Source organism: Oncorhynchus mykiss, chromosome 2 (genome assembly GCF_013265735.2).
Source record: "Oncorhynchus mykiss isolate Arlee chromosome 2, USDA_OmykA_1.1, whole genome shotgun sequence".
Taxonomy (NCBI): Eukaryota; Metazoa; Chordata; class Actinopteri; order Salmoniformes; family Salmonidae; genus Oncorhynchus; species Oncorhynchus mykiss.
Genome location: NC_048566.1, coordinates 37,820,430 through 38,108,787, shown reverse-complemented (window position 1 = coordinate 38,108,787; position 288,358 = coordinate 37,820,430). Strand labels below are relative to the sequence as shown.

The 288,358-nt window shown below is 41.8% G+C and overlaps 7 protein-coding genes and 2 pseudogenes across 13 annotated transcripts in view; 7 read left to right on the top strand and 2 right to left on the bottom strand.

Annotated features, from left to right (window-relative positions):
* The first annotated feature begins 21,389 nt into the window (after positions 1-21,389).
* Positions 21,390-22,623, top strand: LOC110489123. The gene is made up of 3 exons (XM_021561705.2): positions 21,390-21,533; positions 21,608-21,666; positions 21,766-22,623. The coding sequence occupies exons 1-3, from the start codon at positions 21,436-21,438 to the stop codon at positions 22,323-22,325; spliced, it is 717 nt and encodes a 238-aa protein (XP_021417380.2). The 5' UTR covers positions 21,390-21,435; the 3' UTR covers positions 22,326-22,623.
* A 32,800-nt stretch (positions 22,624-55,423) lies between these two features.
* Positions 55,424-59,891, top strand: LOC110489095 (annotated as a pseudogene).
* Positions 59,892-60,381: 490 nt separating this feature from the next.
* Positions 60,382-62,088, top strand: LOC110489105 (PLAC8-like protein 1). 2 transcript variants are annotated; one of them, XM_021561685.1, is made up of 4 exons: positions 60,382-60,468; positions 61,071-61,211; positions 61,366-61,502; positions 61,772-62,088. In XM_021561685.1, exons 2-4 carry the CDS (start codon positions 61,100-61,102, stop codon positions 61,868-61,870), a joined length of 348 nt encoding a protein of 115 aa, XP_021417360.1. In that variant the 5' UTR covers positions 60,382-60,468; positions 61,071-61,099; the 3' UTR covers positions 61,871-62,088. The 2 variants fall into 2 exon arrangements, with proteins under 2 accessions (XP_021417360.1, XP_021417370.1); XM_021561695.2 differs by lacking the exon at positions 60,382-60,468 and adding an exon at positions 60,478-60,499.
* A 260-nt stretch (positions 62,089-62,348) lies between these two features.
* On the top strand, positions 62,349-72,822 carry LOC110501529 (annotated as a pseudogene).
* A 6,559-nt stretch (positions 72,823-79,381) lies between these two features.
* Positions 79,382-105,729, top strand: LOC110489088 (serine/threonine-protein kinase 40). Its single transcript, XM_021561660.2, has 11 exons — positions 79,382-79,622; positions 83,617-83,743; positions 84,112-84,197; positions 85,082-85,225; positions 86,345-86,575; positions 87,226-87,278; positions 96,725-96,840; positions 98,817-98,961; positions 99,478-99,597; positions 99,838-99,922; positions 101,204-105,729. Exons 2-11 carry the CDS (start codon positions 83,626-83,628, stop codon positions 101,423-101,425), a joined length of 1,320 nt encoding a protein of 439 aa, XP_021417335.1. The 5' UTR covers positions 79,382-79,622; positions 83,617-83,625; the 3' UTR covers positions 101,426-105,729.
* Positions 105,730-108,463: 2,734 nt separating this feature from the next.
* On the top strand, positions 108,464-188,099 carry LOC110489074 (protein eva-1 homolog B). Of its 2 annotated transcripts, XM_036947774.1 has the most exons (5): positions 108,464-108,608; positions 108,752-108,897; positions 184,144-184,296; positions 186,403-186,502; positions 186,701-188,099. In XM_036947774.1, the coding sequence occupies exons 4-5, from the start codon at positions 186,436-186,438 to the stop codon at positions 187,135-187,137; spliced, it is 504 nt and encodes a 167-aa protein (XP_036803669.1). In that variant the 5' UTR covers positions 108,464-108,608; positions 108,752-108,897; positions 184,144-184,296; positions 186,403-186,435; the 3' UTR covers positions 187,138-188,099. The 2 variants fall into 2 exon arrangements, with proteins under 2 accessions (XP_036803669.1, XP_021417316.1); XM_021561641.2 differs by lacking the exons at positions 108,464-108,608; positions 108,752-108,897 and adding an exon at positions 167,978-168,337.
* Positions 188,100-197,457: 9,358 nt separating this feature from the next.
* Positions 197,458-216,837, bottom strand: sh3d21 (SH3 domain containing 21). Of its 2 annotated transcripts, XM_021561620.2 has the most exons (17): positions 216,675-216,835; positions 215,335-215,492; positions 214,987-215,044; positions 214,347-214,456; positions 213,277-213,367; positions 213,100-213,161; positions 212,939-212,984; positions 211,755-211,849; positions 210,140-210,241; positions 209,558-209,609; positions 203,185-203,235; positions 202,861-202,984; positions 201,186-201,351; positions 200,283-200,336; positions 199,844-200,034; positions 199,377-199,440; positions 197,458-199,053 (listed from the first exon to the last, which is right to left on the bottom strand). In XM_021561620.2, the coding sequence occupies exons 1-17, from the start codon at positions 216,676-216,678 to the stop codon at positions 199,021-199,023; spliced, it is 1,461 nt and encodes a 486-aa protein (XP_021417295.2). In that variant the 5' UTR covers positions 216,679-216,835; the 3' UTR covers positions 197,458-199,020. The 2 variants fall into 2 exon arrangements, with proteins under 2 accessions (XP_021417295.2, XP_021417303.2); XM_021561628.2 differs by lacking the exon at positions 200,283-200,336 and having other exon boundaries at positions 216,675-216,837.
* A 1,440-nt stretch (positions 216,838-218,277) lies between these two features.
* Positions 218,278-245,587, bottom strand: LOC110489035 (thyroid hormone receptor-associated protein 3). Of its 4 annotated transcripts, none has more exons than XM_021561587.2 (11): positions 245,157-245,585; positions 237,111-237,232; positions 227,073-228,017; positions 225,626-226,354; positions 225,071-225,243; positions 224,383-224,494; positions 223,889-223,973; positions 221,536-221,717; positions 220,991-221,183; positions 220,554-220,703; positions 218,278-220,340 (listed from the first exon to the last, which is right to left on the bottom strand). In XM_021561587.2, exons 2-11 carry the CDS (start codon positions 237,200-237,202, stop codon positions 220,071-220,073), a joined length of 2,931 nt encoding a protein of 976 aa, XP_021417262.2. In that variant the 5' UTR covers positions 237,203-237,232; positions 245,157-245,585; the 3' UTR covers positions 218,278-220,070. The 4 variants fall into 4 exon arrangements, with proteins under 4 accessions (XP_021417262.2, XP_021417267.2, XP_021417275.2 ...); XM_021561592.2 differs by having other exon boundaries at positions 220,991-221,171; positions 245,157-245,584; XM_021561609.2 differs by having other exon boundaries at positions 220,199-220,340; positions 220,550-220,703; positions 245,157-245,587.
* Positions 245,588-285,269: 39,682 nt separating this feature from the next.
* LOC110489027 (complement C3-like) overlaps positions 285,270-288,358 on the top strand; it is a 5,405-nt gene continuing 2,316 nt past the window's right edge. Inside the window, exon 1 of the mRNA XM_021561577.2 lies at positions 285,270-288,358. This exon is cut by the window's right edge and continues 2,316 nt beyond it. Within this exon, the coding sequence (XP_021417252.2) occupies positions 285,319-288,358 (3,040 nt within the window). The 5' untranslated portion in view covers positions 285,270-285,318.

The following is a 288,358-nucleotide window of genomic DNA, read 5'->3' as shown; positions in this document are numbered from 1 at the left end:
TAATTAGTTCCTCTCCAGCAAGTTTTACAGAAGCTGTGAGGTGAAGAGGTAGAGGTTTTCCAAGAGTTTTGAGGGAGCCCGATATTTTTTCTCCTTTCAGTCTCCTGCCTGCAAGCTTTGTAAGGAATATACCAAACTCTGACTCTGACTAAAACACTAAGACGTTCGGGAATGTCTCACCAAAGAAGGAAAAGCTGGCAAATTTGTTGTGGAACACCCTGCATCCCATGGAAAAGAGATTTCAAACTTCCATTGTTACCCTCAAATGTAAAAGATGACGTTGCCCATAGAGACCCCCAGTACAGTACACTATCAGTAAGGTGGATTAGCTGATGACAATTGAAAGAGAAATGTTCTTGTCTATATAATTCTTCCATTTTCTTGACAAAGAGGACTAAAGAAATGTGAGCTAATCTAAGGTTACGCTGTGAAAAAAGATCCTTGAAGCAAAAAATGCATGCTGAATGTACAGTGCCTTGGGAAAGTATTCGGCCCCCTTGAACTTTGCGACCTTTTGCCACATTTCAGGCTTCAAACATAAAGATATAAAACTATATTTTTTTGTGAAGAATCAACAACAAGTGCGACACAATCATGAAGTGGAACGACATTTATTGGATATTTCAAACTTTTTTAACAAATCAAAAACTGAAAAATTGGGCGTGCAAAATTATTCAGCCCCTTTACTTTCAGTGCAGCAAACTCTCTCCAGAAGTTCAGTGAGGATCTCTGAATGATCCAATGTTGACCTAAATGACTAATGATGATAAATACAATCCACCTGTGTGTAATCAAGTCTCCGTATAAATGCACCTGCCCTGTGATAGTCTCAGAGGTCCGTTAAAAGCGCAGAGAGCATCATGAAGAACAAGGAACACACCAGGCAGGTCCGAGATACTGTTGTGAAGAAGTTTAAAGCCGGATTTGGATACAAAAAGATTTCCCAAGCTTTAAACATCCCAAGGAGCACTGTGCAAGCGATAATATTGAAATGGAAGGAGTATCAGACCACTGCAAATCTACCAAGACCTGGCCGTCCCTCTAAACTTTCAGCTCATACAAGGAGAAGACTGATCAGAGATGCAGCCAAGAGGCCCATGATCACTCTGGATGAACTGCAGAGATCTACAGCTGAGGTGGGAGACTCTGTCCATAGGACAACAATCAGTCGTATATTGCACAAATCTGGCCTTTATGGAAGAGTGGCAAGAAGAAAGCCATTTCTTAAAGATATCCATAAAAAGTGTTGTTTAAAGTTTGCCACAAGCCACCTGGGAGACACACCAAACATGTGGAAGAAGGTGCTCTGGTCAGATGAAACCAAAATTGAACTTTTTGGCAACAATGCAAAACGTTATGTTTGGCGTAAAAGCAACACAGCTGAACACACCATCCCCACTGTCAAACATGGTGGTGGCAGCATCATGGTTTGGGCCTGCTTTTCTTCAGCTGGGACAGGGAAGATGGTTAAAATTGATGGGAAGATGGATGGAGCCAAATACAGGACCATTCTGGAAGAAAACCTGATGGAGTCTGCAAAAGACCTGAGACTGGGACAGAGATTTGTCTTCCAACAAGACAATGATCCAAAACATAAAGCAAAATCTACAATGTAATGGTTCAAAAATAAACATATCCAGGTGTTAGAATGGCCAAGTCAAAGTCCAGACCTGAATCCAATCGAGAATCTGTGGAAAGAACTGAAAACTGCTGTTCACAAATGCTCTCCATCCAACTTCACTGAGTTCGAGCTGTTTTGCAAGGAGGAAAGTGAAAAAATGTCAGTCTCTCGATGTGCAAAACTGATAGAGACATACCCCAAGCGACTTACAGCTGTAATCGCAGCAAAAGGTGGCGCTACAAAGTATCAACTTAAGGGGGCTGAATAATTTTGCACGCCCAATTTTTCAGTTTTTGATTTGTTAAAAATGTTTGAAATATCCAATAAATGTCGTTCCACTTCATGATTGTGTCCCACTTGTTGTTGATTCTTCACAAAAAAATACAGTTTTATATCTTTATGTTTGAAGCCTGAAATGTGGCAAAAGGTCGCAAAGTTCAAGGGGGCCGAATACTTTCGCAAGGCACTGTAAGTAGGATTTTTGGGGGTAGAAATGGAGCCAGAAGGATGCTAGGCAGAAGAGTGATTGAATAAAACAAGAAAAGCACAACACTCCGATGCTTTCCAACATTTTCTAATATGCAGTGATCGCAGAATTCTTGTGATTTCCTTTGGTGGCTTGAGATTTAGCAGTCGAGAGTCTAATTCTGTAATTTGTCAACCTATGTACCATGGATTCAAACAGTGTCCAACCAAAGAGACAGAAGTTGTAGAGATGCCGAGGAGAACAGAATGCATGTAGTCAAGCACAAAACCAAACACAATGTTGAACAATGGAAGCAAAAACAGTGTTAACAACCCCTTTACACCATTTGGCAGAATGTCGAGTAGTGTGAATGCATTATCCTCAAATTGATTGTGTGATCTTTTTTTGCAGTTGTTGACTGTAAGGATAGGATCTTACATATCCTCTGCCTTTGGGGACAACTTTAGCAGGGTGCAAGCACCAGCCATAACCATATTCACCGTTGAATTTCTTACAGTAACAAAGGATTGGCCGGGCAATTGCATCTGAGGAACAAATCAAAGAGAAGACCTTTGTCCTCTTCAGAATCCCACTCTATCTATCCAAAGTAATGGGTTTTGGGCTAAATTGCAAAATTCATCAATAAAAGGTTTTAAAAAGCTATCCATTCTGAGTTTTTCTGGGCCAAACCATCACATTTTCTTTCCGATGTATGTAAGGCAGTTCATTTATGGTAAATTGAAGGGGACAAACAGAGTAATTTGAGGAGTTAAAAATGGGTACTCCATCACAGTTCCAGGTTAATGTTAAATCATCAGCAGATAGCCTATTCTCTTTCAGTAATGTGGTACATCTTTCCATCCATGACATCCTCTATTTCATATTCTTCTTCCTTCACTGTTTTCCTCAAAATATATATTCCATGGTTCTCCAGCGTATCTCGCAGAAGGTCCCTGAAAGGTGTTGACAAAAATAAATATAAGGCATTGGCCCTTTATTACTGATGCCCCAGGGTAAATCCTTCCTTCGTTCTGAAAAGAGTTAGATGAAAGGTATATTTAGACATTTTTTTAAGCCAGAAGGAAATGTATAATAAATCTGCAAAGGTAGAACAGACTGCTAAGGCCTGAGCTTTGTGTGTGTTTGTGCATTGACACTAACCATCTCAGGGGCATCATCAAGGTCTAAATCATCAGAGCCAGGTTGATTGGGGTGTGCCAGGGGGTAAATTAGGAATACATGTAAAAAACCAACACAGAACATTATCTAACTAAAGTATTTGGTAGAATACATAACATTGACTTCACAAGGGTGAGGCTAAGAAACTGAGTGTGTGTGTGTGTGTGTGTGTGTGTGTGTGTGTGTGTGTGTGTGTGTGTGTGTGTGTATGTATGTGTGTGTGTGTGTTTGATGATGTCCCCACATGTATAAACAGCTTGACAAAATGGACCTCATGGGGACATTTGACAAGTCCCCATGAGGTGAATTGTGATTTTTGGCTCAGGGGTTAAGTTTAGGGGAAAACGTACAATTGGGCATGGTGTTAGAATGGGGGTTACTATTATGTTAGGCATTACGGGTTAAGTTTAGAGTTAGGCATTAGGGCCAGGTGAATTTTAGGCTTAATATTTAGGTTATTGAGGTTAAGATTATGGTTAGCGTTAAGAAAGGGTGTGGTTAATAAATCTTCTTTGGGATAGGGGGTGGTATTTTGACGTCCGGACGAAAAGTGTGCACAACGTAAATTGCCTGCTACTCAGGCCCAAAAGCTAGGATATGCATATAATTGGTAGTTTTGGATACAAAACACTCTGAAGTTTCCATAACTGTTAGAATCGTTGCTCCCATATTGGCTGTAATGTCTCCAAGCGCATGGCTGAGACAGCACGTTCTTTTTGTTAACCTCTCTGATCTCCCAAACCCGGATCCGGTATCGTGACTACAGCCTCAAGCTCATTACCATAACGCAACGTTAACTATTCATGAAAATCGCAAATGAAATGAAATAAATATGCCATCTCTCAAGCTTAGCCTTTTGTAAACAACACTGTCATCTCAGATTTTCAAAATATGCTTCTCAACCATAGGAAAACAATCATTTGTGTAAAAGTAGCTAGCTAGCGTAGCATTTAGCGTTAGCATTAGCGTTAGCATCCAGCACGCAACATTTCAACAAAAACATAAAATCCTTAAAATAAAATCATTTACCTTTGAAGAACTTCGGATGTTTTCAATGAGGAGACTCTCAGTTAGATAGCAAATGCTCAGTTTTTTCCAAAAAGATTCTTTGTGTATTAGAAATAGCTCCGTTTTGTACATCACATTTGGCTACAAAAAAAACCCGAAAATTCAGTCCTCAAAACGCGAACTTTTTTCCAAATTAACTCCATAATATCGACTGAAAACATGGCAAACGTGGTTTAGAATCAAGCCTCAAGGTGTTTTTCACATATCTCTTCAATGATATATCGTTCGTGGAAGCATGGTTTCTCCTCTCAATCAAATGGAAAAAAACTTGCAGCTGGCTTTGCGCACCAATTTTGACGCAGGACACCAGGCGGACACTTGGAAAATGTAGTCTCTTATGGTCAATCTTCCAATGATATGCCTACAAATGCATCACAATGCTGCCGACATCTTGGGGAAACGGCAGAAGGTCTAAGCTTATTCCTGTCGCATTCACAGCCATATAAGGAGACATTAGAAAACAGAGCTTCAGAAATTCTGCTCATTTCCTGTTAGACGTTTCATCTTGGTTTCGCCTGTAGAATGAGTTCTGGGGCACTTACAGACAATATCTTTGCAGATTCTGAAACTTCAGAGTGTTTTCTTTCAAAAACTGAATATGCATATTCGAGCATATTTTCGTGACAAAATATCGCGCTTAAAACGGGAACGTTTTTTATCCAAAAATGAAATAGCGCCCCTAGAGATCCAACAGGTTAATCTCCGGTAAAGACAATAACGATTATCCGTCTTAAATTGTATTGTTTATTTGCGTATAAAGGTACCTAACGTTTGATTATAAACGTTGATTGACTTGTTTGGATAAGTTTATTGGTAACGTTTGGAATTCATTTTGTATGCATTTTGAAGGAGGGAAAACGAGTGGATTATTGACTGAAGCGCACCAGCTAAACTGAGTTTTTATGGATATAAAGAAGAACATTATCGAACAAAAGGACCATTTGTAATGTAACTGGGACCTTTTGGAGTGCCAACAGAAGGAAATCTTCAAAGGTAAGGCATATATTATATTGCTATTTCTGACTTTCGTGTCGCAACTCCCTGGTTGAAAATGATTTGTTATGCATTTGTGTGCTGGGCGCTGTCCTCAGAAAATCAAATGGTTTGCTTTTGCCGTAAAGCCTTTTTGAAATCTGACACCTTGGCTGGATTAACAACAAGTTCAGCTTTAGTTTGATGTGTTGCACTTGTGATTTCATGAAAGTTTAATATTTATAGTAATTTAATTTTAATTTGGCGCTCGGCCATTTCACTGGATGTTGGCCAGGTGGGACGCTACAATGTACCATCTAGCTAGCATGTTAACCAGCTACTGTATCTAGCTAGCAGATATATAGCTAGTGTATACATACCAGTAACAGCATAGCATAAGCAGTTGAAAACCCCAAGCAGTAATATGGTTGTAGCTAAATCTAGTTTTCTAGAGCTCACACATAGCTAAGGCAATATAACAACAACAATACCTTAATATTCCTGCTTGACCTGGTCTGTCTTGGAAAAGGGAAGTTTTCATCACGCACCCATTTTTTATATGGTCCCATTATCACTCAGACTGGAGGCATTTCTTACAAGGGTAAGCAAATTAGCTAATTGTTGAAAACTGCTCGCATCATGTCAACTGCTAATGAAACTGATTCCATAGCTATCTATAAAAAAAAAACGTTGCGGCAAAGCATAAAAGGCGCCAAGCTCTACGTAACTAAATTAAGCGCATGGGCGAAAGTTAAAAAACAGTGTGATCAAATAAAATAACAGTTCTCAGTTTGCACTTTGCAGCACAAGCAAAATATCACCAAACATGTGTGGATTTTTTTTAAGGGAGGACATCTGTAAATTGTTCCAGATTAAAACATTGAAGAGTTAGATGGGACGTGCAACAATTTGAAATAATGTACTGTTAAAACCTCTTAGGGATAGTGAGACGCTAGCGTCTCAAGTGGCCAATAGCCTCGGGAAATGCATAGCGCCAAATTCAAATAAAACGCGATAAAACTCAAACTTTCATTAAATCACACATGCAGGGTACTCAATTAAAGCTACACTCGTTGTGAATCCAGCCAACATGTCAGATTTTAAAAATGCTTTTCGGCGAAAGCATGAGCAGCTATTATCTGATAGCATGCACCCCCCCCTGAACCACCTGAACGAGTTGTAAACAAAAGAATTAGCGTAGCCGGCGCTACACAAAACGCTGAAATAAAATATAAAACATGCATTACCTTTGACGAGCTTCTTTGTTGGCACTCCAATATGTGAAAATAAAAGAGAGCCGCACACTCTAGGAGCTCAGATGCAAAAATGTAATACCAACGTTTCGACAGCCAAGCTGTCTTCATCAGGGTATCAGGGCACTCCAATATGTCCCATATACATCACAATTGGTCCTTTTTTTAAAATTAATTCCATCCATGTATACCCAAAATGTCCATTTATAAAGCAGGTTTGATCCAGAAAAAAACAGCTTTCCAAAACACAACGTCACTACAAAACATTTCAAAAGTTGCCTATAAACTTTGCCAAAATATTTCAAACTACTTTTGTAATACAACTTGTAATAGGTATTTTTGTATGTTAATACTCGATCAAATTGTAGACGAGGCAAACTGTATTCGATAGAGAAAGTAAACAAAACATGCCCCTGTTTCCCTCTTGCGTAACTATCAACAGTGTAACGTTGTTCCAGGAAGTTAACTTCAACCTAATTCCAAAGACTGGTGACAACCTGTGGAAGTCGTAGGAACTGTAAAATGGGCGCTATCTAATTTCCCTTGGCAAAGACAACTGAGGGAACTGTCAGAGGAAAAAAACGTTTTTATTCTGAACAGTTTTTCCTTGGGGTTTTGCCTGCTACATAAGTTCTGTTAAAGTCACAGACATGATTGAACCAGTTTTAGAAACTTCAGAGTGTTTTCTATCCACACCTACTAATCATATGCATATAATATATTCCTGGCATGAGTAGCAGGAAGTTGAAATTGTGCACGCTATTTATCAAAAAGTGGAAATGCTGCCCCCTATCTCTAAGAAGTTAATTGGCAGCGCATGGGGAACAGATATCCTACCTATAAAACAATAACAACTAATGTGGCTAACGTTAGCGAGCTAAGGAGCTAGTTATATCACTTTGGTTCACAAGTATGTGTAGGTAGCACTGGCTAGTTATCTGTTCTCTTCAACACAACCAAATACCTTTAAAAAATAGTTCTGGGATTAATAATTATGTCTGGAACACCTCCAAACATTGAGACTAAAAAACACCACAAATAGTTTCAATTGGTGAATTTGTCTTTAACAAATATGTCCCGTATTCATGTCTAAATTTGTAACTTTGTCCTTCCAGGCCAGAATTCAGTGACACGAAGATGATTAGAAGTTGGAAGGAGGTGGTTGAATGAATCTGTATTCACTTTCTCTAACTGTCTGTCATATTGTGTGTTCCCAGACATCATGGCTAGTGGATCCACACCCATCTCCAAAATTCACAATGGTGAGAGATGAAAAACAGTTTCTAACGGTGTGTGTGTTCAGTTTAAAACCTCTCTAGGCTAGGGGGTGGTATTTTCACGTCCGGATGAAAAGTGTGCCCAAAGTAAACTGCCTGCGACTTTAGCCCAGAAGCTAGGATATGCATATTATTAGTAGATTTGGAGTTTCTAAAACTATTTGAATGATTTTCTGTGAGTATAACAGAGCTTATTTGGCAGGCAAAACACAGAGGACAAACCATCCAGGAAAAAATACTCTCTTTTCAATGGATTTTCTATGTGAATCTAGATTTCTAAGGCACTTGCTTGCAGTTCTTATCACTTCCACTAGATGTCAACAGTCTTTAGAAATTGGTTGATGTTTTTCCTTTGAGAAATGAAGAAGTAGGGCTGTTCAGAACGAGGGTCGAGTCTAGTGTGCTGTTGTGGTTGGGGCGCGTGACCTGAAAGCACGCTCCACTTTGTTTTTATCCGCTATTGAACGCAGTTTATCCCAACTTAAATTTTATCGATTATGTACGTTAAAAATACCTAAAGTTGTATTAGGAAAGTTGTTTGAAATGTTTGGACAAAGATTACAGGTAATTTATTCAATATTTTGTAGTCATGTTGCGCGAGTTGGAACCGGTGTTTTTCTGGATCAAACGATATAACGATGGAATTAATTGAACAAAAGGACCATGTGTGATGTTTATGGGACATTTTGGAGTGCCAACAGAAGAAGTTCTCCAAAGGTAAGGCATGAATTATATTGGTATTTCTGAGTTTTGTGTCGTGCCTGGTGGGATGAAATATGATTGTCTGTGTTTGTTTGATGGGGTGCTGTCCTCAGATAATCGCATGGTTTGCTTTCGCCGTAAAGCCTTTTTGAAATCTGACAACGTGGCTGGATTAACAAGAAGTTAAGCTTTATTTTGACATATTGCATGTGTATTTTCAAGAATGTTAAATATTTACAATTCTCTAGTTTGAATTTGGAGCCCTGCACTTTCACTGGATGTTGGTCTGATGGGACGGTAGAGTCCCATCTAGCCTAGAGAGGTTTTTAAGCATGATTATCAGAATATGAGGAGTAGAGATTGAGAGTAAGAAATAGGATTAGAAATTGGAAGGAGGTGGTTGAATGAATCTGTATTCACTTTCTCTAACTGTCTGTCATACTATGTTCCCAGACATCACGGCTGGTGAATCCACACCCTTCCTCCAACCCCCAAAAGCAGCACCCCAAGACATAGCCGTCACAATCCTACCAGACAACGTGGTAGGGTGACTTCAAACCTTGAGCTGTAAAGCGGGGATGCAAACTAGTCACAATTTGAATACAAAAGCAGGTGCATTAACATTGTAACAATACAGCAAGCAGAAAAATAATGTATGCATGTGCAGTTTTGCTTAATTTAACGTAAATGTTTTAATGCATATTGTAGTACAATGATAATTTGTTTTATACGTGTTTTAACTTCTAGAGCGCCATATAGGACTATGCAAAAAATATTCACAAAACTACTAAATCTATCTATAGGAGTACAGCAAGCAAACAACTTCAGTCATGGCAGAAAGGACTACGAGAATGGTTTTATAATTCAAATACATTTACTTACTTAAAGTGGTGGTTCATCGAAAATACTTTTAACCTCATTACAACATTTGCCTAGGCATTAGCCTTTACCAGAGACAGTTTTTAGATTAGTTGGATCAGTATTTAGACTTCTGAAATTATATTTCAAAATGCAACATTTACATTTGCAACAAAAAAGTTTTTATTCTGAACAGTTTTTCCTTGGGGTTTTGCCTGCTACATAAGTTCTGTTAAAGTCACAGACATGATTGAACCAGTTTTAGAAACTTCAGAGTGTTTTCTATCCACACCTACTAATCATATGCATATAATATATTCCTGGCATGAGTAGCAGGAAGTTGAAATTGTGCACGCTATTTATCAAAAAGTGGAAATGCTGCCCCCTATCTCTAAGAAGTTAATTGGCAGTGCATGGGGAACAGATATCCTACCTATAAAACAATAACAACTAATGTGGCTAACGTTAGCGAGCTAAGGAGCTAGTTATATCACTTTGGTTCACAAGTATGTGTAGGTAGCACTGGCTAGTTATCTGTTCTCTTCAACACAACCAAATACCTTTAAAAAATAGTTCTGGGATTAATAATTATGTCTGGAACACCTCCAAACATTGAGACTAAAAAACACCACAAATAGTTTCAATTGGTGAATTTGTCTTTAACAAATATGTCCCGTATTCATGTCTAAATTTGTAACTTTGTCCTTCCAGGCCAGAATTCAGTGACACGAAGATGATTAGAAGTTGGAAGGAGGTGGTTGAATGAATCTGTATTCACTTTCTCTAACTGTCTGTCATATTGTGTGTTCCCAGACATCATGGCTAGTGGATCCACACCCATCTCCAAAATTCACAATGGTGAGAGATGAAAAACAGTTTCTAACGGTGTGTGTGTTCAGTTTAAAACCTCTCTAGGCTAGGGGGTGGTATTTTCACGTCCGGATGAAAAGTGTGCCCAAAGTAAACTGCCTGCGACTTTAGCCCAGAAGCTAGGATATGCATATTATTAGTAGATTTGGAGTTTCTAAAACTATTTGAATGATTTTCTGTGAGTATAACAGAGCTTATTTGGCAGGCAAAACACAGAGGACAAACCATCCAGGAAAAAATACTCTCTTTTCAATGGATTTTCTATGTGAATCTAGATTTCTAAGGCACTTGCTTGCAGTTCTTATCACTTCCACTAGATGTCAACAGTCTTTAGAAATTGGTTGATGTTTTTCCTTTGAGAAATGAAGAAGTAGGGCTGTTCAGAACGAGGGTCGAGTCTAGTGTGCTGTTGTGGTTGGGGCGCGTGACCTGAAAGCACGCTCCACTTTGTTTTTATCTGCTATTGAACGCAGTTTATCCCAACTTAAATTTTATCGATTATGTACGTTAAAAATACCTAAAGTTGTATTAGGAAAGTTGTTTGAAATGTTTGGACAAAGATTACAGGTAATTTATTCAATATTTTGTAGTCATGTTGCGCGAGTTGGAACCGGTGTTTTTCTGGATCAAACGATATAACGATGGAATTAATTGAACAAAAGGACCATGTGTGATGTTTATGGGACATTTTGGAGTGCCAACAGAAGAAGTTCTCCAAAGGTAAGGCATGAATTATATTGGTATTTCTGAGTTTTGTGTCGTGCCTGGTGGGATGAAATATGATTGTCTGTGTTTGTTTGATGGGGTGCTGTCCTCAGATAATCGCATGGTTTGCTTTCGCCGTAAAGCCTTTTTGAAATCTGACAACGTGGCTGGATTAACAAGAAGTTAAGCTTTATTTTGACATATTGCATGTGTATTTTCAAGAATGTTAAATATTTACAATTCTCTAGTTTGAATTTGGAGCCCTGCACTTTCACTGGATGTTGGTCTGATGGGACGGTAGAGTCCCATCTAGCCTAGAGAGGTTTTTAAGCATGATTATCAGAATATGAGGAGTAGAGATTGAGAGTAAGAAATAGGATTAGAAATTGGAAGGAGGTGGTTGAATGAATCTGTATTCACTTTCTCTAACTGTCTGTCATACTATGTTCCCAGACATCACGGCTGGTGAATCCACACCCTTCCTCCAACCCCCAAAAGCAGCACCCCAAGACATAGCCGTCACAATCCTACCAGACAACGTGGTAGGGTGACTTCAAACCTTGAGCTGTAAAGCGGGGATGCAAACTAGTCACAATTTGAATACAAAAGCAGGTGCATTAACATTGTAACAATACAGCAAGCAGAAAAATAATGTATGCATGTGCAGTTTTGCTTAATTTAACGTAAATGTTTTAATGCATATTGTAGTACAATGATAATTTGTTTTATACGTGTTTTAACTTCTAGAGCGCCATATAGGACTATGCAAAAAATATTCACAAAACTACTAAATCTATCTATAGGAGTACAGCAAGCAAACAACTTCAGTCATGGCAGAAAGGACTACGAGAATGGTTTTATAATTCAAATACATTTACTTACTTAAAGTGGTGGTTCATCGAAAATACTTTTAACCTCATTACAACATTTGCCTAGGCATTAGCCTTTACCAGAGACAGTTTTTAGATTAATTGGATCAGTATTTAGACTTCTGAAATTATATTTCAAAATGCAACATTTACGATTTTTATCTAGAATGTATGAAAAACTGTATGTATTTATCCTCACTTTATGCAACAAATGTTGTCTCGTCATTGTATTGCCCAAAAACAATCTGTTTTGCTTTAAATAAAACATGTTACTGAAATCAACCTACTAGAACTATGTTTTCTTCCGTTTGTGTCATCTGGTTGATAATCTTCCTCTTGTTTCAAAGATTTGTAAGTGCGGCGGCAGGGTAGCCTAGTGGTTAGAGCGTTGGACTAGTAACCGGAAGGTTGCAAGTTCAAACCCCCGAGCTGACGAGGTACAAATCTGTCGTTCTGCCCCTGAACAGGCAGTTAACCCACTGTTCCTAGGCTGTCATTGAAAATAAGAATTTGTTCTTAACTGACTTGCCTGGTTAAATAAAGGTAAAACATTTTTAAAAAAAAAGATTTGTAAGTTCTGACTCTGACCCATGGCTCGGCGCGGATTAATCGAAAATTACTTCCTGGATTTGAATGAAAACATTACTGTTATCATTGGGAAATATAAGGCTAGGTAAATATTTGAGCAAAGTAATCTTATCGAGATTTTAACTACAAGGGCTGTGATTGGAAGCACCGGTGGTGTCTTTCGGAGGTATTTATGATAAACCTTGACATTAAATGGGGTTTCTATGGGAGAGCTAATCTCAATAATGAGCGAGACTAAATATTTATCCAACCAACCGAAAAACTGTCTCTGGGGAAGGCCTAGGAAAATGTTCTAGTGAGAAAAACATATTTTTTAATGAGCTACCCCTTTACATAGTTGATGAAAACATTAAACAAGGTAATACAACCATTAACATTTCAAGATAATATTTTACGACCAAAGCATTTATCTAAACATGAATCTGAGAGGTAGGCAGAGAACATATGCTTGACTAAGTCCAAAACTCATATCTAATATACTGTGCTTAGAATTGGGCGAGAAATATAGAAGGGGAGAGTGACAGTGAGGGAGACAGAGAGAGAAAGAAGGAGATAAGAGTTGTATAGTTACCACTAGTGCTGGGGGATAGGGCTACATCTATCATCAATGGCGATGATATGACAATGTCAAAAACAATGTTTTGTTAAATTTGTAGTCGACTCGAGAAATTCTGTTTTCAGAAACTTTTTACAATCACGGATAATGATGTTAATAATCTATTCATATTTGTGTTCTGCAAAGTCCTAATATCGGTAACAATTATGGTTTTGTCCGAATACCCGGCACACCCCTGTTAAAGACATACTAACAAGGCAAGGGGTTTTTAGAACCGGTGCACACAAACTGGAAGTCAGAGCAAATCCTAATATTAAAATACTGTATTGATTTCGAATATACTTTTTAAAAAATATTCCAATATCATACAAAAACAAAGTTTCTGTCCATCACAAAGGAAATAATGAATACATTGTTGATATTTACTACAGTATTATACAAAGACAAAAATGTTGACCGCAGCTTCTAAAGGCCCAAAATCATGTGTAACAGGTTTATTTTTTTTCTGTCTTTGATTAAAGTTCTTGTTTTATGATGTTTTACAGGTGCAACTGGCAGATGGTGTTAAACTCCAGGCGAACATTATCACTCGACTGAGCAAAGAACCATCAAAGTGTAACGGGTGTCGTCGGATGAAGAGGAATCAGCGTGGTAAGTGTTCATGACGTTTTATTGAAACTGAACACTAAACAAAAATAACAAAGTGACTAACCGAAAACCGAAACAGTCCTCTCAGGTGCAAAACACTAAACAGAAAACAACTACCCACAAAAATCATGTGGGAAAGAGCTACTTAAGAATGGTTCCTAATCAGAGACAACGATAGACAGCTGTCCCTGACTGAGAACCATACCCCGCCAAAACAAAGAAATACAAAAACATAGAAAAAAGAACATATAGAATGCTCACCCAAATCACACCCTGACCAAACCAAAATAGAGACATAAAAAGCTCTCTAAGGTCAGGGCGTGACACAAAGTGCATTTCTAAGCTCAAGACAGCTCTTTTTCCCAGAGAGGTGATGGCCATCTCTTCATTGACAGGAAAAAAACACATTCCGGGACCAGGAGGTAAAGAAACAGCTGTGCCCAACCAAAGTGTCTGCCATTCGAAGTAAGTTGCTTAGTTATTTTTTACTATAAATACTGTACAACAACATGTAGAATTATGAAAGACTTTTACTTCAAAATACAGCAGAACTACTAGTACTGCAAATGGCCAAAAAGGGGTTTTGTAGTTTATTTTATTATTTATTACAAGAGTGTGAATGTGTGTGTGTAACCTGATCTCAGGTCTATTAGTTTGTGCCAAGACTGTTGATTAATTTGGGTTAGGCAGGCTATTCTGTACTCAAAACAAATTTGTTAAAACACTCTTTACTTTTTCTCCACAGCCTTTTTAATTAGGCGAAACCAGATGGAGGAGAAGGTTGTCTTAAAAACAATTAGATCAAAGCTCAACAGTGAGTCGAAATTGCTTAAGAAGTCCAAGATTTAGGTTTAAAACTGCTATTTTTTACTTAAAGGGAGTAACTTGGAGGATAAGACCTAGCTTTTTGATTTGTTAAGTAAGTGAAAATGTATTAAATTGATAATTTTTCAAAAACGATGTCTTCGTATCTATATTACTTATTGTTATAGTATAACTATAAGAATATGTTATAGTATTCCTTTAAGATTACTATAGTCATACTATAGTATGTCTGAGTTTCCCACAAGAATACTATAGAACTTTAAAAAAGTTTCTGTGATATTTCTATAATATTTTTTCTATGGTAATCTTATAGGATCACTAAAATAATGCTATAGTTATTGCTATCATTTTACTATAAGACTACAGTTATTCTATAGTATGTCAGAATTTACTACTGTTTTTTAATGATATTTGTATAATACTCTTTTATAGGTAATCCTATAGTGCTTTTTCGTGAGGGCAGCAATGAGACACGAGAAATTATGGAGAAAAAAGGCAGTAAACAAAGGATGCTTCACCTCCAAGTTACATCTTTAGGCAATAGATAGCTAGCTAGCTAGTTAATCTGATCGAGCTAACATGAGCTAGCTAGCCAACATGCATTGTTTCTGATACATGCCAAGATCATGCTTTCTTTACATCTGACAGATATGTAATAATGGTTTATGATAATTGCAGTTTAGTTCATTATCTAGTTATCTAGCTAGCTAGCAAGCTAAGTGTAAACTGCAACTAGCTAGCAAGCTAGGTAAATGACAACCCTCTTAATTATATTAGAAAATATGCTTCACCTCCAAGTTACATCTGTAGGCAATAGCTAGCTAGCTAACCAAATAGGCAGTTTTGAAGACACTCACTCCTTAGCTTACCATGCTTTTCTGACCAACTCGACATACTTCACACCAATCTCAGCCTACTCCTTCTTGCCTACTCCTGTCTCTCTGTCTTCTTCTAGGTTCAAATATATGGCTTTAGTCCGGTGCTTCATTGACATTGTCAAAAGAAACACGCTTGCACACAGTCATCCGGTGCAGCCAGGGAGTCAAATGACTCAACGTTCAACAGTCTTCAATCTACAGTACCAGTCAAAAGAATGGACACTCATTCAAGGGTTTTATTTATTTTTGCTATTTTCTACATTGTAGAATAATAGTGAAGACATCAAATCTATGATATAACACATATGGAATCATGTGGTAACCAAAAAAGTAAGAAATAAATCAAAATATATTTTATATTTGATATTCTTCAAAGTAGCCACCCTTTGCCTTGATGACAGCTTTGCACACCTTTGGAATTATTTCAACCAGCTTCATGAGGTAGTCAACTGTAGGGCATTTCATTTTAAAAGTTAATTTGTGGAATTTCTTTCCATCTTAATCCGTTTGAGCTAATCAGCTGTGTTGTGACAAGGTAGCGGTGGTATACAGAAGATAGCCCTATTTGGTAAAAGACCATATTATGTCAAGAACAGCTCAAGCAAGCAAAGAGAAACAACAGTCCATCATTACTTTAAATCATGAAGGTCAGTCATTCAGGAAGATTTCAAGAACTTTCAATATTTTATTCAAGTGCAGTCACGAAAACCATCACGCGCTATGATGAAACTGGCTCTCATTAGGACCGCCACAGGGAAGGAAGACCCAGAGTTGACTCTGCCGCAGAGGATAAGTTCATCAGAGTTACCAGCCTCAGAAATTGCAGCCCAAATAAATGAGTTCAAGTAACAGACACATCTCAGCAGACACATCTCAGCAGACACATCTCAGCATCAAGTGTTCAGAGGAGACTGCGTGAATTCCTTTTATTTTTTATTTCAGGCCTGCATGGTCGAATTGCTGCAAAGAAACCACTACTAAAGAACACCAATGAGAAGAAGACACTTGCTTTGACTAAGACACACAATCAGTGGACATTAGACCGGTGGAAATCTGTCCTTTGCTCTGATGAGTCCAAATTTGAGACTTTTGGTTCCAACCGTCATGACTTTGTGAGACGCAGAGTAGGTGATATTGTTCACCTACTCTGCGTCTCACAAAGACATGACGGTTGGAACCAAAAATCTCAAATTTGGACTCATCAGACCAAAGGACAGATTTCCACCGGTGGTTCACACCATGAAGCATGGAGGAGGAGGTGTGATGGTGTGGGGATGCTTTGCTGGTGACACTGTCTGTGATTTTTTTCAAATTCAAGGCACTCTTAACCAACATGGCTACCACAGCATTCTGCAGCAATACGCCATCCCATCTGGTTTGCGCTTAGTGGGACATTTGTTTTTCAACAGGACAATAACCCAACGCACCTCCAGGTTGTGTAAGGGCTATTTGACCAAGATGTAGAGTGATGGAGTGCTGCGTCAGATGACCTGGCCTCCATAATTACCTGATCTCAACCCAATTGAGATGGTTTGGGATGAGTTGGACCGCAGACTGAAGGAAAAGCAGCCAACAAGTGGTCAGCATATGTGGGAAACATGGCCTTTAACATTTTGAAAGAATCCATGTGTCCTGGCTAAATTCCCAATCTGGCCTTCATACCATCATGGCCACCTAATCATCTCCAGTTAACAATTGTCTCATTCATCCCCCTCCTCTCCCCTGTAACTATTCTCCGGGTCGTTGCTGTAAATGAGAAAGTCTTCTCAGTCAACTTACCTGATAATATAAGGGTTAAATAAATCAAATATAATAAATGTTACACAGAACAAAAATATACCCAAATTATCTAACCTGGACTTTTTAAGGTAATAGATTGAACATCATTTTGACAGATGATGAGTTAATTTGAGTTGTTACATAACCTCATAGCATTTACCAATATTCAGTCGCCTGCTGTAGCCGTGCATCTAGAGAATTATCCTGATATTTTCTTAGACGGCAGTAATACAGCAAAGAACACAAGACAACGTTGTTCATTAATGATTATTTGTTTATATGCCTCTTGCTTGAGTCTCATGCCCTCTGTATAGAGCAGCCATAACTAATTAGTCCCTGAATGCAAAGTTATGCTGGGGGAGGGTGGAGGAGGATGGGGGAAGGTAGGACATTGCAGATGTGGAATTCACAGCATCTAAATTTGGCCTGACAGGTGACTGCATCCCTGCTGCACCCTGGCTCAATGGCGGGGTATTTGTTTTGGGATATCATTGGTGATATTTGACGACAAGTTTTCTTCCCTAATTGGGACAGAATATAAAGGAGCCATCACATTGTCACTGTTAATTATCACTGTGTGTTGTCGCTATGCCGTGTCTCAACACCGTTCTTTGCCAGTACAGGGATGACGACAGATTGTGTCCCGACAGTCATTGTTCAGTCGGTTTAGAGAAGGGTAGAAAATAAGATTTCCAAATGAATTGTTGTGCGAGACTCTGCTGGCCCGATATCTTGCTTTTCACTTTAATGAATGTTGTTTGAGCACAGGATGAATTGGATGACTTGGTAATGTGGTAGTGCAAAGACTAAATAGATTATTCTCTCTCAAACTCACCCACCCACAAACACTCTCTCTCGCTCTCTCTTACTTTGCCACCATTCCTCTCTCCAATACCATCTATTTCTATTTTATTCTATCTCTATTCATCTTCCCCTCCCTCTCTTTTCCCTCCCTCCTTCTGCTGATTGAAATTCATGCTGTGGGCTAGCTTCAGCCCTAGAGCCTCCAAGAGCCTGGTGTCTGGTGACCATACCGTCAGGCAGCAAAGGTAGTGGGAGGAGGAGGGGGGAAAAATGTGAAGACGAGTTCAAGAGAGGCTATCCTGCCTCTGAAATAAAGATGATGACCACACCGCCATGCACTTCGGGCAGTGGGATGAAGAGGAAGAGGAGGGGGAAGGAGGAGGATGAACAGGATGAGGATGGGGCGAAGATGTGAATACAAGTTCAAGATTCAGGCTACCCTGCCTCTGAAACAAGAGGGTAATAATGAGTAATCTGCCAGAAGGCCAGTGGTTACGTGGAGTTGCCAAGGGTAGTAAGGGGGGTACTAGGCTAGGCAATGTTAAAACTCCAATACCTCCTCAGGCCTTCTAACTCAGTGGGCAGCGATGGAGTGAGCAAGGCAAAACAATTTACACACACACACACACACACACACAAATCCACTGCAAAAGACACGCCTGGGCAAATATTGTTTACTGATTTGGGGATTTGGGCTTAAGAGGGCAATGTTCAGCATTTCAATCTACACAGTAAACACTCATAATTGGATTGTGTGCATATGGGCTTTGATGTGTTTCAAACCTCGGAGGACAGCATATTATAAGGCCTAACTGATTTTCATACATATTAGCATGGGTTTAGGAAAATTAGCTGAAAACAAACCTCTGGTAGAGAGTTGTAATTATTTGTCTAATTGTGAGTTTAAGGTTTTACTTGGTGCACTGTACAACCCAGTTACAGTCCTTTATTTTTTTATTTCCATAATAGATGTGGTTGGTTGTCGACTGGTGGTTAACCAGAGAAGTGTGGGTCTAAGTGTCTTCCAGGGCCAATCCTGTGGAGGTGACATCGAATACCCCCGGCTAGCTACAAATTGGTCCCCAGAGGCGAGACAGAGGCCAGGGGGGCCAGAGTGAGGGGACCAGCTTCGACCCTCCACGGCTGACACTGTATCCCCGAAGGGCTCAGCCAAGCTCAGGCAGGAATGTCGGTGAAATAAGCCCACTCGCTATACCTCCACTTGGGATATGAATTGTGTTAACACAGTCCACCAATCACAGGCTTGAGGGAAAGAAGGGAAAGCAGTCTGAAGGTAAAACAATTTAACTATTTTACTTTCTTTTTTTTCTTCTCCTTCACGAAGATAATTACATTAGAAGTCAGTTTGGGCTATACTTTTGGACACACATTTATTTATCCTTTATTTAACCAGGCAAGTTCATTAAGAACAGGTCAATTAAAGGGATACTTCAGGATTTTGGCAATGAAATCCTTTATCTATCTACTTCCCTAGCGTCAGATGAACTCATGGATACCATTTCTATGTCTCTGCATCCAGCATGAAGGAAATTAGAGGTAGTTTGGCAAGCCAATGCTAACTAGCGTTAGCACAATGGTTGGACGTTTATGGTATCTACTTGCATGCTATCAGTTACTATAGACTTCCAGTCATTGTACTAATGCTAGTTTGCAATTGTGCAAACACTAGTAAGAAACTTCCTTAAACTGCACGCGAGACATAAAAATGGTATACACTACTTACTATCTGTTGAAGAACATATGCTTATTAACACAGAGTAATGTAGGTACAGTCGATCTAACCTATGACAATGTAAATATGCTTTCTGATTATAAAGGAACAATAGTGTAGGCTGTCCTTGGTCCCTCCAAAGGTTGCACCATTACATTTGGCTACAGTACTTCCCCAGTGACACTCCGGCCAGGAGAAATGTGAGCTCCTTGGCTTAGTAAGCATTCACATCCTTGGTTTCACATCACCTTCAATTTGAATTCCATTACCTGCGGTGCCACTTTTCAAATAATGGTATTACTATTTCCCATTTACCTAAAGATTGTAACCTTCCACATTCAAAAGACCTATTCAATTCATACTTTACAGCTTACTTGCATGCAACAAAAATTGTCAAAAATGGTGGCAGTGTAGCCTAGTGGTTAGAGCGTTGGACTAGCAACCGGGAGGTTGCAAGTTGAAAACCCCGAGCTGACAAGGTACAAATCTCTCGTTCTGCCCCTGAACAGGCAGTTAACCCACTGTTCCTAGGCCATAATTGAAAATAAGAATTTGTTCTTAACTGACTTGCCTAGTTAAATAAAGATAAAATAAAAATAATTAATTACCAAGGTATGGGTCCAGGGTAAAGGTGAAAGTGCAATTACCGAATTAAATCAAGCTGCCATTTAGCTTGTCAGTCCTGACAGAAATAATTTGGGTGAATTATTAAATGCCTCTGCTGGTCTCCTTAACTTTAACGTCAGACATCCCCAAACTGCACGAGTCAAAGCAAAGTATTTTTTCCCTTTAATGAAGCAAAATTATGAATCATGTTGTTTTTTTCTCACACTAGCTTGATAGTCTTCCAAAGACTGAAGTAACCCCAAAACAAGACTTTACTGTGACTCCTATTTGTATTTTTACTGACATGCTGTTACCAAATATATCTTGCAAGAAGGGGGGGGATCTGTCGTTCATTTCATCTGAGGCAATTATGGATTTTTAAGTCTAATATTTCCAAATTGCAGATTGTTATCATGATTTTCTGTCCATTTAATTGAAAAATGCAATTACTGCATACTACCATATGAAAGCAGTGCCTTGGTAACAAAAAAATGGGAGAAATTGTGTATATTTGGGAATTATTGTGCGCACCTATGATTACTCAGATTTTTACCTCATTCTTATCAATTTTAATATGAAAGTCAGGCCCCGTATTCACATGATTTATTATGAAATAAAAAGCCAAACTGATCCTAGTTCAGCTGAGACGCTTTGGCTGTGTTTAGACAGGCAGCCCAATTCTTATATTTTGTTCCACTAATTGTTATTTTGACCAATCAGATAAGCTCTGAAAAAGATCTTATGTGAAAAGAGCTGATATGATTGGTCAAAAGACCAATTAGTGGAAAAAATATCAGAATTGGGCTACCTGTGTAAACACAGCCATAGTCTGTAATAATGATAATTTTTATCGGATTATTTGTATCATTTTTTCCCATCTACCTAAAGATTGTAACCTTCCACATTCAAAAGACCTATTCAATTCATACTTTACAGCTTACTTGCACGCAACAAAAATGGACGGTTAAACCACATATATAGAACACTGTTTAATATTGATGGGTTAAACCACCACAATACTGCCGCTGAGCAGACATTTCTATCTAATCAGCTCGTGTAATAAAGCAATTTGCCTAATGGTTGAGTAAATTAAATGTTTGGGTTTGGTTTCCATGGCAACCAGCTGTCCGTAATTAGTTAATCAGGACAGGCAAGGGTTGAGGCTCAGAGTGGCTACATATGTCAAGAGGTTGTAAGGTACTTGAATCATTTGGTCATCAGGTAGTTTGTGTCCATACCACAGAAACAATGCATCGAGCTCTGCCCATATATCTAAGGTAAAACTTGTGGCTCTTGAAAAATGTTTATCTTATTAGATCATGTATTTCTATTGAATTTCTTTCTCTTGCAGTGTCTTTTTGATTAGCTCTGTCTTTGCTGGAGGTTCCTGGTGTGCCAACACGGCAAGAGGTACTCTGTGCGTGTCCTAAATGTTGTCGCTTAATGCCATATTTTGGCTTAAGATACATAAACTAACATTTCTGTTTTGTTGCTGTCTTTTCACTTTAGCACGAGCAGCTGCCCTGGGTTTGGACCTCCCTAGGACCCAGTTTGTCCCTTACCATCTTCGACCAACACGCCATAGAAGTTTTGATCCCATAAAAACTCACTATGAAAATAATTATGGCCCCAAAGAGGCTGAGTTTGAGCCTATCCTTCCGCACAACGGTGAAATCCAAGGGGATGGATATCCAAATGACTGGGCCTATGGACAAGTCTTCCCCAGAGGCTTTCAACCCAAACCGTCTACACTAAACCATCACGGTTCTGATCTCAGTTTGGCTGACTCCTCTGTCAGCCATTTTGTCTACACTCAAAAGGGACAATTTGTTAGCAGCCACAAGCTCAACTTTGAGCAGGTCAAGAATTCTGTGCCTCGATCAAATGTAATGGTAGCCCCTAGTCAGTTTGAGTACTCAGAGAAAGTGGACAATCGAGGCTACTATAAGCCTGTTGTCGTTCAGCCTGTCACCAGCAGACGTACAACAGCCCAGAGTGTGGTTTCACGACACCAGAGCAGAGGTGCTGTACCGTATGGAAAAAGTATCCTGTGGTCATGGCCACAGTAGACTGTTCCTCTAAATCTGCTCCACCATCCCAGAGTGGACTCATCAGCCCTTGAGCTAAGAAAATTCTGATCCCAGGGCATGGTGCTGTCCATTCTGTGATCAAAGAGCTGAAATATGAAGCAGTGTAAGTGTCAGAAAAAACAGGGATCCGGTTGGTTAAGATCCTAACGGACAAACTTTCCTTTGCAAACTACCTTTGTCTGAGGAGCCAACCATACCATTGGTGAGCAAATCGGTGACCTTGTGCACTTTTTAAGGGCAAAACATGTAAGTTGTGTTTGTAATCCAGTACATTTACTTATCTATGACCTCACTGTCCCCCCCCCCCCCCCCCTTCCCCCACTGTCCAGTGTTTATCTTTCAAATAAAATGTCCATTTATGTTTTGAGATGGGTTTTTTTTATTACTAGGAAAAATTGAACTGCTAGACCAAGTAAAGACTAACAATTTGCTACATTTATAGAAGTTTGGTGTAAGACAAATTATCCAGCAGTAAGCGATGCACCAGAAGTGTAGTTTAAAATATACACTTTGAACAGAAATAAGATGTCCTTTTGAAAAATTGTTCAGTTTGCTTGTGAGCTTCAACTTTTGATCACCTTAAGTGATTGTGTCCCTGTAAACCAATAGAAACTCAACCAGAGATCATATCCAATCCTAAATACCTACTCCAAAGATGGTGGATAAATTAAATTGGTTCACTCAAGCTGTTTAAAAATATTCCTCTAAGTGGGTGTTCCCTCTCTCGTGTGAGCATGCTTTCCTATGTGAGCTTACAGTTTCTCCATATCAGAGCCCCACAGTGGAGGTGGCATAAGACCCATGTATATCTCTGTTGGACAAGGTGACTTTTATCAATCTATCCGGCTCTATTTAATTATTTGATCATGCTAATTAGCATCAAAGTAGACATGCAAAACTACAAGTCCCTGCAAGCTCATGCACGTCATCTCTAGCTGACATCTTTGCTAACAGCTATTGTTTCAATTTAAAACTTGCACAATACAGTTCATAGAATTGTCCATTTAAAGAAATGTAGCCAATTTATTCTTTACTACATTTAGATACAATGGTGTAAAAATACTATAAAGTACTACTTAAGTTGTGTTTTGGGGAATCTGTACTTTATATTTTTGACAATTTATTTTATTTCATTACATTCCTGAAGAAAATAATGTACTTTTTACTCCATACATTTTCCCTGACATCCAAAAGTACTCATTCGATTTTGAATGCTTAGCAGGACTGGAAAATGGTCCAATTCATGCACTTCTTCTAATCTGGTCGACTCACTATACACATATGCTTCATTTGTAAATTGTGTTTAAGTGTGTTAGAGTGCCCCCGGCTATCCATACATTTTTTTAAAAATCTAATACTGTGGTGTCTGGTTTGCTTAATATAAGGAATTTGAAATGATTTTTACTTTTGATACTTAAGTATATTTAAGTAATTACATATACTTTTAATACTTAAGTATATTTAAAACCAAATACTTTGACTTTTACTGAAGTAGTATTTTACTGGGTAGGCTTTTACTTGAGTCATTTTCTATTAAGGTATCTTTACTTTTACTCAAGTATGGAAACTGGGTACTTTTTCCACCACTGATTAAATAGTTAATCCAGAGATTCTTACCTTTTCCTCGATTTGGCAGTCTCGTGTAAATCATCAATGCATTTGTAGTTCTTTCTGATAGCGTATTAGCAGCTAATTAGCATTATCTTTTGGGGGGATAAACGCAGGTGAATAAATTGCTAAAAGTCACCTTGTCCTAAACTTATAGAGATTTACATGGTTATCAAAATGTCACGGCCAGGGTAAGCCTACACTAAACACAGCTTTTATTTTAAGTGTTTCTAAAATCCCCTATGGGAAAATTGAATGTTGGAAAAACGATTGGAACCATTTCCCTATTTGACCGCTAGGTTTTATGGTTAATATGACTCATACTGTACTACTCTATATCTGGCATGCTCACATGAGCGAGGGAACAGCTGGCTCTGGTCTACTTATTGTCCCCAAAGTTGCCAGGATATCATGTGCATCACAGTATATCTGTACACTCGTAACAAGCCAAGCAGTACAAAACTTCTATTAGATCAAATAAGTGACACTTATCAAAATATAAATATTTTTATCTTGACTAAATTCAACTCTCATTTCCCCCCATACAAAAAACTCCTCACTTGCTTAATAATTAATGATCTGCTTAATGTGGGCAGAATTTGAGCAGAGTACATCCTCTCTCATAGCCTCTTCCTCTCTGCCTACACTTCATTAATCTCAAATGTATTTGCTGTAGGACTCACATCTACTGTTAAATGTGTCCAACCTTACTGATCTCAGAATGCTCGATGCTACCAGAGTGCCATCTATTGGTGCAAGCAAGCTGGTGTCATATTCGATTACACTGCTGTCCAACCAGTACTGTGAATCAAACATATTACCCTTGGCAAATACCATAATGTCAGTCTCTTGCTTTACCAACAGGATTGTGATGTTAATTTCACCAAGTAGACTTGATCTTTCAAAGGCTCAAGGTTTGTTTTCTGACTTTTAACATTTGAACAAAGGCATACATTCATTTGCTTTACAGAGTTCTTCAGAAATATCTTATGGGATTTCAAGATGTTTGGATTCACTGCATAGGCATTTTACAAGATGTTAAAGGGACATGACACTCCAAAATCAAACCTTGCCACTTTTTTTCAGACCTTAAATTTGTACTTCTGTTAATATAAGTCCACTTCCCACTGGCCATATGTTTAGTAGATCCAGGACAGTATAGTGACATTAAGGACAATATACAGTATGAACATTTATTTCTGCCATTTTGAATGGAGAGCAGGCATGAGAAACACAATTGAATTTGCCATTGGTGTGATTAATTAAAGCAAGACTTTCATTCCCTTTGCCTTCAGTGAAAGGACCTCACACATCACTCCCAGCTTTCATCTCTCCCTGAAAAGCAGTTTGAGGAGTGCAAAGAAGGAGAGACAGATAAGGTTACACTGAACGCGCCATAAATCAATCTCAGGCACGCAAAGAGAGCCAGCTATGAACACTCGTCCAGAACGCAAATAGGAAAGTAAGTGACAGAACAAAGTGAAGCAATTAACTGGGTTTTTAAAGGAGGGGTGGGCAGGAGAGTGTGGTCATACATCATTTGTCAAATGGGTGGTGTGTGGGCAGGTGTGAAGGGGTGAGGGACCTGTCATCCACTAGGTGGGATGACTAAGTGAAAAACACCTGGTGAAGGTTCACCTGGCTTGGAGTTATCAAATATAATGCATTTGTATAGCCCTTCTTACATCAGCTGATATCTCAAAGTGCTGTACAGAAACCCAGCCTAAAACCCCAAATAGCAAGTAATGCAGGTGTAGAAGCACGGTGGCTAGGAAAAACTCCCTAGAAAGGCCAAACACCTAGGAAGAAAACTAGTGAGGAACCAGGCTATGAGGGGTGACCAGTCCTCTTCTGGCTGTGCCAGCTGGAGATTATAACAGAACATGGCCAAGATGTTCAAATGTTCATAAATGACCAGCATGGTCGAATAATAATAATCACAGTAGTTGTCGAGGGTGCAGCAAGTCAGCACCTCAGGAGTAAATGTAAGTTGGCTTTTCATAGCCGATCATTAAGAGTATCTCTACCACTCCTGCTGTCTCTAGAGAGTTGAAAACAGCAGGTCTGGGACAGGTAGCACGTCCGGTGAACAGGTCAGGGTAACATAGCCGCAGGCAGAACAGTTGAAACTGGAGCAGCAGCACGGCCAGGTGGACTGGGGACAGCAAGGAGTCATCATGCCAGGTAGTCCTGAGGCATGGTCCTAGGGCTCAGGTCCTCAGAGAGAGAGAGAAAGAGAGAATTAGAGAGAGCATACTTACATCCTTTATCATCTCTGCACCCAGAGACAAATATTTTGTGAGCTGGCCAGTTACTCCATGTTAAGGCTCTCCTGGGAGACTATGTTCTTAATTGTACCGACAATATTTAGACGGGTAATTTTGTTGTCACTCACAATATTATCTCACCAAACTTCTGTACCTGTACCTTTCATGTAATCTTAACCTATCATACATGTTGGTTCATAGACTTCACTTTCTCTAAGAAAATGAATCATCAACTACTAATTGTCTAATCTCACAGCGAAATTAGTGCCACACAGTATCTACTATATGACACCACCAGTTTGCTTCTGTTTCTTCTCAATCAATGAATTAATGACCCGGTTCCTTCATACAGCACAGGGAGAGACTACATTGGGGCTGTTGGAGCCAACCTCTGCCTAACCTGAGTGAGGCTAATTAAGCACACTTGTTTCACAAACACGACAAACACTCTTTTATTAGTACTGTGACTCACTCTCAAACACCATGTGACTCATGCTTCAGGGGAGCCCTCAGTGTGTGTGTGTGTGCTTCAAGGTGTGTTTGTGTGTGTGCTTCAAGGTGTGTTTGTGTGTATGTATTTCCAGGAAGGTAGCAGGCTCTCCAAGCCCTCCAGTGGAGCACCTCTCATCCCCATAACTAGGGAAAGGAAAGGACAACATTATAGACGGAGCTTGTTATGTAAAGGATGTTGTTTATTTACTCTGGGCAGGCACACGAGTGGACATAGCCTGAGAGATGGAGGCTGCGTCCCAAATGGTATCCTCTTCCTTATGAAGTGAAATACTTTTGACCAGAGCCTCATGGGACCTGGTCAAAAGTACTGCGTTATATCGAAAATCAGGTGCCATTTGGACACTGGCGGAATTTATATGGGCCATATACACTGAGTATACCAAACAACTAGGAACACCTTCCTAATATTGAGTTGCAGCCCCTCCCCCACTCACATCTCCCCCTTTTGCCCTCAGAACAGCCTCAATTCGCCGGGGCATGGACTCTACAAGGTGTTGAAAGCATTGCACAGGGATAATGGCTCATTTTGACTCTAACGCTTACCACAGTTGTGTCAACTTGGCTGGATGTCGTTTAGGTGGTGGACCATTCTTGATACACACGTGAAACTGTTGAGAGTGAAGAACTCAGCAGCATTGCAGTTCTTGACACACACTGGTGCACCTGGCACCTTCTACCATACCCCATTCAAATGCACTTACATTTTATGTCCAGCCCATTCACCCTCTTAATGGCACACATATACAATCCATGTCTCAATTGTCTCAAGGCTTAAATATCCTTCTTTAACCTGTCTCCTTCATCTACACTGATTGAAGTGGATTTAACAAGTGACATCAATAAGGGAAAATAGCTTTCACCTGGATTCACCTGCTCAGTCTGTCATGGAAAGAGCAGGTGTTCTTAATGTTTTGTATACTCAGTATATAATTATATTCCAGCTACCCTCTTCAAGTTGTTGGTCTCTACTCATCATTTTGAAGAGAGCGGTCCAGTTTGAAGCTGGGAAAGTGAAGTTCAGGTCTGGCACATTGTCAGCATTGGTGTACTCATCAAGAGGTGAAAGCTCAAGTGTGTGTGTGTGTGTGTGTGTGTCCAACCATCCATCCCTGTGTGCGTGCAAGCATTACTTTATACAGTATGTGGTCTATATCAGGCCTTTTGTTCACCTATAGGTACACAACTGGGAGCCAAGGTGAGACTGTGAGATGGAGAAATGCTGAAACAATGAGATGGAGGTGTGATGTGCCACACCCAGTATAAATCTGGTTCGCCCCTAGTTTCTTCACCCTCCTCCTCTATACAGCAAAAATACAATTTGGCCTGTTTCTATTTCCATGTTTTTTATCTCAACATTTGAAGTCAGTTTTGCATTGTAATCAGTCATTGTTGCTCTGGTTTTGGGCAACATTCTCTAACATAGTTGACTCTTTGAATGCGCCTTGTCTTTCCTGGAACATGTCGACAAACCCTCAAACACCTCTTCAAACGTAATTATCTTCTTAACACGCAATCCCAGGAGGCACAGTGTGGTTAATAAGACTGTGGTTATCCCCTCTATCCCCAATCCATCCCTCACTCCCTACCTCCCTCGTCCCTTCTTTCCTCTTGTCCTCCCTCCCACAGCAGCCTCTCTCTGTGAGCCCAATAGGCTGCCAGCGCCACTGACCTGTGGTAAGGGGGAAATCAATAGTCAATTCCAGTTTGCGGCCCAGCGTTTGACAGGTACTAGATACGAGTGGATTGGATGCATGTAAGGAGCAGGACCGTGAGTCTGAGCCTGTCTGACCCTCCCTCCCTCTCTCTCACCCTCCCCTATGAAGTGCATGCAGCCACAGTCCTGTTTCCTCTAACTACTGCCAGTTCAAAAACACTATGCCAGCCAAGCAGCAGGGGGCGGGGGGACAAAATATGTTTTGATGTCAAACAAGTGAATCACATATTGTAGTTGTTGGATAGTAAAAATGCATAGGTAAATCCATGAGGGGAGCTTCACATGTGTATGGGTTTATCTTGAATACATTATGGGTTCATTACCCGTTGCAATAAGAGCTTTGATGTACATGTATCTATTTGGGCTCCCGAGTGGCACAGCGGTCTAAGGCACTGCATCTCAGTGCAAGAGGTATCACTGCAGTCCCTGGTTTGTATCCAGGCTGTATCACATCCGATCGGGAGTACCATAAGGCGGCGCACAATTGCCCCGGGGTAGGTTGTCATTGTAAATAAGATTTTTTCTTAATTGACTTGCCTAGTTAAGTAAAGTATAAATAAATAAATACAAATAAATGAAAACCAATATACACTGAGTGTACAAAACATTAGGAACACTGTCCTAATATTGAGTTGGACCCCCTTCTGCCCTCAGAACAGCCTCAATTCATTGGGGCATGGACTCTACAAGGTGTCGAAAGCATTGCACGGGGATGTGTTGTACACTCCATGTATTTCACCAGAAAAGGGTCCTGGAAAATATACGGTGCCGAATATTTCCCCTGCAATGTCTAATTTGTTAATTTGCGTAAGACGCTAAAGGGGAGAGACAGTCAGTGAGCAGTAAAATACAGTACATACACAGGAACCCCAATCAAGCGAGGACGGTTCATCCTCAGCCCGTGTTCACTCAGGGCCCCAAGCTAATTTTACTGCTCACTGAGATGTAACATGTAATACCCAATAGATTGAGAGCACTCCGTTCATTAACGCTGATTAAAGAAAATGATCAAGCAAAATATGTCAACTGCACGATAATCAGTTAATGCATTTTTAATTAGTGTCTACGTTTCTTCTCTCTGTTGATTTTCACCCAATGACTTGGTTATGCATTCCTGCAATTCACTCTCTGGCGCCCTCTGATTAACAGTTAGGTTTCATTATGGTTTGTGAGGACGCAGGAGAGCGGGAGAGTGGGGATATGGTAGTTAGATGAAAAGTTGAGTGGGTAAGCCTCTATATTTGAAACCGAGGCCACTGAAACAAAATAATTTAAAAATGTAATAAGCTAATAAACATGACACAGTGACTTGCTCCGAGTGCCCATGAGGGTCAAGGCACAGTTTACAATCATATTTAAGAGCTGTTTCTATTAACAAAGCAAGAAAAGGTTAGACAGAGAGAGGGACCACTACACATTGGAGAAGACAGTGGTGTATTTGACACTTAATGGAGGAAACTCAAGAATAGGAGTTCATATTAAACTCTTATGTTGTTCCTAGATAAGGGAACTGTAGATATGCAACAGTCTCATGCTGAACATGTTCCATTTTAATGTTTTTTCTAAATAGTTAAATATGGAAAATGTGTTTTTTGGTTTCCAATAAAACTTTGCATATGAACGGATTGAGATTTGTGTTCTGTACAATATTACTGGAATCTGAAGCCATGTTTCTTTATGAAAAATATTGTTTTTAATGTGACAAAGAGGAAGAGCGAATGCCTTTAATGGCCAGTCAATAATTCTTGTCACGCCCTGGCCTTAGTATTCTGTGTTTTCTTTATTATGTTGGTTAGGCTAGGGTGTGACATGGGTGATTTATGAGTCTTGTTTTGTCTAGGGGTTTTGTAGTCTATGGGGTTGTGTTCAGTTGAGTGTTCTAGGTAAGTCTATGGTTGCCTGGAGTGGTTCTCAATCAGAGGCAGGTGTTTATCGTTGTCTCTGATTGGGAACCATATTTAGGCAGCCATATTCTTTAGGTATCTTGTGGGTGATTGTTCCTGTTTCTGTGTTTTGCACCAGTTAGGACTGTTTCGGTTTTTCCACGGTTTCTTATTTTGTATAGTGTTCACGGTTTCATCTTTCATTAAAGATGTTTATAAATAACTACGCTGCATTTTGGTCCTCCTCTCCTTCCCAGGAAGAAAACCGTTACACTTCTTATACCTCGTTTCTCTTTGGGAGCAAATATAGCAGCCTTTGTCAAGGCCATACCAGAGAGGAAGAGGCAAAGCGAGAGGAGGCTTATACTGTAGCGTTAAGAAGACCAAGAGAAGTTATTGTATGGGGGGCAATGAGAGGGTGTCAAATTTGATAAAGTGTCAATGATGTGCGTACTGGGAGTGGAGTCAGATGCAGGAGAGCAGAGAGTTGTGAACAGACGCACACTTTATTTAGGCAGGAGAAACCAACAGACGGACGCCACTGCGTTGAAACCTCCATCCAATTGGCAAAAGTGCAAACGTACAAACATACCTCGTGAAATGAAACACGAAATAAACGCATACCAGTATAACACGTCAATATAGACATGTAACACAAAACAATCTCACACAAATACATGAGGGGGAACAGAAGAATAAATACATGTAGTGTATTGAAAACCAGGTGTGCAGGGAACAAGACAGCAAATGGATAAATGAAAAATGGAGCGGCGATGGCTAGAAAGCCGGTGACAACGAGAGGAGCAGACTTCGGCGAAAGTCGTGACATAAAGTTAAAAATGAATTGCTATTTTGATAGGTGAGGCTTATTTGATCAAATATAAGTTTCGTAATGCTTATGCTTATCTCAGTTTACATTGGCGTGTTATGTGCAGTAATGTTTTGATTCCAAAACATCCGGTGATTTTGCAGATTGCCACATCACATCCCAGAAATACTCATAATAAACATTGATAAAAGATACAAGTGTTATTCACAGTATTAAAAATAGACTTCTCCTTAATGTATCCGCTGTGTCAGATTTTTAAAAAACTTTACGGAAAAAAGCATAATCTGAGTACGGTGCTCAGAGCCCAATCCAGCCCCAAAAATATCTGCCATGTTGGAGTCAACAGAAGTTAGAAATAACATAAATATTCGCTTGCCTTTAATGATCTTCATCAAAGTGCACTCCCAGGAATCCAAGTTTGACAATAAGTGACTGATTTGTTCCATAAAGTCCATCATTTATGTCCAAATAGCCACTTGTTGTTAGCGTGTTCAGCCCAGTAATCCATCTTCATGAGGCGAGAGCACTACGTCCAGACAAAAACTTGAAAAGTTCCGTTACAGGTCATAGAAACATGTCAAACGATGTATGGAATCAATCTTTAGGATGTTTTTAACATAAAACTTCAATAATGTTCCAACTGGAGAATTCCATTGTCTGTAGAAAAGCACTGGAACGAGTGCTAACTCTGTCGGGACCGCGCGTCACGAGCGTGAGACACTTTGCCAGACACCTGACTCATTCAGCTCCCATTCCCCCCTCCTTTATAGCAGAAGCCTGAAACAAGTTTCTAAAGACGGTTGACATCTAGTGGATGCCTTAGGAAGTGCAACTTGACCCCATAGACACTTGGTAGGCCAAGCTTTAAAAAACTACAAACCTCAGATTTCCGACATCCTGGTTGGATGTTTCTCAGGTTCTCACCTGCCATATGAGTTTTGTTATACTCACATACATCATTCAAACAGTTTTAGAAACTTCAGAGTGTTTTCTATCCAATACTAATAATAATATGCATATATTAGCATCTGGGACTGAGTAGGCAGCAGTTTACTCTGGGAACGCATTTCATCCAAAAGAGAAAATGCTGCCCCCTATCCCAAACAGGTTAAAAAACAAAGCAGGTTTTGGCCTCTTACATGTTAATGTCAGAAGTCTACTTCCAAAATAAGACATGATTAGAATATGGGGAAAAAGCGACAAATGCAGACGTAATGGTTTTCTCAGAAACGTGGCTAAAGAAAACTGTGTCAAATAACTTGATTTATATTGATGGGTACATGTTTTTTTAGAACGGATCGCATGAGTAAAGGAGGGGGAGTTGCAATTTATGTGAAATCCGAGTTGAACTCCTCTGAAATTCTCTGGATTGCCAAACATTTTCAATTGCTTGCGGTTAAAGTGAACATGTATAAGGACCCCTGCATCACTATAGTCGGCTGCTACATACCGCCCTCGGCTTCGGGAAAAGCACTTAACTCTCTGATGTCCTCCACAAGCTAAATGCTATTTTTGGAGATTTGAACTGGGACAGGCTTACATCTGTATCGGACTCTTTTAAAGAACTGAGTGACTCTCTGAATCTCGTTCAATTAATTAATGAGCCTACAAGACTGAATAGCAGAGCACCTAACAAATCAACGCTATTGGACTTTATTCTAACGAATACACCTCACAAATACACATCGATTGGGATATTCTGTAATGATGTCAGTGATCACTGTGCAATTGCTTGTTAGAAATACAAAAATGACCAAAGCCAAGCCCCATTATATTAAAAAAAAAAAAAACATTTTAGACAGTTTGATGAGCAAGCGTTCTTACATGATCTGTACCATAATATTGACAGAGTAAGTCTGATTCCCGATGTTGACACTGCCTGGGACAATATTTACATGAAATTTGTGTCGATTTGTGATAAGCATGCCCCTGTGAAGAAATTTTGAATAAGTGGAAGGGACAATCCCTGGTTTTCAGATAACTTGGCAGAATTAATTAGAACGAGATATCTCTTAGGCTCAAGCTAGACATACAAATGTTCAATAAAATTGATCTGGTGTGTTAGAAATGCCGGGGACGATTCTGTTCTCAGTCCGCCACTGCATTTAATTAAGCACATAGTTTTGTCATTTGAATACACAACGGAAAACAATCACTTTAGGCTTAGGAAGGCATGTTCAATATGATGCTTGGAGCCTGAACAACATCTCTCCAAACACTCAGAATATACTGCAAACAAAATACATTATTGAAGTGGCATAACTTAATAAAGCAAATATTTTGTAATATTGTCAAACTTAGATAAACAAACATTGATACAGATGAACAAACATACCTTCTCACAACACTCGACCACACCCCAAACATTTCTTCAAAAAGACTGCATGGTCCCCAAAATGGTTGCCTTCAGAGAAATCTTTAAGAGGTGCTTTTATATGCCTACATTTGACAGAATGTTCTATGAAAGAGCTCAAAACAAAACCATTTTCAAGTAATGCATGGATATCTATAGATAACATAATAATCAATAATATATATTTGACAGTCTTTACTTTCCAGCTCTAAAATGTACATTTTGTCCTCCACAAGAGTTGGATTAGCTTGTCCTTTCTTTGAAGAGGACAGTGACAATTGACACCTATGATCCTCCAAATGTGAAATACTTAAAATATAATAATAATCTTTATTTCAAATAGTTTGACAAATGTATTCATCTCTTGTGGACAAACGCACTGTCACGTTCTGACCTTTATTTCCTTTGTTTTGTATTTATTTAGTATGGTCACGGCGTGAGTTGGGTGGGCAGTCTATGTTTGTTTTTCTATGTTTTGGGGCATTTCTATGTTTCGGCCTAGTATGGTTCTCAATCAGAGGCAGGTGTCATTAGTTGTCTCTGATTGAGAATCATACCTAGGTAGCCTGGGTTGTACTGTTTGTTTGTAGGTGATTGTCTATGTTGATGGCTTGTTTCAGCGCAGCTCGCATTAGCTTCACGGTTGTCATTTTGTTTACTGGTTTTGTATAGTTTTCAGTGTTCAGGACTTTCTTGATTAAAGATTTACCATGGACACTTACCACGCCGCATATTGGTCCTCTGATCCTTTTCGCCTCTCCTCTTCAGATGAGGAGGACGACCGTGACACGCACTGAACATCAAGCATCTGACTAAATTACGTGAGATTTTCCTTCTGGGTTTCCAAGATAACTTAATGAGCAATCTCAAGACGTTTAACTTGACTTCCCTATCTCTACTGTTATGGGCCCCACCACCCCACGTCATGTTATCTTTCTGTATATGGTGAATTCAAAATAAGGATGTGGCTGGCTGTTCAACTCAAGTGGCCCTGGAACCTGAGCTCCATTCTGCCACTGTTCCATCTGATCCTGTCTACACCAGAGTCGGATGACAGACTTTCTGGGTGCCGGGGCTGTGTGGTGAGGGGTGTTGCTCTCTAATTGATTTTCTTTATCACTGAATCACTCTACCCACCAAGCCTTTCCTTCTGATTCACCTGCATCTAACAGAAGAGAGGGGGGAATAGATCACAATATCTGTTGTTGGTGAGTGAGTTTGAGAAGCTCCAATTAGGAAATTGAATCTCCCTGTTCAACTTTGTGGATATGTCAAATGATTGAATATGATTTAGTGTATATCATCAGTATTTGTATCTAATTTGAAAGGTTTTGAATCCAAACTGATGCCATGACCTCTGACAATTATACAACAATTTTGGCACTACTAGCTGATCTGCCCTCATACCACTTATACTCTTTTGGAATATTAATGGGAAAAAACTATATCTCATTCTGGGACAGGTATAACATGTTTATGTGCTGTGAATATACGCTAAAGACGATGTGAAAGAGATTATTTTCCTCTTTCTGACCTTTTGTTTTTATGACAAATTATTACTGATTGTGAGGTCTACTGTCTCAGGTCACGTTCCAGCAGAGAATATACCTCTAATGGAAAATTAAAGGACAGATTGTCAAATAAGGATTTGTACATATCTCTCTGTTCACCACATTAACTAAAAGTACAATTGAAGATTTGCAGAGAAATAGTCATAGCTTTAACTTTGTTACCCTGTTAGAGGTTATTGCCTAATTGAGAAAGAGGTACTGTTGTAACATTTACCACAATGGCTTAAGAGAAGAACATGCTTAAGGAGAGACAGAGGAACAAGGTATAGAACATGTTGAGATGTTGTTCTTGACTCCATTCTATCTTTATCACACATCCATTACACAACAACGGGTGTCAAAATCACTGAAACAGTAAGATGCTTTTGTGAGAATGTGCCAGTATAGGTAGTTTGGGAAACAACCTTTTAGGTCACAAAAGTCCACCTCATAAATGACATAAAATCCAAAATCCAATCAAATCCAAAATCCATGGTTATAGGCATTCCATAGAATAACCATGGCATCTAAAGGTACTCAAACATTTACATAAATTAAGCTTGTTTATTGAACATTCGGACATTTGTATTACACTGATAAGTTAGCCTATAGATGGAAAATATATCATAACCCTGCTTTCCTTTAATGGAAAATAGGAAAATGGCATTCTCATTTGCGTTCAAATGTAATAACTTTTTTCTGTCCATCTTGCTCTAGGTCTCTCGTTCTCCCACACTCTGTCTGTCACTCTCTCTCTCTCTCTGTCACTTTCTCTTTCTCTCAAGGCAGCAAGGCACATTTAGGAGCCGAAGGCAATTAGCGCCCTGCAATAATAATTAGGCGAAATACTGCAAAGGAGGAAGAGCGAAGTGGAGGCCTTTATGCAGACAGCTGATAAGCAGTAAATAGAAGAAGACTTCAATGGCCTCGCATCATGCATCCACTACATAGGTGCGTCCCAAATGTAGAGTGTACCTGAATACAATCCAGCAGCCCCCAGTCAACTCCCAGAAGGGGACAGTCCCACATGACAGACAGGAAATAACCATCCTCTCTTTTTCCTCACAGAACATATGTAAGAACATACACAAGCATGACCTGAGGGAATCAGCTGATGGCCACCTTGCCATTGGTGACTGGTGCACTCATCTTTAGACTTTAGAATCAAAGTCTTTAAGTAATTAACACATTTCCTATGACTGTGGAATTGTGAGTATCCCAGTGTTTGCTTGCTTGTTTGTTATAGACAGCTGTCTAATCTTTTTTTTTTCCCTCGTAATTTCCGTGTCAGTTGTGTATGATGCATCTTCTCTCATGTCAGCTTGTAGTGTCAAACAGTATGTTCAACAGTATAGTCATTATTGTTTCCATTGCTATTTATACACTGTTGTCCATCAATAACAGCCCCGGAATTTCAAATGTTGTTTTGATTCCATTGAATGCAATGTACTTTCACCCTTCTTCAAAATCAGTCATTTCACATCTTCCCCTCTCACAGGTTTGTATCGCCATGGCATCAGCCTGGATTACAATGTTTGCTACGCTGCTGCTGGCATTTGTGAATGGAGCGAAAGATGTGTGTGCCGTCTTTGTAATAAATAACCTTCTCTAAATGGCAACACCTTGCCAGCAGTAGCAAAGACAATAGAATAGACACTTCACATCCCAATGTATTAAAAATGTTGTTTTGAAATGTAAATCTTGAAAATATCAATGTAATTTGAGTTTCACTGAGACATGGGAATATAGGCAAGAAATATGGAGCTGTATCTCACAATAAGTAATTTATTTGGTGGCTTAAAGAGCCCTTTTTCCACCTCCCTCAATGTTGCTGATGAATTGATCTGCTCTTGGCTCTCTTTCCTTTCCTGACAGAGGTTCACACATCTCCATCTGTGCGGGTACACACTTCCACCCCTGTGGTGGCCTTGGGGTCACCGGTGACTGCCTCTTGCGTCATCAGAGATGACTGCCCCCTCATAAAGGGACAAGCCGTTCACACTGTCTGGCACCTCAACCAACTCTTTATTCCCAGCAGTTCTGCAGCAGCCAATGAGAGTGGTCGGATCTCCACAGTTTTATATTCTGTGGCCAATCAGTGGCTGGAACTCAAGTGTTTATACCTAGCTTCACGGACACCAGTGGATATCTCACGTGCTGTGTCCTCCACACCTTCCCGTGCCAGATCGTAGGAGCAGTGGAGATAAAAGCTGGATGTGAGAGATTTTTTTCTTTCTTTTTTTCTTTGTTTATCCCTGTTCAGTGGTGTGCTGTATGTATAGTCTACCATAACTCCATTATCATTCAGAGTAAGTGTCACGTTCTGACCTGTATTTCCTTTGTTTTGTATTTATTTAGTATGGTCAGGGCGTGAGTTGGGTGGGCAGTCTGTTTGATTTTCTATGATTTGGGGGTTTCTATGTTTCGGCCTAGTATGGTTCTCAATCAGAGGCAGGTGTCATTAGTTGTCTCTGATTGAGAATCATACTTAGGTAGCCTGGGTTTCACTGTGTGTTTGTGGGTGATTGTTCCTGTCTCTGTGTTTGCACCAGATAGGACTGTTTTTGGTTTTCGCACATTTATTGTTTTGTTAGTTATTTCATGTATAGTTCCTTCATTAAAGAACATGAATAACCACCATGCTGCATTTTGGTCCGCCTCTACTTCACCACAAGAAAGCCGTTACAGAATCACCCACCACAACAGGACCAAGCGGCGTGGTAACGGGCAACAGCAGCGAAAAGAGGAATGGACATGGGAGGACGTTTTGGACGGCAAGAGTATGGACTATACTACGTGGGAGGAGATAGACAGGTGGGAGGTCAACCCAGGGAGAGTGCCGGAGCCCGCCTGGGATTCGCTGGAGCAGTGCGAAGAGGGGTATAGGAGAATGGAGTTGGAGAGACAAGCACTGCGGCGCGGAAGGAAGCCCGAGAGTCAGCCCCAAAAATGTCTTGGGGGGAGGCACACAGGGAGTGTGGCGAAGCCAGGTAGGAGACCTGCGCCAACTTCCTGTGCTTACCGGGGGGCTAGAGAGACCGGACAGGCACAGTGTTATGCTGTGAAGCGCACGTGCGGTACATTCCAGCTCCGCGTATCGGCCGGGCTAGAGTGAGCATTGAGCCAAGTGCCATGAAGCCGGCTCTACGCAGCTGGTCTCCAGTGCGTCTCCTTGGGCCGGCTTACATGGCACCAGCCTTGCGCGTGGTGTCCCCGGTTCGCCTGCATAGCCCAGTGTGGGCTATTCCACCTCGCCGCACTGGCAGGGCGACCGGGAGCATGCAACCAGGTAGGGTTGGGCAGGCTCGGTGCTCAAGAGCTCCAGTGCGCCTGCACGGTCCGGTCTATCCGTCACCACCTCCACGCACCAGCCCTCCGGTGGCAGCCCCCCGCACCAGGCTGTCTCTCCGGCTCATCCTTACAGGGGCTCCCGCCTGTTCAGCGCTGCCGGAGCCTTCCTCCTCTCCAGCGCTGCCGGAGCCTTCCTCCTCTCCAGCGCTGTCGGAGTCTCCCGCCACTCCAGCGCTGCCAGAGCCTTCCTCCTCTCCAGCGCAGCCGGAGTCTCCCGCCTGTTCGGCGCTACCAGAGCTACTCAGTCCAGCGCTGCCAGAGCCTTCCTCTCCAGCGTTGCCGGAGCTTCCCGTCTGCCCAGCGCCATCTGAGCCACCCGTCTGTAGGGGGCCGCCAGTCAGCTGCCAGTCAGCCAGGGGCCGCCAGTCAGCTAGGGGCCGCCAGTCAGCCAGGGGCCGCCAGTGCCGCCAGTCAGCCAGGGGCCGCCAGTGCCGCCAGTCAGCCAGAGCCCCTCTGCCCAGAGGAGCCAGATCCCCTAAGCCCAGAGGCGCCAGAGCCCCTAAGCCCAGAGGCGCCAGAGCCCCTAAGCCCAGAGGCGCCAGAGCCCCTAAGCCCAGAGGCGCCAGAGCCCCTAAGCCCAGAGGCGCCAGAGCCCCTCAGCCCAGAGGCGCCAGAGCCCCTCAGCCCAGAGGCGCCAGAGCCCCTCAGCCCAGAGGCGCCAGAGCCCCTCAGCCCAGAGGCGCCAGAGCCCCTCAGCCCAGAGGCGCCAGAGCCCCTCAGCCCAGAGGCGCCAGAGCCCCTCAGCCCAGAGGCGCCAGAGCCCCTGCCCCTCTGCCCCGAGCAGCCGCCCCTCTGCCCCGAGCAGCCGCCCCTCTGCCCCGAGCAGCCGCACCTCTGTCCCGAGCTGCCCCTCAGTCCATTGAAGGGTCGCCATGGTTAGAGAGCCACGGAAGCGGACAATAAGTCAGACTAAGACTATGGTGAAGTGGGGGCCACGTCCAGCACCAGAGCCGCCACCGCGGACAGACGCCCACCCAGACCATCCCCTATAGGTTAAGGTTTTACGGCCGGAGTCCGCACCTTTGGGGGGGGGGGGGGGGGGGGGGGGGGTACTGTCACGTTCTGACCTGTGTTTCCTTTGTTTTGTATTTATTTAGTATGGTCAGGGCGTGAGTTGGGTGGGCAGTCTGTTTGATTTTCTATGATTTGGGGATTTCTATGTTTCGGCCTGGTATGGTTCTCAATCAGAGGCAGGTATCATTAGTTGTCTCTGATTGAGAATCATACTTAGGTAGCCTGGGTTTCACTGTGTGTTTGTGGGTGATTGTTCCTGTCTCTGTGTTTGCACCAGATAGGACTGTTTTTGGTTTTCGCACATTTATTGTTTTGTTAGTTATTTCATGTATAGTTCCTTCATTAAAGAACATGATTAACCACCACGCTGCATTTTGGTCTGCCTCTACTTCACCACAAGAAAGCCGTTACAGTAAGGGATATCCCTTACCCCACATAAAGATATTACAGATGGGGACCATGGTAAAGACTGACATTTCTTTATTTTATCCCCCAAAAATGTAAATGTTGGAATGAAAAAATGCAGGTCTGTCTTGCAGTGCCACACCTCCCTGAGAAATCTAAGTATACTGAACATAAAATGAGAATAAATTCAAATGTTTTTAAAGGTAGACTCAGCGGCTATTGAGATGAGCGCGCGATGCAAGACTTCGCTCTCACACGGTCACACACAGTATCTGCGCATGTGCACGGGTTCGCCTCACGCTGCTACAGCGTGGTAGCCACAGGACCAAAACAGCTGTGAAGTTGAGCCTCTTAGTTATTGCAGAAATTGACCCACAATGCTGTTTACTTTCTGCATCTACTTCATGTCGCTGAGTCTACCTTTACATGTTTTAAACATACGCTTCACCTCAGATAAAGAATAAAAACCTGAACTGATAAAAACAGTTCTGAAGATTTTATCATTTGCTGTTCCAAAATCAAATTAAATGTCATTTTAAAGATCTTTTTACATCAGCAGATGTCACAAAGTGCTTCTACAGAAACCCATTCTAAAACCCCAAAACAGCATGCAATAAGATGTAGAAGCATGGTGGCTAAGAAAAACTCCCTAGAAAGACAGGAACCCCCCAGGCTCTGAGGGGGTGAGCGCTAACTAACTTTAACATTGTTGTGCTCAACCCAATAATTGTTATTTCTATAGTTCCACCCCCAGCACCATAAAACCTTAGCTGCCTGACTAACCTTACCAAACTGGAAACACTCTCATGCCAATGGGACCCAGGACAGAACACCCACCTGCCCACACAGTACACTCTTTACACTGAGATCAGGTAACAAGTGGCTATTGGTAGAGAACAAGTGAATATGTTGTATTTTTTAAATATACATTTACATGTCAAATGTATATTGTAATTACGATGCTATTTATTAAATGCTTTCTTGGACAATCTAGCTACTTTGCCCCTTAGGGCCACTGTACTATAAACGCCTGCATGTGTGTGGTGGTTATCCGAAGAGAACCTGTTTAGATGTTACTTCAAAGATACTTTCTGTGGCAACCTACTAATATCACTATGCATAGGTGTGGAGGTTATCCAAAGCACTTAAAGTGGAAGATGCATAACTGTTATTTGCTCAAGAAGTTGTATTATTTCTTCATCTAAACAGGGATTTACCAGAGAGCAACACTTACGTGATGCCGCCAGGGGTACATCACTACAGTATACCACGTACTGGTTTTGTTCTCTTCTCAGAGATAGAAATATATGTCAAGGTGGTGAATGCCTTAGGTCAAGCCACCTCAACACCTTTGCTTCTGGAGCCAATGGAGTCAGGTAAGAAAGTAATGATTTGGGCTGTGATTTACAGGATATGGTGTCCATATTAGGACAGCCTCAGTCACACGGACTTGTTGTCACTTGTGACTCTGAAGCTGTCTTAATACAGACACTGTAAAGACAGTTATTCTGAAGCTCACTGTATTCTTTAAACCTAAAAGACAGAACCTTATGTACAAGTACTTTGTGGCATTGTATTGAGATGAAGCTATTCACATCATAGGAGTTCTAATATAACTCTCATATTGCAGCCAAGTTTGACCCTCCAAAAGTTCTGAAGGTCCAAGCAGAGCCAAACAGATATGGCTGCCTAAGGCACAGCTGGGGTCTCTCTGAACAGCAAGCGTGGGTGACCATTGTGACCTTGGAGGTGCGACTGAAAACAGCAAACAGCAAGCAGTGGAGTGAAGAACCAGTAAGGGAATGTCCATTTCCTAAGTGTCCACATACTGCAAGCGTTTGAACAAAAATGATTTGGATTAAACAACATTAACAATAAATGATCATACCAACTGTACTAGGTAACCATAAAAATGATTACATTACTGTGTGTGTGTGTGTGTGTGTGTGTGTGTGTGTGTGTGTGTGCGTGTTAGGTCCCAGTGCCCCGCTTAATGCGCCAGAGACCCATGGAGGTGTGTCGTCTGCTCCACGGGACAGAGTACCACATCCAGATACGGGTCGGTTATCACCAGAGTCCATGGAGCGAATGGAGTAACAGCAATACTGCAGTCACGCTTGAGAGGGGTATGTCCTGCATCAGTTCTGTTTAATGTAATGTCATTTATCACTCCCATGGTACAAATCTTTTTATCTATTTCTTATTCTTCCATTCATTGGGCTTGCTTTTCACTCTATGCTAATGAAATGTCCCACATTTTCTAGACCACTTTTTACAGCTCTGGTAGAATGTATGTATTGACTATGTATTTTACTAGCTCTTTGGTAGTGAATTTCTAGCCCACACCTGTCGAGTCTGGAAGAATTCTCCTCTTCTCCTCACACAACTGAGAGGCACAGACATTTGATGAGTTTCAAAATGGCCACTTCTGCTTCTTTTCAGCTCCCACCGGACCACGCGACTCTTGGATGACGGTATCTAGGGAACAGAGGCAAAAACATCTCGGGGTATACTTGTTTTGGAAGGTAAGAACAACACACAGAACACACTCAAACTTGACACGTCACAAACGTGAATATTTCCTGTGATAGTGGTACACAACTTGCCTTTCCTCCTTCATCTCCTTTCTTCCTTTTGTAGCCATCGAAGCAGTTCCATGCCAGTGGCAAGATCCTGTTTTGTGTTGTCTCGCGCCAGAGAGACATATCTCTTTATACACAATCTTTTAGCATTTTGTTCATTAGTCCCCTGTCCACTGTAAAATCCCAATAGCATGTCAGCAGTAAACTAAATATCCCTGTTGCTGAATTCCAAATCAACCCCTACACCCTAGGCACTCCTGTAGATCTGAGAGGATTGCATATATATCAGCATTATGGTAATAGCTTCATCTGATTGGCTGGGTAGAAATATTTCATCCACCTATGCAATCCTCTGATCTAGGCTAGGGGTCAATTCAGAAATTAGAATTTAGGTGGTGTTCTGTGTGTTATGTCAGCATCCCAAACACCCTATTCCCTATATAGTGCACTACTTTTGAGTCTTATGTGCACTATACAGGGAATATGATGTCATTTGGGACTCAATCTGTGTCTTTAAGCTTACCTGTGACATATTGTGTGGTAAATGTCTGCATCTGTCCCCAGTTCTGGCAGCAGTCTCTGACGTCAATGTCCTTCCTCATGATGAGAGATCACTACTGGTCCAGTGGACAAGCATACATTCATCCAGTGTCACAGGCTATGTGGTGGAGTGGAGGCCATTGTGGAAAATGGACCCTTCCCTCATCTTGTTTGACCACATTGACAGGAATCAATCCAGCACTCTAATATTAGGTATGGTTTATGTCAGTTATAAGGTATACATACATATACTGTGGTTTCATTCACCTGTCATGTCTCTAGTTCTGTGTTAGAAGTTTGTTGGAGGACTAAGCACTTCTTTTATATGCAATTCTCCTGGCTGCACAATTAATTTATCTGCAGGGACAATGACGTTTTAATTGAATTGCATCTACGGTATCAGCTTGTGAGTGTGTTCTCTAGTTTGTTGTTTGGGTTGATTTGTGCAGACCTTTTCTTTGCAGGATTTGTCCACATGCTATGAGCTTAAGGACTTGGATCCACTCTTATCTCTTTCTTCTTGTCTACAGAGAGCATCGAGCCATACAATCCCTATGGGATCTCTGTCTATCCTAGGTATAAGGACGGAATTGGCCTTCCTCAAACCGTCGAGGGTAAACACTAACCCTTACACCTTGGACTTTGTACGATCTTTACAATATCAAAAGAGGTGTTGCAGGCTTCCTTTGAGTCAATGAGGTGCGAATCAGCTGCAAAACATACTGATGAAAGGTGGCACAATGCTTCCCTCTACTGGAGACATAGAGCAAATTACACCTCTGCATTCTGCTTCCACCATTTACTATAAGCTTAATATATTCTATTTATATCAAACACCTACATTGTAGCTCTTTGTCAGCATGACAATACCAACAAATCAGAACACTATTAGGTTTATGGCATTATGTAATTGATATGGTAATCGCCACTTTTTTTCTTGCCATTTAATCCATATAGTCCTCAATGTTCTCTATTGTTTCTGGCAGCCCCATCTGCCGCCCCAAATCTGAGGGTGCGGGAGACGTTGCATTCTCGTATTGAGCTTACCTGGGAGGAAACTCCGCTATGCCAGAGGAATGGGATCGTGCGGAGCTCCCAGGTCTTCTACTGGGATGAGCAGGAAAACACCAAAGGTGGAAAGATGCTTATTGCGATGCTGTTGATGATACAGCTATAGATGATGACTGACAGTTCATGCAAAAGCCTTATTTTGCCAGGCTGTCATTGTAAATAAGTATTTAGGTCACACTGTATATGGATACTCTAGATGCTCTACAGATGGTCATACGATCAACAAACTTGCTGTTGATAAGCAACTGCTTTCTAAGGTTGTGGTTAGGTTTAGAATAAGGGTTAGGGTAAGGGCTACATTTAGGGTTAGGATAATGGTTAAGGTTAGTGTTAGAGCTAGAGCTAGGTTTGAGGTTAGATAGTTAGCGGAGCATCTACAGATGGACTATCCAAATAAAGTGTTTCCAGAGTTTATTCCCAACTGACTCGCCTGGTTAAATAAATAAACATGTCACCTCAAACTGCAGTTGCTGTGTCCCTCTTTCACAGTTGTGACTGCTGAGCTGGGAAAGAGGAGGGTGGTTCTAAGAGAGCTCGACCCTTCCTCCTCATACAAAGCCTTTATTATGGTTAGCACAGGTGGCGGGAGTCTGAACGGGTCAGAGGTTACCCTCAAAGCTGAACCAATGGGTTGGTATTAGAATTTTGTCAATAAGAGTAAAGTGCTTTTAAATGCAAGTCATATGCAGTGTTATTTGAGGACTAGTCTCGCTTGCCAAACTCATGGCGCTCCACCCTATGTGAGGTCAGATACTGTATCAGGAAATTGTCTGAAACATATGTCCTAAATCTAAATGCATATATTTTCAGATGCCTTTGCTATCATCTTGATAGTTATTTCCTCGGGTGGTGAGCTCTCATTGCTCATCATTATCTCAGTTCTGGCCTGCTTCTCAACACATGAACGGTGAGAACTCAACATTGACTTCATGTCAGTAAATACTTGTGTGTTTGTGCTATTTAAAAACAATACAAGTTTCTGTTCCTATCGGAATGTTGAAAATGTGCTTTTGGCCCAAGATCCACATGGAGCTGATGTTCTGGTGTTTTTACAGTCTTATGTCCAACAATGAAAATGCAACAAAAAAATATATATTATTATATTATGTCTAAGCTTCTAAGGCAGGGATCCCCCAACTGTGCCAAATTTGGGCCACGGTTGGTTTTATTTGACTCCCCAAGTTTGAGCAAAAAAATAAAAAAATACATTTAATTTTTTTGCATTTTCATTGTTGGACATGAGACTGTAAAAACACCAGAACATCAGCTCCATGTGATTTTAATTTGGAAATCTTTTCCCAAGTATTCCCATGCACAGGGATGCAACTTTCACTGGGGACAGGAGGGTCATGTCCCCCCCACATTCTGAAATATCAATTTGGTCCCCCCCAATTCTATCATTGCAATGTGGTACAAAAGAGTGGCTGCGGTGGACTTTAGGACCATGCAGATTCCTCTGAGCAGTTGGGAAGACAAGTTTTTTTCAGTGCAATGTGAGTTTTTTTTGTTGTTTGGCAATGAAACGTCACTGATCTGTCAGTTTCCCTAGCTAATTATCTACTTTTCACACTGACACAGTAACAAACAGCTTATGCTTTAAATGCTTCACTGTCATGGTGCACAGTAGAGGTCTGTGGGAACGATCTCGTCATCCCACTCCCACCTGTACCTGCTGGCTTTCTGTCCAACTCCCACCCCCTACCAGAAGAACTGGTCCCAAACCCAGCCATGGTCTCAGCAATTTTGCGACCTTTCGGCAATATCAAATGAGCAAAAATAACTTAAGATAAAGGTTAAATTCACAGAAGTTCTCACATGGCCCTTATATTGTATTACAGGGCTAAATCAGCCAATATACTAGATGAGGTTTGAAGAGACCAGAGTTGGAGAGACTTACACTTTCTCTTGAGCTATTTATAAAGCCTACCTTTTAGGAGTGGGAAGATTTTCAGACAAAGAAATATGGGAAATAAATATTTAGGCCTATTTCTAGGAAATGTAGTAAACTATAGCCTATTCATAGGCCTATTTAGGAGGTACATTTCCTTGGAAAGATAACTGCTCTGTGCTTATCCCCTCATGCATAGGCTATAGCCTACTCTATTTGAGACCAAACGCGCACCTGATCTCGTAGGTATGGCTACTGAACTGAAAGCAGCAAGAATGACTGACAGCAACACTTGCTACGTTTTGCATAGGTCTATTGGAAATTGCCTATCTTTTAGGAGGCCGATTTGCAGGCAAAGACAAATAAATAGGTAATGAATGTTTATTGAAAATGAAAAGGCACAAAGCTCGCTCCTCATACTAGCCTAACCTATATGCACCTTGTGCTCTTTCCTTTTCAATGAGGATTACTTTGTTGTTATTGTACTTCGACTCACATTGGCTGAGCGCCCTCCACACCATTCCATTAGCAATATTGATTTACTCTCACTGTGGTAGACTACAGTCTAATTGGATTGAAGTACATTTCATATTCAAGTTAACTGCCACGTGATTCTCCAGCCATGTAGGCAGCATATTCTATTTCAGTTAGACCACACATATGAGGCATACTTGAACTCTCATGCCCAACTAGAAGAGGCAGGCTACTGAAGTTGAAGCAGCGAATACCGAGTGTGTGAGTAATGCAAAAAAACATGTCCTTTTCAATACAGTAGGTAGACTAACATTTCCAAATAAGCTTTGGGAGAACAACAATATTTTCATCCCAAAGTCATCTGTCTGACCGCCCGCTCCTGTCCGCAGCATGAAAAATGCTGACCGAGCCGCAATGATCTCTGTCGGGACCGCAGTTCCCAGTGGGATGTAGCCCTCTAGTGCAGTCAGTACACAACACTAACCTCATCATATCTAAGCAGGATCAGACAGCCAGGGAAGACCCGTCTACGGAGCTCAGGAGAATTTCGCAGCATATTAACAATATCAGTGAACGATACAAAGTTCCATCTGGAATTGATGGGTAGACCTACAGTAGCTACAGAACAGCATATAAAGCTTAAAGCTACACTCTGGGATCTGGTCATTTCATTTATTGAAACATTGATTCTATTCTTGGATAATATCATGTATAAATGTACACCAAGGTCATTCTTTGTCATGCCTCATTTTAAGAAGATCAGATGGTGACAGTGGACTCAGCAGGGTCAGGCAGCCAGGGAAGACCAGTATGTGACAGAGGTGAGTTACATTTTTGCAGATACAACATGTGCAACAAACACTGGACAAGCCAGATGCTATTTTAAGGCAGTCTAACAAACATCCAACGTTGATTTCTAAACTGTATCAAGGGTTGATAGAGGCTTTTCTCAATGACACAAAACATGTAAAACAAAGATGTGAGGAAAACCTGGTAGAAACTATTGATGATGATGAATGGATACAGATATGTTTGAATGCCCAATCATGTCCGTATCATCTCAGACATAAATTGCTGCGGTTAACGAATGTACTGTACGTCGGTGAAACTGAATTACATGCACTAAGATATGTCATTTGACTGCTGGAGGTGTAAAACACAAAAGGGGACATATTGAACCAGCCTTCTATATAGGTATGTGTATGTATATATGTATATATGTGTATATGTATGCATATGTATATGGATATACTGTATCTATTTAACAAAAAAAGATATGGGGTATTGGAAATGATGCAGACAATTACATTGATGGAAGTAACAAGGCTGGCTGCATTCTGGCAAAGAGTATGTTATTTTATCTCAGCATGTCTACAGATTGTCCCTTCTTGTTTTTGTTTGCTTGGAAATGTTGATTCTGATGCAAAAGTCTTGTGAAGGCTGGCTGAATTCTGGCAAAGAGTATGTTATTTTATCTCAGCATGTTTACAGATTGTCATTTCTCCTTGTTTTTGTTTGCTTGGAAATGTTGATTCTGTAAACTGTTATCTGAAGGAACTGTGCAACCAAGCATTTATAGCGGCTAAGAAACGCAATAATGAATGTTTCACTAAGATCCTAAAGCTAAGTGGGGTGTGTTGGGTTGGGGCGCTGCAGGGCAGTGGACCCTTAGGGACAGGATGGGGCGACCCAGCTATATTGTGTGCAAGTAAAAATAGTTATTCAGTACTATTAGTCCTATGAGATGAATTATATGGAAGATTTGCTGATTATGTGTTTGAATGTATAGTTGAGGTATGTGTTTTTTTTGTTCTTGTTTCCAAACCTTTCCCTTGGGAATGGAAAAAAATTTAAGGAGTGAACTGTGGAGGAAATTGTGTTGGGAGAGAGTTGCGTTATTGACTAGACAGGCTGCCCGGGCAGGCTGGTTGAAATTTGATATAGAGGATAACAAAGACATTTATTGTATTTTTTCAAGAGTTGTTCATTTGTTAGGCTATTGGTTAAAGGTGCAACACAATATTTATTATTGAATGACCTTTGATCTCATTCAGTCTTATTCATCACGTAACCTTTTCATGTGTGAGTTCCAAATAACTCTAACGGTCGCCCCAGCGTGAGTTGTTTTGTGCACGTGATGTCAGAATGCAGTCACTGTTCCAAAATGTGATAGTTTCGCACAGGACAATTATCCCGCGCTGCCTGCTAATTATTTATAGGCTGTTTCAACTTGTGAATTTCAAATTATTTTCTAACAAGTTGTATTTTCTGAACAACAGTATGAATTGAGGTGTGTTCCGCCTACTTATTACTTCACATAGAAGTAGCCCATTTCACTGTTGCAGGCAATTTATGTTTGAGGCTTTACTGAGCCGGACAAACTTCTCTCTTCAGGAGAGCCCAAGGCCAAGCACTTTCCCAGTGTTTCTGCAGATCAAGCATGCAGACATTTGCGCAGTCTTGCACTAACTTTTTCCCTGTGGCATATTCTCTGGCTGGCGCTCGCATTGTTTGATGTTTTCCTTACAAATAATAACTTTGGATATGTGTGCATTCCTATCAAAGTAGGTACCTTATTTTCTGTATATCGTGTTGTTTCTACTCTAGCATACTGTATATATGTATAGAGCATATAAAACAGACCAAACTCATCTTGTCTCCTCTTATTATCTTTGGTTGACTCTAAGAAAAAAAAACATAGTGGCTTGCACCAACTACACATCTGCGGATTACTACAATTTTTAGAATGTGTTTTATTCAATTATTTTGATAAATGGTGAGCTCACCCGTGATGTGATGAATTGTAAATAGTAATTGCTATTAGATCATTCATATTGTTGTTTCTGTCAGCTGAGAGTTAGCTAAATATGACCGCTTGTCAATCTTAGCTCAGTTATCTCTAGGACGAACGTAGCCTACATTTTCCGGTTTGGATGATTGTGTGATACTACTGCTACTTCAGTGAAAGTCTGAACGTTGCACCCAAAAATTAACTGGTTACTTTCAGGACAACTTAATAAAGTGCAAGCTATCAAAGGAGGTGGTCACCACTCCTCCGCTAATTAGTGAACCTCCACCCATAAAAGGATTGATCTCTGAACTCAGCAGCGATACCAACCCTAATTATGCCATTAGCGAAAAAACAGCCAAAATTGCGAACGCTCTCCAAAATCAACCATCAAACACAGGCTTTGTGACGGTTCTCCCCAATTTTGCACTGATGTGTCAACATAGAAATGTGGCATAGGTCCAATACCACAGTGCACAGCTGAAGCACGTGCCAGACATGGCTAACATGAGGGGACAGGTGGAGAGAACTGAGCAACTTCTGACAAAAGCAGGAAATGAAAACATTCTGCTAGTCGAGGAACTGCGTCTGAAATCTGAACAATTTAAAGTAATTGCAAATACTTATGACGATAAACGAGCACAAACTCTTCAACAAAATCGTTGACTCCAGGAACAACTCGATTTAGCCAAAACTAGATATGAGGTAGTCCACTCCAAACTAGATAAATCTGTTGCGTTATCTAAAAATAGGAGTGCACAATTTGATAACATGCAGGCAGTTTTGTTGAACGTTACTCAGAGTAACACGGTTCTATTCAAAATTCTGCAGACCAAAGACAATCAATTAGTGAACACAATGACTAAGTTGGATGACAAATCAGCAGAACTCATTGAAGTCGCTGACCAAATGAATGATGAGAGAACTCGGGTGATGAAGATGGAAATCTTGATTTCTAAGCAAGAGTAAGAAATCTCATCACTGAATCTTTCGCTCCGTACTCAAGACCTCTATCTGCAAACCATGACAGATAAGTTTGAGACTGAAAGGAGCAAGTGTGACACTCACGTGTCCAAAATCAGTACTCTAAGCGCTCAAGTGGACTCTGCAATGCAGCAGAATACCACCCTTAGGTACCATCTGGAGGAAATCCAGAATGGTCACGCTCCACAGCGTGACTCCCCATCCAAGCAACTGGAACCCTGCACTCAAAGGAGTGAAGATGATAGGTTTCAGACATTGCCTCCATTAAGTGTCCCTCAGTCTTCTCCTCTTGGCCATTTGGCACTGAGTAGTATGGCGCCTCTTGGCCAACAAAGCCAAAGCTTGGCTTCTCCTCTTGGCCTACTTTGGCCTACTCACTGAAACAGGCATGGAAGACATGTTACCATTTAAACAAATGTTCCTGTCGAACATGTATCTTACCTTCATTACCTACGTGAGCCCTGCAGCCCACATTGGCTTGCCTATCTCACAACTCAAGGAGCTTGCAAGCACAGCTTTTGAGGCATCAAAAGCTCGCAACACTAAGAGCCCTGAGTACTCGGTTTTGAAGTTTGACCAGGAGCACTCACTCCAGTTAGAGGGTGCATTATCAGGTATTGGAGCTTTAAGAGATGACGCACAACAACAGTTTCTACCACGAAACTATGATTCCAATAACCTCCGCGGTCGAAATAACTGTAAAGTACATCGCCATCAAAACGACTACCGCTACAATCGACCTGTTCATTACGTTCCTGCACCCAACCCACACAAAGTGTCAGAGCACAAGGGTAACAAAGGGTTGAAGGATGATAAAAACGTAGACCAAAGTTCCACTACATGAAGAACTAAAGCGAGAAACATTTGAGAAAAGGGTAAAAGATAAGTCACAAGGACTAGACAGGGAATTACCGGACACCAGGTCCGCAGGAAATAACACCCATAGCAAGGACGTTAAAATTAAATTCTCACTCAAGACCCTATCCAGGGCCCGCTTGATCAAGAAACAAGCCCACGGGCTTTGTCTATAGACTCTGATACAAAGGTTGCGAAGAAAAAGGTCAAACGCTTTGTTAAAGCGAAGCCCACTCAAAATCGGAAAAGTCGATCTGCTTCCACCTTGAACAGAATTGACACATCACGTCGTTGCGAACGACCACTCCACTTTGTGGGGAATATGTCCACTAAACACGAATCGAAACGCCCATACATGGAAACAGTCCTGGAGGACTGCTTAACTTGTCATGCGCTAATTGATTCGGGTGCGACAATATCACTCATCTCTCAAACATTGTTTGATGATCTAAAAAGGGCTTTGAAGCCAACTAAACGTTGGTTAAAAGTGGAACGATGCAACACTATACTTCGAGGGGTCACTCAGACTACCTCGCCTCTTACCTCGCCTCTCACATTGAGAGTCATGCTGAAACTACACTTCCAGGACGTATCGCTCGTCCACCCTCCATTCATAATAATAAATAGAACCCTCCATTCAGGAGAAAAGTTATTAGAGTCATGAACCACGATGACACCACGTACGACTGGTCTAATACTTAGAGTACTTTCGTCATGAGGTTAGCTCATCCGTGGATAACATAGTTATGAAGTAGACTTCTTCATACCTACCGCCACTACAATAGTGGAAGACAGTGACTGGTAGTAAAACTATTACAGACTCCCTCGACACTAATTCTGACTGACATCCAGGCATTGACCTGAAAATTACCTGACTACGTCAGACTCATTCTGCACACGTTGTAATCTGCCAGGATACTTGGTTTCCTTCCCTTGACATGTGTGCTTGCGTATGCATAAACTCACATGCACAACGGAACATCCAATTAGGATTTAAGCTAGGATCACTTAAAGGTCCGAGCAAAATACCAGCCTTATAAAAGTTGAACATTTATTTTGAGGCCTTTAACTCTACAGTTACAGCACTCACCAGTTTTCTTCTCAGAAGTCCATAGGTCATCCCTGTAGACTGACCAAAACTAGTGCCTTACAGCTGTAGACTTATCATATAGTTATCAACTTAGGATAGTACCCTAAGCAACACCCTGCAAATTAGGAAAGCCCTAGATATGACATTAGACAATGCCATGATTGGGTCATTTTGCCAAGACCATGGACGTAGATAGAATACAGTCCAATTAGATGATTAAGGGGGCATAACTATATTTTGTTTTGTTTATGCTTTCATTCATTTTGTTTCACTTTCTTCAGTACGTAGAAAGTGATAGAGCCATAAACAACTTCCCCATACAACCATCAGTTAGTGCCACAACGTGATAATAAAGTGGCTCGGGGAACAAAACATCAATATTTTGGGTCCATGGCCAGGAAACTCCCCAGACCGTAATCCCATTTGAGAACTTGTGGTCAATCCTCAAGAGGAGGGTGGACAAACAAAACCACACAAATTCTGACAAACTCCAAGCATTGATTATGCAAGAATGGGCTGCCATCAGTCAGGATGTGGCCCAGAAGTTAATTGGCAGCATGCCAGGGTGGATTGCAGAGGTCTTGAAAAAGAAGGGTCAATTGACTCTTTGCATCAACTTGCATGTAATTGTCAATAAAAGCCTTTGACACTTATGAAAGGCTTGTAATTATACTTCAGTATTCCAGAGTAACATCTGACAGAAATATCTAAAGACATTGAAGCAGCAAACTTTGTGGAAATTAATATTTGTGTCATTCTCAAAACTTTTGGCCACGACTGTACACTGGAAGCTATGAGTACAATAGGGTTAATCCAAGTGTTCTGACCTCACATAGGTCGTCAAGCACCCAAGCTAACTGGCTAAAGTTTGCTACTTCGATACACAAACGAGAGAACACCTCACTCTGACCATTTTACTCCCCCTAGCAGAGCTGGTTGGTCTATTTTCATATTATGTAGAGTGTTGGTGACTAACTGTGCTGCTGGCAACAATTGAATTGTGTTTTTTTTGACTACGTTTACAGATAACGGTCATATTCAACGGGTGTTATGCGTTCGTAAATTCATCAGTTATTCTGCACTCTGGCAAACTCAGATGAGAGTGCTCTGAAATCGGAGTAGATAACCAGAGTGAATTTACAAACGCACCCAAAGAGTGTAAACTTTTCAACACATTCTTTCCTCTACCTGACACCCTAGACCCACTCCAATTTGCTTACCGCCCCAATAGGTCCACAGACGACGCAATCGCAACCACACTGCACACTGCCCTAACCCATTTGGACAAGAGGAATACCTATGTGAGAATGCTGTTCATCGACTACAGCGCAGCATTTAACACCATAGTACCCTCCAAACTCGTCATCAAGTTCGAGACCCTGAGTCTCGACCCCGCCCTGTGCAACTGGGTACTGGACTTCCTGACGGGCCGCCCCCAGGTGGTGAGGGTAGGTAACAACATCTCCACCCCGCTGATCCTCAACACTGGGGCCCCACAAGGGTGCGTTCTGAGCCCTCTCCTGTACTCCCTGTTTACCCACGACTGCGTGGCCGTGCACGCCTCCAACTCAATCATCAAGTTTGCGGACGACACTACAGTGGTAGGCTTGATTACCAACAGCGACGAGACAGCCTACAGGGAGGAGGTGAGGGCCCTCGGAGTGTGGTGTCAGGAAAATAACCTTCACACTCAAAGTCAACAAAACAAAGGAGACGATTGTGGACTTCAGGAAACAACAGAGGGAGCACCCCCCTATCCACATCGACGAGAGAGGGTAATACGTTTTAAGTTCCTCGGCGTACACATCACGGACAAACTGAATTGGTCCACCCACACAGACAGCGTTGTGAAGAAGGCGCAGCAGCGCCTCTTCAACCTCAGGAGGCTGAAGAAATTCACCTTGTCACCAAAAGCACTCACAAACTTCTACAGATGCACAATCGAGAGCACCCTGTCGGGCTGTATCACCGCCTGGTACGGCAACTGCTCCGCCTACAACCGTAAGGCTCTCCGGAGGTTAGAGGGTAGCAGTGTGAAATTAATAAAAACAAAAATGTAAAGAGATGCCATGGTGGCCACGGTGAAATTTAGAAGTAGCCCAAAACCTGCAACCCGCGACCAATACATTTTCACCCGCATCAGTTTTCAAAGTTGGGAAAACTGCAGACATGGCAACCCTGCTCACTCAGCCTGTTCTTTCAGGCTTCCTGATAGTTTGAGATATGAGATGATGAGAGATGATTTTTACTAGGGAAATACGGTGAGTGTGCAGGACCTCGAAAGATTATAAAAACCTACAAAAACCCCAAGCATAAAAACCCACTTATCATCATCATAACACCTCGTAAAAATGTTATTTTTTTTCAATAGTCATGTAACGAGTACTTCCTTGGGTAGGCCAGGAGAGGGCACTGCAGCAATTATCTAGGATATCTAGTGTACAGATAGCTAATCACAACAACAACAACAACATTTATGGACAGGTACACAAGAGTTATTCTCTTTGTGTACACAGTGACACGGGCTTTGTATAGGGACATCAAGCACTACTCCATTGTCCTTATCATCCTGTGTATACTAACTAGGCTAAATATATGGTTTCATAAAAATAGATGACATAAAAATAGATCATTATTGTATACAAATGTAGTGATAACTTTAGCTAGTCTAAACAGCTGAAATGAAAGGAATAATTTGTAACCAGACTGGTGCGAAGCTAATGCCATTTTAACCCAGACATATGACTAATCCATTTCTCATCATGTAATCAGTCAGTCTGCTAGTAAGTGGTTTTTATGAAGAGGATGTGGGAACCAGAGTTATTTTCCCCACAGGCCCCCTGCAATGTGTGCAGCAGCTTTTCTCACTCCACCACTCTTGATCATGTATGCAGAACGTAACACTCAACTCTTGTTTCTATGATCTCTGCACGACAGTTCACAAAATGTAGGCCTACATCAAACAAGTACTACTACAGTAAGACATCCTAACTCTTACTGCAAACCATGTTGCTGCTTAACATGCTTACGGACACTTTCTCATGCAGGCACATACACCGAATGTACAAAACATTAAGAACCTCGTCCTAATATTGAGCTGCACTACCACAGGAATGCTGGCCCATGTTGAGTCCAATGCTTCCCACAGTTGTGTCAAGTTGTCTGGATGTTCTAGGGGTGGTGGACCGTTCTACACACAGAAAACTGTTGAGCATGAAAAACCCAGCAGCATTGAAGTTCTTGACACAAACCGTTGCACCTAGCACATACTACCATACCCCATTCAAAGGCACTCAAATATTTTGTTTTGCCCATTCACCCTCCGAATGGTACACATACACAGTCCATGTCTCAATCGTTTCAAGGCTTACAAATATTTTCTTTAACCTGTCTCCTCCCCTTCATCTACACTGATTGAATTGAATTTAACAAGTGACATCAATAAGGGATCGTAGCGTTCACCTTGTCAGTCTATGCCATGGAAAGAGTAGGTGTTCTTAATGTTTCGTGCGCTCAGTGTAGTTGCAGGCATAAATCTGGCACTGTCCTATGGTTCATAGAGCAATGGACTAAGAGTCATTATGTATTGTTTGATAATTTGTTTAATTCTTACCAGGTATTGGGAATTTCACCATTCAGCCTGTGAGAAACTATACCCGTGCCATAAGAAAGAAGAAGCCAGGTATGGAGGACCTAATACCAACTATACCAACTATTTGACCACTTGGATGTTTGATATTTACTGTCTAAGTTTTTTTCCATCAGTGATGCAAAGTCAGTTGAGTGATCTTCCTCAGACAATGCTGAAAATGGAATATGCCGCTGTTCCACTCGCTCAAACGTATGTACATTTCATTTGTCCAGACTTAAACAAAGTGTATTTTATGTCATGCAGACATGGCTCATGTATGTTCAACTCTCCCATGTCCAAACAACTACAGCAATGAGATGATGCTGTTTAAAATAGTTATTCTATGTCTTTATTTGTACAATATATAGGCACACTCAGCGGTTGTACTATACCTCTACTATACAGTACAGTGGGGCAAAAAAGTATTTAGTCAGCCACCAATTGTGCAAGTTCTCCCACTTAAAAAGATGAGAGAGGCCTGTCATTTTCATCATAGGTACACTTCAACAATGACAGACAAAATGAGAAAAAAAATCCAGAAAATCACATTGTAGGATTTTTAATGAATGTATTTGCAAATGATGGTGGAAAATAAGTATTTGGTCAATAACAAAAGTTTATCTCGATACTTTGTTATATACCCTTTGTTGGCAATGACAGAGGTCAAACGTTTTCTGTAAGTCTTCACAAGGTTTTCACACACTGTTGCTGGTATTTTGGCCCATTCCTCCATGCAGATCTCCTCTAGAACAGTGATGTTTTGGGGCTGTTGCTGGGCAACACGGACTTTCAACTCCCTCCAAAGATTTTCTTTGGGGTTGAGATCTGGAAACTGGCTAGGCCACTCCAGGACCTTGAAATGCTTCTTACGAAGCCACTGCTTCATTGCCCAGGCGGTGTGTTTGGGATCATTGTCATGCTGAAAGACTCAGACACGTTTAATCTTCAATGCCCTTCCTGATGGAAGGAGGTTTTCAATCAAAATCTCACGATACATGGCCCCATTCATTCTTTCCTTTACACGGATCAGTCGTCCTGATCCCTTTGCAGAAAAACAGCCCCAAAGCATGATGTTTCCACCCCCATGCTCAGCATTCTTTGTCCTCCAAACACGACGAGTTTAGTTTTTACCAAAAAGTTATATTTTGGTTTCATCTAACCATATGACATTCTCCCAATCTTCTTCTGGATCATCCAAATGCTCTCTAGAAAACCTTAGACGGGCCTGGACATGTACTGGCTTAAGCAGGGGGACACGTCTGGCACTGCAGGATTTGAGTCCCTGGCGACGTAGTCTGTTACTGATGGTAGGCTTTGTTACTTTGGTCCCAGCTCTCTGCAGGTCATTCACTAGGTCCCCCCGTGTGGTTCTGGGATTTTTGCTCACCGTTCTTGTGATCATTTTGACCCCACGGGGTGAGATCTTGCATGGAGCCCCAGATCGAGGGAGATTATCAGTGGTCTTGTATGTCTTCCATTTCCTAATAATTGCTCCCACAGTTGATTTCTTCAAACCAAGCTGCTTACCTATTGCAGATTCAGTCTTCCCAGCCTGGTGCAAGTCTACAATTTTGTTTCTGGTGTCCTTTGACAGCTCTTTGGTCTTGGCCATAGTGGAGTTTGGAGTGTGACTGTTTGAGGTTGTGGACAGGTGTCTTTTATACTGATAACAAGTTCAAACAGGTGCCATTAATACAGGTAACGAGTGGAGGACAGAGGAGCCTCTTAAAGAAGAAGTTACAGGTCTGTGAGAGCCAGAAATCTTGCTTGTTAGTAGGTGACCAAATACTTATTTTCCACCATAATTTGCAAATAAATTCATAAAAAATCCTACAATGTGATTTTCTGGAAAAAAAATTTTTCTCATTTTGTCTGTCATAGTTGAAATTACAGGCCTCTCTCATCTTTTTAAGTGGGAGAACTTTCACAATTGGTGGCTGACTAAATACTTTTTTGCCCCACTGTACATCTTTTCTGTTATCATGTGTTTACAGAGCTGATGACCTGGTCAAAAGACTTCTGACACTGGAACTAGCAAGCCATGTATGTTCTTTTCACCTTGTTACTATATTCTATTCATCTAGTCTTTCTCATTGTGCTCATAAGAGTAACTACAGTTTGTGTATACCTCTGTTGGTTGCTATAGTTCACATTACGATAAGACCATTTTTCTACACCTATGCTGGATATTGCATAATCAAACCACCATGTTTCGTGTCACCAGAGCGAAAAGTTGAAATTGAAAACAGAGCAGCTGATTGCAAAAGTCTGGAGGGATGAAGCTGACCGCAGCTCTACAGAAGTCAAGGGTAGGTTCCCGTTTTGGACCTAGTGAACAACCGTGCTTTTCCTCTGAGGAACCACCTTATTTCAGCAATCGTTTGTTCACTTCTTAACCCATTTCTTGACCTTCTCAGTGGCCATTTTGACCTCCAAAATCCGAAACTATCAGGAGCACCTGCACAAACATAATAAGGTGGGTATGGTTGAAGGCTAAATGCAAGACTGTGTCATTTTAAGTCCCTATAGTAACCATGACGTGAATGCATATTATTTCCACACGTTTAATTTCCGATCCCCTCCCTGTCTGGTGTGAGGTTTGTCAACAGGATTTCCTGTGTAGTGCGTACACCCACTATGACATTTGATCGAGTAGTAGTGGTGCTGCTGCATGCTGGGAATGTACTGTCACAACGTATACACGTAACATTGTATCCAACATTTTTGCAGACATATTGCAAAATATAACTATCCTTTAGCACAGCTAAAATGTTGAAGCCAAGGTTTGGCAGTCTGTCACTATACTGTATCTCACTTTTAGACCGTTTGGATTTGACAGTCTCAAAATCACTGCTATTTTTAATAAGAAAAGCAACTCCTCTATTATGTAAAATACATGTTCCCAGACTAGGGGTTAGATTCAATCTGTGGTCTTGAAGAGCTGCGTTACAGCACAATAGAAATGTAAAGGCAATGTTCCCGTCTTCGCAGAGACTTCATTCACAGTGAACACTGCATTAGTCAGCTCAATCGGAAATTACCTTTACATTTCAATCGCCCTACAGTGCAGCTCTTCAGCCCCACGGTTTGAATCAAGCCTTAAATATTGTTTTTGCTTTACGCATATTTTTTTTCTCCATTTGACCTCTGACTGTGTTTTGGCCCCCCATCTTTGTATCAGGACAAAGCGAACAAGCGATGGATGCTCATGGCCATTGACCCGCAGAAAAAAGCTGCTCAAGCACCTCAGGGTGACGCACTATGACGCCTTTGAACATGTCTGCCAGCAGCTGGGCATCACCTACACTTTCCCCCCGGAGTACTACAGACATGCCACCCGACGCTGGCTGGCCAAGAAGGCCCTGTGCATAAAGGTACACAACAAAACTCTGTTCACTTTACTTAGTGCAATTTTCTAGCTTGGTCCCAGAGTAGTTTGTACTGTATGGTTGGCAAGATGGCACAAACAGATCTGGGACCAGACTAGCAATTGTCTTGTTAATCTTTCTGCTATATGCAGGGTGTTGAACCATGGCTTTTACCAATAGTCTAATGCATGACTTAATGTAAAAGTCAAGGCAAAGTTGAAGACTTTTATCATTTTGTTGTCATTGTTGTTGGCCTTCTTGATGTAGGTTTATATGACTGTGTCCTTTCTTAGGTATTCAAAGAGGTGCAGAAACAGAAACTGGAGCAAAGGAAGAAAATTAAGCAGACCCCTCCCCCCAAACTGGCAGAACCAGCCAAAACAGCAGCTACAGGAACCCAATAAACTACTACAGTATCCAATGTCTGTCTTACTCGATGCATTCAGTCTTGCACTCAATGGGCAAATTAGTTTTGCATGGCACAGTGCCTCAGGTGGGTGGCGTTTGCTCCTTTTTGACTATTCCATTTGTCCTAAGGAGAAATCTCCACCCACCAATGCCACCAGGCCATGTAAAATACATTTTCCCATGTATTGCTATACTGTAATAAGAAACATTAATAACGTATTGTTTGTAGTACACTAAGTCTTCATTCTTCCTGTCCCCAATGCATGTTGATGCATCATCAAACCACATTTGGCCCAATAAATGCAGTGACGCAGATATGTGGTTTTGGTGTGGGCAATATCTATGTGCTCAGCATATGTGATCTGAGACGATCAAATAAACCCACAATTAATCATTGAATTTAATAAAAATAGATTATACAATACATTTGTTTGCTCTCTTTTTTTTGTTTGTTGCGTGTTTCACTTTGATCACGTGTAGTCACTTGTATGGTGAAGTGTAACTACCCCAATTGAAAGAGATAAAACACTACTTGATGCTGATTAAAATACTAATGAAAGATATGAGAAATAAGAACATTACGCCCTGTGGTTGAAACTGAAGTGCAAGATTAATCATATGATGACTTCCCTGAACATAGCTTGCAATCGTGTTTACGAGAACTGTAAGAACATCAGATATTGGGTGTTTATCGACCTCATATGTTAAACCAAGGTTATATTCACAATCTCTCACCTGTGAATTGACCTTGAAACCTATAATTCTGAGGAATGGTGAGGTTATTAATCAGCTTAACTGTTCTACTGTGAATTTTTGTGTTTGCACTACTGTTGAGAGTTGTCTTGAGAAACATAGTAGGAGTGTGTAACCAGCGCTTGTTCACAGGTTTAGTATCACAACTTCCTGTTAAAGTGTTTCGACTCAGATCTGGAGAAGCTCAGCCGCAGACAAGATAGGTGAGTGACATGCTCTTTCCTCTGCTCTCAAGTATGTAGAAAAAGCTACAATAGAGTAACTACTTATCAATAAACTACATAAAATGTTCAGGTTTACATCTTTCTGCGAAAAAGTACAAATTGATCATCTACAACATTTGGCATATTTGTACACCAGAGTATAAAGTATTTGAAGTAGTTTCTCAGAGTCTTAACGTCTTGTCCTTGTACAATTTTGATGATGCATAACAGTAATATAACAGTTATTATTAGTCTTTAATGAAATGCCAATACAACAACGTCTCATTTTACATATGCAATTATATTAAAACCTATTGCAATACATAAGAGGGTTGCAGTATATGAAGTAAGATGGTGGTTCAGGGTATGAATGGACCTGTGTATAAACTTGAGTACCAAAAAAAGAATAACTTGAGTACCAGTGTATGGAACTTTTATGTGAACTTTCCTATATGCAATTATCTCGAAGGAAGGAAAAAACACCAATGAACATTTCCCATCCCACAACAGTTTACATACTGCTAGTTTTGTTTTATTGCTGTATTGGGGAAATGATCAAACTTCAACCACTGTGCTCACTGTTGGACGTGGTTCATTTTTAGGTGACTGAAGCTGACCCCATTTGATTGACATGTCGAACCCAGTCATCACCCACCAGCCAGGAGCAGGCTCTTATGGGACAAATGTGCAGACTGGCGAGTGGAGCACTGGGCTGTGCTCCTGCTGCAGTGACATCCTAGTCTGTGAGTATCGAGACAAATAATAAGACCTTAAATATCATCACTAAGTAGGCCTACCTGGTTCCATACCATAGGGTTTAATGGTTGTCAAGTGTTTCAAGTAAAAAGTGTTTCCTGTTTTTTGGATTTTACAATAAGGTAAAATGTTGTCATACAGGTGCCATGGGCTTCATCTGCCCACTAGCATTGAGTTGCTACACAGCTAACAAGTATGGTGAGAACGCATGCCTGGCCTGTGTTCCAGGAGGCATGACAGCCATGAGGACACACATGAGATTGACCTATGGGATTCAGGTATGTTACCAATAGGAGCATAAAGAAATTAGGAATGGTGAGGCATTCATGCATTCAGTATGTCATTTTAATGCACACTAGTAGGAAATGCAACTCATTCCTGTCCCAGCCAGTCTAACCCTTTTATTATGAAAGACAGGAAGGGACCATTTCATCAGTACACATATTGACAAATTAGTCTAGTGGTTTTCCCTAGCTTGCGGAACTTGAACTGTCAAATATTTGGTTGATTCATTCTCATCATATTTGATTGTCATATTTTCTTACAGGGGACGATATGCAACGATGCGTTGATGACCTGTTGCTGTGGATTCTTTGAGATGTGCAGGATGGCCCGTGAAATTCGCATCAGGAATGGCGACGTTTGACTTGTACAGTCAATTGAAGACATTTTCAAGTGGAAGTTAAATTAACCTCATGTCACATATTGTTGATACAAATCGTCATTGTTATACTATGTACATTTTAACTTTTGTATTGATTAAATTTGACCCCCTACTCTCAAACAGTACTGCGCAAAGAATTCATAGCACCATGTATGAACCAAAGATGTACAATAAAGTTTTGTTTTTTCTTGTTTCCAATGGCATGTTGTCCTTTTCAGGATCATTTACAGGCTGATGTATCAGGGACGTTCATAACACTGAGATTTAAATTATCATGAACGGTTACGTCTCAATTTCTGAGGTGAACAAAAACAAATCAAATATTTGCACGTTTGCTTACATTCTACCTGATTGGTCCTTTTTCTTCATGACCTGGCAACCAAGTGGAAGCTTACATACGCTTAAACAAGACAGAATGGGGATATTTTGCTAGCTAGCTATCCAGCACAGTACGACAAATATGTCTTCGAGGATGCTACCCCTGCTTTTTATTAATCTCAGTGGAGAAATGCTCTACATCTTGGAGCTCAGAATATTCCAGCTGACAAAGCCAAGAAAGGTAACATTATAGTTAGCTAGTTTAGCTGTCTGGTTGTACCTGACCAACAGGTGACCAACAGGTGAATCACTGACTTTGTCATGCTCACAAACTGTTGTGTTCACAAACTGGTTGCCATTCTTTGGAGTGCATTCATTTGTCTCCCTGCCTGTGTTTTAACCTGCAAATTCTTCATTGTACTTGTAGCTGATTGGATAGAGAATGACAGAAGGAGAGGTATTTTGATGTTTCACATGCAATGCATCTCTAGGCCTACATGCTCTGCTTTGAGGCCTTCAAGGAAACCAACAGAGTATTGCATTGGTAGAACAATCTGGATGAAATCTTTGCCCAGCGATATTCATTCCCTCTGCCCCCAAGATCAAATAACCCCAAACAAATAACTTTGCAAGCTGCTGATGGTTTAAAAGGCTGTTGCTTTCTTCGGTCAATTGGGAATAGGTGGACGTTAAACCTTGCCTATAGAATGCACATCTGCTTGCTTAAAGGTAGACTCTGCCAGGTGTGTAATCATTACGCCGATTCTATTGCAAAACGTTTTGCAACAGAAACCACTTACTCCTAACAGAAAACGCAAACGAGAGTTTCTATGGGTGGGTATAATTTGTGGAACGTTCCAACAGGAATCTGTTCCAAGAACGTCATAACAAGGTTGCCAACAAACAAAGCATACAACGTTGTAGGGAGTGGGCTATTTAATTACGTTTTTCGGCAGCTAATTAGCTAGGTGAACTGATCATGCTGCTTTGTATGCGTTTGTTTGTTGGCAAACCATGTACTTTCCAAAGTTTTTGGAACAGATTCCTGTTGGAACGTTCCACAAATTACACCCACCCAGTTTCTATTGGACAAATTCAGGTAGGTCCCTCCCCGTTCCATTCTGTTTGCTCAGTTTGCTTCTGTTTGGTTCTTTAACGGTTTCCGTATTGAATACACCCCAGTTGTCATAATCAAAAACAAGGGGGCGACTTCACATCTACAAACAACAGTTAAATCCAGGGCTCGGAATCATAATACATCTGAGTAGGAGTGCTGATCCAGGATCCGTTTTGCCTTTTAGATTATAATTAATGGACAGGGTGACCTAATCCTAGATCAGTACTCTTACTCAGAGACACTTGTTGAACATGGACCCAGTTCTATCAAGACGGTGTTATATCATGGGCTCTTTCCAATTTGCACGCCTACGTTAGGAAGAGCCAATAATGACAGTCTTGGCAGATTTGTGAAACAAAAAAATCTAAAGTATTTAAGTTGGAAAGACCTCCTAATGTTTATGTTGATGATGCCATCTTGATGAGTCTAACTTTACAGACCGACATTATTCCAGTTCCCTAATTGTGACCTGACCTCAACCTTGTGCCCTCACTCTGCCAGTTATGAATGACATCATCACCACCATGTTCAATAAAACGTTTTTGGAGGAGCTGTTCAAGCCACAGGAGCTGTGTTTGACCGACTGGCCCATGCCTCCATCATGAGACTCAACTAGGCCAGCATGGACAAGGTATGGATGGAATCGTGTCACCTGGTTCATGTTCAGGACACGCTGTAGCAAAACATTTCAAAAGGTTTTACAATAGAAAACCAAAATAGGTGTTCCTTATTGGACAAGGATGTGTAATCTGTCTTTTTTCATCCAATTCATCCCTGATTAAAAGGACCCTTTATCGGAAGTGAAAGGCGATCGAGTTGTTATCCTCTTTCTGAGGAAGGGATTTATCTAACAACATCTAACTATCATTCACCTCATTTTGAAGTCAGCTGAGTAGCTGTCATGACGACATTATCATTTTTATCATTACATTCTCAGAATCACTTCCTCTGTACCCAGTGACGCTTTAATTGTCTTACTTCTAGGTACTTGGGGAAATTGCCCAAGTCACTTAAAACCCCATGTAGACCTATATTTTTTTTAAGCTTTCCTCTTTTATTGCACCATCATTGCTTGACTATTTTGAAGAGTTCTATCTGTTGTTTATAAAGTTTTATAAAGGCCATCAAACAGAATAACTTCAGCATTTTGAAGTATTAATGCTGGTTATAAGCCTAAATGTTGCATAAATCCACCTGCAGAGCATGATCCTAGTTTGTTCAAGTATGCTGAGGGCTCCATCTGGTGTACATTATGAACTGGCAGCAGATATTTTGGAGCATAACAGTAACCCATCATCATCCATATGACTGTTGTTCATGCACACAGCTGTATGACTTGATGACCATGGCCTTCAAGTACCAGGTGCTCCTCTGCCCGCGGGCCAAAGATATTCTCCTTGTGTCCTTCAACCATCAAGGATTTTGTGAAGGACACCGCAAGCGTTCTCAGCCAGGTTGACGAGACATACAGACATAGAGGTACAATAAACTTCCCTTCAATTGCTCAAACCTCCGCTGAGTGTTCAGTATGATCTCTTATTCACTGCATGTTTTGTGTTCTTATTTATAGATGTACACACCCTTGTCTAGTGGCGAATTTCAGCTCATCCGGCAAACGCTCCTCATCTTCTTTCAAGACATGCACATAAGGGTGAGTTCATGATCTCGCAGAAGTTTGTCTAACTTTTTCAACAGAGGATGAGTGTGTTGCGAAGGGGGAGTGTGGCATCTTTTCATGGGTTTCAGAGATTAAAAATGTTAATTGTACCATGACTTTGTGTCAACTGCTAAAATGTTAGCATTTGAAAACAGTGCTAAACCAGGAAGCTAAACCAAATGATAAATTGCTGTAATAAGCTGTCTATAGACTGCTTACAAAGTAAGGAAACCAGTATTTCATTTTGTAATTTGGGTGAACTATCCCTTTACAATGCATTATAACCCCATCATAATGACTTATACACAGTGTAATCTCGGTTAACCCTGAACTAAATTCTTGCCTAACACCTGCGAAATCTTGATTTGTCAAAAGCACCTGAACTAATGCTGCTCGTTATCTCACGCATCCCGTTGTATCAGGACAGAACTATGGTATAATTTATGTTTGTCTGTCCATGAGAGAGTATACAAAGATTATCACTATGTTTTGCTCACCAAATGCAGGTGTCCATCTTCCTCAAAGACAAAGTGCAGAATTCCAACAAACGTTTTGTCCTCCCGATCTCAGGTCCTGTGCCCCATGGAACACACATCCCAGGTTCCACAGCTATAATTGTCCACACCCAAATGACATGGAATCCAACAAAGCCAAGTTTGTTGCAATAGAGCAAAATCTACATTTTATTAGATGCATTGAATATGTCTGTATCCATTGTTGTTGTTTTTTACTGTGTTTTGTGCTTTTTGGTGGCATCTATTTGCTTTCCTTTCGCAGACGTTGTCAGCTTAATTTAGACCTGCATATCTGCAGCTAATTGCATTACTGAGGGTGTTGAATGAGTAGCTGTCTAAATTTAGAAAAGCTTGCTTTTAGCACAGCTCTATTTGCCAAGGGATTGAGTGCAGCTGTGCTTAAGTTTCTAAAACACAATAAATGAGTTAAGCTTTGAGATTGAACAATGTGAAAGTGTAGACAGATGATGTCAGTGTTACGATTTTCTTCTGGTGAAGGAGAGGCGGACCAAAACGCAGCGTGGTTATTTATAAACATCTTTAATAAAGATGATGACGTGAACAATATACTTATACAAAGAACCGTGAAAAACCGAAAACAGTCCTAACTGGTGCAACAAACACAGAGACAGGAATAATCACCCACGAAATACCTAAAGAATATGGCTGCCTAAATATGGTTCCCAATCAGAGACAATGATAAACACCTGCCTCTGATTGAGAACCACTCCAGGCAACCATAGACTTTCCTGGACTACTTCACTAACCACAATCCCATAACCTACAAAAAAAACATAGACAAAACACACCACATAAATACCCATGTCACACCCTCGCCTGACCAAAATAATAAAGAAAACACAAAATACTAAGGCCAGGGCGTAACAGTACCCCCCCCCCCCCCCAAAGATGCGGACTCCCGGCCGCACACCTAAACCCACTGGGTGGCGGCTCTGGCGCGGGACGTGGACCCCACTCCAACATAGTCTTAGTCCGCTTACTCCGCGTCCTTAGATTGGCGACCCTCGCCGCCGACCTTGGCCTAGTAACCCTAACAAAGGGCCCCACTGGACTGAGGGACAGCTCGGGACTGAGGTAGCTCGGGACTGAGGGGTAGCTCGGGACTGAGGGCTAGCTCGGGACTGAGGGGTAGTTCTAGACTGAGAGGAAGCTCAGGATTGAGAGGAAGATCAGGACTGAGAGGAAGCTCAGGCAGGTTGATGGCTCTGGCAGATCCTGGCTGACTGGTGGTTCTGGAAAATCCTGGCTAACTGGCGGCTCTGGCAGATCCTGGCTGACTGGCGGCTCTGGCAGATCCTTGCTGACTGGCGGATCCTGGCTGAATGGCGGATCCTGGCGGATCCTGGCAGACTGGCGGCTCTGGCGGATCCTGGCGGCTCTGGTGGATCCTGGCAGACTGGCGCATCCTGGCAGACTGGCGGATCCTGGCAGACTGGCGGCTCTGGCGGATCCTGGCAGACTGGCGGCTCTGGCGGATCCTGGCTGACTGCCGGCTCTGGCGGATCCTGGCTGACTGGCGGATCCTGGCTGAATGGCGGATCCTGGCAGACTGGCGGCTCTGGTGGATCCTGGCGGCTCTGGCGGATCCTGGCAGACTGGCGGATCCTGGCAGACTGGCGGATCATGGCAGACTGGCTGACTGGCGACTCTGACTGCTCCATGCTGACTGGCGACTCTGGCTGCTCCATGCTGACTGGCGACTCTGGCTGCTCCATGCTGACTGGCGACTCTGGCTACTCCATGCTGACTGGCGACTCTGGCTGCTCCATGCTGACAGGCGGGAGACTCTGGCGGCTCATGACAGGCGGGAGACTCTGGCGGCTCATGACAGGCGGGAGACTCTCATGAGACTCTCATGACAGGCGGGAGACCCCGGCGGCTCATGACAGGTGAGAGACTCCGGCGGCTCATGACAGGCAGGAGACTCTGGCAGTTCATGACAGGTGGGAGATTCCGGCGGCGCTGGACAGGAGAAAAGCTCCGGCAGTGCTGGACAGGTGGGAGACTCCGACAGCGCTGGCGAGGAGGAAGGCTCCGGCAGCGCTGGACAGGCGGGAGACTCCGGCAGCGCTGGAGAGGAGGAAGGCTCTGGCAGCGCTGGACAGGCGAGGCGCACTGTAGGCCTGATGCGTGGTGCTGGCACTGGTGGTACTGGGTTGAGGACACGCACAGGATGCCTGGTGCGGGGAGCTGCCACCGGAGGGCTGGTGTGTGGAGGTGGTACTGGATAGACCGGACCGTGCAGGCGCACTGGAGCTCTTGAGCACCGAGCCTGCCCAACCTTACCTGGTTGAATGCTCCCGGTCGCCCTGCCAGTGCGGCGAGGTGGAATAGCCCGCACTGGGCTATGCAGGCGAACCGGGGTCACCGTGCGCAAGGCTGGTGCCATGTAAGCCAGCCCAAGGAGACGCACTGGAGACCAGATGCGTAGAGCCGGCTTCGATGGCTCGATGCCCACTCTAGCACGGCCGATACGAGGAGCTGGTATGTACCGCACCGGGCTATGCACCCGCACTGGAGACACCGTGCGCTCCACAGCATAACACGGTGCCTGCCCGGTCTCTCTAGCCCCCCGGTAAGCACAGGAAGTTCGCGCAGGTCTCCTACCTGGCTTCGCCATACTCCCTGTGTGCCTCCCCAATACATTTTTGGGGCTGACTCTCGGGCTTCCATCTGCGTCGCCGTGCTGCCTCCTCATACCAGCGCCTCTCCGCCTTCGCCGCCTCCAGCTCTTCTTTGGGGCGGCGATATTCTCCTGGCTGTGCCCAGGGTCCTTTACCGTCCAATATTTCCTCCCATGGCCAGAAATCTGGATTTCGCTGCTCCTGCTGCCGCTGCCTGTCACCACGCCGCTTGGTCCTGTTGTGGTGGGTGATTCTGTTCACGGTGTTCTTCTGGTGAAGAAGAGGCGGACCAAAACGCAGCGTGGTTATTTATAAACATCTTTAATAAAGATGATGACGTGAACAATATACTTATACAAAGAACCGTGAAAAACCGAAAACAGTCCTAACTGGTGCAACAAACACAGAGACAGGAACAATCACCCACAAAATACTTAAAGAATATGGCTGCCTAAATATGGTTCCCAATCAGAGACAACGATAAACACCAGTATTTTTGCTGAATATTTTGCGCGTCTGTATTTTTTTGCTACCATCAGAATGTTCAGCTGCAATGGCGAAGAGGTGAAGAGACTGCAGTTCCGTAACGGTGGGAACTACACCAGTGTTCTCCGCGAGGGATGATTTGAGATGTTTGGAGAGAGGGTCATCAAGCTGGGCACTAACATGTATGTGCTGCTCCACACTGTATTGACAACCATTGACGTTCCTGGACTTACCCCCACGGAGACTACTAAATTCTCTACTATTTCCTCTACTGTGGTCAATGGTCAAATACTGTAGGCCTAAATCAACATGGTAGCTCAAAGTCACTGCAAATTGTTTTGTGAATAATTTACACAGAGACAGGTTTATTTGCCTCCCCCGTGATGCTACATTGTATTTCAGCTTGTCAAGTGCTTGGCTTCTGTTTACCCACAGGTACAGTGTAAGCCATCCGGTAGAAACACACATGTCAGGGACATCCAAAAACTCTGCGTTGGAATTATGCTTAATCACTATGCTGTATTTATTTTCTTACATTTTTTTTTCAGTAATATGCCATTTATATCCATAAATGTCCATTTACATTGAATTCATGTTCAGAAAATACTGAAAAATGTCCGCAGAAAATATAGGTAGCGCCGCAATATAACGTAAATAGACATCATAAACTTTGACTAAATATACATGTTCTACATACAGTTAGAAAGATACCCTGCTTCTTAATGCAATCGCTTTGTTACATTTATTTTTAACGTTACAGAAATCGCTCACTATTCTATATTCTGAGACGGCGCTCAGATATAAGCAATATTTCTCCGCTATGTTGGAGTCAACAGAAACACACAATTTCAGCATAAATATTCCCTTACCTTTGATGGTCTTCATTCAGAATGTACTGGAAGGGTTCATACTTACCCAAAACATTGTTTGGTTTCAAGTCTTGTGTCTTTGTATTAGCATCTGCTAACAATATGAGCTGAAATGCACCCAAAATGTCCTCTGGTCAAAACTTCAAAATTACATATTTTATGTCGACTAAACAGGTCAAACTAAGTGCAGAATCAAGCTTTAGGATGTTCTAAACGTACAAAACAATTTTCAATTCAACCGGTCATTGTTAGTTCTCCTCCGGAGTGCTGGAACAAAGGAATGGATGGGACCAATTCGCGCCCTAACGCACAGGTATTTTCTCGCGGCACTCACTCAATTCACTCCCATAAGGCCAAAACTTGCGGGATTTGAACGATTAAACGCTCTACTGAATGAGGACATCTAGTGGAAGACATATAAAGTGTCCCCAGATCCATAGCTGGTTGGGAAGGGTGGGGGCGATCACGTCAAAGTTGCCCCAACTTTCATGATCACAAAACTAGTTTGGAAGAATGCCTGCCCTGTGAGTTCTGCGATACTTACAGACATAATTCCAACGGTTTTAGAAGCTTTCGAGTGTTTTCTATCCAATAATAATTATTATATGCATATATTAGCAATTTTGGACAGATTTTTTTTCAGTTTACTATGGGCACGCAATTCCTCCAAAGGGGGCAGTATTCTGCCTAGCCTTCTGTAATTAAGCCTTAATTGTAATGGAAACCAGCCTTAAATTCAATGGGAAATGCCCTAAACAGCTAAATCATGCAATTCATTGGATGCAACTGGCCTACAGGTCAAGGGAGCAGTGTGTCAAGAAGCAGTGCGGCTTGGTGAGTTGTTATTTCGGAGGATGCATGGCTCTCGACCTTCGCCTCTCCCGATTCTGTATGGGAGTTGCAGCAATGGGACAAGACTGTAACTACCAATTGGGTGTCATGAAATTAGGGGGTAAGGGGTAAATAAAAAAACATTCAAAAAGGAATTACAACAGTACTCCTCACAACATGATGAAACGAACTGAACCGGATTTTTGAATTATGATAAGTTAGACTAGTGTTAAAAATCAGTATCAGTGTTAAAGGTCCAGTGTAGCAGTTTTCATCTCAATTTCAAATTATTTCTGGCTTACAATTAAGTACTTTACTGTGAGTGTTTCCAATAAAAATTGTCAAAAAGAAACAAAACTAGCTTCTTAGCAGAGCAAATTCTCAACCTAGAATTGTGCTAGGACTGTCTGGGAGTGGTCTGAGTGGGGAGGGGAAACTGAAAACGAGCTATTATTGGCAGAGAGGTTATGAACTGTCTTTCTTATTGGGCTATTAACTAATTTACGCTTGGTGATGTCACCAGGCAATCCAAAACTCTATCCCACCAAAACAGGCTGATATTTCAGCCAGTCTTTTCAAATGGCTCTGCCACTAAAAGGGCATTATTGTAATTTTTACAGTATTACTGTGGAAATGTATACAAATGTATGTGGACGCCCTTCAAATTTGTGGATTCGGCTATTTCAGCCACACCCATTGCTGACGAGTACAAAATCGAGCACACAGCCATGCAATCTCCATAGACAATCATTGGCAATAGAATGGCCTTACTGAAGAGCTCAGTGACTTTTAAAGTAGCACCGTCATAGGATGCCACCTTTCCAACAACTCAGTTCGTCACATTTCTGCCCTGCTAAAGCTGCCCCGGTTAACTGTAAGTGCTGTTATTGTGAAGTGGAAATATCTAGGAGCAGAAATGATTCTGCCACGAAGTAGTAGGCAACACAATCTCACAGAACAGCACCGCCAAGTGCTAAAGCGCTTAGTGTGTAAAAATAGTTTGTCCTCAGTCGCAACACTCAATACCGAGATCCAAACTGCTTCTGGAAGCAACGTCAGCACAAGAACTCTTCTTCGGGAGCTTCATGAAACGGGTTTCCTTGGCCAAGCAGCCGCACACAAACCTAATTTCACCATACGCGATACCAAGCGTCAGCAGGAGTGGTTCAAAGCTTGCCGCCATTGGACTCTGAAGCAGTGGAAACGTGTTCCTTACTGATGAGTCACGCTTCACAATCTGGCAGTCTGAAGGACGAATTTGGGTTTGGCGGATGCCAGGAGAATGCTACCTGCCCCAATGCATAGTGCCAACTGTAAAGTTTGGTGAACTGGGAATAATGGTCTGGGGCTGTTTTTCATTCGGGCTAGGCCCCTTAGTTCCAGTGAAGAGAAATCTTAACGCTACAGCATACAATGACATTCTAGCCGATTCTGTGCTTCAAACTTTGGCAACAGTTTGGGGAAGGCCCTTTCCTGTTTCAGCATGACAATGCCCCCGTCCGTGCACAAAGCGAGGTCCATACAGAAATGGTTTGTTGTGATCGGTGTGGAAGAACTTGACTGGCCTGCACAGAGTCCTGATGTCAACCCCATCGAACACCTTTGTGGTGAATTAGAATGCCGGCTGCGAGCCAGGACTAATCGCCCATCATCAGTGCCCGACCTCAGTGACCCGCTGCAATGTTCCAACATCTAGTGGAAAGCCTTCCCATAAGACTGTTATAGCAGCAAAGGGGGGACAAACTCCATATTATTGCCCATGATTTTGGAAGGAGATGTTAGATGAGCAGGTGGCCATGTATGTTAGGTCATGTAGTGTGTAAAACACAGGGAAAAAATCACGTTTTCACTGCACTGGGCCTTTAACAATAATGTTGATTTGTCTTCCTCTCAGGGAGGCCTTGATATCGAGACCAGACGAGTTTGCATATGATGTCATAAAAATCCAAGCGACTAAGGTAAAGTTAATTCTAACCTGTATTCTTTCTGTCACAGAGGCTAGATAAATATTCAACTATATAACATGCTTTTATGTAACTTGAAGGGATGATATGGAAGCATTTCATAGATTGAGACTGTCCTACTGTACATGCTGTGGTGTAACTGTCAAAATGGTCCCCCATGAAAACCTGTCACAGGAGACTTACTCCCTCCGTGCGGTCATCTCTTACCACTTACGAACAACCCATGATCAGACCTGCTGCCCAGTTTGAATAGCTTCTGTAATTGACAGGCTAAGGATTGTAAGTTATCTGACATGCACTAGGATCATGATGGGCCAGTCGAACAAGATGTACCGTAATCGAACATAAGCCCCTCCCCAAACGAGACCTTTCAGATCTGCCATTTGTGGCTTGCCTTCTCTGTCAGAACCATCAAGCCAATGCAGAGCTGGTCAAGATCATGGGGGACTTTACGGAGGAGGCTGGCGAACCGTGCCCATTGAGTGCCAGCAGTAAAGGGGATGACCTTCTGGCCATGATGGATGGGCTGTGACAGTTACCATGGTGACCAGAATCCGAGGGCAGGGCTCAAGGCTGAGTTGGTTAGGAACGGTGTGTTCTACTGTAGGACAGTGTCTTGTCTGCTCTGCTGTGCTGTGCTGTGCCGTCTGTCTCACTCTGCAAATATGGCAGCTGTCTAACAAAAGCACACACAACACAAACCTCATCTTTGTTTGTCTGTCGAGCTTTTCGATGCTGATGTGACGTGAGCAGGTCACTTAATTTGTTCAGCAAGGACCAACTGTAAACTGTCTGCAAGACTGTGCATTTTGCAAAAGAGAGAGTGAGGAAACTTCATAAGCTTGAATATACACTCAGTGGACAGTTTTCTTTTGGGTACACCCATCTTGTACCGGGTTGGACCCCTCAGTAGCCATGAAGTGATGCACCTGTTTAGCAACAATGTTTAGATATGCTCTGGCATTCAAATGTTGATCAACTGGTATCAAGAGACCTAACTTGTGCCAACTTGTGCCAGGAAAATATTACCCACACCATTACACCACCGCCACCGCCCTGTACCGTTGACACCAGGCAGGATGGGGCCATGGACTCATGCTGCTTATGCCAAATCCTGACTCTGCCATCAGTATGACGCAACAGGAAACGCGATTCGGCGGACCAGCCAACGTTTTTCCACTCCTCAGTTGTCCAGTGTTGGTGATCGCGTGCCCACTGGAGCCGCTGCTTCTTTTTGTTTTCAGCTTATAGGAGTGGAACCCGGTGTTGTCTGCTGCAATAGCCCATCCCTGACAAGGATCGACATGTTGTGCACAGAGATGTCGTTCGGCGTTCAGAGATGCCCTTCGCCACGTAACTGTTGTACTGCTCTGTTATAAGTCTATTTGTGGCCCACCTGTTACCTTGAACAATTCTTGCCATTCTCCTTTGACCCCTCTCATCAGCGAGCTGTTTTTCACCCGCAGGACTGCTGTTTTTAGTTTGTTGCCCCATTCTTGGTAAACCCTAGACACTGTCACGCATGAAAAGCCCAGGAGGGCGGGCGTTTCTGAGATCCTGGATACGGCAAACATGGCACCAATGATCATACCACGCTCAAAGTCGCTTAGGTCACTCGTTTTGCCCATTCTAACGTTCAATTGAACAGTAACCTGATGCCTGTCTGTCTGCTTTATATAGCAGGCCATCAGACTCACTGTCTGTAAGAACGATCCATTTTTTTGTGAACTGGGTGGTGTACCTAATAAACTGCTTTTATGGTGGTAATCTCAAGTTGTTGTTTTTTAAGTTACAGATAGTACAGAACTGTTGAATTTGGTCACACTGAAACATCAAATGGAGTCGTTGGGACATATTTGTTCCAATTCAATCAATGGTTTTGGCTCTGCTGATCCTGCTTCAATCAATGTATTTAAAGTTGACATTCCGTGGATGTCACGTTAAACAATATTTCTTGTTACTTTTCCTCCCAGATAAATGGCAACTTTCTCTTCGGGGAGGCAGGTAGCCTAGTGGTTAGAGTGTTGGGCCAGTAACCGAAAGGTTGCTAGATCGAATCCCCGAGCTGATTTTTTAAATGTTTTTATTTTTTTATTTCACCTTTTTTTAACCAGGTAGGCTAGTTGAGAACAAGTTCTCATTTGCAACTGCGACCTGGCCAAGATAAAGCATAGCAGTGTGAACAGACAACACAGAGTTACACATAGAGTAAACAATTAACAAGTCAATAACACAGTAGAAAAAAAAGGTAAACATCTGTGGTTCTGCCCCTGAACAATGCAGTTAACCCACTGTTCCTAGGCAGTCATTGTAAATAAGAATTTGTTCTTAACTGACTTGCTAGTTAAATAAAAAAGACATTTAATTTATTATCACCTCATGATGTTAATATAATGCTGTTTTCTCTATCACATATCTGCTGTAATACAGTATTTACAATTTTGCTAATCTGATTTACTCTGTCTGACTGAGTAATTAAATAATGAACATGACCTAAACTAGAGGGTGTCAAACTCAATTCCTGGAGTGCCTTGTATCTGCGGGTTTTCGCTCCTCTCATCTAGTTCTCTAGGCCTTAATTTGACACACATTGAAAGAAAATTACAAAAAACAGCAAACACACGACCTTCCAGGGATTTAGTTTGACACCCCTGACCTAAAGAGACTGGTGGAACTGAAAGAAACTCAAGTGCACTTGTCATTGTAATTCAAAACCATGGATCCCATAACATATTTTGAGAAGCTTCTACTGTACCTGGATTTTTTTTGTGTATGGGATAAATATATACAGTATGTTTAGGGTGACCTTTAGTGTCTTCAAATAACGGAAGACAAATTATTTGTAAATATATTGTATGTGAATTATTACAATATGTCACCATCAAATGGGATGCTATAGGTTAATGGAGTAAGTGTGACACAACACTAATGTAACCACAATGTATCGAAACAGCTGATTCTTTAATGCAGTATGACAGATGGACCAAGATGTATATTTATGGAATTATTTACTTATTTATCATGAGGTGTACTTTTGTATTTTTTTTCAGGTGAAATATTAAACATAAAATAAAAAAAAAGATATGTACAGTTTAATTCTGAAGTTTACAAACACTTAGTTTTTCAACCACTCCACAAATTTCTTGTTAACAAACTATAGTTTTGGCAAGTTGGTTAGGACATCTACTTTGTGCATGACACAAGTAATTTTTCCAACAATTGTTTACAGACAGATTATTTCACTTATAATTCACTGTATCACAATTCCAGTGGGTTAGAAGTTCACATCCACTAAGTTGACTGTGCCTTTAAACAGCTTGGAAAATTCCAGAAAATGATGTCAGGCTTTAGAAGATTCTGATAATTGACATAATTTGAGTCAATTGGAGGTGTACCTGTGTATTGGAGGTGTACCTGTGGATGTATTTCAAGGCCTACCTTCAAACTCAGTGCCTATTTGCTTGACATCATGAGAAAACCAAAAGAAATCAGGCAAGACCTCAGAAAAAAAAAATGTAGACATCCCCAAGTCTGGTTCATCCTTGGGAGCAATTTTGAAACACCTGAAGGTACCACGTTCATCTGTACAAACAATAGTACACAAGTATAAACACCATGGGACCACGCAGCCGTCAGATCGCTCAGGAAGGAGGCGCGTTCTGTCTCCTAGAGATGAACGTACTTTTGGTGCAAAAAGTGCAAATCAATCCCAGAACAACAGCAAAGCACCTTGTGAAGATGCTGGAGGAAACTGGTACAAACGTATCTATATCCACAGTAAAATGAGTCCTATATCGACATAACCTGAAAGGCCGCTCAGCAAGGAAGAAGCCACTGCTCCAAACCCTCCATAAAAAAGCCAGACTACGGTTTGCAACTGCACATGGGGACAAAGATTGTACTTTTTGGAGAAATGTCCTCTGGTCTGATGAAACAAAAATAGAACTGTTTGGTCATAATGACCATCGTTATGTTTGAAGGAGAAAGGGGGAAGCTTGCAACCTGAAGAACACCATCCCATGGGGGTGGCAGCATCATGTTGTGTGCGTGCTTTGCTGCAGGAGGGACTGGTGCACTTCACAAAATAGATGGCATCATGAGGGAGGGAAATTATGTGGATCGATTGAAGCAACATCTCATTTTTACTATTAATAAATGTCAGCAATTGTGAAAAACTGAGTTTAAATGTATTTGTCTAAGGTGTATGTAATCTTCCGACTTCAACTGTATGTTATTATAATATATATATATGAGAGAGAAATTTCAAAATACATAGATTGAAAAATAAATAAATAAATATGAAACTCATTAGCTTTGTTTAATTTATGTACTGTGTTCATTCATATTTAAAGGTGGGGTGCCTGCTTTGGTATTGTTTCAATTGTGGATTGGCCCTTTTATGTGCCCTTGATGATGCAATAGAGTGCTTCTTTACAGCTGATTGGGCACTAATGGGGCTCCCGAGTAGCGCAGCGGTGTAAAGCACTGCATCTCAGTGCTAGAGGCGTCACTACAGACACCCTGGCTCAAATCCAGGCTGTGTCATAACCGGCCGCTATTAGCGACGCACAATTGGCCCAGGGTCGTCCGTGTTTGGCCGTCATTGTAAATAAGAATTAGTTAAATAAAGGTTACATTTGTTGTTGTTGTAGTAGAGGAGTCCTGTCGCTAGAGGGAGCTGTTGCTTTATAACTTTTTGCATTTAGTCATGTCTATACTGCTTGACTAGCAGTATGCGAGTGCAGAAAGTCATTTTTTTCAGGAGTTTTCGTTACCTTCAGAGTACAAACAGAACAATGATTCAGCACATTAATTCAATCCCTCCATGTCATTTTCAAGGCAAGAGAGAGGATAATATTGCTCCTCATTTCTTGTCATCTAGTTTATTCTCGCCCACAATGTGACCTTGCCCACACACTGCTGATACATTTAGTTTTTAATTTGTTTTGAATCGAGCAATACTGAAAAAGTTGTTCTCGTTACAGGGGTGACAAGTCCACTCCCACTCCCTGGTTTGTGACTTTATCACTCATTTACCTTTGCATAAAGACACCCACATTGCCCATCTAAAGTCAGTCAACTCATAATATTGGCACCCAGAAACAAATCTGTCACGAAAGACTGTAGTCAACTCATATCTATAAAAACATCACAGGATTATATGGAACATGGGATTAGCCATCATAACATATAAACCTAATATTGTCCAAAACAAACACTGTCCAAATCTCACCCATCCCAAATTTGGCCTCAACTCCCTCCTTGTCTGCACCTACAATTAAGATTGCAATAGAAACAGCACAATGCTGTACCTGCATGGGTTTGGGTTATTTGAGTGCCTCCACAAATCAAGTCAAAGAGAAACGGATAGTCTGGGCATGTCTCTGAAGAACCCTCTCCCTCAGTCAACTACTCACCCACACATTCTCTCTTTCAATCACTCACTCACACACACACACACACACACACACACACACACACACACACACACACACACACACACACACACACACACACACACACACACACACACACACACACACACACACACACACACACACACACACACACACACATACATACATACAGAGAGAGCGACACAAGATCAGTGCATACCAAGCAGTCAAAACATGCTGAGACATGGCTGTGCTGAATGGACCTGAGGGTGGGGGATTCAGGTGAGGCCTTCCTTACAGTCTGCTGGGGAGAGAGAGAGACGTCAGCCTTACCCAAGGGCATGGTTTCTTTGGAAAACAAAGTCACTGAAGCACTCCCTCTCCTCTGCTACTCATCTCCAGGTTGTTCCTGTGTTCTCAGTCTGATTATTTTCTTAAACAAGGGTTAAATAACAAACAAACCAAGAAAAATATACATTATATTCCTAAACCAATCATTCATTATGTTTCATGTTTTAATTAAAGCATGTAAAGAGAGAATGTGCAATATCCATGGATGCAAATTGCAGACTATTACAAGGCTGGGTGACTTCCCACATAATTCAATAGAACACTAGAATGACATGGTATGTCCCTCTCTACCTCTAAGCTCACCTTTGGTATGATTCACAGTTTCCTCATCAAAAGCTGTGGGCTGGACACTGTTAACCACACAGGCTGACAAGTGTTTCATGTGGCCAGGGGCATACGCTGTGCTGAGTCAACACACGAAGACTAGTGCAGCCCAAATCACTTTGTGCCCTTTATATCCCCCTATACCCACCCACTGGATCGAAACTAGTAGGTGGGGGAGGGATTATTGTTCCAAAAGAGGGATGCTAAATTTGGATCAGCATGGGAGGATCTGCTTGTAGAAAGGATTCATTTTTTGGGGGCCAAAGGAAATGTTAGCATAACAGGTCAGGGAGGAAAGGGAGCACATTTCAGACACATGGAACTACTCTTTTTTCAGAGTGGATCTACACCTATCATTTATGCTTCTAAGATTGCTAATCAATCAAATACATGTACTGTATGTATAATTGTGTAATACTCAAATTATCTCGTACATTATGTACGATACGTACGATAGGCATGGATTACAATGAAGGTGTAGATATGTTTGGGAGTTAAACCAAAAGCATGCTATCCATCTGAGTAGAGATGAGGATAATGAAATGAGTATAAAGTTATTGTAGCCTATTCCATTCTCAAGGGACATTCCTCTCCCTTGCTAGATCCTTTCTCATGAATGGAGGAATTGTTAGCAATCAAGGATATAAGGTTAGAATTCCACTAAGGCACCGAGATATCACAGCATGTGAATGGAGTGTAATGCTGGACTTTTTTGTTGCCACTGATTAGTTATGAATGGATACAATATTTGCCTCCTAGCTCACAATTTACTTTTTCATTTGTGTAAAACAAAGTTGTGAAACCATGTGTGCATTTTGAAACTATATCGAATTTGAATTTGACACATAGTTGAACACTGAACCACTGCTCAACGTCATGTCATTCCTAGCAATATTATCAAACACATTTCATCAGACGCTCAATCAATCAGTTGCATCTGCTAGACAACACTACTAAATCAAATTATGTTTTTATTTTTATTGGCCGGGCAAGTCTGTCAGTCATGCAATTTGCGTCATTTCCGTTGTCAGGTGGCGCTGCTATGGAAAGATGCGATCAGAAAGCTGACGAATGGAAGCTGTTCCCGAGTGGTCATTTCGGTAATAGTGGCTAAAACAAACATTGCGCGATATCAACCCTCCATATACGGTCTCCTTTGGTTGGGGGCGACAAACTGCGTATGCACCGAACAAATACTTTTAAAGAAATGTCCATGCTGTAGCATTACAACGCAGACTTTCCTCGGCGTTTTCAGCTCGAGGTAAGTTGTTAAAGAAAAAAAGACCTGAGTGAGCGAGGTGGCGAACGTTAGTAGTAGCTAGCATGTACTTTGTTTAAATGGACTCCCCGTTCTGCACAATGTGTATTTTTTTTTTTTAGCAGACAATGGGTAAATTGAAAACCGAAAATGTGAATTAACACACATACATGCACATTTGTCATTGGGGTCGTTCCGATGTGTGAACGGTGTGCATTGTTGTAATTCGGGCTAGCTTTGGGTTGCTCGTGCCGAATGGAATTTAGCAGATTTAGCTAACGTTAGTTAGGCTACCTAACATAGTTTCGCTGACGCCGAGTATCGTACATTATTTTGTAATTAACAACCACTGTTCCCATGCACTGTATATGCGCTGTGTTTTACTCATTTGTATTCGTTTTGAGAACTTATTTTGCCACAACATTGCGTTCGGGCGTGGGGCTCGTTTGTAAACGCTCGTGGGTTGTCGGTCAGTCGGTACTATAAATGGTACCTAGTTAGATTTTACTCAAGTCATGACACAAGATCAGGATGACTCAATGGCTTGTGGACAAATGGTGATTGTTGGCACTCGTGTCCGTTGTAGGAGTCAAAAGGGGGTCGTGTACACTACACTTGGGGGATTGCATCCCTGCGATGCGTGCTCCTTTTCATTCGTTTCAAATGATCGCCTGATACAATGTTGCAACTGACACCCCCTTGCAACATGCTGTCGTCGTTCCTATGTCTCTAGTTATTTTTTGGTGACCTTGTATGGCCAAGTGCATTCAAAATGTAACAATAGGCAGCCAGCTGCAAGATGATAGGTAAACCATAAGCGCGCAGAAGGCAGTTGAGGTTTCATCCAGGTACATCAACATGCCCATTACGAGCTAGCTAGGTATATTTATCATGATGTCCAATATAGTTAGAGGGTGATTGACTTGTGCAACCTCAAGTCAAGAAATCCTTTGTTCAACATCGACCACACGTGATTTGTATGAATCATCTCCTCTGACAACATTGTGATAGCTTGGACTATTATTTTTCAATTATTTATCAGGATATAGCCTAGGTTCCAGGTATGAACGTGTAAAAATGATATTTGGTTCTATTAGATTTATTTAGAGATGGCTTCTTTAGCTAGTGCTTTAGCGAATTATTTTATTTTGCAACAGAGCACGGTGTGAAATGCTTGATTCATGCTGCTATAATAGGACGTGAGTGGATCTCCAGTCATCTATGGTGGCCGTGTGTGCTCTCTCTAGCTATTTAAAGAGCGCATGTTCAGCGTGGGAGATTCTCTCTGGTGCCTTGTGTCTGATATGATTCAGTAGGCTATGTTCCTACTCTCTCTCAGTACAGTCAGCATCAGATAAAACTGCATCTTGCGCTGAATATCATTGTGCTTTCTTCGGGTGGTTTGACCTTTTGGTTCTTGAACTATTGGTAGTTGGCTTACATTCATCAAATGCCAAACTAATCTGAAGTCATGTTGTGAGCTGCCCATTTCAGGCAAGCCTAAGGTGCATGCGTTACAGTAAGGTAATTGTTTTGTCAAATGGTTTTAGGGCAGTACAGTGCTCTTGTGGAAATGCACATCACAACCTGTCGGCTCTGATTCAGTTAATAATAGTTCTTGTTGGACAGTCATTTTAGCAGCATACCCTGTGTACCATTCCATCTTTGCAAATTGCAATGGCTAACATTTAGTTTAGCCGACTCGTGTAAATAAATGGTATGTTGATTGATATAATATGCTGCTCTCCTACAGTTGCACATGTGACTGGGAGTCATGAAAAGCACTGTTCATAAGCCTCCCTGGGTGATTGATGACTGGTTGAGATGGTGAAAGACATGATTACGACAGTCTGCTCTTTGGTATCTGAAGAAATCCTCATAGAAGTGAGAATTTGTGTAGGCCCACTTTGACTGCTGCAAACTGTCCTGTCCTCACCGGAGCCAAACTGTGGCCCATGGTGGAACAGTTTCAAAATGGAAAGATGTCTTGCTTTCCGTGGCTTTGCTGTGTTGGCTAATGTGTGAGCATTTTGACTAGTTTTGCCAGTAATGCATTGAGTTTTTTGGGTGTGTGTCAGTTTCCAATGTCTACTCATGCAGGTAATTCAAATGAATTGTTATTGCCCTCTATGCTCCCACTTTGATCAGCCCGATTCTTCTCGCTCTGGAACATCTGTAGTTGGGTTGAACTTGTACTGGCATGTGTCCACTAAAGATCTACTGTCACCACAATCCTGTCTTTAGACACATTGACCTATCACCTTTGTGCTGCAGTTTCACTACAGGAAGTCGCACATTGTTTTCACTCTGAAACGATGCCTCCTTTTTACACTCTAGAACATGTCAGTTTGCACTCTTATTGGTGTCATTCCTCTGACATTTTAGCGTTTTTTACTAAACCTACTCCATGATAACCCTGGGGTGACTGAACTGAGTGATTCACCCCCCCCCCCCCCCCCCCCCCACAGTTGGTTCTTAGCATTACTTTCCTGTTATGGGAACCAGTGCGTGTTTTATCACTTAGGAACTCATTTTAGACAGGCAGCAAAAAAGCAAATACCTCTCAAAGATAGAATACCGTAGGTCCTATAGAGGTAGGTATGTTACTGTAAATAGATGTCACGATGTGTCACACACAGGTTCCCCTGGCATGTGCCTTTAGTACCTTATCGGAAATGGTAGGGTTGGTATTTATTTTTCTGTCATGAAAAAAGCTATGAGCCCAACCTTTTATGGGAAACTGTCTTCTGAGAGGAAGTCGTATCCTTTTACTGTCAATGATTATAACTCACCACATAGCCTAGGCCACAGATTTAGAGAACCGCAAACCAGTGCAGATTAAGTTTCAAGTTTTAATGTCACGTGCACTAGTATAGTGAAATGCCTTTCTTGCAAGCTCCAAACCAACAATGCAGTTATCAATGTAGTACTAAAAATGTCATAGAGAGAAGCTATATAGAGTCAGTTCCAATCAGGATATATCAGTAACAGAGTAGCAGCAGCATAAATGCTGAGTGCATGTGTGTGGTGTCAGTATAAATATGTATGTTGGAGAGTCCTGTGGGTGTGTGTATAGACAGTGCAAAAATAAAAGGGTTAACCCAGTCAGTCCTCGTAGCCATTCTGTTAGCTATTTAGCAGTCTTGTGGCTTGGGTATAGAAGCTGTTCAGGATCCTGTTGGTGTCAGACTTGATGCACCGGTACCACTTGCTGTGTGGAAGCAGAGAGAACAATCTATAGCTTGGGTGGCTGGAGTCTAACAATTTTCCGTGTCTTCCTTTCACACCGCTTGTGTGAAAGAGCTACAGCAGGATTTTCAGAAAGTAATTGCAAAGGATAAAATGAAAAAGCATGTATGCACAAAATAGCATTCAGCCTAGCCCTATTACATGTTTTGCCATCTTTAGCATTTCACCAGAATTCCACCCTTGCAGGATTTGATGTTGCAGTAATCCTACTGCGTTCTGCATCGAGGCATTTGTCATTCAATGTCAGTACATGGATGTTTTGTTTGCTTGCCACATTGTGAGGATTTAAAGCTGAGGTGTCATCTCTCTCACCAGAGACGACATCTGAATGAACCTATAATGGCTAGCCATTCACACTGTGTTAGTAAACTTGTGGGAGCGGTTTTCTATCGTGGTTGGGCGGGATTAAACCCTCCTCTCTCATACCACAAGACCGTCTGCTGCATTAGCCAAGTCAATAGAGAACTTCTGGAGAGACCCAGGTATAGTCATGCAGTTTCAGGGATGATTGAGAACTAACATATTTTCTACTGTATGACACATTGACAGAATTTTGGTCAGAATCTTAGTGTTGGAATTATGCAACTCAAGATGTATTTTTTTCTAGTGGCCTGGAAGAACATCAAGACCGTATCAGTTTGAGAGTTTTGCTTCCCTATGGTCACATTTCTGTCCCAACACCACTTAATGTGCCTACCTTGATCTGATGTTATCTGATTAGCTTTTTGTCTCTGTGTTCTTCCTGCAGAGCTCCAGCATGTCTAAGCGGCGCTCATTGGAGAGGGGGGCCGGAGAGACCTCGGGCAGGGCCAGCAAGCTCCTCTGTCCTGGAATTGCTGGAAGCAACGCCAAGAGGGCAGGTCCCTTTGTCCTGGGTAAGAGATGGGGTTTACGCAGGGGCAGAAAAGGGGAACGGTTGGCCTCTTACAACTGTGTGCGCAGGAAACTAGGAAAGAGGTGGGGGGGATTCAGTTAGCTTGAGGCAAGAATGTGAAGAATTTTTAACATTGGGTAGATGGCTCAGAATCTATTAAGCAAAGTTGATGTTTCTTCAATCTTTTCAGAAAATGTCAACTTAACTTTGTTAAACGTTAGCATAAGTTCTCCTGCTGTCTGCTAGATGACGTGTAAAAGAATGTTATGTTAGCAGGGGGTTGAAGTTTGCATGCCTCCTAATGGTTTGCATTAGGACACACACTCCTTACCTTTTGGTCATGCAGCTGTTGCCACTTCTTCCTTACAGGGCCTCGTTTGGGGAACTCGCCCGTGCCAAGCATAGTGCAGTGTCTGGCCAGGAAGGATGGGACGGATGACTTCTACCAGCTAAAGGTGAGTGGACACACAGACTGTTTCTTTTGAATGATTTATTTTCACTGTTTGGTGGAGACTAATTAGTGTCTTCAAACAATAGCTAGTTAGCTACAGTGTCCCAATAGCCTTTTGAAACTTTGACCTTCCTAAACAGACATCTTTGTTAGTGTTGAGTTATTTCTTTACGGCCCTATTTGAGTGCAGCAGCCTGCTCGTGCTTGGGCGGAAGACAAACTGTAGAGGCAATTTGTTTATTGGGGCAATCCAATAATCTGTTTTACACACAAGGTGTTTTAGGAGGAGGAGCGAGAAAGTGGCCTGCCTCCTGAGTGTGTTGACCGTAGTATGTAGGGACGTGTTTTTGCGCTGGATAAAATTAAACCAGCATGAAAAAACATTTGTTTATTTTAGTAAATACTTAATTATCATTAAAAAAAAGTTTTCTTAACTGCATTGTTGTTTAAGGGCTTGTAAGTAAGAGTTTCACTGTAAGGTGAAACACCTGTTGTATTTGGCACATGTGACAAATAAAATTTGATTTGATGTGCCAAATATGCAGGCCTGTTTTGTCCCCTCTGGCTCTTAACCCCCTCTTCCTAAGTTCTTTCCCAAGGCCTAGATCAGCTGCTGGGGTCAGCTGTTATGGTACTTTAGGCATTGTTGTGGGGTGACGACTTCATGTGGTTCATTGTTCAGGGATTTCTCCCCAGTCCCAGAGCGTCTGTGCTCGTGACCTCGGGGTCAAATTCATTAGGGGACACAGTAGTAAGATGTTTTGCAATGGGAAACCAAAAACCAAGTGTTTCTTATTGGACAATTCTAGGTAGACCCTCCCTGTTTCAGTCAGTTTTCTTCCTTTTAGTTCCTAATGAACACGACCTTGCTGCTGCTTTCTGTTGTAGATCCTGACGCTGGAGGAGCGGGGAGACGCGACCGGGGAGACCCAGGAGGAGAGGCAGGGGAAGATGCTGCTGCACACCGAGTACTCCCTCCTCTCGCTGCTCCATAACCAGGATGGAGTGGTGCACCACCATGGCCTGTTCCAGGTAAATAGCAAGTTTACTTGGTGCACCACAGACTTTCAGTTACATCGCTTGCCGCTGCAGCCAATTGTAATGTCTTTCAATGTTGAGAACTTCACAGACCTGTACTGAATTACTGTGATTGTACATTATTCTTTCTGATGAGAGACTTGCATAATTTTCTACCAACGACCCAAAGACACCCCTTCAGGGAAAAACATTCTATTCGCACCCCCTCCCTACCAACCGCACTGCACGATCCAAGTCCAGTGGAGCTTAGAGATACTTCTGTAGAGATATTGAAACACTTTTTTTTTTCTAGCATTCACTTTCCCAGCCATCCACTCTCACAGTGACTCAGCCCTCCCGCCCTTCCCATATCTTTATAACTTTGTTATTGTTCCATCTGTCGCCTCTCTTTCACAACCCTATTCCTCAACACGCTCTTACTAAAATAGCTACATTGAGCCGTGAGGCTGCGGCGTGATTCATTCAAGGCTTCAACAACGGTATTGATTGGTTTATTATAGTTCCGCCTCCAAGCGGACCAGTTAATAATGATTTGTCTCAGAAAGCCTTTAGAGGCCCAGCCATTTAAATCTGGACAAACCAATACCATTGGGGACGGGGACAGTGGTTCGCTCTGAGGTGAATAGAGAAGAATGACCTTTGTTTTTCATCTAAACCCCCCCCCCCCCCAGACTGTTCTATTCACATTGGAGATGGGATGGTTGTACACATTACTGAGCCCTGTCATCTCCTCCTCCACTGTTCTCTCTCTCTCTCTCATAGCTGATTGAAGCCAGAGTGGAATTTCACTCGGCAATGGAAGAGGTGATGGCTTATGACACATACGATTTGGATGCCGTTCAATTGTCATGTCTTTTGTCAGAATCCATATTATTTCTTACATGCTTCTAAAGAGATGCCTCAGAGTTATATTGTTCATGGCACACCGTAGCAAAATGTTTTGCAATAGAAAACCAACGTTTTATTGGACAACATTTTATTCTGTTTCGTGGCTTTTTGTTTTGTGCTTACTGAACACTACCCATATCAACAGATTGTAACACGCACAGATAAAGGATACAGTCTCCTCTCTAATCACCCTAACCAACCCGCTCTCTTCCCTGTCCACTTTAGGACCGGGCGTACGAGATTGTGGAGGACCCGGAGGCCAACAATGGCAAGGTGCGCCGACTGAAGAAGCGGATCTGCCTGGTGCTGGACTGCCTCTGTGCGCACGACTTCAGCGACAAGACTGCGGACCTCATCAACCTGCAGCACTACGTCATCAAGGAGAAGCGGCTGAGCGAGCGCGAGGCCATCGTCATCTTCTACGACGTGGTGCGCGTGGTGGAGGCCCTGCACAAGGTGAGACCGACCAACAAAACACGTACAGCACGTTCGAGGGGATCAGTTTGAGGAAGATGAGACGCAGAATCGCTAATCATGATCACAATGCGTATGCCTAATTATTTGGAATGTGAGGGGATTTGTAGATCAGTGATTCAACTCAGTCCGACTACAATGTAGCTGTTTTGAACGTTCCATCTGCTTCTTGACTAGGGTTCAGTCTGCTATGTACTTTGCAGATTTCGCAGACTTTTCATTATCTGATGGCCAGTTGTTTTGGAAGTTTAATGATTTGTAGATCAGATTATCAGGTCAGTGCCTATTGCCTTCACAGGCTGACCTTCATGATCAAGTAATTGGTCACTGACTTGACTGTATAGTCATTGAGAGCCAAGATGACGCATAGCTTTGACAATTTGTTTTTGAAAGATGTATTATGTAAGTGTGTTTTCTTTACGGTCTCCAACTTAAGTCTTGGGCATGTTCAGACAAGTCAAAATGTTGTTACATTTTTGTTATGTAGCCCCTTCGATGAGTCATCATCCAAGCTAAACCGCTCCTATAGAGCAGTAACAGCATTGACTTGAGTTGCTTTTGTACCAGTGCTTCATTCAACAGCAGTCTGATAGTGACATATCTGATCTGTCTCTACCTCTTTCACCCTGCAGAAAAACATTGTGCACCGAGACCTGAAGCTTGGAAACATGGTGCTGAACAAACGGTAAGGACTCAGTCACACTTTCATATTTGGTTCAGCCATGCGAGATGCCCCATCCAGTGTGCAACTGGCCTTCAACCCGAGCAGGGTCAAGTCCTCGCAGCCTCAAGGAAGAGCGAGATATCCCAGCCCAGTCCCCCTTCACCCCTCTTTCTTTCTCTTGCTCTCTACATTCCCCCCCCCCCCCCTCTCACGTACGAGTCAGTGACTCATTCCCTGTGGTCGGGTTTTGGAAGGCAGTGATGGGAACCTAGCGAGGAAAAAGAGGGTGCGAAGAACGTGCCCTCTTACTTTGTTCTCTCTGGAAGAGAGGGGGGGTGGAACCGCACATGGTTGGAACTCTGGCTCGAGTGCACATCAGGTCACAGTGTTGTGCTGCCGGGATCTAATAGACCCTGCAGAATGCAGCCAGTTCCTTATCCATAAAGCCCCCTTACCAACCCCCCCCCCCCCTTTCGGTCTTATGTCCCAAAATCTGAGGTTGTGTTTTACATTGAATAAAAGTACAGACTCTGGGATTCAAAATGGTACATCATACACTGTAGTTGGAGAAGTAAACATATCCCCTTTAGGAGAAGGGCATTCAAACATTTAGCTGCGATTCTTCACGTGCTCCACATTAATCCTTGGAAAACATATATTTAGAAAAGGAATACTTTCACCGAATTGCCAAATGAATTCTCTGTACATTATCTCACCAAGTTTCCTAATTAGGCAAACCATTAACAGTATTAAATTGCCTATTGTTGTAATTAAAAAAAACTTTCACATTGAACTACATTGAACTACAGTGCTGTTTTGTTTTACACCCGTTAAGCCTTAAGGCCCAACCAAGAATTCACGTCAACACGTGACTGAAAATATTTCAAGATTAAAATACTTTATTAACTTCCAAGTGCTAAAGGTAGTAGCCTAAAATTAGAGAACTTAACACAAGGGCTTAGGTAAAACAGTATCTAGGCTTTTATCATGAGATCGTTTGAGTGACTTTTTTTCAAGTTATGTTATGAACAAACTGAACAAATTTATGTCTTGCTCTTTGGAGCAGGACGTGTATTTGTCTATGGCCTTTTCATTGCAAAAGTCCTGATCTTCTCAAAAATATGTTTTGCCTGGTTGTGTCCAGTCCAGGGGATGCTTGCTCATCTCTGGGAGGAAGGACATCATTGTTGCGCAGCAGCGGAAACCTAGTTCCATCAGAGTGAAAGCTCCGTGGCCACAACACCAGGCTCCAGACAATTTTAAGCTGTAAAGGATAAAGGCAGGCACAAATAGATGAGGCATTAAAACCTTGCATACCAGCAATAACATTCTTTGAACCCCAAGCAATAAGATCAAGTACAAAGAAAAAATACCTGAAGTGCTGCTTGTTCGTCTCCTTACACTGCTGAAAGACAAATTCCAGAACAATAGGTAAAAAAAAAAAAAGAATTAATTCACCTCCTATAGCCTGTTACTAAAATGCCCTATACACACACAACCGGCTTCCAGCCAAACAATGGCATTGCAGACATTACAAGACAATTAGCAGTAGGCTGATATTCATCTTGCCTAAACAGACTTACCATGGTTAATCCATGGATTTTTTTGTCTGACTGAAGTCGCCCTAAAAAACAATGCAATTCTCTACAAGCCAGAATGTTGAATGAAATTATATTTACACTTTTACCGGTTGTATATGCTGTTGATAGGAGTTTGACTTTTTGCTGTGCCGGTAGTTTCTGTTACTTGCATTTTCAATCTCTTGACGCGATACACTATGTAAACAATATTTTTTTATTTTTTTTATTTCACCTTTATTTAACCAGGTAGGCTAGTTGAGAACAAGTTCTCATTTGCAACTGCGACCTGGCCAAGATAAGGCATAGCAGTGTGAACAGACAACACAGAGTTACACATGGAGTAAACAATTAACAAGTCAATAACACAGTAGAAAAAAGGGGAGTCTATATATACATTGTGTGCAAAAGGCATGAGAAGGTAGGCAAATAATTACAATTATGCAGATTAACACTGGAGTGATAAATGATCAGATGGTTATGTACAGGTAGAGATATTGGTGTGCAAAAGAGCAGAAAAATAAATAAATAAAAACAGTATGGGGATGAGGTAGGTGAAAATGGGTGGGCTATTTACCAAATAATAACCAAATGTGACCCGGAATGTTGTCCTCTTGACACGTTCCCTCACAATCAGCTGGATGTGTTTGTGTTTCATGTGCGAATTGCATCGGTTTTGAAAATAACAACTGGAAATACAGACAGCATACTAAAGGTTGGGTTGATAACACTTCCCTGTGGATATTTTGCATCAAATATCCCTCTGACATAGGGACAACATCGGTGGACAACCGGTAAAGTAAATTGAAATAAAGTTTGTTCATCATTCTGACTTTTTAATGGGACTATTCGGGAATGCTGAGCCTACACGTTAGAGACGAGTAACTATTTCACTCTCGAATTCTAAACGAGGCTAGTATTAAGCTAGTTGAACATGTGTAGATAGCTAGTTATTTAGCCATTTAATGTGTCCCTGTCACTTAACTTGGGGTTTGATTAGCTTGCTAGTCGATTAGCATTCGCACCACAGTGGCTATTTTCGGTAGCTAGCTAGTTAAACATAATAAACTGACACGCATATTATCGTCATGGCTTTGCACATCAGCAATCAACTAACTGCAGAATGCAACTGGCCATCTCAGCTAGCTAGCCGCCTATTACGTTACCTGTATGCAACTGTCTAGCTAGCTAACAATGTAAATTACTTTTTTTATACAGTTGAGACTAACTCTTGGTTTTAACTGTTAGAATATGATTCATGACAGACATAAAAAAATACATATATATATCCTTCCCACTCTGTTTTAAAGTAGACTTTTGCCACAGAAGAAAGAGCTGTGTCGAGACCAGCAGCTGTATTCAGGACCACTCTGTTATTTAAAGCTGTAGCTACACTTTGCATGTCATTGATGAAAATGAGTTAATCCAAAGGAGTTTACAAATATCTGCGGTAGCAGAGAGGACGTGCCATGTGACAGGGAAGCCTCGAGTGACAGAATTGCTCTTTCTTGGGAATGACCCACAACCTTTATCTCAACCAATCATGGCTAGGCAATATTCTGTATTTTCTCCAGGGCGAAAACGCTTTGTGATTTTACAGGTTACGTACAAGTTTCTTATTAAGAAAGTTCACATTTTCAAAAAGGCATTTCTGCAACAACAAATACATGTAGAAGAGAATTTTATTTTATTTTATTATTATTTTTTTTAACTTTTGAATGCCTTGTGTGATCGGGGCACATATGCGCGGAGTGTGTGTGTGAACGGAGTGCATGCTAGTGAGGACGGTGGGGGGTTGTGCACTAGTGATCTGGGAACAAATCAATAGTTGCATATCGAAGACACATTTCAGTTGAACCCCCTTTCCATATCAAAATATTTGACAGTAATTGTATCATTTTGACCGTGGCAATATTGTTTTCTTGCTAGTTTGCTGTACCTGCACCAAAACTGAATCATTTTTCCTTCATAGCTAGTTCTCCTTTTTGTGAATAGGGAGACTATTTATTTTCAGCACTTATTTCCATGGCTGATCAGAACTTGTTTACTCATCCTCTCGCTTGTCCCTCTGTAGCAAATATGTTTGGAGCATTGAATCACAATAAAATCGCTGTATTGACTCGCAATACATATCGTATCGGCACCTAAATATCGTATTGTGAGGTCCCTGTCAAATCCCAGCCTTATTGTGCACCCAGAGCCTCTCAAAACCCTGCTGGATTTCTTTATTTTTGTTGTATGTTTTTAAAGACACAGGTTTCTTTCTTTTTTTCTTTTTTTTTTTTACAGTGAATGTGTTTTTAGCTGTTATCTTGGGCCCATGAAATGTAGGAGTATGCTAGTGACTGTTTTGTAACTGATCAACAGAGTGCAGGCTTTTTCAATTCCTCCTCTTGGCTCCATGTGCTCATAGTATGTCTATGTGTAGACTATTAAACAATTGAGAATGTGGCATATTCATGGGTCTAAATGGGTTTCATTCATGTATATACATTCATATCTAAATACTAGTGCCCATACATCACCTAAAATCATATTAGCCACTGCAAGGAAGTGTTTACTACCTCAATTCCTTCTCTTTCTCTTTCCCCCCCATTACACACGAACATACTGTGCAGCAGTGCATCTCAATCCGGGTCAATTTAAGGCTTGATGATTTGTTGAATTAAGCCAAAACAAAAGTGGTCAACCTTTTGGATCCTCAGGACCAGGACTGGGAAACACTGCTGTACACACTGGGAACTGAGCCGGCCTGTGCCCGTAATGGTGAGCGCTGCAAAAAAATCAAAGTGCAATTTTTGTACCATATATTGCTATTTTATTTGAGCTGTATAGATCAAAACACTTGGCTCTGCTGTTGGCATCACACAATTTAGAATGACCATACTATTTATGTGGTTGGAATACAGTGGGCACTTGGAATGCAGTTTTGTTTGGTATGAAACTAATGGGAAAAGGGGAGGAGTTGGTATGACAGTAGGAACCAAAGTGTTGGTCAGGGTTTCCCATGGGACCCTAATTAGATTTCAATAGGTACATTCACAAAGAATTTAATAATCTTTATATTTTCCTCTCTGATTTTAAGAACAAGCTGTTGTATAACCAATGCTGATCTACTCCCACTGGTATCAAGCTGTATTAGAGCAAAAGTTTGCTAGCAAGATTTGGAGTTAGCTAAATTCAGCAGCTTGGTAAGACCAACAAACTAGTGTTTTGCAGAGAGCAAGTTACACAAATGAATAATAGAATGTGGATTTTTATATAAGTGAATAGCTACATCGTTCATGTTTGGACAAATCTGTTGAGAGCTTTCTGTTCAGTCAATGCATGCATAGATTGGTTGGTTGTTTAGCAACAAAATAAAGGCGTGCGCAACTAAGGAGGGGGGAATAGAAGGGGTTGGCTTAGGAATGACAACATGTAAGCTATATTTCATCTGTTTATTAACATTTGCACCATGAGCAATTGTCTCTCAAATACATTGTTAGTTATTGGTTAGCTAGCTAGTGATTATTTTTTATTTTTTACCATATTTGCATTAACATGAAATCAGTCAAAACACCTCCAAAACAAGATGAAACAAGCCACTTACGATTCCCCACATGGCCGTTTCTTATTCTTTCTAGCAATCTGGCCATCCAGAATTTCAACAACACGCTGACTTCTGCACTATGGAGGCATGCACATCGTTTTCGTGACGTTGTCAGCTAACCCATCTATAGTGAATCTAGAACGATATCGCAGCCTCTTGCGACTTGGATGTCAATATCGCAATTTTATATTAATCGTGCATCCCTAGTGAGCACCAATTCGGCAGCTGTAGTGGTGATGAAACGAAGTGTTTTGTTCTGGCCGGTGGGGCTGCTGAACAGAGCAGACGAGTGGAACACTGTCCCAGCTGGAGACAAAAGGAGAGGCCTGCCAAAGGCCTTCCATAGCTCAGGGCTGACTCACCATGGACACACACGTCTCTCACTCACTCACTCTCTCTCTCACACACACACACACCCAGCCCTCTATTTACTTTCCCTCCCTCTGTCTGTCAGAAGCGTTTTTTTTCTCACACACTCTGCTCGTTACTCCTTTTTCTGTTTTTCACGATTCCTTTCTTCCATTCCTTGTCATTGTCTTCCTTTTTTGTATTTCGCCTTTGCTCTGCGTGTTTCACGTGTCCTCGCTGAGTGTGCATGCATACAGTATGGGGGCTGGATGGATAGAGATGTATGGAGGAAGGCCTCACCCAGATTTGGGATATGCGACAAACCATTTTACACCAGACACTTGTACATGTGTGAAACAGGACAAATGTAAGCACCTCCTATTTGATCTTGGATCACTGTGCACTTTTACCACCCTGTGAAGTTAATAACTTATTTCAGCTGTTGCCTAATAAACTCCATGCTTTCCCCAGTCCTAGTGGTAGGACGACACAACATAGCCTATCATCGTGTGAATCCAAGTTTACATCGATATGATTGCTATCATATAAATATTTGTGCGTAAAAGCTGGCATTTCTCGCATAATACATTTTAGACACAAAAAAGAACCAACCTTGTCGAACAAACAAATTGCATGCCAACATTTAATGTACCTGCATTTCCTGTTTCCATCAGGAAATGCAGTTCAGGTAATTTATCTGCTTGAAATGGATGGATGGAATGAGGCTGTTATTGTATCTTGCCAGCAAGTTATTTTAAATAGCTGGTGTTTTGTAGGCTAGTAATTTTTAAATGAACTGTTACATTGCGGGTGTACTTTAGGCTTGTAAGATGTTTGGTTGATTGCAAACTAGAATCTAGAGGCTGCACTTGTCAGGTCATCTCTCTCTCTCTCGCCCGTCTCTGCACAGTCTTTAGACTGAGTTGCGAATAGTGCTTGTTTGTCAGTATGCAGTCAGTCAGCTGACACTTGACGATGACATCAACATCTCTGCATATATTCCCACTGACTGTGCTGAAGATCAGTTTACACCTGTACAATCTTCTTCCCTCCACCAACTTCTCCCCGTCCTGCAAAGCTCAGTGTGCAGTTTCATTGTCAGGAATTTGCTTATGCTGGAAATAAACTTTGCAAATCAAATTTTTAAAAGGGTTTGGTTGATGGTGCCGGGTTCACAAATAAGTAAAAAAGCAACGTTACAAAAATAGGAACATCTTTTAGTAGATTTTCGAAGTCCATCTGTGTTTAAAACTGGAAAGCGAAGTTGACTTTTTTTATAATGTAAATTGTGTTTGATGGGACAAAAGTCATGCACAGGTAAATCCCCAAAATGTTTGAGAGAAGTCCTTGACCTCACAACTGTTCTGTTTTTCTGAAAATTAAATCTCAAATATGGCTTCAATTGAGGGACACTTGCTGAATTTATTTATTTTATTTTTTTGTGCAATTTGTTGAGCTTCGTGTGGAGCCAACGGATGCCATATTCAACCCCTTTCCCATCAGTCAAGTTATTTTGGGCAGGATGGGGGGGAGTCACTGGGGATGTGGAGGTTTCTGGTTTCCTGTCTCCTGGGATCACATGACCAGAAAGTGGAGACGGTGTGGTTCTTTTGGTCCCTCCAGTCCTAAGGGTCCCTCTCACGAGGCGAACACGCTATCTCATTCATGGAGAGGATACAGAGTAAGAATAGCAACCGCAGTTGTGTGATGCATGCAGGCAAAAGAAAGGCCCCCTTCATAAAGTAGCTTTATCGAGAGCCCTTCAAGCGTCACCTCCTGTCATTGTGAATTCATTATAGACGGCTCATTTTCACAAATCATTTTGAACAGCCTCAGATGGTAGACTGTAGACAAAGGTTTCCTCTTCAAAAATGTTTTTACAATGTGGCATTTTCTTCACAGCAATTAACCTTAGCCCAAATGTGGCCTTCTGTCTTAGTGAGCAGAGTGTGAACTGCATACAGTGTGCAAGTGAGAGAGAATAGGGGAAGCTGCATTGACCTCGGTCCTTGGAGAAACGGGATGTGGGTGAGACCATGATCTTGAGTAGACCATGGTGCTAAATTGCAGTTGTGATTGTGTAGCCTGTGCGTGCTTGCGTGTGTGGGTGGACTTAAGCCTGTGTGTGCACTTTTCCTTATGTGCTTTGCATACACATTCGTCAACCCTATGGCATGCAGGATTAGTCATCGAGATAATTATCCCAAACCACAGGTTGACTCACATGTTTGTCAGTGTAGCCTTTTTTAAATTTCCTCTCTCTCCATGTTCTGGAAAGAACAGATACTGTATGAAGGCCTACCATTAAACCCTGCATGCCCCCCCCCCCCCCCCCCCCCCACACACACACACACACACACACACACACACACACACACACAAACAGTTTATCTACGATGACTCATGCAAACATCTGATAGGCCTATGATGTTTCCACAGAAACCAATATGATGTCCCTAGCAACAGTGCTTGAGCGCCAGACTGTCTGGAGTTTACCCTAGCAACGGTGCTTGAGCGCCAGACTGTCTGTCTGGAGTTATCACTGTCCTCCTGGTTTGGAGTTGTCCCTTCAACTGGTGGTGGTGGTCGTATTGTCTTGTTTCTTTTAAACTTCCTTAGGTTTCTTTTAAGATGATGCAAAAGAGTCCATAATGCTATGGTCATAACTGTGATGGTCAAATTAAGCAGTGAGTGAACTCAGCCAGCATCTGTTGAATTATTTCATGAAGCACCCTTTGTCTCCCAGGCCTACCTAACACTTATTTTTTTGTGTGATGATGAGGCAAACTTTAACAATCAGGAAGTGAAGTGGTTTCCTGGGTCATATAAGGGCAGTGGTTCCTAAACTTATAGTCCTCTACCCCTTCAAACATTCAACCTCCAGCTGCCTACCCCCTCTAGCACCAGGGTCAAGGCACTCTAAAATGTTGTTTTTTTTGCCGTCATTGTAAGCCAAATTGTGAATGACTCGCCACAGGTTAATGAGAAGGGTGTGCTTGAAAGGATGCACATACCTGCAATATTGGGTTTTTGGAGAGTCTTAAATCATTTTCCACAGTCTGTAGCATGAAAACTAAATACAGGCAGTGAGGGCTGAGAATCCAATCCAAACTCCCAGGGCTTATTTTTCAAATGGTTGTTTTGTTTCTAAATGTCTGCGCACGAGTGAATGTTTCATGTTGTGAGAGTACTTTTGCGTATACTGTACAGTCACACTGTGGCTGAGGAAGGGCACTACTCCCAATATAAGTGAACCCCAAATCAATGTAGTTCTCATATTTGCGCCTTTTTAATGGTCCAACGTCCCTGTCTGTTCGGTGGAGGAATTGATGCAGCTCGGCTACATCAGATTCGCAACTGTCGGTGTCCATGCTAGCTGGGCTAACAACAAATGTAGAATTACTGATGCTAGCATTGGATGTGCTCATGGAAGCAGAACAACTTGTTGTCGACAGGTGTAATACTGCTTGTAGTAGCAGTACTACCATTAGAGCTGGTGGACGCGGGCCTTACATTTTTTTTTATTTTTATTTTTTTACCATTTTATAAATTTTCGCAAACAGAATGAACAGCAGCTACGTTTGGCTACATACGGACTGTTAGTGGAATTCCTGCGAGAGAGTGACTGTTTTAATGTGATAGGATGTTAATTATTTGACTAGACTACATGTTTTTGACATTGTTATTTCGCTGAATACTAGATGGTTTTATTTTGGACAGTGAAACGATGCTATTCAGGCTGTTTAAATGGACTGTTTGAAAATGTGAAGGGAATTTTTTTATTTTTGTTTATAAAAAAATATAAAATGTGAATCATATTTTTATTTGGCGTGCCCTTGACGGCATTGCGGGTACTTGTACTCCTGTTTGGGAATACCTGCATTAGGGCATACTGTTTCATTCATCTACTGAATATGACCCTGCTGTGTGTTGGTGTCTCTGTACCCTAGAACTCATCGGATTACCATCACCAACTTCTGCCTGGGCAAGCACCTGGTGAGTGAGGACGACCTGCTGAAGGACCAGCGAGGAAGTCCAGCCTACATCAGTCCTGACGTACTGAGTGGTGAGAGGACACACACACACACACACACACACACACAGATGGCATGTGAAGGGGAAAGGAGAAGGAAGTTCTCTGTAAGTCTGTCACGAATGCTACTGACTGACTGCCAAACACAATCGCATAACAGTTCCAATTGAAACTTTCATATTTCCATGCTTACTTTATGTAACGAGAGGATGCAAATCACGTAGGCCTATTGATTTCCAAGGGTAATTCACATGTTATTTTTGTAATGTGGTTTGACTGATAAGCTCCTGTTATATATTTTACTGTTCGGTTGAAAATAAGGGTCATTCTAGTTTAATCTGGGTCGAGCTGGGAATCTGCGAGTCAGTCAGGAGGCTTGCGTAATGTTTGGCAGTCCGCTGTTGGTTTTTCCGGTTATTAGGCAACACCGCCTATTTTGCAAATTTGGAACATTTAGTGCAGGCTGACAGTGGCTGAAAGTATCTCCAGGCTTTTTTTTTTTTTTTTCATTTATTGACTTGATCATCTGTTGCATGATGTTCTCTCGTGATAAGCCATGTATTATGGTATGTGTTGTTGATTTGTTTGGTTTTTATTGCAAATATGTATACTGTGCTACATTTTGCTATTTAGTTTAATCGCTTGCTGCAGAGACAGCACACAATATTCCATCACTCGGTAGTTTGTGCAGGAACGTCATGCATACACTGAGGTTCTAACCATTTGCAAAGTTATTCTCAGCCCTTCGGTCTAGACACAATTGGCGGGAAATGTGTGAAAAGAGCAGATTTGTCTGGTGTTTGCTTCCCTCTCTCCATTAAAACACAATAACCTCGGCATATATGAGCGGAACATTGACAAGTTGAAAACAGAACAATGAAACTGACCACTAGTGAGTCACACTGATGACTCACCGAGAGGGAAACTACTCCAAATCCCTCCCCCCTGTGTGTGTTTGTGTGTGTGTGTCAACTGCATTACCTTTATTGCCCCATGGGCGGAGGGAGGGAAGCAACTGCCGCCACCTCTTTATAACAACACTTGCCTCTGCTCTTAAAGCAGAGCACCATGCTCATTGCTCCTCCCTTACCATCACTGGCTTCTGACTCATCATGCTTTTACTGTTTCATAGGTTTAAGAATAATGGCGGTATGGTATTGCCAGATGTGGTTGGGAATTTTTTGGGGAAAGATAAGCCTAGACCTGCAGTTGGAGAGTGGTAGTCACATTGTCTTCTGTTTGTGTTCCATTGGTTAATCATTCGTTATGTGGTTGATGATGAGATATTCTGGGTATTACGTATGGTTTTAGAGGAGGATAGTGGGTTGAGGAGTAACAACAAACGATGTTTGTGGTTGAATTAAGATTCGAGTGTGATTGTACTGGTGCATGTATGTACATGCACCATACTGTTACATGATATGTAAGCCTATATGCAAAACATGTTTTTAAGGAAGCGTCATTTTCTCAGTTGCAAAACGTCAAACATTAACCAGGTTTCCATCCAAACTTTTTATGTAAGAACATGTGACACTTTGTGTCTGACAACAGGCCTGATGGAAACGGTAAACTTTCCAATTGTCGACAAAACAAAAAATACATTTTTTTTTAAATTGTCAGGAAAATTAATTATGTGAGATGCTGGTTGAAATTATTTTATGCTCATTAATATAATAACATATTGATAACTTGGACTCAGGCGACGATGTTGTTTGGTCCCACTGACTTCCCACAATGACTGCACGCAAAAGCATGCAGTTTATTAGGCTACAGATGAAATAAATGATTAACTTCACAGGATGGTGAAAGTGTATAATGTGCTTGATGCTCCTTTCCAATAAATATCAAGGGTCTTATTCTCGTGTCAATATTGTCGATGCTTGGCTGCCGTTTGACAAAAAAATGTTTTTGTTGTTGTTCAGAACAGTAATCTCATGTAGGCTGTCGCCAATTGAAAAGAGACCGAGCTCGTGAAACATTTTAAATTAATCCAGCGTCTTCCTTTGCAGGCCGGCCATACCACGGAAAGCCCAGTGACATGTGGGCCCTTGGCGTGGTGCTGTTCACCATGCTCTACGGCCAGTTCCCCTTCTACGACAGCATACCTCAGGAGCTATTCCGCAAGATCAAGGCTGCAGAGTACTCCATCCCAGAGTAGGTCAACATACAACCCCCCCCCCCCAATGAAGTACCACATCCCATACAAAACCACACAAGCATTATTGTTCCATGCACCCCCATACAGTGTTGCGTGCTACATGTCATACGACACCTTCCATTCCATACAGCGCCACACAGGCATTGCTCAAGGACCCTTTTTATACTGCGTTGGTGTGAATTGGAAGACGCTGCAATGATGCTTATGACAGTTGGTCTACTCAAGGACTTTGGCAGACTTGCGTAAAAGTTCTGAACTAATAGTAATATATGCCATTTAGCAGATGCTTTTATCCAAAGTGACATTTTACGTACAGTTGGTCCTGGGAATTCGAACCCACTATACTGGCGTTGCAAACGCTACGCTATACCAACTGAGCTACAGAGGACCATGCGTTTGTTGGTTCCTCCTATGTATTATTCAACAGTTTCTCCTTCTGGAACTGAAGACTATAAATATAACCCTTCCCCCCTTTTCCCTCTCTTTCTTCCTTTTCCTCCCTCTCCCCTCAGGGACGGGCGTGTGTCGGAGAACACTGTGGGTCTTATACGGAAGCTGCTGGTGCTAGACCCCCAGCAGAGGCTGACCGCTGCCGAGGTCCTGGAGTCTCTCAGCGGCATTATTGCCTCATGGTGAGTCACGGCCTCCTGGTGGACAGGGAGAGAACTGTAAATATTGGCAGTAGTGGTTTGTGGTTGAAAAAGTACTTAACAATATACTCTCATCTGGTGTGAGAATATCATCTATAATGCCATCAAGATGTTTATTTTGGTGCAACATAGCGTAATAGGTTAATTTAAACGCTGCACAATAGAATCACCAGTCAACCCTTGCTGTGTCGATAAACTGTCTTTTGTGTGTGTGCTTTGTAGGCAGTCGGTATCCTCTTTGACTGGTCCTCTTCAGGTTGTACCGGACATCGATGACCAGGTCAGCCACCCAGAGCATCTCCAGGAGGTGAGATCCCTGTGGTCAACAACCCCCTGACCCTCCTTCAACCTTTAGCATTAGTGCATGGCTAATCCTCAGAACTTCAGCTCACCCAAAGCCTTCTGGGGAACAGAGCCAAATGCTCCTCCCTTACTGACTGGTGCCTTGGTGTTTGTTCTCTCAGTGCCACCATGAGGCAAGCACTTTCATCACATTTGAATCCAGTCTTTTTAAATCTAAAGGTGTTGTAAGAAATACAAAAGTGTGTTCAGGTGTGGCTTGACAAACATTCTCAGTCATAAAGCTGTATTTTCAAATCACAATCGAATTTTATTTGTCACACGTGCCGAATACAGCAGGTATACCTTACAGTGAAATGCTTACAAGCCCTAACCAACAATGCAGACATTTTTTAAATATATAATAATAAATAAAAGTAACAAATAATTAAAAGGGCAGTTGTAAAATAACAATAGCTAGGCTATATACAGTTGGCACCGGTGCGGGGACACCGGTTAGTTGAGGTAATATGTACATGTAGGTAGAGTTAAAGTGACTATGCATAGATAATAACAGAGTAGCACCAGTGTAATAGTCTGGGTAACCATTTGATTAGATGTTCTAATAAAGAAGTCTTATGGCTTGGGGGTAGATGATGTTTAGAAGCCTCTTGGACCTAGACTTAGTGCTCCGGTACCGCTTGCCTTGCGGTAGCAGAGAGAACAGTCTATGACTAGGGTGGCTGGAGTCTTTGACAATTTAGGGCCTTCCTCTGACACCGCCTGGTATAGAGGGCCATGTTAGTTTGTTGGTGACATGGACACCAAGGAACTGGAAGCTCTCAACCTGCTCCACTACAGCCCCGTCGATGAGGATGGTGGCGTAAGTTAATCAGCTCTGTTTTGACAAGGATGCTGATCTCTTGATCATTAACCAGGCTCTCTAACTTGTGTTTATTGTGTAACAGTATCTCTGTGTAACAGCAGGGTCGTGTTCAGTGGGCACCAAACAGAAGACGACTAACAAACTGGGAAGGGACTACCTGGACTTGGTAGACCTGGTCCAACCTGTTGGAATGTCTTAAGACATTTTCCATGTCCTCTAATGCAGGGGTTTTCAAACCTCTCCTCAGGGACACCCAGCCATTCCATGTGTTTGAGCTATACCAGATCTAGTACACCTGATTAAACTAATCAATAACAAAATTGTAAAATGTCTGGGGGTCACTGAAGAGTTTTGAAAACCACTGCCCTGATGAACACGACCCAGTGTGTAACTAACTAATAAGCATTTGTCTCTCTATCCCAGGTGAAAATGACGGAGGAGTCGTCACAGTACGAGTTTGAGAACTACATGCGCCAGCAGCTGCTGCTGGCCGAGGAGAAGAACACTATTCACGAGGCCAAGGCCAGTTTCCTCGCCAAGCGCCAGTTCAGCTCCATCCCGCCCGTGCGGCGCCTGGGCCACGATGCCACACCCGTCAGCCCTCTGGACGCAGCCATCCTGGCCCAGCGCTTCCTCCGGAAGTAGCCCCTTCACCCATCACCTTGCCCTCTGGGGGACAAGTGGGGTGGGGGACAAGGGTTGGGTCGGGAAGGTACCCTGAAACTAGTATCTATGGGAGCTTAGCCCGACCCTCCCTTGGGTAGAGGGATCCCTAGCTGTGGAGAGTTAGGTAGGTGGAGTGGGAGCAGATGGGTTTCACACTTCAAGTCTGGGTGTCGGTGGTGTGCACAGGAATGACATGGCTGGAGAATCTGAAGATCTCAACCAAAGGCTCCCACTGTACCCTCAGCCAGCCAGCTAGCTATGGGCACATATGGACTCAGCCAGCCAGCTATGGGCACATATGGACTCAGCCAGCCAGCTATGGGCACATATGGACTCAGCCAGCCAGCTATGGGCACATATGGACTCAGCCAGCCAGCTATGGGCACATATGGACTCAGCCAGCCAGCTATGGGCACATATGGACTCAGCCAGCCAGCTATGGGCACATATGGACTCAGCCAGCCAGCTATGGGCACATATGGACTCAGCCAGCCAGTTATGGGCACATATGGACCCAGCCAGCCAGCTATGGGCACATATGGACCCAGCCAGCCAGCCAGCTATGGGCACATATGGACCCAGCCAGCCAGCCAGCTATGGGCACATATGGACTCAGCCAGCCAGCCAGCTATGGGCACATATGGACCCAGCCAGCCAGCTATGGGCACATATGGACTCAGCCAGCCAGCTATGGGCACATATGGACTCAGCCAGCTATGGGCACATATGGACTCAGCCAGCCAGCCAGCTATGGGCACATATGGACTCAGCCAGCTATGGGCACATATGGACTCAGCCAGCCAGCCAGCTATGGGCACATATGGACTCAGCCAGCCAGCCAGCTATGGGCACATATGGACTCAGCCAGCCAGCCACCTATGGGCACATATGGACTCAGCCAGCCAGCCAGCTATGGGCACATATGGACTCGTACAGGCCAGGGGGATACCAGACACGCATGTGTGTTTGGACATGGAACCCCCCCCCCCCCACCATTTGTTTCTCTCTGCTGAGACCTGGTCATCGCCCTCCTACCTACCCCCATTTATTCTTGAAAACCCTGAGCAATACAGGGCCAGAAGGACCATGTAGCAACCTTCCTCTAACCTCCCTCTCCTCAACTCTCCAAACTAAGATCACTTGATCATGGATGTAATTCACTCTCTTTAGTTTCCTCATAACCAAAATTATCTGGACTAGTCCCGTCTCTAAGCTGAAGACTTCAAATCTACCTCTCTCAATCTTTACTTTTATTTTTTTGTGTGGATTTTAAACCATGTCCACCATTCTCGGAAAACAAGGAATTGTCGGGGTAGTGTTGTCACCGTAGACAGAAAGCATTACTATGTTTTGGTGCATAATGGTTTGGAATGTGGGATATGAATAAGCTTTTTTCCTAATGACTAATAAGTAGCATTTTACCCTTCTATCTATTCTACATTGAAAATGCTAACTATCAAAGGGTGGCCAAATCGACTACTTCTGTCTTTAACTCTAGCAGATGATATTGTTTTCTTGCTTTTGCTCTCACCCCCATTTTTTTTTGCATTTAGGTGTCAAGTACCTGGAAGAGCTGGATGGGGCGACGTTTATTAGATGTTTAATGTTGATCCTCTTCCGTTAATGCTCTTCTAATTGGCATCTTTGGTTAATAATCACGACGTGGACACTATCATTTTTGGGGGGTGGTGAAATCATGGCGCGTCTTAACTGATTGTTAGCCAAGGAAATGATACCTCCCCCACGTTCACCACTGAACAACTTCCAGGTATTCAACTTCCCGGTTTATCCTGTGACATCATTATTGTGAGACAGGTATTGGGCATGAATTTGAATGAATGGTAATGCCAGTGATTGTCATTGTGTAGATAAGTGTGATTCGGGCCAGGGGTGTATTAGACTAAGCCAGAGCCTTTTCAGTGGTAGGTGCCGACTAGAGCCACGTTATTGAAGCCCGGTGAGTCAGTGCAGATCCTTAAACTAACCATCCTTCCAAATCTGTTTATCTTGCCTGCCTCAGTTGCTCGCACACACTGAGAACATACAGGCTTTTCTAAGACTGTCTGGACTGCATGTGTCCGCTATGAAAGATGGGCATCCCTCATTTTGCCCCGGTCTTAGTCATGAATGCTCTAGTGCGTAGCCAAGTTTAAAATCAAACGAAACCGTGATGATCATAGTAGCTCTCCCTTTTAGCTGTTGTAAGTTATAATGTAGTAGCTGAGCATGAAAGACTTACTATGGTGTTGATAGTGATAATTGAATAGTGTAATATTTCATAGAGAAACTCAACAGTGAGGTTGTCTGTCGCGTTGTGCACATTCTCAAGCCTCCCTCTGCTGGCGGTGCCGTAGTGGTGACAAACGTCGTGATCAATCCAATCATTCTGCACAGACGCTAACGGCTGTTTCGTCTAAAGTACACTAGTGTCCTTGAAATACGATGACATTGCTAAAGTAGGAAGATATTTAGTACGAAAAATGTTTGCCATTATGTCGGCAAATTTACTTTAGACAGATGGCAATGTTGTCATTTGTTAGCAAAGTTTGTAAAAAAATAGCTGCCAATGTTGCTAAGCTACTAACTCGTGAACAATATTAGTCATCTGTTCACATAAGCTTGCCCATCTTTATGAGTATTTGCATTGCTTAGACCTTCACCCTATTTATATCCAAATTGATCACGAGTAGAAACTTGAGTCAGTTTTGTCCTATTTCATTGTAAATTGTCTTTTTCCTCAATTTCATGTATGTTAATTTTGTTATTTATTCACTGTCCATTTTCAGGCATCAAATCCATTTTCCATTTTTAGCTTTAAGCAAGAAGTGTTCTGGTTTCATTTGTTTCTCCAAACATTCAAACTTGAGCTGCCATTGCAGTTTTTTCTCCATCAGCCATGTTCATTAAAGATCTCTTTTTATATTTTATTTTACCATTGCCACACACTTGTGGTCGATTTAAGCTACACTAATAATGAGACTGACTCTGCATAGTTCTATTTTTTACACAAATAATCGTGCATTATGATGATTTATGGTAGTGATCTGTTTATTACCCGGATCCCAGTTCTGTTTGTGCAGACTTGCCAACTCCTGTTTCCTTGACAATGACCAGCACAAACAGATCTGGGACCAGGCCAACTGTTTATCGCCCCATACCAGACTTTTGGTCAGTATGTAAATATAATACCATCATTACAGCGACAACACCAGTAGAGCTTCCATCTAGTGGAACGATACCAGCTCTGATCAGGGGTACATTCAGTAAGGTGATATGTTGCAGATAGGAATGTGATGAATAGAACTGACATGATTCCAAATTCAACATGACAGGAAATCATATCTTCATCTGAATGTTTTGTAACATTGCACACTCTTGAACAGCCCTGCTTTAACACAAATTATATATAGACATGCATTAGATGCAATGCTAGCCACCACCTTTTGAGAAAAATAAATAGATACATGTAATGAGATGTTAGCTTTTTTCCCACCTCAATGTGAATTTCTGGGTATAAAGCAGTATTGTAGTTGATAGTGTGTCAGTAGTTCATGAGAAAAGGATATTTTGTGAACTCCACAGCCCTTGCTGAAGTTGAAGGCAAATTTGTGATCCCGTCTTACTTGAGGGTGACCATAACCCACTATTGGATATAAATATGCAGGTTTATTAGGTAAGACCCTTGATAGTAATGTATTATCTGAAGCATTATCAAGATAGTGTTCACATTTGGCTGTTGGACTTGTCCCAGTTGTCTATGAAAGTTGTCCCCTTCATAGATTTTCTGTGGACTGAAAGCACCATACGAAGCATGATCTTGAGCTCTTTGTAAAATGTGATTTTGCATGATTTTTATTTTTTACTTTCAAGGTGGTCCCACAATTATAATTGCCTGAAATCAACCAACCAGGGAGAATTGGAAATTTGAGTCTTACAGAAAAACCTAATGTTTTTCATAATACAACTGATTTTTCATTTAATGAACATTCAACTTAAGTTTTCATTTTTACTATAATTCAAAAATATTGGAAATATCTGTCAGTTTAACGATGTATTTGATTTGCTGAATATTACAACTGGAAAATAGATGGTGTATGATGTGGTGGTAAAAAATGGTTGAAAACCAGCAGGATTTGTTGTAAGCTGCTTTGTTGGATATGAGCACCTAATACAAAAACCTGGCTAATTGTACAGAGATGAAAAAAAAGTTTGTATAAAAGACATATTTTTGTACTTCATCAAATCTCTACATGCATGTCAGCAATAAACTTTGATATGGAAAAGTACGCTATTCCTACCATTTTATTTTATGTGAAACGTTGAATGTTGACAATACTTCCTGTCATTGCCAGTAGGTGGAGTACTTTCTCAAAGAATATAAATATATTTGATCTATCTATAACCAAGAACACCAGATATTGTGTGATAACCCCAAGTGTTGAATCCTAAATCGTCAATGAAACCCTATGTATTCAGTTCACAAAATGGAAATGAATGGTTATCTTCCTGTAGTTATTACTCTTCAGTCTGTCTCATGCCGTTACAGAATGTGTATCAACTCCCTGCAGAGAGAGGTATGTATGTATGTGTGAAATACTCAATTGAAACAGTGTCTTTTCTCTCTGAGGGAGTTTTGGACCATGGGCCAAGGTAGATTTGCTCCAACAGGAAGGCCCCTGCTGGTCCCCCTGCACCGCGGTTATGTGCCCCTACTCCGCTGCCTCACCTCAGCCCTTTAAACACATCCTAGCGGGCGATTAATTTCTTTACACTTCTTTCCATTTGCTAATGCACACAAGTTCCTGATCGGTCCTGTAACATGGATTCCGGTGAGATAATTTAGTTATGGATGGGCCTTATTTTTTTCTTATTTATAGTGCTGAGCTGGACTCTCTGGGATAGGCCGCAAGCTGTGGCCAAAGACTCCAGTGACAAAATATTTTTACTACCTTATGTCCCCACGAGATGAAAAGGACTAAAGTAAATTATTATTACACTGATTGGATAGCTTATGTTTTTCAGTTCCTGTCTGTACAAGAACTCCGCCGTGAGGCTGCTTTGCTTTCAACTTGCTCTGATGACGTCCGAGGGATTTGAAACAGAGGTCACCTAAGCTCTTGCCAAACCTCGCATCACTCCATGACCTAGCAGTCTCTCAGCAACGGCACAATGTATGTGTGGACAGACGAGGGGTTTGACACGCTACAGAGCCTTGCCCATCCCTCAGAGACCCCTAAAACTAGAGTATGTCATGGTTGGCTGGGCCTTGGCCACTGGAGGCTTGGCTGTACCCCACCCTTTTTTCCTTAGCTGGGGGAGAAGGGGGGTCTCCACGAGGGTCGGCTCAATAGCTCCGAGCTGCCAACCATATTAATATAATTAATTGAATGGACGTCCCCGTTCAAGCGGACCTTCTGAGGGTGCAGCCAAATTTGTTGAATGAAGATCTTTTATCCCTCCATTCTAGTAATTAATTTGTTATGTTTCACTATGCAGATGCGTTTCAATTGAAGTGGGTGCGTTTCAGCTGTCGATCCTGTTGGGCTGATGCATTCTCTGGCAGGCTCCGAACAAAAGGCATTACGCTTTGGCTTCGCCATTGTCATGATGTCCTGATTTAGCTCATAAGGGTTTGGCTTTCATGGCACTCCAACGTCAACAAAGATGATCTCATTTTGCGGAGTCTTAAAAGATGCCACAACTGATCATGTTGAAGTCTATTGTTAACACTTCAGTGTCCAAGGTTGGAAATCAACCGTCAGGTAGTTTAGATTAAAATGATTGACTTAACTGACTACAGGGTCCTATTGATTAGGGCACACCGTTGAAAACTAAAACAAACGTTTCTTATTGGACAAATTCAGGTAGTCCCAACCTGTTTCAGGACATTTTCTTCCGTTTACATCCCAGTTTTGATGTGTCCTGTGTGTCACCCACTCATCTCATAGTCAGTGTTTTGATGACTTTCCTCTGAGCATCTACTTTGTTTTGCGGAGGTTCTGTTGCTGCTCGAGGCATCTCTTCTTCGTTCAGGATGTGCATAACGTTTCCATGTGAGCGGCCAGGGAAAACACTTGGAGAAAACATTCCTGCCCTTCATTTGTTGTTCAAACAACTATCCCTCTAGTTTCATATATTTCTGTCATTTTTTTGTTGCCTCACTCTAGTAAATACAGGAAATAAACCCAAAGATCTAAAACTGGATTAAGATGCAAAAAACTGAAGGATTCATTGTCCACAGGGGAGTTTAGTTGTACAGTCACTGCTGTGACTGAGTGACTATGTACGAATGAGTTTTTATTTGTTTAGTGATGCAGTTTATAGCCACAGAATGACATCTTCCTGTTGATTTAATCAGACCTAGATGGATGGACACAGATCAAGTCATCATTGCTGAAGTTGATACCACTAATGGTGTTCTGAATTCCACATTAAATAGGGCCTATAAATCCAGCTGGGTCTCTCATCCAAACCACAAGGGCTTATTTCTCTCCCCACATTAAAGGGGACAGACAAATCCAACGATGGTTACTGACTTTCGACACATTTGTAAAGCTGGTGCCAGCTAAAATAAATAATTTGTGGCATTGGAGTCAGTTATGGGATGTAGATATAGGGAGTGTCCAATCGAAATGAATGAAGACAACTGCATAGGCCAGTATTCACCACACATCACTGCTCTCAGTGGAAGACTTGTTCTGCACAAGACAAGTAAACATGACATGTAAAAGTGTTTTTTTTTCATTGCCTGGCTCCCCAAACTCCTTGCTCCGATCACACCACGCTAGTTCCTTTTCCGCAATGAGTTTGGATCTGAGTACCTCCCCACCGATTTTCTAGAACGCAAACAGAATATTCTAACTATTCTGATTGATCCATGAAATCAATGGGTTCGGCAAGAGCCAGAACATACGTGGGTAAAGCAGCGTTTTGAAAATTCAACATTTTGGCTTTGATACTCTGATTGGTTAGAGATGATCCAATCGCTGATTACTTTGTTTTGTACAACACCCCTCATTTTGATGTCACCACAAACGACTTGAACAATGACAGTCTCCGAATGAAGTGTGTAGCAAACAGAGCAGAGGAAGAATTCAGTTTGAGTTGTCAGGCAATGGTTTTGAAGGTGAATTCCTAGGATTTGACATGGTCTGTATCCAGAGTGAGTTTTTACCTATTCTACCCCTGATTACAACTGACTGTCTCAATAACTGTGTAATTGACGTAATGTGATACAACGTTTTAAATAGGAGAATGTCCAGAGAATATCGAGTGTAATCAATCCAAATTTCCGATCTGTTTTAGCCGCTCATGTCCAATCACAGGCTGATCTTCTCTTCCTGACACATGAGTCCAGCATCATCCCCACCACCCACCTCTGACTGAGACCAGGGTTGTGATTACGGGCACGAAATGAAGGAAAATTGTCCGAAACGGAGTGATGCGGCAAGGTACTGTTTGAACATGCTCGTTTTCCGTTGTAGCGTTTTGTTATTGTGTGCCCTCATGAACTCTAGGGATTTTAGAGGCAATTTTTACTAAACCTACACATGGTGTACCTGCAACATAAGCACTAAGTCAGCATGAAACACATCAGTAACGGCCTCTTCCCATGACAGATGATTGCTTTCAGCTGCCCCTTCCTGCTCTCTTGCGCTCTCTCTTTCCCATTGTATTTTTCTGTCTGTTTCTCGCTCATTATTTTGCTCTCTCACACTGCAGTGTAGTTATTGCAGCGGCCCAGTCTTTGGCCAACTCGGCACTTGTTCTTGTCTGTTTGGAGTGGGCATTAATGTTTCTTTCTCATCCCCTTTTGTGCAGCACAGGCACACAGTGTTCGTGTTTGACATGTTGCAGGGCAATGGGGGATGGATGTCCTTTCCTTTCATATTTCTCTCTGGACTCCACTCTGCTCCACGTGGAGAAATGTACTTCTTACATAACTCTCTGGGGTGAGAGATGAGCCAACTGAACTGGGCCCGCTCTAGGAATTAGGATAAACAACATGTTTGATTCTTCAAAGAATGGCACATCGGAGTCTGGTCACTGTGCTAGAGAGGATTGGAATTTGGGCAATAAAGAGACAAGTTTTATTTAGAGTCCTCTGAAGGGGTGAAGATTTTTCGTAACTCGTGCATTCTACCGGTCACTCCTCTGTACCATAGAGATTCATAGATGTCAATTCACTTGTCGATTTCTGCATACAGCAATGTAAGGTAACTTAACACGTGCCACTTAGTGAGTGCATACGTTTTTAGTATGTCTATGGGATCCCTGTGGGAATTGAACCCTTGACATTGCTAGCGCCACCAACTGAGTCGCACAAGACGATCCCATCCATTTAGCATGTGTGGTATGCATGGTTTCTCTTCCTCCTTTGCCTCTCTCCCTCTGCCCATGCCATGTCACAGGGTATTTGGGATATCTAAAATGGCGTGTGAGCGTATCTGTCATTGTCAAACTGCCTGCTAACTGTGAACATCTGCCAGGGGGGGAGGAGAAGAGGGAACTTTTCAATGGGAGTCCTTATCCGCGCTGTCAACGCAGGATACCGGCCCACCACAAGCTGAACAAGGAGGTGTGTGTGGCAGTGTGTGCGCACGCTCTGGCTGCCTGCCCGTGTGTGTGTGTGTGTGTGTGCAAATGTGTGTGTGTGTGTGTGTGTTTGTGTCCCTGTGCGAACATGCAAGCATGTGTGCACAAAATACGTACAAGAGTATGCATGTTTGAGTTTCTATACATGTATAGGGACACTGTGCAGAACAGTATTGAGTATGTTCATGTGTACATTTGTGGAGTGGTGTTTTGTTGGTGTTTGCACTTTTACTAATAGTATGTCTTAGGACTGGTGAAGTTAATCATACAGGTGTGGGCATGCTAAAGTTTACCTGCACTGCAGTTCAGAAATGTATTTAACTGCATAGGTTATTGCTAGATGTTCGCTGATGAAGTTGCTGCTTGGCTTCACCCAGCAAGAGAGTTTGTCACAGTAACATTGGACCGTTGCTGCAACAGACATTTTGAAAAGGAACCTTTTTAATATCCACAACTGTACTACATAACGTTGGTGTCTTGTCTCACTTTTGCTCCTCCTACCATACTGGGGTCGGGTTTATTGGGGCACACCATAGCAAAACGCTATGCAACGGGAAACGATAACAAGTGTTTCTTATTAGACAAGTTCAGATGGTGCCCTCCCTGTTTGGGTCTGTTTTATCCCATTTGGTGCCTTCTGAATATGACCCAGTTTTCTGTTTCACTTCAGGAATGTCTATCCTTGCCATTACAGGAAGCCAGTGCGATGGTTCCCAACTGTAATGTAATGTATGAAGCCTCACAAATGCAAGCACCATTCAAATCTACTTTTCTTATTACAAGCACACGTTCATGGATAGAGTTACCTGTACCCACTCACATATTTAACCTGCTGAATTCAAACTGAGGCACATTTTGTGATGACTTGAAATATGTATTTGTTGAAAATAACTTTGCTTGAGTTTTCATTTGGAATGAGACACCCAAGCCGATAGAAAGTGAACTAAATTAATTGAGTCTGACATTAAATAAGTGTTTTGAACAAATGGGCCGTTGATGTTTTTCAAATACCAAATGTTGAAATATGATGGTATCACATCCAAACTTTCTGTTGTTTTGAAAATGAATTTTTTTTTTTGGTGCCATTTAGTCAATATCACTCTTACTCAAATACTCTAGCGGTCTCGCTGGATGATAGACCCAAGTGCAGCCCAACTTAATGGATATAGACACACACACACATACTTCCACACGGTCACATATACACACACACACACGCCCTCACCTATCCCACAGAGGTCTAGCTACAACCAAATGTGTGGAATGTCTTGGGAAGGCTTCAGAAAAGGCCTCGGAACACTCAGTGATTACGACTCTAACAGCTGGCCCCATTCACACCGTCAGCACACACACACACACACACACACACACACACTGCTCCCAGGGAATGAGGAAACATCGGGCTGTGCTTCACTTTGGTTCCAGCCAGGAGCATTGGGAAAGAAACTCGGCTGTCTTTCTTTCCACACTTTCCCTTCCTAGTGATGTGTAGAAAGCATACTCCCTCAACCTCTCACTTCTTGCCCACAAATTAGATGAAACGGACAATTCAATTACTGTACATTCACCTCGTTCGCCAGCGAAATATGTGATGTTTTCATGATGTTGCCGAGCTTCAACATTTTGAATGATGACGTCAATGGTTGCCTACGCTTGGTCCAGTCTTGTTTTGGTGATGGCTGTACATTGCTTGACGTGAATGGTACTGGGCTTGTTCAACAGAAAGCCTGAAACAATTGACTGCTAAAACAGATTTAACACCTTTTATTTAGTTATTTTATGCAAGTGCTCTCTTTGTCTTGGGGCTCATACTTTTCATTTTCATACTCTGTCGTAGAACAGTTCTATTCACATGAACCTAATTTACAGGCACCAAATTTAAGGAAAACTGATATGGGTCTGTTGAATAGATTGAGCACTTTGAGGTGCATTCGGCTCACAGTAGCTTAGCCTACCGTGTTACCTTTTCACCTTGGGTGACTGTCAGAGACAAAAGGGGAATGGCGACCCATATCACAAGTGATTTACTTTGAAGTATATACGTTGCTTTATTACTTTCACTGGGATGAACATATTCAGTGCCTTGCGAAAGTATTCGGCCCCCTTGAACTTTGCGACCTTTTGCCACATTTCAGGCTTCAAACATAAAGATATAAAACTGTATTTTTTTTTGTGAAGAATCAACAACAAGTGGGACACAATCATGAAGTGGAACAACATTTATTGGATATTTCAAACTTTTTTAACAAATTTAAAAACTGAAAAATTGGGCGTGCAAAATTATTCAGCCCCTTTACTTTCAGTGCAGAAAACTCTCTCCAGAAGGTCAGTGAGGATCGCTGAATGATCCAATGTTGACCTAAATGACTAATGATGATAAATACAATCCACCTGTGTGTAATCAAGTCTCAGTATAAATGCACCTGCACTGTGATAGTCTCAGAGGTCCGTTAAAAGCGCAGAGAGCATCATGAAGAACAAGGAACACACCAGGCAGGTCCGAGATACTGTTGTGAAGAAGTTTAAAGCCGGATTTGGATACAAAAATATTTCCCAAGCTTTAAACATCCCAAGGAGCACTGTGCAAGCGATAATATTGAAATGGAAGGAGTATCAGACCACTGCACATCTACCAAGACCTGGCCGTCCCTCTAAACTTTCAGCTCATACAAGGAGAAGACTGATCAGAGATGCAGCCAAGAGGCCCATGATCACTCTGGATGAACTGCAGAGATCTACAGCTGAGGTGGGAGACTCTGTCCATAGGACAACAATCAGTCGTATATTGCACAAATCTGGCCTTTATGGAAGAGTGGCAAGAAGAAAGCCATTTCTTAAAGATATCCATAAAAAGTGTTGGTTAAAGTTTGCCACAAGCCACCTGGGAGACACACCAAACATGTGGAAGAAGGTGCTCTGGTCAGATGAAACAAATTGAACTTTTTGGCAACAATGCAACACGTTATGTTTGGCGTAAAAGCAACACACCATCCCCACTGTCAAACATGGTGGTGGCAGCATCATGGTTTGGGCCTGCTTTTCTTCAGCAGGGACAGGGAAGATGGTTAAAATTGATGGGAAGATGGATGGAGCCAAATACAGGACCATTCTGGAAGAAAACCTGATGGAGTCTGCAAAAGACCTGAGACTGGGATGGAGATTTGTCTTCCAACAAGACAATGATCCAAAACATAAAGCAAAATCTACAATGGAATGGTTCAAAAATAAACATATCCAGGTGTTAGAATGGCCAAGTCAAAGTCCAGACCTGAATCCAATCGAGAATCTGTGGAAAGAACTGAAAACTGCTGTTCACAAATGTTCTCCATCCAACCTCACTGAGCTCGAGCTGTTTTGCAAGGAGGAATGGGAAAAAATGTCAGTCTCTCGATGTGCAAAACTGATAGAGACATACCCCAAGCGACTTACAGCTGTAATTGCAGCAAAAGGTGGCGCTACAAAGTATTAACTTAAGGGGGCTGAATAATTTTGCACGCCCAATTTTTCAGTTTTTGATTTATTAAAAAAGTTTGAAATATCCAATAAATGTCGTTCCACTTCATGATTGTGTCCCACTTGTTGTTGATTCTTCACAAAAAAATACAGTTTTATATCTTTATCGTTGAAGCCTGAAATGTGGCAAAAGGTCGCAAAGTTCAAGGGGGCCGAATACTTTCGCAAGGCACTGTATCATTAGCAGCAGAAAACTGAAGGTGCATGGCTTTTCCAACCGTGCTGTTGAGGCTTTCCAGGGCTATGGATGATGGAGTCAGTACAAACATAACCAGGGGTGGAATTGGAAGGACAGAGTTATACGACATATAAAAAGTGTTTTTCCTAGGATGTTGCATTGGGAGTTTCATGGAGTGATTCCACCCCCCCCCCCCCCCCCCCTCCCCCCTAATTCCACTCCTCTTAAACCAACCTCCTTTTCTTCCCCTCTGTCTAGTGATGGGAAATAGCCCTTGTACTTCCTCTGTCTCAATCTGCCCCTTCAAAAGGAGGCTTTGGTGTGGGTGGGAGGTGGTAGGAGCACATCTCCCTGTAACATGCAGTAAATAGTCTCTAATTAAAGCCCCCAAACTTCAGAGCCCAGCTTAATCTGTTAAAGCCCATCGCTACAGCTCTCATCAAAGAACAGGATGAGCTTGGCACAGGACTGTGTACGTGAGTTAGTGTGTGTGGCCAGCTGGCTGCGTATGTGTATGATTTTGGGAGGTACTTTTTACTGCAACTCAGTTGGCCTACATAGTGTGACTATTAATAAGTTACATATTTACCATACATCAACCTACAGTGGTTCCTCCTTTGAAAGTTGCAAGCTCATGCTGTGGGACTTAGAGGTCATTTGTGGTTTAGTACGGTACCCTGCGTCACCACTTCGTTGCTCCAGACCAGCACAAGAGGGGAGTTAGAGAACTGATTATGCTTTTGAGTCCTACTGTGTCTCTAACTGACAATGAATGGGCGACATAAACCTAAATAGAAACTGATATTTGTACACGACTTCAGTATTACTTACTAAAACTGTTGTTACAATAAGGGTTTTCTTATTTTATGATTATTTTGCTCTTACTGTAGTACTGTAGGCCTCTCCCGACCAGTGTTGTACAGTGCCTGAGTGGTGCAATGGTCTGAGCCACCACAAGCTGTGTTGCTACAGATCCTGGTTCAGTGCTGGCCTCGACTGGGAGACACATGAAATGACTGTAGGGTTTTGATTTTTCTCCCTCTAAAAACATAAATTAATCATTCTAAATAACAAACTGGCTTTATTTACAAATTAGTAACGATGTCTTACCCCATGTTCAATAATGTCCTTTTTCTCACTCGTTTTACATTATTTGAAAACGAAATCTCCAAAATATTTAAAGGGGATTGCACTAATAATGGAGCTGACTCGGAAAAGTTCCCGCTGTTCTGTTCTTAGTGCCAGTCTGCACTTTGTTTTAGTTTCAATGTAACTAATAATGGAGCTGACTCTGAAAAGTTCCCGCTGTTCTGTTCTTAGTGCCAGTCTGCACTTTGTTTTAGTTTCAATGTAACTAATAATGGAGCTGACTCGGAAAAGTTCCCGCTGTTCTGTTCTTAGTGCCAGTCTGCACTTTGTTTTAGTTTCAATGTAACTAATAATGGAGCTGACTCTGAAAAGTTCCCGCTGTTCTGTTCTTAGTGCCAGTCTGCACTTTGTTTTAGTTTCAATGTAACTAATAATGGAGCTGACTCGGAAAAGTTCCTGCTGTTCTGTTCTTAGTGCCAGTCTGCACTTTGTTTTAGTTTCAATGTAACTAATAATGGAGCTGACTCTGAAAAGTTCCCGCTGTTCTGTTCTTAGTGCCAGTCTGCACTTTGTTTTAGTTTCAATGTAACTAATAATGGAGCTGACTCGGAAAAGTTCCTGCTGTTCTGTTCTTAGTGCCAGTCTGCACTTTGTTTTAGTTTCAATGTAACTAATAATGGAGCTGACTCGGAAAAGTTCCTGCTGTTCTGTTCTTAGTGCCAGTCTGCACTTTGTTTTAGTTTCAATGTAACTAATAATGGCATCTTTATGCTTTCATTAAAAAAAATAATGATACAAATTCTCTTTCAAAATGCCGATGTTTATTTAGTTATAAATAATTACTATGGGAATAAATATCACTAAATTACAGAAATATCCTCTATGTAATTATTGGCGGAGAGTCGCGTCATATTTTTCGATTATACTGTAGGCCTACCGTAGTCAACATGAGTCTCACTAGTGTTGAGTAATGTGCTGTTAAAAGTGGTGTAGGTCATATTTATTTAAAGGAAATATTGAAGTTAGAAGCAATAGCCTACAACTATTTTAGCACCGTTTTGCCCTGCTCTGAAACAAGCATGGGGACTGGTCTTGATAAATCGATGAGATTTTTTATTTTAATTTCATCTCCGTTTGGGTATTGGTTAGACTAGAATAAAAATAATAGGGTGTAGAAATACTATGCTCTTAGTGTAACCTTTATTTAACTAGGCAAGTCAGTTAAGAGCAAATTCTTATTTTCAAGGACAGCCTACTCCTTACGCCCATCAGGGAATTGAACCCTGGTCTTCCGCGTGCCCGCATTCTCTAGTACAGCCATTATTGAGGGTACTTGAGGTCACCGAGAAAGTCTGGACATGGCCTGCTCTCCCTTATGTAAGGAATTCTACACTTTCCCATGTTTACTACAGTATGTATTGTAGGCTATGTTTACTTGTCAGGCTGCACAGTAGCCTAATAAACAAATGCAGGTGGCTTATATCTTCAAAATGCTTTAAATGCTTTATCCAAATATAAAAGCATATACTGTACACTACTGCATTTCTTCATCAGCATCTTTATGCTTTCGTTAATAAAATAATGATAAAAATACTCTTTCAAAATGCAGATGTTGATTTAGTTATGGATCCATAACGAATTACTATGGGAATAATTATCACTGAATTACAAAACATATTGGAACAAAGTTGTCTAATGAAGGCAAACAAATTGTTGCTTACTGGAAAGTCCCGCTGTGGATGTCTATTTCAGCACCGTTTCGTGCTGCTCTCAGACAAGCATGGAGAAACTCAAATGTTCAATGATATTCCATCATGTTCATAAGATTACAGTTGAAGTCGGAAGTTTACATACACCTTGGCCCAATACATTTAAACTCAGTTTTTCACAATTCCTGACATTTAATCCTAGTTAAAAGTCCCTGTCTTAGTGTAGTTAGGATCACTACTTCATTTTAAGAATGTGAAATGTCAGAATAGGAGTAGTGATTTATTTATTTCAGCTTTTATTTCTTTCATGTTCCCAGTGGGTCAGAAGTTTACATACACTCAATTACTATTTGGTAGCATTGCCTTTAAATTGTTTAACTTGGATGAAACGTTTCGGGTAGCCTTCCACAAGCTTTCCACAATAAGTTGGGTGCATTTTGGCCCATTCCTCCTGACAGAGCTGGTATAACTGAGTCAGGTTTGTAGGCCTCCTTGCTCACACACGCTTTTTCAGCTCTGCCCACACATTTTCTATAGGCCACTCCAATACCTTGACTTTGTTGTCCTTGAGCCATTTTGCCACAACTTTGGAAGTATGCTTGGGGTCATTGTCCATTTGGAAGACCCATTTGCGACCAAGCTTTAACTTCCTGACTGATGTTTTGAGATGTTGCCTAAATTATGTGGATATATTGTCCCTCCTCATGTTGCCATCTATATTGTGAAGTGCACCAGTCCCTCCTGCAGCAAAGCACCCCCACAACATGATGCTGCCACCCCGTGCATAACGGTTGGGATGGTGTTCTTCGGCTTGCAAGCCTCACCCTTTTTCCTCCAAACATAACGATGGTCATTATGGCCAAACAATTCTATTTTTGTTTAATCAGACCAGAGGACATTTCTACAAAAAGTACCATCTTTGTCCCTATGTGCAGTTGCAAACCGTAGTCTGGCTTTTTTATGGCGGTTTTGTAGCAGTGGCTTCTTTCAGGTTGTGTCGATATAGGACTCCTTTTACTGTGGATATAGATACTTTTGTACCCGTTTCCTCCAGCATCTTCACAAGGTCCTTTGCTGTTGTTCTGTGATTGATTTGCACTTTTTGCACCAAAGTACGTTCATTTCTAGGAGACAGGAATGCGTCTCCTTCCTGAGCGGTAAGACGGCTGCGTGGTCTCATGGTATTTATACTTGCGTACTATTGTTTGTACAGATGAACATGGTACCTTCAGGCGTTTGGAAATTTCTCCCAAGGAAGAACCAGGTTTACAATTTTGTTTCTGAGGTCTTGGCTGATTTCTTTTGATTTTCCCATGATGTCAAGCAAAGAGGCACTGAGTTTGAAGGTAGGCCTTGAAATACATCCACAGGTACACCTCCAATTGACTCAAATTATGTCAATTAGCCTATCAGAAGCTTCTAAAGCCATGACCTTTTCTGGAATTATCCATGCTGTTTAAAGTCACAGTCAACTTAGTGTATGTAAACTTCTGACCCACTGGAATTGTGATACAGTGAAATAATCTGTCTGTAACCAATTGTTGGAAAAATTACTTGTCAAGCACAAAGTAGATGTCCTAACCTTCTTGCCAAAACTATAGTTTGTTAACAAGAAATTTGTGGAGTGGTTTAAAAACGAGTTTTAATAACTCCAACCTAAGTGTATGTAAACTTCCGATTTCAACTGTATGTGTTGACTGAATATAAGCAAGTGATGTCTGCTAAATAATCAAGTTAGGTTTCTCCAGAAATAAATCATTCTAATAACAAACTGGCTTTATTTACAAATGAGAGAGAAAGTCTCACCCCATGTTCAAGAATTGCCTTTTTCTCACTCACTCCAGGTTAAATGAAAACGAAATCTCCAAAATATGTTACTTTTTAAACAAAGCATTATTGTTTTAATGTATTTATTTATTTTGAGGAGAGAACCAGGGGAGTGAGGGAAGAACAACCAATGGAGCTCTGTGGTTGGAATAGCTACTATCCAGACAGTGCTGTGGGGGTCACCTGGTGCAGTATATGGTCTGTTATGAGGTCAAGCCGTCGCTGTCAATCATTTTAAAGATTTGGCTGAGGAGAAAGGGCTCGGTCTGGGCAAAATCATTACAACCCAGCTACCACAGTGGATCTGGGCAGATTCTGGCTGAGAGTCAGACTCGGCCGAAGTCATGTGGCCCGAGGCTGGGCTGCCTTCGGCAGTATTACTTATGGCTAGGATGCGGGGATTGAGCTTGGGCCGATTCCGGTGAGAGCTTCTGGCCCAAATATATTACTTGGGGCTCAGGCCGATTGGGGCTACTCTCTGGCAGATGATTACACAGGCTGCTTTATATAATTCATATTTAATTATTTATTTTTCCATATTTTGTCATTGTTTCTGTGATAATTGTATTTTTTTTTTACATTTAATTTAAATTATTTAAGAGTGGTGTGTAGTATTTTGATACTTTGTGCAATACTTTGTGCAAGGCAATTGATAAGCATTAAAAACTTTGTGGATGGAGCTTCCCGAGTGGCACAGCGGTCTAAGACACTGCATCGTAGTGCAAACTGTGTTGCTGCAGATGCTGGTTTGAGACACGTGCCGGCCGCGGCCGGGAGACCCAGGAGGCGACGCACAATTGTCAGAGTTAGGGGAGGGTTTGGTTGGCCGGGATGTCCTTGTCTCATCGCGCTGTAGCGACTCCTGTGGCGGGCCAGGCGCATGCACACTGACACGGTCACCAGGTGTACGGTGTTTCCTCTGACACAAAATGTTTTCTTTGTCGATGGGTAGAATTTGTATGTATAACATGTACAGTAGTAATATTTAAAATGACTTTCGGGTAATTTTGTCTACATTTATTTACATTTGCATGTGGCCGCTTCTGGGGAGATTCTGGTAAGATGCCGGCAAAGTCGGAAGAATTCCGGTAGACGGAAACGGCCCGATGTACTTCGGCGATTCTGGACAGTCATTCATTTTGATTCCGGGCCGAGTCCGACACCCGATTCCGGGTCGATTCAATCAGTTCATGCCCCCCGGAAGAGGGGCGCTTCTGGGCCGATTACTCATTGCTAGCTGGGATGCCTCCTCGACAGTGTCATCACCTCTCTAGCCAAAGTAAAGAAGTGTGTTTATGTTTTGATTCCAGGCGTGTGTAAAGGATGGTGTCTCTGTAGTGTAAAATATGTGCTGTCTTACTTTGCTGAACGGCACTATACCATTGTCCATATACTCTATATATCATAGCTTTCCACATAACCTAGGGTCTAACTATGGAAGCATATAGGAAATCTTCCAAATACAATCCCAAATAGTTTTAATTTAGATAATTCATTTGTAAATGTTCAGTCTATATCCAATGAGGAGTTGCAAAGTGATCCAACTTCCTGATAGTAGTATATCACAGTACATGGGTGGTGTGCCACGGACCTTTGTCAGATTTGGAAAATAAAAACCTTGGAGTTTGATTTAGACATTCTAAGAGCAGTAGAGTTTTATTTTACATTTTGGGGATTTTTTTTTTAGGCTGTCGCTTTTGAATTCCTGACAGTCTATAATTTGTTTGCATTTGAAAAACGTGGTGGAAAGGTCATAACTTTATACTTTCTCTGGGTGGTGACGCAGTCTCAGACCGTTCCATGTTAAGAAACACTGAAATAACAAGGAGAAATTAACTGTTTCAGTCAGAAGCCCAGAATATTACGCCAATAAAATATCTTCCTGCGTTAATTGAATTCAGCTACCAAAGAGGGTATTTCAGCTTCAGCAAACATGAAACCCGATGGGTTTTTTTCTGTTTGATTTGAATGTGATTGAACTGAATTAAAACCCAAATCAGACATTTGATCAACCAAAGAATGGTGTAAGCCAAGCCATGTACGCAAATCGACTAGTCAACACATTCTCAAACAAGTTCTGCACATGAAAGAAACTCAAACCTAGGATTTGAGGCGCTTCACATCTCTCCAAACGGTAATAAAATAAGCCTGTACGCCTGGGCAGTATATCTATCTTCCGTCTGTGGAAATGCTTTGGATATCTTGGCACTGGGGCGAGATTGTATATTGTGCTGTAGTGCTTTTGTTGAAAAATGAGAACCCCATTGTAAAATGGAGCTTTAAAGGCAGAGCAGGGTGCTTCTGTTATTTATTAGGCTCCTCCACCAATCACCCTCCATCATCCACACGGTCACCTCTGTCCTCCATCACTGAGGTGTGTGTGTGTGTGTGTGTGCTCATTACGGGAAGTTACGTGGACACCCTCATTCAAAACATCTGGTCCATCCACACCTGCTGATAAACATTGCAGCACAGTAGGCCTGCAGACAGTGGACGACGTGGGATGCTCTGCAGGAGAGAGAGGGGAGGAGAATGAGGCACTGTGGTTTACTGCAAGACCTTCAATTCTCTATCAGGCACATACAAGAGGGTGGAGCATACCTGTGAATGGACTGTGTGTGTGCATGTGCCGGTCTTCATATGTGTTTCTTTGTGTGTGTGTGTGTGTGTGTCTTCATATGTGTTTCTTCGTAGGTCTGTGTGTGTCTTCATATGTGTTTCTTCGTAGGTCTGTGTGTGTCTTCATATGTGTTTCTTCGTAGGTCTGTGTGTGTGTGTGTCTTCATATGTGTTTCTTCGTAGGTCTGTGTGTGTGTGTGTCTTTATATGTGTTTCTTCGTAGGTCTGTGTGGGTGTCTTCATATGTGTTTCTTCGTAGGTCTGTGTGTGTGTGTGTGTGTGTGTGTCTTCATATGTGTTTATTCGTAGGTCTGTGTGTGTGTGTCTTCATATGTGTTTATTCGTAGGTCTGTGTGTGTGTCTTCATATGTGTTTCTTCGTAGGTGTGTGTGTGTGTGTGTGTGTGTGTCCATATGTGTTTCTTCGTAGGTCTGTGTGTGTGTCTTCATATGCGTTTCTTCGTAGGTCTGTGTGTGTGTCTTCATATGTGTTTCTTCGTAGGTCTGTGTGTGTGTCTTCATATGTGTTTCTTCGTAGGTGTGTGTGTGTGTGTGTGTTTCTTCATATGTGTTTCTTCGTAGGTCTGTGTGTGTGTCTTATGTGTTTCTTCGTAGGTCTGTGTGTGTCTCTTATGTGTTTCTTCGTAGGTCTGTGTGTGTGTGTGTGTCTTCATATGTGTTTCTTCGTAGGTCTGTGTGTGTCTTCATACGCCTGTGTGTGCGTGCATGCGTGCGTGCATGCACATCCATCCTTGAGGATTTTCAGGTTGTTTACAGTGAACCCTGCCAGAGCAGGTGTCAGCTGTGTTTATGCTCTGGCATAAAACTCAGGCAAACCCACCTGGGGAGGAAAGACTTGAAGCTTTACTTATTGCCCCAACAAACAGCTTTTAGTTTCCAGGGAATTATTTGTGAGGCCGTTTTCTTTTTGTCTGTGTCCTGGAGTGAACTCACCATGTCCACATTTCCAGGCTACGCGTCTGACCCTACATACTTTTATTTTTGGTTAGAGATAGAACAACAATGATTTCAATGTGACAAACCCTTTGAGACACAGTGATACTGTTTTGAATGGTTTGAAAACTGAGAACTGAGAGTTTTGTCTGACAACTTCTAAATATGGATGCTGTACAACTCATTTCCACAGAACATATTGGTGGTTTGTCTGAAAATCTAATTTGTTTCAATTCTAGGCCTGATCATTTTAGGATGAGCAAAGCTTAGTTTAAATTAAGGAGACACGGGACCGACAGTCCCAGACTATCGGGAATGACAGTGCAAGATCTGACCTGGCAACTGGAGGGCTGCTAGGCTTAGATCCTGACATTGTTTTCCTGAAAAAAATATATAAATAATAATGTAAAAAAGCTATTTTGGGGGGTGGGGTCTCAATTTACTGTTGAGAATGAGAATAGTAGAATACACAAGGTGCAATTTCAAAATGTGGATGTGCATCAGCAGTTTCTCTTGTTATGTCAGTCACTTTTAATATTAAAAAAATCTGCACATTTTCCCACCAGAGATGTTTCCATCTAATTGACTTGTTGAGGATAAAAATATGTGCATTATGACATTATGCACATAATGACTTTTGCAGGTTAAATTCCCATTTACCCAATAAAAAATACAAGTGAAATGGGTTTCCATTGCATTTTCAACTCTGCTAATGGTTTTGTCAACAAATATTTGTTATATTTTTGGTCTTGGTACATGCACTCTAGCCAACAGCTCACAGATACAGTGTGTGTAGGTTTTCCTACATGAGATTATTATGGACAAAATTATTTTTCTTTGTCAAAAGGAATCCAAGCATTGATCATCATGTCACCAGAATAAGAATTTAATGTCCTCAGTATTTATTGGAAAGGAGCATCAAGCTCATTAAAGGTGCACTTTCACCACCCTGTGAAGCTCTAATATACTTTATGCTTTCCCGAGTCGTCGTGGGAGGACAACACAACGATTGAATCCAAGCTTACTTCGATACGATGATTATTATATCAATATTTGCTCATAAAGGTTTTTTTAAGCCACCATTTCTTGCATAATTAAGTTGACGGCTATCTGAACTTGTAGTTATCCTGGTCGAATTACCGACCAGGGGGACCCCAATGATCTTGTCAGTCACTCGCACTCCGATATATTAAAAACTGCAAAAACGTATCTCAACCCTATGGCAAAATGTGTAGAATTGCAGGAAATTAGCTGTAAAACTTTAATTCTTTCTCTAAGACCCATGGCAAAATTTGTAGCAGTGCATGAAATTTGCTATAAAATTGCTAAATCTTCTCTCCGCCCCATGGCAAAATGTATAGAATTGCAGCAAAATTCCTTTAGAACTGCAACAAAGTTTTGCTCAGGGCCCCCAAAAGGCTACAGACGGCTCGACTCTGACTGCATGTGTGGGAATGGATGTGGGTACGCAGACCCGCAAGCCACTGGGCCCCTGAGGATTAGTTTAGATTTTTTGTGGTCCCCACCCTCATAAAAAATTGACCATTAGCTGGCCAGGGAATGATCCCCATCTTTACTGATCTCAGACGTGAAATAAAAACTACTGTGACCAGTCTGTAATACTTATTTTTTAAATGTTCATAATAATATAATATAATCATGTCATTGAGTGTCCAAGCTGTAGGCTGGCCTTTAAATCAAGAATCAAGATTCCATAGACAAATGTAATCCGGGAGTGATGTTTGGTTTGGACTCTGGTTTGCCGCTTAGGGTCACCGTACTACGATACATTCTTAACCTACCAAGCATTAATCCTGGACTAATTCTCAAATCACATCTTGGCATTTCCACCCAATTTTCCATTTGATGGTTTAGTCCAACTTAAAGGACCAGTGCAGACGTTTTTATCTCATTATCAACACATTTCTGGGGAACAATTAAATACCTTACTGTGATTGTTTTCAAATAAAATGTTCAAAAATAAGAAAAAAATGCTTCGTAGCAAAGAGCAATATCTCAAGGAAGAGTTTTGCTAGGACTGTGAGTGGGGAGGGGAAAACTGAGAATTAGTTGTTGTTGGCAGAGCCATTTGGAACTGTTTCTTGTTGGTCTATTAACTCATTTACTTAATGGTGATGTCACCATGTAAGGCCGAAACTCCATTCCAGCAAAACAGACTGAAATTTCAGGCTTTTCAAACAGCTCTTACATTAAAATGGCATTATCATAATGTCCACAATTTCATGGTATTATTACAACCTCATTGTGTGGAAATATATATAAAACACAGGAAATCACATTTTTGACTGCACTGGGCCTTTAATGATCTATATCCAATATAAATATCACCCTATAGCACCCTTGAGAAATATGGTGTTTAAGTGATGGGGACATATGGACTTGTGTTACGTGCTGTTTCGGAAGGTGAAACCTCTACGAGCAGACCTAGGTTAAAAAACGATTCAAAGTCATTAAGTGTTTCCTTTGACCTGCCTTGGATGGCAGATGGAAGGGTTTTGCACTTTCCATGACTGTTCTATTGGTTCCATTGGGCCAGGCAAGCTCAATCAAGCCCAGCTAAAGTGTTTGAAATTATTTGAAATAGTATATGAACCCAGGTCTGTTCGTGAAACTGAGGCACATATGCATCACTAAAGCCAGGCCTGCTTTGTAGATGGTGGCTACAGCTGCACGGATGGAATGCATGTGCTGTAACAAGAGATGTTTATTACATTTCACCCATTGGAGCAAAAGGATATTTCCATGGATTGTGTGACTGAATGAATGCCATAGGGTTCATTGTACTGTATGCAGAGAGCAGACAAAGCACCCTGGAGGTTCTGCATTCTTTAATAGTAAAGAATCAAGGTGTTTCATAGCCCATGCACAGCCCTCTCAAGACTCCATCTCACTTTTGAAAGGATAGAACTATACTGAACAAAAATATAAAGCCAACATGTAACAATTTCAACGATTTTACTGAATTACAGTTCGTAGAAGGAAATCGGTCAATTTAAATTGATTTATTAGGCCCTAATCTATGGATTTCACATGACTGGGCAGGGGCGCAGCCATGGATGGACCTAGGAGGCCATTAGGCCTACCCACTAGGGAGCCAGGCCCAGCCAATCAGAATAAGTTTTTCCCCACAAAAGGGCTTTATTACAGACAGAAATTCTCCTCAGTTTCATCAGCTGTCCGGGTGGCTAATCTCAGACGATCCAGCAGGTGAAGAAGCCAGATGTAGAAGTCCTGGGCTGGTGTGCGGTTGTGAGGCTGGTTGGACGTATTGCCAAATTCTCTAAAATGACATTTGAGGTGACTTGTGGTAGAGAAATGAACATTGCATTCTCTTGTAACAGCTCTGGTGGACATTCCTGCAGTCAGCATGCCAGTTGCAAGCTCACTCAAAACTTGAGACATTTGTAGCATTGTGTTGTGTGACAAAACTGCACATTTTAGAGTGGCCTTTTATTGTCCCCAGCCCAAGGTGCACCTGTGTAATGGTCATGCTGTTTAATCAGCTTCTTGATATGCCACAACTGTCAGGTGGATGGACTATCTTGGCAAAGGAGAAATGCTCACTAACCAGGATGTAAACAAAATTGTTTGAGAGAAATAAGCGTGTGTATGGAACATTTCTGGGATCTTTTATTTCTGATCATGAATCATGGGACCATCACTTTACATGTTGGGTTGATATTTTTGGTCAGTATAGATGTGACATGCTAATTGCTCAAGTAACAATTTCGTATTTTATCTTCATTTAATGTATTTATTTTCTTGTTCTTTTTTAAAATGAATTACAATGTATCACTCTATGAAATCATAATATATTTGGTTATGTGTTCACATTTCCATCTACTATTGTAGATTTCATCTGATGCCATAAATGATATGGATTGGCAGTTAAAGTCTGATGTATGTTGACCCTCCACAGCAGTTAGAGGTGCCTATTAACACCACCATGTTTCTGGGCAGAGCTCTCTGGCTTGACCCTAAACATGAAGTAATTGCTGATAAGCAACACACAGCATAGTTAGGGTGAATAACCTATTTGCCAGCATGCGTGTGTGTGTGTGTGTGTGTGTGTGTGTGTGTCTTCATACGCAGTGGTGTAAAGTACTTAAGTACAAATATTTTAAGTACTAATTAAGTCGTTTTTCGGGGTATCGGTACTTTACGATTTATATTTTTGATTACTTTTACTTCACTACATTCCTAAAGAAAATAATGTAAAAGTACTCTTTGAATGCTTAGCAGGACAGGAAAATGGCCCAATTCACACACTTATCAAGAGAACTTCCATGGTCATCTCTTCTGCCTCTGATCTGGCGGACTCACTAAACACAAATGTTTGTTTGTAAATTATGTCTGAGTGTTGGACTGTGCAATCTATAAAGAAATAAAAAAAGTCAAGAAAATAGTGCCGTCTGGTTTGCTTAATATAAGGAATTTGAAATTATTTATATTTTTACGTTTACTTTTGATAGTATAGCAATTACATTTACATTCAATACTTAAGTATATTTAAAACCAAATACTTTTAGACTTTTACTCAAGTAGTATTTTACTGGGTGACTTTCACTTTTACTTGGTTCATTTTCTATGAAGGCATCTTTAATTTTACTCAAACATGACAATTGGGTACTTTTTCCACCACCGTACATACGCATGTGTGTATCTTCATTGGTCTGTGTGTATGTGCGTGCATGTGTCTGTATGTGCGTGTGCTCTCTGTGTGTGTCTTCATACGTCCTGTGTGGAAATTGATTCATGGTGGAGTCTGAGGGTTTTTCAAACTGCTCGGTCTCACTGTAAACACTCTGACACGGCACAAGCCGATTACAAGTGAAGCAGATGGTTGGACTTCTAGGGAGTTGTGTTTTTGCATTCCACTGTCACGAGAGAGCTGAGAAATGCAATGTAAACCAATCCCCCCACACACACACACACTCATGCACCCCTACACAGTGCAGAAAATATGGCCTTCACGTACTGTACTCCGAACTGGTACTCAGTTGATGTATTTGGTGTGCACAAGGGAAGCCTATATCTATCTGAGTTATGGAATTATAGTTGTGCATTCCCTGGAGTGGATCAAGGAGATCTATCTCAGTAAAAGTTGGCTGTGTGTACTACTTCTGTTATGAAGTGATTTGTCGTTAGGCAAAGAATGCTGGATGGTCTGGGCCTGGGGGAAAGTGCCGCACCAGGCTCTATAATGGGTTGAAAAGATGCGTTTCAATTCCCAGGTTTTGGATGAAAGTGCTCAAATTGATATCCACATGCATGGGCTGTGAATAAGGCCTCTTAATATCTTATAAGGCCAATACTATCATTGCATGGACCCTCTGAACTCCCTAAATTTCAGCCCTCCCTCCTAATAAGGACACCGTATGAATACATTCAGTTAGACAACTGACTAGGTATCCCCCTTTCCCTTTATTGGACAGTAATCAGTGGAGGCGGGTCCAGGTAGAGGAGGGAAAGGAGATCCCTTGTAAATGTGATGGACAGTAATGAATAGGCAGTGTCTATTCTCAGCAGGAAGAAGAGCCTATTCTAGAGTAGGCGCCATGCTTCGACATGGGCTAACTGTACACAAAGGGATGAGTGGGTGGAGCAGAGGAGATACTGATTAAGTCATTTTGGTATTAAGGCATCCTTTGAGGTCTATGCATTGATGATAAAGGTTCAAACAAGATGTGGCTATGATGGTGATGTGTACATGGCACTGTCAACCCCAATGTGCTGTCAAAACTTTTGAGGAAGCTCGTTGCACTTAATATATCCGAGTACAGTTACTTAAAGTGATTTTGTAGTCTGCCCTGCAGAGTCACTGTGACCCTGTAGGGCAGAGGTGTCAAACTCTTTCTGTGGAAGGCCTAATGTTTGCAGATTTATGGATTTTCCTTTCAATTAAGCCCTGAATTTTATTTTATTTTCGTTTCACCTTTATTTAACCAAGTAGGCTAGTTGAGAACAAGTTTTCATTTACAACTGTGATCTGGCCAAGATAAAGCAAAGCAGTTCGACACATACAACAACACAGAGTTACACATGGAATAAACCAACATACAGTAGAAAAGGTCTATATACAATATGTGCAAATGAGGTAGGATAAGGGAAGAAAGCCAATAAATAGGCCATGGTGGTGAAGTAATTACAATATAGCAATTAAACACTGGAATGGCAGATGTGCAGAAGATGAATGTGCAGTAGAGATACTGGGGTGCAAAGGAGCAAGAAAAATCTGAAGATCTGTGAGCTGCTCTGACCGCTGGTGCTTAAAGCTAGTGAGGGAGATATGAGTCTCCAGCTTCAGTGATTTTTGCAGTTTGTTCCAGTCATTGGCAGCAGAGAACTGGAAGTAAAGGCAGCCAAAGGAAGAATTGGCTTTGGGGGTGACCAGTGAGATATACCTGCTGGAGCGCGTGCTACAAGTGGGTGCTGCTATGGTGACCAGTGAGCTGAGATAAGGCGGGGCTTTACCTAGCAGAGACTTGTAGATGACCTGGAGCCAGTGGGTTTGGCGACGAGTAAGAAGCAAGGGCCAGCTAACGAGAGCGTACAGGTCGCAGTGGTGGGTAGTACATGGGGCTTTGGTGACAAAACGGATGCCACTGTGAAGACTGCATTCAATTTGCTGTGAGTAGAGTGTTGGAGGCTATTTTGTAAATGACATAGTCATAGTCATAGTCATCCAAAGTCAAGGATTGGTAGGATGGTAAGTTTTACAGGGGTATGTTTGGCAGCATGAGTGAAGGATGCTTTGTTGCAAAATAGGAAGCTGATTCTAGATTTAATTTTGGATTGGGGATGCTTAATGTGAGTCTGGAAGGAGAGTATACAGTCTAACCAGACACCTAGGTATTTGTAGTTGTCCACATATTCTAAGTCAGAACAGTCCAGAGTGGTGATGCTGGACGGGTGGGCAGGTGCGGGCAGTGATTGGTTGAAGAGCATGTGTTTAGTTTTACTAGCATTTAAGAGCAGTTGGAGGCCACGGAAGGAGAGTTGTATGGCATTGAAGCTCATCTGGAGGTTAGTTATCACAGTGTCCAAAGATGGGCCAGAGGTAGACAGAATGGTGTCGTCTGCGTCGAGATGGATCAGAGAATCACCAGCAGCAAGAGCGACATCAGAAGAGAGTCTGCCCGAGGATTGACCACTGTGGCTCCCCCATAGAGACTGCCAGAGGTCCAGACAACAGGCCCTCCTATTTGACACACTGAACTCTATCAGAGAAGTAGTTGGTAAACCAGGCAAGGCATTAATTTGAGAAACCAAGGCTGTTGAGTCTGCCGATAAGACTGTGGTGATTGACAGAGTCGAAAGCCTTGGCCAGGTCGATGAATACGGCTGCACAGTAATGTCTCTGTCGAAGACCTTAGAAAGGCAAGTTAGGATATATATATAGGTCTGTAGCAGTTTGGCTCCCCCTTTGAAGAGGGGAATGACCGCGGCAGCTTTCCAATCTTTGGAAATCTCAGACGATACGAGAGAGAGGTTGAACAGGCTAGTAATAGGGGTTGCAACAATTTCGGCAGATAATTTTAGAAAGAGAGGGTCCAGATTGTCTAGCCCGGCTGATTTGTAGGGATCCAGATTTTGCTGCTCTTTCAGAACATCAGCTATCTGGATTTGGGTGAAGGAGAAACAGGGGAGGCTTGGGCGGGTTGCTGTGGGGGGTGCAGGGCTCTTGACCGGGGTAGGGGTAGCCAAGTGGAAAGCATGGCCAGCCGTAGAAAAATGCTTATTGATAGTATTATTATATTATAGTAGATAATTAGGTGTGGGGAGTTCCTTACTAATTATTGTCCTTAATCCATCAATCAAGGACATGGAAGGAGTGGAAACCCACAGACACTCGGCCCTCCTTGGAATGAGTTTGAAACCTGTGCTGTAGCGGAGCCAAATTTGAGTTGTCAGCTTGAAAAGCCTCTCCTCCAATATCATTTATTTTTCGAGTGAATTGTAGAGTTGCCACCCATGACTGAATTTGTTAGTGGCCTTCACCATGTGAGTTCCAAAGTGAATACTATCATTATAATTGAACTTGTTATGTCAGTACATTACATATTGTATCTCATAAGGACTTATTTTGAGGCCTATCTTCATCCTAATACAGTGGCCACATCAGGCCTGCAAGTAGGGTTGCATAATTCCACTAATTTTCCCAAAATTCCCAGATGTAAAAAAAAAAATCCTGGTTGGAGGATTTCCAGGAATCTTTCAACTGGGTTTTCTGGAAACCCTGGGAAATTTACCCGAATTTTGCAAATTACATTAAGCTGCCTTACAAGGTGATGTGTAATTCCTATTGGAATCCAGCCAGAGTTAGGATAACCAACAGGTGGAATTTTTATTCACCTGGAAACTACATTCATAATGACTAACAGGATTAGGAACAGTGTGAGTGACTATAGACCAGGGGTGTCAAAGTCAAATGGACGGAGGGCCAAATAAAAAAATCAGCTACAAGACGAGGGCCGGACTGTTCGAATGTTCATTGAAAAATTTTTAAATGACGCATATAGTCTAGTGAACCTAATTGAACCTACTGAAAACCTAACAAATATATTACAATATGATCAGATAAATAAAGCAATATTTTCTTATGGCTCTGTCAGTAATCTTTAATTTTCAACAGACACAAAAGACAAATTTCCTTTATATAAATATCCCCATAACATGAACATTAAATGAAAGAAACCGGTATTCAAGGCACCATCAGTAGACTATATTTTCTATTTTAGCAAAAGTGGGCTAAATTTACTTCAAAGAAAAAACAATAATAGCAATTTTCTATCATCCACTCAACTGAAATATTTTAAAAATATAATTGGATTGAAATACAAAAAAATAAAGTGCAAAAATCTATTAATCAAAAACAACACTTTGTTTAAGGAGAAGTAACATGCAGTGAAAACAAATATTACATTTTAACTTTTAAACTTGAACTGAGTAAAAACTCTAAATATGTGATTGCACAGTAATGTTCACTTGTTTGAGGTTGAGGGTGATACTTGGTGTTGTCCCATCTTTTCCACAAGTTCATCAATGTTCGGGGTAAGGCTCTGAGCTGAAGAAATCCTCAGAATTGAGTGGAGGTGTTCAGCAGTAAGTCGACTTCTGTGTGATGTTTTGTTCAGGTTCATCAAAGAAAACAGTTGTTCACACAGGTATGTGCTGCCAAACATAGACAACGTTTGAGCAGCCTGGATGCGCAGCTGGGGCATTGTGCCGGGGAGGAAACGGGCGAACTCCGCAGCACCCACTGCCGCATATTTTGCCCTCAGTGCATCATTGCATTGGAGGTCAATCAACTCCATTTGGAGGTTTGGTGGTGAGCTTTCCACGTCAACAGCAAATGGGTTACCGAGCAGTTCCAACCTGCTTTTTTGTGCTTCAAAGTCAGCAAATCGGCGTCGAAAGTCAGCGGCAAGCATACCTATTTTATCAGCCAACTGTGTGCTCGGGAACGCACTGGTAGAGAGCTTCTCTTTCATGGTCTGGCAGCTGGGAAAGTGGCTCAAATTTTCTTTCCGCATCTGCGTCTCCCACAGAGTCAGTTTGGTTTTAAATGCCTTCACTGTACTGTACATATCAGAGATGACACGATCCCGACCCTGCAGCTGCAAGTTTATTGCATTCAGATGACTCGTAATGTCACACAGAAAAGCCATTTCACACAGAAACATTTCGTCTCGGAGTTGTGTTGTGTCTTTCCCTTTGCTGTCCAAGAACAGACAAATCTCCTCACGAAGCTCGAAACATCTTTGAAGCACCTTTCCCTGGCTTAGCCATCGCACCTCTGTGTGATAAGGCAAATCACCATGCTCCGTTTCTAACTCCGTCAGAAATGCCTTGAACTGGCGGTGATTCAAACCTTTGGCTCTGATAAAGTTAACTGTGCGCGTGATGATGCTCATTACATGCTCCATTTTCAAGGCTTTACCGCACAACGCTTCCTGGTGTATGATACAATGATAAGCTGTCAGCTCACCTGTCGCGTTTTCCTCTTGCATCTTTTCCCGTATCTTCGCCACCAGTCCGCTCCTGTGTCCACACATCGCAGGTGCTCCGTCGGTTGTCAAACCCACGAGTTTTTCCCAAGGCAGCTCCATCTCATTTACACATCTTGACACCTCTTCATACAAATCATGCCCCGTAGTTGTGCCATGCATAGGACGTAAAGCCAAAAACTCCTCTGTCACGCTTAGGTTGGAGTCCACTCCGCGGATGAAAATTGACAACTGGGCAATGTCAGAAATGTCGGTGCTCTCATCCACAGCCAAGGAATATGCAATAAAATCTTTTCCCTTTTTCACAAGCTGCTCTTTTAGATTGATGGACAACTGGTCTACTCTCTCGGCAATGGTGTTTCTGCTCAGACTCACATTTAAAAAGAGTTGCCTTTTTTCTGGGCAAACTTCGTCACAAACTTTAATCATGCAGTTTTTGATGAAATCCCCCTCCGTAAATGGCCGGGCTGATTTAGCGATCTCTTCTGCCAAAATAAAACTGGCCTTGACAGCAGCCTGGCCTTGTGATTTGGCTTTTTTGAACAGAGCCTGTCGAGATTTGAGGCCTCATTTTAATTCCTCTGCCTTTTGTAGCCTTTGTTCCATGTCCATATTCTTGTTTTTGTCCGCGTGTTTCGTTTCATAATGTCGTCTCAGATTATACTCTTTCAGTACCGCCACACTTTCTCCACACAGAAGACACACAGGTTTTCCAGCTACCTTCGTGAACATATACTCCGACTCCCACCTTGTTTGAAACCCCCGGTTCTCAGTATCCACCTTCCGTTTTGCCATTTTTGATGGGTATCTGAAAGTTAATTTTACTGTGATGCTGACGACTGCTGTGCCAATAAATATTGAAATGAAGCAGCCTACTGCTCGGTGCGTCACCTTTGCATTGTGGGAAATGTAGTATTGGTGCGTGTAAAAGATCTGCGGGCTGCCGGCTTGCTGCGGGCCGGTTCTAATAATAAATCAAGATCATCCCAGGGGCCGTAAAAAACCTTCTTGCGGGCCGGATGTGGCCCGCGGGCCTTGACTCTGACATATGTGCTATAGACAATGGGCCTGATTGGAAAGCTCAGAGCTTCTGCTCTTGTCTGTCTGTAAAAACAAATAGATGAGTGGAACAAGCAAGGTAGGCCAGGAGCAAGGAAGGAGGGTTTGATCAATCAAGGCAAGGAATATGTTGAAGGCTAGCTGCATTGGGTGCAGATGACTGAACTGCTCACTTTGGTGTCTCTGTCTGCAGGTGTACAGATGAGGAGGCATACAAAGGTATGTCAATTCGTATTGGTGTGTGATGCAGATCACATGCACCATCCTCCTCCTTTACTTCTTCAATGACAATCCCATAGGCCTCTATATTAGGGACAAGGTACTGTTTCTGTATGATAAGCATGATCAAAACAGTTATTTTTTTATTCACATTTACCACAAATCAATGAATGGAAACTGTTGTGTGAAAGTTTTGTTAAACGTCTGTATAATAACTATTCTTTGGATTCCCTCCCTACATCTGTGATGAATATAACAGGAAACCTGTTCGATCACCATGCACTACAAAATAATTCTGGCAATGGATACAGAGAACATCAACACATTAACGTCAACACGCCAGAGGATATACCCATTGGGGCTCTGCAGGGAGTTTTGTCACACCTGCTCCAGAGTGCCAGGCTGCCCATCATTACGCACACCGGTCACCTTCGTTACGCGGATCAGCGCTTCATTGGACTCACCTGTACTCCTTCACGTTTTGATTGCCTTCTCTATATTTGTCTGTTCCTCTATTTCATCCCCGTGTCAGCATTATTGTTGTTTATGTTTTCCCTGTCCACACGCTGTCCGTGGTCTGTTTTGTGCCCGTTGTTTAGTAAGTGTTCACTCCCTGTACTGGCTTCTCGTCTCCCAGCATCTGTCCTCACAAGTTTACCTCATATTTAGATTTCTTTATTCTGTTTTGCCACTAAAATCATAATAAACACTGACAGCGAAATTATTGTGTTATTGTTATGGGTATTATTAATAATAATAATAATAATAGGGGACGGGGGTAGCACCCCAAAAGGTTCTTGTGAGTATCCATTAAAAGGAGTTCTTTGAAGAACTTATAGGGGTTCCCCTACAGTTCAAATTTGAAGAATCCGTAAAGGATACTCCAGGAACATTTTCTTTTTTACAGTGTGTATATGTGGGTAGGGGTAAAAGTGACCAGGCAATCAGGATATAGAATAAACAGAGTAGCAGAAGCATATGTAAAGTGTGTCTATGAGTCAGTGCAAAAACAATTAAGATGAATAAATAATAAAGAGGTCAATGGAAATTGTCAGAGAAACCATTTGATTAACTGTTCAGCAGTCTTATGGTTCGGGGGGTATAAACTATTCAAGAGCCTTTTGGTCACAGACTTGGTGCTCTGGTACCGCTTGCCAGGCGATAGCAGAGAGAACAGTCTATGTCTTGCTGCACTTCTAACATCCAGGCCAGTGTCATATACATCCAAATGAACTCTTGATCTGTGAACATTGGAGGGTTGGAGTTAAAAATCAAAATGAATGGGGGATTAGCCATTGTGGGTGACAATCTGGCACTTGAAGAAAGAGGAAATTAGGAATATATGTATAATTATTTAACTACAGGTACTGAAGATGTGAGTGAAATAGCTGTAAGTAGCAGTGGAAGATTTGTCCTTTAGTTTAGTCCAATTAGGGTAGGGATGGTACGGGGGAAAAAACTATTTAGAGAAAATATAAATTGGGATCAATAATGATGTAAACAATTAAATTGATAGATCGTAGGTTCTATCTGCAATATTAAAGCTGATCTAACATCCATGTAAAAAAAGGAGACAATTGGTCCATAGGATTTTAGACTGTGTTTTATCTATAAACTACCATGGTGACAGAGTAAAATACGACATTTGCGTATCCTTACTACAGCCATGTGTAACTAAAACCCATGGTTCTTTGTTTGCAGTACGTTTGCCTTAAAACCCCATTTGAATTACAGTATGTTGCTCATTGGAATATGCCGTCTCTTCACCCATTTCTAAGAGGCCAGACTCCTTTCGCACTTGCCGTATGTCTAAACCCCACTGATGAATGTGGAGTGTCAATCTTTGCCTTGTCGATGGACTGTGATGAAAAGCAGTGCTTCCTGTTGTCATTAGTGCTGGTGTCCTTTGAGCAGCACTCCAGGGTCGTTGAACCAGTGGAGGCCAAATGACCGAGCAGCCACCATGCAGTAATGACTCCAGCCCAGGAGGATGCCACTAACTCAGTCTGTTTATTTTAATTAACTCTGAGTCAACAGTTACCGGCAGAGGGAGGAAGGGGAGGGTCACAGTGACGAGGGATTGCATGGGGTTTGAGTTAGCCAGCAGCCATCTGAAGTTGAAAGGAACAGTAAGAGGGAATCTGAGTGATTCAGAAAACAAAAATGCTTGAGTGTTTCAAATAATTTGGGGATGGAGACAGTTCAGGTTAAATATCTCAAAATGTCTGGACTTGTTTATACAGTATGAATATTGAAATATCACACCGAAAAATGTGCATATTGTCTGTCTAGCATGTAGATGTGTGGAATACAACTATTGTAGACTACAGTGTGTGTGTGTGAGAGATACAGACAGACAGAACACAAAGTTGAGGAACATCAGGATGGGCATGTCCTCTCACTCCCCTCTCCTAGCCTGGGCTTGTTGGGTCCTGTGCTGGGGGAAGAATATGCAGTGAACCTGGTGATCAACTGCAGTAAATGTGCAGTGGGCCTGGTCTGTTAACCTGGCTCTGGTCTCCATTGCCTATCATCAGTATGTGTGTCACCCTGTCATTATCCTGATCATACTCCTCCTCTCTAGCACGCTCATGTTGGCTCCATCTTAATGAAAGGGAGAGCTCTGGTGCTAATGGATCTGTACTACGTCATCATAGACAGACAGACGCTCACGCACGCACGCACACAACAAATGCCCCAACAAGTGCCTCCAGCACACACACACACACACACAGTATAGTCTACATTAATGTATCTTATAAATGCTAGAATGTGTACACATTCTTTCTGTGTTATTTCAGTATTCATACTGTATACACTATGCACAAGTCCAGGCATTATTAAACTGTGGGAAGCGGATGACTGGAAACAGATTGTTTGTTATCGGAATCAAATTGTTGCTGCCAGTTAGTTTCCATGTCATTATGTGGAAGGCTGTGTTGTGATCGTTTGTCTCCTCGGCTGTGGCAAGGCATGGGTCTATCCCTTTATACAGTTTATAATCTGCAATGGGGGTATTCCTTTATACAGTCTATGGTCTAAACCGGCATCCTTATGATTCATGCAACCCTCATCCGATGCATATGATTGCCTTTGGTTAACATTTCACCTCTTCATCTCTTTCCCGTAACAGATGTGAGAAGCTCAGAAAGAATTAAGAGCTTGTAATTGTAGCTCACATCTGTGAGACAGTTCACAGAGTCACGGAGTTCCACAGGCTGTGAGTCTGTAAGTCTAGTTGTCTGTCTGTGTATATACAGTACAGTGTCTACGGGACCGGGTGAGGTGGTTATGTGTTTTCATAGAGAGGATGATGGTTGTGAGGACTTGAAACCTGCTGGGGCTCCAGGAAGTTTATCATTGGCGCATGGACACATTAGTGATGGGACAATGTGGATTTGTCTGGGACCTGATTGGCAGATTTTGTCCGAAGGGAGTGCTCATTGGTTGGGGTGGCCAAATGTGACAATACAGGGCCATTTCCACTATTTAAAAAGTGTCTATTTGATTGGCCAAGTTTTTTTATTGGCCTTGCTAAACAAGGGTTTCTCTCTTCCTGAGGCTTTTAGCTTTTTCCTCATAACAAGCCATTAGTCCTCATAAGCCATTCGTGTTTAGTAGTGAGAACTCCTTGACCAAAAGACACCCTGTTATAAATGAGCTCTATCAGCAAGGAAATCCTCCTTTGATAAACAAGGACGTTTGCCCCCAGGTGAACGAAACTCAAAGATTGCGCAAGGTTTCACAGCCTTAATGTCCTACTCTGATATTTACAGCCATTTTTTTTTTTAAACAATTGAATGAATGATACCCACTGATTATCATGTATAAACGCCTCATGATCTTACATCATAATCCCACTGTAGCCTTGAACAGGGTACTAGTAGACAGTTGAAAAACACTTTTTTTTTTGTGGTAATTCTTTTTTAACATCCTCCTTTTTCTTTCTTTGCCATAGACCAGGAATAGCTGGGAATAACTGGGAATCCGAAACATGCTTTGACTTGGTAGGCAGGAAGGCTTGTTTACGTGTTAACCAAATTGCAGCCCGGAGTGCCACAAGGCACCCGCATACCGTTCCTGGGGTTCCTGTCTGAGTGGAGGCAGTAGAGTAGAGGGACTCAAACTTGGTGACTCATATACTGTATAGGACATCAACTGAGAGGAGGGGGCTTGGGGGTCGACTTCGCCCGGTGCTGTATCCACTACTTCCTAGAGATCTACACAGCCTACTCCACATTTTCAAAGTGAAAGAAAGTTATAGAACATATTCTAAATTCTTAGGGCAACATACACTGAGAATACAAAACATTGAGAATATAGGGTGAATGGGCAAGACAAAAGATTGAAGTGCCTTTGAACGTGGTATGATAGCAGGTGCCAGGTGCACCGGTTTGTGTCAAGAACTGCAACATTGCTGGGTGTATCAAGAATGGTTCCACCACCCTAAGGACATCCAGCCAACTTGACACAACTGTGGGATGCATATGAGTCAACATGGACCAGCATCCCTGTGGAACACTTTCGACACCCTGTTGAGTTCATGCTGTGATGAATTGAGGCTGTTCAACTCAATATTAGGAAGGTGTTCCTTATGTTTGGTATTGCTCAAGCTCATTCAATTTGGTTGGGAATCATTGATGGACAGCATCACAGCCATGTTCAAACCAATATTCAAACCTACTCAACACCACTTGGAAAGCCATTCTGGTGTCTTTGGCATTAAAATGTCAGAAAAATAAAACTCAGGGTTGGTTTTCAGAAGACTGATCCCCCCTTTCCTCTAACATTTTACCTGAGCTTTGCTCCATTCATATTTATTTTGATCCTGACAAACTCCCCAATCCCTGAAAATACATGCATAACCATAATAACCAAACCATAACCACTCTGATTTATTGGAATTGACCCAACCATGTAGTTTTTTAATTTATGGCAAAAAGTTAATTTATTTGCTGTGTTGTCTTGCTTGTATTACTTAACAGCCTTTTTGCAAACGTAATGGATGATTTGGAGTGGATTATTTAACACAGGTTTCTTTCTTTTCACTTTTTCATACAGGCTGTCACGACTTCTGACGAAGTCGGTTCCTCTCCTTGTCTGGGCGGCGCTCGGCGGTCAATGTCGACGGTCTTCTAGCCATCGCCGATCCACTTTTCATTTTCCATTGGTTTTGTCTTTGTTTCCCACACACCTGGTTTTCATTTCCCAATTACTGGTCATGTATTTCGCCCTCTGTTTCCCCCATGTCTTTGTGTGTGATTGTTTATGGTTCAGGTCGGTACGTTTCCGGCTGGTTTTGTCCGGGTGCTGTTTTCACCCGTGTTTTGTGGCAACCGTTATTGTTCGCACATTGGTACTGTTACTTGTGCTATTTCTTAAGTAAAGTGCGTTGTTCACTCATCTCTGTTCTCCTGCGCCTGACTTCATGCACCAGCTACACCCACCGCCTGACACAGGCCAGTAATATGGAGTGAATGCAATATTGTTGATCCCTTTGTATTTTCAAGTATTGTGGTGGCAGCATCATGTTATGGGTATGCTTGTCACCGGCAGAGACGGGGGAGTTTGTTAGAATCAAAATAAATATAAAAGGAGCAAAACCCAGATAAAATGTATTCTGAAAACCTAACCCTGGCATATGGTTTTATTTTTCTGTGGGACAATTACACACATTGTTATGCAAAAGACACACCAAAATGACTTTCCAAGTGGTGTTGAGTGATCCCGAGTGGTCTAGTCTCAGCCCTGACTTAAATCTGCTTTAAAAATCGGAGACTAAGTTAGAATATGACTATCCATCAATGATTCCCAACCAAATTTACTGACCCTGAACAATTTTGACCAAAACTATGAATATATGTTGTCCTAAGAGTTGCAAAATTGGTAGAATGTTAATGAAAATGATAACACATCTGTAATGGCTGCTAAAGGTACTTCCAAGTATTAACTCAGCGGAGTGATGACTTATCCAATTATGATATTTCAGTTTTATTATGTTTTCTTAATTAATTTGGACAATTTTCACTTAGAAAATGTGGAGAAGGTTGTGTAGATCTATGGGATTTGTTTTTATTTAATCCCTTTTTAAATGTAATTTTAAGACAGCAAAATGTGAAAAAAAAGTTCAAAGGGGTGTAGACTTTCTATAGGCCCTGTATACATGTCACTAATATTATTTAGCTAGTAGAATATAGAAAAAGTAAATATATGGCGTTCAATGTCCGCAGGAATCAAATTAGCATAATACTTTCATTGACGTTTCGTTCATCGAAATCCATGACTTTAAGCTAGAGACTTCTGGTTGGGTTGCGTCTCAATCCACTGCATCCGCCATTGTGGGCCATTTGGTTCTGCGGTGGAAAACAGCTGACAACAGAGTTTGTGAGACGAGGAGACATCCCGGAAAAAGGTCTTCTCATGAAAACATCTGTAAAGTCTGAACAGTTCGAGATTGTAACTATTTTGATTCTATTTTGCCAGGCTAATGATCTGTTATGTCCCTGTCTTGTGAAATTAAGTGAGTTAAATGTGAGTTAGTTAAAGGCACCAGAGTTCAAAACACAGGTCAACACAGGCATGTGAGGCCCCCTCCCTCCCTTCCTCCCTGACTCCCTCTCTCTGTCTCCTTCTCTGCCTCTTTCTCTCTGTTTCCCTTGTGAGTTGAACACAGTATGCCTTTGAGAGATTCATTGTAGCCTCTTTTTTAAAGGGAAAGAACGCATCTGTCTAGAGTTTTGAGGGAGTCCATTTCTCAGCTGCAGTGTCAGTGCTATCTAGGAGACAAGGTTGAAGAGGAGGCGAGTAGGAGAGTTCAGGGAGGTGGTTTGGGGCGGAGGAGGTCGGACTGAGGGAAAAAGAAGCATAATGTTTTAGGTGGGAGGCGACTACAGACGGACTATGTCATTATCACAGGTCAGTCGCCAGTGTGGGGTGGGGGGAGGGGAGGGAGGGTAGGAGAGTTAACTGGCTCCAGCTTGCTGGCCTGGTGCTTTGTCAAACCCAAACCACCACGCTTGCTGTTTTTTGTGTTAACCTCAAACAATACATTTGGTATACAAATGTTATTGGCCATGGTTATGCTTAATATTCTCTATAATTTTTTTTTTTTTACATCTAATAAGAAAGATAATACGGTAGAACTTTTCGTATTGGTCAATTACAAGTTAACTGTAAAAATACCAATCTTATGTGGTACACATAAATATAAAATAGATAAACGTACTGGCTTATATTCTATATCTATGGTGGTAAACAAGATGACCACAAGTCAAAGACCTTAAAAATCTTAAAGTCCTTAAGAATATGGAGTTCGATATAAAAGGGCCATGTATAATGGACGTCGCCCAGAGGCATCTCACAAGGTTTAACAAGGAGGATGTACGTCAGACAGAGTGACCACGTGTCACACACCCAAGAAACAACACCCTAATACTCTTTCATCTGTGTGTCTGTGACCAATATAATGATGACTGTTTTCAAGGGCTCTTTGACTTAACTTTGATGATCATTTATGGCTAAACTGACGACAACTGATTTCAATGGTCAATTGTGTTCAGTTCAATGTTCCAGTTGTCATCATATCTCACATGTTTATCTAAATCACTGCTATGAACTTGTGTTTATGTGTCATACTGTATACAGAGCATAAAGTAGTCCAGCTAAACAGGGTTGGAAGATGTTTACTTGCCAATGGTCCAGGTCATAGATTTCGGAATGTTTTACTGTTTCTCCTAAAAGACACAATCTGTGAATAGGCCTTGAGTTTATTATTAGCTGTAGGCTACAATGAGTGGTGCTGCAGGACAAATGTGGAAGTTAATTGTTTACTCCCTCAGTGTGGTTCACCAGGGGTGTTTTCATTAGCCGCGCTCAAGGTCCTAAATGATATCATAACCACCATCAATAAGAGACAATACTCTGCAGCCGTATTCATCAACCTGGCCAAGGCTTTCGACTCTGTCAATCACCACATTCTTATCGGCAGACTCAACAGCCTTGGTTTTTCAAAGGATTGCCTTGCCTGGTTCACCAACTACTTCTCTGATAGAGTTCAGTGTGTCAAATCGGAGGGCCTGTTGTCTGGACCTCTGGCAGTCTCTATGGGGGAGCCACAGGGTTCAATTCTCGGGCTGACTCTATCTGTATACATCACTGATGTCGCTCTTGCTGCTGGTGATTCTCTCATCCATCTCTACGCAGAAGACACCATTCTGTATACCTCTGGCCCTTCTTTGGACACTGTGTTAACTAACCTCCAGACGAGCTTCAATGCCATACAACTCTCCTTCCGTGGCCTCCAACTGCTCTTAGTAAAACTAAATGCATGCTCTTCAACCGATCGCTGCCCGCACCTGCCCGCCCATCCAGCATCACTACTCTGGACGGTTCTGACTTAGAATATGTGGACAACTACAAATACCTAGGTGTCTGGTTAGACTGTATACTCTCCTTCCAGACTCACATTAAGCATCTCCAATCCAAAATTAAATCTAGAATCAGCTTCCTATTTCGCAACAAAGCATCCTTCACTCATGCTGCCAAACATACCCTCGTAAAACTGACCATCCTACCGATCCTCGACTTCGGCGATGTCATTTACAAAATAGCCTCCAACACTCTACTCAGCAAATTGGATGCAGTCTATCACAGTGCCATCCGTTTTGCCACCAAAGCCCCATGTACTACCCACCACTGCGACCTGTATGCTCTCGTTGGCTGGCCCTCTCTTTGTACTCATCGCCAAACCCACTGGCTCCAGGTCATCTACAAGTCTCTGCTAGGTAAAGCCCCGCCTTATCTCAGCTCCCTGGTCACCATAGCAGCACCTACTTGTAGCACGCGCTCCAGCAGGTATATCTCACTGGTCACCCCCAAAGCCAATTTTTCATTTGACCGCCTTTCCTTCCAGTTCTCTGCTGCCAATGACTGGAATGAACTGCAAAAATGACTGAAGCTGGAGACTCTTATCTCCCTCACTAGCTTTAACCTCTTGAAGCAAGGGGGCAGTATTTTGATGTTTGGATAAAAAACATTCCCAAAGTAAACTGCTTATTTTTCAGGCCCAGAAGCTAGAATATGCATACAATTGGCAGATTAGAACAGAAAACACTCTAAAGTTTCCAAAACGGTCAAAATACTGTCTGTGAGTATAACAGAACTGATATTGCAGGCGAAAACCTGAGGAAAATGCAACCAGGAAGTGCTGTTTTTCTGAAACTACTCTGTTCCATTGCAAGCCTATCCTCCATTTAAAGGGATATCAACCAGATTCCTTTCCCTATTGCTTCCACAGGGTGTGAACAGTCTTTAGACATAGTTTCAGGCTTTTCTTCTGAAAAATGAGCGAGGATGATCACATCGCGTCAGTGGATAGCTAGGTGTCCCCAGATTTGTTAATGCACGCGACACAGAAACGAGACCTTTTTTTCTGTCTTGTATTGAAAAGGCTACCGTCCGGTTGAAATATTATCAATGATTTATTGTAAAAACAACCTGAGGATTGATTATAAAAAAAAGTTTGATATGTTTCTACGAACTTTACGGATACTATTTGGAATTTTCGTCTGCCGGTCGTGACCTGCACAAGCCTGTGGATTACGCAACAAAACGCGCCAACCAAATGGAGGTTTTTGGATATAAAAATAATCTTTATCGACCAAAACAAACATTTATTGTATAACTGGGAGTCTCGTGAGTGCAAACATCTGAAGATCATCAAAGGTAACTATTAATTTTATTGCTTTTCTGACTTTTGTGACCAATCTACTTTGTTGCTAGCTGTTTGTAATGTTTTGTCTACTGAGAGCTATCCTCACATAAATACTTGGTTTGCTTTCGCTGTAAAGCTTTTTTTTACCTCCCTTATCCTCCCTCATTTGCACATACTGTATATAGATATAGATTCTTTCTACTGTATTATTGACTGTATGTTTATTTATTTCATGTGTAACTCTGTGTTGTTGTATGTGTCGAACTGCTTTGCTTTATCTTGGCCAAGTCGCAGTTGCAAATGAGAACTTGTTCTCAACTAGCCTGCCTGGTTAAATAAAGGTTAAATACAAATAAATAAAATGATGTGGAAAATGTTTTAAAACGTTTTGCAACGGAATACAAATAGTAGCATTGAGTTAAATATGGAACTTTCCAAACTGTGCACTGTGACTACTGGGTCAGATGAGAATGCGCTTGTGGAGAAAGATTGTGTTTAAAGACTTTGTAGTGAACAGTCAATGTTTAAAGAAATATGTATATAAAACACGACAAACAGGATTAGTGTGTGGCGGTCACTAAATTGCGTCAGCCAGTAATTATCAAGCAAATAACTGTCTCACGATAATTGACCGTTAATTAACATGAAGACATTTAGTATCTCCACACATACTGTAGCCTACAAGCCATTTTAAAAAGTCTAATAAATCCATGTAACATAGCCTACACCTTCACAATAAACCCATTATTTATTTTAGAAAGGTCTAAAGAAACATGATATGAAGAATATGTCTTTTTCAGAAGAAAATAATAGCATACTCTGAGTTGTGCTTATGTTTGGTCCTGATGTGGCTATGCCAAATGGCTGTGGGCTACACTTGTTCATTTAGCAGACTTGGTTTGCTTATAATTCTGTGGCATTATTTTATAGCATGAAGAATACATTTGAACAAAGCTGAATATATAATCTTATAGGAGTACCAATTTCTTTGTTAACCACTCAACACAGAATAGCCTTGTGCGCAATATTAATGTAACCTTAGTTGTTCTACAAACGTTGAGCTGTACGTTTACATTTTTTAAAACATTTTAAGGCTGCATAATGATGATTTGTGTTTTTGCGCAGGCTGAACACACTCCAATAGTCTCTCATTCACAATTTGACCAGCACTTGATAATGCCTCGAACTTCACAGTGGCATCCCCGTTGTGGCCGTAATGCTCCCTAACAAAATCCCTGCCTTTTGCGGCCCAGAATGCTGCATTGTGCCCTTCTCCCCGAGGGATTGTGTCTCTCACTCACACAGCTCTGCGTCAAGTGATCAGGTCTTTTCAAGGTGCATATTGAAAATATTGGAGGAACTGTCCACATTTACTTTTTGTCTGCTAACAAGATGAGCAGGCCTAACCAACAACAAAAGCACTAGCCTATGTCAATCTACTGTTCCCCATTGTACAAAAATCAACCTATTCTATTCTGTGAGATAAATAAATATTCCAAACAGTCTGGGACAGTTGTGGGATGCTGCGTTAGATCCCAAATTAATACAACCACTACTATTAAAAAACATGTTTTAAGCAATGTGGCTGACGCAACAGATCAGCAAGTTTAGCTTCAAATGTTGATAAAACTATTAGGCTATTTCTTCACATTATAAGCGCATCAATGCGCACATGGTAGAAGGCTATAAGCGGGAATGTTCCATCAGGGGAAACCACCATTATCAAAAGTGACTGCAAATGCAATTATGCATTTAATGATTATATTATGAAGGTGCATTTTTATGGTGAAAATGATATTCCTCCAAACTTGAAACTCACACGCTGCTTATATACTGTATGCCAGCTAGACTTTACACCACTTAATTAGTGTGCTTAATTTTAAGAAGTTATTTGGCCACTTCAGTTGTGATACAAACCTTATTAAAACATATAGGCCTATGGTCTAGGCTACATGAGGTGTGTGACAACTAGCACAAAAAGGCATTGTTTCTTATGCTGGGCATCATTCACAAGTGATAATATATAATTCACAAGTGATAATCTAATATTGTCACCCATCAGACTATTCTTGATTTAATCTTGTCTTAACAAATACTAAATAATGTATGTGTGACATTTGTTTTGATTTAGAATGGACCATTGTCATGCACCTGTATCGAAACAGGGGCAGCAGGAAAGAATTACATGTCATCTAAGCACTTAAATAGCAAATGGAAGACACTTTTCCCCGTGGTTTATTTTCATGCCAGCCAGGTAGGCTATACTCCTGTTGTAAATTAAGCAATGTGCTTAATATTAGGAAAGTTGATGAATAAATATAATAGGCCTAGGCCTTAGCCTATAGAAAGCTGATGAGATCCTCCTCTTTTTATTAACGGCCATCACTCTGTTTTCTTCCGCAATTGCATAGCCTATAGAAATGTTGCGCAACATGAACTCATGTGCTCTCATGAAGTGTTTGATTAGATTTTTGAATATATTTGCATTGATGTCAGAGTGATTAGAGGGACAATAGAGTGCTGAATACCAGGCGGTTAGCAAGTTTGATAGGCTACTAATGACCAGCAGCAGCATCAGAGCTTGGAGAAGCCCAATTACCGTGACTAAACAGTGATGTGGAATTTGACAGCCGTCGTGATTGACTAAACGGTCCTGTGGAATTTGACTGCCTTCATGACTGGTGACCGGCAGTGTAGCGGTAATACAGTCACCACAACAGCCTTAAACAGGATAGAAGAAATTTACAAAACAGAAAACAAATACGCGGGAATTAGTAACATTTAACCGTTACTCACATACAGTGGGGAGAACAAGTATTTGATACACTGCCGATTTTGCAGGTTTTCCTACTTACAAAGCATGTAGAGGTCTGTCATTTTTATCATATGTACACTTCAACCGTGAGAGACGGAATCTAAAGCAAGAATCCAGATAATCACATTGTATGATTTTTAAGTAATTAATTTGCATTTTATTGCATGACATAAGTATTTGATACATCAGAAAAGCAGAACTTAATATTTGGTACAGAAACCTTTGTTTGCAATTACAGAGATCATACGTTTCCTGTAGTTCTTGACCAGGTTTGCACACACTGCAGCAGGGATTTTGGCCCACTCCTCCATACAGACCTTCTTCAGATCCTTCAGGTTTCGGGGCTGTCGCCGGGCAATACAGACTTTCAGCTCCCTCCAAAGATTTTCTATTGGGTTCTGGTCGGTAGACTGGCTAGGCCACTCCAGGACCTTGAGATGCTTCTTACGGAGCCACTCCTTAGTTGCCCTGGCTGTGTGTTTCGGGTCGTTGTCATGCTGGAAGACCCAGCCACGACCCATCTTCATCTCGCGATACATGGCCCCATCCATCCTCCCCTCAATATGGTGCAGTCGTCCTGTCCCCTTCGCAGAAAAGCATCCTCAAAGAATGATGTTTCCACCTCCATGCTTCACGGTTGGGATGGTGATCTTGGGGTTGTACTCATCCTTCTTCTTCCTCCAAACACGGCGAGTGGAGTTTAGACCAAAAAGCTCTATTTTTGTCTGATCAGACCACATGACCTTCTCCCATTCCTCCTCTGGATCATCCAGATGGTCATTGGCAAACTTCAGATGGGCCTGAACCTGCGCTGGCTTGAGCAGGGGGACATTGCGTGCTCTGCAGGATTTTAATCCATGACGGCATAGTGTGCTACTAATGGTTTTCTTTGAGACTGTGGTCCCAGCTCTCTTCAGGTCATTGACCAGGTCCTGCCGTATAGTTCTGGGCTGATCCCTCACCTTCCTCATGATCATTGATGCCCCACGAGGTGAGATCTTGCATGGAGCCCCAGACCGAGGGTGATTGACCATCATCTTGAACTTCTTCCATTTTCTAATAATTGAGCCAACAGTTGTTGCCTTCTCACCAAGCTGCTTTTCTATTGTCCTGTGGCCCATCCCAGACTTGTGCAGGTCTACAATTTTATCCCTGATGTCCTTACACAGCTCGCTGGTCTTGGCCATTGTGGAGAGGTTGGAGTCTGTTTGATTGAGTGTGTGGACAGGTGTATTTTATACAGGTAACGAGTTCAAACAGGTTAAGTTAATACAGGTAATGAGTGGAGAACAGGAGGGATCCTTAAAGAAAAACTAACAGGTCTGTGAGAGCCGGAATTCTTACTGGTTGGTAGGTGATCAAATACTTATGTCATGCAATAAAATGCAAATTAATTACTTAAAAATCATACAATGTGATTTTATGTATTTTTGTTTTAGATTCCGTCTCTCACAGTTGAAGTGTACCTATGATAAATATTGTAGAACTCTACACGCTTTGTAAGTAGGAAAACCTGCAAAATCGGCAGTGTATTAAATACTTGTTCTCCCCATTGTATACAGAATACAACACACACAAGATTTTACATATCCTTCCTTTGGTCACAATCTTTTGATGTAATTTTCATTGAAGTACTCTAAGTATCAAGAAAACAATTAAGTATCAAGTTATCATGGACAGAGAACCAGTAACTTAAAAATGCATTATTTCGGTTACTTTCTTCAGTGTATGTTAAATTAGCCATTTGTACATGACATGTAAACAGATTCAGAGAGACACCGTTGACCGATAAAGACTTCCTGTCTCACTCTGTAGCTGGTCTCTCTCCCTAGTCCAGTGTTCAAACTATTCTGGAACTGGTCTCTTACCCTAGTCCAGGTATTGAGACTATTCTGCAACTGGTCTCTCTCCCTAGTCTGGATATTGAGACTATTCTGCAACTGGTCTCTCTGCCTAGTCTGGGTATTGAGACTATTCTGCAACTTGTCTCTCTCCCTAGTCTGGATATTGAGACTATTCTGCAACTGGTCTCTCTGCCTAGTCTGGGTATTGAGACTATTCTGCAACTGGTCTCTCTCTCTAGTCTGGATATTGAGACTATTCTGCAACTGGTCTCTCTGCCTAGTCTGGGTATTGAGACTATTCTGCAACTGGTCTCTCTCCCTCGTCTGGGTATTGAGACTACTCTGCAACTGGTCTCTCTGCTTAGTCCGGGTATTTAGTATATTCTGCAACTGGTCTCTCACTGTGGTCCTGATATTGAGACTATTCAGCAACTGGTCTCTCCCGAGTCCTTGAGTTGAGGCTATTATGTAGTTGGTCTCTCTCATGGTCCTGTTATTTAGACTATTCTGTAGCTGGTCTCTCTTTTTAGTTTTAGTGGTGAGATTATTCTGCAACTCGTCTCTCTCCTTAGTCCGGGCCTGTCACACTGTTATTTGATTGATCTCTCTCTGTGGTCCTTGAGTTTAAACTATTCTGTAGCTGGTCTCTCTCCCTACTTCTTGTGTTGAGACTATTCTGTATCTGGGTTCTCTTTTTAGTCAGATTGTTATAACGGGTCTTTAATTGGTCTCTCTCTTTAATCAGATTGTTGTAACTGGGGTTTAACTGGTCTCTCTCTTTAGTCGTGATATTCTAATTGGTCTCTAGCTGGGTTCCACCTTTTGTCAGGTTGGCATTTTTGGTCTGTAGCTGGTCTTTCTCTTTAGTCAGGGTGTTGTAATTGGTCTGTAGCTGGTCTCTCTCTTCAGTCTGGGTTTTATAACTGGTTTGTAGCTTGTCTTTCTCTCTTTAGTCAGGTTGTGATAACTGGTCTGTATCTGGTCTTGCTCTTTAGTCAGTTTATAATAACTGGTCGGTTGCTGATCTCCTATAGTCTGAATGCTGCAACTGGCCTTTTGATCTCTCTCCGTTGATTAGTGATGACTCCTGTAAAAGCGAAAAGTGTAACTATCACACCACTGAAGATTGCAAATGTGTCAGTCAAAACATTCTAAACTTACAGTAGACACACAGGCCTATGATCCCAGCCAGTAGGAAAACACACAGCAGCCCCAGCAACTCTAGAGGGTCTCTTCCACCACAAAACATTTGCTAAATCACAGGGTATTCTCATATCAGATCGCTATGCCCTGTCTGGTTGTATTATGTTTTCAGTTTCTCAATTGATCATTGATCATTAAGAATAACATGTACCAAAGGACTCTCACACGTGTCGTCAGCAATATCCATCATCTTCCCGTGTGGCGCAGCGGTCTAAGGCACTGCATCTCAGTGCTAGAGGCATCATTACAGACACCCTGGTTCGAATAAAGGTTCTACCACAACGTGACTGGGTTTGGCTGGTGTAGGCTGTCATTGAAAATAAGAATTTGTTCTTAACTGACTTGCCTAGTTAAATAAAATCTTCATTGCTCTAGTAAGATTCTTTACTTTCAATTCCACCTGAATTTGCATAGATTTTTCTGTTTACACTCAAACATTTTTACACTTAAATGCATAACAACACAAATTACGACACCCCCATTTAAAACTTCTAAACAGCCAAATCCGAATTCCAATGTTCAACCTAATATGACATCTCCACACGTCCTGTCAGCCATCAGTCAAACTGCTCAATGACAGTGACATCATTCACTTGTAAAACTGAAATTAACCTCAAGGGTTAAATTTAGGCATTCATTCTGAGTGGTTAAGTTTAGAGTAAAGGGTTGGGTTAAATTTAGGCATTCATTTCGAGTGGTTTAGGTTAGGGTTAAAATATAAATACTCTAATAAAAAAACTAGTGCCTAGTACTGGGATTGAACCAGAGCTGTTTGAAGCCGTAGCTCACAATTGAGTCCTTGCTCAACCCCATCCACAACAACCTAGATCGCTGTGAGAGCAGCCACTTACCGATTTGGCAGTTCCAACACAGTTACACCTCTGACATTGTCAAAAACAAAAATATGCTATGCATTTTCCCTGTTACCTCAGGCTAAGGCAGATCTGATTGAATCTAGGCCTAACTCAAATACTTGAGGTGAGCTTGACTTAGCGAAAAAGTACAAAAGACCCAATGTGAGTCTCAAAAGTGCAAACTATGGGCCTCCCGGGTGGCGCAGTGGTTAAGGGCATGCACTGACATGTGTGGGACCTTATATAGACAGGTGTATGCCTTTCCAAATCATGTCCATTCAATTGAATTTACTCCAATCAAGTTATAGAAACATCTCAAGGATGATCACTGGAAACAGGATGGATCTGAGCTAAATTTCGAGTCTCATAGCAAAGGGTTGGAATACTTCTGTAAATAAGGTATTTCTGATTTCGCTTTGTCATTATGGGTGTGTAGATTGCTGAGGAATAGTTTTTATTCAATACATTTTAGAACAAGGCTGTAACATAACAAAATGTGGAAAAAGTCTAAGGGTATGTATACACTGCTCAAAAAAATCAAGGGAACACTAAAATAACACATCCTAGATCTGAATGAATGAAATATTCTTATGAAATACTTTTTTCTTTACATAGTTGAATGTGCTGACAACAAAATCACACAAATTATCAATGGAAATCAAATTTATCAACCCATGGAGGTCTGGATTTGGAGTCACACTCAAAATCAAAGTGGAAAACCACACTACAGGCTGATCCAACTTTGATGTAATGTCCTTAAAACAAGTCAAAATGAGGCTCAGTAGTGTGTGTGGCCTCCACGTGCCTGTATGACTTCCCTACAACGCCTGGGCATGCTCCTGATGAGGTGGCGGATGGTCTCCTGAGGGATCTCCTCCCAGACCTGGACTAAAGCATCTGGCAACTCCTGGACAGTCTGTGGTGCAATGTGGTGTTGGTGGATGGAGCGAGACATGTCCCAGATGTGCTCAATTGGATTCAGGTCTGGGGAACGGGCGGGCCAGTCCATAGCATCAATGCCTTCCTCTTGCAGGAACTGCTGACACACTCCAACCACATCAGGTCTAGCATCGTCTTGCAGTAGAAGGAATCCAGGGCCAACCACACCAGCATATGGTCTCACAAGGGGTCTGAGGATCTCATCTCGGTACCTAATGGCAGTCAGGCTACATCTGGCGAGCACATGGAGGGCTGTGCGGCCCCCCCAAAGAAATGCCACCCCACACCATGACTGACCCACCGCTAAACCGGTCATGCTGGAGGATGTTGCAGGCAAGCAGAACGTTCTCCATGGCGTCTCCAGACTGTCACGTCTGTCACATGTGCTCAGTGTGAACCTACTTTCATCTGTGAAGATCACAGGGCGCCAGTGGCGAATTTGCCAATCTTGGTGTTCTCTGGAAAATGCCAAACGTCCTGCACAGTGTTGGGCTGTAAGTACAACCCCCACCTGTGGACGTCGGACCCTGATACCACTCTCATGGAGTCTATTTCTGACCATTTGAGCAGACACATGCACATTTGTGGCCTGCTGGAGGTCATTTTGCAGGGCTCTGGCAGTGCTCCTCCTTGCACAAAGGCGGAGGTAGCGGTCCTGCTGATGGGTTGTTGCCCTCCTACGGCCTCCTCCACGTCTTCTGATGTACTGGCCTGTCTCCTGGTAGCGCCTCCATGCTCTGGACACTACGCTGACAGACATAGCAAACCTTCTTGCCACATCTCGCATTGATGTTCCATCCTGGATGAGCTGCACTACCTGAGCCACTTGTGTGGGTTGTAGACTCCGTCTCATGCTACCACTAGAGTGAAAGCACCGCCAGCATTCAATTGTGACCAAAACATCAGCCAGGAAGAATAGGAACTGAGAAGTGGTCTGTGGTCCCCACCTGCAGAACCACTCCTTTATTGGGGGTGTGTTGCTAAATGCCTATAATTTCCACCTGTTGTCTATTCCATTTGCATAAGAGCATGTGAAATGTATTGTCAATCAGTGTTGCTTCCTAAGTGGACAGTTTGATTTCACAGAAGTGTGATTGACTTGGAGTTACATTGTGTTGTTTAAGTGTTCCCTTTATTTTTTTGAGCAGTGTATATACAGTGCCTTGCGAAAGTATTCGGCCCCCTTGAACTTTGACCTTTTGCCACATTTCAGGCTTCAAACATAAAGATATAAAACAGTATTTTTTTGTGAAGAATCAACAACAAGTGGGACACAATCGTGAAGTGGAATGACATTTATTGGATATTTCAAACTTTTTTAACAAATCAAAAACTGAAAAATTGGGCGTGCAAAATTATTCAGCCCCCTTAAGTTAATACTTTGTAGCGCCACCTTTTGCTGCGATTACAGCTGTAAGTCGCTTGGGGTATGTCTCTATCAGTTTTGCACATCGAGAGACTGAATTTTTTTCCCATTCCTCCTTGCAAAACAGCTCGAGCTCAGTGAGGTTGGATGGAGAGCATTTGTGAACAGCAGTTTTCAGTTCTTTCCACAGATTCTCGATTGGATTCAGGTCTGGACTTTGACTTGGCCATTCTAACACCTGGATATGTTTATTTTTTAACCATTCCATTGTAGATTTTGCTTTATGTTTTGGATCATTGTCTTGTTGGAAGACAAATCTCCGTCTCAGTCTCAGGTCTTTTGCAGACTCCATCAGGTTTTCTTCCAGAATGGTCCTGTATTTGGCTCCACCCATCTTCCCATCAATTTTAACCATCTTCCCTGTCCCTGCTGAAGAAAAGCAGGCCCAAACCATGATGCTGCCACCACCATGTTTGACAGTGGGGATGGTGTATTCAGCTGTGTTGCTTTTACGCCAAACATAACGTTTTGCATTGTTGCCAAAAAGTTCAATTTTGGTTTCATCTGACCAGAGCACCTTCTTCCACATGTTTGGTGTGTCTCCCAGGTGGCTTGTGGCAAACTTTAAATAACACTTTTTATGGATATCTTTAAGAAATGGCTTTCTTCTTGCCACTCTTCCATAAAGGCCAGATTTGTGCAATATACGACTGATTGTCCTATGGACAGAGTCTCCCACCTCAGCTGTAGATCTCTGCAGTTCATCCAGAGTGATCATGGGCCTCTTGGCTGCATCTCTGATCAGTCTTCTCCTTGTATGAGCTGAAAGTTTAGATGGACGGCCAGGTCTTGGTAGATTTGCAGTGGTCTGATACTCCTTCCATTTCAATATTATCGCTTGCACAGTGCTCCTTGGGATGTTTAAAGCTTGGGAAATCTTTTTGTATCCAAATCCGGCTTTAAACTTCTTCACAACAGTATCTCGGACCTGCCTGGTGTGTTCCTTGTTCTTCATGATGCTCTCTGCGCTTTTAACGGACCTCTGAGACTATCACAGTGCAGGTGCATTTATACGGAGACTTGATTACACACAGGTGGATTGTATTATCATCATTAGTCATTTAGGTCAACATTGGATCATTTAGAGATCATCACCTAACTTCTGGAGAGAGTTTGCTGCACTGAAAGTAAAGGGGCTGAATAATTTTGCACGCCCAATATTTCAGTTTTTGATTTGCTAAAAAAGTTTGAAATATCCAATAAATGTCGTTCCACTTCATGATTGTGTCCCACTTGTTGTTGATTCTTCACAAAAAAATACAGTTTTATATCTTTATGTTTGAAGCCTGAAATGTGGCAAAAGGTCGCAAAGTTCAAGGGGGCCGAATACTTTCGCAAGGCACTGTATATATTAAATGCTACCTGTCCGTGGTCCGGAAATAGAAATATATATATATATATTTATATTTCCGGACCACGGACAGGCAGCATTTTAATTTACCAGACATTTCATAAATGTACTGAACCATGCATTGGGTGCTTAATCTGATTAGGACATCCACCCATGGTTCTCAGAATGACAGAAATCACATTTAGATTATGGTCATTCATCTTAACAGAACATGCAAGTGAGGATGCAACGAAGTGCGTCCTTCTTACCGAATTTCGATGTGCCCTTTGAAAATGTTAGAATAACTGTCCACATGTACTTTTCCTCAGCCAACAAGACTAGTAACGAACAGCAGAATCACTAGCCTATGTCAATATACTATTTCCCATAGTAGAACAGTTGACCTATTCTATTGTTCAGCTTGTCGAGAAAGAAAATCCTATTCCCAACAGACTCTGGGACAGTTGTGGGACGGTATATCCCAAATTCATACAACCAGTGGGCCTAGGCTACATTTTTTTTTAAAGTAAAAAAGCTATGAGCCTGATGCAGCAGATCAGAACGTTTATCTTAAAACGTTGAGAAACTGTTATTTCTTCACATTATAAGCTTAGCAATGTGCACAAGGCCGTAGGCTACGCGCGAATGTTCGTTTCAGAGTACAACAGGCGGAAAACACCATTGTCAAAGTGACAGATAAAAAATATCCTTTAGAAATGTAGAGAGGGGAGATCTAAAGAACAACTATGGGTTGCTAATATGACCAGGATTGGGACTTTGGCTACCGGACAATGAAAGAAAGTTGAAAACCAATAGAACATGAGAGAAATAGGCTGGTGGTTTCAATAGCATATGGAAGGCTTTATGAAATATTTGCCTCCACAGATACTTTTCCTAGGCTACTTTGAAGCAAGGTAAAACATACCTCATAATGAGCTGGAGTAGTAAAACATTCAGGATTCAAATATGATTTCAAAAGGCATACAACCTCCAGCTCATTGTAAAGTAATGTGCGACACACTGATGAAGCCTGCCTTCCTGGTCGGACGAATGAAATGTGTTTATAAAGGGCCAATATTTTCCTTACCCTGCTAAATAAAATCCCCATGCATGGAAATCCCAAAAATGTGTGAGCTCAAATGTATGCAAATGTATCCTATCCAGCACTGTCATGCACTGGCACTATCCAACTCACTGTCATGCACTCTTCCCACAGCTATGCAAAGGACTCCACATGTTATGTCAACTTCAGCATCTCCTTTCGATATTTGGCCCAAATAGTTATGAACTAATATAGCACTGGCTGGTAGGTTCAGATATAAGGTAACATGTGGTTAACTTTTCCAGAAAATTGTTGAAAACAGGCCGTATGTGTAACTAAAGTTTAGTCAAGCTCAAGTAAAACTGAATGTTCAAGTTACACAACGCTGCACAGAAGTGTTTCATATCCCTCCTCCCTCTAGCACAAATGCTACAGGGGTAAAAATTACACTTTCAGTGAAAACGAATGGTTCAGCTACTCCAAAATTCCAACGCTTGGAAGACTTGGAAGGGTGAATGGCAACATGTATACCTTACTTTTATACCTTAGCCCTGTCAACTGCCATTTTATAACAATGCTAAGTGTTCAAACTTCGTTCTGAACTTTCTAACCCTGTCCGTGTCCCGACCTACAGTAAATCAGTAACTGGTTGTTGAACCCCTTTCAGGAAGGGGGTTCTAGAATGGTTTTAATCAACAACTGTGTGACCGAACGGCCCATGACAGGCATAGCTCGTAACATCACAGTCATTCAGCAGACAACGTTAATCTTATCCCCATTCACGTCAACAACATTTGAAACCAAGTTTATTTTCAACACTTTCAAAAGGGTTATTTTTGACACCAGTACAGTGAGTTAATTCAAAACAACACAGAAAAGTATTAAAATGACAAGTTATTTATAAAATGACATGGAAAAGTATGGAATGGCTTTTAATGTAATTTTAACTCTAAACTAAAATCAACCCCATGACCAGAGTGGTTCTTGCGCTTTTACTGTGAATCCTAAACTGTTTCAATCTGTTTTCTTCCGTTTGGTGCCTAATGAACATGACCTAGTATCCCTCCCTGGAATTCCATTCTGCATGCGTAATAATGAGTGTTTTGGCCTTGTGAGTGTTGGATGCCGGTCCCCATTAAATACTGATAATGACACATACTGTACGGGGGTTCAAAGGTGCCAGTCTGCACCTCCTGCCTCAAGGCTGAATGGGGAAGTAGTCCCGTCACATCATTTCCTCACAACGCACAACACACACACACTGATCTATTTTTGTATGCTAATCTAGTTCTTTGGAAAACGGCATTTTGACAATATCTCAAAACATATGTTTCAAATTGTCATGAGTTTAGTCCCTCCACAAACGAAGATTAGTGATGACTGAGATGTGTCCAATCTCTTGAGCTCATTCTGTAGAAAATAAATAGAACGTACGCATTACTGCTGCTTTTAGGTACCATTTCACCCCACAAAGAGTAGTGGATGTCAATGGCCTACAAAGCTCTCAAAATGTTTTCCTTGGGCAAGCTAATTGTTGACAATCCACTCTGTTGAATGAAACAGTTAATACCAACTAGTATGACGTTAGCGTATCATCTGGACAAGCTGAAGCACAGGAATGTAGGGAGTGCTTCCAACGTGCCTGCTGCAACCTTGCAGGGGCCTACAGCCCTGGGGGCTTGGCACAGGGCCATCAAGGAGAGAGATGGAGGGAGAGAGGGAGCGGGGGATGGGAGAGATAGGAAGAAATAAATGGATGTCAAGATGCCTAGCTGCCAAGGTGTTGAAGTGTTTATGTAATCCCACCCCACTCTCCTTCCCCTCCACCCTCTCTCCGGAGGGGAACACAGACCTTCCCCTCCACCCTCTCTCCCCCAGACCTGTGCATGGCTTGCACCAGTTCAAACTCTGTCACCCCCTCCTGAGGAGAGGGGAACACAGGCCTTATATTCGGCCCTCAGCCCTGGGGTTGCATGACAGGACCGCTGCCCACTACCGTGCAGGGGCCGCCCTCCCCAGTCTTCCCTGAGCCATTTCTTGTACCAGCCTATCCAGCCTTTCCCGCCTAATAGACCATTTCTTCAGTCCTGAGGCTTACTGTATCTTTTCCTCCTTCCTTCCACACTGCATGGGTATGCCAGAACCTTCACAGTTCACACCCATTTCTTCATAGATACAGTCCCTCCCCGGAAACATATAGGACTGTAAAACCCCAATGGCTGGGTAACACCACAATGTCCCTGATATATCACAATATGGTCAGTTAACAAGGGGTTAAAACTGGCTGTAATAGAAGAATTCAGGCTTCTGTGAGGCTTCTCACTTAGGAGTAGAGGCAGGGGAAGGAGTACCGAGCTGGCTGTAATCACAACTCTAGAATCACAATGTAAGCAATGGCTCAGCAGGGAGTCAAGAGGTAGAGAGTGGAATCTGTGTGTGTGTGTGTGTGTGTGTGTGCCTGTGCAGATGTTCTGTGTGGGTTCTGCGTATGTTTGTTTGTGTGCGTGTCAGCTAGCATGCGTGCGTGTATGTGTATAGGAGTAGTTGAAGTAGGGGAAGGTGGAGCCCGCGGATCACAAAACAAGCTCTACGTACGGAACATGGTGCCACTGCCATGGAATCCCATGTGTGTCATAAAGTGGCTCCCGGCAGATTCCTCCAGTTGCTTTAAAGAGGGACCTCCAGGGCCAAAAGACAAAGAAGTGTCTTTATGTACTGGGTGGAGGGTGTAGGTGTGGGTTCTACCTGCAGGGAAAACTGCAGTGCTGTGTGCCAAAGTGTACCTGAGAACCCTTTTAATAGAGGCATGGAGGAGAGGTATATGCCTGCCCACCTTAGGAAGAGTGTCAGTGACCCTGTGTGGTCAGACAGCTGGCGGCCCTCCGGTTGCTCCAGCCCCAAACTGTCCAGGCCCACCTCGGTCAAGTCCCCCAAGAGCTCCCCCTGTCTCCGCAGGGCCACTTTGGACACTGTAGCCAGAGAGGCCACCAACAGGGCAATGGAGGAATTTGGCTCCCTGAACTGAGGCGCAGATTGGCAGCCTACAGCCCAGAGAGAAGTCCCAGCCTGTCTCAGCACTACCAGCAGCAGCCCCGCTGCCAGTCCTGGGGTGGGTCCTCGGTCCTGCCTAGGGGTGCCAAAATGCTGCCAGTCAATGCACGCCTCATAGACTCAGACAGGAACCGTGGTTTGAATGGCCTCACCAGTAGCTCAGCTTCTCACCAGCTCTCTGTTCAAGCCAAGTAGTCCTACTACAACTACACCATGTCCCCTTCAGGGTGGGGCTGTGCTGGAGGGCGTAGGGTTGAGACTCCCTGGAGATGTAGCCAGGCTGACATGGTAGTTAGCCTGGGACGGGGATGAACCAGACGAGAGACAGAAGAAGTATTTCCCTGGCCACTAGCCCTCACATGACTCGTAAGCTGGCTGAGGAGGTTACCAAGCTGTCCACCATCTTCATGGACAGGAGGACTCCCTCCCCCACCCCATCCCAGGCTAACTCCACCAGGTCAGAGAGCCCCAAACCTGGCTACATCTCCAGGGAGTCTCAACCCTACTCCACCCTCCTTGGCCAGGGTTCTCCAGCACAGCCCCACCCTGAAGTTAACACCCACACACACCTACAGGACCATAGGAGCTGGACCCCACTCCAGAGAGTCCAAACCAGGTAAAGGACAGGGGCAAGCCTTCCCCTCCTTCAGCAGAAGGGAACCTCCTCCCCTGCTATGCCAGATACGCTGCACCTATTTGTGGCGTCCCACACTCCTATCATAGACCCTCGGCTGCAGAGAGCTGAGCTGCTGACGAAAGACAGCCCCACCCTGCACCGCCACCAGCCCCCGCAGTACATGGGAGACCGGGACTCCCCCAGCCTGGAGAGGACACCGTATGACACCCGCTTCAACAGAGGGCATCCGAGGGACAACCTGGACAGCAGCAGCCGCCTGGTTATAGGACTTGACATGGAACCGCCAGAGAGCTGGAGCTCCAAGATGCAGCAGTCTTTAGCTAATGAATGGTTGCGAGGTGCCAAGGCATTTTGTTGTATCTTGGCATGCTATCTTCATCTTGGCATGTCTGACAGTCCATGTAAACTGGGAAAGGAACATGCTTTTTCATTTCTCCTCCCTCCATTCCTTCCATCTTGCTCACTTTTTAAGATTTATATCATTTCAGTGTCAGTCAAGATAAGCAATCACAGATTGAGCCGAGGCTGAGCAACATGTGTTTGGAGTTTGAAAATGTTTCATAGGTTTATGATTTAATGCTAATTCCCTTAGGGAGCTCTCCCATGATATTCATTTCCAGGGTACTGCATTTCTACAGATGACTATTACAGTGGTGTGAGGTGTGTTTATCCCATGGATTTAACTGTCTCACTTTTGTCTGGGATTTTCAATGGCCATTGAAGCTTGACTGATGAAATCATTATAGTCAATTATCAGATTAGTGGCTGTGTAGAAAAATTGTGCAGTTGTTTATTACGATCTATGTTCCTCATCTTGACGCTAGCTACTAGCTAGCATAACAGCTAACCATGAAACCTTAATCCCTTGTTCTGTTCACAGTTAAAGTGTAACAAGTCCTTTAAGGACTGTGGGATAAGGGTCATTTTGCTATGCATATGTATCCTACATTATGTATGTATGTTATGTATGTTATGGTATGTATGGTATGTATGGTATGTATGTATGTATGTTGGCTCCAGTGTTTGCCAGGCGTTTTCTGTCTTTGTGTGAATGTATATGTAAAGCAGCCCAGCCCTTCATCACCCGTGTTCCCCAGTACCATTCACACATCCACCCACATAATACAAAGCATCAACAAAGGAGTTTAATGGAAATCTTTTGGATCGCGTGGGCCAATCCTTATTACTTTCTCTCAAACACTGTTCTATGGGGATTAATCTGAGCTAAAGGCTATACTTTCATAGTCTTTGTTCTTCCAAAACCTGCTTAACATTTATAGTCAACCTGGACTCAGGGGTGGACGTAACAAAGTAAACGTCTGTCTCCCTCCATTTTATGATTTACATTTCTTATGGAATGTAAATGTATGGAATGTATTCATTCAAATCAATTGTTATTTGTCACATACACGTGTTCAGCAGATGTTATTGCGGGTGTAGCAAAGTTCTTGTGTTTCTAGCTCCAACAGTGCAGTAGTATCTAACAAGTAATATCTAACTATTTCACAAAAATACACACAAATCTAAAGTAAAGGAATGGAATTAAGAATATATAAATATTTGGGCGAGCAGTGTCAGAGCGGTGTAGACTAACATACAGTAGAATAGGATAGAATACAGTATATACATATGAGATGAGAAATGCAAAATATGCAAACATTATTAAAGTGACTAGTGCTCCATTATTAAAGTGGCTAGTGATTTCAAATATATATGGCAGCAGCCTCTAATGTGCTAGTGATGGCTATTTAACAGTCTGATGGCCTTGAGGAAGAAGCTGTTTTTCAGTCCCTCGGTCCCAGCTTTAATGAACCTGTACTGACCTCGCCTTCTGGATGATAGCGGGGTTAACAGGCAGTGGCTGAGGTGGTTGTTGTCCTTGATTATCTTTTTGGCCTTCTTGAGACATTGGGTGCTGTAGGTGTTCTGGAGGGCAGGTAGTTTGCCCACGGGGATGTGTTGGGCAGACCTCACTACACTCTGGAGAGCCCTGCGGTTGCGCGCAGTGCAGTAGCCGTACCAGGCGGTGATACAGCCCGACAGGATGCTCTCAATTGTGCACCTGTAAACGTTTGTGAGGGTTTTAGGAGCCAAGCTAAGTTTCTTCAGCCACTTGAGGTTGAAAAGGTGCTGTTGCGCCTTCTTTACCACACTGTCTGTGTGGATGGACCATTTCAGGTTGTCAGTGATGTGTATGCCGAGGAACTTGAAGCTTTCCACCTTCTCCACTCTGGTCCCGTCGATGTGGATAGGTAAGGTGCTCCCTCTGCTTTTCCACAATCAGCTCCTTTGTTTTGTTGACATTGGGTGAGACGTTATTTCCTGGCACCACACTCCCAGGGCCCTCACCTTCTCCCTGTAGGCTGTCTCGTCATTGTTGGTAATCAGGCCTACTACTGTTGTGTTGTCTGCAAACTTGATGATTGATTTGGAGGCGTGTGTGGCCACGCCGTCATGGGTGAACAGGGAGTACAGGAGGAGGCTGAGCATGCATCCTTGTGGGGCCCCAGTGTTGAGGATGGGGGCGGCCTGTCAGGAAGTCCAGAACCCAGTTGCACAGGGCGGGGTTCAGACCCAGGGCCTCGATCTTAATGATGAGCTTGGATGGTGCTATGGTGTTGAATGATGAGCTATAGTCAATGAACAGCATTCTTACATAGGTAATCCTCTTGTCAGATGGCATAGAGCAGTGTGCAGTGCGATGGAGATTGCATCGTCTCTGGATCTATTGGGGAGGTAAGCAAATTGAAGCGGGTCTAGGGTGTCAGGTAAGGTAGAGGTGATATGTTCCTTGACTAGTCTCTTTAAGCAATTCATGATGACAGAAGTGCGTGCTAAGGGGCAATAGTCATTTAGTTCAGTTACCTTTGCTTTCTTGGATATGGGAACAATGGTGGAGATCTTGAAGCACGTGGGGACAGCAGACTGGGATAGGGAGCGATTGAATATGTCCATAGACACAGTGACGTTATTTGAGAACCGTCATAGTATCAGCTTGAGGGGGAATATACACGGCTATGACTATAACCAAAGATAATTATTTTGGCAGGTAATACGATCATCATTTGTGAGGTATTCTAGGTTTTGTGAACAAAAGGACTTGAGTTCCTGTATTTTCTCACGATCAACCCATTAGTAGTTAATAATGAAACATACACCCTTCTTCCTGGAAATATATTTATTTCTGTCTGCACGATAAACTGAGAACCCAACTGGCTGTACAGACTCAGACAGTATATCCCGAGAGAGCCATGTTTCCGTGAAACAGAGTATGTTACAATCCCATTGACTGAACATTAGCGAGTAATATACTCCGAAGCAGTGGGTGGTGTGCATGCCTACTGAGTCGGACTAGACGTCCACTCCGAGTACCTCTCCTCCGCCGGTGGTGTTTTGGGTCAGCCTCTGGAATCAGTTAAATTGCCCTGGGGGGTACAAACAAAAGAAGCCGATTCAGGAAAGTCATATTCATGGTCGTAATGCTGGTAAAACTGGTGAGTTAGCGTCACTTTGACATCCAAACGTTCTTCCCGGCTGTATGTAAAAACACAGAAACTTCTCTGGGGTAATAATGTAAGAAATAACACAGAAAAAAAAAATACTGCAAAATGTCCTAAGATCTATAAGCACGGCAGCCCAATCTGTCGGCAATAAGAAGGCTTGGTTTTCGCTAAGGTGTGGACAGGGGTGGCGGATGGGTGTAATCCCATGACTCTGCATCAGAAAGTTGTGTGTTTGATCCCAATGGTGACATTTATATTTAGTTGTTTTTGAATCCTCTCCCAAACCTTAACCCTTAAAGGAGAAGTTTACCCAAAATAAAGACACTCCCAAGTGATTCCATACATTGAAGCAAGTTCAGTGGAGTTTGCCCACTCCTATTACATTTGAGGTAAGACCCAGATGCAGACAATGTCAAATTAACAACAGTTTATTAATCCAACAGGGGCAGGCAAAAGACAGGTCAAGGGCAGGCAGGGGCCAGTAATTCAAATATGTGGGGCAAAGGTACAGGACGGCAGGCAGGCAGGCTCAGGGTCAGGGCAGGCAGAAAAGGTAAAAACTGTCCTCCAGGTATGACAGCGGTGGATAAACATCTGGACAGAAGGTGTGCCGACCTCTTCTTCCTGCTCAGGGAAGAGCAGGGGCTGACACCACAGGGAACACTCAAATGGCAATAGGCCCGTGGCAGAGCAGGGAAGGGTGTTGCGGGCATATTCTACCCACACAAGCTGCTGGCTCCAGGTGGTGGGGTTGGGAGAGACCAGGCAGACCAGGGCCTGGTTGGCTCGCTCCGACTGGCAATTGGACTGGGGGTGGAACCCAGAGGACAGGCTGGACGACGACCCAATGAGGGTGCAGAACACCTTCCAGGACGAGAACGGAGGTCCCCGGTCGGAGACCATGTCCATGCGCAATCCATGGATCCGGAAGACGTGCTGCACCATGAGCTGGGTCACCTCCTTGTCCTCGGAAACAGAGATGACAGCAAGAGCAAACTGGTGTTCGGTCCCTGGCTACACATTATATAGGAAATCAACGGAAGAAGGCACCAAATTCCACTGTTTTCCGATAAAATATGTAAATACCCCTGCAGCCAACCGTACATCCTTGTGTATGCGTAACTAGCACTTCAGCAATAATCCATATGATTGAGATATGTAATCTGAAATTATGGAGAGATACAATAGACATTGTGTCACCATACATTACAGAATAGAGTATCATAAAACCATTGTGACAAATAAACATAGGCTATATAGTGTTTTGAGCTAATGTGAAAACATAACCCTGATAACGGTCCCGCTCATAGAGATTTATGATAAGTAATCATTCAATAAAGTAAAGTTTAGCTACTTATTCATTAAATACAGTGCCTTGCGAAAGTATTCGGCCCCCTTGAACTTTGCGACCTTTTGCCACATTTCAGGCTTCAAACATAAAGATATAAAACTGTATTTTTTTTGTGAAGAATCAACAACAAGTGGGACACAATCATGAAGTGGAACAACATTTATAGGATATTTCAAAACTTTTTAACAAATCAAAAACTGCAAAATTATTCAGCCCCTTTACTTTCAGTGCAGCAAACTCTCCAGAAGTTCAGTGAGGATCTCTGAATGATCTAATGTTGACCTAAATGACTAATGATGATAAACACAATCCACCTGTTTGTAATCAAGTCTCCGTATAAATGCACCTGCACTGTGATAGTCTCAGAGGTCCGTTAAAAGCGCAGAGAGCATCATGAAGAACAAGGAACACACCAGGCAGGTCCGAGATACTGTTGTGAAGAAGTTTAAAGCCGGATTTGGATACAAAAAGATTTCCCAAGCTTTAAACATCCCAAGGAGCACTGTGCAAGCGATAATATTGAAATGGAAGGAGTATCAGACCACTGCAAATCTACCAAGACCTGGCCGTCCCTCTAAACTTTCAGCTCATACAAGGAGAAGACTGATCAGAGATGCAGCCAAGAGGCCCATGATCACTCTGGATGAACTGCAGAGATCTACAGCTGAGGTGGGAGATTCTGTCCATAGGACAACAATCAGTCGTATATTGCACAAATCTGGCCTTTATGGAAGAGTGGCAAGAAGAAAGCCATTTCTTAAAGATATCCATGAAAAGTGTTGTTTAAAGTTTGTCACAAGCCACCTGGGAGACACACCAAACATGTGGAAGAAGGTGCTCTGGTCAGATGAAACCAAAATGTAACTTTTTGGCAACAATGCAAAACGTTATGTTTGGCGTAAAAGCAACACAGCTCATCACCCTGAACACACCATCCCCACTGTCAAACATGGTGGTGGCAGCATTGTGGTTTGGGCCTGCTTTTCTTCAGCAGGGACAGGGAAGATGGTTAAAATTGATGGGAAGATGGATGGAGCCAAATACAGGACCATTCTGGAAGAAAACCTGATGGAGTCTGCAAAAGACCTGAGACTGGGACGGCGATTTGTCTTCCAACAAGGCAATGATCCAAAACATAAAGCAAAATCTACAATGGAATGGTTCAAAAATAAACATATCCAGGTGTTAGAATGGCCAAGTCAAAGTCAGGACCTGAATCCAATCGAGAATCTGTGGAAAGAACTGAAAACTGCTGTTCACAAATGCTCTCCATCCAACCTCACTGAGCTCGAGCTGTTTTGCAAGGAGGAATGGGAAAAAAATTCAGTCTCTCGATGTGCAAAACTGATAGAGACATACCCCAAGCGACTTACAGCTGTAATCGCAGCAAAAGGTGGCGCTACAAAGTATTAACTTAAGGGGGCTGAATAATTTTGCACGCCCAATTTTTCAGTTTTTGATTTGTTAAAAAAGTTTGAAAAATCCAATAAATGTCGTTCCACTTCATGATTGTGTCCCACTTGTTGTTGATTCTTCACAAAAAAACACAGTTTTATATCTTTATGTTTGAAGCCTGAAATGTGGCAAAAGGTCGCAAAGTTCAAGGGGGGCGAATACTTTCGCAAGGCACTGTAATTGTCCATTTTGCCCAGCTGGAACAGGGTTGCGTCACCAATACATTTTTGGAATACCTAAAATTGTTCCCAGGACACCAGCGTTTATGTGGGCAGCACAATACCTGTGGTCGCAAAAGCAACCTTACCTCTCCTTATCATCATTACGTTCCTCTATTTCTGTAGTAATTGTAGTCACATACTCAAATTCTCTGCAGCTCAAACAATCCTCATTCGCTCCATTGGAGCACAATTGCCACATCTGCACCACCAGCCTGTGTTGATCCTGGGGATGGGTTGCGGCTTTGGTCCAGCTACTGCTGCGGCTTTGGTCCAGCTCCTGCTGCGGCTTTGGTCCAGCTACTGCTGCGGCTTTGGTGGCTAAGGTGGCAGCGACCATCTGAAGCTCAATTTGCCTCAATTCTTTGTTCAAATACTCAGGCTCATATAAATACGGTTCAACAACATTCATCGGTGCCCCTCTAGTAGCAAGTATGTTGTTGTCAGACATTTGTAGGTTGTGGTTTACTTTGTATAACTAACGTGTAACACTGTCTTCACTTCTCTGCCCCCCAAAAAACGTGCATCTGTGAATAAGGGCATATCGTGCAGTTTCTACATGACAGGGATTCCCCCGAGAGCACACATGTGCAGTTGTTACCCATCTCCACTGCTGTGGCAGTCAGCTACGTGAAATAATGATATAAAATAATCACAAATGTTAGTATTAAAACCGACAGTACTTTTGAAAATAATTGCTCATTTTAAGCGTTCAATAAAAACATTTGTCTGAATTGTAAATTCACTGGCAACGGAGCAGAGCGAGGCCTGCATCCAGCAACGTTTTTGCAGCTGTTTCAGTACAGCAATACAGGCAGAGAAACGGGAGAGGGCAAACTCCACTGAACTAGTTTCAATGTATGAAATCACTTGGGAGTTTCTGGATTTTTGGTAAATTTCTCCATTAAACTTCTAAATTTGACTTTGGAGCAACCTCGAAATTTTACGTTTGGAGAAACGAAAATAAACGTCTAATTCTGGAGTGAGACTGTGAGAGCTTGTTGGGCTAACCTTAGCCAGGTTATGGTTAGGATTAGGGGTTAAGGGTTAAGGTCAGGGTTAGGGTGTAAGGGTTAAGATTAGGGTTAGGGTTAGGAGAAGGGTTAGCTAACATGCTATGTAGCTGTAAAGTAGCTAAAACGTTGTACGGTGTTGTAAAGTTGCTAATTAGCTAAAATGCAAAGGTTGTCCGTGATGTGATTTGAACATGCAACATTTTGGTTGCTAGACGTTCGCATTATACGCCCACCATCTTCCCCATATCAAACGTAACATATCATACTAATTTTAGTGTCACAGATGTACTTTTACTATGTTACGTCTCGTCTATGAGGCCAGGCTGTTATAGTTTATCACCTCAAGCAGCAGCTCGCTCAATGAACAAGTGCTATCTTGTCTGAGATCTTCCCCTCCTCCTTCCTTCATCCATCCACCTCTCATTTCATCGTCCTTCGTTCATTTAATTCTCCCACCTGGTCTAGAGATAGAACCTTCACATCTCTGAACAAAGTCTCACCCACTCCTTCTTCCTGTGACAAAAGCCTCTCATAATCTATGGTCTACACAACCTTGACTCACTGCGCCCCTCTGTAAGGTATGCTTAAGTAACAGCCTGGAGGCTTCCATAGATTCTACCACCTCTCCACCCCTAACAGACACACATGGACACACACACACGGACACACGGACACACGGACACACACACACACACACACACACACACACACACACCTCTCTCTCAGTGTTGGAGTGTAAATCAGTCCCAGGGACAGGGGGACATCTGCCAGCCATGAGAAGATCATCCAGGCAGGAATGTGATCAGGGATGGAGCTGCCTGGCGACCTCAGAAAAAAACACTGAGATCCTAGAGCTCAATATAGTATGTGTGTGCCCATGCACGTACAGGACTGCAGTCTTAAAACCAACTGCTCCAACCCAACCCACCCCACACTCCTCCTCTCATCTCCCCCATCTCTTCAGCTGACACGGGGGTGGGTGGGTGGGGGGGGGGGGGGGGGGGGTGCTGGAGAGATGCCTTCTGCTGTCTCTTTTTCTTCTCCAACTTTTATTATTAGGGACAAGGGAAAAGCAAAACATCTGGGAAGAGAGGCAGAAAGGGAGAATGTTTGAACTGGAGTGGCGAAGGAGTCCAATTGAACTGAATCCATCTCCAGAGCATCCAAAGAGCTTGTGTCCCATCATGGGTTGTTAAGTTCTGCTCTCTTGTGAGCGTGGGTTAATGAGTGAAATATGTGGACAGAAACCAAGGCTACATCCCAAATGGCACCCTAATCCCTTTATAGTGCACTATTTTTTTTGACCAGGGCCCATAGAGCACCACATAGGGAATAGGGTGCTATTTGGGACGTATCCCAATACCATGTTTCTTTCTTTTTCCACCTCAGCAGCAGGGTGTATCACAATAACAGCTTTGCGCCGACATTGACCTCATTGAGAAATTAGGAAACTCGATGACGCACTTCTTAATGCAGCTTCTCAATATTGATTTCACAGCACTTTGTAAAGAAGTCTTCCCCTCCCTGGATTCCCATGGAGACCCTGTCCATGTTGATGGGAAATACTGTATCTCCATGCCCACCCACTCCGTCTGGCTTTAATTAAATCTGGTCAAGGCTTTGCTTGGTGGCCCAGTGTATTTACTGCTCACTCTCTTCAGTTGGTTGGGGGTTTCCTCCCTGCTAGTAAGTCTGGGTTACAAAACAAGATGAGCATGTGCTGTGAGCCCGTAATGTAGGACTTATGGCCATGTCATGCTGTCACGGCCAAGTGCTAAGCCTGAAAAGTAGGCTTTTTTCCAAAAGTGTTCAAAAGACTATGGATACTTACATGGTTTTGCGTTATTTTGTTATTCAGCAAGGACAGTTACTAGATAGATACCACATTTTATGCAGTCAAACCTCTTCAGTCTTCATTTTCTTCTCTATAATGGATTATAAAATCAAATTGATAGCCATATGTTTATGAGTGTGGCTCACAACTGTGAGGGGGTTGACATATTTTTCAGACTACATGTTTACTCCTACCCCCCAAAAGTCCCACTTTCCCATTCATCTTCAAATCAAAAAGGCTTAAGCTGCAATACAGTGTGTTTTGTTGCTTATATACAGTTATTATTAATAGCTCCAAAGGTAAACGACAATCCATCACTGTCATGCCTCATGTTTTGTTTTTGTTTGTGTTTTCTGTCATTCTGTACTCAGTGTGGAAAATCAACCTTCATTTGTCGGGGGTTGTGTTTTTCCTGCCCATTTCCTTAACAGAGGGGACGAGGGGGAAGAACTCCCTTCCCAATACTCCCTCCCTCGTTCCTTCTTCCCTCCCTCTTTCCCAAACCCTGCTCATTTTTGGCAGTTCCTCATTCCTCCTTTTTTCTCTCTCTTTCTGAGAGGTTGTATGACAGCTTTTCCTGCTGCTGGCAGAGAGAGTGGAGACCGTGAGGGAGAGGGAAAGTCTGTTATTCAGAACAAGCCACCACCTCTTCCCTATAGGTTTCTCTACACGCTCCGGGACTGGAGAACAGCAGTAGTCACACACAAGGAACGAGCAAGATTGACAAAGTCAGGATTGCTTGTTGTGTTGATTTTGCCAACCTGGATGCGAGAAGTGGACTGTTTTGACTGAGGCTAGCATTGAGCCTTACCTTATCTCGACAGGAATTAACTTTCCTAAGAGGACACTTTGACAGTACTACTTACTTGGTGAGTGTGACAACCCCAGTCTGTGTATGTACAATAACATATGAACCTCAACGAGGTATTTAAATCACTGTATTTACAATGTAAAGGCTGTAACTTTTTGCGTTTCCCTTAAAACCCATAAGCCATGCTTAAGCCGGGGGAGGGTGTTCTACTAAGCTATATGGAATTTTTTTGAGAAGGTCAAAGGATCATTTTGCTATTTGATTTTGAATTTTAATACCCCTTGAAGTATCCCACAAAAATATGTTTTAAAATATTTTGGGCCGTCCTGCTATTAGCCCATACCAACGCGTTGAATGACAGATTCACTACATGGAACAACAGATAGTCCCCAAAAAATCTAAAGGAAGTTTGTTCTGAAATGTCTCCCCTATATCTGAGAGATATAAGAAAGATCAGGAAACATTTGTAACTTATTTTTTGCATGTATTTAACCCTTATTTTTGGCACTAAACAGTCTTCACATATATACATACTTCCATTCATTTTTTTCAACTGGTATCATATTAGTGTGTAGCCCAAACTGTTCGGACTCTACAGACAGAAGTTGACAGATCGGCTGTACTGACTTCAGACGAGTCCCAAGACACGTCCCAAGAGCAAAACGGAGAACACCATCGTGTTCGTGAAAGTCTCATCTTTCCATAGAGGGGTCATAATAGTTTGGGAAGACTGATTTTTGTGACAAACACCATTCTAGCTCTTTCACCTTTCACCACAGATGTGGAAGTGTGACATAGGCAGATGCAGTGGATTGAGATGCATCTAATGCAAACCTGATATCTCTAGCTTAAACTGACTGATTTTTATGGGGGTGCGACCTGTGGTGTGTGTCTAGGTACAGTGGGGTTTCAATGAGTGTCTGCTGTTTCATGTTTTGCAGTTTATGTTCCTTCAGAACTCTGCAAAGCAGTACTCTTGTGGTTAGCAAGAGTTTAGGAACACTTTAAAAACTCTAATGACGACTAGAAGTTCCCTTTCTGTCAGTGCACTCAGTAGAACACACAGCTATAGGTTCCAGCGCTGTGTGTTGTAGCTTGTTTCCTTCCTTCCGGGAAGAGTAGCTATATTCATATCTTTACGTGATCCAAGCTCATTTATAGGGGTTATACTGTTCTTGTTGGAATGTCCTCAAGAGAAGCAATGCTCACCTTTGAGTGTCTCAACAAGTGTCTCAACGTGAGCTCTTACAAGAGCTAAGAGCTCACTGCCCCAACATGTATCTGATGGATCAGTGCCAGAGAGCAGGGCTGATGCAGCTGGCTGCACAGTGGCTAACCTTGCGGTGATAAATTACTTCACTTTCGCCGCAATAAATGCAAACATCCTGCCGCATTCTGTATTTTGGTGAGGGCCGCATCAACAGCGTAATACGATCTGGGGGAGCCGAGGTGGGAGCGTCATGCTTCACTGATGTGCAGCCCTCCCGTTTCATCAACATATAGGGGTCCTGTGTGTGTGCGTACGTGTGTGTGTGGGGGGGAGAATAATGGTTTTGTCTCACACACATACACATGCACACACCGTCTCTACTGGAGTGCTGTGGTCAGCTCCTCTTATCAGTAGGAGATAGCCATTCTCAGCGGTCCCCTCTAATTAGCATTTCTAAGTGGGCAGGCAGCTTGCTGTCCCTCCCTGTGTCAATCTGATAAAGTGACAGATAACAGAGGATAAGTGTGAATGCCTTAACCCTCAAGCGTGTTTTGGGACAGTTGACTTGTATCTGACCTCTCCCAGCTATGTTCCCCACCATCCTCTTGTTCTCCTCAATCTCACTGCCCCATGTTTTATCACTGGGGTTTTTGCCTTATCTGTGGCCTCTAAGGAGTCACAGGTCAATCCTTGACTTGAAACGCTTGTCTAAACTCTAAACCATTTGCCTGGCCCTCTGCTGCACAGGAGACAACAGAGCGCTTCAGAGTGCTTTCACAGACACACATACTGTACAGTGCCTTGCAAAAGTATTCATCCCCCTTGGCATTTTTCCTATTTTGTTGCATTACAACCTGTAATTTAAATGGATTTTACTTGGATTTCATGTAATGGACATACACAAAATAGTCAAAATTGGTGAAGTAAAATGAAAATAATAACTTCATACAGAAAAGTATTTACCTCCTTTGTTATGAAGCCCTTAAATAAGATCTGGTGCAACCAATTACCTTTAGAAGTCACATAATTAGTTAAATAAAGTTCACCTGTGTGCAAACTAAGCGTCACATGATCTGTCACATGATCTCAGTATACATACGTCTGTTCTTGAAGGCCCCAGTGTCTGCAACACCATTAAACAAGGGGCACCATCAAGCAAGCGACACCATGAAGACCAAGGAGCTCTCCAAACAGGTCAGGGACAAAGTTGTGGAGAAGTACAGATCAGGGTTGGATTATAAAAAAATATCTGAAACTTTGAACATCCCACAGAGCACCATTAAATCCATGATTAAACAATGGAAAGAATATGGCACCACAACAAACCTGCCAAGAGAGGGCCACCCACCAAAACTCACGAACCAGGCAAGGAAGGCAATAATCAGAGAAGCAACAAAGAGACCAAAGATAACCCTGAAGGAGCTGCAAAGCTCCACAGCGGAGATTGGAGTATCTGTCCATAGGACCACTTTAAGCCATACACTCCACAGAGCTGGGTTTTACAAAAGAGTGGCCAGAAAAAAGCCATTGCTTAAAGAAAAATATAAGCAAACACATTTGGTGTTTGCCAAAAGGCATGTGGTGTTCTCCAAACATATGGAAGAAGGTACTCTGGCCAGATGAGACTAAAATTGAGCTTTTTGGCTGACAAGGAAACCGCTATATCTGGCGCAAACCCAACACCTTTCATCACCCCGAGAACACCATCACCACAGTGAAGCATGGTGGTGTCAGCATCATGCTGTGGGTTTGTTTTTCATCGGCAGGGACTGAGAAACTGGTCAGAATGATGGATGGAGCTAAATACAGGAAAATTATTGAGGGAAACCTGTTTCAGTCTTCCAGAGATTTGAGACTGGGACGGAGGTTCACCTTCCAGCAGGACAATGACCCTAAACATACTGCTAAACTAACACTTGAGTGGTTTAAGGGGAAACATCTAAGTGTCTTGGAATGGCCTTGTCAAAGCCCAGACCTCAATCCAATTGAGAATCTGTGGTATGACTTAAAGATTGCTGTACACCAGCGGAACCCATCCAACTTGATGGAGCTGGAGCAGTTTTGCCTTGAAGAATGGGGAAAAATCCCAGTGGCTAGATGTGCCAAGCTTATAGAGACATGCCTCAAGATACTTGCAGCTGTAATTGCTGCAAAAGGTGGCTCTACAAAGTATTGACTTTTAAATAGTTACGCACGCTCAAGTTTTCTGTTTTTGTTGTCATATTTTGCATCTTCCAAGTGGTAGGCATGTTGTGTAAATCAAATTATACCAACCACCCTAAAATCTATTTGATTTCCAGGTTAAGGCAACAAAATAGGAAAAATACCAAAGGGGTAAATACTTATGTAAGCCACAGTAGCCCTGGATCAAGATGAGTGGTGTATTTTTATGAGTGGTGTATTTGCTTTATTATCACTACAATCCTGTAATGATGCCTTGGTATTGCTATTTAAGCCATTGCCTTGGTCTTGCTGTTCTCGCCTAGCAGAAACTGACTTCTTAGGGTGAGTAAACCATTACTCTCACGTGTGTTGGTATAATTTTTGTTTTGTTGTGTAACATGAGAGAGAGTTTGAGACATGCTATCTAAATGAAGTGGGAGGCACAGTATATTTATTATATTTTGTAGACCAGTAGCCATTAAACGTTATAAACAGGTTTCCAAAGAGACGCAGAAGCTATGAACTGCCTTGTCTAATCAGATGTAAAGCCAACAAGACTGTATCCGATTCAGATTCGCCATTGACAAATAATAGGTTGATGAGTGATTTATCTCTGAAGCTGTGTTTAGCAAGACTCCAACTAAAACCACTGCTGTCTCATAAAGCCTCAATGCCTTCTAATGACTGCTTCTCCCTGGTCTCCTTAGACTTAGGGGGATGTTTGACATGCTAAATCCACTAGGGTTTGCCTAAGCCTCTCTATCTCTGTACACATGTGAATGTCCAAGAACATAAAGAGCCCTGCAATTAAGGTAGAATTTGTTTAAAACTTTACATGGGAATCTGGGGGAAGAGAGGTACCATATGGTGAAAAAGGAATAAAAACAAGATGACAGGGTTAAGCACACAGAAACTGGAGGTTTGGACCAAGTCATTGTTTTACGAGTTTTGAGTCCTAAACAAGTCATAATGTGCTCTTCACCAAATGTAATACAATTTCATATTTTTAACAAGAGTAATAGTTAGTATATTACATTTACGCAAATCATGAATGATTTTAAAAACATATATATATATTAACTACTTTCCAAATAAACTTTATATTTCCATGGACACACTCTCTCTCTCTCTCTCTCTCTCTCTCTCTCTCTCTCTCTGTGTGGTTACAGTAGGCTAACGTATGTCAATCGATTTAGGAACAGCAGTAACATCAGGCAGGACTTAGGCTACCAATTGCCTAGCCAGTTGAAGCTCAATCTTGGGTGCAACGATCACATTCCCGCACTGACTGACTGTGTGGAGGCTCATTGATTTAACGTTACGTTTGCTACAAGATACACTAGTAAATTAATAAAATATATAGCTGTCGGCTATATTAGCCACGACTTACCGTTCTTTGTGCAGCTTCAAATGTCGAACAAAGTTGGAAATTGTTGCTCCTCCGCCTGTAAATTTCTTCCCACATGTTTTGCAAGTTGCAATCCATTTGATACAGTGTCGTCTTTATATCCGAATGTAATTATTTGGGGTATCATCTTTCCAAGGGCTCCAACTGAATTCACCCGCCGACATTCCTCTGCACTACCACGCGCAACTTTTTCTCAGCTGACACAATTTGATTGGCTGCTGTCCGATTCAAAATGTAATCCGTTAAATGAACAGTTAATGCGCTGCACACTTTTTTTAATAGTATCATTTTTAATATTTGGGCTTAGGGAGGGTATCAAGTCAGGTCGAGTCATAACGCTCAAGTCCAAGTCAAGTCACGAGTCACTGGTGTTAAAGTCAAAGTCGAGTTTCAAGTCATCATATTTGTGACTCGAGTCTGACTCGAGTCCAAGTCATGTGGCTCGAGTTCACACCTCTGGAAACTGGTACAGTGACGTTTGTAAAGTATCTCTAGTATTCATTGATTGCACATTAAATAAGAGACACTTGACTCAGAAGCTCAATCTTATGATTGAATCATAGTTTAAGGTCGGTTATCAAATATTTATGGTCTACACCAAACAAGTCGTTTGTCCAGCTCCGACAAAACTGTACCCTGACGAACTAAAGAACTCATACCATACAGACTAAAAATGACAGCACGTGTCACTTTCCCAGAAGACTAGGCTTATTTTATGTCCAGGAAACCAGCTCTACTTGTTTGTGAACAGGACATGGTTGACTCTGCCCAGCCACTCATGGAAAGGGTTAACACATTTTGTGTCATAGGGTAATCACAAGTCTTGTGTAATGAATGCAGTGTGTGGTTGTGGTCGGATGGTACATGCTGGCCCAGATCGATCAAAGATCACGACTCTATTTTTGGAGCTTGAGGTTGGGGATCACCTGAGGGTTACTGTGCTTTAACAAAGCACAGGGGTGCATATGAGGAGGCAAAAATGAACACACATATGGGTGTATGCATGGACACACATCATCACGCTCTGTCTCACACACACATTCCCACTTATACTCTCTCGCACACACACACACACAAACTCATTAAGTTCCAATTCTGAGCATCAATGTCCTGGGCCCTGTATGTACAGTATTTTATATAAATGTTTTATTAATTTCACCATTTAACCAGATAGGCTAGTATTTATTTTTTTAACCTTTATTTAACTAGGCAAGTCAGTTAAGAACAAATTCTTATTTTCAATGACGGCCTAGGAACAGTGGGTTAACTGCCTGTCCAGGGGCAGAACGACAGATTTGTACCTTGTCAGCTCGGGGTTTGAACTTGCAACCTTCCGGTTACTAGTCCAACGCTCTAACCACTAGGCTAGCCTTTCGAACTGCGACCTGGCCAAGATAAAGCAAAGCAGTACGACACAAACAACAACAGAGAGTTACACATGGAATAAACAAATCATACAGTCAATAACACAATATAAAAAAATATACAGTGTGTGCAAATGAGGTAAGATAAGGGAGGTGATGCAATAAATAGAACACAGTGGCGAAATAATTACAATTTAGCAATTAAACACTGGAGTGATAGAGACTGGAGTTATAGATGTGCAGAAGATGAATGTGCAGAGATACGGTTTAGAGATACTCGCAAAGGCGCAAAAAAATAACAGTATGGGGATGAGGTAGTTGGATGGGCTATGTACAGGTGCAGTGATCTGTGAGCTGCTCTGACAGCTGGTGCTTAACTTCTCTGCGATATGTGGGACGGTAGAGTCCCACCTCGCCAACAGCCAGTGAAATTGCATGGCGCGAAATTCAAAACAACAGAAATCCAATAATTAAAATTCCTCAAACATACAAGTATTTTACACCATTTAAAGATAAACTTGTTGTAAATCCAGCCACAGTGTCCGATTTCAAAAAGGCTTTACAGCGAAAGGACACCAAACGATTATGTTAGGTCAGTACCTAGTCACAGAAAAACACAGACATTTTTCCAGCCAAAGAGAGGAGTCACAAAAAGCAGAAATAGAGCTAAAATGAATCACTAACCTTTGATGATCTTCATCAGATGACACTCATAGGACTTCATGTTACACAATACATGTATGTTTTGTTCGATAAAGTTCATATTTATATCCAAAAATCTCAGCGTGTTGTTTTCAGTAGTTCCTAAACATACAGTGATTTTGCAGAGAGCCATATCAATTTACAGAAATACTCATAATAAACATTGCTAAAAGAAACAAGTGTTATGCATGGAATTTTAGATCCACTTCTCCTTAATGCAACCGCTGTGTCAGATCTAAAAAAAACTTCCCTGAAAAAGCACACCATGCAATAATCTGAGTACAGTGCTCAGACACAAAAACAAGCCATACAGATATCCGCCATGTTGTGGAGTCAACAGAAGTCAGAAATAGCATTATAAATATTAATTTGATGATCTTAACATACCTTTGATGATCTTAATCAGAATGCACTCCCAGGAATCCCAGTTCCACAATAAATGTTTGATTTGTTCGATAAAGTCCATCATTTATGTCCAAATACCTCCTTTTTGTTTGCGCATTTAGTACACAATCCAAACTCTCGAGGCGCGGGCAAGTACAGGCGAAAGTTTAGATGAAAAGTCATATTACAGTTCGTAGAAACATGTCAAACGAAGAATAGAATCAATTTGTAGAATGGTTTTATCATAAATCTTCAATAATGTTCCAACCGGAGAATTCCTTTGGCTTCATAAATGCAATGGAAAGCAGGTCGCTCTCACGTGAGCGCTTGATCAGCTCATGGCACTCTGCCAGAGCCCTGACTCATTCAGACTCCTTCACAGTAGAAGCCTCAAACAAGGTTCTAAAGACTGTTGACAACTAGTGGGAGCCTTAGGAAGTGCAATATGACCCCATAGACACTGTATATTCGATAGGCAATGAGTTTACAAACGTCAGAGTGTTCCCTATCCAAATCTACTAATTATATGCATATTCTAGCTTTTATGGCTGAGTAGCAGGCAGTTTACTATGGGCACCTTTTTATCCAAGCTACTCAATACCCCCCCCCCCCCCCCCCCCCCAGTCCCAAAGAAGTTAAAGTTAGTGAGGGGGGAGATATGAGTCTCCAGCTTCAGTGATTTTTGCAATTTGTTCCAGGCATTGGCAGCAGAGAACTGGAAGGAAAGGCGGCCAAAGGAGGGATTGGCGTTGGGGGTGACAAGTGAGATATACCTGCTGGACCGCATGCTATGGGTGGGTGCTGCTATGGTGACCAGTGAGCTGAGATAAAGCAGGGCTTTACCTAGCAATGACTTATAGATGACCTGTAGCCAGTGGGTTTGGCGACGAATATGAAGCAAGGGCCAGCTAACGAGAGCATACCGGTCGCAGTGGTGGGTAGTGCATGTGGCTTTGGTGACAAAACGGATGGCACTGTGATAGACTGCATCAAATTTGCTGAGTAGAGTGTTGGTGGCTATTTTGTAAATGACATCGCCAAAGTCAAGGATCGGTAGGATAGTCAGTTTTAAGAGGGTATGTTTGGCAGCATGAGTGAAGGATGTTTTGCTGCAAAATAGGAAGCCAATTCTAGATTTCATTTTGGATTGGAGATGCTTAATGTGAGTCTGGAAGGAGACTTTACAGTCTAGCTAGACACCTAGGTATTTGTAGATGTCCACATATTCTAGTGTCCACATATTCGAGTAGTGATGCTGGACGGGCGGGCGGGCAGGTGCTGGTAGCGATCGGTTGAAGAGCATGCATTTAGTTTTACTTGCATTTAAGAGCAGTTGGAGGCCACAGAAGGAGAGTTGTATGGCATTGAAGCTTGTCTGGAGGTTAGTTAACACAGTGTCCAAAGAAGGGCCAGAAGTATACAGAATGCTATCGTCTGTGGAGAGGTTTATCAGAGAATCACCAGCAGCAAGAGCGACATCATTGATGTATACAGAAAAGAGAGTTGGATCGAGAATTGAACCCTGTGGCACCCCCAGAGAGACTGCCAGAGGTCCGGACAACAGGCCTTCAGATTTGACACACTGAATTTTGTCTGAGAAGTAGTTGGTGAACCAGGCGATGCAGTCATTTGAGAAACCAAGGCTGTTGAGTCTGCCGATAAGAATGTGGTGATTGACAGAGTCGAAAGCCTTGGCCAGGTCTATGAATACAGCTGCACAGTATTGTCTCTTATCGATGGAGGCTATGATATCGTTTAGGACCTTGAGCGTGGCTGAGTTGCACCCATGACCAGCTGGGAAACCAGATTGCATAGCAGAGAAGGTACGGTGGGATTCAAAATGGTCGGTGATCTGTTTGATAACTTGGCTTTCGAAGACCTTAGAAAGGCAGGGTAGGATAGATATAGGTCTGTAGCAGTTTGGGTCTAGAGTGTCTCCCCCTTTGAAGAGGGGGATGACCGCGGCAGCTTTCCAATCTTTGGGGATCTCAGACAATACGGAAGAGAGGTTGAACAAGTAGTAATAGGGGTTGCAACAATTTTGGCTGATCATTTTAGAAAGAGAGGGTCCAGATTGTCAATTCCTGCTGATTTGTAGGGGTCCAGATTTTGCAGCTCTTTCAGAACATCAGCTATCTGGATTTGGGAGAAGGAGAAATGGGGGAGGTTTGGGAAAGTTGCTGTGGGGGGTGAAGAGCTGTTGACCAGGGTAGGGGTGGCCAGGTGGAATGCATGGCCAGCAGTAGAAAAATGCTTATTGAAATTCTCAATCATCGTGGATTTATCGGTGGTGACAGTGTTTTCTAGCCTCAGTGCAGTGGGCAGCTGGGAGGAGGTGCCCTTATTCTCCATTGTCTTTACAGTGTCCCATAACTTTTTGGAGTTTGTGTTGCAGGATGCAAATTTCTGTTTGAAAAAGCTGCTTTCCTAACTGCCTAACTGTTCCTGGTTAAATTTTTTTGAATGGGGCATGCTTATTTGCGATTGTGAGGAAAGCACTTTTAAAGAATAACCAGGCCTCTTTTACTGATGGGATGAGGTCAATATCCTTCCAGGATACCCTGGCCAGGTCAATTAGAAAGGCCTGCTTGCTGAAGTGTTTTAGGGAGTGTTTGACTGTGATGCGGGGTGGTTGTTCGACCGCAGACCCATTACGGACACAAGCAATGAGGCATTGATCACTGAGATCCTCGTTGATGACAGCAGAGGTGTATTTGGAGGGTAGGTTGGTTAGGATGATATCTATGAGGGTGCCTGTGTTTACAGATTTGGGGTTGTACGGTGGTAGTTGCATTGATAATTTTTGTGAGATTGAGGGCATCAAGCTTAGATTCTTGGATGGCCGAGGTGTTAAGCATATCCCAGTTTAGGTCACCTAACAGCACGAGCTATGGAGATAGATACGGGGCAATCAATTCACATATGGTGTCCAGGGCACAGCTAGGGGCAGAAGGTGGTCTACAGCAAGCGGCAACAGTAAGAGACTTGTTTCTGGAAAGGTGGATTTTTAAAAGTAGAAGCTCAAATTGTTTGGGCACAGACCTGAATAGTAAGACAGAACTATGCAGGCTATCTCTGCAGTAGATTGCTACTCCGCCCCCTTTGGCAGTTCTATCTTGTCGGAAAATGTTATTGTTAGGGATGGACATTTCAGGGTTTTTTGGTGGCCTTCCTAATCCAGGATTCAGACACGACTAGGACATCCGGGTTGGCAGAGTGTGCTAAAGCAGTGAATAAAGCAAACTTAGGGAGGAGGCTTCTAATGTTAACATGCATGAGCTGGATTGCGATGGAGCACGTATGATAAAGTTGATATGGTGATAGAGCATGTGTTTTCTCTTCTGGATTTCCATAGGAGAGCAGCACTTTGTCTCTGTCTAACATCAAACCCCTCAACCCCACATCTGGCCGCTATTAACCTCCACCCCCATGGGCCCATATCTCCATTACTCCCCATACCCCCACCAGCCCAATCCTCGTGGGTTAAAGAGATTGCTCGCTAGATAATTTCTTATGTCAAATACCTGCTTCGGTTTGTCACGGATTGCAGTTACATTCGCACTGAAAAGCATAGAGGCTTCTCTGCTGAACCAAGTTGGAGTGGACTTGAAGATGACACTCTCCATTTAAATGAAATCATGGCCTCACGTAGAGAAGTATGACATAAAGAAACCAAAATAACTTCCTTATTGAGTATCCGCCCTGTGAATTAGATCAGAATGTTTAGTAATGCCTTGGATGAGAAGAAGGTTCTGGTCCATGAAAGAAGGTTCTGGTCCCAGTGTTAAAAAGCTGTTAAGTTAGACTAAAGTCAAATTCAACAACTTATCAAAACTGTCCACCCACTGTGCACAAATGTCGGTACAATGTCAAGTTTTCATTTACATTTGATTGCGTTGTCAATGAGCGTGAATTGAAAGTGAAATCAAAACAATCTTTGAGCCATGTAAGTGCATTTTGGTTAAAAGTTGGGTAAAAAATTATCTACAAAAATGGTTGATTCTCCCAGTTTGTGCCTGGTGGGCAGTTTAAAATGGCTCACTTATAACCCAGAGAAAGTTAATCCAAGGCTAATGTTTGGAAACCACCTTCACTGGGTGGCAACCCTGCTCGCTGTTCGGGAGGAGAAAACGAAAAGCAGATTTTCTACGTCTGAGTCTCAGCTCAGTGGAGCTCCCCATACTCTCAGCTGGCAGACATCTTTGGGGTCAGCTCTACCTTGTGCTTGGTGTCACTGGGCCTGATGGCAAACACATGTCTGACTGGGCTCAAACTGAAATAATTCCCCCCACAGTACTTGCCCATGGCCAGGGCACGGTGCAATGGAAAACAGCACCAACACTTAGCACAGCTTGATCCCCAAGATCCCACGTCAAGAGAAAACAAGAAAGGAAGACACTCTCTTTTCTCTGAAATGCCCTTACAACCCTTTACTGTCGTCAAGAAAGACCGGCCGCGCTGGACAGAAAATGCCTTCACCAGATGCCTACCCTCTGAATGCTTTTGCAGGCCCCGGCGAACAGAGCCCTAGCTCTTAGGAAAAGTGTCCGTGTTTATTGGGTGGAACATTACCGCCTGCACCTCTGCCTGTCTTTCTCAGGGAGAGGGTCATGGCTAGAAGGGATACAGCTTCTGTCAAATTAACATCAAAAGTTTTTTGGGGGGGCATTTTTCCTAACCCTAACCCTTTTCTTTACCTTAACATAAATATCCTAACCTGCTACGTATATTCTCCTAACCTGCTGCATATGTTCTCCTAACCTAATACAAAAAAAATCTAAATGACAAAAGCTGTATCCCTTCTAGTCAAATCCCAGAGGGAGCTTGAACTTGAACTTCAGGCTTTTCTGGACTTGGATGCTGTCCTGCCTTGGTTGGTGGTCAGGGGATCTTGGTTGGCTGGGTTTAGGCTAGAGAAAGATTGTGAGACCATGCACTGCCGTGATTGAAGCCACATGGTTAACTCTTTTACAGAAATCTGTTAAAATAGGAAAGGTATGGGAAAAAAAACATTCAGTAGATATTGCTGTGATACAACTTCAGTTTATGAGCATCTAGGGAATAGCCATTAACCTGCTTTTCTGCTACTTACAGAATCTCACATCATGGCTTTCGGTGAAAAATTGAAAAAAAAGTAAATCAAAGCAGTAGCTCTACAGGCTGCACAATTCTAGCATACAGTATTTATTCACGTTGCAAAAGTCAAGTGGAGTATATTGAGCTTAGAACTGCCTCCATGTGCTCAAAACAATGAATAAATTACTCCTCAGTGGTCCATTTGATCCCATGGATCATTAATCACATACAGATTTTCTCTCTCAGTAGCAGAAAGAAAAATATAAGAAACAAGGATCATTTTAATTAACATTGTCAGGGGCAAAGTTGATGAATGCTATAAAATTGTCCTCACTTTACACTCAAACTCAAAGTGACACCAGCTATGTCTCTGATCTCCCATGCCAGAGTTGCATAATAGGCTATATCTGTGCATAAAAACAACAAAATGTGATTAAATTCAAATCTGGGCTGTTCAACTCACTGAAGACCTATGCCAGGCAAACTACAGAAAGAGCATCCATTGTGCCAGGGAAAAATTGCGGCAGCACAGAAATTCTAGGTATCAAAAATATCCCTGTCCCTCTGTGGTTCAAAGTGTGTCATTATCATGAGGAAGCAGGTGTACTCGCTCCCTTGTGGGATTTGTATTTTTTCATGCAGTTTCTCATTGTTATTCAATTATGGCTACACTCCCTGGATAAATTCCTACTCATGGGTTGTTAATGTGATTTCTCAGACGCGGCAGAGGAGTACTATGGTTAGATACTTTATTAATGGTTTATAGTGTACATGTATCTAGGGAAAAGGGCTTCTGTTTGGTAATAGGAGCGAAAAGTCTTGCCTCTGAGGTTGGTCCCTGTCACTATGTGGCTAGTCAATCATTTAGGAACTATCTTTATCTAGAGAGACGGCATAATCAGCTTCTCCCCACAAGACAATAACAGCATGATTAGCTCAGACAATTAGACAATGTTATCATTCACTTTAAAGGCCCACTTTAAAACTATCATGTTGACTCTGTGGACAGTTGTTCATTGTTTCCATACCTCCATCTATGAATTCACATTTTTTTTTACGTTTCTTTGACCCAGCTTTATAGCAAACCAAGTGGCGGGCTGCCGTTTAAGGAGTGGGAGTTAAGGGCAGTTGTCTGGACTAGGTTCCGGACTGACGGTACAACCGGATGTAAGGGGGGAAACATGGTAGGAAAGGAAAAGCTACTGTGCTCTTCTGCAAGATGATAAGAACAAAAATATCACAACTTTAACGGACAGGGTTTTCCTTCATTTGGTTCCTCTGTCCTCCCAACCAAAGCAAACAATTGTCAGTCAGAAATAGAGAATGAACTCTTCCCAGGCCTCACAACACCACATGTTGTTTACCTCAGCGTCAGTTTCAGCACTATTTGCCTTACAGTTATTGGAGACTTGGATGAACTTTTCATTGTTTTTGTATCTTGACATGGTGTCAAGATACACTTTTCTTACACTCTTAAGTACACACTAATTGGCTTCAATGTGAAGTCATTGGTTGACTGATGCTGCCCACCATGTGACTGAGGACACAGGAAGTGGATTGTGTGTTCAAATTGTTTGACCTGAGGATATGAGGTCAGTTAGGATTGAATGACAGGCATTATTTGGTAGCATGCGAGGTGACGTAATCTATGAGTGAGGCCTTCAAAGCTGAAGCCTTCTCACACAACATTAGCTTAGAATGTGCCTCCATTTATTTTCCAGTACCATAAAGGGTCTTTGGCATGTCGGTGTAGGAAAACCCTGTTTTGGTTTTATGTCATTTTTTTTGTAGTGGCATAATGATCCAGTTAGCATTTGAACCCCTTTAGAGGCTCTTGAAGGGAGTAATATGCCAGAACATTTTCAGCACAGCATTCAAGGTCCCCAAAACTGCAGAAACACTGAAACATATGTGAACAGTGTTTTTCTCTCCAGCAGTGAAGGGGCATGGCAACATCTGCTATTGAATAGAACGTTAAGTCACTTGGAGAACATGACTGAAATTTGAGTCATGGGATTGAGGGAGGTGGAGAGCACGTCTGTTCATAATTTCTTCCTCAGGGCAAAACAAAAACAAAACAAAACAACAGGCCCAGGTTAATTATTGTTTAGATTGGCTTTAAACGAGTCTCCGGTTGTCTTTAACCACCCTTCTCAGATGCCTGAGTTCTGACTAATTCCATTCTGGTGCATTCCACTGTGAGAAAAGAGCAGTTGGGCCCAGTTAGCAGTCCAATCATTAGCCATGACCTTGGAAAACTGGTGAAATCACTCGGACCTTACACTTCATTACCTAAGCTCTTTAGACAGTATCCTATGCGGGTACTGGCTGCTTTGCCTAGATGATGCATTGTTTCAAATAGCTCAGCAAGGATCAGGCCAAGGTGGCCTGGTCCGAGATCTGTTTTTGTTTGGCAATTACAATGACTGTAGTTGGCTATACATACAACACAAACAGATCTGGGACCAGGCTACAGGAATTATGTGCTGGGGGAAAGTTGACCTTGTCTGTTCAAACACAAGTTGCAGTAATTGAAAAGGAAGGATGTAAAAACAGGAAGAGTGTGCAGATGGAACCCACTTCTGTGGTCCAAAACAAAAGGCTCACTGACCATATGACTCTGTGGCCTGGAGTGGAGAGATGCTGTCATGGCGACTGTTCCCTGGGTCCCTGCTAGCCCCAAACACTCTCTCGGCCCAGCATTAGTGTACATAGGGTCTGGCAAGAGTCAGCAAGATCAAAATCTGCACTGGGAAGCAAAGAGGCCCTGCTAAACCAACTCAAACTGGCACTGGGCTTTTTCCTCTCAACACATAAAGGGTTTGTGAAAAAATGTTAAATGTTTTTCACGGTCCTCTTTCCCCACCTGGCATTTAAAGAGCTGCTCATATTCTGTGAGATATACGGTGGCTGTCGGGTTTATAGACTAGGATTTCTACTTCTTGGAGACAAAGTGCTCTGAGGATATTGCAGTGGTTTGATGTGTCAGAGATGGGATGAGACTTAAGTTTATGTGTTGAACTGTTTCCAGGGAAACATCAGCCTGTGACTTTATCAGAGATATTTGATATACTTTCATTCATTGTAAGCAGCTTTGACTTTACTTCAAACATATCAGTGCTTAGGAATACACACAAAAACCTAGTGAGAATTCAATCTTTGTCATGTTTGATTACAAACACCATGGACAAATCCCCCACCAAAAAAATGCCTCTTCCTCCTTGCACATCATTTATTGTTGTGTAGCCTCCATACATGAACAAGTGCAGTGTTTCAGTGTTTAACGTTTATAACATAGTTACTTGCATGTCTTTTGAACATATGTGTATGTAAATTGTATTTATACAGTATGCACTGTATATGTATGCGTTTGCGTATCGAAATATGAACTTTTGTACTACTGAAAGCAAAGCCTGTATTTTGTCTGCTGCCGGACTGTGTATCCCTCGGCAACAGCAAAAGGCTTGTCATTGTTTGCATTGCCAACGCCTCAGTGAGTTTGGATCTGATGTAAGCTGACGGCTGTGTGAGTGTCTGTGTGTTTGTTCTTGTCTCAGGGCGGCCAAATGAACTGTTCGGCCTGAGGAGAGAAGGGCACGGGGCGTAGATCCAGAGAGACAGAGAGAGAGGGTAGCTCAATCATTCAGCAAACCTCTCCACTTCCATCATGAGCTGGGACTGAATAGTTACCACTACAGCTTCATTTTATGGTAAGGTTTATGATACAATACAAGGTGTACATCTGTCTGTGCTTGTTATTGCATATCTTTATATCTTAGAGAAAGAGCATTGTGCTTTTTTTAAAGAGTCAGGCATGTGCAATACATATGGTTGACCAATGTTTTTGTTGCATTTTTCAATCCTTGCTGCATTAACAAATGAGCGTGTTAACAACAGTATAATATCATCGGGATTCACATTAGTGTAAAATCCATAGACTGAAGAGATCAGCCAACAATGTTGAGGTGACAGAACAAAAACAGGTGGCCTGTGCCATTTTTGATGTCAACGATCTGTAGGCTATGAGAATATCATGCCATGTGCTATGACTTAGCTTGTTGTGAGCAATTCCACGGGTTAGTGCTCTATGTGACTGTGCTAGAGTCAGCCATCTTGTCCTACTTGAACAACATGTTTGTTCCCCTGGGAGCCATAACACAGAACACGTGTAGAATGAAAGGGATCGAAGGCTAATGCTAACACATTGAAGGGTTCAGGGAGACTCGTATTGGCTGGGCCCCTGTGTCACTATCTATAGCATCTTGGTTTTCCTGTGTCATGTGCCTTCCATGTGAGGATGTCATCAAGGCGGGTCGGGGGGAGAACAATAGTGGAGCGGACGAGAAAAGGGCAGAGTCAGCAGGAAAGGGCTATGACAAGGGTTGAGGGTGAAGAGAGGGGGTTGCACAGGAAATGCAGGAGAGACCCAGCAGGGCCTTGTGGATAGAGTGTTCCATATGGGAGAATCCACCCAGCCTCTCACTCTGATTGGAAACAGTCTCTCTCGCTCTCTCTCTCTCTCTCTCGCTCTCTCTCTCAAAAGCACAGGGGCTTGCCTTTATAGCCTAGCCTATGTAATTGACAGAAAATAAAAACAGACCACATAGGAAAAGAAGCAGGACCAGGCGTCATACTTTTGTTGTGTGGCGAGGCGTGGCGCCGCAAGGTTCTCTGTGAGGGAAACTTGAGACTTCCTGGGGAGTCTGAGGTGAGGGAGTAATGACCGGGCCATCGAGGGCCTGCAGGAACACAATGGAGCCAAACAGAGCGTCAGGAAACGCTGAGGAAAAGACTCAGACGACCAGAAAGCGTCACCAGATATAAGCCCAGTGGCCAAAACTTAAACCAATTAAATTACTTGTCTAAACTCAATCATTCACATTTGGTTCTGCTCTCCAGGCAGAGCTGCCTTCAAAACAAGATTAAAAAAGGAAAACCCAGTGACTCTGTTTCAGTCAGGGACTAAAATACATAGTCAAACAATAGCAACAACACAGGTCTTCCAGGTGTTCACCTATTTGTGTCAGTCAGGGAAATTGAAAGGGTGAACTAAACAGGTACTGTAAAAACAACACAGACGGCCTTAGGCCTTGCCCCCATTGATCCGGGAGGCTCGTTGGAGGAAGTGCTGTTCATTGGCTTCTGAGGAGAGAGTTGACCCCTGGACCCTCACTGTAGAGGCCTGTCACGGCTCACAGGCAGGACCATGTTCCAAATGCGTCATGAACCCAGTTTGCGCGGTTGGTATTTGAGGACGAATAAGTGGAGCTTTTGTTTGCCACAGTTGGACCAGTTAGGCCTGGTCCTCACCCACCCAAAGACATATGTGACCGACCGGCTCAATTCGGTCTTATGTAGAAAAATGTAGTATATCATACACTACAGTTGAGGAACAATGTGAAAGTAATTCTGCTTTGAAAGCTGATAAACGTGTAATACCACTTTTGAGAACATTTCCCTATGGAGATATTCTGTGGTCAGTGCGTTTGGCGCGATAGCAAACAAGAAAACATCTAGTGTGGCACTAGAGGCACTCGGAAAACACTTTAACTACGTTTTAAAGGGGAGGGGAATTATAGGGGTTTGTGGTAGCAGAAGTGTTTCGGTGGGGTGCATGAGGGTAGCATGAGGGTAGCATGTGTCTTTTGGCCAAGTCTCGTGTCAGTTTGTTTGTTGTGGAACTTTCTGTGGTACACAGTGGGAATAACTGAATTCATGCATACATTACTGCATACAGTACTTGCCATTGCATGCATGGCATTGAAGTTGAGATCGCAAGGAATTCTGATGCAGTGGGTTGTGTTTATTTGTTCTAGGTGTAAGCAAAGGCTACTGGATATATCGTCAGCATGGACGCAAAGAGGAAAGAGATGGACCTCCTGAGCAACAGCATAGCTGCCTATGCACACATCAAAGGTCAATCAATCAATCACTTTAACATCAGCAGTTCTCACATTGCTTTTAAAGTACCACAAAATAAATCAATGAAACAAAATCACCAATGTGCCAGTCATAACAATATTGATTTAGGCTACTAGCACAATGCCTTTTTGACATATTGTGGGGTTTTGTTATACTAGGTGAAATTACCAGTTATCTTTTTCTGTCCTGTAGAGAACCCAGAGAGCTTTGGGCTGTACTTTGTGATTGGGGTTTGTTTTGGCCTGGTCCTCACCCTCTGCCTCCTGGTCATCCGGATCTCCTGCAAGCCCCGCACCAACATCCCGGCCTCCACGCCCGAGAAGAAACACCTGAAGGACTTCAGTGAGGACGAATGTGATGAAGATAGCGAGGATGAGGATGAGGAAGAGGAGGGTGACGTCGAAGCACCTGCCCCCATGCCCACCACAGAGATTCCCATTGGCAACCACCACAACCACAGCCAATCGGACGGGACACTGAGCGTTAACGTGTTCACGTCGGCCGAGGAGCTAGAGAGGGCACAGCGATTGGAGGAGAGGGAGCGAATCATACGGGAGATCTGGAGGAATGGGCAGCCTGATATCCTGGGTTCAGGAACAGGCACTATAGGTCGGGTGCACTACTACTAACGTCCAGTACTACTGGGCCACTGAATGGACATACTATATAGAACTATGGTGCTATGGAATCAGGGGGTACACTGTGGTCCACACCCGCCAAAGACAGATTCCCATGAGGGGTGTCACTCATGCTGTTGTATACAGACAGGTCACAAGTGGCGTGCTACTTCGATCTGGGGTGTATTCAGTGATGTGAAATCTTCTGAATGTTGCAGATAGAAATATAATGAATAGAGCTGACAAAATTCACTATTCTACCTGAAAGACAAACATATCTGTTCTGCACGATAAGTTTCTATCTGAACATTCTGTAACGTGACATCCCTCTGAACAGGCCCTTGAAGTGTAAGTCTTGACTCTAACACTATGTGATAGTGGTGTGCTGTGTGAATGTATTTCCCCCATCAACATTTGTCACCTACTACCACTGCCATAATGGAGTTATACCACAAGGCACCTTTGAGACCAGTTCTGCTGCTTTGTGATTTAGGCATGTGAACGGGAACATTTATCATAATTGGAGTCTACAGTGTGGAGAGATGCCTGAACAAAGTATTGCCCTTAGAAAAACACAAAGGGAGTAAGGAAGGACTAATACAGCCATTGACAAATAGCCAGAGATACTGTAGGGAGTAGGGACCAAGTATTTTGCAATGAGAGGTCACTTTCTTTTGTTTGCTATGGGGCCATGTTTCCCTCAACACTGGTGAGTTTACAGCGGGACAGTGCCGTGAGCTGTTTGTCATTATATTAGGAAATTATCCTCAATGCTTTAGAGTGGTCTTGGAACCTTCTGTGAGAAAATAGCTTTGCCTAAGTAAGAAAATAGAAATGGATTCGGTGAGACGATTTTTCAAAGTCATTTTGGAATTGGACTGCTCAGTTTGCTCAGTTTAAGAACACAGTTTTAGGCTGTTTTCAGAACCAATTACACTAGGGGAAATTAAGTAATTAAAGTGGGAAACTCAAAAGGCCTTGTGGTTGTTTCTGTTACACTTAATGTATTTTAGACAAACAATGCTCTTTCTTAAAATGTTCCTAGACTATGTATTTTGAATATACTGTACAATATAAAGATTGTCTAGGGCTGAAATTTAACAACTGAAAAACCTCAGTTGAACCATTTAATTACAATGGATTGTAAGGTCACTCATAGTGAACTGTTATTCTTAATCAATTGCTCCCATGTGTGCCTTGAAATGTTAAATAGATATGATTTTTATAGTACAATATCTTGAAAACTTGTTTACTAAATGTTTTGGCAAAACCCAGTGGTCTATCTAAACGAAATAAAGTCTTATTTTATTGTCGGAAATAAAACACAGGAAAAAAGGATATTTGATTGCCAACAGAATCATGTTGAACGTTGATGAATAACACAAGCTGCATATGTACCTTGGGTATGATCATTATCCAGTTTGGTTCTCTTGGGCTTTAGCTGTACAGGTTATTCAAATTATTAAAAAACTTCTTAGTGCTATGCGTCCCATCAGCGGGACACCCATCTTAAAATTCTGGATATTAAACATCTAGGTACAGACAAGTGTCGTATATAGGTTAAAAGCTTAAATTCTTGTTAATCTAACTGCATTGTCTGATTTACAATAGGCTTTACAGCAAAAGCATGCCATTCGATTGTTTGAGGACTGCGCCCCACATCAACGTATTTTTCAACCAGCACAGGCTTCATAAAATCACAAATAGCGATTAAATAATCACTTACTTTTTGAAAATCTTCCTCTGATTTGCAATCCAAAGGGTCCTGACTACAACATGCATGGTCGTTTAGATAAAATCCTTCTTTGTATCCCAAAAAAGTATGTTTAGTTGGCGCCATCAATTTGAGTTCAACATGCAGGAATTCAAAAAAGCTACCGCTAAACTTTGTTAAACCAAGTCAAACTATGTTTCTATTTAATCATCGGGTATCCTAAAATGTAACTAAACTATAATATTTCATACCGGAAAGAAGTATGTTCAATATAAAAGATTAGCAAGTGCGCGTCCTCTTAGTTGCACGCCCACATGCTGGTTCCCAACTCTGACTCCCTGTAACAAAACTCAAAATTCTGAACAAGCCTGAAACCTTGAACAAAGACTGTTGACATCTAGTGGAAGCCATAGAAATTGCAAGCTGGGAGCTGGAATTGCATAGGACCCATAGCTTTCAATTGGAAGAGCATGGGATCTCAAAAACAAAATTCCAGTTGGTTTTTCTTTGGATTTTCTCCTACCGTATCAATTGTGTTATAGTCTCATACATTATTTTAAAATTTCTACAGACTTCAAAGTGTTTTATATCCAATGGTACCAAGTATATGCATATCCTGGCTTCTGGGCCTGAGTAACAGGCAGTTTACTTTGGGCAAGTCAGTCAGGCGGAAATTCTGAAAAAAGGACCCTAGCCCCAAATAAATACCTGGCCCTCCAACTAAATATAATTATCAGTGTACCAACTGGGCACAGATATCAATTCAACATATATTCCACGTTGGTTCAACGTAATGTGATTGAAATTACATTTAACCAATGCAGTCATTTATATTGATTACTGCATTGTTGGGTTTACAGCTTGCAAGAAAGGCATTCCACTGTACTTGTGCAGGTGACATTAAAACTTGAAACTTGAAACAACATAGATTCAACCAGTGTGTGCTCAGTAGATATGTCTTATATCCATTAGACTTTTTGACCAACCTAGCAGCCAGAAGCCTTAGTACTGGAGCCTGACTGTGCTCGACACCCATGCATAAAGAGGCCAGGCTAACGTTGCGAGGAGGAAGACATTGCTTGTAGAGGAAACCAGCCAAGAACTTCTGTAGCATGTCTTAAACCTCCTCGAAGTTCACAATGTGCTGGAAAAGCAGACAGGGTAGCAGGTTTGCCTTGGCGAGGTTTTCTCTGTTGAGGTCAGGGCTAAACCCTTATGTGGTCCAGGCCGTAGCTACATATAATGACACCGAGGTCTGGACCTCTGGATTTTTTTCGAATTAGAATTAATAATAATTGGGGTCTCAACTTGCTGTTGAGTCATAGCAGAATACACAAGGTGCAATTTCAAGACTTTGTTGTGCATCAGCAGTTTTCCTGTTGTTACATGTCACTCACTGGCAGTCACTCAATTAGCCCATATCAATAAAGAAAAAAGTAGATTGGTAAATTAGTATAGTTAGTCTAGCCAGCTATCTAAACTTGAAGCAATCATGTTCAAATTACCGACGGGGCACGAAGGGCACGTCCCCAGGTGCCCTGACCTCCAGAGGGCCCACATTGTTTTTCTAAGTCACTCTCACTCAGATATCATATTAAGGGTTGGATTCAATCAGTATCGCAGTATCTGCGTTCAAATGTTAAGGTAATATCCAACAGAGCTGACCAATTAGCTCTCCGTAACTGCGGGAACATTGTCTTAACATGGGATAAGTCATTAGTCTGGCTGACACCTAACTCGAACTCCTCCTGACTTCAGAGTCTGGAAAGGCTCTTTTGTTGTTGTCAGCAGGATGCATCGATAATGAAAGGGGCTGTGCTTCTATACTGATTGGTGCACCTCACTGTCTTCCTCACTAAAACACCCACATGGACAGCCACTGAGGGGCACCCCCTTCCAAACCAACTACTTTTGCTGGCTTTTCTATTCCAATGATATTGTATTTTTATTTTTTGTGATCGCTTACTGTGTAGTAGGCCTAGAGGTCAAAATCAATTAAATGAATATATCTTAATATAGCAATTCAGCTAAACTCCATCCAATATAAGCAACTACTTCAGAATATTAACAAATAGGCTTAAGCTATATGATGGAGTGGCCCAAAGGTCAGTATATCAAAAACAAATACTGCTTGAACTTCAATAAGCACTTCCCATCAAATTCTGCCCAGAAATTCATCTAATTTCAACCTCATAACTTGACCTTTAACCTTCAATAATTTACATGGCAGTACCCAGGTCATTATTTTCATCTGCAATGTGCCCACGTGAACTAAAAAAGGAACAATCACAGACAAAATTGCCACCTTTAAACCCCTTTATTGGTGAAATGTTGGCATAATTTCAAGATGATGACCATCTAACTCCTCTTGACATGACACAGGTGAAACAGACAGAGGGGAAAGTTTTTTCCATCTATGGTCTGAACCCAAGCTAGGGGGATGTTACGTTAGCTTTACTGGGGGGGAGGAGAGCCTTGGTCTGGTCAACCACGGTCTGGAAGACCTGCTCCATCTGGTCCTGGAAGTCATCAGCCAGAGGCTTGAACTGCATCTTGTCGACCAGGGCCATTAACTGGGCCTGCAGGTTGTCAGCCAGAGGACTGAACTAGGCCTGGATGTTGTCAGTAATGGGGTGGCAGTGGAACTGCTTCTCGAGTTCACTGATGAAGGGCTTCTTCTGCTCCTGGATCTTCTCAGCATGCTCCTAGATCTTCTCAGCATGCTCCTGGATCTTCTCAGCATGCTCCTGGATCTTCTCAGCATGCTCCTAGATCCTCTCAGCATGCTCCTGGATCTTCTCAGCATGCTCCTAGATCTTCTCAGCATGCTCCTGGATCTTCTCAGCATGCTCCTAGATCTTCTCAGCATGCTCCTGGATCTTCTCAGCATGCTCCTGGATCTTGTCGGTCAGAGGCTTGATCGGAGCCTTACCCTCCGCCATGTAACCCGTATGGGGAGAGTGACACACTTAGTGAGCCATTTTCCAAAAGCTGTAGGCCCATGGAGCAAGCTAGCTTTATAGTGGACTCTATGGTACTGATGTGAAAACTGACATGTTGATTAAAATGTAATATCCCTGTCGAGTACAATAGTATGAATAAATAAAATGAATAGCAATATAATTTGAATGAGTACTTATTTAGAATGACTTGATATCTTACTGTGGCTTATATAAGTAAACTGAAATTCCAATTCAATAATTGAAAAGGGGCATCTATTGTCAATGAGTTCTCAACAAACTGAAAAGGAGACACTCTTTTTGCTAAACGTTTTAGAATTTTGGGATATTAAATTCAAATCACTTCCTGGAGTCACTGAGTTTCATTTGAATTGGTGTAAACCCTCTTCTAAAGAGCTAGGGCTCTATTAAATCTGTAACACTGAAGCGTTACAGAGTCCGCGACAGAAATGTAAAGGTAATTTCCGATGAATGTAGTCTGGTGAAGCGAGAACATTGCCTATAAAGTTCAATCACACTGTAAAGCTGAACTTCCGCGATGCGGAATGAATAGAGCCCTTAGTCTTTATTACACGGCCATTGAACACACATTTCTTAGAAAAAAACTGATAGTAACACGACTAACAATGCCTTTTCTACTTTTCAGACCGGACATTCCCTTAGAACAGTAATGGAGAGTGGGGTAAGCTGAGCCAAAGGGGTCAGTTGAGCCACCTTGGTTTCTAGGAAACCATACACAAAATGTATAATTTGACCAAACATTTAGGAACAGGTCATAATTCCATGGAGAGGGTTCATGATGCTTGTATCTAAACCAAAGTAGATAATTGTAAGATTGTTCTATACATCAGTTGGGGCCTATATAAGCTCCAATATGAACTCCTAAACCTAGCATACAAGTGCATCCTTGTATCTGTGTGGGCTAATGTAGTCAAAGTGTTTGCCTTGGGGTAAGTTGAGACAATGACAATGGGGTAACTCGAGCCAATGGGTGAGCCAATGGCAAGTTGAGCAATATCCTGAAATATATGTAGATATCTTTGATAGAAAGAATACTATAAATCAAATCAAATGAGAGGGTATGTCAGTACATTACAGAACATTCAATTAGATGAAATAGTATGGCAAGTAAACTGGAAATATATGAACGTTATTCAGTGCAATTTTCACGGTCCAATGTTGATCATCGAAGACACTGAGGTATTTATTTCCATTTAATAAGGCCTTAAATGGTTAATGTATAATCGAGTGTCACACCATATAAAGGGTGGCAGAATGGTCATGCCACATTTTGCAAAGTACCAAATGTGCAGACCTGTTATATCATCACCCTTACTGTATATAGTGACATTTGCTTGTAAATGTTTTGTGACGCATCTACAATAAGTTATTGTGTGACTAAATGTGAGTCCATTGCTATTTTTTTTCTCCATCTGACATGTTATCAATCTCAGTGGTAGTAATTGAGTTGAGTTGAGAATAGAGGTTCTTCACAGCAAATCTTCCCAGCTGACAATTTCTGGTTACCTTCTTATTCCCAGAACATTAGCAGTTTTGAGAATGTTAAAATGACAACGTTTGACAGAGGTTCCCGGGGACGATCCCATGACATAGCTATAACGTTTTCCCCATTAATGTCTCTGACGTTGTAGTTGTTAACTGTTTGCCCGGGTTTGACTCATACCGATTATACGACTGTGAAGAAAAACACATGGACAAAAAAAATCTATGAAAGAGACAAAGAGGATTTTCAAAACGCTAAAATGAGGAAACTCCAATCAGGATGGACCACACAGAGAACCACAACGCTGCGGGAAAGTTTCTGACTCGCACACCGAGAGGATCTGAACATCGTAGAAAGGGTAAAACAACAACAGCAGCACACACGCTCTATTCCTCCCCAATGTAATGGGTTAACCCCTTCATGTTCTTCACCGAACCTCAGACGATTCTATAGACTAGCAAAATCGGGCAATTTTGCAATTGAGAATCAAATCAAAATGACACAAACCATACATCTCTGGAGTTCCATTGTTTCCTTGGAAAAACAAACCATGGCCCTGTTTGAATAGTTTAGAAATGCATCCTCCCTTCCTCGTTTCCTGGAGGTAAGCACAGATCTATAAGTGATTGGATAGGTGGAAGCAAGGTTACCACCCTATTAGTTTCACCAATGCAACCAAGTCAGATCTGTGATTACTTCAAGGAAGATAGGGGGGGGGGGGGGGGGGGGCAGCTCGCTTGGAGTTTGCCAAAAGGCACCTAACGGATTCTCAGATCATGAGAAACAAGATTCTCTGGTCTGATGAAACCAAGATTGGAAGTAGCAAAGTGGATCAGATTTGATTAGATTTTGATTGAATGATTTGGCCTGAATGCCAAGCATCACGTCTGGAGGAAACCTGGCAACATCCCTACGTGAAGCATGGTGGTGGCAGCATCATGTTGTGGGAATGTTTTTCAGCGGCAGGGACTGAGAGACTAGTCAGGATTGAGGCAAAGATGAACAGAGAAAATTACAGAGAGCTCCTTGATGAAAACCTGCTCCAGAGTGCTCAGGTTCACCTTCCAACAGGACAATGACCCTAAGCACATGACCCTAAGACAATGCAGGAGTGGCTTCGGGACAAGTCTCTGAATGTCCTTGAGTAGACCAGCCAGAGCCTGGACTTGAACCAGATCAAACATCTCTGGAGAGACCTGAAAAAAGCTGTGGAGCATGTAAAGGGTCTGAATAGTTATGTAAATGTAATATTTATATTTTGTTATTAGCAAACATTTCTAAAAACCTGTTTTTGCTTTGTCATCATGGAGTTGTGTGTAGTTTGATGAGAGGGGGGAATTATTTAATCCATTTTAGAATAAGGCTGTAACCTAACAAAATACATACATACATATACATACACCACCACTCAAAAGTTTGGACACACCTACTCATTCAAGGGTCATCAAGGCAAAGGGTGGCTGCTTTGAAGAATCTCAAACATAAAATATATTTAGATTTGTTTAACACTATTTTAGTTACTTCATGATTCCATTTGTGTTATTTCATAGTTTTGATGTCTTCATTATTATTCTACAATGTAGAATATAGTAAAAATAAAGAAAAACCCTTGAATGAGTAGGTGTATCCAAATTGTTGACTGGCACTGTACATACATACATACATACATACATACATACATACATACAGCACATATATATAAATAAACGTACATACACTACCGTTCAAAAGTTTGGGGTCACTTAGAAATGTCCTTGTTTTTGAAAGAAAAGCATATGTTTTGTCCATTAAAATAGCATCAAATAGATCAGAAATACAATGTAGACTATGTTAATGTTGTAAATGACTATTGTAGCTGGAAACAAACGTCTCACAAGTCGTCAACTGGCAGCTTCATTAAATAGTACCCAAAGTCAAGAGTAAAGAGGCGACTCCAGGATGCTGGCTTTCTAGGCAGAGTTGCAAAGAAAAAGCCATATCTCAGACTGGCCAATAAAAATAAAATAATGGCGAAAGAACACAGACACTGGAGGAACTCTGCCTAGAAGGCCAGCATCCAGGAGTCTCCTCTTCACTCTTGACGTTGAGACTGGTGTTTTGCTGGTATTATTTAATGAAGCTGCCAGTTGAGGACTTGTGAGGCATCTGTTTCTCAAACTAGACAGTCTAATGTACTTGTCCTCTTGTTCAGTTGTGCACCGGGGCCTACCACTCCTCTTTCTATTCTGGTTAGCGCCAGTTTGCGCTGTTCTGTGAAAGAAGTAGTACACGTTGTACGAAATCTTCAGTTTCTTGGCAATTTTTTTGCATAGAATAGCCTTCATTTCTCAGAACAAGAACAGACTGACGAGTTTCAGAAGAAAGTTCTTTGTTTCTGGCCATTTTGAGGCTGTAATCGTACTCACAAATGCCAATGCTCCAGATACTCAACTCGTCTACAGAAGGCCAGTTGTATTGCTTCTTTAATCAGAACAACAGTTTTCAGCTATGCTAACAAAATTGCAAAAGGGTTTTCTAATGGTTGCTGACAATGGGCCTCTGTACGCCTATGTAGATATTCCATTAAAAATCAGCCGTTTCCAGTTACAATAGTCATTTACAACATTAACAATGTCAACACTGTATTTCTGATAAATTTTATGTTATTTTAATGGACAAAACATTTGCTTTTCTTTCAAAATCAAGGACATTTCTAAGTGACCCCAAACTTTTGAATGGTAGTGTATATATATATATATATATATATATATATACACACATCTTTTTTTCCTGTATTATTTTCCTCTAACCCTCCCACCCCTCCCCTAATTGGAGTAAACTATTGAAAAACAACCCTTCTACTTCTACTTCCAACTTATAGATACTATATACATTTTACAGGAAACAATCTATTTTACAATAGTTATATTTTGTTTGTTTTTAGTCCTATTCTTCCTCTACCCTCAACCTCGCCCATCTATTTCTAATGTTTGACATTTGACATATATTTTTAACTATTCTGTTTCACAAAAGTTCTGAACCTATATAGGAAGGAATGATTGACAAAGGCATTCAAAAAGGGCCCATGTCTTTTGAATGAAATGACAGTCACCAGTGACAACTGTACTGTTTGTGACTTGTGGCTCCTTATCAACGCAATGACACATTTAAAAAAAAAAAGGCTTTGTGGTCATTTCCTGGAGGTTAACCAGCTTATCTATGTAGATCGTGCCCTCTCCTCATCCCTCATTTCCTCTCCACAGAAGAGGAAAACTGTTCTCTTTCTGTCCGTATCAGACCCTTTTTTATGAAGGCTAATTTTAGTTTACATTTGACCCTCCTCCAAATCTTATATCTGGCTCCATGCCTCCATGCCTGATACCATTTCTCTCCTCCCAAATCCCTCCTTTTTAACAGTAACTGTTTCCCTTTAAAAAAGATTGTTCTGGACTAACGAAAAGGCTGTCTATTGTCTCTTTGGTTGATTATGGGGTTTCAAAGAAGTTGCAAAATGTATGTGTTTAATGGAAATGCCTGTGCTGTAACAGTTATGATTAGTGTCCTATCAAATATGTGTCATGAAGTACAGTTTTCAGTTGTCTTTGCAGGTCCATAAGGATGAAGGATCACTTTCAAAAGGCCTTATGTGAAAGAAATTATGAAAATACTGCCGTACCAACAAACCCTATTTATTTACTTTAGTTTATTTCATGTTACACTAGCAGTTTTAGCCCGAGAGGGAATATGCAGTCCATCACACATATTCAATGCCATTTTTAAAAATAGTTTGTTCCCATGGCAGTTTCAGAAGCCCACTCTCTCTAATGTGTTCCAGATGCTCTCCAGATGTGCTTTCCAGCTCACAGACTTCCCGGGCCGTGCCAGAAGCATGTCGCCAATGCCGAGACGGGGGAAACAGATCTATAGGGCTCACTCAAGAGAAGCCAAAGGCCTAAAATGGTAACAACAAATACTGATATCTCATCAAATATCCGACAGCAAATCTCTCCTTGTTTGTCTTCCTTCATCCTCTGTTTTTGTTCATTGTGATGAGTCAACTTGTTTTCAGTTTCAGTGTGCTGGTATTCTGCTTTCAGTATGCTAAGTTAATGTTCTGGTGTGACTGACGCAACCACTTTTATCCAGCTGAAAAAGTATAATACCGACATGCTTCATTGGCGGATCACTTAATTTCAAGGTTTTAATTAGTTTCACTTTACCCTTTATATGACTAATTTAACATTTAGATCACAAGTGTGACCTCCTGGCACCTATTCTTAAAGACACATCCAAAAAAGAGAAAAGGGTTCATTTATACAGAATTAACTTATATAGTTTTGTTTTTGTGGCCTGAAAGCCAACTACAATGCAGCACTGAATTCACAACAGTAGTACAAAGGTGCCTCCCAATGGATGCATGCAGCATTGCAGAATAGTTGCTGAGTCACTGGAGTATTTTGGACAGGTATTATTTTATATTTTATAAAAGAGACACAAAATAGTTACTCTTATATACAATGTTTACACAAAAGATACAAGTAGTTTGTTAAGTTGACTCATGTTCCGCAAACACAGTGCTTCAAAATATTGTAAACACTGTGCTTCAAAACATGCTCATAAAAATAAGAAATATGCTTTTACAGGAGAAACGTGGCCCACATTCAATGTATAAAACCAGTCCTCTGTATTTTCGGTTGGTGTTGTTCTTTCAATGAAATATACAATATCATCAATATAAAATAAAACATATTTTCTATCCAAAGGCCGGGATTCAATGCAAGGCATTGAGTGTCCCGTGTTAAAGCACGGCACACTATAACATACTTTTAAAAGTGATTTAGGCTTGGTCCAACGTGTGCAGTGTTTACCATGTACATATTGGGTGAAAGTACTTTAAAAGACACGTTATCAGTTGTATTGTGCACTGCACTGTAACCCACCTTGAATTGAATCCCGGCTACAAAGTATTTTGGTCGATCTATACAAAGCATTTTGGCCCCCTGCCAATTTTGGTCCCTTGCCAATCAAGTCCAGAATGCCCTCAAACAAAATGGAAGACTACAATCTATGTCTGTATTCACTCGTTATCGCAAAAGTATCACGGAAGGTCCGTGTTAAAATGTAAAGGTATATTTCGGGATTTTGGCAATGAAGCCCTTTATCTATTTCCCCAGAGTCAGATGTACTCAATGTTAGAGGTAGTTTTGTGAGCCAGTGCTAACTAGAGTTAGGCCAATGGCTGGAAGTCTATGGTATCTACTAGCATGCTAGTAGATACTTCCAGTCATTGCACTAACGTTAGTTAGTAATTGCACTAATGCTAGTTAGCAAATTCTTTCAAACTGCACATAGAGACATAAAAATGGTATCCACGGGTTCATCTGACGCCGGGGAAGTAGATAAAAGACTTCATTGCCAAAATCCCAAAGTATCCCTTTAAAGGTAATTGCCGATGCAGCGTTTACCTTAAATGCAAACGTTGGAACATTGCTTTTACATTTTTAATCATCGAGCTATAAAGCGGATCTTCCGTGATACTTCAGAGATACGGATTGATTCCAGCCCTTAATGTGGCCTCAGCTGGTTTGTCTGCAGAGGAAGCAGACATGCATCCTTTCTTTCTTCTCTTGCACTCCAACGCCAGGAACATTTTGAATTTCACTTCAAGTTTGTGTTCAAGGGAATGACATTATAGAGCCTGACTTAGATGTACCGCCCGGTCATGGTGTCAGTTGGGATTAATGTTTAGTCCTAAGACCATGTACCTCCTCCTGCACAGGGGAAACATTGTGATAATATTCAGTTAAGTCAAAAGCTAGTGTTTATGCTCCAAACATTGTATGTTGCACTGTATGTTCAAAACAAGTCATGCTAACCTCTCACTATTAGAATAACAGGGGAGATTAGCATGTCATGGGGGTATCCTATTTGTGCGATATTTGTGCAATATTTATGTGCTATTTAACAGTCTGCACTTTAACCTCATAGTCATAGTATCATTTCAAATTGAAAGTGCTGGAGTACAGAGCCAAAAGAACAAAAAATGTGTCACTGTCCCAATACTTTTGGAGCTCACTGTAAATATTCCACATACCTGCAGCGCCACACGTTTGTTTCTCTCGTCTCTCAGTTCCTCTTTCAGTTCCTGTATGTCTCGTCTACAAGGAAAGAACAGAAAATATATCAATCGAAGGCACTAAGAGGTCAAAGAAGAGTTCGAAAAGGATGGAATGGTTTACATTTTTGGCAGGAGAGATGTAGCCTGGTTAACCCATACTGAATTGTTTCAACAATGGTGAGCCCAGCATTCAGTCTGGTATAACCAGGCTAGGAGAGGTCTGACTGGAAGTGTGCAGAGACTTTTTCCTGTCTTTCCAGTTTAGCATTTTGCCTTCAGCACCTTCACTAATCGTTTTATGGGTGTGCTGAAGATTCTACCTATTGTCAAAATCGTTGAAAATAGCTTGGTGGAACAATTGAACAAACGGGTTAATGTCCCAGATTCCTCAAGTTTTTCCCCTGGTTATCTAGAAGTCTGAATAAATGGGTAATACTACTTACTCATGTCTGTTTTGCAGCAGCTCCAGAACCATCTTCAGCTCCCTGACCTCAGCGTGTAGGCTGTCCAGACAAGGCTTCTCCTCCTGGGTTGCCCTGGCCTCCACTACAGCCTTGGGAAGTGCTAGCCTGGAAGGTACTGGATTCTTGGTAGGATGCTCAGGCTTGGATGGTGGTGAATGACTTTCTGAAATCTGCAATGTATAGGCAAGGTATCTCTCAGTTTGATTGTCAAGGGTTGACAGGTCCAGAATTCAAGCCCTTTAAAATCGATTCAATCTCAGTAAGCCTATTTAAAGTCAGTTGTTACTTTGTGGCTAATTGATACTTTGAGAGAGATACATTGCCGTTATGTTAATTGTGTGTTCTATGTACTTGCCAGCAAGGCCTAACATGATGGTAGAGTATTCATGTATATGGAATCAAAGTCAATTTTGCAAACCTCCAGCAGTTTAGGCAATTTTTCTGCTTCTGTCTGGTCCCTGCCACTCAGAGCCTAGGGTTAGAACAACAACAATGACCTTAATGACGATTTCTTTTTAAGAGTCATTCCTCACATCATGGCCTCACTAACCCTTCATGGCATGCAACTTGTCAAGCCACTTATGAACAGGCCATCTCTCTCTCTGGGCGGGTGAGTTCAGACTTAGTGGGCCAGATGGGCCACGTCATACGAACAAATAGTCCTCAGGGAAACTCTGGAGGAATGTAATCTAACAGGGGCCACTATTCTCCACTGATATGCCCCTATGACTGTGATGACAATGATTCCTCTAGGCAGATATGTACTTGTGGCGTGACATTAGAAAATGACATCAGACTAACCAGAGAATGTATCATCATCTCTATGCTAACCTGGGGTTGTGGGTTCATAATGTCACAACATGATGAGTATTGGGCCACACTGCCCCCCTGTGGTTTCAGAGTGGATGTGGAGTATAGTGTGCACCTTTGGGCAGATATGGACTGGTAGCGTCATGACAATAGACAAATCAGGGATTGTATCATCATCATCGCTATGATATCCTAAGGGTTTAGTCTACTGTCATGCGTCATGTGATTAAGCCACATTGTCTCCCTGTGGTTTCAGAGGAAACGTAACTGTGTGTGGTGTCCACATACGACAATGACACTAACTCAAAGTAACTCTGACAGATTCCATGGATGTGTGACTGTTCTAACATGCTGTCCTAAATCAAATCAAATACCATTATTTTGGTTGCATACACATATTTAGTAAATGTCATTGTGGGTGTAGCGAAATGCTTCTGTTCCTAGTATGTCATAATATGTACACTGTACAATAATATTAATAATAATACAATATGGAATATTGTCGCCATACCTGTGGACTGGTGACGAGGGCTGATGGGGGTCGTCTCTGTGGGGGTTTGGCTCTGTTGGCTGTGGGGTGACTCAGTTTCTCAGGGGACACCTCCACTCCGTCAAACTGGTCCGAGTTGCTGTCCTCTGAACATTTTGGTGAAAGAGGAGGGAGATCGCCATTGGCTCTAATGGGGGAAAATAGGCATTTTTTTCAGAGAAAGTAAACTTTCATTTTTTCAGGCCTACACTGGTTGATTCATAAGGTTAACTAGACCCAAAAATCTATGATGTAAAGAAAGAAAACTGAAACATATGCTTCATTTTCTACAGTTGAGATTTTCTTTTGATGAAAATTGTTGTGGTTTAGTGTGGAAAAAGTGGCATCCTGTTTCCTGTTGCATGTTTTAAGAGGCAGGTGGTGATGTACTGCATATTGAAACCTCAGTGAGTTAATGTTTAGCCAAGCATTAAGACTTCCCCTTTTAACGTCCACACCCTCACTAGAACAAAAAGACGCAATAGCTTTTAATAAAATATACAAACTTGTTTGACCTGATATAATCCAAAGTGAATTTGACAAATAAGCAAAATGCTTTTAGCCAAGGCCACACTATCATTGCATTGCCTCCAACATGTGACAGTTACTTGGAAAGAACAGTCCGAATGGCTTTTTCCTCGTCAGTTGCCCCTTGGTAAAGACGGCCTTTTTGTTTTTCCCAGTTGTGTTTGTGTGTGTGTGTGTTTGTGTGTGTGTGTTTGTGTGTGTTTGTGTGTGTGTGTGTGTGTGTGTGTGTGTGTGTGTGTGTGTGTGTGTGTGTGTGTGTGTGTGTGTGTGTGTGTGTGTGTGTGTGTGTGTGTGTGTGTGTGCGCTTGTGTGTGTGCGTGTGTGTTTGTTCAGGAAACAGGAAATGGGCTGCTCTCGTCTGTTTAGGCCCACACTGACTCATCCCAGAGTTTCCTGTGAACCGCTCAAGGTTTGGGAATCCTGGCAATTCAGCATTAAGACATGAAGACTATGTGCTATAGTAACCTAGGCACCAACCAAAACTCTCCTCCGCACTCTCCTTCCTTGCCAGTTTAAATAGAATCAACAGTTCCTGTCTTGACAGAGACCTTTTGCTTTTCTTATTAGTGGCTTTTGCAATTATATAACTACTAAGGCTTCCATATGAGTGCCCTATTTGTCCATTCTGATCAGTAACAAAGTCTGAAAGCAATCCTTCATGTACAAGTCTGAACTATTTACATTCATACTTGATACTATGGAGTGATATTAGTGTCAACATTGGATTAAGATTGCATTCATGTTGGCACTACTATACCTCCATACTCTACCTAAATAGTTGGTGTGGACTGAGAAAAAATGTGGTTTGAGAAACAGACAAGTTTCTCAACTGACAGCTTCATTAAATAGTACCCCGCAAAACACCAGTCTCGATGTCAACAGTGAACAGACGACTCCGGGCTGCTGGCCTTCTAGGCAGAGTTCCCCTGTCTAGTGTCTGTGTTCTTTCGTCCATCTTAATCTTTTATTTTTATTGGCCAGTCTGAGATATGGCTTTCTCTTTGCAACTCTGCCTAGAAGGCCAGCCTGTTCACTGATCAATTTTATGTTATTTTAATGGACAAAAACAATGACATTTATAAGTGACACCAAACTTAAAAACAGTAGTGGATATTCTAGAATCACTCACTTGCTACTACCAAATTTCAGAGGCTTGTCCTTCACTGGAGGTGGTTGTGCAGGTCTACTTGGTGCAGGGAGCTTAACTTTGGTTGGGGGATTGCTTCTCAGGTCTTTACTCTCTGGTTTCTCATCTGTGTGCACATTTAAGCATTGCTAGTAAGCAAACTGTACTCATATGTACTTATTAACAACACACACACCTTGGTACAATTGTAAAGCCTCATCTCCTCTGTATTTTAAAGTATCATTTAATACAACATCTGGTTGAATGAGACTACAGACACAGTAAAACTGTACTTTAATTGAATGGTATCAACATACTGTATATTACCTTTTGCTTTTGCAGGGCTGCTCTTCTCCATCGCTGAACCCTCTGCCTTGACTAGAAGACCATAAGAGCACAAAATGCACACCATATTATACCCGGCCACAGCTATCTATCTTGCTACTGGTGTGTTGTTCTCTTCGCTACGACAACGGTGAGTGTACATCAGCATCAAGACGCAGGCCTCCAGGGTTAATAATTCTCTGCAAAAATGTACTTAGCATAATTTCATTAAAATGCAAATGAATGTTCATGTAGCGCAGAAACTTTGTTAATTTTCTTCCATTTGAGTTTGATTCAATTACAACCAGTATAGTGGCATGCGAAGCCAAGATTCTGTACGTCATAGGAGCAGGCTAGTTCACAGCTGTGTCCAATAGAATCCAACATACTGTAGTTACTGTTCCCAATAATCTCCCTTGAGAAGGCCTTGGCTTGGAGGGTGGAACTAATTTATCACAAAGGAGATCCCTCAAGTGTGAACAGCTAGGTATAATAGACTTATGGGAGTGTCTTTTGACAAAGCACAATATTCTGCCTTTCAATTACCATTTAGAGTTAACCAAGCAATTATAGTGTTTAATAAAACAAAAAAAAATTGAAAGATCAACTTGAGTGCAGTTAAGGGAACTGACCACAATACAGCCAAGTCAATAACAACATGAATCTGCATTATAGCTTTTAGCACATCTCTCAAGATACAGAGGAAGAACATGATGAGTGTCATGCTGACATGTAAGACAATAAACCACCAAAAGAGACTGGTGATGATGAATTCCACAGACTGACCAATAGTAAATGAATGGGAATAGAGCCTACCTTCTCAGTTCAAAGCACATGTAAAACTCCCTGACCAAGCCCTTCCACCAATGTGAAGCACTAGAGTTGTTGCAGAGTTGGCTGCTTGGGCCGCTTGTGAAAAGCCACTGTGACAGACAGAGCTCTCTACGGTCCCCCACCCCCTGGCTTCCTCCAAGGCATCTCAGCCAGGTCATGTGACCAACTGTATTACATTCCCCTCTCCATCATGGTGTATGACTTCCTGTGACATAACTGCAACCCCCCAGTGACACTAGACGCCAATGGGGTAGTAGGAGCGATGGGGTGGGGTGGAGGGATTCAAGTGCAGTTTTGAGTTGGGATGATATTATCTCCAAATGACTGTCAGGCCTTTTAATGTTTGAACTCAAACAGCAAGATATGCACGTTTGTTATTGTTCAGCAAGAGCCAGTGCCTCAAAACATCAATCAAAGGGGTCTTGTAGCAATAACAAACTTGTGCACAGATTTCATTATTAAAATACATTATGTGATTGAAATATTGCATCTTAATGTTGTTTACTCTTTGTATTCAATTAGAAAGGCTTTGTTTATTTAAAGCTGGGACGAAACATCCAGCCTAACAGCTAACTAACAGTTAGCGTCTTAAACACAACTTGTACCGTCAGCAGAAGTGTGTGTTTGAAGCAAGATCTGGTGCACTTAGATAAAACCTGCATGTGAACCACATCCTGCTATGTGTGCTACTGACAGTCTCAAGATTTGACTCCCACATCCTCTTTACTGTTTTAGGTAAAAACATGTGTTACATGCTGTCTATCCCTCCCCACTGGGAACAAACTGGTTGAATCAACGTTGTTTGAATGTAATTTGTCAGCGTATTGTGACATGGAATCTACATGGAAACGACATTGGATTTGAAAGAAGTAATCCACGTCAAATCTAGTTTTGAGGGTTTACAGCCACAGGATTATATCATCAACAAATTTCAACATCAAATATGTTGCATTTGTATCTTTAAAACAATGTCAGATCATTAGGCTAGGCAGCACCTCCTACTGGATAACTTATTTATAGCTCCCCTGTGGTCTCCCATCCAGGGTTTAAACCAAGCCCTGCTTACAGTACCAGCCAAAGGTTTGAACACTCCTAATCATTCAAAGGTTTTTCTTTAGTTAAACTATTTTCCACATTGTAGAATAATAGTGAAGACATCAAAACTATGAAATAACACATATGGAGTCATGTAGTAACCAAAAAATATATATTTTAGATTTTTGCCTTGATGACAGCTTTGCACACTCTTGGCATTCTTTCAACCAGCTTCACGAGGAATGATTTCCCAACCGTCTTAAAGGAGTTCCCACATATGTTGGCTGCTTTTCCTTCACTCAGCGGTCCAACTCATCCCAAACCATCTCAATTGGGTTGAGGTCGGATGGCCAGGTCATCTGATACAGCACTCCATCAGTCTCCTTCTTGGTCAAATAGCCCTTACACAGCCTGGAGGTGTGTTTTGGGTCATTGTCCTGTTGAAAAACAAATGACAGTCCCACTAAGCGTAAACCAGATGGGATGGCTTATTGCTGTGGAATGCTGTGGTAGCCATGCTGATAAAGTGCCTTGAATTCTAAATAAATCACAGACAGTGTCATCGGCAAAGCACCCCCACACCATCACACCTCCTCCTCCATGCTTCACGGTGGGAACCACACATGCAGAGATCATCCATTACTCTGCATCTCACAAAGACACGGCGGTTGGAACCAAAAATCGCAAATTTGAACTCATCAGACAAAAGGACAGATTTCCACTGGTCCAATGTCCATTGCTCATGTTTCTTGGCCCAAGCAAGTCTCTTCTTCTTGTTGGTGTCCTTTAGTAGTGGTTTCTTTGCAGCAATTCGACCATGAAGGCCTGATTCGCGCATTCTCCTCTGAACAGTTGATGTTGAGATGTGTTTGTTACTTGAACTCTGTGAAGCATTTATTTGGGCTGCAATCTGAGGCTGGTATCTCTAATGAACTTATCCTCTGTAGCAGAGGCAACTCTGGGTCTTTCTTTCCTGTGGCGTTCCTCATGAGAGCCAGTTTCATCATAGCGCTTGATGGTAGAAACGTTCAAATTTCTTGACGTTTTCCATATTGACTGACCTTCATGTCTTAAAGTAATGATGGACCGTCATTTCTTTTTGCTTACTTGTGCTGTTCTTGCCATAATATGGACTTGGTCTTTTACCTATGGCTATCTTCTGTATTTCACCCCTACCTTGTCACAACACTACTGACGCATTAAGGAAAGAAATTCCACAAATGTACTTTTAACAAGACACACCTGTTAACTGAAATGCATTCCATGTGACTACTTCATGAAGCTAGTTGAGACAATGCCAAGAGTGTGCAAGGCTGTCATCAAAAAAAAGTGTGGCTACTTTGAAGAATCTCAAATATAAAATATATTTTGATTTGTTTAACGCTTTTTTCGTTACTACATGATTCCATATGTGTTCATAGTTTTGATGTCTTCACTATTATTCTAAAATGCAGTGGTGGAAAAAGTACTAAGGTAAAGGTACCTTAATAGAAAAGTAAAAGTGAAAGTCACCTAGTAAAATACTACCTGAGTAAAAGTCTAAAAGTATTTGGTTTAAAATATACGTAAGTATCAAAAGTAAATTGAATTTCTGAAATATATTTAAGTATCAAAAGTAAAAGTATAAATCATTTCAAATTCCTTATACTAAGCAAAGCAGACGGCATCGTTTTCTTTCTTGTTTTCCGCCAACACTCAGACCTAATTTACAAATGAAGCATTTGTGTTTAGTGAGTCCGCCAGATCAGAGGCAGTAAGAATGACCAAGGATGTTCTCTTGATAAGTACCTTTAATTGGACCATTTTCCTGTCAAAATGTAACAATGTAACTTTTCGGTGTCAGGGAAAATGTATGGAGTAAAAAGTACATTATTTTCTTTAGGAATGTAGTGGTAAAAGTAGCCAACAAACTACTTAAGTAGTACTTTAAAGTATTTTTACTTAAGTACTTTACACTACTGTTACAATGTAGAAAATAGTAAAAAATAAAGAAAAACCCTGGAATGAGTTGGTGTGTCCAAAATGTTGACTGGTACTGTAGCTATGTAATTCATCACTGACTATTACCAATGTGCTATCGTGAGAACGATGGTCGAGTGTTCTCCACTTAGAAAATAAATAGATTCGCTGTTGCTATCAAAGTCATTCCAAAGGGTAGGTTTAACAGAGCAAATGAAATGACCATACTTTACCACTCATTTAACATCAATGATGCTATTTAGGCCTATAGCATTTGCAAAGTCATCAACAGCTCTTGTTGCTTATGGTTTCAAGCTCTAGTTGATTTCAAATGTAATGTAGAATTGAATTGTGTTTCGTTGTCAACGCAACCAAATATTAACATTTGAAGGAGAGCTTTTGCTTTGCTTCCATCTGTGCAACTGACTCAAGATGACTTAATTCCAGTTTGTCTGATATGTTGGATTCACGACTCCATCTCAACCAAAAATCTAAGTTAAAGAATAGGATTAAATCAAATCAATCTTCATTTAGTGCGTTTAAATTTGTATTTTATTTTATTTAGTCCTATTTTTAAATGTAGATGTTTGGTTGAGATAGAGACGTGAATATAACATATCAATTATTAATTTGTAGACAAACTGGAATTAAAGTCAGAAGTCAGTGGCACAGATGGAACTATCCAGGAGTTGACAACCAAACACAATATCATTTTTGAAATATAATAAATGAACTTGTCGACAAGTTAACAAATGATATGTTGGATTCACATCTCCAATTCAAAAATAAAAGTTAAAGAATGGGATTAAGCCAGTGGCTCAGATGGAACTATCCAAGAGGTAGAATCATCTCTTTTAAATGTTAATGTTTGGTTGCGTTGTCAACCAAGCACAATTCAATATTACTTTTGCAATACAGTAAAAGTGAAGTCTATCTTACAAACGAATGTAACATTCATCCTTAAAATGATTAACTCATCCATGGCCACTGAGGTTACTGTAGATACACATTTCTTCTTATGTAATCATATGTTCAAGATTGCATGCATAAGTTGTCGCAGGTCTGTGGAGAGCTTTACAATTGCTATAATCATCTGTTCAGAATCTTGAACGCCATTGAAAACGTATTATCCACATTGAAATGATGTGGTGTGCCCAGTGGGTCTATTCCTTCGTTGAACAACATGGAGTCATCAAAATGTTGAGACTAAATATACCACATGTTAAAATGCTAGCACTTCAGGCCAAGAGAGGTCAACTTGAAACACTTGAACAGCTTTGAAACTTCAACAATGAACAATCATTTATGCTACCCGGCTTCGTTGTATGATGCATAGCTATAGATAATTGAGAGGCAATAAAAAAACTAGTATCTGAAATAGGGACGATTGGGAGCTTCCATTTATATCACACAAACCACATTTTAGATTGTCAAAGTATCTAACCTGTTACCGGTTACATCCGTGAATTTAATATAGGTGTGGTTGTGTGAATTTGACGCCAAAATAGCTGAGTATTCTGGGGCTTTCCTGCGTTATATTGATCTTTAGGGGGGAGGTTTCACTTACATAAGATTTGCCTATGTAGTCTGGACTGAAGAAATGTGAGTGTGTCTGTGGTCTGGTTTGCTAATAAAAACCTCAGTGTGGTTCAGTTACAGACAGCCGACAGACGGGCAGGGTGGATGTTAGCACAAGGCCATTATGAATCATCATCCTAGATTCAAGTGTTGATGTCATAACTTTTTTGGAGAGAATCATATGATGGTCTCTGTGAAGTAGCCAAGATCCTGATGTGGTTTCAGTCTTTGCATGAATTCCTGTAGGTCTTCATGGGTGTTAAGGTTCTGGATGTTTGAGTTGAGGTGTCTCCCTGTGAGGTGAGGTGAGGTGAGGTGAGGTGTCTCCCTGTGCCATTGTCACTCAATTTTAAAAGCTACTGTAACTTGACCGTTAGGGTCACCATACTCCCTCAACCTGAGTACAGTATTACATGTTTTGTAACATGCCTATGTTAATGTCTGTTTTCCATCTACAATAACAGTATCTGTAAAATACAAATACCTTGATTTGGAAATATTCAGCAAGCCATTTGGACCACACAAAATCATCTCATATTCGGCTGCTAAAACAACAACCTCACACACCCTAAAACATGAACACCGCGCCAGACTGAACACCACCGCAGACAAAAACAGTAGCAACCCTAGCCATTTCATTGTATGAGAATTCTCTAATTCAGCTCCCATTAGCATCTATAAATCATATTGGTGTTCATATTGGTGTGTCACAGATTGGTGTCACCATAGAATTAGGAATTAAAATACTAATACACTAATACTAATTATAATAGTAATTTATTGTGAGCTCTATGGGTGTCACAGTATGTTTTGTTGCACCAGCTATTCTGTTAAACCTCAAAAGCTCCATCGTCAGCATCTAAATCACAAGACATTCTGTACTGTCATATTGGTATCATGGATTAACTGGTGTAACCGTATATCCTGTTGCACTGGACTCTTTGTTAAAACAGGAAATTGCTGTCTTTACCTGAGCGTCTTTCCGTGCCACGGCGCGCAGGTGGTTGGCTGGTGCTCCCAGACTGGAGGAAAAGGGATGGAAAACACAACAGGATGGCTCAGTCTCTCTTTACTGCCTATTTGCAGTAACACACACCCACTGATTAGAGCACCCAGTGATGCGAGCGGCCATTCGTATTGTCTTGTATTGTTTTATAACATTTATATATATATATATATATATATATATATATATAAAATGAATACAATTCAAATTAAACTAACACACTCTTTCCACAGGCAGAAATGTTTGTCAGTGACTCCTAAACTGCGGATGTTGAAGAGATCTTTGAGTCAGAAACCTTTATAAGTTAGTTATATAAGAAAGACCTGACTGGAAATGTATTTTTGTTTTTATGTCAGCCAACTGTAGATGAAGGGCTTTGTTTTTATTGATCTGTTATTATTGATAGCTCATGTTCATTAGTGGTTGGTGTCATAGCTGCTTAGGTCAGTGTAATGTAATGGCTAAAACCACCTGGAACGTGTGGGGGGAAATTCCCATTCACAGGGCTACAGCAAGACTATTGCTGAGAACGTTTCCCTCACTCACTTGGAGACCATCTGTCGTCGGTATCACCATGACAAAGTTGTCGGGGAAAAAACCTCTGCGTCCGTTCATCTCTCCCTCCCACCAGCCCTCGTCCTCTGTTTCCTTCAGAAGGAGACATTGTGTAAAGAGCAACTCAAAAAACTACACATAGTTCAAAAAACGACACTGTCCATGAGGACCATGGTCATTGCCCAGAGTGGACACTAATATTTGATCTTCAAAGTTATCATAAACCTTATAAACCTTCCACTTATAATTTGGCAGTGTGGAAAAAAGTACTCAATTATCATACTTGAGTAAAAGTAAAGATTCCTTAATAGAAGATTTCTCAAGTAAAAGTAAAGGTCACCCAGGAAAATACTACTTGAATAAAAGTCTACAAGTATATGGTTTTGAATATACTTAAGTACAGTGGTGGAAAAAGTATTCAAAAGTAAAAAGTAAAAGTTAATGCTAAACATCAAAGTCCTTATTTTTTGCAAACCAGACGGCACGATTCTCTCTTTGATATATACAGTACAAGTCAAAAGTTTGGACACACCTACTCATTCAAGGGTTTTTCTTTATTTTTTTACAGTTTTCTACATTGTAGAATAATAGTGAAGACATCAAAACTATGAAATAACACATATGGAATCATTTTGGAACCAAAAAAGTGTAATGGACTGTCGTTTCTCTTTGCTTATTTGAGCTGTTCTTTTCATAATATGGAGGCTTTTTTCTGTATACCACCCCTACCTTGTCACAACACAACTGATTGGCTCAAACGTATTAAGAAGGAAAGATATTCCACAAATTAACTTTTATCAAGGCATTAATTTAAATTCATTCCAGGTGACTACCTCATGAAGCTGGTTGAGAGCATGCCAAGAGTGTGCTAAGCTGTTATCAAGGCAGAGGGTGACTACTTTGAAGAAACTCAAATACAAAATATATTTTAATTTGTTTAACACTTTTTTGGTTACTACATGATTCAATATGTGTTATTTCATAGTTTTAATGTCCTCACTATTATTCTACAATGTAGAAAATAGTAAAAAATAAAGAAAACCCCTTGAATGAGTGGGTGTGACAATACATTATTTTGATACTGTACATGCGTGAATTGGGCGACATTATTGTCCTACTATGAACATTCGAAATGTAACAAGTACTTTTGGGTGTCAGGGAAAATGTATGGGAGTAAAAAGTACATATTTTCTTTAAAAATGTATTGAAGTAAAGTTGTCAAAAATATAAAAAGTAAAGTAAAGTACAGATACCCCAAAAAACGACTTAAGTAATACTTTAAAGTATTTTTACTTGATGTAGTTACTTTACACCACTGTAATTTGGAATATAATTTATACCATCAGATTTTTGGATGTTTTCCCCACTTATGTAATTGTGCATGCTTTGTCGTCTAGTGGCACATATTTTCACAGAATTGCTCACAAGTCACTTAACAGGTTTGTCTGGTTGAAGAGGAGAAAAAATATTTCTGAAATTGTATAACCATGTTTATACTAGTCCAAAACTGGAGCAGAATATCCTTGATTTTGGTCCCAAAAGGCATAAAGTCATGAAGGTACAGTATATTGCATTGGGGAACATGGATGACAGCATTTGTACAAACCTTGGTGATGATTGTAACAATGTCTCCCTTCTTTAGATTTAACTCATCCTCGGTCAAGGCTGGATAGTCGAACATGACTTGACAACATTCCTTCACTGAGTAGACATAAAAGAGAAGGTAGTGTTATAGAGAACTTAGAGAACCTAAGCAATGCATTGGTTGGAAGATCATGTTGAACAGACGCTGACAGTAATTTATCACAATACCTCATCATGACCAGGGGTAGGAAAAGTACCCAATTGTCATACTCAAGTAAAAGTTAGTCACCTAGTAAAATATTACTTGAGTAAAAGTCTAAAAGTATTTGGTTCTAAATATACTTAAGTATCAAAAGTAAAAGTACAATTATAAATAATTTCAAATTCCTTATATAAAGTAAACTAGATGGCACCGTTGTCTTGTTTTTAAAATGTGAAGATAGCAAGGGGTACACTCCAAAATACATAATTTACAAACAATGCATTTGTGTTTAGTGAGTCTGACAGATCAGAGGCAGTAGGGATGACCACTTGTTCTCTTGATAAGTGCGTGAATTGGACCATTTTCCTGTCCTGCTAAGCACTCAACATGTAATGAGTACTTTTGGGTGTCAGGGAAAATGTATGGAGTAAAAAGTACATTATTTTCTTTAGGAATGTAGTGAGGTAAAAGTAAAAATTGTCAAAAATATAAATAGTAAAGTAAAGATACCCCCAAAAAATACTTAAGTAATACTTTAAAGTATTTTTACTGAAATATGAGATTAACCTGTTTAGCCTGTTTGAACCATTGACTTTTTTCCACATGAAACTGTGACATCAGGCCAGGGTGAACGTCAAAGTTTCTGTGGGCCAACACCCACATAGCCTATTAGGTAAACTGTGGGAATTACTGGCAGTCACATGCCAATGATGTGGCTGTCTATTATTTGTGGACACCTGCCTAAGTGGTAGTTTGGTCCAAAAATAGAACACAAGCAGAGGTCTTACTGTTGTTGTAGTACATCAGAACATGTCTATATTCAGCAGAGACATTGCTTTGCAGTTTCATTCAATGTATCAAAAAGTCTCTCCCACAAGGAGGATGAATTTGATGAGTGGTACAAGGATGGACCTTTTATTTTACAATTTAAAATGTATTTCAAAATGCAGTCCACTCATTTATACGACATACATAAAGTAGGAATAAGAACTATAAAAACGTACCATTTTTTGTTTTGTTCCTAACACTCGTCCTCTGAGGTAGCTTTGTCTTAACAAAAAAAAAACAAATGTATTAAATTCATCAATGGCATCTCACACCTAAGTTTTATCAGGAGAAAAACATCCCATGTGTATTGTATTTTGATTTATCTTGCATTCCATACCTCTTTACTAAACATTGTATCTGAGAGTTTGGGTCTGGTTTTGCTCTCGTTATGCTTGACGTCTGAAAAAGATTGAGAAGGAAGTTCTATAAGGGTATATTGATTCAAGTCCACTCTCAGAACATGTACAGTAACTCGGCAATGCAAAAAGAAAAAAATTACATTTGAAAATCCCACCTTTTGGAGAGACAAATATCTCTTTGGTGAAGTTTGATGGAAACGCTCCCACTTTACCACTTTTCATTCCCATCCACCACCCATCTTCAATCTATCAGGTGTTAGAAGAGAGAGAAGAAAAAAGAAGAGAAACAGAAATATAAGAATAGCACCGTGTAACAGAGAATGTTTCACCAATCATCCACATGCATAGGAATTCTCAAAACAGGTTTGGTCAGCATAGTGTCTACAGATGTAGGATCTTAATTTGATCGCCCGGTTGCAGGAGAACTCTCCTGCAATGCAGGAAATGTACAACTCTGAGTGTGTTTGAGGTTTAAAAAGGTGTCTGAAGTTTGTAATTTGTTGTGAAATATCCATGAATTATAATCCACATCAGTGGAGAGGCTATATGAGGGGAGGACGGCTCATAATAATGTCTGGAACGGTGAAACCATTACCACGAGCCCATGCTCCCCAATTAAGGTGCCACCAACCTCCTGTGATCCACATAATAACTATCATTTCCTGTTACTGCTGCAGGATCATTTTCCTGCTGTAGCAAACTGGCTCAAATGAAGAGCCTACATCTGCACACACCTCAGAGTAAAGTTGTTATGTGTGCGAGAAACGTGATTTCTTCTGGATAATCTTGGGGAAATATCACAATGAATATGCATTGCTGGAAGTGTCTGTGTGACTATTTGTTTTTCTGAGCTTTTGGAGGGGTGACATTTTAGTATCATATCTAGCTAGGCAAACAATATCAATTATTTGTGGTTGTTTCCTCATGCTCATGAATTTGCCATTAGAGATATGATACAAAGAAAGTAAATATGATATGCCACTCCAATTATGAAGTAAAAACATAAACATATCCTTCTAAAGAGAGCAGCTAATGTTCTCTCCAACAAACCTACAACTAATTTACACTGACACTATAGAGCAGGGGTCTCAGAATAATTTGGGTCTAGGGCCTCGTTAAATTGTCTTGTGGGATATTTGTTGGAGATTCCTCCTCTAGTATGTTTGCAAGTGTTTTCCCATCCATCAATAGTCTAGCGTCAGTAATGATAAAAGCAGCACTTTACCTCTCTGAGGATCTCAATGGTCTCCCCGACAACCAGCTCCAGCTCGTCCTCATTCAAGGGACTGTAGGCAAAGGCCACCTCACACTTCCTTGTTTGTTTAATCATCCTTGCTGCTTGAACAAAGCATTGTACCAGCCACAAGATTAGTCAAAACTGTTCTTATTTTTGTAAAGTAATAGTTAAAACTAATGATGAATAGAAATTCAGTAGAGGAATTTAGAAGTCAACAAATACAGAAGTCTCAACATGATCACTTATAGACTCCAGACTCAGAGCATGACTAGAAGAATTGAAGCTTCGTCGTGTTGTAACTAATTGAATCCCTCAAAGGGACTGTGCCTTAACAGTAGACTCTGTGTGTTTTTTAATCGGTTCCTTCTTTGTACATTATCAATAAGCTTGAAGCTAGCAGTCGAAGCTGTATATCTGCACAAGGCCTTTAATTACTTGTTTGAGCCTGTCGTGCTGACAAAGTGTGTGTGTATCTCGATGGGCACGAACCGAAACACTTCCACATTTCAGCACAAAACAGGGTTCGTGTTTGATAGACTGGGAAAAATATCTGGATCCAAGTTATGGGAAACACATTAAACAGAGTGACATGGTAGTGGAGGTTTAAAGCCATTGGAGGGTGACATACATTTACGTATGCTTCTTGGTTCCCTCTTGCTGTCACCTATCAAATACACTGGCACCTCCTGTGTGGGCAATAAAAGATACAGACACATACAATGAAAAAGCTAACGAGTCAAGTAATACAGTATACAACGGGTAGTTCATGAAAATGCACAAACAGTAGGCTGATCAGAGATGTGGTCAAACTGATTTCAAATCAGTCAAGGAAGGAAGTAAACTGAAATGATGGAATTTCAGTTCCTTGACAGAATATCATTTAATCTGACTTCCTTTGTTGACTGAATAGAGATGGTATTAATCCTAATCCTGGGACTGAAGGCATGAAGGCAAACTCTTGATGGACATACCGTACCTTGACGAAGTTAGAGGGGAAGATGCCCCTCTTGCCCCTCAGTTCCCCCTCCAGCCAGCCCTCCTCGCTGGCATTGGAGACACTCGTCACTACGTCTCCCACCTGCACCGTCATCTCATCACCCATTGTGCCCTCAAAGGCTATCAGCACCAGCACCTCTGAGACACACAAATAGGGGAGGAGGGGGAAGAGAATATGATGTTGCAAGTTTCATTCTCTTTTCAAACAGACCTAACAACATTGCTTGAGGAACTGCAGTTAATTAGAGTCATTTAACAAATAATGTGGCCCAACATCTAGAAGGTTAACACCATAGTCTGGTAACTCAAACACATAGGGAGGAGGAGAGAGATTACGTGGACCCTTTTCACACTATTGTGCTGATCCAACCCGTACTGTGCTGGCATGGATGTTGCCTTTCACATTGTCCTCTCTAGCATGGTTTCGGCAACTATGGTGGGTATATAACCAGCTTGTTTGACTCAGCTTGGCTGCATAGTGTGAGAAGGGTAATGGCATTGCGAGATTATTTGGACTCATTAGACAGGTAATGTGCCCCAACATCTAGAACGGCAATGCTTGTTTCAACAGGCTATGTGGTATGTTCCATGCAAGGCTGGAGGAGAGTAGTCGAGTTGCAATGGACAACAATGTGATATCAAGATTATTGTGCTTGGAACATACAGCAAATTATAGACAAGAAAAGCTTTTGTTTTTTCTGACTAAACACCAAGGCCTTTGTAAATCAAATCAGTCTCCTGTAGCATATTTGTGTTTGAACAACATGTACAGGTATGTAAACCAAGGTTAGAGTACAGTACTGGGGCAGCAAAATGGATATCAAACATTACAGTTTGGAATTTGCCCTGGGATAGTGAAAAGCTTTCTGTTCAAGTAGTTTTTATTACCACACACACCCATTGCCTACACACCCATTATCCACTGCTAGTACTAGTGTTAACCTGTTTACCTGGCTTTAGGCATTTATGTCAATGTTAGCTATGAAGCAACCCTGCAACACCAAATGCAAAAGTATAGTGGATACCCAGAGACCTACTACCCCTTTGTTTTCTGGATAATAAAGAAGAAAGATCATTATCTCTGTTGTCTGTTTAATGACAAAGAGGGTGTATAATCTAGACACACGAACAGGCTCTGGTATACTAAAATCACCTCCACTCGCAACTATTATTTGGGAATACAAAATGACCATACATTTTCTAAACTATAGTTCTTGTCAATTGCCCTGAACATAACTGATTGATTGACAGACATTGTAAACATTCCCCAAAACCCTTCTAGACCCTGCTGAATGGACCACACAGTTACAATGCACTTACCCATGACTTCTTAGAAAGCTTTACTCTCTCTTCTAGACGTTTATGTAAATAAATCCTCTTCAGAGGACAGACAGACACCTCATGCTACAGAAGGAGAACTGAAAGAAAGTATTGCCCAAGAAGCAAAGCTATATATGGCTAGCCAGGGCCCTCCTTCCCTCTAGTCATTCATTAACATCTACTTCGGCTAGTCATGACAAGCCACCAGCCAGGAGGACGACGGGTCAGAGAGAGCAAGCGAGAGAGTAAGAGGAGAGAGAGCAGGTGGGACAGGTTTCTATTTGGAGAGAGACGATAGGCAAGGGTGAAAAAGAGCATGGCCACATATTTTCAGCTGTGAAAGTAACTGTCATACATTGTACGGGAAAGAAACAAGACAGTCACAATATGTTAATGTGACGTAATGATGTGTGTACTGTATGTGTGTGTGTGTGTACCCCTTACGGTAGAATAGGTGTCCATTCATAGAGAAGCTTACATTGGAGATGGCAGATTTCTGGGCGGCAGGGTAGCCTAGTGGTTAGAGCGTTGGACTAGTAGCCCAAAAAAGTTGCAAGTTCAATTCCCCCAGCTGACAAGATACAAATCTGTCGTTCTGCCCCTGAACAGGCAGTTAACCCACTATTCCTAGGCTGTTATTGAAAATAAGAATTTGTTCTTAACTGACTTGCCTAGTTAAATAAAGGTAAAATAAATTTTACAAAATAAAAGATAACGAGCATGCTTGAATTGCATTACTCTCTCAAGGTATTGAAAATGTGTCTTGGAGGCTCCAGGCGGTAATATGTGAAAATGTTCACCCTCCATTGCTAATACTGTTTCACCACATCGAATGGTTTTCCGTTAAATATTATCTAGCTCATGTTTACTCATGTTGACCTATATCATCACAGAAAGAATACTACAGCAACAGGATTGAAATGTTTAGTCCATAACGTTGATTGAATGGTGGCTAGGCTATGTGAACGTGCAATACTGTTAAAGACGTCCTGCAGCGATTTTGAACTTTTCCTGTTGAAGAGCGATATCCCAAGCATAAATACAGTAAAGTACACACACTAAAGGGTAACTGCAAACTTCAAGGAATAGGGCATTCAAGGAGTTGGTTTGATGGGAATCTGTGGATGTCAACAGCCGCTTGAGGAACAATAGAGTAAAAGAGAAAAGGCCCACCGCGTGCTATGTCATGTAAATCAGGTGTTAAATGAGGTGAAAAGGAAACTGGAGTGCCAACTGTGTTTTAGAGTGGGGTTTCAGTGAATTTATGTAAATGATGAAGCTTATCTGCAGCGCAGGAAAATTCTCAGCGACAAAAAGAGGGATCGAATTAAGATCCTACATCTGTAAAATCAAAGCTTTCACCACTTCTCTTCCCTATACACAGAATGCAGTAATGAAAGTGAGTATAACGACTTATACATCTCTGCACTTTTGTGTCTTTTGTGTTTTTTGTGTCTAGTGCATGTACTGTGTGGCTCTTACAACCTTACCTTCCAGTACAATATAGACAGGTGTCAATAATGTAAATGTTAGATTTTCAACTCCTTATTGAATAAAGATACTGTACATAAAATCAGCAACACAGAATTACATTTAACAGATGTTAAATTAACCAAAGTTCTTTTTAATTTACATCTGAAAAACATTGGCTACAGGAACCATTTAAAAAAGTTATTGCCCCCAACCACATAGAATTGAACATGAATGTGTCAACCACAACGTTTATCATGCACATTAAAGAGTGCACCCCACACAGTCTACTCTGCAATCCAAACTTAACACAGACGTTACACAAGGGGGAAAGTCCCCATTCAATGAAGAAAACCTATCACATCATGATCTAACCAATCACCAATTTTTCTTAATATACAAAGGAAGCATTAATTACTACAAATGATTACAAATTGTGTCGTCTAATCAAAAGTTGAATGACTTTGCACAGGTATTTCTGAGGCACAGACTTCCAATGGCGAGACAGTATTAGTACACACCCAACCCAAGACCAAGTTAACAGTTCTGAAATGTACAAGATATAACAATCCAATACAGGATTCTCAACAAACTAGACAAGATAACAAACATCCAGGTAGCCTATTGTGACTTTGCAGACAGGGTATGCCAATTCATTTTACTTGACAGTCTCTGTTTGCCAGCGGTGTAAAGTATTTAGGTAGTACTTTACTTTTTAGAATTTTTCTGGGAGACTCAACTTTTACTTGAGTCATTTTCTATTAAGGTATCTTTACTTTTACTCAAGTATGACGATTGGGTACTTTTTCCACCACTGCTGAGCCTCTTGTTTCACTCCACAATGCAGGTCTGTAGAATATAACCTTTGACCCGATTTGGTCCCATTGTCAGAGGGGTCATTTGCAAGATGCTGGACTAGCAAGACCACTATAAACCAAACGATCTAAACCATATAGACCATTAGAAACTGGCCCAGTTGTCATGTAAAAAGGGGATTTGATTGCCTCTAGCTGTACTTTAGCATGTTTTTAGATTCTACCAGGCTACAAAGTTGAATGTTACGTAGTTGAACGCTACGTATTTGAAAACAACTACGTATGTCACATAGTTGAACATGCAGGTTACATATTTGAATCCGTAGGTTACATTGTTGAAACCTCAAACAGCATACTGCATTTTCTGAGGTTGATGGCTAAACTAGTCTAAAAATATATCTACTGTATAATAGTGTATGATTTATCACTACTATATAATAAATAAATAAAATGTTTATCTTCTAGTATAGTATTAATCGGTTTGGCCTCAAACGTAATTTAATTAGATAAATATGTGTCTGACATATTTGAACAAATCTATGGCACAAAAATATCCTCTTGTCATGCTCTGCAAAAAGGTGTGACATTCTCGCATCAAGATATAAACAAAGTGTTATGCAATGTTGCATCAGCCCTGTACTAAGAGGCATAACACCCCACAATGTACTGTTCATAGTGCTAACCTATCAAGTGCAGAGGTTGGTTATGTATATTTCCTATTCCAACACAGCAGTTCACTGTCTAACAGTGTTTCTACTATAAGCAGATAAAACACAAGTTAGCTATACCCTGACAAAAGTATAACATAATGTTGCGTAAAGATATTGTGTCAAAGAGAGTCCTGATTGATTCCTAATGTGTGTATTTGTGCACGGGCAACTCTCTCCAAAGTCCGGCCATTTGATGGATAAAGGCTGAGAGCAGGGTCTTTTCTTATTGGATAAGTCCAGGTAGTTTCTTATTGGACAGTGTTCGTTACTGGACAAGTCCAGGTAGTCCTTTCCTCCCCTGTTTCAGTCTGTTTTCATCCATTTGAACACGACCCAGATGACTTGAGACAATAGAATATTGCCACTGTGTTGGTACAATGTTTCACTCTCCCTGAGCTCCCTCACTGCTCAGTGTTTTCCATGTCTTCAGACTTCTCCTGGTCTTTGTGGTCCTGCTCCGTGTCCTCCTCCTGGGGCTCGCCCTCCTCCTCCCCCCTGTTGAGCTGGAACTTGTCATGTGTCCACTTGGGGCTGCTGTTGTTGTTGTTGGTTGGGTTGTTGGGTGGGCCAACGCTGGCCTTCCGGATAATGAAACGGCCCCCGCTGCCACGCAGGAAGTTCCCCCGTCCTCGGTTGTCCACCCACTTCCTCTCGCCCTCCCTGTCATCATGCTGAAGGAGAAATGGAAAGACAGGAAAAGAGAGAAAGAGTTAATATCTTGAAGTGAGCTTGAAGGTAGTACCATTATTAGCAAGTTCAAAGGAGCTGTGAATTTGGTGAATTCACAAATTTGATTTGAGTAATGAATTAATTTGAGTATGGAATCTTATGTATAGGCAAGAGGAAACAAAGATATATTTATAATGGCATGGGTACAAACCTACCAAGTAGTATTTTCGGCTCTTGGGGGTGTACTCCGGGTCCCAGTCCTCATTCTTGGGGTGAACTGGTATGCCCATGTTAGGGGGATTACCGTTGGCATTGTTTTCCTGATAATTTCCCCTGTTCCAGCCCCTTCCTCTTATTCTAAATTGCTGCAACATGAGTCAAACACAGAGAACCCAGATCACAAAAACAAGACAATTATTGCACAAATTAAAATAACTATCCATGAGTTTGATTTCCCAGAAAAATCTTTCCAAGTGCAAAGCCAAAGAAGAAAATAAACTGCTATCATGGCATATTTTTTCGATTTCAAATGGGGTTTTCTTTTCAGGTTAGTTGTGGTGGTACTTTGTCTTGTTCTCTTGATGATTCTATTCTTTATCAGATCCTTTACTTTCCAAAATTAATATGAGTGCACGTCCATGAGCAAACTTACAAAGCCTCCGCGTCCTCGTCCCCTCTCCATGGGGCTGCCATAGTCCCCCCGAGGCCCCAGCCTGGCTTTGTTAAAGCCCTCGTCTTTGAGCTCAGGCTCCTTGTGGGGATAGTCTCCTCCCCTGTGAGATTCGGCAGATGAAGAGGAGGAGCGGGAGCGAGATTGCTTCTTCTTGTTTCTCCTGGAGGAAGAGCTTAAGGTTGAGGGACCAAAATAACTTTAAAAGTCAGTTCATTGTTAGCTCCATTGCTTGTCTTGTAAGATCCTGGCTAGTTGCAGATATGTACATGACTTGTAAAGTAAATGTAGTAAATGGAATGTGGTAAAGTAAAGTGATTGTGATGCTTGTGATAGAGAAGTGGTTCTAAAAACTCTCAGGGACCATCAGACCTTTCACAATTTTGTTGTAGCTCTGAACTAACTCACCTGATTCACATTGTCAAAGGCGTGATAGCCATATAATAGATAAAATACATGGAACTGTTGGGGGCCCCGATGAGAGGTTTGAGAACCACTGCTATAGAGTGTGAGTTGGTTGAACATACTTGGACTTCTTGTGGTGCTTGGAGGATTTCTCAGCGGACCTCTCCATGCTAGCCTCTGGGGAGTCTCCTGAATCTCTCCCCCCATCCTGTTTATAATCTCTCTCCCGGGTGGAATATTTTTTACGGCGCTCAATATCCAGACGAAGGTCCATTGAGTCACCCTTCATTTTTTTACCTTCGTCCTGTGCAGGAAAAAAAAAATAAAAGAACACAAGGACATGGACATGCTATGGGTTAGCATTGAGATGTGCTGTCAGTCTGCAATCAGTCTTGTTTGCACACTGCATGCGAGGGGCCGGGAGAACTGTTACAAGACCATAACTAACCAACAAACTCTGGGAACTGCCCGTTTAACGGCTGTTGTGTAACTTTTGACCGGCATAAGTGAAAACAGACCATTCTGGAACTACACTGAACACAAATCAAAACGCAACATGTAAAGTGTTGATCCCATGTTTCATGAGCTGAAATAAAATATTCCAGAAATCTTGTATACGCACAAAAAACATATTTCTTTCCAATGTTTTGCACACGTGTTTACATCCATGTTAGTGAGCATTTCTCCTTTGCCAAGATAATCCATCCACCTGACAGGTGTGGCATATCAAGAAGTTGATTAAATAGCATGACCATTACACAGGTGCACCTTGTGCTGGGGACAATATAAGGCCACTCTAAAATGTGCAGTTTTGTCACACAACACAAAGCCACAGATGTCTCAAGTTTTGAAGGCGTGCAATTGGCATGCTGACAGCAGGAATGTCCACCATAGCTATTGCCAGAAAGTGAATGTTCACTATTGCCAGAAAATGAATGTTAATTTCTCTACCATAAGCCATACCAGCATCTCCAATGTCGTGTTAGAGTACATCCAACCGGCCTCACAACCGCAGACCACGTGTAACCACGGCAGCTCAGAGGACTTCCACATTCGGCTTCTTCACCTGCGAGATCGTTTGAGACCTGCCACCCGGACAGCTGATGAAACTGTGGGTTTGCACAACCAAAGAATGTCTGCACAAACTGTCAGAAAACATCTCAGGGAAGCTCATCTGCATGCTCGTCGTCCTCAACAGGGTCTTGACCTGACTGCAGTTCGGCGTCGTAACCGACTTCAGAGGGCATATACTCATATTGCCACTGACAAGCTGGAGAATTGTGCTCTTCACAGATGAATCCCGGTTTCAACTGTACCGGGCAGATGGCAGAAGGCATGTATGGCGTCATGTGTACGAGTGGTTTGCTGATGTCAATGTTGTGAACAGAGTGCCCCATGGTGATGGTGGGGTTATGGTATGGGCAGGAATAAGCTACAGACAACGAACACAACTGCATTTTATTGATGGCAATTTGAATGCACAGAGATACCGTGACGAGATCCTGAGGCCCATTGTCGTACAATTAATCCGCCACCATCACCTCACGTTTCAGCATAATAATGCACAGCCCCCGTTGGCAAGCATCCGTACACAATTCCCGGAAGCTGAAAATGTCCCAGTTCTTCCCTGGAAACCCATTTCATTAAGCTCCTGACGAACAGTTATTCTGTATATATAGTATATCTGTGACCAACAGATGCATATCTGTATTCCCAGTCATGTGAAATTCGTAGATTAGGGCCTAATTCATTTATTTCAATTGACTGATTTCCTTATATGAACTATAACTCAGTAAAATCTACAAAATTGTTGCATGTTGCGTTTATGTTTTTGTTCGGTGTACTTTCCCAGATCTGCACAACACAATGTTGAACCTCTGCAACACAACTGAACATAATGCGGTTTCAAACTCCTGAAGGAGCTGAGTTCATTGACTTTCACGCTGTTTTATTTCCCTAAAATGTTTCCGTTTTGAAGAGAGTTCAATGTAGCCATACTGCAAAATGGTCTCAGTCAGATGTCATCAAGTGACCGAAGTTATAAGTAGGCCTAGAGACTGTATAAGCACTCTACAAGTACAACAGGTTTTTGCTTTTGACTATATTTCCCCTTATTTGTTGAAGAATAATACTTACTATGACATTTGTTTAGAGTCCTTTGAATGGCTTGGACACAGGAGCAATTGGCCGTTTCCATTTCTGACCCCTCATGTTTTTCGACTCAATGGTCTCATGGGGGCTTGTACCCACAGTATCACCAAATCATCATACGTGGAGGGGGAGTATATAACACACAACAAATTCAATGTGCCTCGTTTTGCATTTGCTTTGCTTTTAGACGTTATGCATCTCCCTTCAAAGAAAAGCACAGGCTTAGACAGAGAACGCAGTCTAAAGGTGGATGGCTGGCTCGCTCGCTCGCTGTTGTTTTGTCAGTTTTCCCAAAATACTTCATATTTCAAAATGTTCAGTCACCTTGTAACTGCCATCCCCGGAGCTTTTCATCCCCTCAAACAGGTGAGAGTGTTTCTTTAAAGCACTGAGAGAAACATCAATTATCCTGCAAGAGAGAAACACAATGTCTAACTTTGCCACAGCTCAGGTGGCAAATACAACAGAAGCAAGGGATTACTCTAAAACATTTTAGGTCAGTGCTGTTCAGATGAGGACTGAAATGACTGCCAAGAATTACTCTTAGTTTCACGTCTGTGCTGCTCAGGTGAGTACTGAAAGGACTGCAAGGAATTATTTCTTATTTTCAGTGATGATCAGATGAGGACTAAAATGAATTGTCTACGAGCAATGTATAGACCCGGATGACTCCAGGATATCACATAGCAAACAAGACCACCAGTGAACGTGCACTGATTGACAAAAGGTAAGACAAATACCTTTGTAAGCTTTGATAAACAAAAGGTGATGCCACAGCACACTGAAGGTGAGATGGTCGCTCAGAATGGAGACTCTACCTGTGTATCTCTGGGCTCTTTCTTGGCTTCATCATTTCCTTTTGTGCAGCTCTTCTTTGGTACATGGCAAATCGCTCATTTAGAGTAATTCCGTTGGATGGAAAGTGCTGTGCTGTAATCAACAGGAACCAGAACTTGTTACACAACAGATATGACAGTACATGCTGTGCCAATGCACTTTCCTATTACTTTAAATTCATAAGTTACGCACAGTGTTAGCTTGAGACCATAAAAACAATATTTTCAGCTGTATCAAAGGTTATATATATATATATATATATATATGTATATTTTAATGTGAGTTTATTAGCCTCATAGGATCATAAACGGTATAATACCCATGCAAATGTTTCATAGCAATGAAGAACATTTTTGGAAAACTTCTCGAAACCAAATTCCATTAGATAACATTTGTGCCTGAAAAACGACTCCATGTTTTTTTGGTGTACAGCAATATTTCTCCATAATCATTCCCACACGGGATTGCAGGGCTAGATAGGCATACTGGCCAAGCTATTTCACAAGCATTTGGCAACCCTTTTCAGTTTGACCTATTAAATAATATACTGTATAGGCTATATAAACCTTTTGATATCGCAATTGCACCTTAACTTGCACCTGTGTTAAAGCCCAGCTAGCAGAGAGACTGGTCAGTTGCAAAGGATCAGGGGTTAGAGAGGTCAGTCACCTTTTATGTAGTGGACAATGGTGACAATGTGCTGTGCAAACAGCTCTGAGGGACTCCTTTGTAATTGTGTGGCCTGAATGTGCTGGAAGAAAGAGCGAAACTCCTGCTCCTTTTTAGTAGGATGCACAAGATCCCGTGATAATCGTCGCTCACCAACCATAACACCAGAGGAGCTGGGGAAAGAGACAAAACAACAACAACAAAAATGTCATTTGATGTTTCACCTTTTCCCTTTATGGCGGAAAATAAACAGAGAACAAAGAGAATGGGATCTTTCTCATGAGACTTTTATAAACAACACCCGAAAGATTTAATCTGGAGGGGTAATTTCATTATCTCAATTGTCACAGCACACATCTTTATTCATTTTGATAAAGCTCATGGTTTCATAGAACTATGACTCAAAGAGGCTATAAAACATGGCCCAGGCCTGAGCCAAAGAGTGTGTCTCATGATTCATGGCTTCCTGCTAATGGAGATTGAAACGTATCCAAGGCGATAAAGGCATCAGAGTCCTCTGTGTGAATCTATGTCGTGATGGTGCATACTGCTTACCTTGCCACGTCATCTCTGAGAGAATCCATTCTGACACTGAACTCCGCTCCTCTTTTCTCTGAGGCCCTTGGGGGAGAGTCCTCCCCCCTGACCATGAACATCTCTCGGTCAGAGTTCCTCCGTGGTGCGGGTGTGGGGGACTGGCTGGAGGCAGCTTTCTCTTTCCTCCTGTCTTTGCTGACGTTCTCCGGGGAGAAGCCTCTGAGCATGCCCGCTATGGCCTCTCTCTTGGCCAGGGCCGCAGCTATGGCCGCAGCCTTCTCCTGCTTCCGGCTGCGGTAAATCTCCTCCGCCATGGCATCAAGATCATCATCTTTGGCAGCCACCTGCAAGTAGGCCAGGTCCTCCCACTTGCCGAAGCGCTCCTCAAATAGCTCGCGGGCCGAGAGGGTGACTTTGCTCTTTGGCTTGGGCGACTCATCGTCCTCCCGGTCATGCTCTTTGTGGAGCACCTTGGGATGGGGCTTGGGTATCAACTCCTCTTCCTCGCCATCGCAGGAAAAGAAAGGGGAGGCTTTCAAGAAGCGGTTCAACGACACCTTCCCCTCATCGTCAAAGTCTTCCTTGTACTTCTCATTCTCCCCTTTGTCGGGCTCTCTGTCAAAGATGCCCCCAGAGGCCTTCATGCCATTCCCTTTCTCCCGCTCCACATCCCCACCATTGGTTTTCATCTCTCTGCCATTCTCCCAACTGGACTGCGTTTTCTTATGATTGTGCTCTTCCAAGAACCTAGACAATGGCGAAGAGAGAAAGAGAAACAACTGTGTTTAAATGCATCTTGAACAACAGTTCAGGTGAGTGCCCTGCAACTTTATTACAAAACCATGCGAAATAAATAAGGATGCTTGTCAATGGTGTAGGTAAAAATGGAAGACTTAGGGTAATGGAGGATAAAGTTATAAACATAGAATATGACGGCCATCAAAAGATCTCCCTTCTTCAAAGGCCCAAGCCATGAGGGATTTGTCATGGTTAGTGCAGCGTTGACTGGCCAAGAAAACACACACATCTCAAAACTCCCAAGGGCCTGTAATGCCTTCTCAACTTACAAACTCCTGTTTCAGCATGCTATGACGACGACCACCAAGGGCTTAGGGCCAAGAACAAATACCAGGGACAAATTATTCTATGTGGTGCATGACGCATTGGGAAAGAACCATGAATTCTAAATACAAATTTAAAAAAAGACTCAATACAATTGGCACATCACAACTATCTACTAACCTCACTAAATGAAAGGTGTCAATAATTATGACAGATATTTCCTAGCCATGAAAAGGGTCTTTGACCAAAATGTTGACAATAATCATGTGCTACAACGTGAACTTGGGGGCAGTAAATTCTTGCACCAAAAATGAGAAAAACATGGTAGTGTGTGTGTTAACCTTTCACTTCTAAAGATATTTCAGAAGTGGCAAAGAGAAAAGGAGACAAATAATTGTATTACCTTTTGAACACTGAAGAGATAGCTTTATCTCCTGCCAGGTTGTCGTCTTTAGAGAAGAAGCCAAAGCCAGAGAACACAGGTGTGGGGCTTTTCTGAGAAGGGCTTTTGGTGGAAGGTGAACTGCCCACCGTCTGTATCTGCCATGAGGGGGCACCATTGTACTTGGGGCCATTAGCATTAGTGCTTTTAGGAGAGGGACTAGACAGGGTCGAAGCTGGAGCGCCCTGACCAATGATAACAGCTGAGCGCACCTGAGGACTTGACCCCTTAGGGCTGGTGCTGTTGCTGTGATCCGTCACGCCCTGCCAGTTAGCCTTGGGCCTGTCCCCACTGGCGCCCCCATCAGGCCCTGCAGACCCCCCTGTGATCTCCACAGGCTCACCATGTCCTCCTCCTCCTACTCCTTTCTTCTGGACCTCCTTGGAGGCAGAACGCTCCTCCTTGACATCCTTAGAGTTCTGCGTAGCCGACCCAGAGCCCGACCTGCGTGTGGGAGAGGAGGAATGTGAGGAAGAGGAGTGGTGGGAGCGCCGGGATCGGAGCGAGGAAGAGCGGTCCGAGTACTTGGAGTGGCTGTGGGAATGAGGGCTACCAGAGCGCTTTTTAGGGGTACGGGATCGTCCCCGTCTCGGGCTGTGGGGTTGTTGCTGCTGCTGTTGTTGTTGCTGCTGCTGCTGTTGGGGGTGCTGCTGTTGGGGGTGCTGCCTGTAGTTCTGCCAGTTATTGGGGCGGTAGTTGTTATAGCCGCCTCCACCACCCCTCTGGAAGCGTCCCCGTGGGAAGTAGCCACGCCCTCGGCCTCTGAAGTAGTAGGGCCTCCGGAAGCCTCGGTTGTAGCCCCGGAACTCACGGTTATTATTCTGGTACTCCCTTGGGTAGTTCCGCTCTCGGTTATTGTGGGATGGAGAATGAGATCTGGAGCGCGAGCGAGTGCGGGACCTAGAGCTTTGAAAGTGGGAGAAAGAGAGAAGGCAGAAGGGATAGAGAGATGAAAGGGAAGGAAGATGAAGAGAAGATGACTGAAAGTACTTTGAGGAATAAGGTGTGCAATGCTGTTTTTCTCAAGACTATAAACAACCTTATAGCCTGAGCAATACATTTTTTTGTGTTGTGTGATGCTGTCCTCCTTCCAAGACCTTCCAAAACAACTAGGCCAACACATTTTGTTTCCAGTTCACATTGGGTCTACAGCTTAAAAAATAATCAAGTGCCTGTTGGTTACAGGGGAAAAAAAGAAAAAGTGACAGATACTCATGTACTTAGCAGTTTTGTTTCTGTAAAGTACATCATAATCCCATGTACATGGCACACTGTGACGCATCTGTGTGCATCTGACAAATATATTAACAGAGGTAGCAAACCACATCTTAAAATGTAACTGCTGGGAAGTGGGAATGCATGGGTGCACAATGGAAGCAATGGAGAAAAACAGACTTCAAGATTCGTCTAGAGAATATGGCTGTGAGGTCTACCCAGTCCACATGGTGGCTCCATAGCACCATGGACAGTAAAGCATAACAGAAGAAGTTTCTCCAGTTTCTAAACAATCTATCGCCTCTAAGTATTAAAAATTAAGTTGACACATATGGTCCATCTTAGCTACAGTAAAGAAAACAGTCTCATTTAAAGAGGATACATCGGAGACTACTCATATATCAGCACGATCCAACAATACATAGCCTGGTAAATAGTCCGAATCCTTTGATAACATGAGTTAAAAGTCATTAAAAATCTCAAACTGCTCAGCAGCTTTGCACTGCAGTCAATATCCCTCCACAGGCAAAGATGGATAACTTGCACAAATAACAAGGAGAAATTCAAACTACAGTCAGCATTACAGAAAAATACCTACAATTACATCACTTAGACTAAAAGCACACAAAATCGAAAAAGAAAACCACCATTGACAGAACAATCTAGTACTCCTAAGTAAGAGCCATCTGGAAACCTTTGAAGTAAACAACAAAGCCCTGCGGTACTACTCACCCAGTGTGTTTTTTCATTGGAATAAAGAGTGAGTAGAGAAGGTAGTGCACCGAGCAGCATTGCACACTCACATTGAAAGCAAGACACTCTGCATCTCTTATGCTGAGCACTAGTGGAAAGAGGCAGTCACATGGGCCATATGGGAAAAATGTCTAGTCTAATCCTTCAAAGCAAAAGGACGGGGCTCGGCTTGCCAATTACCCTGGCTGGCCAGTCTGCCCAGAAACATAGGCTAAAATGAGAAATTCAGTCAGCCAGCTACTATATACAGGGATTTAGGACAGCTAAAATCACAGTTTTGTGATGGAAATGGCCTAATATTACATAATACAGCATTTTCAAACCAAACAATGTAGGCTATCTTTACATTGGATTTAAATTTCACTTGAAATGCTAAAGATTTGTGGGTAAATGCAGTACTTTTGATGAAGGAACATTTCATGGAATGCTTACATCTAAAATAAGTAATGTCTGTGCGTGTGTGCCGTCTTGTACTGCGAGAGGGTTACATTTCATACACTGTAAACAGTGATAGGCCAATCCAGGTCCAGCATTGACTTGCAGGTTCAAGCCATCTCTTTTCTGAACTCATAGAACTCAAGACCATGGCTTAATAGTGCCATACTGTGCCACTCCACGGAGAAGAGCTGCCATGCATTTCAGACTCCACAAAACAATTCTGCCAGCAGCAAGAGTGGCCGGTGGTGTCACACTCAAACTAGTTTCCCTTGCAAATGAACATTGTAGCCGAATGACAGATTCATTTCCATTTAGGGCTACACATCATAGTAAAAGCACTAGGTAGATGTTGAACATGTAGCCTATTAACGAATGCCAATATCGTAGTAAGGGAAAAGGGGATACCTAGTCAGTTGTACTGAATGCATTCAACTGAAATGTGTCTTCCGCATTTAACCCAACCCCTCCCGAATCAGAGAGGTGCGGGTAATGCAAATCATTCTGAAATGTTTCTGGTGCAAGTCAAAGGCCTGTGTAGTAGTGGGAGAACTCATTACAATAGCCAAGAACCAAGTCTCACTGAGGCAAGTGTGCCATCACAGCACCAGAGCTCTTTCCCACACACATCAATTTCCTTTGTATAAAGTGCACTAGACCCTGGGTAAGGCCAGCAGAAAGCTGTTGTCGCTCTGCACTTAATATGAGTGCCAACTCAACATAAAGCACAGGAAATGCATGGGTTGAGGCAGGAAATCAGAAAGTGTATGCTTCAGCACCACTTCAACCCCTTCCAAGCACACTCAAATATAACACCATGGACAGCTGCAGAAAGACTGGGGTGTCAGCTATGACATGACACCTTGACTGTAACGAGTCCGAGTCGGGAAGCAAGTTCAGGGAGTGAGTGAGTGTTTTAATTTCATTAATAAACCAACCAACCAACACGAAACACAAACAACGCACCGACATGAAACAGAGTCAATAACACCTGAGGAAAGAACCAAGGGGAGTGACAGATATCGGGAAGATAATCAAGGAGGTGATGGAGTCCAGGTGAGTGTCATGAGGCGCAGGTACGCGAGACGATAGTGACAGGTGTGCAGGATAATCAGCACCCTGATGACCTAGAGGCCGGAGAGGGAGTATACGTGACACTGACTTTGAAAAAATCTATTTTGGTTATTGAACTACACTAAGTGAAGTGGATTTACACCCATTAACAGAATTACCTTAAAGGAATTTCATAATGGGTCTCTGATCTGACCTACACATAAATGCATAACTATGGATATGAATGTCATTCTCTTCATGGTGATGTATCCTGAATAGGTACACAAAGGTGGAAATATGCAGTATCCTCCTTTGCATATTTGGATATTATTTTTAATGAGCTCCGCCACCAAACAAGACCCTATTTGGTCGGTCCGAACCGGACCAAATCTGAACCAGTCATTGACGTCTATGTTTCACAAGTTTGGACATCAAAGTACAGCACAGTAGAGCTCAGTAGAGTATAGTAGAGTACAGCACAGCACAGTAGTGCTCAGTAGAGTATAGTAGAGTACAGCACAGCAAAGTAGAGTAGGATTCAGTGCAGTACAGTCGAGTTTAGTAGAGTATATTAAAGTAGAGTAGAATTTAGTAAAGTAAAGTATAATTCATTTCAGAACATTATTCGGAACTGTACAGTTCAGTACAATACATTATAGTGTACTCCACTCTAGTGTGGTCTACTGTGTACTGTACTGAACTCTACTCCACTCTATTCTCGAGTACCTAACAATACACTGCTTTTCTTTACTTTACTGTACTCTACTGTGTTCTACTGTACTGTAATGAGTTCCAATTTTGTGTAACATAGATATCTATGATCGGTTCAGATTTGGTCCGATCTGGGCCAAATGAAGGATGAGGATGCTGCTGGTTACAGTAAATGGAAAGAGAGGTGGCTCATGGGTAGGTGTCAGTAAGAGCTGTGAGAGGTGACATTAATTGGAGGTAGAGAAGGAGAGAGAGAGGGAGGGGTTGTCCGACTCTTCACACTCTTGCCACCACCTGACGACAGAAATAGAAAGGAAACCGTTATCAGCTGAACATAACCATATTCCAGTGGAAGGAAGGACAGTAGCAGGTGACCCAACTGTGGTTTGTGACTACTATGATTTCCCATTTTAGCCTATTAAAATAGCAGAAATTCTGTTACGGATCTTTCTGAAATTCTGTTACCGATTTGGTCGCAGAATTACAAGTTTTATCCACTTAATAACTCATAAACAAAGTGTATATTAGTAAAAACACTATAACTAATTGATAGGTCTACCTTTACTTGTTATTTCTGTGAATTTTAATTATCCTCTCTCCTCTTATTATAAATGAGAAAATATCTTAAAGATAGAGTATGTGGGATATTGGTAACAGAATTGAAAGGCACAAGGCAATGTTTCTTAAACTTCCATATTATGTTAGCTCAAATAAGCAAAGGAAAACGACAGTCATTCATTACTTTAAGACATGAATGAACGTTAGACCGGTGGAAATCTGTCCTTTGGCCTGATGAGTACAAATTTGAGATTTTTGGCTCCAACCACCGTTTCTTTGTGAGACAGAGTAGGTGAACTGATAATCCTTCCATGTGTTGTTCCGAGCATTAAGCATAGAGGAGGTGTGATGGTGTGGGGGTGCTTTGCTGGTGACACTATCAGTGATTTATTTACAATTCAAGGCACACTTAACCAGCATGGCTACCACAGCATCTTGCAGTGATATGCTATCCCATCTGGTTTGCGCTTAGTGGGAAGGCTCTAGAAATTGTAAAAGACTCCATACACCCTAGTCATACTCTTCTCTCTGCTACCGCACGGCAAGAGGTACTGGAGCGCCAAGTCTAGGTCCAAAAGGCTTCTCAACAGCTTCTACCCCCAAGCCATAAGATTCCTGAACAACTAATCAAATGGCTACCCAGACTATTTGCATTGTATATAGCATTGCTACTGTTATTTTACTGCTGCTCCTTAATTATTTGTTACTTTTATTCCTTATTTTTTACTTATCTATTTTTTACTTAACACATATTTTTCTTAGTTAAAAGCTTGTAAGTAAGCATTTCACTGTTGTATTCAGTGCATGTGACACATACAATTAGATTTTTATTTGTATTTCAACAGGACAATGAACCAAAACACACCTCCAGGCTGTGCAAGGGCTATTTGACCAAGAAGGAGAGTGATGGAGTGCTGCATCAGATGACCTGGCCTCCAAAATCACCCGACCTCAACCCAATTGAGATCATTTGGGATGAGTTGGACCAAAGAGTGAAGGAAAAACAGCCAACAAGTGCTCAGCATATGTGGGAACTCCTTCAAGACTGTTAGAAAAGCATTTCTCATGAAACTGGTTGAGAGAACGCCAAGAGTGTGCAAAGCTGTTTAACACGTGCTATTTCATAGTTTTGATGTATGCACTACTATTCAACAATATAGAACATAGTAAAAATGAAGAAATACCCTTGAATGAGTAGTTGTGTCCAAACTTTTGACTGGTACTGTACATTCTATAGACCCTACAGAGTACTCCCTACAATACTGCGGCACCCAGAATAGTTCTTGCTCTATAACCTGTTGAATCTATGGGGGCGCTATTTCATTATTGGATAAAAAAACATTCCCGTTTTAAGCGCAATATTTTGTCACGAAAAGATGCTTGACTATGCATATAATTGACAGCTTTGGAAAGAAAACACTCTAACGTTTCCAAATTTGCAAAGATATTGTCTGTGAGTGCCCCAGAACTGATGCTACAGGCGAAACCAAGATGAAACTTCAAACAGGAAGTGAACAAAATTTCTGAGGCGCTGTTTTCCATTGTCTCCTTATATGGCTGTGAATGCGCCAGGAACGAGCCTACACTTTCTGCCATTTCCCTAAGGTGTCTGCAGCATTGTGACGTATTTGTAGGCATATCATTGGAAGATTGGCCATAAGAGACTACATTTACCAGGTGTCCGCCCGGTGTCCTTTGTCGAAATTGGTGCGTAATCTTCAGCTGCAAGCATTCTTCCATGGGATTCAGAGGAGAGAGCAGACTTCCACGAACGTTATATCATCGAAGAGATATGTGAAAAACACCTTGAGGATTGATTCTAAACAACGTTTGCCATGTTTCAGTCGATATTATGGAGTTAATTTGGAAAAAAGTTCGGCGTTTTGATGACTGAATTTTTCGGTTTTGAACAAAACGGAGCGATTTCTCATTCACAAAGAATCTTTTTGGAAAAACTGAACATTTGCTTTCTAACTGAGAGTCTCCTCATTGAAAACATCCGAAGTTCTTCAAAGGTAAATTATTTTATTTGAATGCTTTTCTTGTTTTGTGAAAATGTTGCCTGCTCATTGCTACGCTAAATGCTACGCTAGCTATCAACACTGTTACACAAATGCTTGTTTTGCTATGGTTGAAAAGCATATTTTGAAAATCTGAGATGACAGTGTTGTTAACAAAAGGCTAAGCTTGAGAGCTAGCATATTTATTTCATTTGCGATTTTCATGAATAGTTAACGTTGCGTTATGGTAATGAGCTTGAGGCTGTATTCACGATCCCGGATCCGGGATGGCTAGATGTATGCACTACTATTCAACAATATAGAACATAGTAAAAATGAAGATATACCCTTGAATGAGTAGTTGTGTCCAAACTTTTGACTGGTACTGTACATTCTATAGACCCTACAGAGTACTCCCTACAATACTGCGGCACCCAGAATAGTTATTGCTCTATAAGCCAATATGAATTCCATAAACAGTGATTTGCATTGGGGGCATTTATTTGACCTTGGAACATGTTTTAAAACCCAAATGTAATGCATATTTCACTTAAATATGAAAAACTATTGTTAATGTTTAGACAATCATTTTTCATATATCATTAATATCATTAATAAAATGCATGTTGTTGACACTTTTATACTGTTATGTCGGGGGACTTTTATTTTTAAACTTTTTGAAATTCAGTTACTCTGAAGTACTTTTTTAGTGTTGCTGATGAGACGCTGGTCATGTGATGAGTTCGCAAATCAAATGCCCAATTGTGGTGCCAACCGGACAGCAAAAAACAAGCAAATAAACCTTTATTTACTGTAATTTAAAGTAGTTAAAGGGTTGAATTAGATTATATACTGTAGCTACCTCAGTCGTTATTTAAAATTATTTCGGGTACTTTACGGCAATTGCTAGCTAGATTAAATTTAGGAAGCTAGCTAGCAGGCTCAGCTAAACAAAAATCCCCTTAGATACATCCACATCTCATAGTTACGTCATGAAATGTGTAAATGAAAGAGGAATATAATAATATGAATAGAATAGATTTTCCCATCTCCCCATTTAGTTTCTGGCTCTGCACAGAAATGCCCTTATCCAGATGGTGTGACAAAGACATTTCCTAACAGACATGCTAACTTTCTTTGTTGTTACTTTTAAGGTTGGAACCAACATCCAGTATGAGGCAGAGAGGCAAGAACCATTTGTCCGCCATCTCAGGGACAAGCTGCACTATTCACAGTTATGTGTAATGTTCAATTGCTGGACTTGAAACTTAAAGAATTTGTATTGTTTCAAAAATGTGCATATGAAAGGACATGTATGTGTTAAACATGTCTTTGATGTTTATTTGTTAGTGATAATTCATTTGTGTTTACATCATTAAGCCTTGATGTATGTGTTAAGAATGACCAAAGGTGTCTGACTTTATAGTAAGTACAGCATCATATGACTTTATTGTTATTTAACTAGGCAAGTCAGTTAAGAACAAATGATTATTTATAATGACGGCCTAGGAACAGTGGGTTAACTGCCTTGACAGATTTTTACCTTGTCAGCTCGGGGATTCGATCTAGCAACCTTTCAGTTACAAAATGTTTCTGACTTTAAATTAAGTAAAGCATCATGTGATGTAGTCTTAATGGATGTGCTATGAATGACCGAAGATGTCTCACATCAAACAAAGTATTACAGGACACTACATAGTGTCAATCAATAGGTTGTTAACGTTCTGCTGATTTATGAAGGTTCTCTCATGATCCACAGGTTACTGTAAGGTATTTAAATGGGTTAATGGACCTGCAAAGCTTTTGTGTGTGTCAGAGCCAAAATGATTTGGAGTAGTCCAACCTGAGACCACCGCAACAGGTATTCCTCGTCTGATCCCATGCTGGAGACCAGGGCTTGATTACAACCTGTTACAATGGTGCCAACCATCTGATCTTTCAGAGGGGGAGTGGGTGAATGTGTCAAAGACCTGATGGACCCAACACCGCACGGTATGGCTCGTTTTTGTCGTGTGCGTGTTTGTGCACTGAGGAACATGTAACTTGGCTCCAGAAGAAAGACACTTTTAATTTCTTTAGGTTGGGAGCTTTCATCAAGATAAGTGTTTCTTGGTGTAACATCGTCTCCAGGCTACTGCACACACAGCACATATAAGCCTGGGATATCAACCATCCATCAACCATTCAAAGTGGGATAAGAGTGACCATTTAATTCTAAAGGAGTGACCTTACTGAGTAAACTATTTGTCATTGTCACTAGCTAACACAGTAAAAAAAAAATATTATGGCAAAACCCTGCCCACTTCACAATTTATCTTCTTAAAATTAGATTTTAAATCTAACCATAACTAATAAAAGCCATGTTTGATGCGTTGGTCCTCCAGAACTTCCGCACATTTGGGTGGAAGGGTCTGCGAATGAGATTAGGGGTTTTGTGACTAACATGACTTTATTTTAGATCGTAATCCAATCTTTCGACCCAACACCCTTCATAAAGCACATGGTGATATCACATTCGACATAGTGATTTATGTCACTTTTGACATTGGTGATTATGTCACACAGTCATGCCACATTTATGGACCCTTTATAAAGCATGATATAAGGTAATAGATACTTTGTAACACATTTTGACTCAGCTTTCATTTGACACCCAATTAGACATACTCCTATGAACTTCACATGTTGGTGATGACAAATTAAACATGCCATGCACACAATTTGACATGCTCAAATGAACTTCACATGTTGGTGATGACAAATGAAACAGGTCATGCATTGAGGCCCAAACATAGCATGCATAGTCCACACATAACTGTTGGAGGTCAGCAACCAATCAGGAGCATTTAAAACCTTGACTAACATAGCAACAACCGTTGCCGGGTCAAAAGCATTTCTTACAATCTATGAGTAGCATATCTGTCAAGACGCTGTCAGCAACTCTTATCTCTTTTTGATTTATCACTCGTTGCTTTCCATATAGACAACAAGACGGAAACAATCTTTCTCAGAAAAAGTGTTCCCTCCCCTCTTGTTTCTGTTTCAAAATCTTCTTCAAGCTCTCTACGCATGTGATAACCTTTTGTGAAATTTATTGACAGAAAATAAATACTTCATATGTCCTTATAAGGTGGAATATGTTGCCTCATCCCTCTTAACCTGACAATTTATAGACAAAATAATATGAATTCATAACAATGCCCTAGTTTGAGGTGGTCCGTAATTTGTAGGTAAGCAAGTTAGATCAGTTACAGTAAGTTACGTTGTTAGCCACCTGTAGCGATGCTTCCGAGATCTGGATCGTGAGCTGCTTCTGGAGCGGGAGTGGGACCGAGACTTAGAGGCTGACTTCATTGCCTTGGACATCACTGCAAGCTACCTCTTTGAGACAACAGCCTGTCAGACAAACAGAGGGGGGGAGTCAGTGATCATGAGCATCTACACAATTTCAACATTTCACCCACCTTTTAATAGGCCCACATAGGCAACATTGAATAAGTAGAACAAGGAAAAATGTAATCAGCTAAAGTGCTGGTCATAGGATTAATAAACATGATTGACTATGATTTCATTTTTGCGTACAAAAACTGATATTCTTCAATGAGGCCTACTACATAGGAGATACCCACGATGTAATACAACTTAACAAGATCAAGGATTCTTCACAACATATTTGAAGATTTAAAGCAAAATGGCTGTGAACGAGTAAAAGTGGGCAAATCTGTAAATCACTGTGACCGAAGTGTCAGGTGGCAAACTACAACCAGACGGCTAGGCCGCTGAATGATTATCTACAGTCACTGCAGAAACAGAGGGATTAAGATAAAGAGCTGTGACTCCAGAAAAAGAGACAAAGCTTTTGCGCAAAAATGTACAGTGAATCAACTTTAAAAGAAGTGCAAAAAAGCTACTAGCGTACACTAACTATTACTGCCAAAAAACTGTTGGAGAACAGTGTGGATACTGCAGCAAGTAACATAACCAGTTTCATGTAGTCAGTCAAACCAGTTTCATGTAATCAGCCATTTGCATTAAGGAATCTGTTTCATTCCAGTGATGAGACTAAACATTTGACTCAGACTCAAGCGGCGCGTATTAGAGGTCGACCGATTAATCGGAATGGCCGATTAATTAGGGCCGATTTCAAGTTTTAATAACAATCTGTATTTTTGGGCGCCGATTTTGCAGATTTAAAAAATATATTTTTTTATACCTTTATTTACCTAGTCAAGTCAGTTAAGAACACATTCTTATTTTCAATGACGGCCTAGGAAAGGTGGGTTAACTGCCTTGTTCAGGGGCAGAAGGACAGATTTTAACCTTGTCAGCTCGGGGGATCCCATCTTGCAACCTTACAGTTAACTAGTCCAACGCTCTAACCACCTGCCTCTCATTGCACTCCACGAGGAGCCTGCCTGTTACGTGAATGCAGTAGAAGCCAAGGTAAGTTGCTAGCTAGCATTATACTTATCTTATAAAAAACAATCAATCAATCATAATCACTAGTTATAACTTCACATGGTTGATGATATTACTAGTTCATCTAGCGTGTCCTGCACGATGATAATAATCGATGATTTAACAAAAGTGCATTTGCAAAAAAAAGGCACAATCGTTGGACGACTGTACCTAACCATAAACACCAATGCATTTCTTAAAATCAATACACAAAAGTACATATTTTTAAACCTGCATATCTAGCTAAAATAAATCCAGGTTAGCAGGCAATATTAACCAGGTGAAATTGTCACTTCTCTTGTGCTCATTGCACGCAGAGTCAGGGTATATGCAACAGTTTGGGCAGCCTGGCTCATTGCAAACTAATTTGCCAGAATTTTATGTAACTATGACATAACATTGAAGGTTGTGCAATGTAACAAGAATATTTAGACTTAGGGATGCCACCCGTTAGATAAAATACTGAACGGTTCCGTATTTCACTGAAATAATAATGTTTTGCTTTCGAAATTATAGTTTCCGGATTCGACCATATTAATGACTAAAGGCTCGTATTTCTGTGTGTTATGTTCCAATTAAGTCTATGATTTGATAGAGCAGTCTGACAGAGCGATGGTAGGCAGCAGCAGACTCGTAAGCATTCATTCAAACAGCACTTTCGTGCGTAGTTCCAGCAGCTCTTCGCAAGCACAGTGCTGTTTATGACTTCAAGCCTATCGGCCTAATGGCTGGTGTAACCGATGTGAAATGGCTAGCTAGTTAGCGGGGTGCGCGCTAATAGCGTTTCAAACATCACTCGCTCTGAGACTTGGAGTAGTTATTCCCCTTGCTCTGCATGGGTAACGCTGCTTCAAGGGCGGCTGTTGTCGATGTGTTCCTCGTTCGAGCCCAGGTAGGGGCGAGGAGAGGGACGGAAGCTATACTGTTACACTGGCAATACTATAGTGCCTATAAGAACATTGAATAGTCAACGGTATATGAAATACAAATGGTATGGAGAGAAATAGTCCTATAAATACTATATTAACTACAACCTAAAAACTCCTACCTTGGAATATTGAAGCCTCATGTTAAAAGGAACCACCAACTTTCATATGTTATCATGTTCTGAGCAAGGAACAGCTTTTTTACATGGCACATATTGCACTTTTACTTTTCCAACACTTTGTTTTTGCATTATTTAAACCAAATTGAACATGTTTCATTATTTATTTGATTTTTATTGATGTATTATATTAAGTTTAAATAAGTGTTCATTCAGTATTGCTGTAATTGTCATTATTACAAATACATATTTTTTTTAATCGGCCGATTAATCGGTATCGGCTTTTTTTGGTCCTCCAATAATCAGTATCGGTATCGGCGTTGAAAAATCATAATCGGTCGACCTCTAGCGTGTATACCATCCCTGGACAATAAAGTAAACAAGTTCAGGGCGAGGATCTCCTTCCAGAGAGACATCACGAAGTGTAACATACTCTTTTTACAGAATCATGGCACTCTCCAGATATATTGTCCCCGTCCATTCAGCCAGCGGGGTTCTCCATCCATCGCGCAGACAGGAAGAAAAATCTCTCAGGGAAAAAGAAAGGCAGATGGGTTTGTTTCATCTTTAACAACTCATGGTGTGATTGTGGTAATGTACACGAACTCAAGTCCTTTTGTTCTCCCGATCTGGAATACCTCCCCATCAAATGCCGACCACATTATCTCCCAAGATAATTTTATTTGGTTATCATCACTGCAGTGTATATTCGACAGTACATGGACAAAGTGGAGTTGCAATTCAAAGGTCAGGATTTGGCATAAGCAGCATGAATCCATGGACCCATCATGCCTTGTACAGGCTGGTGGCAGTGGTGTACTGGTGTGGGGAATGTTTTTCTGGCACACTTTAGGTCCCTTGATATCATTTGAGCAACAAAAGTTTCCAACACCTTATAGGCCCCGAATAATTTTGTCTGTTCTGGAGGCAAAGAGGGATCCGACCTGGTACTAGATGGGCGTGCCCAATAACTCTGACATTGCTCGTTCTGATATTTTTTATCTTTTTTTATTTAACTTTTTGGATTATGTGCGTATAGTTTCATATTGCTAGGTATTATTACTGCACTGTTGGAGCTGCATTGTTGGAGGATTTCGCTGCACCTGCAATAACATCTGCAAATACGTGTACGCGACCAATAAAATTTGAATTGATTATACAAAGTTACAAGACATTACTGGAGAGCTTTATAAGTTTCACAACCTGAACAACTGGGCTGCCAATAAAGAGAAGGGAAGAGGTCATTCTGGCTCTCCGAAATAAACTAATTGAAAGGATAATGCTCATATGGTGCCAGACCAGCAAGTGGATTGGCTCATGAGAGTTGAGAAGATGATCTGATTATTGGGCCTAATGCAACTGCCAATCAGTGGCCCGAGAATGTCCATTCTAGAATAGCGCAATCAGTGCCTAACATCTTAACATGTTCCTTACCTCTGTGGAGGGTAAATACGATTCCTTAAGGGGATTCTGGCTATATTCTGAGAATGACTCATATGATCCAGCAGATGAGGTTATTCAGTCTATGGACACTCTCCATGGCATATGATCTTCGGTCTAAGTGAGTAGGGATCAAAACATTTACTTTTCATTTTGAGAAGCATCTGAGGGGGAATGCTGTGAGGAGGAAATTGCAGACTAAACATTGGGAGGACTTCAAAAACGGTGCACCGGTATCAAGCAGCACATGGTGGTCGCAGAGTATATCCCTGCTACTATTTTGGTGAGTACTGAAATGGATCCCTCCTCCTGCTACTCCTCTATGGTGCTCCTTCCCTCGCTTTTCTTCATTGCAGACTGCGCTTGTTATTTTTGGCTTCCAGGGCTAATTTCCTGAAGGCACTGGAATATACTTTTATTCTTACCGGGCACATTTCATGACCAGCATTCAGAGCGTGCTCCCGTATCCACATTTGGAAAATAAAGGGAACCTAAACCCTGGTCAACAGATGGTATGGCATATTATGAAATTAGACATTTTGCAAAGTACTCTCCGCAGAAGACCTTTATCTCCTAGTCATACACAGTTGACTTAATACACGTAGCCTATGGCTGTATAAGTGCATATACTGTAATACCAAGAATTTGTTTAAAACTCATTAAACAATCAAGAAAAACATATATTTTAAGGGTTCTCTCGGGACAGGTTTCATATGGCTGAGAATAAACCTTTCTGAAAGCTCTCAAATGCCTGTCAAATGAAACAAAACAAGATAGGGGCCATAACTGTGCATTCATCCACTAGGTAACTAGAGTATAATCACTTCCTTCACTTAATTTTGTGTGACTGGTTTATCTTACAGGTAAAACCGTGTAGGGCCAAAACCAGGGCAAACTGGGCATTCACTAGGTAACTCTTGTATCATGTATTATCATTTTTAACTGAAATAGATGCTCCCCTGAATTGTGTGTGACTGGTTTATCTTACTGGTAAAATGGCAAGGATATGTGTAGCCCATTCCAGGTGTAGTTAACTGTAACTTAATAAATAATAAGTGTCAGTAAAGTGGGATGAATCATGGGTCCATTTCAGTCAGAACACAGTGACCCACTTCCAACTGTTAACCAGAGGCAGCTGCCTGTCTCCTCCTCACAGAGTGTGCTTCCCAGCCTAATCACTAGGATTTAAACATCCAAAAGGCTGTAACAAGCATCTACACTAATTATGTACCCTCTACTGGCAGACACACAAAAACACCCACCCTGGTGCAAAGAGTGACAGCTGCTCAAGCCCGGTCACCTGTTCGTTTTATTTAAGGGCAGAAGTTGTTGCGAACAATGGTTGGGCAACTCGATACAGCACCAAGAATATAAGCAGACACACCCCGCTCAATCAACTACTCTATCATTAAGACCTGGATGCCTCAGAAGCAGCTGGAATCACATTTTGGCAACTATATGGACCACTGAGACAACACTCCCAACAGCAACTGTCACTGAAATGTGGGCATCATTGTCAGAGTGTCAGAGTTTTCCCTCAAGACGTGGCTTTGTTGAGGCGGTTCATGGATTGCCAAGCGGACTCTGCTCCTGGAGTCCAGATACACTGTGTTAGCTTCCTTCCATACAGTTCCATGGACATCCGAGGATAATTATTATGTTTCTTAAAGTTGCCTTATTACCAAATAGGCTCATTGTAACTTGATTTAGGCCTATTGATAATGGAACTCTCAGATAAGAATTAACTCAACCAACGACTGCGTCATTGTGATTTTCTGAGGCAAACTCAACACTGACCGAAGCTAACAAACCAACATTGAATTGGACAATGCAACAATAATCATTAAATACCAAACAAACAAATAAAATCACTTAATAACTGAAAGGCTGAGAAAGTTATGTGGTTTATTTTCTCAGAGTGAGAAAATACAGAGTGAGAAAATACAGGGTCCCATAGCAGTGTCCTCACTGAAAGTTCAGTGTCTGTCTACGTCAGACAGTCCCTCTATTGGATGCAAACCGCCACAGCGAATTCACATCCACTCCCACCAATGGAGTCGGATCCATGTGCAGTACATATAATCACTCTTTCTTCCCACTTGAGATTTCTTAAAAAACCTCAGTCAGCGCTATAATCAGTATGTTTATTTCTTGCTGTAAATAGGCGGAAAGTTCATATCTGTGTGAGCTTTTGATTTACACAACTGTTGTCCTGAAAATACATAGCAGAACATTACTGAGGCATCCTCAAATTGCGAGGACATGCTTCTCAACTTGCTGCTATCAAGATGGACCTCAACAGCTAAAGGTCCTCTCCATTTTGGTCCGTTGTGAACAGCATGGCAAGCTATCGTTCCTTATATTAGCAATGTGATGAGATGATGTATATGTTAGGTATTGCCCATTGACATCTTCATTCAAATGTCGTCTAAAGCTGTAGATATCTGATGTATTTGGTCAACTTTCAGTGTCAGCCATTCTACCAGGTCCAGAGTCGTTACATTCACACACAAGTGATGTTACCCCAGAGTTGACAGAGTCAAAAACGCCATATCAAATTGTCGACTTCTCCTGTGAACTCCCCCATTTCTCATCACATTTTGCGTCTGTCTGAAAAGAAATGTCACGTAAGTTGTGAATCCTGTGAAAAGACAAGTGTTGACACAACATCCTGTAGATACAACACTTTGACACTGGAGAGTACCAGTTACAGGGGTGTCCTCAAATGTACACCACACAGAATAGAAGGTATCACCCATGCATTCACAGCATCAACTGTAGACTAGTCAACAACAGAGCTTACATACTGTAAAAGACCACAAGGCCGATTACTGTAAATCCTATTGCTTTTACAATGATCCCCATTAACAGCAAATAGAAAAGTTATTCTTATTAAAAAAACAAGTGACAGTACAGCACAGCCTCTTTGTTATAAGGACCTGTGTCAGGATACCGGTGGGAATGTGGTTACACCTTTCTTATCTGTGTACATTTGAACAGATATTATTTGCATTAAGAGAACAATAAACCAGGACCTTAGAGCAAACTGCAACAGGATATGCTATGATGTAGTGATTATTTACGCAAAGGGCGGCACAATTAAACATGTCCCATTTTTTACTCATAAATAATTAGAAATTATAATTGGGGGGTGAACTATGAACTATGACTGCATTTATGAAGAAAGCTGGATACCTCACTGGCTGACTGAGCTCTATCATTGCTGATCAATCAATTGACAACATGAAATGCATTTAAAGTGACATCGAGCTGTTGACTTTCTGGGGCTTGACGTGATGGTCATTCCGGTTCTTTTCAGTGAGCCGGCTCGTTCGGCTCAGCTCACCAAAAAGAGCAGGCTATTTTGTCTCCCAAACGGCTCTTAAAAAATATGTTTTGTATTGTTTCAAGTCAAAATAGTTTGCGATAGTTTGACTATGATTGGTGTTAAAACAATTCTAATTAAAATGAAACCATCTCTACCTTAACCACAATGTATTTTAAAATGCATTGGTTTGTTATAAAAAAAATGCTATTAAACATTTGCATTTAAAGTATAACTTTTTAATGTATATAAACAAAGTGCATATAAATCTAATCATTCAAAACAAATACAATCTGAACAGCATAATATAATACTGCACCATATCAAAGAAAAATAAATAACAATGTGCAAAACTGTAGCATCCCACTTAAAACATTAAACTGGTCCCTCTTTTCTCTATCGTGTTTATTGCCATGTTATAACCAGCAGCACACAACAATGCTGACCATATTTTGCTTTTATGAGAGATTTGCATTCAGAAATGCAAGCTGCCTCACTTTCGAGGGGCTGATGCGGTTGCTTCTCTCAGTAATTATTTGTTTCAAGAAGACCCTCTGAGGTAACGGATGTGGCAACTATGCATAGTCTCCCTGTCATGACTTTAGTAAACCGTGGGTAGACAGAGGCCTTGTTCTTCCACCAGCTCAGAAGATCTGCAGATCTTTCAGAACGAATGTGTGCACTTGAGTATTTAGGACTACATTATTTTATTTATTTATTCGTTCTTTGAATTAGTTCATTTTATTAATTGAAATATTTTGATCATTCATATCTTATTTTTTAAATATTTTTATAAATAGATTCGGCTCTTCTGATATATGAGCCGGCTCCCAACGTTCACCAACAAGAGCCGGCTCTTAGAGCTGACTTGTTCGCGAACGACCCATCGCTAGTAGCTTGACAATGGTGTCGAATAAATGAGAAATACAAACATAACATTACACTGTTTCATGCCATGAGAATAACCTCACAAGTAATACATTATAGCATATATAGTAGCTGGTGGGGATAAAAGGACATACTACAGCAGGGATAGACAGGCTATAGCTTACCTCCGATATTTCTGTTTTTTTCACGCTCCTCTGGCGGGTCCGGGGCGTACAGCTTCTTGGTTGACAGTCGGCGGAGGATCCGTTGCTGTCACACTGTCAACCAAGTCATTTTCGATGATAGGTTGCAGTCCGAACAAACAGGCCAGTTGAGCTAACTTTGGCTACTGTGTGTCAAGCATCTTATTGACCGAAACATGTGCGGGAATGACGTTTATCAGCTCGTTCAACAAGCCTTTTATCAGGTCCGTTTTGTATTCATGTCACATTAAATAACTACAGCAGTTGTAATGCGACACTGCGCTGTGCGCTCAAGAGGAATAAATTCAAAGTGGAGAAATCATCAGAGAACGCATACAATACGAAGCTATAGTACTGGCTACAGTAGAATCTTCCTTCGCAGCGCAGCAGGGGGTGTGAGTGCTGCTCAGTGCTCAGTGCTCAGTGCACGCAGGTCAAATTTCCTTCCTGGGTCGTCAAACATACACGGAACAAAAATATATACGCAACATGTAAAGTGTTGGACCCATGTTGCATGAGCTGAAATAAAAGATTCCAGAAAATTTCCATATACAAAAAAAGCTTATTTTATTTCAAGTATTGTGCACAAATGTGTTGACATCCCTGTAAATCAGCATTTTTCCTTTGCCAAAATAATCCATCCACTTGACAGGTGTGGCATATCAAGAAGCCGATGAAACAGCATGATCATTACACAGGTGCACCTCTTGCTGGGGACAATAAAAGGCCACTAAAATGTGCAGTTTTGGCACACAACGCAATGCCACAGATGTCTCAAGTTTTTAGGGAGTGTGCAATTGGCACGCTGACTGCAGGAATGTCCACTAGAGCTGTTACCAGATAATTGAATGTTAATTTCTCTACCATAAGACGCCTCCAACGTTGTTTTAGAGAATTTGGCAGTACGTCCAACCGGCTTCACAACCGCAGACTACGTGTATGGCGTTGTGTGGGCAAGCGGCTTGCCGATGTCCACTTTGTGAACAGAGTGCCCCATGGTGGCTGGTAGTGTTATGGTATGGCCAGGCATAAGCTATGTACAATGAACACAAGTGCATTTTATCGAGGGTAAAATTGAATGCACAGAGATACCGTCACGAGATCCTGAGGCCCATTGTCATGCCATGCATCCGCCACCAACACCTCATGTTTTAGCATGATAATACACAGCCTCATGTCGTAAGGATCTGTACAGAATTCATGGAAGCTAAAAATGTATCAGTTCTTCCATGACCTGCGTACTCACCAGACATGTCACCCATTGAGCACGTTTGGGATGCTCTGGATCGACGTGTACGACAGCATGTTCCAGTTCCCGCCAATATCCATCAACTTCGCACATCCATTGAAAAGGAATGGGACAATATTACACAGGCCACAATTAACAGTCTGATCAACTCTATGCAAAGGAGATGTGTTGTGCTGCATGAGGCAAATGGTGGTCACACCAGATACGGACTGGTTTTCCAGTCATTTGAAATCCATAGATTAGCGCCTAATGAATTTATTTAAATGGACTGATTTCCTTACATGAACTGTAAAACTCCCTAAAATCTTTGATATTGCTACATGTTGCGTTTACATTTTTGTCCAGTATAGTTACACTTTAGCAACATGTTTTCTGTTTCATCTCCAGCTGCGGGTTACACTGTAACAAAGTCCACCACAACTGTTACAATTTGCAGTCACTACAGTGCTTCTGCAGAAATGTCATTGGTCATGTACGTTGCATATACAGTATAAGAAAGAATCATATAGGCATGTTCCATCCTTTGTTGCCGTACTACAGCATGTTATCTCAGTCCTGGCAGAAATTGAACAAGAGGAAACAGCATAAACTTTGCACTAATTGTTCAATATCTACCATAGGCACTCGACGTATTCATTTATCAACAGACCTGAGTGCTTGGACCAACTGGCTGCCCTGACAGTTCAGATGCCGGGGTTACAATGACATTGTCTTTATTAGCTGTGTATTTGCAAGGCAAATATTGGTATACATTAGGATGAATCAAACTAACACAGTCTGGAAAAACAGGAAACAAAACAACCCCTTAGGCAAAGTTCTGTTGAGTAGTACTGAGCCCATTCAAATCACAAGAACCACAACCCCAACTACGGAATTCTATTACCGGGGGATGAGACAACACAATGAATCCATCATACAATGATACATAATTCATTCATAGGTCATGGTTAAGACAACAGTATTTTTTTCCTGACCATGTGATCTAATCCTGAGAAATTAAAAACACCTGGCCCTAGCAATGCCAAAGACAGTAGCCAGATGAATTGAAGCCAAATGAAATGAATTGTCTTCCATAAAATAAAAAAAACAGGAGGTAGAGTTATAACATCAGCATAATGCACGTGGAACTATACTTTGCAGTTAGACTATTAACGGTAAACATCCATTGCTGTGAGATCTTTTCATCAAGTTGGCTGTCACACTTCATTTTCATCTTTGTTCTTTATCTTGACATCGACCAGATAGAATGTACAGTACATAGTGATAATGTTCCCATGCCAAGTAGGCCTACAGCTTTCCAGTGGTAAGCCTACAAGTAACCCACAAGTAACCTACAAGTAACCCACAAGTAACCTACAAGTAACCCACAAGTAACCTACAAGTAACCCCTTGCGTAGACCCAGCTAGAAGACAATACCCAAATAGTAACTAGGCAGTGTTGGAATAAGTACCCAATCGTCATACCTGAGCAAAAGTAAAAATTAACTTTCATTTAAAAAAATGACTCAAGTAAAAGTGAAAATCACCCAGTAAAATACTACTTGAGTAAAAGTAAAACAATATTTGGTTTTAAATGTGAGTATAAAAAGTAAATGTAATTGCTCAAATATACTTAATTATCAAAAGTAAAGTATATTAAGCAGACCAGATGACACAATGTTCTTGTTTTTACATGTACAGATAGCCAGGGGCACACTCCAACACTCAGACATCATTTACAAACCAAGCATTTGTTTGTATTGAGTCCGCCAGATCAGATGCAGTAGGGATGACCATATGTATTCTTGATAAGTGTGTGAATAGGGCCATTTTCCTATTCCTGCTAAATATTTGAAATGTAATGTACTTCTGGGTGTCAGGGAAGTGTATGGGAGTAAAATGTGATAGATTCTTCAGGAATGTAGTGGAGTAAAAGTCAAAGTTGTCAAAAATACAAAGAGTAAAGTAAAGTACAGATACCCCCAAAATCTACTTAAGTAGTACTTCAAAGTATTTTTACTTAGTTACCGTACACCACAGTAACTAGCAAAGGGAAGTTAGACTTTTCCACTCATGGCAAAAGCTTTTTGTTCAAAATGCAACACAGTCTATAACAGTGACTGCTAGCAAATCACCTAAAGACAGTAGTTGCTTTTGTCTTTGCGTCCTGTTTTCTACTGTGTAACACTTGTTCTGCCAGGTGGAAAACTCATTGTGGGAAAAACCACATTAAGAGAAACAGAAAAACATACCTGAGTACAACATCAACCTTCTTGTGAAGCTTATGTAGCATTACTGGCATTTGTGGCATGTGATTATCAATATTTGAAGAGCAGGGCCTGTATTCATAAATCCTCTCAGAGTAGTAGTGCAGATCTAGGGTCAGCCCCCCCCCCCCCCCCCCCCCCCCGTACATGTGATGTTACACATTTAGATTTTGAAGGCAAAACTCATCCTACATCAGCACTCCTACTCTGAGATATTTTGTGAATATTATCAAATGATCCTTTAAACCTTGAAACAGACGTCCACTTCTGCCAGAACCTTGGACAGCGATGATGAACCAATTTTTCCTTTGCAAACACAAATTCTTCTAACCAAATGTGTGGCATGTATAGCACAAGTCAATCTCAAAACAACTAGTGCTATCTGAGAGCTTATTTGATTCATTTAAAGCAGGAAGCCAAAAGCAAATGCCTACAGTACATTGTTCACCTCATGAGTAGATGTGAGAGCAGGCAAAGTAGAGGTCAGTGGTTGTAAAGTGGTTAAAGTGTCAAAGAGAGATGTCTCTCCATCAAATAGGGGTTGTTATACAGTGTTTGCGGTTGTACGGGGTCACCAAAAGGCCTCACTATCCTACCCTTTATCGACCAAAATAATTTAGCTGCAATACTTTATTTAACACGCTGTATCTCTGTCAGAATATTTTTGGGGGTTGGGAGTGAAATGTAGTGTATAGGTGTTAAACTGTCTTCAGGAACACCTTCCAAAAACGTTTAACACTTGAGTTTTACAAACATGAGTTTTGTGCACTCATATCTAAACAAATATTCTATATGATTTACGATCCAATTGACAGAATTCATTTGTATGTGTTCAGAGCCCAGTCTATGGTTCAGAGCAGCTATAACACAAGTATTTTAGTAGTTCAACACATTTCAATACATAAATGGAGACACATTTGTCTTTATTGTAAATTAATGAATAGCTAACCTGTGATATATCGATTCCAAGGATATTTGGGTTCTCTTTGACTGAACAGCGCACACTTTACAGACCTTTTTGGACAATCCCAAACACAGGCTACATTCCCTCCTCAACTGTTGTGTGTGTGTGTGTATGTACTAAAGAGTGGTTTTGCATTAACCCTTACAGTTGAATAGTTGTCCCCTGAGTCACGCCCATCGTGGACTTCCCCACCTACCCTATTAGCCCTGGACTGTGACCCACAGAATTGGTATAACCCACGAGTGTACAGACAGCAGGGAGGTTTATTTTTGGGCGACCCCTCTGACACCACTTTCTTAATCTGTGCCTGGATAAAAGAGGTCCCACTCCCCCACATACAGCCCACCTGTTGGAGCCGTTTGCTCCCTAACTGACAGGTCAGGACACACAGGTCTTTACAATATCCAAACTAAGTTCTGTATAACTGCCCTCATCTGCAGGGGGTTCACAGACAGTGCAGCTTTCATAGTAAAGAATAATATAAGATACTGAAGCAGGAGATGCTTATGGACAACAAGCACAGACTTAACCAATATTCAACCCTACTCAACCCTATTCTGAACCTCAAGAAGAAAATCACCTCAACTCTACTGTGCAACTATACTGTGCAGAGTGTAGTGTATAATGTCAGAACATCTGCTGTCTCAGCCACTACCTGTCACCAAGGTTGTACCCCAAGGCTCGATCTTTGGCCCCACGCTCTTCTCAATTTACATCAACAACATAGCTCAGGCAGTAGGAAGCTCTCTTATCCATTTATATGCAGATAATACAATCTTATACTCAGCTGGCCCCTCTCCAGATTTTGTGTTAAATGCTCTACAACAAAACTTTCTTAGTGTAAAACAAGCTTTCTCTGCCCTTAACCTTGGTCTGAACACCTCCAAAACAAAGGTCATGTGGTTTGATAAGAAGAATGCCCCTCTCCCCACCGGTGAAATTACTACCTCTGAGGGTTTAGAGCTTGAGGTAGTCACCTCATACAAGTACTTGGGAGTATGGCTAGATGGTACACTGTCCTTCTCTCAGCACATATCAAAGCTGCAGGATAAAGTTCAATCTAGACTTGGTTTCCTCTATCGTAATCGCTCCTCTTTCACCCCAGCTGCCAAACTAACCCTGATTCAGATGACCGTTTTACCCATGCTAGATTACGGAGATGTAATTTATGGATCGTCAGGTAAGGGTGCTCTCAAGCATCTAGATGTTCTTTACCATTTGGCCATTAGATTTGCCACCAATGCTCCTTATAGGACACATCACTGCACTCTATACTCCTCTGTAAACTGGTCGTGTCCGTAAACCTGTCACAAGACCCACTGGTAGATGCTTATTTATAAAACCCTCTTAGGTCTCACTCCCCCCTATCTGAGATATCTACTGCAGCCCTCATTCTCCATATACAACACCTGTTCTGCCAGTCACATTCTGTTAAAGGTCCCCAAAGCGCACACATCCCTGGGTCGCTCGTCTTTCGCTGCAGCTAGCGACTGGAACGAGCTGCTACAAACACTCAAACTGGACAGTTTTATCTCAATTTCTTCATTCAAAGACTCAATCATGTACACTCTTACTGACAGCTGTGGCTGCTTTGCGTGATGTATTGTTGTCTCTACCTTCTTGCCATTTGTGCTGTTGTCTGGCGCAATAATGTTTGTACCATGGTTTGTGCTGCTACCATGTTGTGCTGCTGCCATGTTGTGTTGCAGCCATGCTATGTTGTTGTCTTAGGTCTCTCTTGTCGTGATGTGTCTTTTGTCCTATATTTTAATTTATTTGTATTTTTAATCCCAGGCCCCCGTCCCCGCAGGAGGCCTTTTGCCTTTTGGTAGGCCGTCATTGTAAATAAGAATTTATTCTTAACTGACTTGCCTAGATAAATAAAGGTTAAATCAATTAAATAATAAAATACTGAGTGAGACCAATGATTAACCAGTACCTTACTAGGGATCAAGGACATACTTTGAATAGAAAGTGACGTGTTTGGCAGGCTGTGTAATTTCCCAACATTGCTGTGTGGACACAAGTATCATAAATGGGCATACAGTCTGAACCAAACATGTTTTCTCAGAAGCACTTCTCAGTGTCTACGTGCCAGTGCCTGATATTGATTTTAAAGCCTTTTGACCATCTGTTAATGGTTACCACAGCGTGGCGGGATCCACAGTTTAGCAGTACAGTTGGCCATGTTTCGATTATTAAACTACAAAGCATTGTGATGACATGAAGGCATTATAGATTTAGATCTCACTGTATGTCATTTAACAACGTTCTCAACATTCAGCTCAATTTATCTGTAAAGCCCAAACTATGTAAGTGATGCATAGAGCAGTAATACATAGAGCACATAGTGCTACACACTTTAACCGTTTCCTGCCCGGTAATGGCGGCGTGGGGAGATGGGGTTGGTTGGAGCCAAGACGCCATGCTATCGTCAAATCCCACGTCAACTCCCAAATCCAGCCTCTACTCACTTTCCTACTCCAAGCTGACACAACCATGGCACCTGTTCCACCCTCTACAGAACGCTGCTATTCAATTAAAGGCCTTTTTATGTGAGCCTCTTGCAACTATCCAGCTACCCAGGAGCCCAGAAAGATCAGCTTCAAAGGAGAGGCCAATGAATTTCAATTGGATTTAAAGGATTCAAGGTGAGGACCCATAAAGGTAAACCATTTCACCTAAGTACAGAGGCATTTAACCTTTCTAACCAAGATTAGAACAACTACAAGGTGAAATCCACAGATTTCACAATGTCCTATACAAATGAACAAGAGAAAACAAACAAATGAAACACTAGTTCAATGTCCATTACCCTCCATTGACGGTCACTACTATTCAGCCCCCAAACGATATTTGATTATGGTTGTCTGATCTGCTGTTGTTTGCAGTGCATTGATTTTGTGCCACAAGGCTAGAATTAGTGACTGCAATAATATAAATGTCAGTGTGGAGGAAAGTCAATTTCATAATTTCAGTTGTAAATTCCTAAAGCCACAGACCTCCATTAAATGTGTTAAAAATCTTTATATTTCAGGATGGTAGAGTTAGTTAGATGTCATCTTTGTTCATAATGAGTCCAGTAAATTGATATGCGATGTCTCTACCATCTGGCCAGTCCTATCGTAGTCCACAATCAGTCTGGACATCTCACACTTTACCAAGTCGGGCTCAGTCTCTTCGTCTCCTTCTTTGAAAGACAGGCCGGGGTTGACCTGAGTTTGGGTTAAGAGGACAGTGGTGGACAGCTTCCCATGACTCCAGACTGACTCCAGAGGTGGTGTCATCCCTCTGTTCAGAACCTCTTATCACCCTCTAGATGTTTCCACAGACCTGTGTGCTCGGACCTCCTCAGACCACATCAATCTGTGTCAGCACTCAAGGGAGACGAGGGTCGGAAACCCAAGAAGTTGCCATCTGACCCGTGTCATTATAATCAACAGTCCAAATTTGATGAGAAGACAGATGACAAGTAAAGTTGACACGCAGATTTACGATCACCTTAATTGACGCAGTTCTTTGCCATTCCATATCAAGAAATGTGGAACAAAAATTAAACCTGGTATATGCTCCCAAAGAGATAGTTTAATCGGAAAATATTTAAACCCTAACTGGGTCTGCACCAGCATAAACTGGTCACCAGCATACCATCATAAACCAGCATCGAAGTGCTTAATTATTTAAGACAATACATTACATACAGCGAATCACGAAAATATTCACATTTTGTTACGTTAAAGCCTTATTCTGAAATTCCTCATCAATCTACACACAATACCCCTTAATGACAAAGCAAAAACAGGTTTTTAGAAGTATTTGCAAATATATTAAAAGCAAAAAATAGAAATATCTTACCTACATAAGTATTCAAACCCTTTCCTATGAGACTTGAAATTGAGCTCAGGTGCATCCTGATTCCATTGATCATCCTTCAGATGTTTCTACAACTTACAACTCCGTGACAGGATTGTGTCAAGGCACAGATCTGGGGGAGGGTAACAAAAATGTCTGCAGCATTGAAAATCCCCAAGAACACAGTGGCCTCCATCATTCATGAATGTAAGAAGTTTGGAACCACCAAGACTCTTCTCAGAGCTGGCCAACTGGCCAAACTGAGCAATCAGGGGAGAAGGGCCTTGGTCATGGAGGTGACCAAGAACCCGATGGTCAGCCTAACCAGCTAGACCATGCTAGTCAGACCAGCTTGACAAGCATAGACCATTATGAACCAGCATAGACCAGCTTGACATTTTGGCTAGTCTATGCAGTTTTTTCAGCCTGGAAGTCTGTCTAAGTTGGTTGTTGTGAGTTGGTTATTGTTCCGTCACTGGCATTGCTGTGGTTCAGATTCCCAAAACGGCCCAAATTTCATGCTGCTGTAAATCTGGATTACATTTGCATAGCGCCAGATTAAATATGAGTCTTCATTAACATGGCTACCCTTTTCCTGAAAGCTCATTCAGGAGTCCACTGGTGAAGGTAATTAAAGGCCAGGCAAATCACTTACATTTTTACCGTGCTACACTTGTCCAACCACTCTGAATCTAAAGATTTATGACAGACATCATTGCTGTTACAATAGTTTCCGGATTGTTCTACTTTGATACATTCAAGGCATAACAGTAAGACGAGTACAGCTCAGCTGTAATGGCATATGAATGTCAGCAAGTCTGCTATTGTGTAAATGGTTACATGCAGCAGAAACAAGAAATAAATGTATAGTACTGTCTGTATGTACAGCTGTGAGGCAGTTTTGGCAGGTCATTAGATGGATGGACTGCCTGAAGATGTTTTCATCCAGGGACGTGATGTTAAAAATATAAAAGAAACTTAAGTGGTTTGACAAATGTGATAGAAGCTCTGTCAGCAGGAAAGAAAACAAAGGACGCGACTGTATTTAACTGGGCCAAGGACAGTGTATACAGGTGGACACAGTATCAGTAGGTTTGTGGATTAGCACTGGTTTCCCTATTTATTCCCTCATGAGAATAACCATCATACCAGGGTTTTAGAACTCTGATGGAACAAACAGAACTTGTTTAATGTTTTTTCGCATTGGAAAAAACTGTGAACTTGGCTTAAAATGACTGATGTTTCTGTTTCTAATTGTGACAGGGATGAAAAGGGCCAATATATTCGAAGTAAACAGCGTCATTAGACAAATAAGAAGAAGTCCATACAAGGAAGCTAATGTGTTTTCCAAAGTATGCCCTTTGCATTGGAAACACGTGGGAGAAAATGAAAAAAGAATCATGTTTTGAAGAGAACCGGCCAACGCATAATAAGACAGGCATTTTATGCACCTTTACAGTATTTCATTTCCTCTGTAGACTAGACCCACATAGTTTGTATTTCAGACTTAAACAATAGACGTTGTCACATTGAACCTGAACTACAGTGCCTTTAGAAAGTATTCACACCCCTAGACTTATTCCACATTTTCTTGTGTTACAGCCTGAATTCAAAATGGATTACATTTGGGGGTTTTCTCACCCATCTACACACAACACCCCATAATGACAAAGTGAAAACATGTTTTAAGAAACTTTTGCAAATGTATTGAAAATGAAATATGTAATTTACAAACGTGTTCACATCCCTTAGTCAATACTTTGTAGAAGCATCTTTGGCAGTGATTACAGCTGTGAGTCTTTCTTGGTACATGTTTAAGAGCTTTCCACATCTGGAATGTACAACATTTGCCCATTATTCTTTAAAAACGTATTCAAACTCTGTCAAATTCATTGTTGATCATTGCTAGTGTAACGGATGTGAAACGCACTAGACAACCATTTTCAAGCAGATTTTAGTCGAAACTGTAACTCGGCCACTCTGGAACATTCAGTCCTTTACAATAATTACGATTGCAAGAATACCCATAACATGGTGCATCCACCACTAACCACTAATGTGTTGTATTAGATTTGCCCCAAACATAACAGTTTGTATTCAGGACAAAAAGGGAATTGCTTTGCAGTATTACTTTAGTGCCTTGTTGCAAACAGGATGTTTCTTTTGTGGAATATTTGGATTATGTAGAGGCTTTCTTCTTTTCCTTCTGTCAATTAGGTTAATATGTGGAGTAACTACAATGTTGTTGATCCATCCTCAGTTTTCTCTTATCACAGCCATTAAACTCTGTAACTGTTTTAAAGCCATCATTTGCCTCGTGGTGAAATCTCTGATCAGTTTCCTTTGGTGTCCACATCACCAACAAACTAACATGGTCCAAGCACACCAAGACAGTTGTGAAGCGGGCACGACAAAACCTATTCCCTATTAGGAGACTGAAAAGATTTGGCATGGGTCCTCAGATCCTCAAAAGGTTCTACAGCTGCACCATCGAGAGCATCTTGACTGGTTGCATCACTGCCTGGTATGGCAACTGCTCAGCCTCCGACCGCAAGGCACTACAGAGGGTAGTGTGAATGGCCCAGTACATCACTGGGGCCAAGCTTCCTGCCATCCAGGACCTCCATACCAGGCGGTGTCAGAGGAAGGCCCTAAAAATGTTAAAAGACTCCAGTCATAGACTGTTCTCTCTGCTACCGCACGGCAAGCAGTATCGGAGTGCCAAGTCTAGGTCCAAGAGGCTTCTAAACAGCTTCTACCCCCAAGCCATAAGACTCCTGAACATCTAGTCAAATGGATACCCAGACTATTTGCATTGTCATCGTACCCTCACCCCTCCCTTCTCCACACCACTGCCACTCATATTTTTTTTAAATCCCAGCCCTCCCCACAGGAGGCCTTTTGCATTTTGGTAGGCCATCATTGTAAATAAGAATTTGTTCTTAACTGACTTAGTTAAAATAAAGGTAAAACAAAATATATATATATATATAATAATTATAAATACATCCCCTTTTTGGCGAGGCATTGAAAAACCTTTCCAGTCTTTGTAGCTGAATCTGTGCTTGAAATTCACTGATTGACTGAGGGACCTTACAGATAAATTATGTGTCGGAGACCGAGATGAGATGGAGTAATTCAAAAATCATGTTAAACACTATTGTCTAGGCAACTTATTACGTGACTTTAACAAACTTATTTAGGTTTTCTATAACAAAGGAGTTGAATACTTAATGACAAGAGTTCAGTTTTTCATTTTTAATTAATTTGTAAAAAAAAAAATGGAAAAACATATTTCGACTTTGACATTATGGGGTATTGTGTGTAGGCCAGTGACACAACACGATCAATTCAATACATTTTAAATTCAGGCTGTAACACGACGAAATGTGAAAAAAGTCGAGGGATCTAATACTTTCTGAAGGCACTGCATATAACATGTATCCAAACAAAATGTTCACATGCTAGAGATCAATTTGAGTTGTTAACTTCTCCCATTGCTCTAATTGCTCCGGAGCCTCACATGGGCTCTATCGCGGCTCGTCATTGCAGAACGGAGGACAATTCATGGCAGAGAGCTCTGTAACACGGCACAGTTTATCCACATCTCAGGAGCTAGCTTTGATAGAGCTGAAATAGGCCTTTGAGAACACTACCTAAAGACTGCTGGTATAATGCTTCATTACTTGTATGAGCTTCAGAATGCCTTATACTTGAACGTTTCAGTAAAGTGTTAGCAGGCCTTTTTGTGCACAGAGTCAACAGCCTGAGAAGGCTTAGCAACAGAGGAGATTCTCTCTCTCTCTCCTGGCCCAGGCCTCTTTCCTCATCTAAGTTTGGTTCTTAAGCCCCTACTTAGAGGTTTCTGCCAAGAGCCCAGACCTAAATAGACATCCCTCGTTATAATGCACTACGGTGCACTCATAAAATAAATAACTCTCCCCGCGTGTGGCTCACACACACAGCAGCTGGGTCAGTTGGAGTTACTGCTAAAGAGCAGAATTTACGTCAAGCAGGGGATGAGGAGAGTGGTGGTATTGAGGGGTACAACCATTTTCCACCTGGGGGACTTAAGAGGGAAAGCGTTGAGCTAAAATTGAATGGCAAAATATTTGAACTATATGAATCCCCCCCCAAGGTGGAAAGGCCTGTGAGCGGGTAGGGGGGAACATGGGGGAGGTGGATTCTGCCCTAACATGATTAGATTGATGTTGTTTATGGCTTTGCGCTGTAGCTGTAGTCTTAAGTCTTAACTCATCTCAACGGAAAGGGGCCGGCATCTAACAAAGACATTCAAACCTCTCCACCGTTGACCAATAAATGATCCAAACCTGAACTCAGAGGTGTCCAAGGCCACATGACACCTCTTGTGGTGGATGCTTCCCAAAGTAATTCATGAGATGTGAAATGAAAACATGCTGTCTGGTTGCCCAACTTTGCAATGGAGTTCCTCCAATTCGATAGATCCTCGACCATGGAATACCGGAGAGAGTAGCGTCACCCCCTTGATCAACAGGAATGTTCATCTTCAGACCCAAAATTCAAGGAAGCACTTTGGCATGTCCCGGGCCTTCTTCTATGTAAGGAACAGATCATGTGGCACAGATGTGAAGCATGATATCGCACAAGTAGCAGCTGACACATTACATTTCCATCCACTATGTGCTGATAAAATACATTTTCTTCTTCATTGCGTTCAATGGGGTTTATATAAAAACCCAGCTGATCCATATCAAACTCAGATCAGACCAAATGGAATGGGAATAGACATACTTCTGTAATTGACGGAATGCTTCTGCAACAGCCTCCTTCCACGACTAACAAGGCGTCGGCTTCTTCATAGTCAATATCTAAGTTTCTGTTGAAAATGTTAGAGCTAGTCTCTGGAGAGTTTGTGTGTAGAGAGAAAAGAGAGAAAAGAGTTTGTGTGTAGAGAGAAAAGAGAACAACGCACACTTCCAGCATAGAGCTGACATTATGCAAATAGTTATGGTTTTGTGAAGCTCATTCCTCTGAGGACGGTGAGTGTTGTAAACAATACAGGTGGGACCACACAAAGGACACAGTTCTCCAGTTGTGCAGGTTGTGAGTACGTGTGTGCATACATGCATGTGAGTGTGTGTTTGTAAGGAAGCATGTGAAAACATGGTACAGTACAAACCAGCTGCCTTCCCAAACTCCTAGGAAGAGCCAGAGACCCTAGGGGAGAGAGATGCCCGGGGAGGGCAGCTGAGACCTTGATTCTACGAGGGTTAACAAACTGAACTGTTTGCTCCATAGCGGTAGGCTCCATCCCATGTTGGGAAAGTTGTGATCTGTTATTTCTATAAAGAAGAATACAAGCAGGCTCTATGGTCTGATGCTATAAACAGGTCTCTCTTTGCTTGATGTGAAACATCACAAACACATCCCTGATGCACATTCCACATGCACACACACACACAGACACACACACACACATGCACACACACGCAAACACTCCACACAGACCCTTATCACAGATGCACCCCAATGAGTGCCCGCGCAAATCCTACCCTACCTCGGACACCCTATCCCCCAGGCCTGTCTGTCAACATTTCAGGCTATTAACGGTCTCGCTTACCGTTAGTGTTCCAGAGTATCACTGGTAACCGGAGATCGCGGGAGAGGGATGGGGCGACAGTGAACGCTCCCTATGGTTTCCATCATAAAACGTTCATATGGCTTTTGCTGACACCCGAGAGTCCAGTTTGGTTTTTTGTCTGGGAGGTTTGAGAACCAAATAGCACATCGCTAATGCACCTCTAACACACACAGAGAGAGGTTCAAGGGGAGTTCATTTAAACTTAGTTTGAGGATCATTTGGTCTGTGAATCTACTATCACACCACAAGTCGTTTGTTGTTTCTTCGGGTCCCCTCTGCCCTCTAGAAGTGGCCCCAGAAGTCAATCAATCTCACTCTCTCTCTCTCTTTCTCTTTCTCTCTCTTTCAACAGAAAACATTCTGCTCTTTTCTTGTAACGGTGAAACTGATCGGCGGGGTGGGCATGCAATTAATCTTGTTTATTTGTTGGTCTTTCCCCTCTCTCATTTATTAGACGGCATATTTTCAAAAGGCCATCTCCTTAGCCGTAACTTAATCGCAGCAATCAATGACGGACATACAGTACTTTATGCCAGTCTCTGGGAGCTGAGGGCCTAGGCCCCAAGGTCCTAAGTCATTGCCTGACACGCTCCACGCACCAGCACACAGACAGAGCCTCACACTCTCAAGGAAAGCTACAGTAATAACCTAACAGCTCAATTGCTGTGAAATGCATTCAAACACAAATATTAAGCTCCGCTATTACGGAAAGTTACAAAGGCATTGAAAGGGATCTAAAAACTCAGTCGCTACAAGAAAGATGTTCTGCTGTGTGTGAAGACATTCGCTGCTCTGCTACTCTAGCAGTCCCGCTTTGGAGAAGTGATCAGTCTAAAGCAGCAAACAAATATATGTCAGCCACATGTTGACATATGCACCCTTTGAAAGAAAAGGTGCTAAGTAGAACCATATAGGGTTCTTTAAAAAAAAAACTAGAACCCTCTATGAACCGTCTGTAAATGGTTCTACCTAGAAACCTGTCAATGGTTTGCACCTGATGTCATAAACAGTGATGCCTGCCGTGGTGCCCTCAATACTGCAGCCCAACTCGTTAGCATCGTTCCATTAAAATCAGTTGCGGAGCATTAGCATTCACACTATTTTCCTCAGTAGTTTTATCTAAATTGCTGAATTACCAAGCATGCCTGTAATATGTTGTTGCTGTCGAGTGTAACAACTGCACCTTAATGGAAAGGGTTAAATACCATCGTATCCCAACCGACTTAGACTGCCAGCAGAGGTGGCTTGCTGCCTTACGGAGGAATGAATAGACACCCACAAAGCACTATCAGCTGTGCAGTGTACATTTCATGTCTGGTACGTCTTGCCACAGTTTGCTGCCTAGCTATGTTTTCTGTTGTAAATCATCAACTTCATTAAATTCAACTTCAACTTGTTCAGCATTGATACTGTAATCAGTTAGCCACAATTGCTTCCTGATTACCTACCTAATATTAGCTAGCTACATGACAGAATCAATGCTGTTGTATCAAGTTGAATTTAATGAAGTTGATGATGCCATCTTTACATGACAACTGACACCTGAGGAAAGCCTGAGGGAATGACGACAAAAGCTTCACACTGACTACAGCCAAAAGGAGGGCCATCCATATGCGTTTATCTACTATCTATTTGCATTTTAATTAAATAACCTGCTAATCTATCTCTATTTTAAGAGTGGAAATTGGAGTTGATCTTCTGATTTCACTGTTAGCCTGCTAGCTACAGCAGTGTTGCAACTATTAAACTTACTCTGAACTATTTACTATAAGAATAACAGGAAGCAGATTCTTCTGAATCTTTTCACAATGAAACGTTATAATCCACTGAGCCCAGAGTACGTGCCATCTGTCTTCGCCCACCTTACATTCCATTGGAAAAACACCTGTCACTACATCCTAAACAAATTTGAAGCTAGACAGGAGATGAAGAGGAAAACGAAAAAGGGTAACGGCCCCGCTAGAGGCAGATGTCACAGGAGATCGACCTGGAGGTGGGTGTCACAACAAAAACGCTTTAAAAATTGTGAATAACCCACCACAGGTTAATGAGAAGTGCATGCTTGAAAGAATGCACATAACTCTGCAATGTTGGGTTGTATTGGAGAAAGTCCCAGTCTTAAATCATTTTCCACACACAGTGTGTGCCTGGATGTGCAGTATGTGCAGTATGTGAAATTGTTAGGTTATATTACTTGTTAGATATTACTGCATGGTCGGAACTAGAAACACAAGCATTTCGCTACACTTGCATTTTAACAACTGCTAACCATGTGTATGTGACAAATACATTTGATTTGATTTGGATTTGATTTAGTTGTCATGCTAGTGAGGGCCGAGAATCCACTCTCACATAGGTAAGTGGTTGCAAAGGGCTTAATGTGTCTTAATGCAGACAGAGAAGAGCTCCAACTTCTTAATCATAGCCTCAATGTTGTCCCGCACATTGAATATAGATGTGGAGAGTCCCTGTAATCCTAGATTCAGATCATTCAGACGAGAAAAAACATCACCCAGATAGGCCAGTCGTGTGAGAAACTTGTTATCATGCAAGCGGTCAGACAACTGAAAATTATGGTCAGTAAAGAAAACTTTAAGTTTTAAAAACATGTCAGTAACTTGCCCCTTGATAACCAGCGCACTTCTGTATGTTGTAAAAGCATTACATGGTTTCTGCCCATATCATTGCATAATGCAGAAAATACACAGGAGTTCAGGACCCTTGCTTTAACAAAATTAAGAATTTTCACTGTAGTGACTGTAGTGCTGCCAAGGCATTCCCAGTGAATGCTGCAGTGTACCCAAGTGGCATCGGGAGCAACTGCTTGCACGCGAGTTACCACTCCACTATGTCTCCCTGTTGTGGCTTTTGCGCCATCAGTACAGATACCAACACATCTTGACCACCAAAGTCCATTTGGTGTCACAAAGCTGTCCAGTACTTAACAAATATCCTCTCCTGTTTTCCTGGTTTCCCGTGGTTTGCAGAAGAGAATGTCTTCCTTAATAATTAATTGACCCCTCATAAACATAACGGACATATACTAGGAGCTGTGCCCGTGTCTGTTGATTCATCCAGGTGTAACGCATAGAATTCACTGGCTTGTATGCGAAGCAGTAATTGTTTCAAAACATCTCCTGCCATGTAACTGAGGCGTCATGAAACAGTGTTGTTTGATGAAGTGATTGTCTGTATAGTTTTTGGGGCCTTTTCCCCCAGCGTTGTCCCAGCTATATCTGCAACTTCAGGAAGAAGTCCTCCACAATACTATGGGGCTTGCCTGTCCTAGCCCCTCGGTAGCTCACCATATAAGATGCTTCTAGCCCCTTCTTATTAACGGTATCTGATACTTTTATACACGTCATACTACTCGAAAGTAGTCTTAGTTCTCGCTCAAAAAACTCCCGTGGCTTATTTTTCCAATTGCCATGTTTCCCGCGAGAGAGTAACGGTTAATGTGATTGGATGTTAATTATTTGACTAGGCTACCTGTATTTGACATTGTGTTGTTATTTCGCTGAACACTAGATGGCTTAATTAGATTTTTGGCAGTGAAACGAGGCTAATCAGTCGAGAGAAAAACATCACCCAAATGTATAGCCCTGTTGGATAATCAAAATTGACTGTTTAAAAATGTGTCGTACCCCGACAGCATTGCGCTTTCCACTGGGGGTACGTGTACCTCAGTTTGGGAATAGCTGGTCTAGGGAAGGTGGAGGTGGAGTTGGTATGGTCCTTAACTAGCCTCCGAAAGCACTTTATGATTAGGCATTTAGTTCAGTTACCTTGCTTTGCTTCTGTGCCGGCAGCCTTGCGAGGGTTAACACTCTTAAATGTATTACTCACACCAGCCATGGAGATCGGGAGCACGCGGTCCTCGTAAGCGGAGGGGGTCCAAATCGATGGCTTGGTGTCATTTTCCTCAAAAACAGATTCTGTGCGGAGGAATTATTTACAGTAATACGTTTTTTTTTTGTAACAAAATGACAAAAAAAAAATAATGTATGCCTTGTTCACATTTTAGGCAATGGTCTTATCCATCATGACTAGGATTAAATGCATTGCTCAAGGGAACAGTGGCAGATGTTGTCACCTAGTGTGCTTGAACCAGCAACCTTTCAGTTACTGGCCCAATGCTCTTAACCACTAGCCTACCTGCCACCCTCGTCTTGTGCTAACGGAATTCATTCTGTAGGCCAACTCATTTCCAATAGGCCATAGTAAAGCTGAAAATGTTAGAAATATGGCTGATTAACCTTTTCCTTGTGAAAATGGTCCCATTATTTTGAGTTAATCGAGTAGAAAGAGAATGTTTTAGTCAAATGCCAACTCTGGAAAGGCAGCATGGTTCTGTTCGTCAAGAAACACCACATCAAACATGAAAAGGCATCTGGAGGGTGTGCACAAAGGCACAAAGCTGGTTGCCAAATGCGTGAAAGAGGAGAAATCTATACACATTATGATAATAAACAGATATGCATCAGTAATATTTCCAAGTGTAACTAAAAATGGCAATAATTAACATACACGGAGTGTACAAAACATTAGGAACACCTGTGAAAGCTATGATCCCTTATTGATGTCACTTGTTAAATCCACTTCAGTCAGTGTAGATGAAGTGGAGGAGACAGGTTAAATAATTTTTAAGCCTTGAGACAATTGAGACGGGGTTTTTCATGCTCATCAGTTTCCTGTGTGTATCAAGAATGGTCCACCACCCAACTTTCGACCCCTTGTAGAGTCCATGATCCGATGAATTGAGGCGGTTCTGAGGGCAAAAGGAGGGTGTGCAACTTGATATTAGGAAGGTGTTTCTAATAGTTGGTATTGTCAGTGTATGTGTACCATTCAGAAGGTGAATGGGCAAGACAAAATATTTAAGTGCCTTTGAATGGGCTATGGTAGTGGGTGCCAGGCGCACCAGTTTGAGTGTGTCAAAAACGGCACCGCTGCAGGGTTTTATACGCTGAACAGTTTTCCGTATCAAGAATGGTCCACCACCCAAAGGACATCCATCCAACTTCACACAACTGTGGGAAGCATTGAATTCGACATGGGCCAGCATCCCTGTGGAAGGCTTTTGACACCTTGCACAGTCCATTCCCCGACAAATTGAGGCCGTTCTGAGGGCAAACTCAATATTATGAAGGTCTTCCTAACATCTTGTACACTCAGTGTATATCGCTAAGAATGTGAGAGTAGGGTGACTCAACTAGCATGTATCGAACCCAGGCCACCACACCGAGGCCACCAGCATCTTAAACGGACTCCATAAAGATGATTTAGCAATACGCAAGAGACTATGTTTGAATTACAGGAATTGGAAGGTCAAGAAAGTTTGAGAATGGAATTCTAAATGCATGTGTATTTACCATTATAAAATGTATGTATTCACATACAACACATCAATCTTAAGTTACAAAGCATTAACACGCATTACAAGGCATTATTTTATGCATGATCGGAGACGGAAAGAGGGAGAAAATAATCCGTGGCTTGTGCCATGGCCCAAAGCTTTTGGTGGAGAGAGAGAAAGCGAAAGAGAAGAGAGAGTGACCACATCAGGCCAGGAACAAATAGAGAGTGAGAGACAATCAACCCTTTTGTATCCATTTTGCCATGTTTAGATTCTAGATCTGAAGCTGTTGACCAATAGCATTGCTGTTAACTTCCAATCAGACATCAGACCTACAGGTTATCACAACAGGGATAGCACAGAGAAGGCTGAATTCCTGAGAAGACAACAAAACCTCCTGCAAAGAGTGTTGATAAAAGTCACTTGCAACATTAGACAACTATACAGAAAGCCCTTACATCGATGAAGTAAGTAAATATAATCAATGATTAGAGAAAAGTCAGATTAACTAATGCCTGCCCTGGACATGGTCGCGTAGCAGAAAGATCGGAGCACCGTGAACTAAGAAGTTGTGAGTTCAAATCCCAGGGGGAGACATGTTGAATAATATTTACTGAATAAATGAACATGCACAATGTAGTTAAGGTGTGTCGAATACGTACAGTAAATTGAAATCACTGTGTGTGTGAGTATTTCTAATCTTGCCAACAGACATAGAGCTATCAATGGTTCACCAGCCTTAATTGGCTTGGCAACAGTAACAAGACTTGATGTGTAAGTAGTTTTTTAGACATACATTTTCTTGCAATGTTCCAATGAAACATGTCTTGAACATTTTATGTTCTAAGAACATGACAACCATGTTCTGGGTATGTTTTCTGGGACGTTGACGGAATATTCTCCTAACCCACAGAAAACTGGACACGTTAATGTTTCTGCCATGTTCCCATGAAACATGTCTAGAACATGAATATCTTATATTCTCAGAGCATGGTAACCACGTTCTGGTAAAATTAAATTTGATATTAAGGGAATGGTCTCATGGAAACATTTTCTGCACATCACAGGAACATTCCTATGAAAACGTTAGTTAATGACCTAATGAGAATCTTAAGGGAACATTCTCTAAAGTTGTGGGAATGTTTGTCGTTAGCCGTAAAGAATCTTCATCTCATGAAGACGATACAGATGCCCACTGAGTTCAAACATCGGTTGATATATATGCCTACTGCATTGAGAAATAGCTTTTATGATATCCAAAACATTGCTTCAGTGGTTTTCCTCTCTCGGAAGTGTGTGGCTTTTCGAGGAAATCAAAATGGCCGCTCCCTCCAGGAGACATATGGTCAGAGAGGAATGCTCATCGGGAAACTACAATGTGAGTTCCTTCTAGAATGCTCCAGGGCTGAATCTCCGACCGCATTTTCAAAGAGAGAAAGAGAGACAGAGAAACAACAAAATGAAAAAGATGTTTGGTTCCGATTATGCCACACTCCCTGTCCCAATCTTGCCAGTCATGGGATGGGTTTTAGAGGTGAGCATGCATAGAAATTAAACATTGGCGTCAGTCACAGCGCTGGAAATAGCATCTGAAAGATGGCCAGACCATTCCAGTATCCGCTGGTGTGGATCCGTTTAGGCTTTAGCCGGTGGTCTAACTTGTGGGAAAAACACAATGGCTTTTGGAACACTGAAGTCATGCCATGTTTCCTCCAATGATGGATAAACAATATTTGTATGTCTATGGTTTTCTCTGTTAAGGTACACAATGGCTCTCTTGGGCCTCACAGTGGCTGATAGAGAATGTTGTTGTGAAGACCCTAATTGTGTAGGGCTCTGAGCCTATTCTAACCAAATCATTCTGAATCTGATTAGTGCTCAATTATCCCAATTGGAGAGCAGAAAAATGGTGGATGAAAGAGGCCAAAGCCAGAGACCACAACCTCAATGACGAGGGAGGAGATCACATTTCTGGGTCTCGAGTCAACATGGTAACGAGAAATTGGAGGAAGAAAAATAATCCTATACAATAAAATTAAAGAGGAATCTTCCTTCAACCATTAACAACCTCAGTTCATAGTAAAATGCAGTAAAATGTTGCATTTCAGCTGATAATACAAAGTCTATTTTCCATCCAGGCTCATTAGTTTTCTTCAGTGTCGACTCTTCCATTTAGCTTGGCTTTGCGGGTATTGTGCATGGCTTTGGGCTGAGCACGGACTGTGACCTACAGACTTAAACACCCTAACAACTCCAGAGCCAAAGTAGGCATACATTTAGAAGTGTTTGCCAACTTCAACGGCACCTCTCACAAGTGGTGGCTTTGCCACTTCAAAACTTGTTTCCATAACACCAACTCCCTCAGACACAGAGCACATCACAAATAAGTTTCTAATGTTAGGTCTGAAGGTTAGGTGTGAAATGTTCTAAAAGTGACCCCTCTTCATATCACACTCTGTAAAGATGACTGAATAGATCAATGGACACTACTGTGTGGTCCTGTAGTTTACGTTGCTGGAGTGGAGCTCGACCTGCAACTGTAACCAAGGAGACATCAGTACCAGCTGACTGGAGTTGTTTACAGTAGTTGCCCCAGGCCTCTCCATGCCACTAAGTGGATACTGTCATCCTTGAAGCGAGACATGGCACTCCCTATGGTTGTTTGTTCTGTTTTGGTTTGATCAAGCTCATCAGATTGGGTCGGCTGGATGATCAGCATAACTTCATGACTGTGACTGATCCTATGACTGGAATGAGGTTGACAGTGTGATAAGGGAGTATAAGCTCATTTGAAACATTGTTTCAACAGAATGCGATATTTTTTTGAGGACATGGGTTCTACTAGAGATAGCTTAAAGCTGACAATGGATTGATGTTGGTGACAAAAACCTAAAAGCTGGCCTTCTGTAGACAAGATTTGGTGTGTGTGACTCACGATAGAGAGAGCCTGGAAGAGTTGAGAACAGTGCCTCATTGTCTCATCTTCCTGGCACCTGGGAAACTAAGTAAAAGACCATCCTGTGCAGATAACCAAGGTGGCTTATGGGAAGGTTAGAAATGACTGACTAAGCAATCTTGCTGTCAGCTATATAAAAACGGTGCATCGTCTATAAAGGCTAGACTTTCAACCTAACAGTCAGTCAAGACCGGTGGGCTGACGGTCTCATTATTGCAACAATCAATCAATATTAAATAAAGACGATTGTTTGAAGAAATTACCAATCTCTCTCACTACTGAATTTCCATGATGAATTTCCACGACATAACCCAATGTATTCACTTTGGTAATCTATTATTTTAATCCTGGAGGTCGTCCGACCTTGAGCCACGAGAGCCAAAGCAATCCATCTGGCTTTGATGCCGTACCACATTTGGTTACTTAACTAAAGATAATCATATAATTATTTCCCACAGGCCTAGCGCTCAGAATAGAGCCTGTACTAAAAACCTAATAAGCTAGCCATTCATATCAGATTTTGTGTTGTTAACATCCCCCGCCCCCTATCTGTCCATCAAAGTGGTCCGGTCCAATTATCACCTTGTTTGGCAGTTGGTGCTGTGCAGGCCATAGAACCTTGGCGTTCAGGGTTTGATGAGGGCATTCAAAATGTTCAGTTCAGAGTCTTAGCTACAGTGTGTACCAGTGCGGTTGTACCAAACAGCCGCTGTTTCTCTACACATGGCCAGAGATAGGGAGGGAGGGAGGGAGGGAGCAGAGGGATGAGGGTCGAAGGGCAATCAGACTCATAAGAAGGGATTTATTCTTCCACTCCCCTATCCAGATGAAAACAGTTCATGCCTCCTGCACTTCTGAAATGAAACAACCCAATGAGGAGTGAATAAGGTTCACGGTACTATTTGCATGCAACCGAAAAAGAGACCAATGTTTTTCTGTCTCTCTTGTCCCCATAGCTATGCCATTGCTGTGAAGCGAAACTGAACTGTAAGACACAATAACCACTGCTGAGCTGCTGTTTTGGAAAGGAAAATACTTTCTTTTCATTTTCGCTTCATGTTTTTTGAATGTGAAAGAAAACGGTGGTCTCATTTTTTATCATTTCCGAATACTGCTGGGAGAAAATAGTTGGTTTGAATAGACCCACTATTCTGCTCTGCTTGGCTCTGTTCTGTGCACAGTCTCACTCCCACTAGGAGTCTGTGATGCTGGATCCAGAGCTCTACTCTTGTGGCTATTGGGCACAGTCCAAATTTAAGTTAAGCAGCGTTACCCCCATTCCTCGCCTCTGCACCATGGTGCAGACACATGTACTGTAAATGCACTCTCCGTGACACACGAGGGACCATCCAGGGGCCAGAAGTTTTCTGTCAATAGACAGAGGGCTCAAAGGCTCTTGGTCTTCACAAAGTAGCTGTGTCAACATGTGACACCATTGTAAACTCGCCAGGCACTCTTAAAATCTTTCCTCTCATAAATGGCTTTAAGATCTGAATGATGAAATAGTATACTCTACATCTGGTTCAATCTAAGGCCAGATATACAGTGCCTTACCTCTTTTAATTTGGCTCTATCACGTACACATACACAGGTGTGCGCATACACAAACACACACACACACACACACACACACACACACACACACACACACACACACACACACACACACACACACACACACACACACACACACACAGCTTTCATTTTCAATTGCCTCAAAGCAACACCAAATCAAAGGCAACACCATGTTACACTTCCATTCCCATTAACTCTGATTCATAGATCCCATAGCTACATCCCATACCATTGAGTCATCATGGCCATTGTATGTTATATTAATTCAACCACACAGCCAAGCCTTGGTTCTTTATAGACTAAATATACCACACACAATCATGCACTGAACCACACCCAGTATACTTTATCAGCAATATCCCACACATGCTACTACCCACTAACAACATCTGCACTCCACAGCTGAGTCATACTACTGGCAACGAAGATGTTGAAGAACAAAACACTACATGAATCTGGTCTTCCTCCAGTTTGCATAATGTTAGACTGTTGTTACCCCAGTCCCTTGATCCTACTAAAAGACAAGATGTTGCGCAAGTCGGACATCTCTCTGGATTCACAATCATCTTTATTCAGGCTGATAATTCTTTACTCTAGTGATATGGAGAGTTTTACTACCATCATGTGCAAAGAGGTTTGGCTTTGCATGGGTATGTTATATTACAAATATAGGATATTAATTTGATCCCCCTTTGCAGGAGAACTTTCATGCGATGCAGGAAATGTAAAGCTTGTATTGTATTTGACATTTAAAAAGGCTTCTTGTCACGCCCTCACCATAGAGAGCTGTTTATTCTCTATGGTGGTTGGGGAGTGACAATGACTAGGGTGGGTTATCTAGGTGTTTAATCATCTATGTTGGCCTGGTATGTTTCCCAATCAGAGGCAGCTGTTTATTGTTGTCTCTGATTGGGGATCATATTTAGGCAGCCATTTCCCCTTTGTGCTTTGTGGGATCTTGTGTTTGTGTAGATGCCTGTGAGCAGTCCAGAATGGCACTTTTCGTTTGTGCTTGTTTGGTGAGTTTCAATTTATTAAAATATGTGGAACTCTACGCACGCTGCGCCTTGGTCCATTCCTTGTAATGATCTTGACACTTCTGAAGTTTGTAATTTCCACTTTGACATTTCAGACTTGATTTTCCCTTAGGAAAAATGCATAAACCCCTACAAAAATGTCCATGAATTATAATCCACATAATAATTCACATTTCCAGTTGCTGCAGGATTATTTTCCTGCTGTTGCTAACTGGCTCAAATTAAGATCCTACATCTGTATCATGTGACTGCCCTGTAGATACAGTAGGTGGACTTGTAGATTGCAGGCCAGTTCTCATCCATTCTCTCCGGTCTGACTTCCCGAGTCCCAATGCCTGTGGAGATTGCCTCTCCCTATAGAATACTGATTTGGTGCCTCTTTCACACCAGATGAAGAACACATGTCTAGAAATCCGGTCGTTCTCTCTTCCCAGTTCTTTTCTCCCTCTCTTTTTATGGAAAAGACAAACTGATGACAGAACAGAACAATTATATTTTGTGCAGAGGAGGGAGCATTCTCCCATGGTCATTTTAAAAGGCTCTTGGACAGAACGAGGCCCATGAATTTAAGCAGGTTTATTGATTTTTGTACAAGATGCCTTGTGAGTGGCAATGGTCTGACATAGCCTGCTCTTAGCATTGCCCTGCTTAGCCTGGTCCTTTAGAATGACAAATGACCTACAGTACTGTGGTCCTTGTTGACCTTTTTACGTGCAGTAAAGTCTGCACTTTGCTGCACGTAAAAAGGTCAACAAGGACCACCGTAGTGTAAGTCTGAAGGCCATTTGTCATTACCGCACGTAAAATTGCCAAAAGATATTCTCACCAGTATACATTACAAGTTGTCTATTACAGAGCACTTTTTTCTCCTTCTATAATTTATTCAACCTTTATTTAACCAGGCAATTCGGTTAAGAACTCTTTTTTTTTTTAAGTTAAAGGGATACTTCGGAATTCATGCATTAGCACAATGACTGGAAGTATATGGGTATCTGCTAGCATGCTAGTAGATACCCATAGACATCCCGTCTTTACGCTAATGCTAGTTAGCATTGGATTGCGAAATTACCTCTAACTTCATACTGGACACAGAGACATAAAACTTTGGGGAAGTAGATACAAGGACTCGTTGACAAAATCCTGAAGTATCCCTTTCAGGCAATCAAAACGCAAAGATGATGTTTGGGTAGTAGATCAACAGGTGAGACGCTTCCAAGAAGGCAGAGGGATGGGGAGAGTGGAATGCTGTGACGCAAAAAGGTAGAGAGTTTGTGTGCTATGTCTTTCCATAATTGTAGGTTAGGTGGACAGTGCCAGGTAGCATGAAATAAATTCTTATTTACAATGACAGTATGGCTAAACTGTTCAAGTCTCCTACAACTCAAGCAGAATGCAACACAGCCGAGACAACATCACTCTCATAACCTATAATCAAACCCCCTCTGTTTTCTCCCGATTGATCTTGTTGATCTTGTTATTCAGTTGGTGTTTGCTACATAAGAGGAACCAGATCCACTTGGGAACACGTGCTGATCATCTGTATGTCCGATATCAATTGCCTCGCTTCTCGCGAACACTGTGTCCTATCCACTTGCAACGCTACTTTATTTTATTTACAGATGATCTTCCTAACAGCAAGGCCAATAGGCCATGCCAAAGGCCACATGTGTGAATGTGTGTGTTCTATGTGTGTATCAGTGGAGGCTGGTGGGCAGAGCTATAGGAGGATGGGCTCGTTGAAATGGCTGAAGTGGAATCAATGGAATGGAGTCAAACATGTGGTTTCCATATGTTTGATATTGTTCCATTTATTCCATTCCAGCTAATACAATGAGTCTGTTCTCCTATAGCTCCTCCAACCAGCCTCCACTGGTGTGTCTGTGTGTGCATGTCTGTTCATACGTGAATGCATGACGCAGCGTGCACGAGTGCACAAGTGTGTATGAATCTGTGTATTTGTATCCCATCCTTCCGCGCTCTGGATTGGCTTGGCAGCACCAGAGGCTCCTCAACGATTAAATTGAAGTAAACCAAGTCCAGGCATCCAGAGGGTCCACAACATCCAATGCCAACCAAACTGCTTTATTATCGCCAACCATCAGCAGTTATTTATTAGCTTGGCAAATTCAACCGTCGAACAACTCCACTTTAAATCACAGGAGTCTGGAGCCTATTTATGATGCAAATGTTCTGCTCACAATGTCTAGGCAGTGTACAACATCCATACTAGGGTCCCTGTATTGCTTCCAATGTGAGTGTACAAAAGAAGTCCGTTGTAATATTTTGAAGCTGTAAGTACATCTGTAATAATACTGAGCAGACACAAAATTAGAAAATAAAATGGAGGGTGGTGCTGACAGAAGTAGGGAGATAGCTGAAGAAACCTTGTTGCCGGAGAGGGGTCAGAATGGGCCCAAAGTTTGGGGGGTTGCTGACTGCTGATGGCATTTCTATGAAAACACGAGCTTCATCCTATGCATACTTTTCCCAATGCATACTTACTTGTGTATCCTAAAGAAGAAGGCCTGCATTTCTTAGCCCTGGGGGAGAAACTTGACTTGTGGACCTGCCAATTTGGGGGAGTAAAATTAAAGAAGGGGTTCTGTCTAGATATGGATGGGATCCAATGACAAGCTTTACTAGGTTGCCATGAGGTTATCTGAGGCACTTTGTTGGTTCAATTCTCTACCCTTGGATTTGGATTCCACCTCATAGATTTAAAAGCATTGGAAGGTGTGAGCATGGGGTAGAGGGAGTTTACACCATATTCCCTACAACAATCGCATACTTTTAAATCTATGAGATGGAATGAGCGAGTGCACACTTAGGGGAGAAGGGTACTATATCAAACCGCAACCAGTGTTTAGACGTTTAGTGCGAAAGGTTTACCTGATGAGGACACTCAGCAGTTGGACCCTAATGAGAGATAGTTGGGAGAACTGGGGGGAACCAGACTCAGACACCATCAACCATACTCAGAAACCATGTGTGTATGTATGTGAAAATTCCACTCTGCACTGTGTCTAGGCGATGTGTGATGTGTTCATATAATGTTAGCATTTGCAAAATGTTAAGTCCATTTGGGTTAAATGTAAGGGAACAAGGGTGCTGTATTTTTTACTTCAAAATATGAGGTTAATTCTAAATTCAAAGTCATACATTCACTATAGTATTATTAGCCTGACCTACCACAGAGACATACAGTACAGTTGTGCACAAAAGTTGAGAATGACACAAATATTAATTTTCACAAAGTCTGCTGCCTCAGTTTGTATGATGGCAATTTGCATATACTCCAGAATGTTATGAAGAGTGATCAGATGAATTGAAATGAATTGCAAAGTCCCTCTTTGCCATGCAAATGAACTGAATCCCCAAAAACATTTCCACTGCATTTCAGCCCTGCCACAAAAGGACCAGCTGACATCATGTCAGTGATTCTCTCGTTAACACAGGTGTGAGTGTTGACAAGGACAAGGCTGGAGATCACTCTGTCATGCTGATTTGAGTTTGAATAACAGACTGGAAGCTTCAAAAGGAGGGTGGTGCTTGGAATCATTGTTCTTCCTCTGTCAACCATGGTTACCTGCAAGGAAACACGTGCTGTCATCATTGCTTTGCACAAAAATGGCTTCACAGGCAAGGATATTGCTGCCAGTAAGATTGCACCTAAATCAACCATTTATCGGATCATCAAGAACTTCAAGGAGAGCAGTTCAATTGTTGTGAAGAAGGCTTAGTGAGGCGAAGACTTTTGGAGGATGGCCTGGTGTCAAGAAGGGCAGCAAAGAAGCCACTTCTCTCCAGGAAAAACATCAGGGACAGACTAATATTCTGCAAAAGGTACAGGGATTGGACTGCTGAGGACCGGGGTATAGTCATTTTCTCTGATGAATCCCCTTTCCGATTGTTTGGGGCATCTGGAAAAAAGCTTGTCCGGAGAAAACAAGGTGAGCGCTACCATCAGTCCTGTGTCATGCCAACAGTAAAGCATCCTGAGACCATTCATGTGCGGGGTTGCTTCTCAGCCAAGGGAGTGGGCTCACTCACAATTTTGCCTAAGAACACAGCCATGAATAAAGAATGGTACCAACACATCCTCCGAGAGCATTTTCTCCCAACCATCCAGGAACAGTTTGGTGACGAACAATGCCTTTTCCAGCATGATGGAGCACCTTGCCGTAAGGCAAAAGTGATAACTAAGTGGCTCGGGGAGCAAAACATTGATATTTTGGGACCATGGCCATGACAGGAAACCCCTCCTTAATCCCATTGAGAACTTGTGGTCAATCCTCAAGAGGCAGGTGGACAAACAAAACCCCACAAATTCTGACAAACTCCAAGCATTGATTATGCAAGAATGGGCTGCCATCAGTCAAGATGTGGCCCAGAAGTTAATTGACAGCATGCCAGGGCAGATTACAGAGGTCTTGAAAAAGAAGGATCAACACTGCAAATATTGACTCTTGCATCAACTTCATGTAATTGTAAAGCCTTGTAAAGCCTTTGACACTTATTAAATGCTTGTAATTATACTTCAGTATTCCATAGTAACATCTGACAAAAATATCTCAAGACTGAAGCAGCAAACTTTGTGGAAATAAAAATGTGTGTAATTCTCAATACTTTTGGCCACGACTGTATATCTGCCAGTCATTCATTCCAGTTGTCAAAGCAAATTAAGATACAGGAGAAGATAAAATCCATAAAGTGGCCATACGTTAATAACTTCAAATCCAAAAGGTAAACTATAATCTGCAATAGAAACATGTACTGTATATTTTCCAGTTATTTTGTGGCCAAGAAGTGTTACCAAAAATGCATGTTGAATCAGAGAGGCCAATCAGAGAGGCCAATCTGTGAAGCAGGATGCCCTATATTCAGATACAGTAGTGCAGCTCCTTGAGGTTGTGCAATACACTCTGGTTACTGATATGAAACATGATATACTATATGCTTGAGAGAGTTCTCACTGCACATTTCTGTCACACTACTCCCATTCCCTCTTAACAACCTCTTAAAATGGTATTAACATACTGTACATTAAGAAGATTAAATAAAAATTAATCTAATTGAAAAAAAATAGACCGGTCTGCAATGTTGAAACATTTTCATGTCCAGTCATGTGCACGTGTTGCTTATGTAATAATCTATTTTCATTCGGAATCAGATTTGGCCAATGAAGGGCAATGTGGCAGTCAGTGACAATAAATCTTTGTCTGTACGAAGGCCATATGTAAGGACGGCCATGTCACACCAAGGCACATCATCACACCAAATACTCAGACCAGCAGACAGCCATCCCCTGTCTTTTTGGTGAGATGACTTCCTTTCCAATCACACGTCAACAAGAGAGAGCGAGAGAGAGATGAGGAGAGGAATGCCAGGGGGACTTTCCATTTTTAAGAGTTAGAAGCCTCGGTGTCTCACTCCCCATTTGGGAGACGGTGCAGAGCATAAATTAGGAAGAAGAGAGAGAGAGGGGAGAAAGACTTTTCCATGGATCAGTGGAGAAAATGACAGGCCGGGGGAGGGGTCATCCTGATTTCATACCGTGAGTGTCCCTCTTTTGTTTATTTTTTTATGGTAATACATCCACATTGGACAACAACAACCAATGAAACATTTAACTGAATGGACGTACAGACGAATACACTGATTCGGTGACTGAGTTCATCAGGAAGAGTGTGTGACTATTAAAACCTACCCTAACCGAAAACTGTGAATAAGTGGTAGCATTCGTGCTAAACTGAAAACGCGAACCACCGCATTTAACCATGGCATGGTGACTGGGAATATGGCAGAAAACAAACAGTGTAGTTATTCCCTCCGCAAGGCAATCAAACAGGCAAAACGTCAGTATAGAGACAAAGTGGAGTCGCAATTCAACAGCTCAAACATGAGACTATGTATTTGAGGACACCGATGTCTTGCTTCCAGGCAAGCTAAACACCTTCTTTGCCCGCTTTGAGGCTAACACAGTGCTACCGACGCGGCCCGCTACCAAGGACTGTGGGCTCTTCTTCTCCTTGGCCGATGTGAGTAAGACATTTAAGCGTGTTAACCCTCGCAGGGCTGCTGGCCCAGACAGCATTCCTAGCCGCATCCTCAGAGCATGCGCAGACCAGCTGGCTGGTGTGTTTGATCATATTCAATTTCTCTCTATCCCTGTCTGCTGTCCCCACACACTTCAAGATGGCCACCATTGTTCCTGTACCCAAGAAATCAAAGATAACTGAACTAAATGACAATCGCCCCATAGCACTCAATTCTGTCATCATGAAGTGATTTGAGAGACTAGTCAAGGACTCACTTCTGTCATCATGAAGTGCTTTGGAGAGACTAGTGAAGGATCATATCACCTCTACCTTACCTGTCATCCTAGACCCAATAGATCCACAAACAATGCAATCGTCATCACACTGCACATTACCCTATCCCATCTAGACAAGAGGCAAACATATGTAAGAATACTGTTCATTAACTATAGCTCAGCATTCAACACCATAATACCGTCCAAGCTCATCATTAAGCTTGAGGCCCTGGGACTGAACCCCGCCCTGTTCAACTGGGTCCTGGACTTTCTGACGGGCTGCCCCCAGTTAGTGAAAGTTTGAAACAACACCTCCACTTCGCTGATCCTCAACACTGGGGCCCCACAAGGGTGCGTGCTCAGTCCCTTCCTGTACTCCCTGTTCACCCATGACTGCGCGGCCAAGCACACCTCCAACTCAATCACCAAGTTTGCAGATAACACAACAGAAGTAGGATTGATTACCAACAATGACGAGACAGCCCACAGGCAGGAGGTGAGGGCTCTGGGAGTGTGGTGCCAGGAAAATAACCTCTCACTCAACATCAAAAAACAAAGGAGATGATTGTGGACTTCAGGAAACAGCAGAGGGTGCACCCCCATATCCACATCAACGGGACCACAATGGAGAAGGAGGAAAGCTTCAAGTTCCTTGGCGTATACATCACTGACAAACTGAAATGGTCCACTCACACAGACAGTGTGGTAAGAAGGCACAAATATAAATCTAAACTGGATGGCCTTCAGAGATAGATACCAGGGGTTGAGGGTAGAGGAAGGATGGGACAAAAATACTCTCAAACTATGAGAAACAAGATTCTCTGGTCTGATGAAACCAAGATTGCACTCTTTGGCCTGAATGCCAAGGGTCACGTCTGTACGAAACCTGCCACCATCCTTACGGTGAAGCATGGTGGTGGAAGCATCATGCAGTGGGGATGTTTTTCAGGGACAGGGACTGGGAGACTAGCCAGGATCGAGGGAAAGGTGAAGGCAGCAAAGTACAGAGAGATCCTTGATGAAAACCTGCTCCAGAGCACTCAGAACCTCAGACTGGGGCGAAGGTTCAACCTTCCGAAAGGACAACGACCTTAAGCACACAGCTAAGACAACGCATGAGTGGCTTCGGGACAAGTCTTTGAATGTCCTTGAGTTGCCCAGCCAGAGCCTGGACTTGAACCCGATCGAAACATCTCTGGAGAGACCTGTGCAGCGACGCCCCCATCCAACCTGACAGAGCTTGAGAGAATCTGAAGAGAAGAATGGGAGGAACTCCCCAAATACAGGTGTTCCAAGCTTTTGGCGTCATACCCAAAAAGACCTGAGACTGTAATCGTTGCCAAAGGTGCTTCAACAAAGTATGGAGTAAATGTGATATTTGATGAGGGGAAAAATGATTTAATCAATTTTAGAATAAGGCTGTAACTTAACAAAATGTGGAAAAAGGCCAAGGGTTCTGAATACTTTCCGAATGCACTGTACTTCCTGTCATTTTTTAAACTGGTATTGGTCTGCCTTCAGGCAAGTCTTGTAAGGCTTGTGGACGTGTTCATGAGAGACTCACCTGTCCATAGAGGTGTCATATTAGTGTTTGTGAGAAAACTGTTTTTGGGATGTCTCATGGACTGAATACCGCTGTACTGTAGCTCGGCCAGCTTCCAACACAGATATCTCTAGCTGAAACAGACTGTTTTTTCATGGCAATTAGTTTTCCACAGGGCCACAGAAATTGACTCAAGGCTGATTTTGTGAAATAGCACAGTTACAAATAAAAATCAAACTGGATGAACATCAGAAATAGAGGAATGACTAAAAACAAACAAAATATAACTATTGTAATATAGATTGTGTCTGTAAAATGTGTATAATATGTATACACTGAAGGTAGAAGCCTAAGTGATGTTGTTTATTAGTTTACTCCAATTGGGGGAAGGGTGGTAGGGTTTGCGGGGAATAATAAAGGTATATTCTAAAAAAAAGTGTATGTGTATGTATGTATGTATGTATGTATGTTCACCCAAAAATGTATGGCGGGATTGGAAATGATGCAGACAATTACATTGATGGAAAAAACAATCTATCCGCAATATTAATGCTGAAACACCCCTTCATAAATGTAATGGCTCTCGTTGGCGGTAGGAAGAGTAGACCAAAGCGCAGCGTGGAAAGTGTTCATGATTATTTTTTTCAAAAAACACTCAAAACAAAATAACAAAAGCGAAAACGAAAGAGCACAGTTCTGTCAGGCTAAGACACTAAACAGAAAACAAGATCCCACAACCTAATGGTGGGAAAAGGGACTGCCTAAGTATGATCCCCAATCAGAGACAACGATAGACAGCTGCCTCTGATTGGGAACCACACTCGGCCAAAAACAAAGAAACAGAAAACATAGAATTTCCCACCCGAGTCACACCCTGACCTAACCAAACATAGAGATACTTATTATTCTCTAAGGTCAGGGCGTGACAATACATTTAAATAAAAAGAGGGTTAATTGATGCAGGATTAGCCGGATCATTTTCGTCAACATCTGCTGAATTGCAGAGCGCCATATTTAAAATTAAAATACTAAAAATATAAAATGTTCATGAAATCACAAGTGCAATATAGCAAAACACAGCTTAGCTTGTTGTTAACCCACCTGGCGTGTCAGATTTCAAAAAAGCTTTTCGGCGAAAGCATACCAAGCATTTATGTAAGGACTTCTCTCTCAGCAGACAAAACATTACAAACAGCTAGCAGCAAAGTAGATTGGTCACGGAAGTCAGAAAAGCAATAAAATGAATTCCTTACCTTTGAAGATCTTCGGATGTTTGCACTCACGAGACTCCCAGTTACACAATAATGTTCCTTTTGTTCCATAAAGATTATTTTTATATCCAAAATACCTCCATTTGGTTGGCGCGTTATGTTCAGAAATCCACAGGCTCGAGCGGTCACGACGGGGCAGACAAAAATTCCAAATAGTATCCGTAAAGTTCGTAGAAACATGTCCAAGTTTTTTATAATCAATCCTCGGGTTGTTTTTACAATATATAATCAATAATATTTCAACCGGACCTTAGCTTTTTCAATAGGAGTGAGAGAGAAAATGTCTGCTCCACTCTGTTGGCGCATGCAAAACGCTGCTGGCACCCAGCCATCCAATGATGCGATGTGATCTTTCTCACTAATTTTTCAGAATAAAAGCCTGAAACTATGTCTAAAGACTGTTCAGACCATGTGGAAGCCATAGGACAATGAATATGTTCGTTATCCCTTTAAATGGAGGGAAGGCATGCAATGGAACAGGGAGCTTTCAAAATAAGAGGCACTTCCTAGTTGGATTTTCCTCAGGTTTTCACCTGCAATATCAGTTATGTTATACTCAAAGACAATATTTTGAGTGTTTAGAGTGTTTTCAATCCTAATCTGACAATTATATGCATATTCTAGCTTCTGGGCCTGAGAAATGGCAGTTTAATGTGGGTACGTTTTTCATCCAAACATCAAAATACTGCCCCCTACACTCAACAGGTTTTAAGGGAGTGGGACATTTTGGAAGCAATTGAGAACATCTGTGTTGATCTTAGCAGGTGTTGATGGTTTAAAGATGCACTATGCAGAAATCGCTCCTCCATTTCCTGGTTGCTGGAATTGTAATAGTTTGCTAATTTGAGTTTGTGACAAAGCAAGCAAGTATAGTGCAGAGAATCATTGCACCATCTAAATATATTTTCCATAACCAAAAACATTGTTTTTTCAGCTACTTGAAGCTGGTGTTCAAAAGTAAAAAACAAAATTTAAGCACAGGAAGCATAAAAATAGTGCACATAGAACAGATCTAGCGCTTCTTAGAATTGCTTTCAATGAGAATGACATATCTATAACTCACATTTCTCTGTGGATTTGGTCACATATTAAGTTTCATAATGCACCCCCCCCCCCTTCCCAAACAATGGAGTCTATTAATGAAGCCTAGCGTCAATCTAAGTAGCATAATAAAGAAATCAAAATCAAAATATGTCAGATTAAACTAGAGATTTCAGCATCGAACGCATCTGTGGTAAAAGGTGGCCGAGCTAGAGTGGTGTTTGTCAGACCCTGAGACATCCCAAAAATCAGTCTTCTCACAAAAATGTCTGCAGCGTCCAAACAGTTTGGCCTACAAACTAATATCATCACTCTATGGAAAGTTGAGACTCTCATGAACATGATGGTTTTGCAGTACAATTTGTTGGGTAGGCACAGAACTCCCTCTATACTTCCATTAATTCTTTTAACTGGTACCGGTCACCTTCAGATGAGTCCCGTGACACTTGTCGCAGAGCAAAACAGAGGCCACCGTCTTCTTCGTGAAAGTCTCATCTTTCCATAGAGACAGACACTTCAAAACCTTATTCCTTATGATTCATTTTTTTACTGTCTTTTTTGTCTTTATGAATGTGTTATTCACTTAGTTTCTATGAGCTATAGTAGTAAAGGCCCCCCCAACAGCTTGGACATTTAGAGGTTAACGAGAGATCACCTCAAGATAGAACTGGGGCTAACATAGGCTCAACATAGGCCCTTCATGTGTTTGGGTCTTGATTTGAAACGGGCCTTCTAAAGGCTGTAACTTTGGCAAACATGGAGTCCAACTAATATAGACTGACATTTAAATGGGCATGCTTCGTGAAACAATTGGTTTCAGGCTACTAACAGCCCATCTATTTGCAAAAATATCTAAGAACATGTTTTCACCATGTCATTATGGGGTATTGTGTTTAAATTGTTGAGAATTTTTCATTGATTTAATCCATTTTGATTTCAGTTTGTAATGCAACAAAATGTGGAATAAATCAAGGGGTATGAATACTTTTTGAACCCCCACACATCAGACTTTGCCATATAATCCACCCACCCACCCAATCCCTGTCCCCATCACTATCCAATGGTCCCTGTCTAGGATTGTTTAATTATTACATTGAACAAAACCCTGCTAGTGCCAGGGGTGAAAAGGTGACGTTGACACAGTGTGTGTGTTTAGGTTCTTCTCGTCACTGACAGGAATAGGTATCTCAGTTTGGCCCATTATCAAACGCAGGCGGACCCAAAGATAGGGTCTACCCAGGGTTGCAAGTTTTCCAGGTGGATGTTTCTCGATAGGTCTTGTACTATGCATCTGTAGGCCTCACAAAATTATGCAACCACTTGTGTGTGTGTGTGCGTGTGTGTGTGTGTGTGTGTGAGTGTGTGCATGTATGTCTGTGTGTGTGTATTCCACATCTGTTGCGATGGGGCAATTATGTTAGGGACAATTCAGGACGATTCACAATAATTATTTTTTTCCAAAATAATAGAAATAAATGTATGTTTTGTAATGCCAATCCTGGTTATAGGTAACAATCCTTCGTACGAACTGCCTACATTTTTACACATATTATCCATTAATTGTGGAAATGCATTAAGATATGCAGTTTTTATTATATACTGAACAAAAATATATACGCAAACATGTAAAGTGTTGGTCCCATGTTTCATGAGCTGAAATAAAAGATCCCAGAAATGTTACACAAGCAAAGAAACTTCCATCTCTCAAATTTTGTGCACAAATTTGTTTACATCCCTGTGAGTGAACATTTTTCCTATGCCTAGATACTCCATCCACTTGACAGGTGCGGCATATCAAGAAGCTGATTAAACAGCATGATCATTACCCAGGCGCACCTTGTGCAGGGGACAATAAAAGGCCACTCTAAAATGTGCAGTTTTGTCACACAACAAACTCAAAAGGGGTGATGATATTAAATAACAATAATTTTATTCAAATGTGCCAATTGTTCAAACAGACCCGCAAGGTAGATGGATACTTTTAAATATGTTATTGAACCACAAACAGATTTGGCTCATTAATCTATACGTTCCAAATCATAATGATCAACGCTTAATTGGAAATATATATCATCATTTATCAAGCCTACAAGCAATAGAATAATCTATTATTACGGTGGAGATTATAATATGGTTTTAAATACCTCAATGGACCGTAAAAGAAAATCTCACTACAAACTATCACCCTTATGCACTTATGACAATCTCAAATATCATAGATACAGTATATTGGAACTAGTTGATATAAGGAGGATTAAATATCCTGACCTAAGGAGATATACATGGCGGAGGCTCAATATTAGCAAGTCGTATTGACTACTTTCTTATGTCAGTCTCGTTGGCACCAAAAGTTTAAAAAGTGTTGATAGTGGACAGAATGCGGTTGTCGGACCATCAAATAATTGGCATAAACATTACTCTTACAGAATGTCCACGTGGGCAAGGATGTTGTAATTTTAATCAGGACAGAATATTTTATAACTGACGTTTTCCGACATAACGAACTATAGCAGATCCCCTTATTGTATGGGCCATTTTTTAATGTGCCTTTAGAGGCCATGAAATTCACTACTCATCTTTTAAACAAAAGCAATTTAGGTCAAAATAATTCAAAATTACAAAGGAAATAGAGGGACTAACAGTACAGATAGCAATAAAAACTGTACCACAGAGACACAGAATACGTTAGAGGAAAAACAAAAATAAATGGAGGTACTTATTCAAGAAAGATCAAGTGTAAAATATTATAAAAAATAAAGCAAACTGGATAGAATGTGGGGGAAAATGCACCAAACTATTTTTTAATCTTCAACAGAGAAGCGAACAACATTTTTTTTTCCTATTAATAATGCAAAATTAGCAGAGTATAACTTTTGTGAAACATCACAGCACAGCTGAAAAAAAACTTGGAAATGGATCAAAGAAAATGCATGGTGTTCAGAGATAGATGGGAAGGGTTCAGTGGAGCTGAAGGGTGTGACTAAAAATAACAAGATAACTCATGTAAAATATACTGTGTCCATAAAATGTATATAGGCTCAAAACAATTGTGAAACAGCATAGCTGAAAAATATATGGCAAATAGAAATCAAAACGGGATGGTCTTCAGATATAGATAGGAGGGGTTGAGAGTAGAGGAAGGATGGGACTAAAAGACTCTCAGACCATGAGAAACAAGATTCTATGGTCTGATGAAATCAAGATTGCACTCTTTGGCCTGAATGCCAAGCGTCACGTCTGGACGAACCTTGGCACCATCCCTACGGTAAAGCATGGGGGTGGAAGCATCATGCAGTGGGGATGTTTTTCAGTGGCAGTGACTGGCAGACTAGTCAGGATCAAGGGAAAGGTGAAGGCAGCAAAGTACAGACATATCCTTGATGAAAACCTGCTCCAGAGCACTCAGAACCTCAGACTGGGGTGAAGGTTCACCTTCCAATAGGACAATAACCTTAAGCACACAGCCAAGACAACGCATGAGTGGCTTCGGGACAAGTCTCTGAATGTCCTTGAGTGGCCCAGCCAGAGCCTGGACTTGAACCCGATCGAACATCTCTGGAGAGACCTGTGCAGCGACGCCCCCATCCAACCTGACAGAGCTTGAGAGGATCTGCAGAGAAGAATGGGAGGAACTCCCCAAATACATGTGTGCCAAGCTTGTAGCGTCATACCCAAAAATACTTGAGGCTGTAATCGCTGCCAAAAGTGCTTCAACCAAGTACAGAGTAAATATGATATTTAATGAGGTAAAAAATGATTTAATCCATTTTAGAACAAGGCTGTAACTTAACAAAATGTGGAAAAAGTCAAGGGGTCTGAATACTTTCCGAATGCACTGAACTTCCTTTCATTTTCTTAACTGTTACCGGACTGCCTTCAGGAGAGTCTTGTAAGGCTTGTGGACGTGCTCGTGAGAGACTCACCTGTCCATAGAGGTGTCATATTACTGTTTGTGAGAATACTGGTTTTTGGGATGTCTCATGGGACTTAATTCCTCTGTACTGTAGCTCGGCCAGCTTCCACCACAGATATCTAGCTTAAACAGACTGTTTTATTATGCCAATTAGTTTTCCACAGGGCCACAGAAATTGACTCAAGACTGATTTTGTGAAATAGCACAGTTACAAATAGAAATCAAACTGGATGAACATCAAAAATGGAGTTAGGACTAAAAACAAACGAAATGTAACGATTGTAAAATAGATTGTGTCTGTAAAATGTGTATAATATGTATAAAACGATATGTATTTACCACCGCATCAGCCTATGGCGGCCTTACCCATCTGTAGTGAAAGGTGGCCGAGCTACAGTGGTGTTTGTCAGACACTGAGACATCCCAAAAATCGGTCTTCTCACAAAAATGTCTGTAGCGTCCAAACAGTTTGGCCTACAAACTAAGATGATCACTCTATGGAAAGATGAGACTCTCATGAACACGATGGTTTTGTGGCTACCCAATATGTATCCCCTAGAATTTTAATAAATGGGCTATAGTAGTAATGGCCAAATTCAATATTCAAATTCAATGTGTGTGTGTGTGTTCGTGTGTTCGTGTGTTCGTGTGTGCGTGTGTGCGTGTGTGCGTGTGTGCGTGTGTGCGTGTGTGCGTGTGTGCGTGTGTGCGCGTGTGCGCTGAGACCCGAGCTCTCCTTGGCATTTAGGGTGTTTCTGTTGTTGTGACAGTGACTGTATCATGCATGACAAGTTGACTTGTCTTGAAACCAGATCTGAACTAATGGAGTTAGTTAGCTTCGGCTTTGATAATAGCACGTCCATGTGCATTTTCTGGTTAATAACATCACTTTTTTTGCCATTATGTATTATTAAGTTGTTTATTTCAGTGGTTAAATGTAAATCAGATTAGTTCCACAGGTCTAGTACATTTCCAACCTGTATATCTCTCTGATAGATTTTGAGCTGTTTGTTTTGCTTAACAGTGGACTTTCCAACTACTCTTATCAAGCCGGCTGGTTTCCCAACTCTACTGCTGGGAAGTAACGCACCCCACGGGGGATTCACCCCTGAAACTCCTCCCACAGAATGAGCTAATCCTAGACAGGATAAAAGCCAGGGTTGGAGAGGGAAGACACCATTACACACAGAGAATCAGCAGTGGAGATGTGGGTCGGCAACTTGCTGTGTCTGGCCGCTCTGGCTGTAGCCCTCTCCTTACCTACCTTATCTGATGGAGCTGCACTACAAGTGTTGTCAGCTCCTAACCTGCTGCGTGTGGGCAGTAATGAGAACATCTTTGTGGAATCTCAGGACCATGTAGGAGGTCCCCTGAATGTTAAGATCATGGTGAAGAACCACCCTACACAGAGCAAAGAGCTAGCCTCTAAATCAGTGGTTCTGGATCAAGCAAACAACTTCCAGGCTATGACACAACTGGTCATCCCAGAGGGGGACCACTTTGTGGATGACCCCAAGCAGAAGCAGTATGTGGTCCTGCAGGCCCAGTTCCCTGACCGCCTCCTGGAGAAGGTTGTCCTGGTCTCCTTCCAGTCTGGATACATCTTCATCCAGACTGACAAGACCATTTACACTCCGGCCAGCACCGTCCACTACAGAGTGTTCTCTATGACTCCTGGCCTGGAGCCTCTGACCAGGGAGATATTTGAGGACCAGGAGGTCGCCAAGAACAAAGAGATCGCCGTTTCTGTGGAGATCATGACTCCTGAAAACATCACCATCTTCAGGGAGATCGTCAACCCAGACAAGGGAGTCAAATCTGGACAGTTCAAACTCCCTGACATCGTCAGTTTCGGGACATGGCATGTAGTCACAAGGTTCCAGAGCACACCTCAAAAGACCTTCTCATCTGAATTTGAGGTCAAGGAGTATGTTCTGCCCAGCTTCGAGGTTAGTCTGACCCCAGCTAAAGCCTTCTTTTACGTCGACGACAATGACCTGACTGTTGACATCACTGCCAGGTATCTATACGGTAAGGAAGTGACAGGGACAGGCTATGTGGTGTTTGGTGTCATCACAACAGAGAGCGAGAAAAAGAGTTTCCCTGCCTCTTTGCAGAGAGTAGAGATCAAAGACGGTAAAGGAGTGGCTTGTCTGAAAAAGGAACACATCACACAGACTTTCCCCAAAATCCATGATCTGGTCAAACAGTCCATCTTCGTATCAGTCAGCGTGTTAACAGAGGGTGGGGGTGAAATGGTAGAGGCAGAGAAGAGAGGGATCCAGATTGTCACTTCGCCATACACCATCCTCTTCAAGAGAACGCCCAAATACTTCAAACCTGGCATGCCCTTTGACGTCTCTGTTTACATTACAAATCCTGACAACTCTCCAGCCATTGGAGTGGAGGTTGAGGTGACTCCAGATCATGCTAAAGGGGTGACCAGGGCCAACGGTTTTGCAAAAATACCACTTAACACTGTGGCATCAGCCACAGAGCTGGTAATCACAGTGAAGACCAAGGACCCGGCGATCCTCGGCAACAGACAGGCGGAGGCCACCATGAAGGCTCTCCCCTACAGAACTTCCACCAAGAACTTTCTCCATGTCGGGGTTGACTCTAATGAGCTGAAGATAGGAGACCCCATTAAGATTGATCTGAACCTGGGACCCACCACCATACAAAACCATGACCTTACATACATGTTCCTGAGTAGAGGTCAGCTGGTGAAAGTGGGCCGATTTAAAAGACAGGGCAACGCGCTGGTAACACTGTCAGTGCCTGTCTCCAAGGAGCTGCTTCCGTCGTTCCGCATCGTAGCGTACTACCATGTGGGAGCAGCTGACCTGGTGGCAGACTCTGTCTGGGTTGACATCAAGGTATCCTGCATGGGATCACTGAAAGTGACATCCACCAGGCCCAAGGCATCCTATGAGCCTCGTAGGGCTTTCAGTCTGACCATCACTGGAGACCCGGGAGCGAAAGTAGGACTGGTGGCTGTAGACAAGGGAGTCTACGTTCTGAACAGCAAACACCGTCTCACACAGACCAAGATCTGGGACACCATAGAGAAGCATGATACAGGCTGTACAGCTGGAGGGGGAGCAGACAATATGGGGGTGTTCTACGATGCTGGTCTGGTATTTGAGACCAACACTGCTAAAGGGACTGGGATCAGAACAGACCCCAGCTGTCCTGTTAGTTCTAGGCGGAGACGAGCAGTGACCATCAGTGATGTCATCACTAGTATGGCCAGTAAGTACAATGGTTTGGCCAAGGAGTGTTGTGTGGACGGGATGAGGGACAACACCATGGGATATACCTGTGACAGACGGGCCCAGTACATCTCAGATGGGGACGTCTGTGTCCAAGCCTTCCTTGTCTGCTGCACTGAGATGGCCTCCAAGAAGATAGAATCCAAACAGGATGCACTGCTGCTCTCACGCAGTGAGGAGGATGATGATGATGATGCGTACATGCGGTCTGAAGACATTGTGTCTCGTAGTCAGTTCCCTGAAAGCTGGATGTGGGAGGACACCAATCTTCCTGAATGCCCTGCCCAAAACAAGCACTGTGAGTCCACATCTGTAATAAGGAACAACTTCTTAAAGGATTCCATCACCACCTGGCAAATAACAGCCATCAGCCTGTCTAAAACTCATGGCATCTGTGTGGCAGATCCGTTTGAGATGATAGTTCTAAAGGAGTTCTTCATCGACCTCAAGCTGCCCTACTCAGCCGTCCGCAATGAACAGCTGGAGGTCAAAGCAATCCTCCACAACTACAGCGAAGACCCCATCATTGTGCGTGTGGAGCTGATGGAGAACGGTGAGGTGTGCAGCTCGGCAAGCAAGAAGGGTAAGTACAGGCAGGAAGTGAACATGGACCCCATGTCCACCCGGGTTGTCCCCTATGTCATCATCCCTATGAAGCTGGGCTTGCACTCCATTGAGGTCAAGGCATCTGTGAAAAACTCTGGCAGCAATGACGGGGTGAAGAGGGATCTGCGTGTTGTGGCTGAGGGAGTGCTGGTCAAGAAGGAAACCAACGTACTCCTGAACCCAGTTAAACATGGTGGTGAGCAGACGTCACACATACCCAGTGGAGTGCCCCGAAACCAGGTGCCAAACTCTGATGCTGACACACTGATCAGTGTGACAGCTGGAGAGCAGACCAGTGTGCTGGTGGAGCAGGCCATCAGTGGAGACTCTCTGGGCAGTCTGATAGTTCAGCCAGTCGGGTGTG

Bases quoted from the DNA above. Each gene is read 5' to 3' on its own strand.
- LOC110489123 (XM_021561705.2), top strand. From the start codon at position 21,436: ATGTCAAGAGGTTGTAAGGTACTTGAATCATTTGGTCATCAGGTAGTT. The intron at 21,534-21,607 runs GTAAAACTTGTG...TTTCTCTTGCAG, and splicing joins GCTCTGCCCATATATCTAAG to TGTCTTTTTGATTAGCTCTG. The intron at 21,667-21,765 runs GTACTCTGTGCG...TTTTCACTTTAG, and splicing joins GTGTGCCAACACGGCAAGAG to CACGAGCAGCTGCCCTGGGT.
- sh3d21 (XM_021561620.2), bottom strand. The intron at 215,045-215,334 runs GTACGGTATGTC...TTGCCCACACAG, and splicing joins TCCCCTCTAACTTCGTCAAG to GAGGTGCCAGTGTATTTGAT. The intron at 200,337-201,185 runs GTATGGCGACAA...TTCTAACCCTAG, and splicing joins CCCTCGTCACCAGTCCACAG to GCTCTGAGTGGCAGGGACCA.
- LOC110489074 (XM_036947774.1), top strand. From the start codon at position 186,436: ATGGACGCAAAGAGGAAAGAGATGGACCTCCTGAGCAACAGCATAGCT. The intron at 186,503-186,700 runs GTCAATCAATCA...TCTGTCCTGTAG, and splicing joins TGCCTATGCACACATCAAAG to AGAACCCAGAGAGCTTTGGG.
- LOC110489088 (XM_021561660.2), top strand. From the start codon at position 83,626: ATGTCTAAGCGGCGCTCATTGGAGAGGGGGGCCGGAGAGACCTCGGGC. The intron at 87,279-96,724 runs GTAAGGACTCAG...TCTGTACCCTAG, and splicing joins AACATGGTGCTGAACAAACG to AACTCATCGGATTACCATCA. The intron at 99,598-99,837 runs GTGAGTCACGGC...TGTGCTTTGTAG, and splicing joins AGCGGCATTATTGCCTCATG to GCAGTCGGTATCCTCTTTGA.
- LOC110489105 (XM_021561685.1), top strand. From the start codon at position 61,100: ATGTCGAACCCAGTCATCACCCACCAGCCAGGAGCAGGCTCTTATGGG. The intron at 61,212-61,365 runs GTGAGTATCGAG...GTTGTCATACAG, and splicing joins CTGCAGTGACATCCTAGTCT to GTGCCATGGGCTTCATCTGC. The intron at 61,503-61,771 runs GTATGTTACCAA...ATTTTCTTACAG, and splicing joins GATTGACCTATGGGATTCAG to GGGACGATATGCAACGATGC.
- LOC110489035 (XM_021561587.2), bottom strand. From the start codon at position 237,202: ATGTCCAAGGCAATGAAGTCAGCCTCTAAGTCTCGGTCCCACTCCCGC. The intron at 226,355-227,072 runs GTAATACAATTA...GCCATTGTCTAG, and splicing joins ATCTCTTCAGTGTTCAAAAG to GTTCTTGGAAGAGCACAATC. The intron at 221,718-223,888 runs GTGACTGAACAT...TTTCCTGCACAG, and splicing joins CCGGGGATGGCAGTTACAAG to GACGAAGGTAAAAAAATGAA.